The 288,358-nt window shown below is 39.8% G+C and overlaps 12 protein-coding genes and 1 long non-coding RNA gene across 36 annotated transcripts; 2 read left to right on the top strand and 11 right to left on the bottom strand.

The window, feature by feature from the left end:
* Positions 1-25,448: 25,448 nt before the first annotated feature.
* On the top strand, positions 25,449-29,475 carry slc2a10 (solute carrier family 2 member 10). 3 transcript variants are annotated; one of them, XM_042090595.1, is made up of 6 exons: positions 25,452-25,752; positions 26,451-26,796; positions 27,086-28,315; positions 28,495-28,617; positions 28,772-28,907; positions 29,124-29,475. In XM_042090595.1, the coding sequence occupies exons 2-6, from the start codon at positions 26,793-26,795 to the stop codon at positions 29,215-29,217; spliced, it is 1,587 nt and encodes a 528-aa protein (XP_041946529.1). In that variant the 5' UTR covers positions 25,452-25,752; positions 26,451-26,792; the 3' UTR covers positions 29,218-29,475. The 3 variants fall into 3 exon arrangements, with proteins under 3 accessions (XP_041946531.1, XP_041946529.1, XP_041946530.1); XM_042090597.1 differs by lacking the exon at positions 29,124-29,475 and having other exon boundaries at positions 25,449-25,752; positions 28,772-28,911; XM_042090596.1 differs by lacking the exon at positions 25,452-25,752 and having other exon boundaries at positions 25,763-26,796.
* Positions 29,476-31,470: 1,995 nt separating this feature from the next.
* LOC121706387 (casein kinase II subunit alpha) lies at positions 31,471-45,909 on the bottom strand. Its single transcript, XM_042088071.1, has 13 exons — positions 45,769-45,909; positions 43,922-44,147; positions 41,727-41,838; positions 39,994-40,095; positions 39,716-39,766; positions 39,550-39,609; positions 39,194-39,277; positions 38,694-38,804; positions 38,405-38,506; positions 38,154-38,254; positions 37,914-38,062; positions 37,501-37,590; positions 31,471-33,125 (listed from the first exon to the last, which is right to left on the bottom strand). Exons 2-13 carry the CDS (start codon positions 44,020-44,022, stop codon positions 33,010-33,012), a joined length of 1,179 nt encoding a protein of 392 aa, XP_041944005.1. The 5' UTR covers positions 44,023-44,147; positions 45,769-45,909; the 3' UTR covers positions 31,471-33,009.
* Positions 45,910-49,113: 3,204 nt separating this feature from the next.
* On the bottom strand, positions 49,114-50,101 carry LOC121706391 (transcription factor 15-like). The gene is made up of 2 exons (XM_042088077.1): positions 49,489-50,101; positions 49,114-49,251 (listed from the first exon to the last, which is right to left on the bottom strand). The coding sequence occupies exons 1-2, from the start codon at positions 49,957-49,959 to the stop codon at positions 49,192-49,194; spliced, it is 531 nt and encodes a 176-aa protein (XP_041944011.1). The 5' UTR covers positions 49,960-50,101; the 3' UTR covers positions 49,114-49,191.
* A 6,398-nt stretch (positions 50,102-56,499) lies between these two features.
* LOC121706388 (ubiquitin-conjugating enzyme E2 variant 1-like) lies at positions 56,500-59,505 on the bottom strand. Of its 5 annotated transcripts, XM_042088072.1 has the most exons (5): positions 58,607-58,723; positions 58,297-58,368; positions 58,028-58,176; positions 57,748-57,873; positions 56,500-57,151 (listed from the first exon to the last, which is right to left on the bottom strand). In XM_042088072.1, exons 1-5 carry the CDS (start codon positions 58,647-58,649, stop codon positions 57,005-57,007), a joined length of 537 nt encoding a protein of 178 aa, XP_041944006.1. In that variant the 5' UTR covers positions 58,650-58,723; the 3' UTR covers positions 56,500-57,004. The 5 variants fall into 5 exon arrangements, with proteins under 5 accessions (XP_041944006.1, XP_041944008.1, XP_041944007.1 ...); XM_042088074.1 differs by lacking the exons at positions 58,297-58,368; positions 58,607-58,723 and adding an exon at positions 59,435-59,505; XM_042088073.1 differs by lacking the exons at positions 58,297-58,368; positions 58,607-58,723 and adding an exon at positions 59,270-59,405.
* A 1,177-nt stretch (positions 59,506-60,682) lies between these two features.
* On the bottom strand, positions 60,683-81,900 carry LOC121706385 (proto-oncogene tyrosine-protein kinase Src-like). 5 transcript variants are annotated; one of them, XM_042088066.1, is made up of 13 exons: positions 81,446-81,900; positions 77,787-78,053; positions 76,502-76,601; positions 75,520-75,537; positions 74,515-74,613; positions 74,270-74,373; positions 68,021-68,170; positions 67,204-67,359; positions 66,325-66,504; positions 65,907-65,983; positions 65,638-65,791; positions 65,369-65,500; positions 60,683-65,221 (listed from the first exon to the last, which is right to left on the bottom strand). In XM_042088066.1, exons 2-13 carry the CDS (start codon positions 78,043-78,045, stop codon positions 65,013-65,015), a joined length of 1,638 nt encoding a protein of 545 aa, XP_041944000.1. In that variant the 5' UTR covers positions 78,046-78,053; positions 81,446-81,900; the 3' UTR covers positions 60,683-65,012. The 5 variants fall into 5 exon arrangements, with proteins under 5 accessions (XP_041944000.1, XP_041944001.1, XP_041944002.1 ...); XM_042088067.1 differs by lacking the exon at positions 81,446-81,900 and adding an exon at positions 80,932-81,416; XM_042088068.1 differs by lacking the exon at positions 75,520-75,537.
* Positions 81,901-83,145: 1,245 nt separating this feature from the next.
* On the bottom strand, positions 83,146-93,846 carry LOC121706392 (protein phosphatase 1 regulatory subunit 12B-like). Of its 5 annotated transcripts, none has more exons than XM_042088078.1 (7): positions 93,422-93,830; positions 86,700-86,716; positions 86,352-86,469; positions 85,503-85,607; positions 85,242-85,292; positions 84,942-84,992; positions 83,146-83,887 (listed from the first exon to the last, which is right to left on the bottom strand). In XM_042088078.1, exons 1-7 carry the CDS (start codon positions 93,512-93,514, stop codon positions 83,801-83,803), a joined length of 522 nt encoding a protein of 173 aa, XP_041944012.1. In that variant the 5' UTR covers positions 93,515-93,830; the 3' UTR covers positions 83,146-83,800. The 5 variants fall into 5 exon arrangements, with proteins under 5 accessions (XP_041944012.1, XP_041944013.1, XP_041944016.1 ...); XM_042088079.1 differs by lacking the exon at positions 93,422-93,830 and adding an exon at positions 88,148-88,456 and having other exon boundaries at positions 86,352-86,512; XM_042088082.1 differs by lacking the exon at positions 93,422-93,830 and adding an exon at positions 88,148-88,456.
* Positions 88,614-90,210, top strand: LOC121706393. The gene is made up of 3 exons (XR_006031039.1): positions 88,614-88,835; positions 89,125-89,254; positions 90,005-90,210. It is a non-coding gene; the product is annotated as an uncharacterized LOC121706393 (long non-coding RNA).
* A 1,730-nt stretch (positions 93,847-95,576) lies between the features above and the next one.
* On the bottom strand, positions 95,577-98,753 carry zgc:66479 (uncharacterized protein LOC327541 homolog). Its single transcript, XM_042088692.1, has 4 exons — positions 98,349-98,753; positions 97,328-97,818; positions 96,918-97,065; positions 95,577-96,749 (listed from the first exon to the last, which is right to left on the bottom strand). Exons 1-4 carry the CDS (start codon positions 98,610-98,612, stop codon positions 95,970-95,972), a joined length of 1,683 nt encoding a protein of 560 aa, XP_041944626.1. The 5' UTR covers positions 98,613-98,753; the 3' UTR covers positions 95,577-95,969.
* A 2,134-nt stretch (positions 98,754-100,887) lies between these two features.
* On the bottom strand, positions 100,888-142,534 carry LOC121706719 (immunoglobulin-like and fibronectin type III domain-containing protein 1). Of its 2 annotated transcripts, none has more exons than XM_042088687.1 (26): positions 142,248-142,534; positions 123,349-123,396; positions 121,990-122,016; positions 120,234-120,356; positions 119,561-119,700; positions 115,754-115,853; positions 115,598-115,624; positions 115,406-115,454; positions 115,121-115,310; positions 114,796-114,909; positions 113,498-113,660; positions 113,118-113,390; positions 112,251-112,679; positions 109,039-109,163; positions 108,697-108,838; positions 108,013-108,125; positions 107,587-107,767; positions 106,921-107,217; positions 106,212-106,391; positions 105,949-106,077; positions 105,233-105,541; positions 104,792-104,877; positions 104,118-104,310; positions 102,065-102,361; positions 101,312-101,638; positions 100,888-101,121 (listed from the first exon to the last, which is right to left on the bottom strand). In XM_042088687.1, the coding sequence occupies exons 2-26, from the start codon at positions 123,383-123,385 to the stop codon at positions 101,117-101,119; spliced, it is 4,056 nt and encodes a 1,351-aa protein (XP_041944621.1). In that variant the 5' UTR covers positions 123,386-123,396; positions 142,248-142,534; the 3' UTR covers positions 100,888-101,116. The 2 variants fall into 2 exon arrangements, with proteins under 2 accessions (XP_041944621.1, XP_041944620.1); XM_042088686.1 differs by lacking the exon at positions 142,248-142,534 and adding an exon at positions 127,689-127,739 and having other exon boundaries at positions 123,349-123,423.
* Positions 142,535-146,084: 3,550 nt separating this feature from the next.
* On the bottom strand, positions 146,085-164,037 carry LOC121707008 (immunoglobulin-like and fibronectin type III domain-containing protein 1). Its single transcript, XM_042089204.1, has 21 exons — positions 164,022-164,037; positions 163,597-163,719; positions 161,990-162,129; positions 161,384-161,483; positions 160,954-161,002; positions 160,650-160,830; positions 160,329-160,442; positions 159,899-160,061; positions 159,523-159,795; positions 158,832-159,140; positions 158,036-158,157; positions 157,777-157,918; positions 157,337-157,630; positions 156,915-157,214; positions 156,443-156,622; positions 155,350-155,478; positions 152,296-152,375; positions 151,772-151,964; positions 151,380-151,673; positions 150,754-151,074; positions 146,085-146,691 (listed from the first exon to the last, which is right to left on the bottom strand). The coding sequence occupies exons 1-21, from the start codon at positions 164,035-164,037 to the stop codon at positions 146,687-146,689; spliced, it is 3,528 nt and encodes a 1,175-aa protein (XP_041945138.1). The 3' UTR covers positions 146,085-146,686.
* A 21,017-nt stretch (positions 164,038-185,054) lies between these two features.
* LOC121706720 (immunoglobulin-like and fibronectin type III domain-containing protein 1) lies at positions 185,055-220,998 on the bottom strand. Of its 4 annotated transcripts, XM_042088688.1 has the most exons (28): positions 220,861-220,998; positions 217,815-217,897; positions 215,040-215,072; positions 213,125-213,247; positions 212,726-212,865; positions 212,542-212,641; positions 212,350-212,394; positions 212,195-212,228; positions 211,356-211,545; positions 211,130-211,243; positions 209,649-209,817; positions 208,626-208,898; positions 208,226-208,510; positions 207,849-207,923; positions 206,191-206,265; positions 204,291-204,365; positions 200,184-200,273; positions 197,735-197,859; positions 197,426-197,567; positions 196,912-197,205; positions 196,500-196,799; positions 196,008-196,187; positions 190,060-190,188; positions 189,815-189,894; positions 186,539-186,731; positions 186,153-186,446; positions 185,419-185,739; positions 185,055-185,159 (listed from the first exon to the last, which is right to left on the bottom strand). In XM_042088688.1, exons 2-28 carry the CDS (start codon positions 217,861-217,863, stop codon positions 185,155-185,157), a joined length of 3,933 nt encoding a protein of 1,310 aa, XP_041944622.1. In that variant the 5' UTR covers positions 217,864-217,897; positions 220,861-220,998; the 3' UTR covers positions 185,055-185,154. The 4 variants fall into 4 exon arrangements, with proteins under 4 accessions (XP_041944622.1, XP_041944624.1, XP_041944623.1 ...); XM_042088690.1 differs by lacking the exon at positions 200,184-200,273; XM_042088689.1 differs by lacking the exon at positions 215,040-215,072.
* A 9,563-nt stretch (positions 220,999-230,561) lies between these two features.
* Positions 230,562-244,648, bottom strand: LOC121706718 (immunoglobulin-like and fibronectin type III domain-containing protein 1). Its single transcript, XM_042088685.1, has 24 exons — positions 244,491-244,648; positions 241,055-241,129; positions 240,095-240,217; positions 239,849-239,988; positions 239,452-239,551; positions 238,743-238,784; positions 238,077-238,116; positions 237,807-237,990; positions 237,508-237,621; positions 237,225-237,387; positions 236,790-237,062; positions 235,903-236,403; positions 235,429-235,553; positions 235,110-235,251; positions 234,656-234,949; positions 234,260-234,556; positions 233,479-233,658; positions 233,171-233,299; positions 232,757-233,065; positions 232,564-232,649; positions 232,195-232,387; positions 231,487-231,783; positions 230,973-231,299; positions 230,562-230,829 (listed from the first exon to the last, which is right to left on the bottom strand). Exons 2-24 carry the CDS (start codon positions 241,101-241,103, stop codon positions 230,825-230,827), a joined length of 4,113 nt encoding a protein of 1,370 aa, XP_041944619.1. The 5' UTR covers positions 241,104-241,129; positions 244,491-244,648; the 3' UTR covers positions 230,562-230,824.
* A 1,937-nt stretch (positions 244,649-246,585) lies between these two features.
* Positions 246,586-285,447, bottom strand: LOC121706715 (immunoglobulin-like and fibronectin type III domain-containing protein 1). Of its 6 annotated transcripts, none has more exons than XM_042088680.1 (27): positions 285,245-285,447; positions 279,046-279,135; positions 277,217-277,255; positions 275,918-276,037; positions 274,574-274,713; positions 274,273-274,372; positions 274,103-274,144; positions 273,822-273,867; positions 271,827-272,007; positions 271,552-271,665; positions 271,247-271,415; positions 270,772-271,044; positions 270,016-270,660; positions 268,046-268,150; positions 264,017-264,229; positions 260,003-260,127; positions 259,010-259,154; positions 258,450-258,746; positions 258,040-258,336; positions 254,450-254,629; positions 254,189-254,317; positions 253,485-253,793; positions 253,286-253,371; positions 252,998-253,190; positions 249,460-249,756; positions 247,721-248,047; positions 246,586-247,492 (listed from the first exon to the last, which is right to left on the bottom strand). In XM_042088680.1, exons 2-27 carry the CDS (start codon positions 279,095-279,097, stop codon positions 247,488-247,490), a joined length of 4,629 nt encoding a protein of 1,542 aa, XP_041944614.1. In that variant the 5' UTR covers positions 279,098-279,135; positions 285,245-285,447; the 3' UTR covers positions 246,586-247,487. The 6 variants fall into 6 exon arrangements, with proteins under 6 accessions (XP_041944614.1, XP_041944613.1, XP_041944615.1 ...); XM_042088679.1 differs by having other exon boundaries at positions 277,217-277,258; positions 285,245-285,446; XM_042088681.1 differs by lacking the exon at positions 277,217-277,255.
* Positions 285,448-288,358: the final 2,911 nt, after the last annotated feature.

Below are 288,358 nucleotides of genomic sequence, written 5' to 3'. Positions count from 1 at the left end.
TCTGTGGCTAGATTTTAATTAGGAAAAAATGGACTTGAAGCAGGCTTCTCCCTAGTATTTGTATTTTATTGTTGTTTACAGAAATGTTGTGGTAAGTAAACTTGTGTCCTGGCAGTTTGTAGTCTAACCCAAAACCAAAAATTTGCAATATGTCTGGGAAAGTGATCAGCATCAGATGAACTGAACTGGCACGCGCAGACACAAGTCTCTGGCTTTGGCCTGGCAGTCAGCCTGCATGTAATAATGTTGTGGGACAGTGTTGTTGTTCTCAACGAGACAGTCTGTAGTAAATTCTTTTAGAATATTATTTTAAATATCCCCAATTTAGTTCAATTTGGAGGCAAAAATAATCTTGAGGAGCAGAAATTTCTGGAATACACATAAATACCGGTTGGATGACTGGTGGAGACAGCCACATGGTGGTAAACTCTACGTGAAAGACATTGCATAGGCCAGTTGTGTGACACACTACATGAAATACACTAATATCACATTAAATTCCGCAACTAATTTTGATGTTGATAAGCCTAGGCAATTGTTGTTTCTTAAGAAAAGAAATAAGCCTTTAAGATCAAAACTCTATTATATTCAAATGGTGCTGCTGTGTCACCTGCAGACAGTGACAATTCCTGTTCACAACACAGTAATGTGATCACAGAGCTTAACAGAAGACAAGAGGTACCACAGAATGGACAAAAGGCCACTCTCTTACAAGTAAACAATGCAATGCACATCCTGACAACACAACAAAAACAAGTGCTCTGGTGCAGCACACAGTGGAAATATGAGACATGCACAATGTTACCAGGGCAGTATTTATAAATAATGACCATTACCCGTATGCAGACGCCATGTCTTAGAAATATTTCATTATGAGGAGGCATCTTTCTTTGCTGTTGTTTTTTATCGCCACAGTTTTAGTTAAAATGGGACGTTACAGTAGATTTAGCATTTACTGAAATTTATGCAGCAGTTATTCCTTATTTGTCATCGTGGTCTGAAAATAACACAAATTACAAGCTTACTGGTTATGCCAGTGCTATTCATGGCATTAGCAGAATTAAGATTTCTGGGGACTTTTATGGGGGATAAAACTTTGTGTGGAGACAAAATTAATAAAGTCAATATTATTATTCATGTATTTTATGTTCCCTATAAAGAAACTAACACTAAGCATAAAGTTATGCCAAAAGGTTTAATAGAGACATGCGTAATAACATACTATGTTTATGAGAAAATGGATGATTTCTCGGATTTAGATCCAGACCAATATGGTAAGTGATTCCACATTGCCGTCTCGAATAACAGATTTTGTTCAAGCCATAACACCATGTAACATCGTAAATAAACGTCTTGCAAAACCAAACCTCATCCAAGTAAGTCTGGAAGAATTCAAAAGCATTGCATGCCATTATTTTCTGAAAAGCATATTCACAGCATGCAGACTTGATCATTTTCTAGAACATAACATTTTCTAATATGTATTAGAAGTATTACTAGAGATTCACATTATTTTCTCTACCAAGGATAAGTCAACATTAAGTCTCTATCTTCATTAACAGTTTTTATCCTGATGTTTTATTCCCCATCAAATCACATACATGCAAAAGCAGCAAAAAGTAAAGTCGAACTGGTATGGTGAGATGCAAATTTTGTATTGTATAAATTAAGTTTGAATGAACACTAGTATTCCTCGCCTTTCTCTGTAGTATGATAGTCTTCCTGTGGCATATGCCCCACACCCCACCCTCTCATTGTTAACATTTGTTACATACCTAGCCTAATAAGTTTCACATGAAACCTGAAGTCCAAATGATGGACATAGGCCTATGCATTATAAAGTTTGAAGCAATACAATGCTTCTCAGAGCCAGCATAGACATGCAATTACACAATAGCAAATAAAGCATTACAAGACTGAAATTATAAATCTGTAAAACAAACAAACCGTTGAATTATCAAATATCATTATGTATAATGCCTGTTTCAGTTCCTTCTTTCAGAAACTACCCTGTACTCCATGTCTCATCCACATGCCAATAGCTCACAATGCTGAACTTCCTCCTTTTCTGCAACACCCCCCACTTCACCACCACCACCACCACCATCCCGACCCATGGCCTGAAACTTTTACAGCATAATCTGCTGGGTCTGAGCAAACGCAGGAAGTGTGGTTATCAGCCACCATCCTGTAAGCCTAATTCCCATGTGAGGAGACGGATAGTTGTTTTTCTATCCTCACCCTCCTTTAATCTCACTCTCATCAAATCTAGACATATTTATTTTTATGTTCCCCAGCAAATCTCCAGTGTCTGAAAACGTCACATAGAAATGTGATAATCGCACTACATTGCATTGCTTTGGTGTGTGACTAGGTCAGTAAAATGCCACTGCATGCCAAAAGGCCAAGTTGCTGACAAGACTGTTAGATTTGAGGACAGCAGAGAAGAAATTAGATGTTTTGAAACCAGCTAGTTTGAGAATCATATAAGATGAACTTACTCAGTTCTATATGCATACTAAGATGTACAGTGACATGTATTATGCTGTAATCATAGAAGAAAAAAACATTACACAAAGACAATCACTGTAAAAATCAAAAACTATTTTTAGCCTGTGTTAATACACAAACAAATCCTTATACTTTCAAGACATGTAAGGTATAATTCAAGTGTTTGCAACTATAAGACTTGCTGTGGAAGAGACTGTAAGAACTGTAAGAAAGACTAGGGGTCTATTTTTGTCCAGTTGCAGCTATCTGCGGCTTTGAAGTTTACCATGTCTTTCCTGGAAAATGCTTTGATGTCATTGGCCACAACCATCCTATCACGGCCCCTGTTAAGGTGCTGGCTGGTCAGCAACTCAGCTGTTGAGAGTTTGGGCCTCAGCTGAAGCAGCTGAAGAACTCTCTCTATGCCAGTCAGTCCATGGATTGTCATACTGGCTGTTTCATCACAGGATGCTTGATAACCCAGAGCTATAGATGAAGCTCTGTGCAACCTACAAGGCAATGTGGAGGTCATAATATGTTATTGTGTAATTGAATGATTGCTACACATGAATAATGTTTTTAGGAAATATGTTCTGTGTTAACTGGGCAGGCCTGTTAATGAATTTGTAGTGTGTGTAATTATCGTTGTTATACAAACACACAGCGTTTTCTGCCAACACCCAATCGATCAATTAGTCATTCTTCACAACCACAGAGCAGCTGACCATTATAAATTAGACTTGAGTATGTCCCTAATTCATACTCGTCAACACTTGTCTGGTTCATCTGACTTAAGGAACAAATCTCTTCCTCTGACATATCTAAGGCTTCTCATCCATGAAACATCTTAGAAAATCAGCAGATGCTTAGCACAGGGACATATTTCCAGTGTTTTATATTTCACTGACGGCTAAGAGAAATAGCGTTGCTGAGCACAGATAGACGTTTCAGACAATGATGGATAATAATGTTCAAAAGCAATTAGACACGCATCTGCTGTTCTGGTCCACCCAAATTTTTGCCAAGATGCAGTCGCAGTAGGAGTCAGGCTGGCATATAAAGACCAAAGGAGGTTAAGCAAAGATAGTTTTATGATGATGCCAAAGCACAGCCGAGATATTTCCATACACACATTCCCAACACGCCACATCTCTCTCTCTCTCTCTCTCTCTCTCTCTCTCAAACACAATCACATGCACATACAGACATACAATTTTAGCCACCAACACGTACACATACACGTACAAGTACACACATACATACACAGGCACACGTGCACACACACACACATTCACAAGCACACACACATACTTTTATACACACACACACACACACACACAGAGCAGTCCCCATGGCTGATGTTGCTGATGAGCAATAAGTAAATTTTGGCTGGCTGACTCGTCATCGGCTCTCACATGTATGCATCATGCAGCTGCTTCCGCTGCCACCTTATGTAATGTGTGTGACCGCACTGAGCCTCTCTGCTCCGCAGCACAAATGCTTTGTGCCTCAGCTTGCCCATCCAGCACACACTCCACGCACAGAAACGCAAGAGGGGAGGAGAAGGCCCCACAGCAGAGATAACATTGGCACAGGAAGCAAATGTCATCTAAGTGACTGGCTCTGCCTAGGGTGGTGAAGCTGAACACAAGCACGCTTTTCAGGGCAAAGATCAGCACACAGGGACCAAGTCTGCATGTGATTGGAAAGATACAGTACCCTGCCAAAGGAGGGGGCCCTTTGTTTTCACCTATCTGGGATACCTGAAATTATGCACCATTGTTTAATGTTTCAGTTGGTCATCATGGCAATATGCTTTTGAGGTTGACTGTATCTCATGAGAGAAATAAAAAAATGTCATGGACCAGTTATGATATAAGATGATTTCATTTAGTTCCATGGTCAATTCCACAGCCACACAGTCAGAAACATCAACCATGAAAATGTCCAAGCAAAGACCTGTTGTTTCTCAGTTCAATCCAAATATTTTGTCCCGCCTAAGTGCATACGCAGCATACCTGACCACACTAAATCAATGAGGTCAGAAGAAATATGCTGGCAAAATCTGACTCATTTCTGGTGAGGAGCCATACCTGAGGTCTTGGGCCCACAGACCACTAACACCTCGGACATCAGCGTCCCCACCCATATCAGTGTCAAAACCTCAACAGCTGCACCACAGTAATTAAGCATGCGTGTAGCATAACCACCAATTAGATATCACATGATTATGGCTCCGTTGCTTTTTTAGGGTTCAGTGTTGCTTTGCTTTCCCAGGCTGCATGGGGGGTGGGGGTATGTGATGTTTGGCAGTAGGACAGAGGTGTGGGAAGAGGAGGGTGTTTTTTTTATTTTGTTTCACTCAGTGATGTTCACATGGTACATGATGGCTTCAGCTCTGGCTTTGTCCCAATCCTGGCTATATTTGGGTATAAACGGCTCCCAGCTGGATATATTTAGTCTGTGGAACGACTTATCCTGGATGAGGGGCAGTCTCGTTGAATTCTCATAAATGGCTTTTATCTGGGGAATTTAGGGATGATGCATGAACATGTCTGATGGCCGTTTTTACCCCGCTGCAGCAAGCAGCAGATGTTTGCATGGAGAGGGCAGGCCTGTGTCCGAGGACTCATTTCTCACAGGCTAGGATTAGTCTCAATTGGGATAATTTCTGGGGGGAAATCTTTGCATCTGTAATGGCTTATATACAACTCCGCCACAGACAGTAAAACTGCAATAAAACGCCAAATTTGTCCTATAATAAAGCATTTGTGTATTCTGCTCTCTATTCAGTTGTGACAAATGTGAAGAATGTGTACAGAATTAATGTAAATTGATGGGAGTGGATTTTTTTGTTTAAAATATTAAGCTACTCTGTTGATAACATTAACCTTTTTGCATCAATTCTTGTTGTTGTATTTGTATGTTGTTGTATTTTGCATGTTTCAGCATGTTTGCTGAACAATACTGCCTCCTTTTGGTGAGAAGGCACTGAATAATAATTGGGTAAACAATGACACCTGGTGGTACAAAGTGTTATGGCCACTTTATTCATACAATCTATGGTTGTACAGTAAGTGAAGCAATACGGCCATTCTCTGACCATTCTGCTCTGAATTATCTTTCACATATAATTTCTGCAATTTCAATGGCAGTTGGGTCAAGTTATTTTCATTGTGTTTAATCATTGTGTCAGTGGCTGCATATTGCATGTGACTTCCAACATGTATGCAACAAAGAGCAAATATAAAGTAAATGCCACATACAAATCCAAAGAACCCCAGAGGGCTTTATACCCTAAACAAACATACACACCTCAAATTTTTCGGAAACTGAGAGTTCATTCCCCGTGTCATTTCTTTCTCAGAGAGCAGGATTAGCCTGTAATTAGATTACAGATAATTGCTGAAAGGATTTACACGCCTCAGCGGATCATTTTCACCTTGGCATTAGAATTATTTTGTGAGATCAGTTCAAATCCAAAAGCTATTATGTTCATTTAGGCAAGGCGAGGCAAGACAACTTTATTCATATAGCAGATTTCATACGGGGTCACTCAATGTGCTTTACATAAACAGAAGCTAAAAGTAATAGTACATAAAAGTATAAAAGAGCAATAGTTTAAAGGGACACCAGGCAACGTTTTCGTGTTAATTACTCATCTTCGTAAGTCGGTATATGGTTAAATGACTCATTACAGGGCGAATGAAGACTCTCTCGCCCGCCCCTACTGCCTGTAGGAAGAATATCCCGCTTGCAAGTTCAGTGTATATCGTACCCGGCGACCGAAGCAGTTTCAGTTTCCATCCTGCATCCACAGCACAGAGGGAGACTAACGAAACGCTAGCGATTGTTGCAAACATGTGTATAATGGCAGAGCCGGCGAAGAAGCAGCGAAAACCCTTGACGGAAGATGCAAAGAAAAGGAAAAGAGCTTCAGACCGAGCGAGGGGGAGTTTCGTAGAGAAAAAGAATCAGGCTTGCCTGGTGTCCCTTTAAAGATTCTCATGTTTTGGCATTAACAGAAGGAATGATGATCACACTGAATAACAGCATAAAAGCATGCGGGCAAAAGTTTAAGGAACAAAAAATCTTTAAAAAAAAATAAAGTGCATAACATTAAATAAAATAAAATAATTAAAAGTGATAAAAGATACAAAGTAGTATAAGTTGATGCTCTCTGGAAACATGCTCTCTGGAAACAACATCTTCACAAGCTCTGCTGGTGCACCTATAGGACTTGAAAGATCAAATTTGTTGGACAATCTATTAGCATAAAGCATAAATATTAGCTTATATTATCTATTATAGCCTATATATATATAATTAACTATTAGCATAAATATATGATATCTGTTGTTCAAAATATTTTAATAATTGAATATAATTACCTGTAAATACAAGTTATTGTGTTTTCGTATGCTTAGAATGAGCACTTTATATATACAGAGGGTCTGTAATAAGAGACGGTTGGCTTGGAGGCTTATCTTTGGTAAAACTGTGCGTTCATGCACATGGGACATTGGTGTATCTGATATACTGTAGGCGGGCCAGAGGCGAGCTAAACGGATGACAACAGCGCTGCAACCATGGAGGTAGGCCTATATAATTTGAGAGTGAATACAAATGAATGGCGGAGGCTAAGGCTAGTAAATAAGGCCAGTTCATAGTCAACGCCATATTAAACACTGGGGCTCGGATCCAACGCCAGTCGGCTCTGACCATGCGCCAAGTTCCAAAGCTGGAAATGACTCATGGACAAACGTCGATTTTTATTAGACATACTGTAAAAAGAGAGTCGTCCTCCAGTTCAGAGGGTAGCGATAATGCACATACAAGGACGGATCATGGCTTGTGCCAAGTGTGCACGTGCACAGGGGCCCTCAGCCAATGGGGGCCCTCGGATTTAAAAAACAATTGCCATGAATTTAGGCTAGATTATACCCGGTGCTTCTGTCTGTTAATTTGCGGCACAACTGAATGGTGTTATGGAACCGCGGACTAAATGTTTTCCTGATCAATAAATACTTCTTAATTCATAAAATATAGAGGCATAACATTAGGTGGAAGTGGTAGGCTATGAGTGCTCATTCAATGTGTATGCGTGTTTGCGAAAGTGAAACTGACCCACTCATGGGTAGGTGAATGAAGTGGATTCCTGCAATGTTCATGAAAACAGCATAGCGATTGGATAGCCTAATTAATCGCGACTTGTTGTAGGCCTAACAGTAGCTTATATCGTAGCAAATAGCCTATGGCGATGCCGATGACAGATAGGCCTACACTTATTTCACTCGTCTCGCTGGAGTGAGCGCATAATGTGGGCTGTTGCGCAAAGAAATTAATTAGGGACATGATCTGCATCTTCATTTACCAAACGCTATAGTTTTGCTAACATCTCCACTGTTAACGTAAAATATGTCCCCATGCAAGGTAGTGTCAAGCAGCAGTGAAGTGAAAACCTTATCATGCAGGTAGCCAATGTTCACGTCACCTGAGTCAGACAGAAAACGGGCCCTGCTTGCTCTGTTTGTATGCCCCTTCCAAACTGCGTTAAAAGGGTATATTTAACAGCCAGAATTTCAGAATTTGCACCACCTCTCACAAAATACTATCAACGTCCCTGCTACCGGTCCGTCAGATATGACAACTGTGTCCGGTCCGTTTAGTGAAAAATGTTGCTGTAGACTGTTTGGACAGCAAAGGGAGATTGCAGCCTAATAATAAAAACAGCTGCTGGAATTCATTTCTGTGTGGGCCTGAGTTATTATATATGACATAATGTACTACATTTTCATTGTGTGAAATTGTGCACCAGCCTGCACAGTGACAGCAAAGAGAAAGAAGTGCTGGCTGCACACGCGTGTCGCGGTCAGGGGGAAGGGGGGCCTTTTTTGATATTGTGCACAGGGGCCCATATTTGTTTAAGCCGTCCCTGTGCACATACCTTGCTTGCCACATAACAAGAAGAAGAAAAAGTTGTTCGGGAACGCGTGTGAAGTCCGAGTGGAGTCGCCCGTTTGGTTGTAGCTGCCGGATAGGTACCCGTCCACCAACATGTACAGTAGGCTACGCGCATGAGAGGTTGTGCCCAACACGGACTTTCGTGCACGGAGCTGGTTCCAAATGCTCCATGCGGCGCCATACTTGAAAATGGCGTATGCTAACATGCCGAAGCTAATCTGCACGCTCTTGACCCCCTGGCTGCAACATCCGGAATCAGTCAGTAAACATTGGTCGTAATGTTATCCAATTGCGTTGAAGTCTGGAATCAGTCAGTAAACATTGGTAGTAGTGTTCCAATTGTGTGCAGTGATATTTTCAAATGCATGCTTGGTGCCGCCCCTCGAATTGGGCCATTTTTATTACTCATAGCTAGACCCTTAATCTTTCACAAGCATCTTACACCCAGAGGCGATTGCTCTAAGACTACAGGGGAAGCTCAGCCTCCTCTAAAATATCACGGAAAATCGCATCAAATAACACTATTAGCTTCTAGCCTACTATTACAACTAGAACATGCTGAAAAAATGTTCAACTTCATGGCTAGTTTGTTCAGCAATAAGGTTTTGCCCGTCATTTATCGTGATTTCGCACCCGTAATACATTGCTGTAACAACACGATCCATAAAAAAAACATGCAAAAAACCCATAGACGCTCGGCTTCACTGGACTTTCAATGGCACTACAGAGTGGGCTGATCTCAGTGCAGAAAAGCTACACGTTTATTGGACAAGCGCCACAAAATCGTCATTTCCAGGGAAGCCCGGCGTCTCTGGGAGTGAATGGGACAGTGGGATGGCCCGGACGCCGAGCTTCTGTATGATGATTGGAGGAATCGTCATAGAGGCTGGACTCTTTTTGATTGACAGCATATGTCGCGATCTGACAGGAAGATCTGACATCCCTGCCTGGTTCAAGTTCAAGGCAGGGATGCGTTAACGTTAGTGTTGGCAGGTGAAGTCGAGAGACAGTTTTGGGATCAAGACACAAAGGCCAGACATCTCTATTCCATTATTGGTAGTGTTTCTGACACAGTTACGGCCTGCAAGTGGTAAGCGTAAGGAGGATGTTATCATTGCAAGACTGAGAATAGGCCATACATGTCTGAATAGCACACTGTGTATTTTAGGAAAGCATCAGGACGGACTGTGTTCTTGCCAGCAGAGGGAGACTGTTGAACACGTATTGCTATTTTGCAGGAAGTATGAATCACATAGGCAAGACTTGTTCAGGTGCCTAAAGCGGTGTGGGCTGAACGAAGTGTCCCTAAAAAGTGTGCTTGATGTGGGCACAAGTGTAAAGGGAAAGCGCTATTTCTTTAAGTTTTTATCTGATACTGGGCTGTATGGGAGAATTTAATTTTGTAGAGCATTAGTCCAGCAGGAGGCAGCAATGCAACATTGTGGATGCCAGCTGCCGTAAAACCTAATAGAAGAAGAAGAAGTCGTCGAGAGACAAGGCAAGTTACAACTCAAATTCTCATAATTTGGGAGCAATACAGTCGGTTTCTATTTGTCTTTGTAAATAGCATACTGTAAATAAAACCGTAATGTGGAGTTACAGAGTTTGTGACTTGCTTTTGTTCCAGTTGTGTATTTAGGCTACATTAGGTAGCGCGCTATATAACAACTCTATAGCCTATAGCCTATAGCCCTCAAAGAACAATATAGCTAACCTGACCCTAGCCAGATGAATTTCGTTCCGCTTAGCTCCGCCTAGCTTCACTCACATCCATCTGGGACCTCTTCCATTGAGAGTGATTTCTGCAACCGATATTATGGTACAGCCAATCAGGACGCAGGGCGGGAGTTTCATAGATGTGACATGGCGTAGAAGCGACTGTGAGACTGTTATCAGCATCACGGGTTGGCTTCGATGTGAGTGGTTGAAGTAGCACGTCAATAGATGACGGACAAGTGGCTTATTCAATCATATGCAAGCATTTTTTGATTAGGCCCAGCCTTCTGAAGCAACACTTCAATGGATCGGTTCCAGATGGATGAGTGGAGCTAGGCGGAGCGAAATTCATCTGGCTAGGGTCAGGTTGCAATATAGCACCTTAATAATATTAATTTAATAATTTACTATTTTTATCAGAGCTTCCCCTGTTCCAAAGAGCAGCAATCGCCACTGACTGACGAAGTTTGATGCAGTTTTGCTTAAAGATATGGTACGTCAGTAGCTTGCTCAAGATCATGACGTTTATTGCCGGAAGGTAATGCCTTATACGGACTTTCCTTCGAGAGGAGCTGGTAGAGGGACACTTGGTAAGTGTTCTTTTAGTCAAGTCAAGTTAAGTTTATTTATATAGCGCATTTCATACACAGGTCATTCAATGTGCTTTACATAAACAAAACCAAACAATAATAACAAATAAAAGCATAGAAGGGCAATATAGTCAAAGAATAGTTCAAAAGGTAAAGATCATATTAAAAAGAAAACATAAAACACAAGGTAAAATCATTTAAAAATAAAGAATAATTAGTAAGCAAAAACAAAGGCAAAAGTAGTAAAACAGTAATAAAAGACAAGGTAGAATAATTATCAGCTCGCTCGGTCTGAAGCTCTTTTCCTTTTCTTTGCGTCTTCCGTCAAGGGTTTTCGCTGCTTCTTCGCTGGCTCTGCCATTATACACACGTTTGCAACAATCTCTAGCGTTTCGTTAGCCTGCCTCTGTGCTGTAAACTGATCCTGCTTCGGTCGGCGGGTAGGATACACCGAACTTGCAAGTGGGATATTCTTCCTACAGGTAGTAGGGGCGGGCGAGAGAGCAATCATTCGCCCCGTAATGAGTCACTTAACCATATACCGACTTACGAAGATGATTAATTAACACGAAAACGTTGCCTGGTGTCCCTTTAAAGGAAAACCAAATATGATCATCATTTGGCTGCATTTCCAGTATTGGCGTTACGTAGTTGTTTGTCCACCAGATGGCGCATCGTTGCAAGTTAATCTAAAGTGGGTTGGAAAGACAATAGACGCTTCCTACAAGGACAACACGGTAGTTTACCGCAGAGAACGTCTAATAAGGGTAGGATGATTTCCACATGAAATGTAATTCCCATTTCTTCTTGAAGCCGAAATAAATCTGAGAATGTTTATCGGACATGCTTGGTTTTTACTGCAGGTAGGCTACGTTAATCTTATAGTTATAATTAACTATATAAAGTTATAATAGCCTAGGACATAGGTAAAATAATGTTACCGTTAGCATTGGTTGAGTGATGGAGGCCAATTTGATTATTGATGTATTTGTAGAAAACCATAAATGCTGTTATAGGCTACAAAGCAAATTGATAACAGCACTAATGGTATCTTTCGACTGTCATCCCATTCTCTTCTGACCATACCTAAGCTACTAGCAGGAGCTATAGGGCCTACTTATCAGCGAGTTAGCCACAACACGTTAGCTAATGTGATGGTTTTCTAATGGAAAATACTGTATATACTGTATACCTGAAAGATAACCTGTCTATGATGCATCCTAAACATCGGGCTGGGACATTTCTGTTCAAAGTCTCAAAAAGCATCGGAGTTAACGTTCATTCCCAAACACCCACTAGGCTACTTCAATCCTCTATTTTCAAAGGTGAAGTAAGGAAGAGCATGGCTCAAAGTAAAGTAACTAGGACTGAAACTACATAAATTCGTCAAAGTTGATCATTTGTGTCAACTCGCCGCAATGTAGATTTATTAACGCACCCGTGATGATCTCCATTTAAACCAAATGTTTTAGAGTGCACGTTAAGAGATGTATCCAGGGCACGGCTGTACCTACACATATTTGTTGCACGTGTTGAGAGGGGAGTCGACGTGCTTTGATTCCAGCTTGGTAGTTGTAGTCTATGCGATTAAAAAGCACATGTGTGTGAAGTATCAATGAAACAATGATAACACTTTCATTATGGCTGCTTTAGCCACAGAACTTCAGTTACTGTACAGTGGGTCCCATTTAGAAGTGTCCACTTCATTCGCGCTTTCCGTGATTCACGCAGCTGCCTGAAATGTATTAGGCCTACTACTGATATTAGTACAGTACGCTGTGTTTGGAAAATAGACTCCCGCTAGATTTTCATGTAAAAATTGTTTTTTTTGCATATTTTGCTAATATAGTCTAAGGAACAAGATTTATTTTGGTTTCAAATTTTCACGATCAGTCTTTAGTGTTTTTATCTGTATGTTTTAAAATAAGCGATTCTAGTCCGAAAAGTGATTCACATTTTCTTCTACTTTTTTGACAATTAATTCCACTTTTTGCACACAAAACCCCCAGATAATGTAGAAAGGTTGTTGGTTCTAAAATAATATCCATAGTTTTCAAACTTTGAGTGTCTGAAAAGTGTAAAAACACCTCCTCCTTTGTTGCCTATGTCAAAAACAATTTCTTAATCTTTGCTTTTCTTGATGCTTTCCTTGACCTGCCATGTCATTCTATTGTCTACCTTAAGATACATTTGTCTTGGAAATAATCTATAATAGTACAGGCAACACAGTACACCACTACATGTAGGTGTCATAGGCATGGGTAGTTACAGCGGGGAAAATAAGTATTGAACACGTCAACATTTTTTTCAGTAGGTATACTTCCAGTGAGCTATTCACATGAGTGAATAGTGGAATGGCATAAGAAAAAAGTATTGAACACGCTAAGAAAAAGCAGTACACAAAGGCAAGGAATGGCAAGGAACAAGCTGGAATCTATAAGTAGTTAGAGAGTAATTATCCCTCCTATCTGTGCAAATTAATATAAACTATAGTAAATATTGATGGGCTATAAAAAGGTTTTTCGTTACCAAGGTGTCACAAAAGAAACATTTCATGATGGGTAAAAGCAAAGAGCTCTCCCAAGACCTTTGCAACCTTATTGTTGAAAAACATATCAATGGAACTGGTTACAGATGCATTTCAAAACTTCAGAATCATCCAGTAAGCTGTATTGGAGCCATTATCTGCAAGTGGAAGGAACATCACTGCATCATCAACCGGCCATGCACAGGATCTCCTCGCATGATTTCTGACCAGGAAGTCTGAAGGATAGTCAGAAGAGTAGCCCAAGAGCCAGGGACCACTCGGAGAAAGCTCCAGAAAGACTTGGAGGCAGCAGGTACAATTGTTACAGAGAAAATCATAGGTGATGCACTCCACCGCCATGGCCTCTATGCACGCTCACCCTGCATGACTATTACTGAAAAAAAAAACATGTCAAAGCTCATTGAAAGTTTGCTAAACAACATTTGGACAAGCCTATGAAATACTGATAGAATGTATTCTGGTCAGGCGAGAGCAAAACTTTTTGGATGTCATACTACACACCATATTTGGAGGAGAAATGGCACTGTGCATCACCCTAAAAATACCATACCAACAGTGAGGTTTGGAGGTGGAGGCATCATGGTGTGGGGCTGTTTTTCAACTCATGGTACTGGCAGACTTCATACAGTTGAAGGAATGATGAATGGAGTCATTTTGTTCTGGGAGAATCTTTACATCCACCAGGAGGAAGATGAGGATGAGACATGGCTAGACCTTCCAGCAGGACAATGATCCAAAGCCTTCAGCAAAGGAAACTCTCAATTGGTTTCAGAATGGAAATGAAGGCCCTGACCTTGAATCCAATTGAACAGTTTTGGAAGTTAACTAAAGATCAGGATTCACAAGAGGGACCCCTGGAATCTTCTATATGAAAAAAAACTCTGTTTAAAAGAATGGGCCAAAATAACACCTGAATACTGCGACTGATTAGTTTCGTCATACAGGAAATGCCTTGAAGCAGTCATTACAAATAAAGGCTTTTCCACAAAGTATTTGAGAAATTTCAGTAGACGTGTTCAATACTTTTTTCCTGTGTCATTCCACTTTATTACACATAACTGTACTTATGGACATTAATTAATGGATTTTGTCATATGGGTGGCTTATCAGAGTTAATACTAATGTCTGGGGAAAATTTCATGCAAATAGCCTCAGTATACTTACTGAAAAAAATGTTGACATGTTCAATACTTATTTTCCCCGCTGTAAATAGCAGTAGGCAAAATTAACAAACAAAATAATATAAGGTACAAACAAACTGACAAACCATGGATAGAAGTTACAAACAAACAAAGACAAACCACGGATGGCCCGCTCACAGCCTGAACTAATACAAAAAACAAATAACTCAAGGGAAAACATTGGTCAGACACTAAACCATCTGCATTTGCTCTCCAAATGAGCCGGGGAGCCTGGGAGTTGGTCAAGGCTAAAGTTAACACCATCTTGGTCACTGTGATGCTAAGCACTAGTCCTGGTGTGGACTATGGCTACCCTCAATGAGTCTCTAACTACAGGGTTACTGAGGCCTGGCTCCCTCCCGATACCCCCATGAGGCTGTGGAGCAGCCAGTGCTGGTGGGCTGGATGGATCTTGACTGGTGGGAACAGGTTTAAGCTCGGAGCGATGCATGGTCTTAAGGGGGCCCTCCTCCCCATATGGCCTGATCTTATAGTGTGTGCCAATTCCATCCAGACACTCCACGTATCCTGGATTTTGTGGCGACCGTGAAAATTAAATTGCAAAAGAGTGTACATGTACTAGAGGTCTGCACTCTCGCTGTAGACCTGCAGGTCCCGACGCAAAAGAGTGCGTTCGCGGGTGCGGGACAAACCGATGATTCACTGCACTCCCGCAAATTAAATATGTGTGTAAAATTAAATATGGAAATGATTAAAGTACTGTTCATAACTATAGTTCAGCTGGATGTTCTGTTAGGCAGCATTAAAAAACGGGGTTTAAGCATAACTGACGGATAGCAGGCCTATAGCCTATATTGTCGTTTACGTGGGTTCAATTTGTTCCTGCTGCTTTTTGTCAAAACTAAAAAAAAAAAAAAAAGCATGACCGAGGAAGAGGGCACCAGACTAGGCCTACTTCAGTTGTTAGCCTACATTCAGAACCAAGAAACTGACATCTGGAGTCTTTCTCAGGTGTGTGTGCTCCTTTCGTGAGAGAAAGAAAAACTGAATAGGCTATCCCTCCTGCATGCGGGCTTTAGCGGGCGGGAGCTGGACATCATGTTACAGATGCGGGCGGGAGCGGGACTAAAAATGACACATTAATGCGGGAGCGGGACAGAATATTGCGGGAGCGGAAAAATCTGAAAAATCAGTCCCGCGCAGACCTTTAACATGTACATTACATTTAGCAGACACTTCTTGACAAAAGTCACTTACATACTGTATGTCGGCTATATTACAAGGGATCACATTGTCCCCGGAGCAACTTGGGGTTAAGTGACTTGCTCAAGGGCATAATAGTGGAAGCCGGGAATTGAACCAACAACTTTCAGGCTACTGCACGCTAGCCCAGCTCCTTAACCACTACACTACCACCGTCCACTAGAAAAAGACTAGAATGACGTGGTAATATGGGTACGGTGTCAGGACCACCATGCCTTTGATATGCCGCAGCCTCTTCTAAGTGTCTCCTAGCACTAGCATAGACAGAAGGTCTAGCCAAGTCAGGTACTCTTGATGTTGCACCACCCAATCAGTCAGTGGACTGTCCCTGTGGTCACCTCCAGTTTTTCCAAGTAGATGGTCGACTGGTAACTTTGGCTTCTGACCAAACATCAGCTCGTATGGGGAGTGCTGTGTGGACTGGTACATGGTGGTATTATAGGCGAACAGGAGCTGAGGGAGCTACTGGGGCCATTTACGCTTCTTTTCAGGGGTAAAGTCCTGAGCAAGTCATGAAGTGTCCTGTTGAAATGTTCACATTGACTATTCCCCTCTGGATGATAAGTGGTGGTTCTACTCTTTGTTATGCTGTAGATGTCACACAGGTGCTTCAACAGCTCCCCCTCAAAGCTGCGCCCCTGATCAGAGTGGATTCTCCATGGCACGCCATACACATAGAACCATCTCTCAGTTAAAATCTTAGCTACGGTGGAAGCTCTCTGATCAGGGGGGGCAAAGATCTGGGTCAACTTTGAGGAAACATTTATGACTACCAGAACATTCTCTTGTCCTGTGCTAGCCACTATGCAATCCAAGAGAGTAATATCAATGGAGATTATCTACAAAGGCTGTGTAGCTAACAGATTTCCCAAGAAGTTTCCGGCTTGGGTTGTCTTGCTTTAGCAACCACACAGTGCTCACACTCAGAACACCACTTTTGCACCTCATGCCACATCTGGGGCCAGTAGCACCTCTGGCATATCAAATCTGTGGTCCTGTCCACCCCCAGATGGCCATGGTTGTTGTGTAGACTAGTGAGCACTTCGACTCGCAACACCTTGGGCAGTAAATGTTGCAGCACTGGATCCCTGGAAGGAGGAGCCTGGATCGTTCGGTACAAGGTCCCATCCACTTCCTGTATCTGAGACCACTGGTTTATCAGCTGCTGGACTTCCATTGGTTCACTCCACTTGTCTTAACTGGTAGGTGGTCGTCCCTGTCGCCAAAACCACAGTATCTGAAAATAAAGGGATCAGTCCCTTGCAGGACTTTCAGGTCTCTTTTGGTTCGACCAGGGATGGTGTCCACCATACACGATTCTGTCATCCAAGAGTTTAGGTGCACTCGAGGCTTACATGTTGGCTATGACAATCGTCAGGGGGACATCCAGGCCATGTGACACAGATCGCACTGTGTTAGTGGGGCTTGTGGGAAGCCTAGAAAGGGCATCGGCATTGCAATTAGCTGTCCCAGGACGATATTTGATGTTGTAATCAGAGGGCATGCTGAGAAACCCAGCACTGTTCCAGAGTGCCCAGTTTCGCTGACTGCAGGTATTGGAGGGGATTGTTGTCAGTGTACACAGTGAACTTGTTGCCCAGGAGATACTCACGCATTTTTTTTCCGTGATTGCCCACTTGACTGCAAGGAGTTTGAGTTTCATGGCACTATAATTTGACATGTTCCTCTCACTTGGCCGCAAGCCCCGGCTAGCAAAGGCTATTGGTCGCCGTAACCCATCCTCCTGTCACAGAACTGCCCCCAATCCTGCATGGCTTGCATCCGTCTCTAAGATAAAGGGACGACTGAAATCTGCATAACCGAAGTCTGGCGCTTGAACAAGCCGTTCTTTTAAGGCTCTGAGTCAGGGCTGGACTTGGACCAAAAAATGGCCCGGGCATTTTTGGCCATGGCGGCCCACCATGATTATTTATACGATATGCTGAGGCACACGACATACCAAAGGATATATGCGCACATTTATCATCCATTTCGGGAAAGCAATGTTTCACTAATATTACATGATAATAATAACTGTAAGCTGTAACACCTGCAAACTATAACTTTATGGCAAGCTAAAATAACACTAAGTTGGACACCGAGTCTACTCATAGCATTATTTGAAAACAAAGGCTATTAAAAAACACACACACACACACACACACACACTAGGGTGACCACCTCCAAACCAGCAAGGACGAGGTTGTGCACAAAACTCTATAGGCTACTAGTATTATGCATGTTTGAAGTCTGACTGAATAAAATGAGTCCTGTAATTATTTCCTATGTTGAGCATTTACACAGTTTTAGCCTACAATCTCCCCAGATACTATTAAGTGAAGATACACACATACCAAAACATTTTCATTGTTACGGGCTATCATAAATTCTGTGTCATTCTAGTGTCTTTCTGAGGGCGTGCGTGTATAGCCTAGGCCTACGTGTGTGTACCTGCCTGTACGCGCACAGAAATGTGATAGGTTTGCTTGTTGTACTGCTTCAAGATTGACAACAATTTAGACCAATCATGACTGACTTCAGATCTCAAAAAGTTGATTGCGTTCTAAGGCCGAACACTCGTTGATTTGTTGTGGATAACTTATTTTATTTGTTCTCCTCTCCGCGTCGACGACAATCGAATAGCGCAATGTAAATGCAGATGGCTTCTTTGCTACTGATGCATGTTGTAGAGAAACGCTGAAATGCATGTCAATCGAAAGCGGAGGAGCAGGTGGTCACCCAGCCCTCCACACACACACACGCACACATCAGCCCTCCCTGCATGAAACGTCCCTCTTCATTCTGCTAACATTTACAGTAGCTGACCTCTTCCTCAATTTGTCCCTGCTGGGTAACGTCTCTCTCCTCCTCCTCCTCCGTAACGTCTCTGTCCACCTCCTCCGAATCCACCTGTACTTCTCCTTCCTCTGTGTAACTACACTGTACATCAAACGTAACGTCTCTCTCCTCCTCCGAATCCACCTGTACTTCGCCTTCCACTTTGTTACTACACTGCACATCAAAGCGGTGTTCCACTCCTTCAGCCTGTGCACGCGATGTCGACGGCCCTGCACCCGCTGTAACAGTCGACATTGGGGTGAACATTTCTGTGATTGACACATTTTGCTGCGTCCACTTGTAGGCTTTTTAGCCTTTTGTCTTGCAGCTTCTATGCGCCCCCCTTGCGCTTTTGTGGTTTATTAGGCCTACTATCCATTTTCACAGGCGGAAACTCACTTCTCTCCGCGGTCAGACAGCTCAAATGGCAACATTTGATAACCCTGGGAGGGGAGGGGGAGGGGGAGGGCTGAGAGATGTCATTGGACTAGCCCAATGTCAGTCAAGAAAATCAACCAATGGGCCGCGTTTCGTGTCTCAAATACCGTCGTGGTGGATATTTTTTAAAATTATTATTAAATTATGACAGCCCCGGCCCAAAAATGTACGTCGGCCCGGTACGCCAGGTGGCCAGTCCATGCCTGCTCGGAGTCAAGAAATAGTTCTGAAGATAACCTGAACCTGACTACATTCAATGTTATATCCAATATTGGATAGTTATTGGATTGGACAGATGTCTCTTTTTTTGTAAATTAAATGTATGCAAATTAGTGCATAATTAATGAGATATTGTTAAATTACATCCATAAACATATATTTTCAGAAAATGTGTAATGTAAAGAAATAGTGTCTCTACATAAATAATCAACTAGTAAAGTTTCATAAGAATATCAAGGAGTTACATTTTTTACCCTATTCACCCGTTCTATGGAGGCCAGTTTTCGGCCGCAAATCCTAATTAGCAGGTTTAAAACTAAAAAATCAGCTAAGTAAATATGATATTCAGAATCAGCACCCAAAAATTTGTCAAAATACCCTCTTTAGCAGTGTTTTCTCACATTTGACCCCCAAGTGATAGTAGTCCCAGTCTTAATTATGCATTATATAAATGATGATGTCATCTAAGTGTGAAAATGGATCGTGAAAATTTGAAGACAAAAAAAAAAATCTTGTTCCTTAGACTCTATACTAGCAAAATATGCAAAGAATCCAGCGAGATTACACAAGACACCGTACTATATGCAAAACTATTAACTTTTCGCCAAGAGGTGGCATCTTAAGTCCGCTTGATACTGCCATTGGTTCCCAAAGGAGATTTTATTTGGGTCGCCAGCATAGCCTAGTGACAATTTATGTTGTGTAATAGACCTAGCATAGGGCCTGCCTTATATAGCTTATAGTTTGTTAACGGTCACGGTTTTGTCATAACTCCCTCTATGCATTTTTGCATTTAGAATAGCTCTGAAACTGGGGGGCGAACACGTCGCAGAGGGGGCGCCAGTGTGTGGATATCTCAATCGCAAAATTAAACAATATTTCTATCGGGCGCCTACCATGGACAAGGCCTAATCTGCCGGCGATTTCTTTTTCGATTTCTTAAAAGATTGAGGATTGTCTGGCGAAAGCCAGACTAATCATGGACCTCACAGTTGCAAAATGCAAGGGAACATGAATCAGCCTATATTTGCACAAACAATAACGGACAGCAGCTCTTCAAATTGGCCCGTTAAAATGTGTATGAACAGTCTAGCGACGCATTTCATGAAGGCCCTTTTGGACATTTATTTATTATTTAGTTACTTGCACCACTGGGTAAAACTGCATTTTGTTTTCGACTACTGGTATTTAATATGTGCATTGACAATAAAGTTGAATATCATATGAACTAGATGACTAAACTGTAGAAGAAGAAACATTCACAAAAATCCATGACATGACTTCTCTTCTTGAAAGCTGTTGAAAACTGCATGGAACTGACAGGGATTGTTTTGTTACAGACATAATGCTGCCTTCTGCTTTTCTCAAATACAATGTAGCCTACAGGTGTACCTTTCATCAGTCCAGTTGCAATGGATGGACTGTGATGAACTGCCCTACTTGTGATTGTTATAAAACCTTTAAAATCTCTAAACAATGCTACATTTTTTTTGGCAAGTGCTACAAATCTATTCACCTTTGCAGCGCCAGTAGGCTACTTTCTGTGCGGCCCGCAAACACACATGCTAATCAAGCATACACAAAAGTTTTAAGAGTGGGGGATGGAGTAAAAGATGGAGACAAATTGATTAATGTGATTCCGCTGTGTTTTCGCGGAATGGATGTACAGGCTATTTGACGCTATTTTTTATACCTCTTCTACAGTTCCAAACAAACATTTAAAAAAAAAAAAAAAATAAAAATAAAAAAAAAAACATATTCCAGTATTTCTTTCGAAATTGAAATGAAGTTGTATGCAACAGCAAACCCTAGCTTACTAACAGGTTGGAATTTTGAAATGTCACGTGATGTTTCGCGTGAGGTAGCCTCCTGTTGACGGAAGAGGCTCTGATTGAGCAGCAGAGAAGAGCAGGAAAGAAAACACGTAGCAGGATGGCAGAGGATCTCTACGAAGAGGAATATTTTGGATTAAAAAAAAAAAAAACGGCGACGAAATTGTGAATTTCCAGAGCGTGTTACTCCACACTCGGCAATCGAATCCTACGGACTTTTCCCTTAAAGATGGCAGCTGCAGCAGCAACATTTCCGGAAAGGTACTGGCTTGATGAAATTCATTCTGGACTCTCTATCCGACCACATAAAGACCTCGGGATACTCCGGTTTGGCTTTAGGGACCCTCTACTCACTACCATGTAAGTGTAATGTTGTTTGGAACTGTAGAAAGAGGTATAAAAATAGCATTTTGTAGCGGCAAAATGACATGCCCGGGTCACTTCCAGGCTAACGAGTTGACTAAAAACGGTAAAATCAAACTTTCTCAAAACCAATCCGAATGACATGATTTTGATGTCAACTCAACGTATGTACTCCCAATCATCCGTAAATTGATCTAAAGTGCATTTTACTCCGGATAATTCCTTTAAGGGGGGAGAAATGGGACGGACCCTTTGAGTTGCAGGTTTGACAGGTTGAGTTGCAGCAAGAAAGCCATTGCAAAGACGTCAGAATAAGAAAAAGAGGCTTGCCTAGGCCATGAAACACCGCCAATGGACTGCTGAAGACTGGAAGAAGGTAGCCTGGAAGCCAGCCAAGCCAGCGAACACAAAATTTGAGGTCGGGAAGTTCGGTCTGGACATGTTCCATTGTGGAGCAACTATGCCCAAACCAGGGCAGTTCGGAGTCACGGGTTGGAGAATGATTGAGAATGGCTACGTCAGGCTAGGAAGAAGGTGTTATAGCAGAGAATGTCCCCTGCCTTGTGGGCCTTATGTGTTTTCTGTGTGTTCTAGGACCCCCGTAATGAGACGAGCTCACAGTGTATCCCCACTGAAACTTTGAGAAGCTCTTCAGTACCGTCCTGTACTTCAGCATGCACCAGTGCAGATATCAGTGATGAGGTGATGAAATTGAGAGAGACATCAATGACCATGACTTTTCTTCAAACTGAGAATAGAGTTGGTTATGTGAATCACACTACTGATCATCAGTAATCACCTCACATTTTACTTGCAGGACCTGACTGATTTCACTTCCAAATTCATTTCTGCTAAGGCTCTGGAAAGCATGCATCATTATTCAGAACCTCACAGGCCCTTTCTCACTGTTAGCTTACCAAGACTTCATTTGGACCTCAGGACTGAGACTCTGAAGGTTGTGCAGGACGCTGCAACAGGTCAAGAACTGGCTTTGAAGGTGGCCATAGAGAGCATGAGGCGAGAGCTGAAGCAAATGTTGAGTTGCAGACGGGGAAAGAGAAAGGAAGTTAGCAGTCCTGCTGGAGGGTAGACCGATGAGGGTCACAAAAATGGATAAATGGAAGGAGGAAAAGAAACATCTGCCATCAAAACACACTCAGGAAGAAGGAGAGTGTGCTGTTTCACTGCTCAATGAGGCAATTGATGAATTACCCAGTGTGATACATACCCTTGATTACCCACTTTGGAGCTGTCCAAAGCCGTCTGTCTGTATTCAGAGTAACATTGTTCAGATATCTGTGAGAGAGGCTCCCCTGGAGAAGACCATTTTCTCATGTCAGAGTTCCCCTTCTACGTCAAAGGAGCATGCGGTAGTCCAATCTCCTGTTGCAGATGCTATGAAGTGTCTAGAGGAGGAAAATAACACCCCAGCTCCTGTCCTGTCATTTACAAGATGCTATTTTTCTATCAACAATAAAATGTGCTGTGACATTGGCTCTGCCATCTAAGTTCCTTCCTCTGCCATCAATACTCCCTCCTCTGCCATCCAAGCTCCCCCCTCTGAACCCATACCCTGGAAATCCAGAGTTCTAGCGGGAGCACGATTGAATTTTCTCAGCGAGTCACTCTGGCAATGAGTAATGATGCTCATAGCTTATGTCCCTTGTATCGTGGAGTACCAATCACATTGGTGTATCTGATATAGGTGGGCCAGAGGAGAGCTAAACAGATGACGACAACGTCGAAGTCTGGAGTCAGTCAATAAACATTGGTCGTAGTCATGGGCGGACTGGCCATCTGGCATACCAGGCATTTTCCCGGTGGGCCGACGCACCTTTTGGGCCGATAGAATATGCTATATATATATATATATATATAATTTAATCATTTTGGCCAACGTTCAGCCCAAAGGAAGGACAATCAGCGGCCCATTGGTTACATTTCCATATTGACACTCGACTGATCCAATAACAGCTCACGTCAGGCCCCACCCCTCGTATTTTGGCTCAGAGCCAGGATTCTGTGAACGCATCAAAAGGTAATTGAAGTTGCCTACACGAAATTGCAGCGGGTGCCTTTAGTGACAATAGTGCAAAAGTAACACCAATGTAGAACCTTCAAAAATACAATATTGCAAATAGGCTAGCATATAGGCTAGCATAGCTCAGATCTGTGCGCGTTCTCGGTGTTGGGATGACTTTGGCCAATCGTGTAACGTGGAGACGCACTAAACCGCCTCTATTTAAAAACAATTACTTCCGCATTCATGAGCTTAATCTACACTGCGGTCATTTTTTGTGTCTAACCTTTAACATCAAATAAATCAATTGTCATCAGTTGTTGTATGGTATGGACGTCCATAGTGGGATATTTGCACGCACAGCACTATTAAAGCGCATTCGAGATCCAAAATGTTAGTAGAGGCGGAGCTCCACCTGTAAGATATATGACAGAATCCTACACGTGAGAACTTCGTTTTTAAGACAATTGATTGGTCAGTGTGCGGTAGATTACACGATTTGAGCTATAACTTAGCACATAACCTCCTCCCGACCAGGTTTGGTTGACAGCATAAGATACCATGGTGATATAGCGACACTAAAACAGATCCACTTTCGTGTCACAGCATAGCCTGGCTTTGAGCGCAACATACCTCGCTAACCCACTAATCAAGACTCGTAGTACACCCCACTGGTAGGCTGTGTGACATGCCATACTTTATTTTGCTTAAAAAAACCAACATTTCTAACGGGGTGACGATACTTTTGGGTTACACTTTACTTGACAGTGTCGACATAAGAGTGACATGACACTGTCATGAACGTGTCATAAACGTTTATGACATAACGCTTCTGTTATTAAGTGACATTTGTTTTTTGTCATAACAAGTTAAGGTTAGGATTAGAGTTAGGGTTAGCTTTCATGTGTCATGACAGTGTCATGTGTTCATGACAGTGTCATGTCACTCTTATGTCGATACTGTCAAGTAAAGTGTTACCAATGTAAGTAGCACTTCACTACATATTCACATATTCACGTCATTACTTCTGAGATATCTGAGGCATCTTTAAAATCATGCCCCCAGAGTGTAGCACTGTTGTAGCTGCCTGCAAATCATACCCCCACAGTGTATCACTGTAGCTGTAAAATCATGCCCCCAGAGTGTAGCATTGTAGCTACAGCAACTTGAATTAGGTGCAGGCAGGCCATTTTAGCAATTGGACTCTTCTAGTAGCCTATGGCATCATAGAGTAATGTGCAGAGTGCAGTTTGGCATTGTTCCCTGAAATATTCAACGTCATCCCTGACAAAGAAGTTTTCTGGACGTCTGCATATGTTAGCATTATTCATCCTTTCAGGATAAAGCTACCATAGGCATTGCACCTCCATGCTATAGATGCTGGCTTTTGAACTGTGCACTATAATAGCAAGTTGGATGGTCCCGCTCCTCTAGCGTGAGTGAGTGAGCGAGTGAGTGAGTGAATGAATGAATGAATGAATCTTGCCCCAAGGGGAATTTGTCTATGTCCATGATTTCCAAAAAGAATTACACATTTTGATTGGTTTACCCATTTCTGGCTCATGTCTATGGTTTCTTTTGCATGATATAATTTTAAGCAGCATGTGTGGCAGCATGTAGCATCTAACTGTGCTCATAGACAGTGGTTAGGCTACTTACTGGACATTTTCCTTACTGGACATTTTATGAGTGTTGAATCGCTCTAAAAAAAAATTAAAGCAGAAATAGGCCTAATTTAAAGGTCCAGCTCCACATTTCTTTACATCATCCAGTCGTTTCATATATTTTCAGGCAGTTTGTCGACTAATGCATTAATTTCCAAAACAAAAAAGTATTTAAAGCCTTTCTAGTCCATTTTTAAAATTCACATGAATAATGTGTGCACACAAGATAGTTTCCACAAGATAAGAACTTGTGCACACAAGGTATACAATACACTCAGGTCGGAAAATAATTTCTTTCAGAGGTTTCTGCGCAGGTCTAATTAAGGACATGTAAAACGGTTGCATTTTGGACGTAGGCTAGGCCTATAACTTTCAGACGAGCGTTCTTTCCTCGCAAAGGCATGCAGTAGCCTGGCTGTGTGACCAAAACACAGTGAAGAGGGCTGTGCTTCGAAACAAACGTTCGACATTTCATTGGATGGAACAAGGAGAGCAAGAGAGTGCAAGTATCCCCCAGTCCTGTCAAGTTGGTGAGAAACTTGATGCAATTTGAGAAGACTCTGCCACGTAGGTCCCACTTCCTGGTGCCCAGATGCCGTCTATAGCCTACAACAATGACCGCTACATCGCAGGGGAAACATACTTGTTTACACCGATTAAACTAGGTAAGGCACTATGCTGTTCGGATTGTCGCTTCTTGATATTTGGATATATTTCCACCTTCGAAGACCTGGAAAACGCCAATTGTGAAGTCTGCATATTCTATCCTATTCAGAGAACGGAATGTTATGCGACTGACTTACAAGCCAGAATTCGTGAAAAAGTTTGGGTTCTTATTTATCTCGGTAAATAAAATGCCTGCTACGATACCACGATATAGCCCACTCGCTCCCTTTGTGAAGTAGAATCTAACGGGCACCTCGTAGCTTATTTGGTGCCAAATTAAGCGCATACAATTATAACACTGAGATAGTAGGCTAAATGGATGAGAAGCCGAGTGCCTAGGCTACTAACATTTTTGAGAGACTGCATAGCCTATCTACATGGAAAAACGGCTATGCATGGTTTCATCGTTATAGGCTACGGACTTAGGCTATCGGTGAAACAAGGGATAAAAAGTCAGATAGGCTAGTTCTAATTGTTTGTAAATACATGATGCACGGTAAAGCATGGGCTGAAATTTGCTCATAGCAAAAACAAATCTAAGCTCTCTATTCCGCGCGTTTAAGCTCTCTATTGCGCGCGTTGGTCATCAAGTGATCTCAAGTGGACTTCACTTGTCTAATGAAATCATGGGCATCAACAAGCTCGTGTAGTCATGGATACAGACCTAGATTCAATTGCTTTCTTTTCCCTGCTGCAGGACGCAGAAGACATGGAGGTTGACATCAAAGAGCAGCAGAGAGATGCCCGCCTGAAATGTTTCCATTTAGACCTTTCATACTTTAATTAGCCAATTACAATATGTCGCTACTGTGTAACCCGACTTCCTCTGGAACAGCACAGTCCACAAAGGAAAGACTGAAACGTTTTACCCTGCCAATTAAAGTATCATTATCAATGACACCTGGACACTGAAATGGAATTATTGACTCAAATGTTGGCCTAAGTTGTCCTATTGCCAGCACCTGATTGACAGTGGGATCTTCGATGAAGATAGGATGATCTGATCCAAATGCACAGCTGAGTAACCACGTTTTCAAAAATGGGTGAGATATGTTATCTGTGACCTGTGTGTGTGTGTAGGCCGGTGTGGTCGGTGGCAAGGCAATAGATCTTTTTCACAGCAGCCATTTTGACATGAAATAGTAGGGCAAGCATAGGTGTTACTAATTATGTTAAAGAAGTCTCTTCAATTTAAGTGCAGCAGAATCAGAACCTTAATTAATGTCATTAGTAACACCTGGGTTTGCCATATATTTCATGACAAAAATGGCTCCATAGGCTAGCTTTAGGTGGTGCAGGACCATGCTCATGATGTTTTTCCCTCCCTCTCAGGTTGCCCTACTCCAATGCTGGCGGCATCTGTGTCCACATTGGGAGGGCTGGTGTTTGGCTATGAGCTGGGCATTATCTCTGGAGCACTCCTCCAGCTCAAAACACAGTTCCATCTGGGCTGTGTGCAACAAGAAACCATAGTCAGTGCTCTGTTGATGGGAGCATTCTGCGCCTCATTGATCGGTGGCTGGCTGATTGATCGGCGAGGGCGACGGAACTCTATTCTGCTGAGCTGTGTTTTGGTGATAGCCGGGACCAGCTTGATGTCCACTGGTGGATTTTTTGCCATCCTGGTAACAGGCCGGGCGATAACAGGTTTTGCCATTTGTATCTCCTCCATGTCCTGCTGCATCTTCGTGTCTGAGATGGTGCCCCCAAAGCGCCGGGGCCTGATGGTGACTCTCTATGAGGTGGGTATCACTGTGGGCATCCTGAAAGCGTTTTCCTTCAACTACATCCTGACCGATGTTCCTGAGGGGTGGAGGTATATGTTTGGTTTCGCCATGGTGCCCACGATGCTCCAGCTGATCTCAATCTGGTTCCTGCGCTCCAAAGTGGCCTCAGCAGGCCGCCTGTCACGGGAAAGCCACAGAGGGCTAGTGGAGGAAGCAGGCACTGAGGTTCCAGGGGAGGTTCACCAGGAAGAGAGGCAGGCGTACAGCACGTGGTGTTTGTTCCAGAGCAAGGACAACATGCGGACACGCACATGCATCGGGCTGGGGCTGGTCCTTTTCCAGCAGTTTACAGGGCAGCCCAACGTGCTTCTATACGCCTCCACCATCTTCCACACGCTGGGCTTTCAGAGCACGGACTCGGCGGTGCTGGCCTCGCTTGGGCTCGGCATCGTCAAAGTCCTCACCACCCTGGCATCCACGGTTTGTGCTGACCGCGTGGGTCGCCGGCCGTTGCTGATTGGTGGGAGTGCAATGATGGCAGTGGGCCTGTTGGTCATCGGGTTTTTGAGTGGCAGTTCAGTGCTGGATGCCAGAAGGCCCTGCAGTTCACCTGCCAATGCCACACTCAATACTTATGGCAATGCTAGCCTGATCAGATCTCTACCTGCATCAGGGACTCCTCAGCTATCAGCAGACCCCAGGCCCCTCACCCAACTCCATGCTATCCCAGTTCCTACAGAGGCTCCAGGGGGAACTGACCAAGAAGCAGTGAACTGGGTCATTTTAATCAGCATGATGGCTGTAGTGAGTGCCTTTTCAGTTGGCTTCGGACCAAGTAAGTCCACTGGGTATATATTAATAGAATTGTAATATGCATGTTGATACCTCGGAATATTCTAAATTTGTTCATGCTGCAAATGGGATATTTGTACAATTTGTATCAATTAGTGATACGGATGATGGTTAAAATCAGGCTTTGGGTGTCCATAAAATAGTGTTGCGTGTTGTGTTTAGTGACTTGGCTTGTACTGAGCGAGATATTTCCAGCTGGAGTGCGAGGAAGGGCCTTTGCCTTCATCAACTGTTTCAACTGGGCAGCCCATCTCATAGTGACCTTTTCCTTCCTCAATGTCTTAGGTAAGTTTGCTTTGGGATCCTGTGCCCATTTTCACACTTTAAACTGAAATGCACTATATTGTGAGACTACATTAAGATAACCTTGTGCCTGGAACAGAACTGTGAAGTGGTTTTTAGTGGATGCTGATTTGTGGTTTCTACATCCTTTTTCCAGATGTAATGGGTATGTCTGGGATATTCCTAATGTATGGAGCAATTGCAGTGGCATCCACTGTTTTCATCTTTTTCATGCTTCCAGAGACAAAAGGAAAGTCACTTCAACAGATTGACCGGGAGCTCTCAGAGAAAAGGTAAAGCATTTGGATTCTTTTTATATCTAATCAGACTGTGTATATTTCAAATCAAAGTACCAGTTCTTATCAGTTTGTAGCACCAAAGTTAATGCAACTTGTATGAGCTGCTATTGATGTAATGCAATTTCTTTCTCTAATTATTTTACAAATCACCCATCTGATGATGCCACAGTGCAAGATGGTCGCCCAATTATCCATTGCTCTTTTTTCCAGATTCCATGACCGATCTGACTGCTTCCGGAGGATAACCAGGGTATCCTCGCCAGGGTATCAGAGGGTGTGTAGCATCTCAAACTCTAGTGTGTAGCAGTCCACAGCAAACCCTAGTGGCCCACAGAGACCTGTGAAGCAAGGTTGCCATAGTGATGTTAGGATGCAGCCACTGTTGAAAGCCTCTTTGCATAATGTGATCATGAATTGTACTAAATCAGGAAATGCTCCTTCTCACATGAATACTTCATACTTGAATCAATTGAACCCAAATGGAGCTTGTGTATTACTGTATACATATTTTGTATTATTAGGGCCCGAGCACCAAAGGGCGCAAGGCCCTATTGTTTTTGTAAGGATTATTATTATTATTATTATATTAACTTTGTCTCAGAGCGTTTTCCTTTTTTGAGGTGGTTAAGATGGGTGAAAAGTCTTGAAATTTGGCACACACATCAGGTGTCACGCAAAGCAGTTAGGTACAAGAGCTTGGCCCCGGGACTCAGTAGCGCCCCCTTAGGTGATTGAGGCAGTGGTTGGCACATACTTTCAGCTAGACGCATCAAATTTGGTAGGTGTGTGTATCTCCTCAAGATGAACAACTTTCGTATGTACAATGCATTAGCCACACCCAACAGGAAGTGAGGTATTTGGGATTTTGTGCGGACTAAAATGTGATGAATTGTGATGCCAAAAGAGGATCTTCCCATCGGTGAAAACGCATGAAATTTGGCACACATGTCATGAGGTACCATGAATACACAGGGGAAAAGCCTTGGCACTGGGCTTGGCCCAGGAACTCCATAGCGCCCCCTTATGTCACTGTGACTTGTGGTTGGCATATAGTTTTAGATACACACACCAAATTTGGTGGGTGTGTGTAACTCCCAAAAACAATCCACTTTTGTATTAACAAGCCATTAGCCACGCCCACAGGAAGTGAGGTAATTGGGATTTTGTGCATTGTGGACATGATCAATTTTAACGTACTCCTCCTAGACGGTTGATCCGATTCATGTGAAAGTTGGTATACATGATGCCAATATGCTTCTGATTCTAAATTGTGAAGCTTTTTTTGATATGTTGTAATTTGACGAAATGGCAAAACTCTGAATTTTTATACCCTTCCACATAAACAATAAATGTGTCTTAATTCACCATGCATGGCTTGAAATTTTTAAATTTCACAGGTCTTTGAATACCATGGGAGTGATGATATTGACATGCCCATAATGCATATTTGGCATAGCGCCACCACCTGGCAACAGAAAGAATGGCAATTACACTGATGTCACATGATCAATTTTTACATACTCCTCCTAGACGGTTTGTCAGATTCATTTGAAATTTGGCAAATATGATGCCAAGATGTTGCTGATGTTAAATTGCGAAGGGATTTTTGATATGTTGTAATATGTCATGATTTTAATATCTCACCACATAAACAGGAAATGTGTCAAAGTCACAGTGCATTGAATGGTCTGAAACTTCTCAGGTTACTAGATATATGATTATGATGATATTCAGACACCCAATGGGCCTGCCTGGCATAGCGCAACCACCTGGCCAAGTAGGAAATGTGCCAGAAATGGACAATGCTTTAAGTGACTGATCTGAAACTTTATAAAATATTGGATATCATTATTGTGATGATATTCACACATATAATTCATATGCCTAGCATAGCGCCACCATCTGGCCAAACAGGCAATGTGACAGAAATGCTCTATGCTTTGAATGACAACCTGAGAAGTTTCAGATCTAATAGATATTATAATGACAGGCAAGCCCATAGGGTCTCTGGATGTCATAGCGCCACCACCTGACCAAGCAGGAAAATGTGCCAGAAATTGGTAATGCCTATATTGGTTGATCTGAAACTTTGCAAAATATTGGATATCATTATTGTGATGATATTCACATGTCTAGTTCAAATGCCTAATATAGCGCCACCATCTGGCCAAAAAGTGTATCAGAAATGTTCTTTGCTTAAAATGAATGGTCTGAAATTTCTCAGGTTAATATATATTGCACCCCCACCTGGCCAAGCAAGTACATGTGGCAGAAAATAAAATACAAAAACGAATAGCACACGCATCAAATATGTACATTTCACAAACGCACCACGTCGGTGCTTTGTTGGATTCCGACATGTCACGGGTTGCGGTCCGCAGGTGCTCGGGCCCGCCATTGCCGCTTGCGGCTATATTTTTTATTATTATTATTATTATATATACACACACTTTCAACAATTATGTATTTAATAATTAATAACTTTGTGAAAATGATGAGTGGCATATCTTTAATAACTGCTGTGAAACTACCTACAACAGAAAAATACAACCAAATGTTTTAATAAACAAAACACTTGTTTATTTACACAATTATTCTCAAAGACTACTCCTCTACATTGGAACATAAAAATATATACAGTGAATGACTCATACAACTTCATTATTTGAGTAGATGTATGCATGTATTCTGTTGGACTAAAGTTTCAAATGAAAAAGAATGCATATTTATATGTACATTGAGTCTTAAGTTACAGTAACCTCTTGGTCACTATAAATGCAAGGACAAATATTTCATCCCTTCAAGTTCAGTACATCCTTAAGTATTCAAGTGTGAGCCAACAGGTGCACAGAACAAAGTCCTGACTAAATATTAAAATGAAAAACACTTTCCAGGTATTTGACAGCAGATGCAACAGATACAGCATTTCACGCTATATCCACCATAACAAGTATTACGTTTGTTCTTGTTACCTTATTACCATAATGAAAGAATTGCTTTTTTTCTCCCTCTTAAAAATAACCTAATATTCAACCCGTGAAGATTTCAAAACATTCACCTTCAGCTAGAAGAAACAAAAAGAGGATATTTTGTACTTTTTTCTTTTTCCTAGCATTTGCGTAAACTTTGGTTTTCATAAACTACTTGAATGAATTCAAGGAAGTGGAAAAGCAGCAGGTTGAAAACATCTCTTTGTAACGGAACACTTAGCAGAAGGCTACGCCAGCAACCTAACTGACTGACCAACAAGACTGCGCGGTCGTTGTAACTCCAGGCAAAAGTGCACTCAAGTCCCAAACCCCGACTCGTGAAATTAGGAGTACAGGTCTCAAGTTGTCATAAGAAAAACAAATGAGCATGATGTTTGGTATACAGGCTTGACATACGGCACAGGCAGAAGTGTTTTTTAAGGTCAAGTATATGTGAGTAGGGCTGCAGTCCAGCCCTCCGATTCAGCACAAAAGCACCATTACCAAAGCCCAACACTGTGGCATCCACTGAACCAGGGAGCCATCACGCTAATACTGAGCTAGAAAGAGCTGCTGTCACGGCCAAAAGTCCCTGGTAGTCAGCAACAACTAGACCTCCTCCTTGTGTCTTTGCAAACATGCTACTTTTGGTCCGAACGACTTCTCCTTTCGCATTGTCTAAACACTAAACTAAACTGTGATTTTGACACCTGTGAGTGTTGATGTTTTTTCCATTAGGAAAAAAGGAAAATCTTCTGACCAGCTCATCTGTGGGGGTGTATAATGTCTCATAGAACAGGAGCATAAACATACAACACACACACACATGCATCCATCAGACGCATTGTTTTTTGTCAAGCAACTAAGTTGTGAATTTCAAACACACAGACACACACACACACACACACACACACACACACACACACACACACACACACACACACACTCATGTCTTCTGATTCCAGACACCACCTCACACCCTCCTCCCAATACGACCCAGGAAAAGAAAATTGTCACCACTGCAAAGGTTGGCATTGCCCCACTCTGTGCCAAGGCTCAGAGGGTTGGTTTGTAAGGGGATGGGTGTGTGGGCGGGCAGGGTAGGGCACGGCACAGCGCGGCAGCGCTCACTGGGGGGCACCGGCCGCCGCTGGCACCGGGGCGTTCAGGCTGTTGGCAGCGGCCAGGACGGGGGAGCCGGCCAGTGGACCCAAGGCGGTGGAGGCAGGCAGTGCAGCGATGCCTGAGAGCAGGGAGACAAGTCACAGTTAGCCGTGAAAAATACATTAGAACACGCATTCCACCTCAGTGAACACATGAAAGTCTGCTAGAACTTTCCACGCACTGGAGGAATTCCATAGCTGTTTCAGCACCCACTTGGACATGATGCCATGTGCATGCTAGATCTTATCCTGCCTTTTTCCGGTCCGTTTCCCCTTAGATGTTTGTAACTGGTGGTAAACAACAAGTTCAGTTGGGGTGAAAAGAAAGAAAGCTGAAAGTGTGTGACAAGCCAAATTCTCTCTGGCCTGGTTGGAACAGCACATACAGGTGCTGGTAATATAATTAGAATATCATGAAAGTTTATTTATTTCAGTAATTCCATTCAAAAAGTGAAACTTGTATAATGTATACATTCATTCCACACAGACTGATATATTTCAAGTTATTTCTTTTAATTTTGATAACGGACAACTAATGAAAACCCCAAATTCTCTCAGTGAAATATTGAAAAGGTTCAATATTGAAGACACCTGGTGCCACACTCTAATCAGCTAATTAACTCAAAACACCTGCAAAGGCCTTTAAAGCGATGGTTCGGAGTAATTTCACCCTAGGGTCCTTTGCACCATGACCCCGAGCCAAACACCCAGTAGTAGTACAACTATGTTCTTTACTCATAAAACGAGGCATTGAAAAGTTTTCATTGAAATGTATTCCGTTACGTTACTCAATTAAATCCTGCTTACTAAACCGGCTTATTCTGGTGTGATCTGTTCCAAATGGCTGAAGTGTTAGGGCCACATAGGAGAATGTAAAGTCAACTAAGCTACCTGATACAACTATGAAATAGCAAGGTGACCACTAAAACTACAGCAGCGACTAGGCTAATTAAAACAAACAAAAATTCGTAGCCAGAAATTATAGCCTGATTAAGGTGTGCCTGTGAGATTTTAGGTGGCATCAACCCAGTACAAGTGAGGGGCACATATGACAGGTGGAACGCAAATGACCTGCAAATGTAAACACTATAGGCTACTGTATATCAGTGTTCTCAAAATTAACGTGATCGCGTAATGACAATCAAAAACCGCACGTTAAAATATGCTACTCGCAAGAATAATTCTTCAGAGGCTGCACCATAATTCATTTTAAAACGTAAAAGTAGATCTAATTACAAAAAAAAAAATAAACCATACAGCTATTTTAAGTTAGAATAAAAAAACGTAGAATTCAGTGCCTATTTTAGAGATGGGTTTTATTGTAGGTCCAAATCAACACGTGAACTAGGCTTTGTTTATTGATTAGCAAACTGTGTAACCGATTGGCCGAAGTAGCCTGAGCTATTAATACTTGGAAAAATATACTTTGAACAGACATCAGGAACCACGATCAGTGAGGAACAGGAGTTACCTCCACTTACTTTACTCCTAATTTGCTGTGCAAACAGTCATTTCAGGTTCTCCGATGACGCGTCCATAATGCGTGCTGGCTGCGTTTTAATGGGTGCAATGTGAGGCTAGTGCAAGACGGCGGGGCTTGGATTTAAACATGGAAACAATTTCATCATATGATTGCTTTCAGGAGCTTCTGGGAAATGGAGTTGCCTTCATTTATTTAGAGAGTGAATAATCTTATGAAACCGAAGTATCGTCATGTAATCCATTGATTTCAACAATGTAACTGTATTCTAAATACCAACTATTTAAATTGTAACTAACGTAATACGGTTACTCATAATTTGTATTTTGAATACGTAACGCCGGTGCATGCATTCCTTTACTCCCCAACACTGTATAATATAATATATAGTAGGCTATAATATATCTGTATTATTTTATATCCCGATATAAAAACATTTTACTGAATGTCTGATATTTATGACAGCACACTTTATGCAGATTAGCCTATAGCCTAGGTCTACTATTTTTATTACAACTCTACCTCTTTAATTCAGCTGTCTGGTTGAAGCCTGGAAATATTGTAAACAAAGTATCATAGTTGGCTAGCTTATCATAGTCTACTGATTGTACTGTTCAGTTTCCCCATGTGTGTTTAAGTTTCAAGGTAGCCTAATACTTGTTCTCCTTGGGACAGGCCCTTTTGGGACGTTGGTATTGAGATGATCAGATCATGATTGGGATAAATGCAGAGACCAAATTTCCCTCACGGGATCAAAAGAGTATATATACTTAATACAGTCAACTTGATTGCAAGAGTTTTAAACAAATATGTGCAGCATGCTAATGATGCTAAGCGGATTTAACAGTAATTTAGCTAGCCGTCTTCTATGCGTCCTTGCTTTTACGATGGTGACTGTTTTATTTGGATTGTGTTGGCCGAGTCGCGCGTGTTCACTGAGGCATTTATATATAAAAATAAAAAAAAAAAAAGGTTTGGTTTTTCTCCCCAGTGGCAGTAAGGGATAGGTAGAAAATCAGTCCCTCCAGGATTTCACGAGGTTTTTTGAGACTGTTTCGACCTAAAATGCCTGGATGGAGGTTGCGGTGTTTTTAGCTGTTTCTTGTGGAGAAATTGCGGGAGGAAGTGAAAATTGCAAAAATAGTTGAGATTTTTTTTTTTTTTTTAATTTAGGGCAATTAAGGTTATTGAGACCAAAATCACACTGATAATCTTGATGCTTATTAAAAAAGGATAATCAAAGGTAACCAGTAAGGATTACAGAAAATCAAAGTAGGCCTACTTTATTTGTGAAAATGCTTTGACTGAGGTAATTCACAAAGCAGTATAACCTTTCGTAGAACTGTCCAAAAAAGACAGTCACCTAAAGAGATGGCATCATGTCATATGTTTCAATACATTCATATATTTTGTAATTCATATTAAGTTCATATCTTTTTAATAATTCATAGTAATTATGCAGGCCACAGACTAATAGCCAAGTATCTAGTAATTTCATATTGATGTAAACTATTTGACTACACTTCTGTTTAATGTCATTACATTGGTGGTGTACGTCTAATTGACTGCCTGCCCCTTTAAGGACGTGAGAGTAGCCTAATTACATTTCTGAGTAGATTGGATAGCTTGCATCTCACTGTGTTCGGCTACGAGTGTAAATCACTTTTTGCATAGTGCATTACGATATGTGGATGCAATTGGGAATGTCTTCTGTCATTAGTTAAAATAAATGTTAAAAAAACAACTCTAATGAAATCATTCTTGGATCATAGAAGAGGTAAATGTCTTGCAATTTTATTAATTTCTATGATTTTGGTAGCACTACTCAAACTAAGCCCACAAGCTAGCAAACATGAAATAAGCTAAAAGGACATATCCAGGTAAACGTTTGCCAATGGGTTGCATAGCCTACTCAAATGTCAGTAAACCAAGTAGGCCTTAATTAACTTACTTTCATAGCTTAGGTAGGTTAGCAACACCAGGTTGAGAGATGCAAGTAAGCAGATCATTAACGTTAGCCTTCTATTTATTGTCATCAAAACTGCAGAGGAACGAACACGTTAGGGCAGTCTTTGGCGTCATATGCAGAAGGTGCAGAAGTAAGTGTGCCATCTGGCTCAATATTCTGCGCGAGGGACTGTTGTGGTAGGTGAAATTTCACGGTGAAACTACGATGATTGGTCAAATTTGCAAAAAGTTGCGGTGTTTGGACAAAATTGCGAGTGCCTTGGTAAGTGACGAAAACAATCGTCTTCGTGAACAGCTGTGCATAGGCTACTTTGTAAAAGAGAGAATACGCTCATCCCTATACATAACGCAAGGGGTAATTATACCCCTATGTAATTATAGTTAGCCTTTTATTTGTGGATTTATTTAATGTAGCCTAGACTATTTAGTGCTTTTTCTTCCCCAAGCTCATAAAATAAATTTGGGTCGCACATAAATTGACAGGGTCGGTCGGAAACTGGAACCCAAGAATTTTTTTTATGCCTGAGCAGGAGAGGGAGGGAGCATGAGAGAGAGAGTGGGGCAAGGAGAGGGGTTTTTTACTTCTATACTGTTTGGTAAAGTTGAACACATAGTCTACAATGAAAGCAACGAGAGGTAAGAAATGATTTATTTAATTATATTTGGACAACGTAGGCTACCGGTAAGTAAAGCGGGAGATGTGTGTTGCTTATGCAGCCGTGTAAGCTGCAAAGCACTGCATGAAACACTAGAAAGGGTGTGTCGCGGTTCTGGCTTTTCACACCGCGACACCGTATCGTGGATATAAGTGTCGCGATTTCGGTTTCGAATCGCATATCGTTACAGCCCTAATATTCTAATTTTATGACCAGCACCTGTAGTCCCCAATCAGCAAGTATATACAGCTGCATAATACTCCATAGGTAACATTTGGTCCAAACAACAGTTTCCCACTTAATCCACAGAGGGCAGTGTTTCTCTACAGGAGTGATGAAGGGGATACTCACCAGTGATCATACTGGCAGTGCTCACAGCTGTGTTGGCAGCAGGGACATTAGTGGATCCGGCCATACGAGACTGGTCCTTCACAATGGGGTCTGTAATGACACAGCAGGGTTTTTTTTTTTTTTTTATCATCATGCTTTCTTTATCTGTAAAAAGCTCAAATGGAAACAGATTGGTTGGAAGTTACAGGAAAGCTAAACATGGAGCCTTGAGTAAAAAATGCAGTGAATATATGGGTCCATTACTTCTTGTTTTTTTTCTGAAGAAAGTGAGAAAAGAACACAAAGAATTAAATAAATCATACAATATTATGAATCACACGCTACAACAGCATAGTTACACAGAACATTCTTGAGAAAGATTGGAGAACACCCGCTACCCTGCCCTAAGGGAGTGAGACTGGTGGTCAACTCACAGAAGTACGGGTGCTCCATGGCTTCACGTGCAGTCAGCCGTGCCTGGTGATCATAGCGCAGCAGCTTGTCCAGGAAGTCCAGCGCTTCAGGACTGACCAGGTGCTGGTTCTCGCTGTGCACAAAGCGCTCCCACCGCTTACGGGAATGCCTATGGGAGCAGAGTAACAGGTCCTGTAAGTGGACAGCTGTGGAAAAACCCAAATCAAAAAACGACGGTTCTGGAAGTGCTCACCACTCACCTTCCCAAAATGTCATTGAAACGTGGCTCCAGTTCAATGTTGTACTTGTCAATGTAATCATAGAGGTCCTCAGTGCCCAGAACCTTGGCTATTCTAACCAACTGTTATACAGGAAAGAAGGAATAAAACTCAATGTTTGATCAGAGGACCATAATACTAAATAATGCAAAAGAAGTTGGTCATCTGTAGCAAATATAGGCCACTTAACCACGAAAAGAGGTCAAATGTTGGGTAACAGTGATCTTCCAAACCTGATCATAGTTGTCATGGCCATGGAAGAAGGGTTCCTTCCTGAAGATCATACTGGCCAGCATGCACCCCAGACTCCACATGTCCAGGCTGTAATCGTACATCTGCAGAGAGAGCAGTTCTGAAACACTGACACAATAGTAACTGACTGGCAGCAGATGTTGCCAGATCACACTTGCCTTATAGCATCTGCACCTTAACCCAACGGTCTTACCCACAGGGTGCATAAGACTGATAAACCAGATCTATTCTGTTCAAAAATTACACACAGACACACAAAATAAAACACACCTGGTAATCCACTAGAAGCTCTGGCCCTTTAAAATAGCGTGAGGCGACTCGGACGTTGTACTCTTGTCCAGGGTGGTAGAATTCAGCCAGGCCCCAATCAATCAAACGTAACTGTAGCAAAAGAGGCCATTTGAATATTTGCTGTATAAATTAACTGGGTAGAAAGAAAACTTTGCTGAAATAAGAAAATGACATACACAGTTTCCCATTTTGAAAAGGGAGGTAAGGGTTTGTGAGACTAGCTGAATGACAGTCTATGAGATAAGTGCTAGCAGCCCACATACATGCAAATTATCTTCAAACACTTATGTAGGCTGTTCCTGTTTACTATTGGATGGTTAAAGTTTTCCATGCTGCCCACATTTTCTTTTTAAGATATAAATATGTATATAAATGTAATTACCTTATGGTACAAAAACGGTCAATACTTGGTCAGTTAAAACAAATATTTGGGGATCACACTTTTCACCTGAAGGATAAGTCCGTTCCTCGGTCCTTACCTTCCTGTGCTCGTGGTCAATCATCACATTGTGCGGCTTCACATCCCGGTGCATGATGCCCATGTTGTGGCAATAATCCAGAGCCTGTGGGTCCAGGAGGGGGACATTTTAAAGAAGAACCAAAATGGCATCTCCCTTTGTGCCAGACAAAGCCAGCATAGCATTAACATACTCATGTTCACTCAAACTGATAGGGTCGCAAAACTGAAAGTAAATTTAAAAACACTGGATGTGCTGATAAAATATGTAGTTAATGATAGTGACATTATTAGGCAAAAAGCCAGTTCTAAGTTTCGATGTCGGTGTAACACAATATGTTCTATATGTCATTAGGTAGCAGATACAAGCAGACTCACCTTGAGGATTTCATACATGTAGAAGCGAATGTCGTAATCAGTCAGCGTCTGGTAGAGTTGCTATGGGAAAAATAAAAGAGTAGCATTTCACTACAACTGTTTCAAACTAGAGATTAATCACTGCAGCGTCCAACGTAAAAGCCTTGACTAGTATGGCATCACTTACTTTGAAGTCGGTGTTGTTAACATGCTCGAACACCAAAGCTGGGGTCCGAGACTGCAAGTAAAATTTCACTTTTAGCATTTGCTCATTATCGCACACTTGAAGAAAAATTATACAATAAGTTATACAAAAAAGTATACAAAAACAATAAGTAATAAGTGGAATAATATACTGCCAAATATGACTCGAAACACTAGTGCAAATCAAACCTCAATTTGATTTGTGTCCCCAAAGAGATACAGGAATACAAAAAATCGATCGGTCTCTTCATCTACACTCACCACAGGGTCTTTTACAATGTCTATAAGAGAGATGATATTTGGGCCTCCGCGCAAGTTCTCCAGGATCTTAATCTCTCGCTTGATCTTCTTCTTCTTCACTGGCTACAAGAAAAAAACAAAACATTGAAAAGGTGGGCGATTGAAAAGGAGGACGAATGAAACATTCCAGTTTTCTTCGAGTGCAACAACGATAGACATACAGTAGGCCTGCATCATGTGGACAAAACATAACCATATTAACCTCCGTTGCTCAGCCAAATACTTTCTTGTTAGGTCCTTTTATCACGGAGTTACAGGCGATAAATGCGATGGTCAAAAGTAAACGTCATTAGCGGTTTATTTATTTATTGCAGGCCTATTATTAAAGAGTGTTTTTCATCTAAAGGTTCAACTTCATGCTTATTTACTAGACTAGGCATACTAAGTGTTCTCCCCAATCCCAGACTTTCACATTGCATGTTTGTTTGCAATGGATGCAAAACAGCCTAGGCTATTGCTGAATGTCCATGGAGGGACGAATGAAGCGGTCTTCCCGACCAGGCAACCAGATGTATTCTAACGGCTCCTACACACAGTTGCGTTCCGTCAACGCATGCCAGTGGGTGTTCCCGACGGTAGCTATGCAAATGACTTGAAGTAAAACCGTAATGTGATTGGTTGGTGTCGTCCGTAGATTGGCTTGATTGGCCTGCGCCGTCTGTCGGTGCAGCAACAGCTGAACTTCTCAACGCGAGCGAGGGGAGAAACGCAACGCGACGGACCCACAATTCAGTTCAGCAACGGATGACGTGAGCCCATGTAAAGTGAATGGGATGCGTCTCCAGCAATGCAACGCACGCAGCTGTGTGTAGGAGCCGTAAGTAAATGCACACATATCTGTGTTTATAGCCTACTATATTTATTGCAGGTGAGACATGGAAAAGCAGTTTTAGAAAAAATAGTTTTGCCATGTTAACCTATGGAGAGTGACAGCCTGTGGGTCATGAAGGGCAGTTATTTGGATGTGCGGTGGCCTTACCCACGTAAAACAGAGTGAAATAACATTTTGTACTATAGAAACATTATATCATTGGAAACATGTATTATTCTAGCTATATAAATGGCATAGTGCATGGTATTTCCATAACCGCGAGATACAGCGCTTCACGATAACTGCAATGAGTAGTTAACAGACAAGTGGTAATCTATCTGAATCTATCTGCAATCTAGCAATCTATCTGAAATAACACCTATTTGAAGTAGGGATATTATTCATGTCACATATTGTGTGTTAGTGTAGGCTACATAGCTTAAACTGTAGGCTATGTTTAAACTGTATTTCGAGTTTAATCTCGGCATGTCGAGATTAAAGTAGATATGATATTTCAACTTTATTCTCGAAATGTCGAGTTTAATGTCAACATGTTGACTTTAAAGTCGACATATCAAGTTTAATCTCGCCATGGCAAAAATATTGTTTTTCTTCATGTGTGGCCCTAATACTCTGTCGTAGGAATGCAAGTAGTAAGGTAGTAAGAGGCACATCTTTTTTTTTTAGGCAGGTAGGTACCATATGAAAACAAGCTGCCAAGTGGTGTTGGAATTAGGAGTGGTGTTTAAATTAGGAACAACTCAATGTAATGAACTTTAAAACCACAGTATAACCACCATATCCTCCTGAAACATCAGTTATTGACAAAAAAGTATGCTATTGAGCATAAAGTAACAGACGCATGGAGTCAGAGCCGTCTTACCTTAAGGATTTTGACAACAACCTTCTCATTGTTGGTGATGTTGATGGCCTCAAACACTTCGCTATATTTTCCCCTCCCCAGTTTCCGCACCAGCTGAAAGTCATCTTGGTTTCTGTGGATACAACACCACTTTCAAATCACAGCACACAATCACCTGTGGGACAGATGATAAGGTCATCACTGGGGTCTTATTCTCTTTCTGTGACAATTTGCAGATTTATCTGTTGGATTTTCTCCCCCATGCCCCCCCCACACCACACCAGGTTAGTCCAGCGTAATATGATAAACATTTGCCTTAAGCAGGACTGTTCTTTCGGAGGGAAGAATACATTACACACCACTAACGAATCAGCATGGGTTGTATTCTCTGTTATAGTACATGGATACCAGAGAATAAAGAATAAAAGTGACCAGTTATAGCCAAAGCAAGGCACTCAACTGAAAAGTGCTTGTTCATGTGGATTTTGAATTTGCATTACAAAACGGGTACACAATTACAGTATGTAACATTTGGCATCCTGTTCCAAGAACGGTCATTCATCAAAAGGTATCCAAACAAGCTAATGAATTCAGACACAAAGCCTTTCAGAGTTCAACAGACAACGTCTTGTGAAGGTCGTCACAAATGGAACTAAGATACCTGCCAAATGCAAAAGAATTTGTGAATTCCTACTTCAGCTGGCTACAAATGCCACCTGGTGTCAGTAGTCACAGAAATAACAAAAACAAGTATTTTTATGAGGTGAAAAGTTGCTGAATTATTGAATGTTTTAGTTATTGAGTTATTGAATTTCATAATGCGCCAAATTTGCCAAACACTGCTGTCAAACAGGGTAATAGTCTCAATATAACTGCTCATCTCAACTTATCATAAAACAAAAAAGTGCTTTCTTCCGCAGTTAATGGTCTAACAATATTGACAATGTCTTGATGTGTTCTTGGCCATAGCCCTTCTACCATGACACAAAGTAGCAATAGCACCCGTTTGGAATGTTAAACAGCAAAGAATGTTGAGCACTCTAAGCTCTTTCCTGGTTTTATACAAAACTTTCATCTGCTTTTTCCACCCAACAGAGACGGACAGAGTACACAGCTTCATTACTTGAGTAAAAGTACAGATACCCTTTGCTAAATTTTACTCAAGTACAAGTAAAAGTACAACAGTCAGATGTCTACTTAAGTAAAAGTACTGAAGTACTTGTTTTTAAAAGAACTTGAGTATCAAGAGTACAAGAGTAGCCTACATTTTCTAAATATTGCATTACTACTGCCACAGTGCTTACATTCATGTACAGAAACGTCCTAGATGGAGTTATGAAAAATGTTAATGTTAATACCTTGGAGAATATAAAAGGAATTGAAAGTAAAATCAAGTCATTCATCGTTTTACCATGTTGCCAGGGATGGGCAGTATTTATAGTATATTATAAAATACGTATATCAAATACAAAATACTATTTTGTAATTGAAACACTTGAAGCAAAAACTATCATTAACTTGTTCAGAAAATTGAAATAGTCTGGCGAGGTGAGGCCACAGGTTGGCACATTCCCGGGATGGACCTGCTGCGCCTCATCCATTGTTTCGTCCATGGTTTCGTCTCTTATCTAAATCTGACCATGGAGTTGACTTTAGCGGAAAGCTGAAGGTGATTGCTGATAGGCTGTCCCAATCAGTGGTGCCTGCACAATGCAATCACGTTTGAGAGGGAAACAACAAATTGAGGGTTTCCGAGATTTTTCTTTTTTTAGAAGAAGTAACGGGTACTCACGGTTATGGATAGAAATGTAGTGGAGTAAAGAGTACAATATTTGCCTCTCAAATGTACTTGAGTAAAGTCATGAGTACTCCCCAAAAATGATACTCAAGTAAGGTACAGATCCCTCAAAATTGTACTCAAGTACTGTACTCAAGTAAATGTACTCCGTTACTGTCCGGCTCTGCCACCCAATATACTTTGGCCCACTAATAACGGCAATGTGCAACTGGTCTAAATGACATCCAAGGCAAATTCCCACATCACTATCACTAGTGCATAAGTTTTACTGTTTGAATGGTCATGCTTTTCTTGGCCTCACATATTTTGAGATTCCCCTATTCTGACTGACTCTAAACATATACTCAAACTACATACTAGAACCCTTCAAAATGCAATTTCAAAAAGTTTATTTTAAAATGGAAAGCATTTTGCGTACCCCCACTCCACCACGTGGGACTCGTAGTCCCAGTACTCGCGGGGGCGGTGTGTGTTGACCTCTGTGTAGACCCGTGCCCGACTCGGAACCGGACCAGACATGTCCGACAGCTTGGCAAGGTAAGGAGTGGGACTTTACTGCAGCTGGGTAGGACTGGAGTGCAGGGGTAGGGTTGTGGAGGGCAGGGGGCCACCGGCGAGGGAGTTGTGGCACCTCTGTACCGTTACTGAATCACAAAGAGACAGGAAGAGAACATTGACGTTTCATGTGCATTTAATCCAGCAAATGTTTTACATATCCATTCACCCAACAGGCCCATAAGCATAAAATGGACACATATATGCTTGAAACACAAATGTAATTGATTTAGTCATCCTGCTTGCCAGGGCATCTTAAACACAAATGCTCCTGCTTAGAAATACAATTCATCATTCACAACAGCCATTCATATGGTTTCTAATCGCTATACCATTTTGCCTGGGTCATTCTGACATGGTACAAGCCGATTCTGTGGGATCCACACATCAACTGTTGAGGTTAATCTCAGGGAAAACACATCCACCTCCAACCTCGTAGCCTTCTACATTACAAGTTCCGACACAGCAAAGCTTTGATACCAGTGGCTGTACCAAAACCATGGATGGAGAATGCACATAAGGACACATTCATCTATGATCCCAAAAGTCTTGAGATCTCCGATATGAATGCAGTAATCAACACCCAGCAGCACAATTATATCACTGTGCAGCGTTGACATCTCGGACACAGGTTTGCATTGAAAAAAAAAAATCCCATCCCACTCTCACTAACATGCGTTGAAAGGGGTATAATTCCAGCAAATCAACACAATTCTAGCTCGAACTAATGACACTGTGGATCTGTCCGTCCTGTAACACCTGCAATTCCTCAACCTTATGACGACAAAATCGGCAATGGGCATGGACAAAGTTCACCATGGCTTGCAATAGCTAGCGTTTGCATCATCAATTGTATCCTCCTAATTTGAGCATGGTGATTCACAAAACGCATCGACAGGTTCAGTAGTAATGAGACCAGCAATAATTGGTCCAGAATAAAGGAACGGTCATGTAAAACCACTGATTCCAACCGGCCTCGAAAGAAAGGCGATGAAGGCTTGATGCTAGGGTCACAGGAGCACGCGTGATGCTCTCGGTCTTGGCGAACGAGCGAGGAAATACTCTATAGCTGACGTTAGTAATGCATCAAAGCTGAAACCCCATAATATTTGGTTAGTTTAATCGGCTATTATATTGCTAGTAACGTGGGCCAGTCCCACCAGAAAGCACTAGTAAGCAGTTGGCCAGTTTCAAATGAAGGATTTGAGCTTACGGTATGTTAGCTATCTGGCCACCAAACCAGCAGTAGCCACACAAAGCTAACGTTAGCGTTACAAAAACCAAGCCAAGTCATCATTCCCACTGCTCATACGTTAGCCATTATTACATCCCGACTTCAAGCTATTTACGTCTAGTACATAAGACAAATGTGAAACAGGGATATGACACATTTGTCAAGTCACGTTACTCTGACTAGGAACACAGCACAGATTTCTGTGAAGATCTGGCAGGTAACGTTAAAGCTCCCGCTATGATGACTGGAGTGTGTTTCCCACCTCGCCCATTGCCTGAGGGCACCCAACATGCTAGCTAGCTAACTAGCGTTAAACCAATATGCGAATGGCTGCAACATGCTATCGCTAGCAAGCTGCCTGAAGCCGGTTCCACTCTCGGTAGCAGTTGGCTGGCTCGTTACTGATGCTGTATTAAAAGTCGCGAGCTGCTCAAGGTAAATATTTAAAAGCGACACAGCGCTTTAGTTGCATATACCTTTGATGAAACCTGCGAGGCAAACCACTCTTAATTAAAAGAGTCGTTGAAATCTTCCTCCTTTTCGGTAGTGTAGTAAGATTATTCTGCTGTCTCAGACACAATATGGCCGACGTATCGAAACACTCCCCCGAATCTAATGTCCAATGAAATGACACCTTACGGGACTTCCCGCCTTGGGGATTTGTTATTTGTGATATGATTGGTTTAACGCAATCATCTAAATTCCGCCATCAAGATCCGCGAAAATGCGTTCTCAGTCCCATTCGCTACTGTCACAATTAATGTAACCTATGTTACATTAATGTAACCTATGTTACATTAAGAAACCAGAAACACACACACACAAATGTGTTATTATTTTACAAGATAACCATAGTCAGTCACCACGGGAAAGCTTCGGTTTGAATTTGACATGGATTTGCAAATAGTGAATTCTGAACAACCTACAAGTAGCCTATAGACCTACGTTATGTAGGCCTAGGATACAGATGAATAGTGTTTACCTAGGAAGATGGTATCCAAGAACGTGCAAATACACTAGGATATTAAACATGGCTTAATAAGCTGTACTATAAACAGATACAGGACATTGAGATAGGCCTAAATTAGCAAAATGAATCAAACTAAATAAAACAACTAGGCTTATGTCTTTCATATTTCAAGTTGTGTGTCTGCTCTGCACTGATAGCTGACTGGCTTTCTGGGCCTTTGATTAAGGATAGGCTATCTCCCACTGCTGTTACAGAAGAAATATAGAATTTCTTCAGGCAGTGCCAATGTCTGTAGTGGCAGTAAAGTGGCAGACAAGGAGCAAAACCTGAGCTGTAGACATTCAACAGTGTTTAATGTTTCAAATTGTCTCACAATTTATTAGATTTGAGGATTTCACATGTGTTCCAATATAATTACCAACTAAAATATATCCAGCATATACCTACTTGAAACAGTTTACCTCTTCTATTCATATATCTGCATAAATCATTCTTTTATTTTTTCTCGCTTTCTTTTTTTCATTAACAGTTTTTCATTAGGTCAGTTGTATAACTCAGTATAACTTTGCAGCTATAAGAAATAACTCACTCTGAAGGATCTTCTCACTAATTTGTGTTACTTGGCAATTTCCCCTCAACTTCATGACCCCTATGCTCAAACTGAGAACAGTGACAATGCTCCTGTTTCCGTTTTTTAGGAAGGTAGCTGCTGCTGATCCTCCCATGAGACATGAACTTGCCCCGGGGTATTGTTTTATTATTTGAACAGAATGGGAGGGATCACCGGATCTGGGAATTTTCACCTCTGCCCCCCCATCTTAGCCCAATGGATCCCTGACAACCTCTCATTTTCACGGACGAAAAAAGAGGGAAGTCCAGAAATGCCCTGCAATCAGATAAACCTCACTGACACTAGCTCATGCTGTCATTAAAAATTATGTTGCACCTACAACCACAGGGAAACAATGCCTAACAGTAACAATAGGCTATAGCCACTGGATGTTGTTCATTTTATGTGCTTTACATGCTCATTTCTATGTTGAGTAAATGTTAGTGTTAGTACCTCTGAAGAATGAATGGCAGAAGTTTGTCTATAAGCATAGCCATTATTCATGGGATGGGTGGATACATCCCAATATTCAGAACAGTGGTGTTTGTTCCATCCAATATTTTCCAAGATTTGTCAAGCCATTGTGTGGTCCAGAAGCAGATTTATTATGCATAGCCTATATGCATCTGATTTGGTGATTGGAATAATTGTTACACTCAGAAGCTACATGGTGCACTATGGTCATTATGGTGCATTGCTTGCAGCAAGATAAGCTTACAATCACGTATTATGATAATTACCATGTTCGATGGAGGAAGAGTGTGCCTCATGTTGCTGACCCTTTAGGAAGAATAAAGTCAGGGAATAATGTGACAAGAACACTTTAGAATAAACTTGATAGACTTGTTCCATACTGTCACATCTATGTTTAAGAAATATGAAAGGAGTGAGAGTGGGGTTGTAAACATACACCATACAAACCAGCCGTGTGTATATCCTTTAACCCCAGTAATTTCAGTTAACTTATCTGCTCTGTTGTGTTTTGGTCCCCTTTGGAAAACAGAATTCCCACTCCAGATTTAAATGGGGCAGGCATGCACTAGTGAACAGGGCTCAACATGATGTCAGAACTGGCCAGGACCCAGACACCTCAGGAGTTGTCCCTCAGGGCTCGTCCACACAAATGCTTTCCTTCCTGCAGCTCTACAACATCCTCCGGTGGCGGGGACCCCTGGGAGCAATTTGCTGTGGGCGAAGGGCCAAGGCGATAGGTTGAGACCCTAACCATCCATGGCAGCTGCGGGGTCAAATGGTCCATGGAAAGGTGACATGACTTTTAGGACACTTTGACACCTCAAGTAATTGAGCTGGAGACAAACTGCGTTCATACGTTTTCTGTTTATACACACTGCTAAAATGCACACAAACAAATGCATTTGCAAAGGTCTGGACACGGTGGATAACTTTTGACTGAGTCTTGATTCATGATCTGCTATTCGATTGGACGATTTCATCAGTTTACCTCATACACAGGAGACAATATGTCCATGGGGGTTCTCAAATCAAACCAGGCACACATGCACTCACACATACTCCATGGTCTCTTGATTCTCACTCCTCTCCCTCCACATGTTTTCTCTCAGAGTGATCAGTGACTCACACCTTTGACACAACAGCAGCTGTGGGTTCAGGCTGAAAAGTACAGGTATTATTGGCTGTGACTAATCAAAAGCAGACCGGCATAAATCTGTCTTGTGACTTCATTGTAACTCATTAAAACGGTTGCTCATGTTTTCTTGCCTGTGACACATGAAAAGCAGAAAATGGTTCATACAACTTTCATGTCTTCTTAAACCGTCTTAAATGCTCAGAAAATAGAATTCAATCCGCCATTTCCCTAAACATCACATGATGAACACATGGAAACAACAATATGGCCAACCTTTTTTTTTTAACCACAGAAGCACAAGGTGTTTACACTTTGTAAATGAGTCTTTGAGCTTCAGTTCGATTTCTTTAAAATTCATTCATTTTAAAAAGATGATCTCATGTTAATGTTTTTGACCATAGCAACATTGGAAAGCAACATTAAATGACAATGATCCTCATGTAAAAATATATATATATTTAATAAAAACATAATTATTAATCCTTGAAATCACAACAAATAGGATTGCATTCAAATAGTCACAGATAGTCCATTCATTTAGAGGTCCAGACAGCTCATGGGCTGACTAAATCCAGTGAGATGCAGCTTTATTCAGTTCTGTGGAAGAGCTGGTGGACTGTATCCGATGAGATCCTCCATGATGTCCACCTGAAGAGCTGATGCCACGCTTAAGACATAAAGTAGGTTGTAGACTTGAACTTCTCTTTAGTCTACCGTTGACTGATACGCGTCTTGCAGTGTAGCTTCTGACAGTTTTTTCCGTCCTTCCCCTAGAAGAGGAAATAATTGGTTGAAACACAGCACCAATACATTTTTTTCTGGGCTTGTCCATGTCATTTGTGTTAACATATAGCAAATATGAGCGCTAAGACACATTTGAATTAGGCCTGGCCTTGAGTCAATGCCCTTTCCAAACTTGCCGCACACCTTGGGTACGCTTGGGTGTGCGCACTGTAAGTAGCCTACATTGTATTTGTGCTGTAAAGAAAAGTTGGTGGGCTTCTTACCCCTTTGCGTTGGTTTCTCAGGCAAAAGGTGCAGATGGTCCGAGGCTGCTTTCCCTCAATCACGGGCGCACTGAGACATGGCTGGCCCTCCAGATGCCCACTTTCAGTAACCAGACAATTGGCGAGGTGAGAGATGTAGCTTGACGCTAAGCGAAGTGTCTCGATTTTGGAGAGCTTTCGGTCCACAGGTTCCGTTGGAATTAGGGTTCGGAGGGCGGTGAAGGCTGTGTTGACGCTTTGTGTCCGTTCGCGTTCCCGTGCGTTGGCCGAGTTGCGTTGCCTGACCACTACTATCCCCCCAGTGCCTGGCATCAGCGCAGCTCCCCGCTTCTTCTCAGCAACAGCGTAGCATCCATACATTTGGTCTGAACTGCTGTCGCTTCCACTGTGGTTCTCATCATCATCTGACATTAAACTTAAGTCCGCATAAGAGTAGTGGGACGCGATTGTCCTCAGCATCGTGAAAGCCATTATGACTGCGATTCTTGCAAAAAAAAAGCAAAACGCAAAGAATGTCTTAGCTATAACGTGTCTGTTCAACTATATTCGACATAAAAAATGTCCCAAAGTTTCAAATGATTTACCATAAAATGTTACTCAAGTTATTCCACGTGTCTTGGCACAAAGTATGACAACAGAGTCTGAGGAGGTGGCTTTTTTATTTGACCCTTCTGAGGGGAGGAGCTGCTAGGTCTCTCTACATGAGGTCTCTTCCCTCAGATAGCCTGCAGCTTATCATTAGATATGGTCACTCACAGCGTGTGTGGTTTCTATCTATCTATCTATCTATCTTCTGTATCTATCTATCTATCTCTCTCTCTCTCTATCTATCTATCTATCTATTTATCTTTTTGTCTGTCTGTCTGTTTGGTGTGTCCAGAGTTACCATTCACTTTAATTTCTGTTCATCATGAGGTTTTCATCAGATCCCATTTAAGATAAAGACTACTGGAGTTTGTTGTACTGTAAGGGTCACAAAAAGAGGCATTCACTTTTCACACTTTCACTTTGGCCAAGAGATCCATTATACGCCTATTACTCAGTTAATGACTATTGAAGCCATTATATCCTGGTCCCCTGTGGGCTACTATATAAAAACAAATGTTTATTCTCTCATGAAAATGACCTAAATATTTGTGGTTGATTTTTCTCAGTAGCAGGGCTGACCCAGTGGTGTTCTAAAAGTAAGTTAGTGGGGTAATGGGTTTATCTTTAAACAAACAGTTTGCAGATGCTGAGTGTGATTGAGTGACACTTTCCGTGGGGAAACCAAATGGTCTGCATGTTTGCGGAGGCTTCCCAGAGCTGGTGCCATCAAAGCAGACACTTTCACAAACACCCCCCTGATACATCTAAACTCTCTGTAAGGGCTCAGCTGCACCAACAATGCTGACCTGACCTGCAGCCTCCAATAAAACTCCAACAAAAACAAACCAAGCATGCACAAGCATGCGCGCGCGCACACACACACACACACACACACACACACACACACACACACACACACACACACACACACACACACACACACACACACACACACACTTTTTATATTGGTTTCACTAGGTCCTGAGCTCATTTGGAGGTTTCAGTCCAGCAGCTACAAAAAATATAATACAACCCCAAAACAGGAAAAGTTGGGACATTGTGTAAAATGCAAATAAAAAAAGAATGTGATATACAAGTCCCTTAAATATTTAGCCGCAAAAAGACATAGGCAACATATCAAATGTTGAAATTGGACTATTGGAAAATATATGTTAATTTTGAATTTGATGCCAGCAACATGTTTCAAAAAAAGTTGGGTGCATATTTAGCACTGTGCTGCTTCACCTCTTCATTTAACACAAATCTGTAAATTTAGGAACTGAGGAGACCATTTGCTAGAGTTTTGAGAATGAAATGTTACTCCCTTACTCCTCGATACAGGATTTCAGTTGCTCAACAGTATGGGGTATTCTTAGTCATGTTTTTCATTCCATTATGCACCTAATTCTAACCAAATCTGGACTGCAGACAGGCCATTTTAGCACCTGGACTCTTCCTATGGAGGAATACTATTTAAATATGTGCAGAATTCATTTTGGCATTGGTTCCTAAAATATTCAAGGTCTGCCCTGGAATAGACATTGGCTGGATGGTAGTATATGTTGCTCAAAATATGTACATTATTCAGAATTGATTGTACTTTGCCAAATGAGCAATATGCCCATGTTGTAGGCACTAATGCACCTCCAACACCATCATGTTGGGTTTGGAACTGAGCACTGAAACAAGTTGTAAAGGTTGGATACTTCAGGTCCTCTCCTCTTTAGCCCAGATGAGTCCATGATTCCAAAAAGCATGGCAAATTTTGATTGGTCTAACCACAGGACCTTTTTCCATGTTACCTCAGTCCATTTTAAACAAGCTCAGGCCCAGATATTTCTGTATCAAGTCTCAATACAATTTTGGCTGTTACAATTTTGGCTGCAGTTTTGAATTGAGTATCAAACTGTGCACATAGACAATGGTTATCAGAGGTTTTCCTGAGTCCATACAATGACAGGTCTGGAAACAGGTCTGGTTTTGATGCAGTGCCATCTGAGGTCCAAAATACCATGGTCAATTTGTTTTTCAGCTCTTTTCCTTGTTTACAAAGATTTCTCTGGATTCTCTGAATGTTTCAATAATATTATGTCCTGTAGATGAGAAGCTCCCCAAATACTTCACAATTTCATGTTAAGAAGCATTACACTGTTTCATCATTTGTGCACACAGGTTTACACAGAGTGATGAATACCCCTACATCTTTACTTCTAAGAGACCCTGCCTCTCTGGGATGCTCTTTTTCATACCCAATCATGTTACCCTAATTAGTTATCGAACATTTCTCCTTTTGTTTTCTTTATCATTGCACAACTTTTTTATGCCTGTCCCAACCTTTTTTAAAACATGTTGCTGGTATCAAATTCAAAATTAACATATACTTTCCATGAAATAGTCAAATTTGTCATTTTCAACATTTGACATGTTGTCTGTGTCCTTTTTGCAACTAAATATGAGTTTAAGAGATTTGCAGATTATTACATTCTGTTTATATTTTACATTTTACACAATGTCCCAACTTTTTCTGTTTTGGGGTATAATATTTTTTGTTAAAATATAAAATAATATTTTTTGTTGCTTGGTTTATTTCTGAGGCGTCTGTAATAACGTTGCATCAGGGAGAGTGAGAGCACAATAACACATTAGGCCTGACTTACAGGGTTACAACATCTCAATCTTAAATGAGAAAATACCGTCACTGCATACAGGATTTTATGAAGTCACTCATTTTCATTCAGAAAACTTCACAAATGAAGAGTATGAGCAACTCATTTCCAGTGAGCAACAAGCCATGCCAACAACAAGCCCTGATTGTGGGGGTGTATTTGTCTAAGATAGGTGTATTGTACTGCAGTAGTGAGGTCCTGAAGGTCTGGATCAGGAGTAAGGGGCTCTCCTGGGGGTTAAGGGAGGAAGACGTGCTAATCTGGGCCACAGGAACCAATCACCTGGCTGGGTGAGAGCACCGATAGAGGGGTGTAGAAGAAGAATGGTTGCGTGTCAGAAGTCTTCCTGTTGTTGGGGGAAAGGTTCTGAAATGTCTCCGGAAGTACAGTGTAATTACGCCCTCCTCCAGGCATGTGGGAAAATTTGGCGCAGTGTCTGTTGTCAAAATAGCTCCATTATCTACCTTGCAACACTTCACCCAAATTCTAGATCAGACCAAATAATACACCACCACTGCACAGGGTATTCTGGTGAACATTCCAACCCTGTGCAATAAAAATCTTTGAGTGTTGGTGGCAGCAATATTAATAATTATCTTTATCTATCTCTGTGAAAAGGTTGCTGATATTTTTGGCCATTTTTGTTATAGACAAATATGTAATTAAAAATGCGGCAGAATTCATTGTTTGTGGGACTGTTTACAAACGACATGCTTGTAGTCCTTATGCCTGATTTCTGGGATATTCATTGATGTATCATTTTCTGTCTCCCAAATTAAATCCCATTGTGCCTCAAGTATTGTACTACGGAGCCCCCAAAGGGCCATGGTAGGAATTATGTTTTAGAGAAGGAAATGTTAGAGCTCCTTTTGCATCTTGCGTCCTCTTGCAATACTTTTGTATTCTCTCACACTAAATTTTGTGCTCTTACTTTTGACTTGAAACACTACATCGGGAAGGCAACATTCCCAACTCAATAAGATTCCCACCGTGTCCCTTTTGTCCCTCCAGGTATGTTCTACAGTTTTTCTCAGTTACTTTGGTGAATTAGAATTAAAATTCTCTAAACTAGTCACAGTCCCTTGTGCATATCATAAAAGGAATTTCTCAGTACATCGAACAGCAAATTCTGTCACATATGCAATTTTGTGCACAATTGTCGCCTGTTTTTTACATCATCAATTGCTATCATATGTCATATCAGTCATGACAGTCAGAATGTATACAGGTTCTCTAGTCCTACCTCCAAAAAAATTAGGCATTAGTTCATTGCTTGAGTCATTACATGCAAAAGTTGTAATCTGTCAAGTATATTTTCGACTGTTTCACTTTTTCGGAAAGGATTGCTGTTCTGCAAAAAAGGTATTTTTTACTGCTCGACAATGAATGACATGCCAGATCTGGCAACAAACTACAGTACAAACATTACATAAGAAAATGGTTGCTGAGTAACAACAATATTGATAGCATGGCTAAGCATTTTGATGATCCTGTTCGTATAAGGAAGGTGCAAGAACTTGTCCTTATGATGGCTTTTGAGATTGGCTCAAATCCTTGCTTTTGAGACATAAACTAAGCATTAAGTCTTAGGTAATTTAGTGTAGTTTGTTCAAACTGTTTCAGGAAATACACTCACTGTTGTGCCAATGTTGATTTGAGAAATGCATCAAAGCGATCAAAAAACATTTGATATATTTGGCAATCTTACTATTCAATCTGTCAATGTGCTTTACTCAGTGATGAAGTAGGGAGCAATGTTGCCACACAGATAAATGGAGGCCAAAGGTACTAAGTGCAACCTCTTTCAAAAATGTTCAGCTACAATGATCGTCATCATGATTCAACTCATTATGATTGAAAAGGACACAGTTTATTTCTGAGAGTATGGTGTGTATAACATTTCAGTCAGCAGACAGGCATCTACCTGTTATCCACAAGTTATTGGGTTATATAAGTATAAGTATAAGTATAAGTATATACTCTTTTGATCCCGTGAGGGAAATTTGGTCTCTGTATTTATCCCAATCCGTGAATTAGTGAAACACACACAGCACACAGTGTACACACAGTGAGGTGAAGCACACACTAATCCCGGCGCAGTGAGCTGCCTGCATCAACAGCTGCGCTTGGGGAGCAGTGAGGGGTTAGGCGCCTTGCTCAGGGGCACTTCAGCCTTGCCTACTGGTCGGGGTTTGAACCGGCAACCCTCCGGTTACAGGTCCGAAGTGCTAACTAGTAGGCCACGGCTGCCCACACATGAACGTTATGACGTTCATAAGCTGATATACTCAATTACTGCATGATCTACGCATCCAAATCCAATACTACAGGGACTCCCCCTATTGTGTGAACGGTGTTCATATTGCTACACTAGATTTACATTTATTCATTTAGCAGACTCTTTTATATTATTGGCTGCATTAATTGTCACACAAATTACACTCCATGTGTTTACAAACAAATGTGCTAAATGTGTTTGACCTCCTTGAGGAGGTCAAATGTCAACTTCACCAATAGGTCCTTCCAGACATTCTTGCACAGGCAAAGGGTTGGAGGTCCATTTGAGCCCATGACTGTATATGCAATTACTGGCCTGTATCAGCAGAAGCTGCCATTCTATTTTTCTCCACAGGGGGGACAGCCAGTCTGTACTTCCAATCCATGCCTAAAGGTTTAATCATCCATATTGCTGCATCAAAGTTTCTCATAATTTTGTTCACATATAATCAAGGAGACAGTGCAATCACTGGACTGGATTTATTTAAAATGTGCATGCCAGCCACTGCATGGACAGTCAAGACAGTGACAGAGGTCTCACATGGGAAAACTGGTCCGTGTACCATCTCATCCCTGTAGCCGAATTCAAATTCAAGTCTCCCAGCATTGAAACATGCTATCTCCAGGTCATATTGAAAAGCAGATACACATACATGCACTGTAATAAATGAAGCATTTCAATTGTGTCTCCTGTAGAATAGTTCTATATTATACAAAGGAGAATGCTCTTTTATTTGAATTTTAACTAATGGCCACCTTACACCAAACAACTTTGACAAGATTTGGGAAAGATTATTGAAAGATTGGAGTCTTTTCAGTAAAGCTTGAATGGGGGGCATTAGTTAAAAGACTACAATCCTTCAAGAGTCTTTCCCAAATCTTGTCAAAATTGTTTGGTGTAAGGTGGCCATGACCTAAACCTTGGATGTTTCCTATGCGATAAAGATCTCATAAATCATACACATAAATAATTCATCACTGTATTTACGTATATGATTTTCCTCTACAACACTATGGTCTGTCTTGTTCAGGTATAAACAACTTATAAAAACGTCCAAAATGTCCATCTAAAAATCACCAAAAGCAAAATGTATGAATGTAATGTCTTTTCTGTAGGACATAGGATTATTATGTCAGACGGTATTAGTAGTGACCAACAGTGACCTCGGTACACTAAACTGTGTGTAACTTCAGCTGTGGAACAGCTGACCTCTGATCCTGATCTCAGGTTCTATATGAGGAGCCAGATTAGGCTAAGAATAGTCTGAAAAGCACAGGTCTCTAAGTAAAATGTCCGCATTCAGAAGTGACCGAGGCACATGAACTGCAGGGCTCTGTCCAAATTCTGATGACTTTTCAAGAGACCTAAATGGGTCAGCTGGATCTTTGACAGTGAATAAAAATGTCATTAACTTTCTGCTGAGGCTGCCTGCTCATCTGAAACCACCTTCACCACTACAAAGAACACAGCACACACAAGCACACTTAATAAGACCATTTATGTTATTTTCACAATCTGCATGTATAACAAATAAAGATTAAAAAAAAGAAAAAAGAAAATAGTAAGATGTACAGTATTTGCTTTTCTTTTTTTTCCGTATTATAATGTCTGGTCTGCATGGGGGGTGTTGCCCGCCTGTGCATCCATCTCTTCTGTCCAGTGAAGTCTCCTGCTGGGGGTAGCGCTCAGTGGCTGCTGCAGCAAAAAGGAAGTGGGCATAGCATGGAAGCAGGGCAAGGGTATTGAGGATGGATCTGTTTTCATTTTTCAAGAGTCTTGCAAAAAATTGGAAGAGTCTGTGCATACATATGCCGGTGGGACGTCATGTGTCTGTGTGCATGAGTGGTGTCATGCAATATGTTTTTGTGTGCGAGTGTGTGTGCGTATGTGTGTATGTGTTGTAGAAGTGAGCTGAACAGTATGGAAGGAAGGTGCCTGTAGATTAGGGGGTCTGGACGAAGAGCAGGGGGCAGGGGACGAGGGGTCAGTTGCTGTAGAGTTGTCCCTCGGGGGGCTGCGGCAGCTTCATGTTTTCCTTGCACATCATCAGTCTCCGCAGCTCCTGCAGAACCACGCGGATGCTGTACGAGTTCTGCCACTTGGACAGCGAGGACACCGCACGTATGTCAACCTACCCGAGTCAGGACAAAAAAAGAATCTAAAAGCTGAATTTCAACACAAACCAAGGATGCTCTTAAGAAAGACAGCAATCCCAATTTGTTCTTATCAAAAGAAGCACCCTAAAGAGTAGCCATATACAGTATATCTATCTAAAATCTCTCTCTATACACACACTTCAGTAAATGTTCTGGTGCACTATGTAAATTAAGTTATTCAGGAGGAGCTGTCTGCGTTGACAAGAAGGACCTCTTTGACTGACATGCAAAACAACCAACCATAGACAAAAGGACCTCTATACTCTCTGTGAAAGCCACAGTCTATCGCTGGCCATTTTTCAGAGTTGCTCAAGGAGGGAAGAGTGACTAATTCCTACAGTGCAGCCAATATAGCAAACAACATAAACAAGTATGCACACTGTAGGAAGACCATTGAGGGCTGAGATGATCCAATGCACAATTCAGATTAGTTAGTATGCCGAGTGGGTTCTTAAAAGGGTGAATTAAGAGGGTCTAGTAAGAGATTACTAATGACAAAAAGGTTATGTGATGGGTAGGCCTAGTTAACAAACCCACAATCACTGGAATTTACAACATAAGGAGAACTCACCACTCCATTGGAGTTGTGCACGCCATTCAGATTTATCTTGGTTAGGAATCGGACAAACGGGGGTATCTCCGGGTATCTCGGTCCACATTCCACTTTCAGACTGTAAATCCTGTTCTCATAAATTGTCTAAGAAAGGCAGAGAAAGAACAGTTTAATGAACACCAACGCTAAAGTAAATGCAGACCACACTGCCATGGGTCAAGTTATGGCTCACCACTCTGATCCAGAGATGTGACTAACATGAGCGACTGAGAGTGAGTTTAGTGAGGGCCTGCCTTACCCTGGGGGGGCCTATAATGGTTCCATTCCAGCGTGTGAGCGTCATGTCCTCGTCGTCCTCCAGACCCCAACTGACAGTCCCATCACCAATACCCTTCTGGCCCTCCTCCAGCTCCTCAAGAAGCCGAAAGTTTCGTGGAACTTTGATGCCTGGGGAGAACATAGACACTTAAATTGTTCAACTGTGAACTGGACATCTCTGCAGAGGGGGGGGGGGGGGAACCTCCTGGAGAGAATCCAGGCATATCCAAAATGGAACACAGGGCATACCGATAAGAATACTGCAGTCAGGGTGTACTGTTTGGCCTCTTTTCTCTCTTTTCAGATGAAAGAGGATTTGGCCTAGCGATACAGCAAGAGATTATAAATTCATTTAACATATGAAACATTTTTTGTTCGTTTACAGGTTATATTACAGAGACTGAAAACTGCTGAGTCTTCCTTCAGTTCCTTGTTTCTGCCACCTGACTCGAGGTGTTTTGCCTGTCCATGTGACTCCTCAGTTCACAGACTACAGCCATGCATTACAATGAACAGCAGGTCTCTATTCAGCAATTAAACGAAACAAAGCAATACAAACGTGCAAGATTCTCATTTGCATGTCCTGGTCCATGAACTAACATTTAACTCAAATCGTTCACATTATCCCCTCCAGAGGAATGCACAACACTAAAAAGCTGATCCCAGACTAATCAGTGCCGAAAAGCGAACTGACAAGACGTATTCAATTCAATTTGATTTAAAATAATTTCATATAAATTACCGATTCAAATTAACTACAAAACCTTGGATTCCCATGAAGTACACAGAACTACATTCGACACCGCACAGTGCGACTCATTCGAACACCAGACCGATTATTATAACTTAATGGAACGCATTGATTATTTTGTAACAGTCATTTTCATTGAGTGCAAGACACGCATTTGAGAATTAATGCATTTCTAAGCAACTCGCTCTGCAGGTTGTGTCGGTCTGTCATGACGCTGCAGTTGAATAAGCTAACTATTTAGCTGCTAGCTAGCTTTCCAGTACATATGAGGATGACCACAATCTGAACAACATTGTATTTTAACCATAAATAACACAATATCACGTCAACGTTATATCAAACAAACCACCTGCAAATAGCAACACATGTTAACGCCCAGCTGCGAGCGTTTCACTTGCACACCGCCAACAGCTTGTTGGTGCCGCAAGACACCCGGCAGCAGCAAGGCAAGTTCGGAGGCAAGCAACCCACCCACATTGTGAAACGACTGGGATATATTCCGGGCTTTTCTGGACAAATACATGTGCTTCTTATATCAATGCACCAACAACTAGACGAAATGATGTCCAATCAGTTCGAATGCAATATGATTCTACGGACACAACAATATTTAAAGAAAAATTTATATTCGTTAACCTGATCCGGCGGCACCCGCCATCTTGTCGCTGTAGAGCGGGGGCGCGCACGTACATCCAGTGATTGCAAGGCTCAATTGAACAAGTAGTAGGCGTAGCCTACTGAAATGCAGCTTCTGCAAACGAACTTTTCGTAAGCAGTCATGGGTAACTGTAGCCTCGATGACACCAGACCCTTCTGAATTTAGTGGAAAAGGTTCATTGACTTCCAGCAGAGGCGCGCAACTAGGCCTAGTAGTGAAATTAAACTTTAATTGGTGCGTTCTTACCAAATCATTTCAGTGTAGCAATATTGTAAATGGTTTTATGCAGTTGTTCACTCATTTTCAAAGAAGTAGCCTAGGCCTACACGTCCTTGCCGGATTAGCGATTGTAAAATGTCATGGAAATACATATAAAAAAAGAGTTAAAGGACAGGAATGAGCTGCAGTAGCCTAGGCCTGCCCTATACCCTACAAAGGTAGGCTAGTTGAAAGTGAGAGGACAAAGTCTGATTCTGATTAGGGTGTAGAGCTTTAACTGTGGTAGGTAGCCCCTAGGCCTAAGGTTTGGCTCATCTGACAGGACATAGCCTATCATGTTTTTGCCCAAGCCTCTGCTCCTACACCATTCCTGTGAGGTGAGCTCTTTGAGGAGGGTATGATGGCCTAAACAACTAACACATTCAGTATGACAATGCTTTTACGACACAGTATCTTGTATCCTATTTGGTGTCAAGTTTAGCCTAGGCTACATATTATGGTCAGGATCAGGACCTACATGAATCATATTAAAAACAATGTGCAAATGAAATAGCAAAAAAGTGCCCTGTTACTGCCCTCATGTGGTGGCAGATGGTTAAGTATAGCCTATCATTTGCGTGTGTCTGATCTGTCAGGGGCAAACAAATACAACAAAGCCAGCACTAAACTGACAAAGTGAACAGCTGATCAACAATATGCACATCCACTGGCCCAGAGTCCTCTGCATCAATGTCCCTTCAATGTTACAACACAGAAGAATAAGGTAACTCAAGCTGCATCTGTTATTAGAGCTGGTCCTGCAAGTGTCCATTGATTTATACGTTATGTTTTATATATATGTTTTCTTGGTAAAAAAAATACAAATAATAATAATAAATGCAAAAATGCCTTTCCAAAATATATATATTTTAAAGTCTGCCAATACTGTCTGCCAAAGCTGTCAGTGGGCCTACCAAACTGGCAAACAGAGCAGGATGCTGATGCCACCAAAACACGAGCACAAAATGTTGTATTAAAGAGAACACTCTTGAAATATAATTTATTGCACATTTACAGATAACAGAGCTCCACAATGATTCAAACCAACCTGGGTGCACAAAAAGATTGTTACAAAATCGTCATTCTTCTCTGATTTGTTTGTCCCCTCAGAAGGGCTACAGAAAACAGAAACAGCAGACCAGAAACTGCATAGGTTTAGAAAAAAAATATTGAAGTTGGATTGTTGAACTGTACAAAACAACAAATAAACAAAAATCTAAAACATAATACAGGTCCTGTAACTAAGCTGTTACTGCAGCACTACATGGACAAAAAAAAAAAAACAGACTTGGTCAGTTAATTTTCTGAACTGACAAGACCAATTTAATAAACATGTTTTCTCAGCTGAAACAAAAACAAATTGTCTTGGTTTCAACTATGTGGGAAGTCCTTCCCTCCTGGTCAGTTTTAAGCATCAACAATTACAATTTCATCAGGTTCTTAGGAGAAGAAAGACTAATTCCACACCGCTATAATTGTTGGTAAGAAAATCTACAAGGGTTTTTTTTTTTTTTTTTCAGAAAAAAAGTTATAGAGGATCAAAAGTGACTACATTTATGTACAGAGGAAAAAGAATGCCAAAATGTGTTTGAAGACCAACATCTCATTTCAGCAGGCTTCCATATCTCCTGCAAGCTTTTTGGAACAGCTATGGAAGAATCTTATTTTTGCACTTACAGGCATGTTATTTTATTGCTATCGTTGCCATTGCAACACTGCAAGAGAATTAACCAATTGTTGAAGTGTATAGCCAACAGGAAATGGACAGATTCTCAATTTCTGTTGTTCAACAACAAATGTGGTATTGTATCATCAATGCATTTTCTATAGTAATGTATGTGAAAACACAGAAATGTAGGCTACTAAAATTCAATTAAACCTCAAACTACATAAAAAAAAGTAGCCACACGCTCCAAACATCAGGCTAAAACGGAGGATGTCTCATTTAGCATCTTATGTTAGCCACTAATTCATCTTTTTTTTTCGATTTTGAATGTCCTTCACAACCAATTTGTGATTTAAGAAGCTGTCTCCAGAGAATAAATGATAGCAGCTTATATGTAACACAAGTTAGACACAGACATATAAAAATAATACAGTACATACACACTCCTGTCTAATATATACACATTGAGGCAGACATACACAGTTCATACATATAATTTGAAGGCATTTTAATCTTCCTGATTGTATAAAAGCATTACTTTATCCATGCAGAAAATCCCTTTAATCACCAAACCAATCAGTAATTTTCCTGCTGTCAATTTTCATGCAACACACAATACAATGTATTAAATCCAGATATTCTTTTGAGTCAAGTCATCTGAAAAAGGCACAAACGAGATATCTGTGTGCGACTGGAATCAGCTTTTCTATGGAGACAGCTACTGCAGAATTGTTAAAAGGAGGGGGGAAATAATTTTGGTAGATCCTTTGCCACAAGATGCACCATGTTGAAAAAATATTGTTGACCATTCAAGGGTCAGTTATGATATGATACGCATTTGGCACTATTTCTTATCTGGCTATTTTTAGTGTGAAATTTAATTATTTTTTATATTAGCATGTCTGCATCAATGATATGATCTAAATCATTCTACTCTGTTTCTCAAGAATGTACAAGGCCAGATCTCTTTACACTGTTGAGCTGGTGAGCATGGCAACCATCTACAAGATGGATTGAGAAGTGAACGTTCACAGATAAATGGGCCCAAGGGTATTTCTATCCTTCAACCCTGTACCTTTAATGGAATAGCAGGCACAAGTTATTTCATAAAGAAGGCAATAGATTTGGTACCATGAACAGATGTTAAAGATCACTCGTTTGGCTTTCAGAACTCACAGTAGACTAGTGCCATATTTTGTCAAAAGGACACAAAGCCAGCAGAAGCAGTCGCATGTCCTAATTTTGCTTCCTGTCCAAAGATACCAAAGCAGGGAAGTACAAACTGGTCTTCACTAGATACAGCGTAACAAATGTATATTTCACATGATAAAAAAAACAACAAAAACAAAATCATAAGGTGTGAAAAAACAAAACATGCAGAACAGTAAAAATTAAATCAGAAAGGTTCATCCAACATCTCACGCACTCTCTCTCTCTCTCACACACGGTTTAAACCTACATTTTTGTCAGGGAAAGCAAAAGGATATTGTCTCAAGAACATCAGCTCATGCTGTCCATTATGTCAGGTTGGAAGTGGACAGAACCTGACAACATCAGGCACAATACAGTAAAAATCACAACACACGCTAGAACATCCCAGAATGCACTTCTTACATCATGAAATACTGGACTGCACCAGTACTGTTTCCTGTACAGAACCCAGCAGCAGATAGAGTGCAGAGTCAAACAAGGGCCAGTTTGGGTTCATGGTGAGACAGGTCTATGGACACTGGTCAGGTTCAGATATGGTTGTAATGTTTTCTATGATACGGGCAGACAAATTCTGAAGGTACATGTAAGCACAAGATTATATATGCAGACAGGAGTATAAAATACAAATGGCTTTCACTGACACACTAGAATGAAGTAGTTATTGACAGTAGTTTTATTTCAATTTACGTCTGAATTTTGGAGGTGGAGATCCATTACTTGACCATAAAGGACTCTGCTCTACCAGGCTGCTATCTTGTGTCCCATGCAGAGCTGCCATTACAAATGTAATGCACAAAGTGTCAATTTGTCCAATCAGATTTTAACACCAGCTGATACAGGCTGTAGAAAGGCAGATGCAAAACATACAATAGACAAATGAAAAAAGAAGAGGCACCACACTGAACAAGGAGTAATGTAGAGAACACCCCACAGGCTTTAGAAAAGAAACAAATCATTATTAACATCTTGTTTATTTGACTCGTCATGCCTGTTTTTTGTTCTTATGTACTTGTTGCCAAGGGCACTAATTAATGATACTGTCGTCTAAAAAATATGAGTCTTCAAATAACACTACTCTCAGAGAAGACTGGCTTGTGTTTTGTTTTATGTAAGACTCTGGACAGGTGAGTGGGCAGTGAAGGCGAAGAGCAAGGCAGTGAACAACCTTTGGCAGTGTGGCCATTTTTCTCCCAGTGACCGTGAGGTAACTGCTGAGTGTCCCACTGCTAGGAGAGGGGAGTTGAAAACAAACATAGGGAAATTCCAAAACAAACAAAATGAAATAAAACAAGACAAAACAAAACATAAATGCTTGTTTGGGGCACATGATCCGTTTGACACATACTTTTACATATTCTGTCCATCCCATTTACAATATCAACAATATTTTTACTTTCCCCATAGACCACTTCAAATGAATCCATCAACTTTTCCTTCTGAACACTAAATTGCATGTCTCTCTCTGTTCCTATTTAGGGTTCAGGCATCAGAAACACAATACAACGACAATGCATGGCAGCACTAAACACCCCTAAGTCGGTGCTTCAAGTTTCGGAAAAGTACAAAATACATCCTACAAAAATTTTGAAAAGAGGACAGGCCACACCCTGTAGATGGGATGTGAGAAGTGGGAGATCAGTACCCAGAGAACAGGCAGACGTACTGGCCCTGGACCTGTTCCTGGATTATGAGCCGAATCTGGCCTACAGCCAGCTACTATTTGGGTATGGCACAGAACCTGTAGTGACACTTCTCATCAGAGGACCATCTGCCCTGCATGTTTGCCATGAAAGCAAGTAGCTCACAGCACAGCGGGCGGGCATTGGCGAAGGAGAGAGAGAGAAATGAAAAGAGAGACAAGAAGTAGCAGCGGCTACATCGAAGTCAATAAGAAAGAAGCCCCACACTTTAGGTCCATTCCATTTCCAATGTCAGGAGAAAAAAAAAGATAAATAAACAAATAACATCACTCTCAGTTTGAGTCAGATTGCTGGCTGCTTATGCAAAGGGCCCTGTAGATACTGGCAAGGGGAGAGGGGCCAGATCAGTAATCATCAGTCTTTTGGCACATCCAGGTGCTCTGTCTGAGGTGGATTACAGTTCTACCACCACAACTGTGGATGATAGAGGGGGATATGTAAGCCAATTCCCTCTCCTCCTAAACCAACTCTGATTCCCAATCCATCAAGACTACAGGCGTGATTTTTTTTCTTCAGGTTTATCTGCCAAATCCACTCATTTTCTCTCTCTCTCTCTCTCTCACACACAAACACACACACACACACACACACACACACACACGCGCTTTCCCTAACTGGAAGTGCCTCCCGCCTGCGTCCTGTGTGTGCACGCACATGTACAAACACACACACACACACACACACACACACACACACACACACTCAAGCCTGCGGGAAACCCTAAAGGTTGTCCCCTGGTTGATACTGAGGTTCAGTGGAGGTGAAGTAGTCCTCCAAGAAGCCTTGCAAGTACTCGAAAGTGGGCCTCTCCTCTGGCTCCCGTCGCCAGCAGTTAAGCATCAGCTCGTGCAGGGAGCTCGGGCAGTCGAGGGGACAGGGCATCCTGTAGCCCCGCTCCACTTGGTCCAGAACCTCCCGGTTCACCATGCCTGAAGAGAGAGCACAGACCGGACAGTTCCTGTTCAGTAACCACACTGCTTCACACCACGTAAAACATTCTAGATCTTTGTATGTTTAGATACAAAGACGGATATTACATGATGCAGCAGATTTAGGTTAGACATAGACAGTGGTACCTGGATATGGAACTCTGCCTTTGGTGGCTAGTTCAGTGAGAAGTATGCCAAACGACCACACATCTGACTTGATGGTAAAGCGTCCATAAAGTGCTGCCTCTGGTGCTGTCCACTTAATGGGAAACTTGGCACCTAATATTCAAAACAATTCTTAAAAATCACAGTCCAGGCCTTGTGTATAGTTACAAGTATGTTGTGTTAGCTTAGCATTAACCTAAGAATGGCAGGTTTGTTTATATTCGCACAATTAACACACTGGGATTCCTCACCTTGTCTGGCTGTGTACTCATTGTCTTCAATCAGACGGGCAAGGCCAAAGTCCGCTACCTTACACACCAGGCTGTCACCAACCAGGATATTGGCAGCTCTGAGGTCTCTGTGCACATAGTTCATTCTCTCCACATAGGCCATTCCAGCAGCAATCTACCCAAAGTAGACAAAGGTGTGGGGTGAACAAAAATGAGTCTGCCAGGTGACAGGTCAGCCTTTCTAGCTTCTAATGACAATAAGCAACATTACTGCGCAAAATCGCACATACCTGTGCAGCCATGTCCACCAGTTGTGGCAAACGCAAGAGCTTCCCTGCATCACCTTTGAGGAAGTCTAAGAGGCTCCCTGAGGAGGGGAAGAGGACAGAGAATTAGACCACAATAGACAAGGACAGCAGATAGAAAAAGAAAAGCCAAATAAAGAGGGAAACTAGTTTATGAATAAAATGAAATATTGCTTCACTAAAACATGTTTAGTGAATGATATTTGATAGAATGATTCAGTTAATTCTATTTAGCCTATTAATGATTGTTTTTTTTAAAAATTATTATTATTATTATTATTTACACTTTACTTTAAACTTTTTAACATTAATGTACTGTAGTGTTTAATGATGTCTTTGTAAGTAACTGGACAAAAGCATCTGCTAAGAACCATAAAAATTAACATATTTGTATTTCCCAGACCTTGGCTCATGTACTCGGTGACAATGTAGATGGGCTCTTCAGACACCACAGCATAGAGCATCACCAGCTTCTCGTGGCGCAGCTTCTTCATGACTTGCGCCTCCTCTAGGAACGCCTCAGGCGACATGGTCCCCGGCTTCAGCGTCTTTATGGCTACCCGCGTCGTGCCATTCCATGTGCCTGGGGTCAAAGGTTAAATCCAGGGGTCACAGTTAGAGGCATTAAATCCATTAACTGACATTTGAATCCTCATGTAAAGGCTGCAACCGCAATACTCAGTAAAGGCTGCAACCGTTAATCATGAATATATGTAAGGGCATTTGTTTACACATAAAACCATGAAAACCTCAGTAAACAGAAAGACATATTTAATAGGGTAAAGGGTGGGTGTGATAGTCTGCAAAACACCATGTCCAAAACACCATGAACTCATAGAAGTCAAACAGTTTTAGGCCATTCAGTTTTACCATTTTCCCAGGATGCTAATCACATTTTAATGAAATGGTTTTGCAAATGTAATTAGTCTGCCACTGTGATGTTCCTTAAAACAAGTTATTCTAATCATTCTAAAGATAACATCCCAATGAACCTACCTCAGCACAAATAAATACAGCCATGTGGGTTAAAAAAGCATTATTTGATAGATTTATTAGGACCAATTTGCACAAGTACTAATTATATCACTGATTCATGTCAACAAGAATGTTGTTATTGATTGCTGTTGGTTAAAATAGTCTGATGAGGTCAGCATTCATCTGCATCTCACACATAAAATGCCCAAAATACTATACTATGCACTACTGAATCTGTACACCACATTATTAACTTGCAATGAAAGTAAAAATGTGCAGCATGTACTTCACATAGATATGCACTTACCCATCCATACTTCCCCAAAGCAGCCCTGTCCGAGTTTGACGTCGAGGCGAAGAGACTGCCGTGGGATCTCCCAGGCGTCCCGTGCCAGGCTCTGTGTCTGGGGCTTCAGCGTCGGACACACATCGGTGAGGATGTGGCATAGACCATCGGCGTGCTCTGTGGGGGAAGCATTTGGGTTTGTGAGAGGAGCTGGCACCACCACTCAGAGCCGTGGTTTATGCTTGGATTATTTGAAATACATCATGGATTGTGAGATACATTTGTGTGTGAGATTTTCACCAAATAAATACACAGTTGCTTTATGCCTATACCATGTTCAAAATGGACTAAGAGCCTTAGTCTGCATTGCACAATTAACATTAATCACCTTCATTTAGCAAAGACAGCAATCAAACCTAAAGATGCTGCTAAATTCATATTTTACAGCCCAGTGTATGGCTACAAGAGTGGGCCTTCTTGAGTTGCCTCACTGGCTTGGAGGTTTTTACGTTTTTAAGATCTGTATACTTAACTAAGAGCATGCACATAATGTTTGAAGACCCCATTGTTTGTTGTTGGGGACTCCTTAAATTATAAATACAAATAAAAACACTACATGAAATGAAGATGGCCTGCAGTTATTTAAAACTAGGTGACTAAAATATGAAGACTGTGGTATGCTGAGGTGGTGCAAATGAAGCATCCTTTAAAATTATATGAATATGACATAGTTCCCTTGGGAGATTATGTACAAACTTCTGTATTCTTGCTCTGAATATAATGTGAGACCAACAGAAGCATTGCACTTTGAGATTAAGTGAAGTGGGCAGAGACTCACTGCGATAGTGCATCACCAGCTGTTGCAGGCTGGTGAACTGAGTGCGCGAGGTGATGTAGAAGCCGCCACTGTCCAGCTTCCTGATCTTGTAGTGTTTTACATTCAGGCCTTTGGTGTTGTCGTAGTCCATCACAGACAGGCAGTAGGCCCCTGGAAAAAAGGAGGGAGGGAAGGGGCAAATTTACTCCACTGGCAGTATTGGAGGTGTACACACACACACACACACACACACACACACACACACACACACACACACACACACACACACACACACACACACACACACACTCAGCCGCTCATCTACAGGCTGCATTGGCAGCTCCATACAAACCCAACAACAAATGCAGCAATTGGAAGCACCAGTTGGAAGAGAAACAGGACCTATTAAAGTGATTTATCAAAACACATGGCTACAAAACAATCAATACATTATTCTTTCACTGATTCAATGGAGGCCTTAAGTGCATTAAGTGCACACATAGTTTAAGGAATGTTTAGTATTTGACTTAAGGATTACGTAGGCCAACATTCCAGCTGTCGGGAAGCAAATGACAGATGGAACAAATGACAGACAAAGTTTCTCTTGCTCTATCCATGGGCCATGGCATTTGCCAGCTGCTGTGTGCCTGTTTATAATAGCAGGGACATCCCTGTGCCCGAGAGAGAGAGAGGAGAGAGAGAGAGAGAGAGAGAGAGAGAGAGAGAGAGAGAGAGAGAGAGAGAGAGAGAGAGAGAGAGAGAGAGAGAGAGAGAGAGAGAGAGAGAGAGAGAGACAGTCCTGAGTGCACCTGGAAAAATGCCAAAGCCCAAGCATCTCATAGAGAGATGACCACTGTTGCGAGGTCCTTTGACAGTGGAATCAATTGACCTCTTGTGAATGGGCCTCCTGTAAATCTAACCACAGGAGTGAACGCCCCCTGCAGCTTTCCACCATTGAGGCATTTTTTTCCCTCATCTTGCGAGGCCAAAAAGCACACACACTTGATAATGTGTTTGGACAGTTCAGCCGCTTCGTGTGCTTGCAGGCTTTACAAAACAGACAGTTTTGACAAGTTGGTGAGGATTTTGTAGCGCTATGTAGACATCACTAAGAGAGTCTTTTGGAGGAAATCTTCCTAAGAGGCACACATTTCAATCAGCTTAATAACAGCAGGAATCCCAAGCAGTAGTCCAAAACCCCGGCCACAAAACTTCATCACAGCTCAACTCTCAATCAGAAGCTAGTCACTGTCTTTACAGTACAACCTCAAAAATAAACTCCCTCCAGCGAGAATCAGTCTTCTCTTTGCGTCATTACAGCTGGCAACGTCTGAGAAAGCCCTCCCCCTACATACCGATACTGACGAGAAGAGGAAGAATGAAAGAAAAAGGAAGAAAAAGAAGTCGAGAGAGAAAAAGGAGGGGGAGAGAGAGAGAGAAGTGAGATAAAGCGCAAGAGAGACAGAGAGAGTGAGAGAGGGATTTATAGCCGAGGGGTAATCCAGCACCCTTGTGCTGTGACCTACTTCTGGTGGATGATTCAGCCACACTCATATTCACTGGGGGTCTCACGACCGTTCAGACTAACTCTCCCAGATAAACCTGCACTCCCCTTTTCCCTGCCCTCTGCTGAACTTCACACCTTCTGTGAGCATACATGGGGTGCCAAAACTGGAGACCCCCCCCCCCCCCTAAGCTTCTGTCTGCCTGTAATCTCTCGCTGGATGCGATTTAATTACTTCCTGTGGAATGATTGAAAAATGCCTCCCATGTCATAACTGACCAAAGCATGCAGCTGCAACAGTAGACGGTATGTTGCTACAAGTCAAAGGCAGATTTAAAGGCAAAGGAAGGTTTAAATACAAGATATTAAATGGATATGTAAGGGGTTCCGACCGAGACTTTTGGGAACATTAAATCTAAGGACTTATAGTCTGGTCATGGGGTCAGACCTGGTTTTGTTGGTTAATGTTTTTTTTTTTTTTTGCTCAATCTTGTAGACTAGGGGTAGCTGCTCTTTCAGATTTAGGAGGGTGCCTGTGGTATCCCTTCAGCAATTTCATATATTAACCCTTAAAGCCCTATGTGCCAAAATCATGAAAAAAAAAAAAGGTAATACCTCTAATTTCAAGGTGAGTACTCATATCAAATGCAAATCAATTCCAATAAAATGTACTAAATTACTAAGTTTCCTGTGTGATAGCTATTCAGAAACCGCTCAGCCTGGCATCTTATTTCGCTACTGAGATGTGCATTTTCAACTACAGATTGACATGGCATATAGAAAACTGCACCAAATGCCAGTATTTTATGTGTACCACTTTTTTAAATATTCCTCTCAACAAAACCATATTTTTTGCCAATACTTTACTCTCTGCTTGTAGATTTCTAATTTAACCAGAGGCGGACAGAGTACACAGCTTCATTACTTGAGTAAAAGTACAGATACCCTTTGCTAAATTTTACTCAAGTACAAGTAAAAGTACAACAGTCAGATGTCTACTTAAGTAAAAGTACTGAAGTACTTGTTTTTAAAAGTACTTGAGTATCAAGAGTACAAGAGTAGCCTACATTTTCTAAATATTGCATTACTACTGCCAGAGTGCTTACATTTATGTACAGAAACGTCCTACATGGAGTTATGAAAAATGTTCATGTTAATACCTTGGAGAATGTAAAAGGAATTAAGTAAAATCAAGTCATTTTGATCTTTTTACCATGTTGCCAGGGATGGGCAGTATTTCTAATACATGTATTTAAAATACGTATTTCAAATACAAAATACTACTTTGTAATTGAAACACTTGAAGCGAAAACTATCATTAACTTGTTCAGAAAATTGAAATAGTCTGGCGAGGTGGGGCCACAGGTTGGCACATTCCCGGGATGGACCTGCTGCGTCTTCATCCATTGTTTCATCCATGGTTTCGTCTCTTATCTAAATCTGACCATGGAGTTGACTTTGGGGGAAAGCTGAAGGTGATTGCTGATAGGCTGTCCCAATCAGTGGCGCCTGCACAGTCCAATCACGTTTGAGAGGGAAACAACAAATTGAGGGTTTCCGAGATTTTTCTTTTTTCCTTTTTTTTAGAAGTAACGGGTACTCACAGTTATGGATAGAAATGTAGTGGAGTAAAGAGTACAATATTTGCCTCTCAAATGTACTTGAGTAAAGTCATGAGTACTCCCCAAAAATGATACTCGAGGAAAGTACAGATCCCTCAAAACTGTACTCAAGTAAATGTACTCCGTTACTGTCCGGCTCTGAATTTAACATTGGAATTAGTGTCCTACCCACCAGTGATGTCCTACTGATTGAAACAAACCCAGATACATTTTTTACAGCAACTGGAAAAAGCATATTTTTGTTCTGAAGTGATTTTAAATGTGAAGCACTTACAATCTCAAAACCACTCTTATTTAAAAGCTATAAGCTCTTAAAGTTGACCTGAATAGTGATTTTTCTGTAAAAACACCAATTGTATGGCTGTCTTGGAAGGACAGCATAACATGCAAACCCATTTTACTTTTTGTTGCAATAGTATGCTACATTGTAGGTAGCCAATTTAAAAGTATCAGATCCAACTTTTCTCTTTTTCCTTCATGTCCGAAAGCTGAAAAAAAAGTAACTAATGCAAGAGCCTAAACGGTCAAGTAGGTCAGGTGCTACAGGACTGGAAATGTCATAATGCTATAGATAAAACGTTAATGGAGAGCATTATGACATATTAACCCATATGACCATGACCTTGAGTACCTAATAGCTGATGTTCCTTCTTACTCCAGCATAATCCTTAAAGTAACGCAGTGTAGGAGTAGGAATCTTGAATAGGAAGCTTGAATGTTAGCATTCAAGCTAACATTTAGCGCTAAGGGGGTACCCGATATGTCTAAAACCAACAAAAAGGGTCATGCTCAGGCATTCTGGGTGCGGCAATGTCCAAGACGCTTTTCTCCTCACTCTAACTCAGAATGGCAAAATGAGGTTGAAGCTGTTATTTCGGCTGTTATTATAAGTAAAATAATTACATCGAGTTGCTTTTAGTGTGATATTTTATTGTTCGGACATATTCTAAGGGGGTGATAAAGCGGAAAAGTTTGATCACTTGCACATTTCTTGTATAAAATTAAAAACTTTAACAAATCACATTAGACCTTGCATCCAGCTACACAAAATAAGATAGTTAGATGAAGGATGATTGTATGTGCTTTATATAAGGTGATCTTAATCATGATGACAGCATGGTAGACCAACTTAAAAGACTACTAAAAAAGAAATACAAGACATATTATTGAAAACTTATCCCCAAGAGAGAAGAAATACTATTTTCTGATTGGCTGGCAGAGGGCTATTAATTCTGTACATTGGGGCCCCTATGAAGTCGATCTGGTAAAAACAAAATGCAATCACCCTCCCTATATATGTAAACGATAACTGAACTAGCAACAAACATGCTTTTGATAGCAATAATTTTACGGTTAAAATTAATAATAATTTAATTTCTAGACTAGTTTCCGTTATCCATGTGGCCCTTCTTCGTATAAAACAAAGACACCCTCCCCTCCCCCAATGACATGCTAATGTAGTGGTTCAAGGGCCATCAGGTACACAGGACAAAGGATGTTACCTTGATATAATGTATCCATGTGTCATGAAATGTAAATATATTAATGTTTGGTATCATTGTGATAGTCTCAGTACAAGGATTGTAATGATTTGATTGTGAGAATGTTTGGATCATTCTATAAGTGATATTTCTGATATATAAGATATCTCTCCTCATGCTATTCAGATAGGTGTGAAGTGGGTGTGAGTAGGTGTGTCTGATGCCAAGTGGAGAACCAACCAAGTGGGCTTGTTTTGGCGCCAAATTCTTCCTTTGTTTAAAGCATTCAAAAGTAACTAAACTGCAATGTTTGTCAGACCTTCCAGGCCTAGGCTACATCATAGACCATTTTTTGTACCCTCTCTGCTTGTAACAGAATAAATTTGATTCCTGAGTTTTTCCTGAAGTTTGCCAGTCTAAGATTAATATTAAGTAATCATTCACCACAATTACTTTCACTTTGCAACAGTGGAATCAACTGTAAGAACGCAAAAGTGGTTTTAATACTGTCCTATAGTGAGAATGAACATCAGCTATTAGGTACTCAAGGTCATGGTCATATAGGGTCATATATGTCCTAATGTTCTTCCTTAGTATTTTATCTGTATTGGTAGCACTTATCACCGGGTACCCCCCCCCCCCCCCCCACACACACTCTTATTGAGTAACCCCAAGCCAACAGGAAACAGCAAAGAAAAAAACTTTGACAAGGTTTACCAAGATTCTGGTCTTTGGCTGCCGGACTATTACTAACACCATTTCAAGCATATTTGCATTTCACTCCAAACTTATAACATTTGCTATCTTTCCACAACACACCTGCCTACCTTAGTCCAGCACATTAAGCAATTCCTGTAGTCAAAATTTGTGAATACATCATCACTAATCGAGGCCTCCTGGTGGTAAACTGAGAGAGCAGCAAAAGGGACCAATTGATCAAGAGGAGACACAGACCAACACCATTCTTAAAAAAAAAAAAAATCCAAACAAACTGATTTTCAGGACTTGGCCAGGCTACAATGGCCTCTTTTTTCCACCCTGCAGTAGAGAGTTCCGGTGATGGACTGGACTGTGATGGCCTCCAATTAAATATCTTATTATGTGTCTTGAATACTATGTTTTTACGGATCCAATTGAGTGTTTCTCACATCGGCATTTTAAAAACCTAATTTACTGCTCTGTTACCTTCCAACTTAGCTGATGACAGTTAAAATCGAATGATTTTTAGATCCAGAATGAGAACTCTACTTTAATTAGTGCTAGGTGATACCCAATTGAATATTTTTGCAAGTCACTGTGTATTTACTTCGACACAGACATTCTGTCATGTTGTATAGTGTTTTATGGGTCTCCAAATGGTGCTTCCTTTCACTCAGTCTGAGTTGTTTTGTTTCCAACCCCCTAAATGCATCATTACATGTCAGGCACATTCAACACTATAACCCCAAAATGCTAATCTATTAGCCTTTCTTCTTATGAAATACCCAGTGAAAAATATTTTCAGATGACCTTCTGATGATTCCGACTGGGATGATCCCAGTAGGCCTTCAGATCCCTCACAATTTCTTCAAAACAGCCCCCAATGTTTCCCCGAAATGACTTCAGTGGCTACCTTTATTCCCACACTCGTTTTGAGCAAAGCCCATCATCCCAGACAGCCTACCCTTGGTGGTTTCGCTCTCCCTGACCAGGAATGTCCCTTGTCGGTTCTGCACGCTGAGCAGCAGCCGTTCTGAGTCCCGGCGCGTGATCTTCCCGAAGAACCACCTGCCCAGGGAGAGAGGGAAAGAGAACACTGACTGAGTACTGTGGAAACCCCACGCCCCACTGGCTTATGTCACTGTGATCACGCATGCTTGCTGGGAGCCTGTGGCTGAGGCAGACACATGACAGGACGGTGAGACTTACTCTTCTGCTTGGATGGAGTCAGAGGGCGCCACATAGTTACTGGGGATGTAACCGCTCTTTCCTGTAGTCAGTGACCGAGCCAGCCACCAGTCCCCTTCCCTGTAAACACACACACACACACACACACACACATATATATATATAAATGCCTTTATTTGGATCCAAAAGGCTAGCAAGGAAAACAAGATCCAAATACTTTGGGAAGAGTCCTTGACAGGTCTACATAGCTCACATACTTTTTCAAGTCCTTCCATTTATAACACTCAACACTTAAGGATAAAACACATACAAACACATACACACACATACACACACACACACACACACACAGTCAATAGACCATGTCTATGATACCATCTGATAAAAAATCTCTCCAAAACCAAAATGCCAGCACCCTGAAGACAACAATCTCCAGTAGCCCTGGCTAATACCAAACAACTTGCAGATGACTGGTTCAAATTTTAGTTTAATAAAATATTTTGTACAGACTGCACTAGAGGGTAAACTAAAGACTAAACGCATAGTCACTACAGCAATGTCGTCCAACAGATTTTACTGTCTGTCTCACCTTATGCATGAGAGAATGGACTAGGGAAGCTTCAGAAACCACACTACCCCAGTGCAGAGAACAGTTGAAACCCACAGCGGCTAACAAGTAGACTACTGACTAGTAATTATTGCTACATAAACACAATATAATCCCCCCCACCCCCAAGACGATGACTAGCTGCATTACTAATGCTCCACAAGAGTGCAACAAGGAGTTGAAAGTGCAACATATGATCCAGTGAGTGGAAAAGCTGAAAAAAGTCTGTTTTGTTTTACTATTTAGGCATGAGAAATAGAAGAACTGAGAAGCTGAGCAATCTCAGCATGTATAGACCAGGGTGGTGCATAACAGCGGTGCCACTCGCGGTCTCCCCTGACATCCCTTACTTCACTGTGACAGACAGGGCAGGCCTGAGAGGGAGAGAAGTGTGAGAGGAAAGGAGAAGTGTTACTGACCTGAAGTTGTACTTTCTCCTAATTTAAAGCAAGAAGCATGAAAAGAAAGAAACGACAGAGAGAACACAGATGGGGTCAGGTACTCATCGAGCAGAAGTAAGCGGCCACAGTTTTTTTTTTCAGCACAGCAGGAGCATCTTTGGAGAAGGAAGGGGGGCAGAGGAAGGCATGCACAGATTGTCTGGAAATCCTTTAGAGCACCAGGCGCTAAGCAGAAACCTCTGTGAACCATTCAAATCGCAGTTCATCTATACATTTAATGCTGACCATCTGTACTTCAAAGATCTAAGGTCTGAAGGTGCTCCAATGAACACACCATTCATAGAGTCGAAAGGAAAAGCCAAGCTTATTCTCCAACAACAAGATAAAAGCCTTGAAGCACAGAACAAGAACACATTGCATTTATAGCGCTTTTTAAGTGGCTGTTCACTGAGAGGCTGAATCTAAATGACTGAAGCTTGATGTTATGTTATTTATAACAGAGGATTGTGACAATCAATCAGCTGGGACTTATTTATCAGCCATATCTTTTCATCTACCAATCCATCCATATGTCTATATTGCACCTAAGGTGCGTTCAAATTTGGCTAACAGTGACAAACGTTTGTGGTAAACATGTTTTCTTTGAACAGTTAAATTTGAATGATTTGGTGTTAACATTCCATTGTAATGGTAATTGCATTGTTACCTTCATCAAGCTCATGTCCAGTTCCACTGTATGTTCACGGAGAACTACCTCCGCAGAATGTTTGCAATTGCGCAAACGTTCGCCGAAAACTCCAGGCAAACAGAAAACTGTTTACAAACATTCGCAAACGTTCACCTATGTTTGCGAATTTGAACGCACCTCTGCTTTTAAATGATATGTAGTAGACAGTACTAGGATGTGTGTTGGATCAGAGTAGTATTCCCTGCTAAATATTCATCCTTACATGTGCAGCACATGATACAAATTAAAGTGAAATAGCATCGTATTCCTTACGTGTTATTGACAATTTGAAGTCTCTCGCCCTTCTGAAAACTTAGGTCAGAGGCGGTGCGCGATTCATAGTCATACAGCGCCACAAACGTCGTGACACCACCTGCAAGACACAACAAACAGACAGAGAGAGAGAGAGAGAGAGAGGGAGAGAGAGAGAGAGAGGCAGACAGAGAGAGACAGTCCTGAGTGCACCTGGAAAAATGCCAAAGCCCAAGCATTCAAATTCAATGGAGATGAGCCATGCAGTCCCTGGTAGTCTGGCCCTGCCGGTGAAGGCAGCTGGGAAAGATCAGACAGCTGGGGAGCGATAAGACAGCTGAGGTTGCTCGAGCCTCTGTGCCCCTTGCACATCAGCTGCTAAGCCAGCTGAATTGACTTCCATACTGAAGGGCCTGTGGCTATGGCTGTTATAGCAATAATAGCTGCCCTGTCCAGGGAAGAGGCATGGACTGAATCAGTGATGCAAGCATAACCCTGTGTGGGGGCACTGGCCACATGACGTAACTGTTTTTTCCTCTTTAATTTGTCCGACCTTGATTGCATTATCCCAGAACAATGAAATGACTCATCTCGGTAAGTAAAATGGTCATATAATAATAATCTTGAAAACCCATGGCCACACACACACACACAAAATGACCTACGTCATCATTATTTATTGCTAAAACTGGTCACTGATGCAGAGTATACCAAGGCATGTTCCATGTCCCAAATGGAAATAGCATGATAAAGGCTTTTAAAAGGTCAACAGACGATGTGCCATTCGTGGTAGATTCCTCTCCCTTGTGAAATTAATTATAGAAATGGAAAGAACCTACTGGACCAATTAAGCTTAAAGGCATACATGGGGCAACTTTTGAAACATAAAGCCATAAAATCAGTTCCATGTGTTCTGATTGGATGGTCATGAAAATGTGCCTGATCATGAAAATTTGCCTGCTGATGATTAAAGTTCTCATAGACAAAAAGGTTTCCCAGTATCACTGGGAATGTGCTGTAACAACAATACTCGGGGACATTGCTCAAAATGTTGCCTTGTGTATTATCAGCTAAACAGATCTGAACTAGGCTGTGACAGAACTGGCTCTTAATGAAACACCAGATGTTTCTGAAACTGCATAGCATTAAAGATCAAGTTCACCAAAGATAATCATGTTTGGCTGAAGTAATTATGCATGACTAAAATGCTTGAACTAGCCTGAGATGGTTAGTCTAGTCTCAACCAACCCCATAGCACCCAACTAAACTGAGCAAACAGAATGAATGCAACAATGTCCTACTGTACCTGCCAAGGGTCCCCTGTGGGGGGATGTAATGGTGTTGGAGTGGTCCACCCCTCCAAACAGGGCCAGCTCCGCACAGTTGGCCTGGGGTTGGGTGCCCCGTCTGTTGGTTCCCACGGCTGGACTGCGGTTCGGCGTCTGGGTCTGTGGGCCAGGCATCAGGTGGTGCCCGTGCCCGCTCCCGCTGCCCATGCCAATGGTGCCATCCAGGCTCAGCGACCTCTGACCCGGGTCTTTGGGCTTGCTCTTTGTTCCGCCCATCAGAGAGCCTGAAGAGCAGAGGGTGGGAAACAAGTATGTGTTTAGTAGTGATGTAAAATGGTTCAACTAAGACAATAATAATAATTCATCTAAAATGTCCCAACACATGCAGTATACTTTTTCCACACAAATTCTGCAATGAAAACATTTCTAGTTTCACACAGTAATCAAATTATACATGTACAAAGATGGAACTATTGAAAAAGGGTTGCTTGTGTTTGCAATGCCTAATCTGGATCTCAGGTATACTTTGTTTACAACAAAGCGTAGATTGGGTGCTGCCGTGGTTCAAGCAGCTGCATCGTCCTTACCACATTCGGGTCAAAGTGCCCGCAGGGACCCGGGTTCGAATCTGACCCAAGGCCATTTCCTAATCCCACCCCATCTCTCTCTCCCACTCATTTCTAACTATCCCTCCATCTATTTATCGTCTAAGACCAACAAAGTTTTCAGATAGTCCAAAACAAAACAGCTGCTTGGATCCCTCAAGACTGACATCATGCCTTAAGGTCCCTGGCTCATCTCCAGTTCCATTTAGAAATGTTAAAAAATGCAAAAGGACAAGCATTGTTGAATTAAGCAGGATACTGTACTTTCTCATCCATGTCCACCTTTCAGAACCTCGGCAAACAGGTTCTACCTGATGTAAATTATTGTGTACATAGAGGAAACATGCTGTCGTTTCATCCTGCACACACATAGAGATCTAATTCCATGGGATGGATAATGCATACTATGCAGTGCAGTTATATGAGCATGTGCAGCTGTTGACCTATCCTTTAACACATATTGAGCTTCTGCAATATGATCAGACAAATCACACAAATTCCCTTTCAAACTAATGTTTATAGAAATACCCACAGCCTTCAGAGTCTGGTGCAGGCTCTCTTCACATCTGCAAAACTCTTAGACAGTCAGCTTACAGATTTGGTCCCATATGTGTGTACTCATGGAGAGAGTGTTCCAGTGAACTGGCTTCTTAGTGGTGCCTGTGGTTTAGGAGTTTTGCAGGGTCTCCTTCTCAAACTCATGGTGGATCCAGAGCCTGCAGGGCCTCCTCCTCGTGGTTCCATCCAACAAAGAACCATAACTTGATAGGAGGGGCTCTCTCATTGACCAGGGCTCTCTCTGCACTGTAAGACTTAAGCCAAGAGCTTGCAGAGCTCATCTAAATTTACATTTTACGTTGTATCAGGGGTAAGTCACACAGTGGTGTTTGAATAAATTGACAGCTAAAGTAATATAGTGAATTCATTACATTATAAAGTAATGCACTGATTGAAAGAAATACTGCTGCTATGCCCATTGGTCTACCTTGGTATGAACTGTTCTTAAATATCAAGAAGGCTTAGCACAGGAACATGCTCTTTGCACATAGCCCCACCCATGTACGACAAAAACTTTTTTATGACAAAGTATCGATTCATATTGCAGGAATGGCAACAAACATACAGCAACAGCAACTGTGACGACTCTGTTGTTAGGTGTCAGCACTGGACAGCTGATAATCAAATACAAACACCCTGTGTAGTCATACAGCAACACAGCCTAATATGGTGTTTAGGTGCTAAAGGACTGGGATTTACAGTCACATGTCTTACTTAGAAGGCAACAATGGGGGGGGGGGCATTGAACAGGGAGGGAGAAAAAAAACATTAAGAGATTGACAGTTAAAATCCTCTGAGGCTCCAGTCAGTGTTCTAGCCATCTTCAGTCATTTGAAGGGTAAGCAACTGGACAGCAAGAGCTTGAAGAGACAGCAGTCCTCTGTGGACAGCATTACCTCAGTTTTCTATCAAAATCAAATAGCTTTGTGTGAATGACTAGACTGTGACTCCACACAGACAACTTTCTGCAGGTGGCTCCAATTACAGTGAAAACACGGCCAAAAGAATGATGTTGGCAAACTATAGAGGATGGATGCACAGAAGGGATACCTCTGCAAGAGAGAGAACTGGAGTGTAGACACTTATACAAGTTGTGGCATCTCCTGTATATGTATGCATGCACGCACTCAATATTAAGGCTTAGGGACAGGAGAAACGCCATCACCTTGAACATTTTAGTAAGCCAAAATGTCAGTCTTTTCTAAGGGCTTAACTGTCAAGTAAAGAGGACCACTTGTCTAACAAACAGCCAATACAAACTAATACAAATTAAATTAGGCAGTCAGACAGAATCCTAACAGCTGGAATGAAATTGTCATAGGTCTTAAAGATTATTACCAAACACAAAACCGACTACCGATTATTCTGCATTCTATGTCATAGAAACATATCACGATGAGCTCCAAAATTGACAACAGGGTGCTAGTGAACACATGTGGACGAAGCAAGGCATTCTTCATCTGACGTCCTCGACGAACAAACTATTCTGACTAAAAAGGAAAACAAGTAGGCCTCAACTAATCTTCACAAGCATATTGGCTTGTCAAGGATGTGAAGGAACAGAATAGTCAAGAGTGATAAACTTCGACGGTTTCCCTGTCATCCAAATCTGCCTGATCACTGTTGGTTTAATTAGGCTACAAAAGAAGGAAAAATGTAAAAACAGTCATTGTATATTTTAAACCATTGAGAACATTGGCATAAAACCTAACATAGATGACCTAAACTCATTAAGTGTTTTTACAAAACGAATGAATGGAAGATAATTGGTGGGATTCAACAGATAGAGCTAAAACAGAAGGCCTATATGTCTGGGCTAAGATTAGGCTACAACAGGAAAGGTGTTACCTTTCCCACGGCAGGTAAGCTATGGACTGTCTCGTTCCGTTATTGTCTCGTGGTGGTAACCCTGTTCGAGACGGAAAGGGGTCACGCCATATTTAGCTCGCGTCATTTTTAGCCCATCCATACAGTAACATTATAGACTAGGCTAACTTACCAGGCTACAGCATATGGGAAACAATCGGTTCATCCACGACACTGATTATTGGTTAGCTTACAGCTATGGGCCGCCTGACCGCTCAATAGCTTTTGCATACGATCTAGCTTGGGGATTGATTCTTTTTGTTTTAGCCCAATGCTGTCTGACTCTGAACACATTCACCACGTTGGGAAAAAGCGTCGTTTAACGGCCTATCCTTAAAGGCGACTGCGGTAAATTGCAACGGCCTATGTTTTCATCGATCCGGTTCCGCAGAATAGGACAGAAATCAAGTAGCTTTGGTTTAACGTAACAACATAGGTTACATTACGTTCATGCGGTTAGCTCTGTTTCCACACAACATGTAGCCTATCTTAAGCCTGTAAGTGCAACAATGTTTATCAACATCACATGCAAATACAATGTTTCAACGTAAGATGGAAGTAACAGTCCAAACCAACAAAGGTAATTTAGCTTAAGCCTTCAAATAGGCTACATCGACGAGTCTCTTGATAAAAATCACAGCACTCACCTTAGGGATAGTCAATGACTTGGCTTAACCTTATTTCATATATGGAGCCAGGAACAAAATTAAACCTTCTCACGCGTAGTCATGAAGAAAGATGATGAGCCTAACAATGCGTCGTAGATCAACGCAAATGAGTCAACTATCGATAAATCCCATTCACCGAATTCAAGAGGCGTTGGGAGGTCATGACTGAGAATACCGTGGAGCGCGGAGGGCACCACTCAGACTGCGGTGATCCGGTTCAAAAACACAGACGGAATAGTGGAGGAGGGCATCCATCCGGTTTACTCATTTACTATAATGTATGAGAAATAGCAAATGTGCTGTTTGAACTGGTCTGCATATTATCTTAAAATTATAAATCGTATTACAGGCCTATGTGAACAGGCCATTAAACATGGCTAGCAAAAGGAAAATCAACACACCGTCAATAGGCTAGGCTACCACCGAAATAAAAACGGCCAGTGGTGATAGGGGAGGAGGCGATTCTTTGCGTAACTAGGTGGAGTCGGGAATATGCTTTGGAGTACGTTGTTAGTGATATTGGATTCATTGATTACGAGTAGCAATGAGACACCCTGGTGGCCTTTTCAAGTAATACTTTCAAAACATTTTTATGACTTCTATTCAGACATTAAGATTCTAAAATATAGGATAGGCTTGGCCTAGCCTAGGCCAGGAAGTTGCCTGTTCCCTGCAGGTGCATATAAAAACAGAATATCGTGGAACAGTTAGTAATGTAGGCTATTTCAAAAAGTAAAAAATATATATTTTCTAATCTTGATGGAGTTTACAGCTCATTTAAATAAAAAAATAAAAAACAGGCCTATCTCAAAATATTAGAATAAAGAATTTATAATTCAGAAATGGTAACCTGTGAAGGGCTCTAACCAGCAAGTCAAAATACCGGTAATGGTTTCCTGAGAATTTGATCTCAGAGTCTGGGCAGGGCAATGGACTTTTTCACTATTCTGATTGTTTTAGAAGCACCTGTAGGCTAGAGCAAAGAGCCCAGATTAATTGTATTAATTTATTGATTAATTTATGCTCATCTGCATTTCACAAGTCTAGATGTCTGCAGTATCCTAAAAACAATAGGATTTTATTTTTGGATTGTCAGTGCCAGAGAATATTGACAGAAAATGCACATTAGAACACAATCAGGTTGACATGACTATCACAAATGGTCTTGTCACAATTAGTCTCTAGTCACTTTATGAGAGATATGTGGCAATTTACAATAAAGAGAGAAGTGTTTTGATATCCAAGTTGAGGTTGAATAACATTATGGATTAATGTAAAAGATTGAAAAAACTATGAAAAACCCTCGGTTTAAATAATGTAGTATGCTGTTTTGGACATAAGCGTCTGCTAATTAATTTAAATATAAGCATGAGCATAAACAAACGCAACTTCCTGTGCAATCGCTGACTGTGCCTTTAATATCCATCTCAGTGAGACAGCTAAAGTTGTTGCCGCTAGTTCCACTAATAACCATTAGCTGGCACTGCTGTGTGTACCAAAGATTTTAGAGCGCTATGCTCTGCTCTAGAATCTTTGGTGTGTACCATGTCATTGGGTTTTACCCTCTGTTTATCCTCAGCATAATGTTCTGCTAATTATAATTCTAGATTCATTACCGCTATAATGCAACTACTTCAACATGTACAAATTTTGTCAACATTTTACTTGGTACTCATATGTATTGTGGCATACAATTTAATGAGTTTTCACTTGTGTAATAAATAAGATTTCTTTGATTGAAGAGAAACAAAAGGAAATCCTTAGCCTTACATATTAAGACAGCATACTCAAACCAGGAGGAATGTGATCAGCATCAAGACAACACACAAATCTTCTTGTTCCTCAGGTACAGCTGTTGATTCAATAACTCTTAAATAATCTTCAAATGAACATAATGTGAGAATGTGAGTATGATGGCTAAAAATGCAATACAGTACCGCAGACTATGGACACTGTAACCTACCAGACAAGTGTGATGTGACAGTAAAACAGTGTCTCAAATCAGACTACCAATGTAGACACAACTCTGTTAATCCAAGTTATAGCAGGTGTATATCTGAAGTTAATTTGAGTACATCAAATTCAAATGACTGCTAATTACATTCCACATACTGTGAAACAAAACTAACGTTCTAACAGTAGATGGCAGTAGAGTGAGACAACCGTAACCCCAAGATAGACACATGTTCAAACAGGGTCTGGACAGTGGTGTTTGTGTGTGTGTGTGTGTGTGTGTGAGTGTCAGTGTACACACACATTATTTAGACAGTAGGAACTCCTCAGGCGGAGAACTGGTTTGAGTCTTGAGGTTTTATAGTTTCATCCTCTTTGTTTTTATTTGGATAACTTGCTAATGACGCGGATCAGTGCTCCATTCTCATCCTTCAGCCGCTGGTTCTCATTCTTCAGCTCTGTCCTCACCTGTAGAGAGAGAGAAAAGAGAGGAGCATGGCTGAGGTCACAGGGAACAGAGGAACAACACTTTAATGGAATTGAGGAATTGAAACTCAGAAGAGGGAACTGAAATATGATTCAGACAATGATATCATCTAAAGCTATATTCAATTGTTTTTGCTTGAAGATGTCTGGTCATTAGTGTAATGCACCCAGAATACATTTACGGAAAATAACTATAGGAATCGTATAGTATTTCGGGACAAAATGTTATAGTAATTTGGAATACTGTAGAGGGTAAGGATATTATAGAGGTATTACGGAATATCCTTGAAGTATTATACACTACATAACTACTATAGTAGTCTTATAGTGTTACTATTGGTCTTTTTCATAAGGGACAATGCTGAAATCTCTGAAAAACCTGTCTGCTGTAGGCCTACTGTAGATGGCTAGTATGGTGGCTTTACAAGTGCAGCTACACTTGCCAGTGTAGTGTCATTCAATGCACTGCAGTGTCTGCTGTTTAGGCCTTTGTGTGCCAGCAGTTTCCACTGGACTTTTCTTTTTTCGTGGCTCAGTCTACGCAATGGAGTCTGTTTTTTCATGGATAGACAGACAGTTGTGCCTTTGTGCTTTCAGATTCTGGCACTTCATGTCACCAATGGAGTGAAGTGGGGATAGAGCTTTGTGTCCTTAGGACATTTGTTGCATCTTCACCAGGATTTACTGTGACACAGTGCAAGTGTCATTGTCTACCACACTTTCAGTCAGTCCTCTTCTTAAAAGATACAGTTGGTAGCTTAAGCTGATACTGATACTGGTGAATCATCTTCATGATTAATCATTCATCTTCCATTTACTCCCAACATTTCATGAAAATGTAACCCACTGTATTGCATTTACCTCATGATGCAATGATGAATATAACCTTTAAAATTATTTAATCACTATACTTAGCTGCTCTGTAGTAGACAATGAGCTCTGATACCTTTTGAGCAACATAAGTGTCATGCGGGTAGCTTATCAACCGTGAGACTTGCACTTTGAACTGCTACATCTGCATAACAGGAAACCATACCTTCAGCTCATCCTCCATCTCTGATATCTTTTTCTCCAGAATGTGCTTCTCCTAAAGAGATGGATGGATCAGTATCAATTATCTTCAGTGCAGAACTGAAGATAATTATCAGGTATATAGCATGCATGCACAGCTCTACTGATGTGATGTGAGGGGGAGTGGTGAGTCAGACCAGTGGAAGGAGTTGAAGGGAGCACTGGGCTTCAGTGTATCTAATGGATGAGGGGGTGAGTCACTGGTGCACATGAATGGCCCTATAAGCTAAGGCAAAGATTTAAGACCTATAGGAAAAATGCATACCCCTTTGTCCTTGTCCATCACGTTGGACCGCTCAGACACTTTACCCTGTTTCTGAGAAACAACATCAGCAGTGATTGTACAGTCAGAACATGTCTGTAAATTCATTTGTTTTGTATACATGATTAATTGATTCAATGAAACTCAATTAAAGAATACAGTCTCACAATGCATTATGGAAGGAAAAAACAACCTTAAAATATGCATTGCTTACAATATAAATCCTTAAAATGGACACTGTAATTTCAGGGAAAATGGAGCTACCTGGTTGACTCTCTCTAGTCGTGCTTGGATCCTAGCCAGCTCCTTTTTGCTGTCTTCCAGCCTGGACTTCAGTTTCTCATTGGTCTGTAAAGCCTGCTCATACATCTGCAAAAGAAAAACAAATGTTTCACATTTCAATAGACAGCAGCATGTTTTATTGTGGATTTTATATGAAGATTTAAGACATTGCAACTGGAGATGATGGTGAAAAAATGTTGAGATGACAGGAAATTGGGATAATCTGGAGCAGATATCAAGTGTCGTAGTGCAGAGAATTTGCAGAGGTGTTGTTTAAATATTGTTTCTACTTAATGCGGATGTAGGCTACAGGTGAAATGCAAAATTTGATGTTGTTCCTGGTCAAATATTACACTAATTACTTGGCCAGTTTGATGAAACTTGGAAGTGAATTGATGTATTTTTTTCTGCATGTTTTAATGCCATTTTGTTTACCCTTGAGTGTGTTGGCAGTTTTTAAGCAAAGACCAGATAGTTCAAATGGAAGTGGAGCGGAGTGAAGAGGAATGCCAACGGGTGCCGACAGTCTACTGTACGAATACTGCGATTCCTTCCATGTATTCAACAAAACAGAAACCATAAAGCATTAACTATGGAAAATCAAGGGGTGAGTCACTGGGAAAGGTCCCAGGTTTCCAAAGCAATGTCCCATTATCCTGAATTTATGAAGCCAGATGACAATCGTTTTCTCCAGGGGAACAGTCAGCACGGCTAAATGTGGATTAGCGGATGGTTTAGTGATACAGTTGTCATTTTGGCCCTCACAGAATGAGTGAAATAACTGTTGGACAAACTGACTGAAGAACATGCTACATGTTGTGGTAATGTTACCTTCTTGTAGTCTTTGGGGCTGCCGTCATCTGCAGCCTGGCCTGCTCCCCTTGAGGAGTTGTCCCTTCGAGAAGAGAGAGGAGTGGGCCGTCCAGCTCCACCTGCTGAAGAGTCCAACCTGTTGCACAATCCAACGGCCCTCAGATTAGTCTTGTGGCTATCTGAAAGCAGTGCAACTGCATTGTGTCATTGGTGGGGAGTTTAGTTCAGACTTAGCAGCCTGTTTGAACTCATCAAATCAAGTGATCGCTCTAGAATGTCTTACTAACAGGTTTCTTGAATTTTTGGAACACATGGTGAAAAATTATTTAACATGTTGCAGGTAAAGAAGAATAAAATTGAACTTACTTTGATTCTCTTTCATGCTAAAAAAGAAGGAAATGAGTGATTAATAAGCAGTAAATGTTAGCCTGTAATAGTCTTCCAATAGAAATGTATACCGTCTATTCCATAACACTGAACTATGGAAATTAACAAAGGATAGCAGGTTGGTTGACTGTATTAATAAGCATACAAAGACTTTAGTGGTGACATCATGTGCAATTTAAGATTATGAAGTTTTGCTTATGTACATGGCACTTCTACTACTACGCTTCTTCTAACTTCAGCATGAGTGACTACTTACACACGGTTACACACGAGAGTTGAGTGAGGAGTTATTCTGGCTTGAAATGCTGTAGTAATGTTCTTGTGTGCATTCCTATACTGTAGGTTTTGTTTGTTGTGAGGACATGGAATCAGTCCATTGGGATGCACCCTGGCTTTGCTTAACTTCAGACACTTTTTCAGTCTTATACCTCATAGTTTTCTTAGCCTCCCCCCTTCTCTCTTTCTTTCTCTTTCCTTGTCCCACTCTCTCTCTCTCTCTCTCTCTCTCTCTCTCTCTCTCTCTCTCTCTCTTTTTTTCTTTGTGTAAGTAATAGAGCCCCAGGAGATAACCAAACACATCCAAAAAAGGTAACAACTTCTGTAGCTGGTGGATGGTCAGAGTGCTGTTGCCTGCTCAGATTAAAGGTGTTTACAGGGCTCTGCTCCATAGACTCTCAGGGGGGAGAGCAAAAGGACTTTAGAGAGAGAAAGGTCCCTTCCCTTCCAATGAGCCAACTATTTGTTACAGCGTTACTTAAACCACAGAATATTCAATAACTATTTAAGGTGAACGTGTAGTCAGATATGCATCCACACAATGTTAGAATGTCTAAAAACAGCACAGTCATGGCTTGATGACGTTTATACAAGCTTCTACTATATTTGTACATGTTGATATTGAAATGATAAAAATAAAATGCCCTATGAGTGGTATACTCTCTTCCCGGACAGTCAAGCCAGGCCTTAAAACAGTGGTTCCACAAAGCTGCTGATTGTGAATTTATATTAACCATGTCAGGCAGTTTCACAAAACCAAAAGTTATTGTACAGCTTCTGCTCCACACATCCATGCACAAACAAGGCGTATAACCATGTTCCAGTTCAGCTGCAACCCTGATTTGATCCACCTGATTACACTAATCATCTGGGGAAGTGAAATGAATGCTAAAGCCAGGTGTAATTGATGGGAGTAGGAAAGTCTTTGTCTTTGTTAAGTCGTCATGCTGCTCCATTTAATTATTGTCTGTGTAACTTCAATAAATATAACATGAAGTTTTCATATCTGAGATTGATGCTTGTTTGAAATTGCAGGCATGGCGTACTAAATTTCTCAATAACCAGGTAAGTACCGGTAGTACACTTCACTGTAATATATTTAGTAATATTTCAGCAAAACAATGTAAGGTACTGTACAAAAGGAGGCTTACTTTCATGAATGCTGTTTCTTGCATGGGAAAGCGTAGAGTCAAGAAATATCCAGGCTAAGGCACCAAGAGTTACCTCATGAAGGCTAATTAATTAGGCAATCAATAAACAGCTGGTGAATGTTCAAAAAGTCTGTACCGGATTGAAGGAAATGCTTCCTTGAGGGTACCAACTATGACTACTGAACTTGAATTATAGTTACTGCACTGTTTGGCACAGAATTAGATTGGGTCTTTTCCTTTCCAATAGTATATCCACTTTTGTTACAGACCAATTTCCTTCTGTATTTCTTGCTAGTTTATACCCGTTCTGTAGCATTAGGGAAAATGGTGTTTGTCAGTGAAGAGGGTCAAAAGAATGGTTCCCTCCACTGTGGTGATCAATCCTAATGTGGGGTTAAGTTGATGGACCATAGGCCACTGCTCTCTCTCTGGGTAATGGGCTGGCCCCAGTCACCGTGCCTCCGTGGCTGTATGTTTAGTCAGTAACTCTGTGACGTCATACATTGAGTAAAGGTAAAGGTCCAAAGTCAAAGATTTAACATAGAACTTTGCTCATAACGGATTCACACTCAGTCATAGTGTACTTAGTTGGTTGGCACGCTTATAGCTACAGAGGGGACTAACTGTGTGTTTTTCCCAGTGAAAATGTCATCAATTCCACATCATTCACGTCATGTGGGAATTGGAGGTAGGAAACTAGGGCTAGATTTTGCTAACCGAGTTTCCCAATTAGGGGCATTGTCACTTTTGTTGTCACGTTGTAGTTCGTTTGTAGTCCATGTGGCCTTTCATGTCCAACAGTTTTAATGTGAACTTGGGAATTTGTCGTTTTTGTCACTTGAAAGCTGTATATCTTTCTTCCACAAGCGTCTTGCACTATATTTTTAAGCAAATACAGTTGTTTATTTAAGATTAGTGAGCGTATGTTTTAACCTTTGTTGTGGCATCCATGTTTTTCACATATTCCGACGGCAAAGCACATGAACACTTGCGGTGGGAAAAAAAACGTAATCACGAGGGCGGTCCTTGTCATTCCCAGATGCCATGAATGCACTGTAATGATGGGGTACAGTGGAATACATCCATATGCTGTAATATTTACACATGGTAGGTTTGCTTTCAGTTTGTCAGATACTGTACATAGGTTTGCTTTCAGTTTGTCAGATACTTTGTACGTTACACTTTAATGAACAAATATGGGCATACAGCCAAAAACTGGCAGGTAGACTCCTAGGACCATGTAAACCAAAAACATATGAGTTTGTCACACCACAGAGAAAGGTGTCATTAACCACCCAGACAAATCTGAATGAATAAAAACATTGCCAAGCATATTGAATTACATTTCAAAATCAGACTTTGGTGGTTTAAGGATCTTAAAATGCTGGCCTGTAGGGAAGATACATCTAGAGGATGTGCATGGCAAGCAGCCTGCAAAGTTGAACAGTGAACATGAAAGTTCTCTGTTGTAGCCTGACTCAGTCCTAGAGGTGAAAAACTCCAACCACATATTTGATCCAACTGTTCACTAAACCAGCTGATCCTAATTGGCACAACTCTTCAGCCAGTAAAACGGCTAATTATCGAGATCACCTGTGTTAAGTGCACAGGCAGAAGAATCCATGGCACTACTTTTTGGAGTTTGTCCACCTGCTAACTCAACTCAACTCAAGTAATGCTAAATGGGGAACTCATCTCATCATCAATCAATAGCCTTTTTCCGAGCCACCCAAACAAACAAAGCACAAAAAAGATCATGGTCAAACTCCACACATCAGTTCCACACACAATCTTTTCATGCTTTTTTTTTAACCTATACAGTGTGTTTTCAAACAAATTTCTGATTTTGGTTTACAGGATTTTTAAAGTGCTGCATGGGCAAAAATAAACTGTTGCACATGCTTTCAACGTCTCTATCCATGTAGAGTCACTGTTGGAAGGTTTTACGATGGCACTTGGACTGTTCACATTACCTTGCTAATGGAGTGGAAGTGGGCAGGGAGAAGGTGTAGGAGGTGGTTGTAAAATGGTGTGTGCATGATAGAGCCAGCTAAAATCCTTCACAAATGCAAGCTAAGAATAAAAAGTTTTGTTCAATATGCCATGTTTCCATTTAAATAAATATTGTTGGGGCCCCTGATGTCCCAAAGCCACCTAGACACCAGAAGCGCCACACAAGCTTGTGTAGTTGTCAAGCAAAAAGGGAAAGAAAGGGATTTAAAGACCCCTGAACAACCCTTAGCCAGTCTGGAAGAATGGTTTGTCCATGACAAGAAAATTGAAGCGTGAGGTCAAGACACAACAATAAAACTCAAAATTCTTTTCTAACAGCAAGGCTCTGGCTCACTGGTTATCCTCAGATATTGGTTTGGACACTGGACCGCGTCCTTCCTGACAAATCGGGCTAGAGTTAACACTGGCTACCTCATGGCCTAATGCCTGTAGGCTAGCATGTGGATCTCAAGGATGCAGGACAAATTGGTGGGTCGGGAAGTGTTCTGAAAACCTTGGCCCTGGCTATGTGGGCAGAAAATCTTGAGAAATATATCACAGGACGCATGTGCTGCATACATGTTCTAGGTCGTGAGTTTACACAGGGCTTGTGACAGTCTCATTAGAACATCTGGTACTGGCAGTAATAATTTTAGGGGAAAGGGGACACAATGACAGTTAAAAAGATGGAAAATGGAGAGCAGATTTTGTTTTATGCAAGACCACCTGCTGGCTTTTCTCTCTGGATTGGGGCCAGCAGACCCGATTTTCTAATTATGCTTTCTACAACCAAGTATGGCAGTCATATGGCTTGGCACACATCCTCAGGGAGAGAATAACAGCTTATCTTTGGCTGGAAAAAAGAATATGTGTATGTGGAGTGACCACCACTCACTCACACAGACACACACACACACACACACACACTCCAAAGCAAGACTGTAACAAAAATTCCCCCGAGTGTGAGGTTCACTGGATGCCGACCCATCATCATGTTGACAGCCTTAACACTAAGCCTCCTGTAATTACAGTGCATGAAAATGCACTGTTCTGTTATCCGAAGTCTTTTTCTTCTTCTTCTTCTTCTTCCCACCAAATTTCTGCGTCTAATTCAGCTTTAACCGTTTAACGTAGAAACTTCGTTCAAACTTTGTAACGTAGGTCTTGAAAAGGACACGTGGGGAATGTATTTTTCACTTTTGTAAACTTTATACTTTTTGAGATATTAATAAAAAACAAGCTTATTTTTCCCCATAGACTTTGCATTAGCACTATGACATCACAATGGACTAATTAACTTGATTTGCACCTGTATCAACTTCCAGCTGCTCACTATTATGACCCATCAAAGGGCCAGTTAAACTGATTGCACCTGTATCAACTGCTTTCTGCTTAACTAGGCTAACTCTCTCTGTGTCTCTCCATTCTACAAGGACATAAGGCACATTCCATCCAACTTTCTATCCATTCATCCTCTTCAAACCATTCACTCATCCACCCATTAAACTATCCATTAACATCCATTAAACAATCTGCCTATCAACATCCATTACACTATCTACATTCAACTTTTAAACTATATACTCTGTCTCAGGCTTTAAGCATACAATCTGGCTCTCTTAAGACTACTATTTCCTCTGCCCACAACTGTTTCAAAATAAATGTCCTCACTACAATAATTCACTATTAAATAATTTAACTATTTAAACTACTCAACTATTTAACTGTTCAGCCATTTCAACTGTCAGTTATCAACTATGACTCCTGCCAACTGTTTCCAAATAAAAGTTTGTTTGGCATTTTATGTTAATATACAGTATGTTTATATTTTCATGCACTGGTAATTTCCTCGAAATGACATTTTCTAGTTTTAGTAAGCTGTCATGGCAAGTTTGCCTAGCAATACCACTCTGTGGTTTTCTCTGCAGAATAAATCTGTTCGTTCGGCTGTCTTTATGTTTGGTCATCTTCAGCCTGGGCCTTTCCTCGCAAAAAACCTCTGTCCCCCTCTGAACAGCATATGGGAAGTGTTCAGGGCTGTCATGTTGGCCTGGCTTGTGCTTCCCAGTGGAAAAAATGAGTGTGTCCCAGCGGAGCGGGGCAGGAATACAGCACTGTAAACACTCGGACAGCGTTCCCATGCAGCCTCTCCTGGCCTGCTCGTCCTCTCCTCACAGTCTCCTGTTCCCCTGTCACAGCTCGCATAAACACTGGGAATGTCTCTTTGGAGGCACACTGCTTCAGAATATATGAAAATAATATGTATATGGCATAACCATGTAAGTAAGACTAGCTTGAGATGGGGTTTTAAATGTCCTGTTGATCATCTGAATCAGCTGGTCAGTGGAAAGCTGTTTGTTTTTATTTGGAAGTACTTTGAGGAGAGGTTTTTGTGTGTCTTGTGTTGAGAGACTTAAAGCAAAGACTGATAAGTGTTTTGATGATGTGAGCTGCTGTGAAGTTCCTTTTGAACATTGCCCTGAGGGGATGCTTCCTCTTATTTCAGTGAAATACAATGTACTTGTGGGTTATCGATTGTGCTAATCTCATTTCCCTCCTCTCTTATCTTTCACTCTCTCTCTCTCACACACACACACACACACACACACACACTGAGCATGTGGGGGGGGGGGGGGTTGTTGAAACAGGGTATGATTTACACTGTAATTAGTTTTACTGATAAATGTCAGGTCACACAACTCAAATCAAACGATCAAACCATTGTCTTTTTTTTCAGTTTTACAAGCTCATGTCTGATCACTGTCATATCTACATCCCTTATGGGAATTCATTGTATGCAAAATAAAGAACTGTGAAAGATAACAATGTCATGATCAGAAAATAACTTTTCTCAGTCATTTTGATGACCGATCACATGAGGCAAAGGCAAAACCTGAAGTTTAGTTGAACTATGTCAATTTCATACGAGCTAGATTTATGGTGTGCAGCACATCTTACTGGCATGAGTGTAAGATCAACATCTAGAATGTTAACAGACATTGTGGACACTTAAAGTCGCATCCTCTATTTTTATTAATTTTAATATCTTCCATCGTAGTTCCATCGTAGTGAAGTCTACGCTTCATTGAGGCCTATGAATGAACCTTGAATGAATGAATAAACTCTTTGATTTCACTTTTGACTTGCTTTGAGTAAATATAAATAAAATCCTTTGCATTGATGCATGGCTAAACATATTGCCTGTAAGTCTACTGTATAAAGTCAGTGCTATGCATGCATCATTGATGTTGAATTATTGAATTGTAAAAGCACATCTCTTACCCTGCTTGCTCTGCTGCTTGAGGAGGGAGGCAGGTCGGATGGGGTCCTCCGTGCGCGAGCCTGCTCCCTGCTGCTGGAGGACAGAGTGGACATGGCTGTGTGGGTCAGGCAAGGGAGGCGTGCGTCTCTTGCATGGCCTAGGAAACGCTTGGTGGGAGATCAGCCAAAGGGCGTGAGTCAGAGGCAATGTCCTGAGCGCAGCTCTGCTGGGACGATGCAGCAGCAGCAGCAGCAGCAGCAGTGGTGGGAGTCAGGAGTAGAGATGAGCCAGAGGTCCTGCTGCTTGGCTCCAGAGGGGACTACTGGTTCCACATCTCAGAGCCCTGCCCTGCCTCCCACCTTTCAGCCTCATATCTTCCTGCCCCCTTTTCTCTTCCTCCTTCCCCTTCGTAGTCTACTGTATGTCCGCCCCTCTCTCTCTCTGGCTCTCTCTCACCCTCTCTGCTGTACAAGTGTATAACCATACTACCATCCCCCCAATCCCCACTCAGTGAGTAAGTTACACACACACTCCCACTCATCCACTCACTCACTCAGTCTCATCCACACATGATTACATAAAACATCCTCCTTGTTAATTTTCACTTGCTCTATCTCCTGACCATGAAGCAGGACTGGGGTTATGAAACTACAAATGTCGCGTTACAGGCGGATGTAATTGTCTGTGTTTTTTCCAAGTTAATTTATCTGTACTGTTCCTGTGACTCCCCAAACAACTGTTGATATCAATTCAGTTGAAGGCCAGTTGCTTTCCCAAATAATAAAATCCATAGAGTTCACTCTATATTGTACATCAATGTACATTTTGAAATGGTAGCAGGGTATTCTAAGTATATTCATCCCATGAACAACCCCACTCTTTAGGCATGTTCAGTCTATTCACTGAGGGATTGCAACATATCTTTCAACACACATTACAATGTCCATTGGTCTATAACTTAATGTATGTGAGAGTTTAGTTAAAGCCAGGGTCTACCTGATGTAAACATATCTGGCGGAGAGGGTTTACTTGATGACAGTGAATGACTGTGACAGCAAAGACCACACTATCTCTCTTGAGACCTGACCACAGCCATTATGCTGTGAGCACAATAAATAAATCTTTTCACTCTAGGCCCACACAGCATATGGTATGTGACAGTGCTGTCACCCTGTGGAGATACAGAGTATTACCAGAGTGTGTACCTCTCAGATACTTCCCTATGGGAAGAGTACAGCATGCACTACAAACACAAGTAACATAACACACAGGACATCCAGGAACTATACATCCTCCTCAGACTTCATTAAGTAAAGGTCTTCTCAAAAGGTCACGCAATGAACTAGCAGCAGTTTGATTAATACAGTAATATGGTAACTCTGCAGAGTGCCTCCTCGCCATGAAACAAATGGAGTGAAATAAAAAGACAAATTGTATTTGCCCTTTTAAAGTAAAAGAAAAGCAATTATTTTCACAGTTGAATGCTCATGAATAGGTAGTTACTGTTGCTTGGTATCTCTGTTTGTACACAAAAAAATAATCTTTAAAGATTCTTTAAAGAAAGATTACTTCGATCTCATGCACAGTGAACAACAATTCAGAATCAATGAGACAATTTCCCTGGTGGCTCCTCATTTATATCCAGACAGTAATCTCCCTGCTGAGCTACCAGTGTGGTTCGTATGGCAGTGACATGTGAACAGCTGTGAGTGGCAGCAGACTGAGAGACAGTGCAGCCATAAATAACACTGTTGGAAGACTGGCTTGAGTTTCACTCAGAGGGGACAACTGCAACTGCACATGAAGCACGGGGGACACATAGAGAGGACGCTTTACCAGCCGTAGCCACCTCGCTGCCCGTGCCTGCTTCTGTTAGTATGCTGGAGTAGGACTCATGGAGTTTGTCCAAAAAGGAGGAAGTAACATGTGAATTTAAGTGCCTTATTTCACAGTCATCTTGATAACCAAAAAAACCCCAAACTCTATAAATACATTTCTTAGAGGTCTGAATTAGGTACATTGGCTGCCATACAGCGGTATTCATAGGTGCTGCCAGAAATAGCTGTACCATATTAGTAACAGGGTGTGTGTGTGTGTGTGTGGGGGGGGGGGGGGGGGGTGCAAGACAAGGAGGGTAGCTAGGGGGCTGTGAGATGGGCAAACAGGCTAGGAAACTCAAATGGTACAAAACACACAAATAAGTTTTATTTCTGAAAGTCGATGAGATTAAATTATATTAAATTATTCCAGTCTTAGTATCTAAGGTTTTTCGGCCAACATTTCCAGTGTCTACATTATTTTATTTCAAGGTTCAGGCTACTCATATAAATAGGTTGTTTTGTTTTATTATTTTTTCAGTCTTTTTTGAGGCAACAATTTCGTTTCATATTATTTCAGTCACATTTACCCAAATGAACATGGCAATCAAGGCAGTGCCATCATCTTGACTATAAGAAAAGTTTCTCTTGAAAACAAACATCAAAAGTATCAAAAGAAATGGCTGATTCAGCCATGTTTGTTTAACGCTTCGTTGTCTTGCTCTTTTGAAAAAGCACTTTATTTTGTATGCTATTCAAACTCTGCAAAATCATCATCATCATATTCTGCGTCCTTCTCCATTTCTTCTTCAGTGGTTTCCTCCATGAAATCTTCTCCGAATTCTTCCACATTTTCTGATGGCTCATCTTCAAGTTCCTCTTCAAGATCATCTTCAACTAATTCCTCTTCAGCGTCAGCCTCCTCATCAACAGATTTCTCCTCAATAGATTCTTCGTCAACTTCTGACGGTTCATCTAAATATGACTGACTGTCTGTGTCCTCTTCTGACAGCTCCTCTGTAGTTTCATCCTCCTTTTCCTCTTCCTCCTCCTCTTCTTCTTTTTCTTCCTGTTCTTCTTCTGTTTCCTCTTCTTCCTCTTCTTCTAATTCTTCGATTTCTTCCTCAGCATATTCTTTGTCAGCTTCTTCTGCAGTGTCTTCCTCTGCTATTTCATCTGCAGGTTCCTCCATCATATCCTCTTCTTCCTCCTCCTCCTCCTCCTGTGGTTCTTCAGAAGCATCTTCTGTCTCTTGCAGAGCCTCTCCAGTTGCTTCCTCTTCAAAATCCAGGGATTCTTCTGTCTCCGAGGTTTCATCAGAAGCCTCATCTGGTGCTTCCTCATCAAGTACAGCAGTCTCATCAGTGGACTCTCCTGCTGCCATCTCCTCTTCTGCAGCGGTTTCTTCATCAGATGTTTCCCCTTCTGTTTTTTGGCCTACTTCCTCGGGTTCCTGTGTCTCCTCTGGAGCTGTGTCTGTTTCCTCTTCAGCTGCTGGTTCCTCAGAGGCTGCCTCACTACCAGGGAGTAACTAAAGCAGAACATAGCACATTTTGTAATTACATTTAGCACACAAAACAGGACTATATACAATATATTAACTGATATTAGTAAAAGCTACTAATAGTTAATTTAAATTCCATTCACAAAAACTGTTGTGTGTATGTGTATGTGTATGTGTGTGTGTGTCCTTGATCACCTGGCTATGCACAACAAGCAACGGGGCCTCCAGGTCGGCATGGAGGCTGTGGGCTTGGTTGAGTTGCTCTGAAAAGCTCTGCTGCACAGCTTTCAGTTGCTTATTTAGGGACTTCTGCCTCTTCATCCGTGCCATCACCAACAGGCTCCTAGTGGGCAGGGGTCACACACATGCAGGTCATTGGCAAGATTTGTAATCATCTTCTGACCAAATAGTCCAATACAATTTTAGTGACAAAGCATTAAATTATGTTTATCCATCTTAATATACGAATCCATAGTCATTATGCCATGCTTCACTGGAATAAAATGTGGGCTAAAGAACATGTGGAGTGTCTGTGCAGTATGGTGTTGTCTGTGAAAGGTTTTCCTAAAACCAGTTGACTTGCTGTGCTTTCCTTCTCTACATACTTCATTTCCAGCACCTCCTGACTGTTGGACTCGAGCGATTCCTGTTGACTTGAGAGAGATTCCCTCAGGCTGTGGATCTCATCTGCCTGCTCCTGCAGCTGGACGCTCAGGTCGTCCATCACAATGCCTTGCTGGTCGAGCTGGGACGCTGCACTAGTCACACTGCTGGCGAGGCCGGAGATACTGAGGGCAAGCTGAGAGTTGGAGTTCAGGATGTCACTGACACTCTGCTTCACGGCCTCCAGCTCCTTGCTCTGGTTCGTGATCAGCGCGTTCAATGAGGCTACGGACACGCCGACCTGTTGCAGCTCGGCTATCTTGGAGTTCAGCTCTGTGGTCATCTCTGCCTGTAAGGCCCACACCTGAGTGTGGAGGTCCGAAACCTTCAGCTGCTCGGCAGCTGTCAGCGCCATTTCTGCCTGCTTTTGGGCATTGGATTGCGCCTGCTCCAGAGCTAGCAGCCTCTCTTCAAAATGGCCAATGCCATCCAACTGCAAGAGGATGACATAGTTTACATTTACAACAAACACCTAAAATATGATATTTCTTTAAAATACAATGCAGGACATATGAGGGAATCGCAAATAAGTGTAATTCTTCAACTGTGCTGTAGGTTACATCATGCAGAACATGAGGTAGTGAGATAGTAGCCTACTGATTTCTGAAATAATACCAGCACATTGTATACTCCTGTTGGAGTGACATTTCAAGTTCTTTTAATGTGATTTAATGTAAAGCTAAGAAGTAAGAGGATCCTTGGTTAGGACAAGACAACTATTAATAGCAAGAAATCCCACACCATTCTACACATCACACGTGTAGTCAACCACAAGAAAGTATAAGGCATGGGCCAACAGTACCACCTTCAATGGTTTAAAATGTAACATAGCAACCATGTCTTGAACAATTTTCCGAAATTCAAAAGAATACATATTACTACATTACAGAATATGTATTTTTGTACACCTGAAACTTCGTACCTGTAAGTAATCACATAGAATAGGCTGTAGAATAAACTTACTTGTGGGTTCTGTGTCCCTTCGTGCTGTTGGAACTTCACAAGTTTCATCTGCATGGACGTAAAGGTTTCTGACAACTCGTTAATGGATTGCTGTTGTTGAATACAAAGCCAGCTGAGAAGTGGTCCACCAACGACCACAACAAATAATAAAAAGCACATGAGAACATAATGGTTGCGCGGTTTGCTCTTGACCACCGGTGGATCCAAAATAAGAGGCAGTTGGTCTTCTTGCTTTACGCTGTTCTTGGTTTTGCGCTTGCCCATGTTGTTGTCCGGCAGGGAACGCTCGAGTCACAGATATCTGGGTGCAGTGTGTAATGTTCGGAGACCCCTCTCCCGTTATTAGCCTTTTGTGAAGCCCTGGTCATTCATTGGTTTTCAACAATCGTCTGTAACCCGGCGCTTTAGGAGGCGTGGCTCGGGAGCACATGTTGGACCTAACTGTACATGAACGTATTTGAAGTGAACAACTGTTTTTTTGATGTTGCAGTTGCGCTTTTCAGTGCGTGATCCTTAAGATTGCAATGCCAGCACGTAGCCTATTGATTGCGTAAACAGGTAATTAAACCTAGGCTACTTTAAATTTCACGTGTAAGCAAATAACAATGATGTGAGTCAAAATGCATTATTTCATTTTGATTTAGTCAGAAAAGCACGGTGGAACAAACTTTGAATAATAAAGGAATTCTGATGTTTTCTTCATTTTTGGGACTCATGATAGCCTACAAATTGTCGCCAGTGAATATGTTAAATGTTGACTTGGTAGATGATTATTCCCTGTAGATAATGTAAATATCACAGGCCTATACTGTAGGCCTACAAGACATTTATCTGTTGACCTAAACATGAACATAACATATAGTCTGTCACACCGTCTCCATCTACTGGTTTAAACGATCGTTGCAAGGACTGCTATCAGCACACAATTATTTTAGGCCTTAACAATTTTCATTACACAATACTAATGTTTGGATTGAAATGGGCCCCAAGAACACAACATACAGTTCACCTTTTGCATGTTCAGTGTTTAAATACAGAGGGATTAGTATAACCAGGTGTGCAACATCATTTATAGCCTGTGATATTTATTTGAGAGCATTTTAAAACAGATATAGTCTGAGTTGGTCAGAGTAAATTTTAATTAGACATTACATTAGTGGCTTCCAGACTAATGAGCTTTCTTATTGTCTGAGTACTCTTTAAGCTATCTATTCTAAAGAAGTTGAATATCAAGGAATACATTCACATTTATGATGAACTGGTAAATGCACAATGGTTCATATAGGTTTCAGTTAAACAACCTACCCCATCACATCAAATAAATGCAGCAATGGGACAAATAATGGCGGCATTTCTGGTGTACAATGCAGAAGAATGCAGTTTCATATCCATGATACAGCATTTCTAAAAACTACAGTGCAATGTAGTTGCAAAGCAATTTTTTAATGTCCAAAATATTACATTCCTGCATTTAAACGGGAAAAAGTTTCTGAAAGACTGTAGTTTTCACACTAAAAAAAACCTACTGTTTTGACACTTATAAGCTGTAGTAGACAAATAACCTCAGGGGCCACTCCACGGCCTATTTCAGTTTCAACCTCCGCCATCCCACCCACGTAGGACCAGCGCACCTGTGGGTAATGCATCAGCGGTCAACATGAGTGGACAAACGCTGAGAGATAATGAGTGATCTGTGGGCAGTTGTTGAGAAATGTGGGTAGATAGCATTCATACGCACATACAGAGATACACAGATAAACCTATATAACACATAAATCCAACTTTGCTAAATATGTATAAATGTAGGCTGGACATGACTTACGCACACACACACATACAGTACACATAACTGCTCACACACATTCTCATTATGTGGTCATAAATATATCAAGAAACATCCACTGGCAAAGATACTTCATCATATTCCACCTTGTGTTGATTTGTCAGTCAACTTATAAAAGCTCGTCGGTTGGGATTGCCTCACATGCTGAAAGATGCACCAAAAGGGGCTAAGGTGAGTGTGTGCATTATAAAACACTAAAGCACAGACAGAACAGAGGCCCCCTCTGCGATATTTTGCGTTTCCTCGGCCGGCACTAAATAAAAATAACCTTGTAAAGGCTCCATTTCACAAAAAAGACAGAATTAAGAGCTATAATATTTGGATCCAGTTCATCCATAAACTTACCTCACATTAAAACAAAACACATAGCTGATGCTGAATGATGAATGTTTTTGGATGCAGGTTTAGACTAAAGTCAGGGGGGTATGAGAGTAATAATTCAATGTTCTACTGCAGACTGTAGTTGCCCATTTGGAAAAGAAAGACTTGCTTTTGAATGCATTGGGGAGGTTTTTTTCTATAAACAGCCTGTGGATGCCTGGCAAGTTCTTTAAAAGAAAAGGAATGAGGGCTGTTCTAACATTTTGCATTTGTTAAGCTACTTGCAGCAGTGCGGATACACAATAAAAGGAGAAAGAATGCAGTGAACATATATAATTCCTTCAGAAAATGTATTTATTTCTGACACAAAACCCTTCATACAATCAAACATACAAAACCAGATGCTAATATCATATGCAAGTTTTATTCTCCTGTGAATATTTTCATGTTGTGCTTTGCAAGCATCAATAAAGCCATGGAGAAAAACAAATCTTGATCTATACATACTGGAACCTCCACAACATGAGCCAGACAGGGTATAAGTTATTATGCAGCGATCTTGAAATAGCTGCTACTTCTGCAGATCATCAGAGCAAAGCATCTTCTACTCTGTAAAACAAGTCATAAAAAGAATAACATTTAACAACAATTGCCAAAACAATGAAATGGCTGCTTTTGGCCAGCTATGAAATAAGAAAACGTGACATTTTGGCAAGCAATGAAATATGAAAATACTTTCAAGCATCAAGTCAAACAGCAATCATGTGTATCCATCTAGTTCAGTCATGAGTGTAGTTACCTCGGACAGTGAGCTGAGTGGAGCACTCTGCCACTCCCAGAGGGTTGTCTGCAATGACCTTGTACTCTCCGGTGTCCTTGGGACCAACCCTTAGGATGAGCATGGAGCAGACGCCACAGGTGTTGGAGATGTAGTAGTTGATATTGGTGTTGAGGCTGACGTTGTTGTGGAACCATGTGACGTGGGGTGTGGGGTTCCCTTTCACGGCACAGCTCATGTAGCACTCGTAGCCCTGGGGTGCAGCGTGCAGCTTCAGAGGAACCAGGAACTTGGGAGGACACTGTAAGTCCAGGGGCTTGGACTCCGGCATGTTGAGGGTAAATTTCTCTGGCAGGGCAAATATGTTGAAATCAGCACTGAGGAAGTTTAAAACAGCATCTTAAAGGAACATGCCAACATTTTGGGAAATAAGCTGATTCGCCGCCTCCCCCAGAGTTACATGATACATATCTTTCTTGTCTCTGCGTGCAGCAACTCAGTAATGTTGGCGTGTTCCTTTAAGTTCCTTTAAGTTCCTTTAAGTATCTGTCATACATAGATCTGTCATAATAGGATAAACGTCTTGAGATGAACTGATTAAGACGTCTTGAGATGAAATGAAATTAAAGTTTTCAAGGAGGTCCTTAAAAGAACACAAAAACGTTTTGGGAAATGAGCTTTTTTCTTGTCTACTTCAGAGTTGAATAAGATTATAAATATCCTAAATATAAAGTAAACTCAAGCTACAACAAAAGCCATCCTCTGTCCACAAACCTTTCTTTACCACCGTGCCCCATGTCGGTGCCATCGCTGGCTCTGACATGCCCATGTCGTTTTTTGCAAACACCCGGAAGTTGTACTCTCGGCCCGGCAAGATGCTGGCTGCAGTGAACTGGTGGTTGAAGAGGCGGTCACCCACAGTGCGCCAGGTGCGCTTGATGGAGTCACGCTTCATCACCAGATAGTGGAGATGATCGTCACGCTTCTCATCTGGAGACGGGACCCAAGAGATTGTCACCGTCCCTTGGACGTTCTGCTCCAGTTCCACAGGGCCTGGAGGCTTGGGGTCATCTGCATACACAACATGAAGTAAATGGAAATCAATACGAAAAAGAATAGGATTATAAGCATATACAGTGCTGCTTGAAAGTTTGTGAACCCTCCACACATGCTCAGTTGTTTTACAAACAAATAAAATAACCTTATTAAATGAACATCCAAACTCCAATTTATAAAGCTGACCTTACAAATAATAGATAAAAACAAAAGAAAGTTATATATTTTCATTATATATTCAACAAAAGTGGTTTAGCTCACAAAAACAAAATATGACATGCAAAAGTATGTGAACCCATGTAGTTAATTTCTTGTAGCACCTCCTTTTGCAGCCATTACTTCAACCAAACGTCTTCTGTACCCATTAACCAGTGTCTCACATCTGGTGCTGGGGATTTTTGCCTACTCCTCCTTGCAGAAGTCTGCCAGTCGAGAGGTCGGAGGAACCCCTGGCCCGCTTCAGATCTAGCCAAAACATTTCTATTGGATTGAGGTCTGGACTTGACTAGGTCAATCCAGAGTACAAATTCTTTTTATCTTAAGCTATTCCTTCGTAGTTTTGCTTGAATGTTTAGGCTCATTGTCCTGTTGTAAAATCAAGTTCCTCTCTAACTTTAACTCTCTGACTGATTACATGAGGCTCAGATCAAGTGTTGATAGGCCTGGGAATTCATGATTCCCTGGATGATATGGAGTCATCCAGGGCAGTGGCAGAAAAACAGCCCCACCCCTTCACATTTCCACCACCATGCTCCACTGTTGGGAGGGGGTTCTTTTCTTGGTTTGCACAGTTGGCTTTCCTCCAAACCTGACGATTTGGATTGTGACCAGATAACTCTATTTTGGACTGACCTGTCCAGAGAATGGACTTCCAGAAGGCCTCTGAAAGTTGAATTGGGTAGTTTTGTTCTTTCTTGAGAGCAGAGGCTTCCTTCTAGCAATCCTCCGATGAATATCATGTCATGTTCAATTTTGTCTGATTGTAGACGCATCTACATCTCTCTCGGATGCTGCCAGTGAGGTCTGTAACTCTTTAGAGGTGATGTGAGGATTGTCTTTTACCTGATTTATTATCTTTCTGGTGCTTCTTGGTCATAGTTTTGATGGGCATCCACTTCCAGGCAATGTTGCATTGACGTTGAATGCCCTCCAATTGCAAATAATTTGTCTTACAGTGGATGGAGAGAGCTGAAATCTTTTAGAAAGGGTCTTGTAGCTTTCCCCAGACTGATGGGCTGTCACTACTTTCTTCTTTTTGTCCTTGGATATCTCCTTTCCTCTTGGCATTGTTGATCTCTGTGGGTATGCCTTGGCACTACAGTGGTTTTGTTGGTTCTCTCTCTTTTTTAAATCATGGCTGCTCAAACCATTTCCAAAGGAAGTCTGTTTGATTGGTCTGCTAAAGTGATGAATTCAGCCCCCAAATATGTTTAATCAATTACCTTCTTGACTTTACCAATGCAGCTGCGTTCACACAATTCCCTCTAAATAATGCCATGCATTTGGTACATATACAGACCTGACAGTTCATATTTAAAAACGGGTGATGGTAAAATAAGAAAATCATGATATAACAACAGAAAACTCCAAACTGTTCATAGGGTTCACATATTTTCACAAAATCTTTTTTCCGGTCACAGTGTTGTAAGGGTCCTTCCCCTTTCTGTGAAATGGCTGACAGAGGATGAACTGGGGTGCAGTACCTAAGCGTTTACATTTCAAGCATTTGCAAAAAAATTCATTGTAATTTCACCTCAAGAGAGACAACTACCTGTCACTCTGATCTCAATGTTGAAAGTTTCCTGGCCAACGAGGTTCTTGACGATGATGGTGTAGATGCCTGTGTCTGTGCGCTCTGAGGTAGGGATTAGCAACTGGGAGCCCTTGTGTGAGTTGGTGATGGTGACATGGTTGGCCACTGGAGCTCCGTCCTTCAACCAGGTGATATCTGGCATGGGAGAGGCCTATGGCCATCACAGAACAGAGCAACTGCATTACTACTACCACAAATGAGGACCATTAATGTCTGGAATTATTACTTATCCCACGGAGCATACACACTAGTTAACACAGCATTAAATCCACTGGATTACTGCCAAGGAACAATGGCCTAATAATTACAGAAGCACTGGATTTCCATTAAATATAGAGATTACATTTCTATTGATACAATAGTCACAACTCAAGTCACAAGGCAGTAAGTGACATGGCAATATTCTGTATATGACAGACATTGAGCTATTACTAGCAGTTCAATCACTGAGTTGGGATTAGGCACTGTGACTGATAAGAGAAGCAGATGTTTTGGCAAACATTTACATATACAGGACAAAACATTTAGAAATATTAGTTGCATTTGTTTTGAAATATAATATTCACCTCAAAGCACACACATTATTATGTTTCAAGGGTAATTATGCATTATTTAAAATAAAAAAGTACTACCTCAAAGTTGATATGAACCCGCACTGTGTTTCCTGCCCTTATAACTATGAAGGTTTTCATGTTTTTATCTGTGAACTTCGGTTTCACTGAGGGGACAGAGATGAAAGATGATTGTGCAGGTGAAAGCAGCTGATACATTCAAAGCAGCTAATCCAATCACAGATGCTTCTTAGCAATGATTGCACAAAACACACTTTTCTGATGAAAAGCATCCTTTTGGGAATGGAACACACATTTACTAAAATAGCAAAAATTTACTAAAAATATGTACTTGACTGGAATAAATGTTTTGTCATGAGATGGCTTATTATCACTTAGCAACTACCAACCTAGTCCTAATCCTTTGTGAAACAAAATGTTTCTCTAAGAAATAAGAGGTTCAACTTTCCGAATGACCTATAATTCAAATCACATGCTGTGCAAGATCTGAGCAGTACTGACCAGGAGGAGGCATGGCGATGATGTAATTGTCAAAGCCCTGTGGGTCTCCCTCTCCCCCATCATTTGTGCCAATCACTCTGACCCAGTACATAGCCATAGACTTTAGGCCAATCACAGTGAAGGATGTCAGTATGGAGGCAGTGGCATTGCATCTACTCCATTCAATGTTGTTGATTGGTCGGACCTCCACAAAGTAGCCCTTGGCTTCATCCTCCACTCCTACCACTGTCTTTGGCTTGGTCCATGAGAGACTCAGGCTGTTGTAGTTAGAGCCAGTCAATTTCAGGTCAATGACTTTCCCTGGGGGTTCTAGATGGACATAAACATTGTGGGATTTTTTTATTTTTAGAACAAGCAACAAATACATACAACAAATAATGTGACAGAAAGAATACAATGGTACAGTTTTGTGATTATCTGATTTTAATTTAAATGTATATGTATGAAAACACCCTCCTTTTTTTCGTTAACCAATGATGCTTTATTATACTACATATGCTATTGATGCAGTTTGCATTACTGGCACTACACTTGCAGTTTCACCATAAAGATCATATTAAACCAGCACTAAAGAAGATTTGCTCTCGGGGTCCCACTACAGTTGAAAAGCGCAATAATAAATTAACTACATGTGCGTCTGCAACATACTCTTTAAGCCTGTTTGGAACAGAAACAACTATAGGGCGTTAGAATACTGGAGCTGGACCCAGACTTACTCTTGGGGTCTCTGGCAAACACCAACTCAGAGGGACCACTGGGGTCTCCTGCCCCTGAAATGTTGATGGCAGCCACTCGAAACTCGTACTCTGCCCCCTCAATCACATCCTTCACTGCACACTTTTTCTCTGTGGACAAAAGAGGCATTGCAATATTACTATGACTAGCAGTATCATAAGCATGTTTCTCCCAGAGATACACCAAAACAATGCAAAAGCTGTTGTACACAGGACAGGAACTAGAGATATATATAAACTTTCACCTTTAATTGGCTCATTAGGGCGATTCACCATACTCCACAAGTTGCTTCCTCTCTTGCGTTTCTCCAGGTTGTAGCCAATAATGTTAGATCCACCAGTATTGGCTGGAGGAAGCCAGGTCAAGTTAATACACTCCTTAAAAGCACTGACTATCTTTGGAGGAGCCGGGAGACCAGGGAAGGCTGAATAAAAATAAGAACAAAATTTGATTTGTTTAAGTATAAGTATATATAAGTATATATACTCTTTTGATCCCGTGAGGGAAATTTGGTCTCTGCATTTATCCCAATCCGTGAATTAGTGAAACACACTCAGCACACAGTGAACAGAAGCACAAACTAATCCCGGCGCAGTGAGCTGCCTGCAACAACAGCGGCGCTCGGGGAGCAATGAGGGGTTAGGTGCCTTGCTCAAGGGCACTTCAGCTGTGCCTACTGGTCGGGGTTCGAACCGGCAACCCTTCGGTAACAAGTCTGAAGCGCTAACCAGTAGGCCACGGCTGCCCAAAAGTTCAATGCAAGAAGTTATGCGGACACACGGGGGCTAGGGGGATCTGTGCATTAGTTATGTTATGTGTTGTTGGAAACATGATTTAATCTTAGGCATCCAGAACCTTTTAGGATAGTCAGGGTATGTCTTTAATGCTCCACATAAAAAACACTTTTAACACAATATGAAAATACCAGATGAGTATTGATATGTGAGACCTACATAATAAGCCAGCAGCAATGTCATCTGTCTCCATCACGTCACTGATGCCTTCAGTATTCTTTGCCTTGATGCGGTAGGTATACTTCCTCCCCGGGTCTACATCAGTGTCCCTGTAAGACGGTTTACCAGGGATATCCCCTAGTTTGGTCCAGGTGTTGCGTCCCAGTTGCTGGCGCTCCAAAACATAGTTGGTGACAGGGCATCCACCATCGTCCTTTGGGGTGCGCCATTTGAATTCAATAGTATTCAGTGAACTCTCAACAACTTCTATTGGTGGCTGTGGTGGGGTGGGTTTGTCTGGGAGAGAGAAGATTTTATCCATTTTATCATCTATTACACATCTATTAAAGCGATCCGTTTCCAGAGGGGTACACTGTTTTTTACAAATGTAAAAAAAATGAAGTTGCTATGAGAACAGAGTGCAAGAGTTCAGCCATAGGAACAGGAATCAAGGGATTTAAGAACCCCATTTAATAACCTTTTGCTGCTTTGTTTTGTCCTTATTTCAATTATGGAAAAAGCTTTGGCTGATCCAATTGTTTATCTTTCTAAACATTGATAAAGTGAGCTTAGTAGGCTATCGTCGTCGTCTGGCGAGAGTGGTTTGATCAGCACATTACAATATCTGTTGACCAACATCTTCCACAGAGGTAATAACGGACTTACCCAGCACTATGAGCTGTGTAGTGGCATCAATAGTGCCATGCTCATTTTTGATTTTGACTCTGACTTCTCCAGTGTCCTTCCGCTGACATTTACTCAAGCCCAGGGAAGTATACGTGTCAGAGGAGTCAGTCTTAACGTTCAGGCCTGGCAGCATCTCCTCGTCTTGCTTGAACCACTGCACCTGTAACCCAGAGAAATAGATTTAGTTTGAGCAATTATTAAGAATTATTATATTAGATAAAAATGGAAAGTCTGAAACATGGGCGACACTGAGCAGATTATTTTGTTTCAACTGTTGATTCTCCTAATTGAAAAGATAAATACTCATATCTCTTTTAAATACCTCTCTTTTATCTTTTATTGGCATTCCACTTCCATTTTACTAGTCCAATATTTAATCAGCATTGTAGTGTACCAATTACATACCTTCATTGGCTCCTTCCCATTGAACTGCAGCTTGAACAATGCATTTTCACCTGCTTTGATGATGACAGGCTGTTGGAATGCTTTCAAAGAATCCAAGTCAATCTTTGGTGGGTCTGTAGATTAGATTAGATTTAACTTTATTGTCATTGTGCAGAGTACAGAATAAATATGGCTCATTATTTATGTTCATATAAGTATGAACAACATGTACAGAATAACAATTCTGTACAGTATAAGAATAATATAGATATATGCAGTGTATTAACAGAATATATTATAAGAAAAACAGAATAAATATGGATATTCAGTAGGAACCGTAAAGATACATATGTACAGTATGTACAGCTATGTGTAGTGTGGTAACAGTACCACTGCAGTGCAAAAACAGTAACATTATAAGAGTAGCACGAATAGCACTTTGAGATCTGTGATGAAAAGTGCATTATAAATAAAATATATTATTATTATTATTATTATTATTATTTATTATTAAGAATAAGTGTATGTGCAGGATGAATAATATGAAGAGCAGTAAAATATGGCTATTTATATATGTACATACTGTAATTTCAGCATGTACATTTATAAATAAAGGAGGGTAAGGAAGAAAAGAATGCTGGTGACATTCTAATTTGAAACACTGTATTTCCCAGCTGTCACAAGGATACAATGTTTCAATTTGACCTTCAATGCTGAGCGTTGCCTCCGATTTGCGCCCATCTGCCTCAAAACGGTATATCCCTGCAGAATCGTCATCGCAGCTGTGGATGATCAGTTTGTGGGTGGCCCCGTCTTTTATAATAGTAGTACCCTCTGTTGAGTCCAACTTAAGTGGGACATACAAGTGAAAATGCAAATAAATAATGTGGCTGCAAAAATAGGTTTATGCCATATTATGAAAACACAATATATAATACATAGGATTTCCACTTCATTTCATCACTTTGACATCACAAGGCCTACAATGAATCAAAACATTATATTACCATTACTGAACAAGTGAACAGATATATTATCAAAGTTCACCTTCCTTCCATCCTTGTACCAAATGCCCTCACAGCTCTCGCTGCTGAGAACACAGGAAAGCTCAGCTGATTCTCCCTTGTTAGCGGTGGTGTTTGTTAATCCACTGGCAAAATGGACTCCAGAATCTGAAGTAAGTGAGAATACAATTATGAATATCTATGGACAACAGTCAATTAAATACTGGCCAACTAAGATTTAAGTGACCTCTGTATGTGTATATTGTAATACAAATTGAACCTGATTCTTTAGCATCTCTAAACAATACAACAGGCTATGAAGGACCTATGGTGGAAATGAGCTAGATGTGTTTACAGGTCAGCTTGGATTCCTCTACACTGAGATGTTATCATCAACATGAGCTGGTTTTGATTTCCTTGAGATTACACCCCCAAAGTCTTTGAGGATAATTTTAATAAGCGTTCACATTTTTCACATTTCTATTTTGATGTAAACTAATTTCTGACTAAATTCGGTAACTTTGTGCTGTCATTTCACGGTGGAAGAATTGTATGTGCTCACACATGTGTGTTACCTGTTTATTAGCAATGTGTCTAGAAATAAAATTGAACAACACCAAACACAAAAGAAAAAAAGAGTATTTACATAATCCACTGGCAAACAACATCCAAAGCAAGCCATGATGTAAATATCACAAAAGCAAAAGATGCACATGATAAACTATGAGCACCTAAAGTAAACCTGTCACCTTAGAACTGTATTACTGTAAATTAAAGGTAATGTCAACGATTCTGGATGTCCTGTCCATTGATATTTGAACCAAACACTAACAAAACACCAAATAGCGAACTCACCAATATCCTCCTAAAACACTCCTTCCATTTCCCTACAATCCCTCTTTTTTTGTTATGTTTGTGTTTGTGGAACAGGCTTGCTACACTTAGTTAGTTTCCAGTTCACGGAGCCAGGGCTGTGAACGAAGACTGTTTTTTTTTTATAGTGGTCTCACAAAATGGATAGGTAGTGGATTATGATGAGATATTCGCTGAATGTGACAAAAAGTGTTACAGGAAATAGCTTAGAATCGCTGACAGAGCCTTTAAACTTTGAGGACATTTCCGTCTGAAATCAGTATTCTTTTGCTCTTCTGTTATGAAATTGTCTTATACCATAATACGGCTTCTGTTTTACTATATGTGTTTGTGTGTAGCTTCTTCTCTCTAGTGATATTGATAAGTGTTAAATTAATGAGTGAATCACATGGTGCTTGTTAAAAGTTTCTTTCTTTTTTTTTTTTAAATCAAGTCCATTTAAAGGGTGTTTAATTTTTAGACCACTCTTGGCCTTGACATTCCAAGATTTTCCCTCACACACAAAGAGGAGGCCATTAGTTGTTTTATATGAGATGCAATACAATGTCTAGGGCTGTCCCCAACTGAAAATATCCGTTGTTGATGTTTGACTCGATGAGCAAACTTAATCAAACATATTACATCTACCAAACAAAATCTTAGACAGCATAAATATAAAAGCTAATCAAGCAAGATTATAAATATTTATAACCTTACATATTTTTACCATTCCAATACTATTATTATATATAATAACATAGCTTTATTGATCATTTTGCTGATAACCTCATAAAACAATGGATAAGTTACACATTCTTTGTTCCGAGAATCATATGAATGAATTGAGCTCACACAGCAGACTTTTTTTCTCTTGTGTTGCAATCACATTCTTTTACTTAGACAGAGAATTGAATAAGCTATAGTAGCTACTTTGGTAACTTCATCATGATTGAACAAACAGAAAAATGGCTGTGGATGATCTGTTGAAATTGACTGAATGCTATGACTGTTTAATCAGCCAGTGACTTGAATGGGACAGCCCTGACAATGTGGTTTTGCATCATTTGGACAATCTTAAGGGGAACATGCGATAGACAGCCTTTCAGATCACTTACCAAAGCAGGTTAAATGAGAGCCAGGAAGTGCCACAGACTCCCTGCATAGTTTGAAGTGATGCACAAATAAAAAATGAAACAATATCATTTTTTTAATTATAAAGCTATTCAAATGTAGCCTAGATCCTACACTCAGGTGTTATTTGCTGGTATGACAGAATTACACTCATATCACTTATGTTGGACATAAGTGTCAATATCTATATGACTACAATAATATGTTGGTACTGAAGTGTCATGTACTGTATAACGTCCATTTAGACAACAATTCACACCAGTACAGATTCTTGATACTGATTCACATATGATATGATAAGCTGCTGTGTAAAGATAGGGTAACAAAAATAATGTCAGTATTTACAAGGTGATTACATTAAGCAATACACAAATACTTTGTTAATATTTTAACCCCATATCATCCCTTATGTTGAAATAACATTTCTTAAATAACAATGCTTTTTCTTTCATTAAAATGTTTCCATTCACAACATACTGTATGTTTTCACATATTAAGGCTGTATATACTTCTTGTTATAGTTTAAGGAAAAACTCATGTTACATGCTGGTAAAAAACCTTTGTCTTTTTGTCTGGTGCATCTTTCTAATGTTCATTATAACATATCATAACATGATGGCTTGAGGTATATTCCAGAAGGTGGGTTTGGTGACTTATGTCAGTGTGTTAACTCATGGTAACAGATTTTGAAAATGTATTCTGGATGTAGAAATAGAAAAAGAAAAGCAAAACAATAGCTAGACAACATGCTTGATACAATGTTCACCCGTCAGATCAGTCAAATACTGATTTTACCCACTGATATTCTGTGCAAAATAAGTTTGGTTAAAGAATTGTTGCTAAATTCAGTGCAAAACCTTTTGTGGCTCGACATGTACACAACATAGAGTTCCTCATACAGGTATGTGCATGACTGTAGCTACATACATAGTATGGAATAAAATGGAACTAAAACCCTAATTCAAATATTGAATATGCCCAAAGATTGTCACACTCAAGTAAGTTTGCCACTTATATTTGCATTGATAAAAATGGACTTGTTCCAAACCTCACTTTTAGATTTTAATTCAGCTTGGCTAGAGCTCCTACGCACATGCTGACAGACAAGGACCATATAGAGAGGCAAATATGAGCATCGTGCACACAGGAAAACAGATATTGGGGATGTTAGTTCACTTCCTCGCTGCTGATGTTAATTTGGCACTGAGAATGACAGAATAGGCCTAGAGCTTTGCATGCTAATTATTACAGCAGGCTCTTGAGCATGCTCACCTATTTTGGTTTCAGGCACCAGAGGGCCTGTCCTGTTGCGCTTATTTTTGCCATCCCCGTCCCGAGAGCCATCACCGCCTGATCCATCTTTTCCAGAGCCATCACCGCCTGATCCATCTTTTCCAGAACCATCACCACCTGACCCATCTCCAGATCCATCCCCCAAACCTGAACCGTCGCCGAGTCCAGATCCATCTCCTCCAGATCCATCTCCTCCTGATCCATCTCCTCCTGATCCATCTCCTCCTGAGCCATGTCCTGCTCCAGCAGCTCCTGCTGCTGCTGCTGCAGCTGTGTCTCTCTCTGCCTGAGCCCTTCTCTTGGCCTCCAGATCATCCTTCTCCTTCTGGAGTCTGGCCCTCTCTGCTGCGAGTCTCGCTGCCTCATCATCATCACCACTTCCTTTGCCTCTGCGTCGGTTTGGATCCTCTGATTTACAGATTGAACAAAACGGATATCTCTGTCGATCATTCAGTTAAAGCAACACACTGTATTAAAGGAATGGCTTGAAATGGCTTCCGCACCTGGATAACCAGGTATTGCATTATATAGCTTCATAGTATTGTTACATAGTGTTTCTCTTACTCATGTTATATATTTACTAACATGGGCTGAAATAGCCTCACATATTTCTAACCTCTTGTTTTCAGCTTTTACAAGCACATACAGTACATTTTAATCTATCTTTTGATAGAGCTCTAGATTGCAGTACATTGGATAACCTATTATTTTCACCATATTCTTTGACAAATCTTACAGTATTTCTCCTTAAATGTTTAGGCTACAGTATTGTTGACATGATGAAGATTCTGAGAGATGTGTAAAAAACCACCGTCCATTTTTGGAAAGTCATATACAAAAGCTTACCTATAACAACCAGTTCGGCTTTGCACGGGACTATACCCGCTATGGCAGTAATGATGCCCTGATCAGCCAGGTCGAGGTCTTTTATCTCAAGTTTGTGAGATAGCTTGTCTTCTGAAACAGTGATGTCATACTTTGCTTCGTTTTCCATTGCAACATCATTTCCATACCACATGATCTTATCAACTGGAGTAGACAGGACACACTCAAATGAAGCTGCCTCGCCTTCCTTGGCTTCGCAGTTTTTAAGTGCGGAGGTAAATTCAACATCAGGAACTGAAATAAGAAAACAGTGGAAATATACATGCATAAGAAACTGCTGGACTGACCTCTGAAAATTATTATTGTAAACTGAGTATGGAGTATTGTGAGCATGACAATACCTTTGAAATTAGTTGAGAGCACATTGGCATCTTCTACATCCACTTGATAAAGGCCAGCATCATCTGGTCCAAGATCATTGATGCTGAATATATACTTACTCCCTTTTTGCTCAAGATTATGTTTCTTATCATTGTTAGTTCCATAATCAACCATAACACCATCCTTTATTATAGAGAAAGAAAGAGGACAAGGTTACATTACTCAAAATATATCAAATTCATTAACCCTTATAAGGTGTTCATATTTTTGTTACACAGCCAATGTTCCCGGGTCTGGTGGACCCACCACATTATTAAGCTTTTAAATCAATACAGCCATAAGAATTTATGTAAACATACTTAACAGATGTTTATTTTAGCTCAATAACCAATGATACAGACATAATTTATGGTTCATATTCGCCAATTAGACACCTACACTCAGACATGTACACATACAGACACACACAGAGATGCACAGAAACACAGACACACACACAGACACAGACACACGCTCACACACACACAGCAGGTCCAGTTAAGGTACATTGCACCTACAATTATTACACTCGGGTCCAGTAGACCTGAACACCTCATAAGTAATAGTTATGTGTAGGGGGGGTGTACCGTGTGCAGTCATTGAAAATATATATATTTTTATGTTCTTCACAGAAAATGAGCAAAGGCCAATGAGTTTGAGTTAGAAAAAATAATAAATAGCAAAGGGGGTGCCTCTGGCATCGGCCTAGCCATGCAAATAAATCACTGTTTTACACCATTTACGATGCTCAAAGTAGCACTTCATTGGTAGACTTCCGAGGGCCCTGACATTTAAAATGAGACATTTAGAACTTTGAAAAAGCACTGGTAGTTTATTTCAAAGACGATTTATACAGACAGTACCTTCAGGAAGTTTACCGTTCGCCACCATCTTGAATTTAGTCACGATAAGTCGAGCGACGAGTACGAATGAACAGGTATGATAAGGGATCAGATTCCAAAAATAATTCCGTGGAAATGCATGGATTCCAGTTGCTGATACTGGCTGCTACTGGAAGCAACTGGAATCCATGCATTTCCACGGAATTATTTTATGGCATATAAATGCTCTACTAATAATACAGGACTATTTTTTTACCATCAACTTATAACCTGACATCATTAACACCACTACAATCACTTTCTAGACACAGGTATTACAAGGTCTTTGTTTGAGAGAACGTTGTGTCGTACCATGGTGGTTTACGGCACTCTAACTTTTGTAGAAACACACCCCAGATCAATTCTGATCATTAGTGTAAAACCCCAGAGTATCTCACCTTAAAGAGGAGCACTTGACTGTTAGGGTCCAACAGCTGCATGTCAACCTCAAACTCAGCCTTTCCATCAGTTCTCACTTCAATCTGTTTCACACTTTCCACTTTCTCAACATACTATGTAACAAGAGACAACAGCAAACAGCAAATCAGTGTGACTTTAAAGTGTACCTACAAGGCTTAATAAATCAGAGCTTAAGGTAGTAGTACTTGAAAGGACACCTGTATAGATTATGTTAAAATGAGAAACAATATCCAAAAGCCTAAGACTTTCAGAGTTCAGAGTTTCAAACCACAAGTCAAAACCAAAGCACAGTTAGGTGTCTACCTTTGCCTGTTCCTTCTCTCTCTCTTTCTTCATTAAATTCAATTTCTTTAGCATCCAACGGAAGTCTGTCACTCCATACTCAAAACAAACGCGTTCATAATCTTTCTTGGGAGCGGACAACAGAACTTCCCAGAAAGCTGGATCAATTTCTCCTTCCGTTTGGACCTTTTTAGGCTTTCTTTTCACAATTCTGATTAAGTGGAAGAAATAGCAATATTTCACATTTTATTTTCCTTGCAATAACTCATTTTCAATAGAAAATATTTATATATGTAACATACTTACACTGTTTTTTTGAGAAGTTTCCTGAAATCCTCTGGATCATTTTTGACAACTGGGATTGGAAATTAAAAACAAAAATGAACAGAAATGTCAGAATCCTATATTGCATGAGACATTTTTCAATGGGGCATCATAACATGAAAATGAAAGTTAACTCAACAAGTAGTCTGTAATTTAGCATTTGTGCACACATACCAACTGGCTGCTTCTTCTTAAATCCAACTGAAACAGGACAAAAAATCAACACCAATTAATTATCAGTGTAACATAAAGTATGTCAGTCAGTTAGAGAAAATTAATTTGGGAAAAGTGATTAATGTAGATTAATGTTTAATTTGTATACTTGCTCACCTTCAATAACATTCAAAGTGGCCGTACACACAGCTCTTCCATAAGGATTTGTAGCAAAAAATCTATAGGTGTCTGCTTGGTTTGTATCAACACTGATGATCTGTCATGGTAAAAAAAAAAACAAATACAAAAAAAACAACGTTATATTAGATCCCTGAACAAAAAGGCCTCTCCAACTCTTATTGGAAAATATAGCTGATTTAGGTGATAGGAGATGTATTGCATACTGTATTTAAGGGGAATTTCTACATGATGATGATATCACTGCAAATGCATAAAGCATAGGTAGTAAAATCTATATGATTGTTGAACAATGTTAGCATGACCTTAAGATAACCGCATATCCGCATCACATAATTTCCCTATTCATTAAATCCATCATCTGATTTAAATTTTTAAACTTTTTAAAAAAAAAATGTTAATTTTTTTTTTTATTTGCAAACATTGACATTACAGAAAATGCAACACTACGACATGCACAAGAATACTACATACGGCAAACAGATGTACATTACATAAACACATACTGTAACTTAACAAGACATCACATTGACTTGGCTTCCACAAACATAACACAACATAACATCATTAACAGAAAGGCTAAGGATGATTTGCGTCCAGGATGATAACAGATATGATTATCAGGGATGAAATTGATGACCGGAATGAAAAGAAGGGGGGATGGGGGGGTGTGGATGGGAGCTCTGAGAGAGGGAATGAGGTGGTGTTGGGATGGGGGTGGGGATGGGGGGTGAGGGGTAGTGAGTATGTGAGGATGTATGTGTGTGTGTGTGTGTGTGTGTGTGTGTGTGTGTGTGTGTGTGTGTGTGTGTGTGTGTGTGTGTGTGCATATGTATAAGGCTGGCTTGCTGTTGGGCCAGGAGGAGAGAAGCTGGAACATAGAGAGGGAGGGTTTCAGAGGAGAGGAGTTGTAATTATTCTATTAAAGATAAGTATAATAATAGGAATAACTGATTGCCTGGTTGATTGCCTGACTGATTGCCACCCATTAATGGCCACAGTTCCACCCAGCCCCCGCTGTTATATTGCGACGAGTTGACAGAGGGGAGGACCTGCGTGCCACCCACCCCCCCAGCATATGCACACATCCCCCACTACCATGACCAACCACACCTCGCCCCCAGACCTTCACCCAACACGCCACTCTTGACCTAAATATGTACAGTATGTGAATGGCTAGGTTGAGGGATCTATCTAGAGTGTAGCATTAAAAGAAGTGGGCATGCATGGTGAATATCTGTCAGGATTTCCCCATGCACACCACACTTACCCTGTGTAAGATGTGTGTGCATTAAAATAAGTGAGGCATGCAGATAGACACCTGATGAGGCATCTACCTGCACTCCACTCTTACCCTAGCCTGTTTTGTAGTTTTTGTTTATGTTTGGTGTATGTCACCTAACATGTAGTGCAATTAAAAGAGAGTAAAGCGTGCTGTGTGCTTCCAGGACAAGGCCTGTGCATGAGCGTATGAGGAGGGTGCACACCGGGGGCCCAGGGCCAATAGATAACCCACAGGACCCAACCAATGCCAAAACCACACAGCGACCCGCCAGGACCGAGTCTCCCAAGCCATCCAATGGGGCCCCGTCAGAATAACAATGGGAGAGGCAGAGAGAAAGAGTGAAATTAGTAAAGTTTATCAGAGAATGTAAATAAAAGGGGGAGGGAAAGAAGGGGATGCTATTTATATTACTACTACTAATAATAATAATAATAACAATAATAGTTCCAGCTACCCTCCCCTGCCCAGTGTTCGATGATATGTGTATCTGTTGATGAAGTTTGTTATGATGATGTGGAGATGGAACTCAGGCAAAGAGGGTCAGGACTGTAAGTAGGTGATAAAGGGGTACCAAGGAGAGGTTGTATCCTGAGTATTGATTAAGTTTGTAGTTGATAGGTTTTCTAATGATATATAGTCTGTTAACAAGTTTTTCCAATGAGTGATGTGAGCTTTGTTCTTAGATTTCCATGAGGATTGTTTTCTTGGCGATAGTCAGCACTACCAGCAGTGTTTTATTGCAGGAGTTGCTTAAATTGACTGTGGATGTATCACCAAGTATGCATAAGGAAGGGGATGCTGGGATGTGACAGCCAAAAATGGAAGAGAGAGATTTTGTGACACTCACCCAGAAGTGGTTGATTGGAGCGCAATGCCAAACCGCATGAATGTATGTATCTGGGTTATTTTGTGTGCAGTGAGTGCAAAGATCCGAGCCAAACCCCATTTTAGCCAATTTATGTGCAGTGAAGTGGAATCTGTGAAGAACCTTGTATTGTATTAGTTGTAGATTACTATTCTTTGTCATGAGGTAGATGTTTTTGCACATTTTGGTCCAGAAGTTGGCACCGGGAGTAATTGATAAGTCTTATTCCCATTTGTGATATGGCAGGCCAATTGTTTTTTCTGAACGAGATATAATTTTGTAAATTTGGGAGAGTGTTTTTTTGGGAGAGGGAATATTAAGCAGCTCTGAGATTGGTGGGGGAATGTCAAGGTTAGCTGTCTGGATGTTAATTTTTCCTAGGATAGATGATTTAATTTGCAGGTATTGTAGGAAGTGTTTACTCTCGATGCCGTGCTTCTGGACCAAACAGGAAAATGAGGCCAGATTATTGTCTTGAAGAATGTGTTGAAGGTGAGTGATGCCCTTTCCCATCCATGTGTGAAAGTTAAGTGTTTTTTTATTGACGGTGAAATCTGAGTTATTCCAAATCGGGGTGCGAATTGATGGTGCTATAGGTGAATCAGTGATGTGGTAGAATCTCCACCAGGCTGTCAGAGTAGCTGAAATTGTTGGGGCTTTGAAGGATGGATGTTTTTTGACCGACTGACTGCAGAAAGGGAGATCTGAGATTTTAATTTCTTTATAGATTGTTTGTTCTAGGTCTAACCAGGTGTTGTCTGAGGGGGTGGGGTGTAGCCATTTGTGGATGAAGTGGAGCTGGTTGGCCAGGGCATAGTGCTGGAAGTGTGGGGCCTCTAGTCCTCCCATTGCTTTTGGTTTTTGGAGAGTGGTGAGTTTGATCCTTGGGGTCTTATCTTTCCAGTAGAATTTAGTGATTAATGAATCGAGAGACTTAAACCAGAGTGGGGTGGGCTGGGTTGGAATCATAGAGAATAGTATTGTCATTTTGATTACTTAGATTCTGCCCATGATGGATAATGGGAGGTTCTTCCAGCGTTGAAGGTCATCATCTATTGAAGTGAGTAGAGGGGAATAATTTAGGCTAAATAAGTTTGACAGCCTGGGGGAGACTTTTATCCCTAAGTAAGTGATATAGTTAGAGCAGAGTGGGATAGATAGGAAGAGTTGGCTGTCACATCCCAGCTGTTGGGATGTAATGGGAGAACTGCAGATTTATTCCAATTGATTGAGTATTCAGAAATGTTAGAGAATGTGTCAATGAGTTTGATGGTTTCTTCTACTGATGTTGTGGGGTCTTGAAGAAAGAGAAGAATGTCGTCAGCATAAAGGCTGATTTTGTGATGCATATATGGAGTCTGGACACCTTTGATGAGGGGGTTCTGACAGATGGCAGCTGCTAGGGGTTCAATGAAGATTGTAAATAGTGAGGGGGAGAGTGGGCACCCCTGTCTAGTTCCCCGGTGATTTAAATCTTAACAAGAGTAGGCCTACTGTATGTACAGCTGGTGATCTAAACATGACTACCATGGAGGAAGGTCTGTCTATATGCAGAACTTATGAATGGGTAGTGCTAATTAGTTTCCCCACAGCTCTTAGATCAGAGCTTCGATGCTTCATTTGTAAGCTGTTTTACCTCAAAAATGTACTCTCCCATCTTGTCATCATATCGGGCCTTGAATTTTTCCGTATCAGCAGTATCTCCTTTACTCCGAGACCAAGTCACATTTGGAGCTGGTTCTCCTGACACAATTGCTTTAAACAGGGCTAGTTTTCCTGAAAGACAATATTTGTACACAGCAATATGCATGTTTTATCATAACTTTTTACACAAACTGATGAAATAAACTAATAATAATAATATTATATATATATATATATATATATATATATATATATATATATATATATATATATATATATATATATATATTCAACATTGTAATGCTTTCTTGTGCACATGACTTAGTGTGATTCAATAGCACAGCTAGATTATTAGATATTAAATATACTATACAATTCCACTTGACTTACCGTAATCTCCCAACTATTATCCGTGGTTTATACCGGTACATTGATTTTGCAATGTCTCCAGATATGAGGTTAATATACAGGGGCAGTTAATATGGTATTTATATGGTTTTGTTTTTTTAACTTGCATAAAACACTGTCCTGCGGTTTATACACAATGCGGTTAATATACAGGAAATCACTGTATTCTGTTTTGTTGAAATGTTTGGCAAACAACATTAAATATGATGACATTTTTTTCTAGACATCGACTGTAAAAATGGAAGAGTATCTCTAACCCTCTGGAATGGTCACTGCAAACGGCTTGCGGGTGAAGTCTGGAGTGGTGCAACCTGATGGAATCTCCTCCACAAACTGTGTGATCATAACACCGGGGACCCTGGAGCGCCTTTTGATTTGCACTGGACAAATTAAGAGAAAAGAGTAAGAATAAGTCAACTATATATTAAACACAACAGTTGTTGCTGATATTATTGACTCTTAAGTATAAAGATAACAGGTTTTCTTAGATTGGGGGATACCACTTATTACCTTCTTTGCCTGTTGTGACCTATTGGCTTTAAAACCAATATGAGGCAAAAACATTCAAAAGATTTTTGATGTTCCTTTTAAAAAAATATTATTATTTCCATGCTTTTTGCATTTTGCCATGTTATCAGGGAGAAAGTCATAATTTCCTTACTGTTAATGAAAATGGTGCCTATACAATAGATTTAAGTGAACCACAAGAGGGCACCATATCACTAAGTCAGCAAGAAAAGAATGAAATGTTGATGAAATAGAATGCACACACACATCTCCAGTTATTGATCTGAAATAATTGTTGCCACTTTCCTGTAATTGCTGTTTGTCCCAGCAATGACAACATAGATAGTGCACAAAAGGGAAACGTATTATCAGGTAAAACATGTTATCATTGATCATCATTCACTCAGTGTGGTTACATGTGTAGAACAATCTCATTAAAGCACCAATCGGATCAGAGTATGGAACATTCCAGTTTACATGCTCATGAGTCTAATAATAGTGAAATAGATTACTCAATAATACAATCTAATAACACAATTTACATGACTTCTTTAAATCAGACTAAAGAGTATAATTAGACTGAAATCGGATCATTTGTTTGCATGTAACCACAATGACTGTGCAAGACTGGCGCACGTAGCATTCCACCAGGACAGGAGGTCAGTGGTTGAACTCACAGAGAAGACATCCTAGACTGTATATCACCTCAGGATACAGAGAACGGGAAAGAGGTGGACAAACCAGTTCAAGGAAGCAACTACACATACCACATTGCAAGCATTTGTAATATGAATGCAACTATTTTTTTTTTACACTTCTTGCAATGGTTTGAGTTACATAGTTTGCTGTATATGACATTAGGAAGTGTAGCTTGTGTATGATGGCATCAGATCTGAGGGTGCGAAGTCCAGTTACATTATGTGTGCGCTGGCCCTGATAGCCACATTTTTAAATATCTGACTGCTTCAGCAGCTGAAAGACCATAAATGTGCATATTTAAGTAAGGATTTAACCTTTACTGCGCAATATTATGGTTTTGTAGAACACCAGATTTAAATATTATTCACTAGGTGGTGCTCTACAAACAAGTCATAATGCTTCAGGTTTGACCCATAGACTGTAAAAATAGGTTTGACCAGAACTAGGCCCATGCCACAAAAATGCTGTAGTGCAGTGCAGAGGCAGTCATAATAATTGGTTTACTCCTTTCCCCCATAGTACACAGGTATGTAGAACTGAGGAAGTGAAATCAGCTGTTCAGCATAACAGCTACACTAGTTGTTATACTCAATCTACTTTATAAACAAGAGTGTCTACCTCTGAAACCACAAGGACAGCTATTATTACCGATTCACTGAAACCAGAGGTGTTACACAGAAAAACTAAAAAATCTTCTTTTGAGTTATTTATGTTGTTGAGTTGAAATGTGGTGGTGAAAACATGCACTGTTATAAGATAGACACACATTTTGTGAGATCACATAAATGGTTACGTTCCACAACCTACCTGCACCGGGAGGCAGGTCTTCCTCATCTGATAATGCACATGGAGGCACATAAAGGGAGGCGAGACAGCAACGTTATGACATCAAGCTGAGACATAGCTCTGACTGCACAAGGGAATTATATCGGGAAAAAGAACATGGACAGAAGGGCTGACAATGCACTAGCCTAGAGGGAGCTAAACAGACATCAGCAAAGGGTTTCTACTAAAACAATAGCCTAGATCAAAGCAAACACCACAGTAGCAACACAGTGAAGGACCCATCATCTCCCTGTGATTTCAGAAGATAGTGGACACTCATAGAAATTAAATCCACCTTCTGTTTCTTCCAGGAAATGTCCTCTTTAAGAACATACTTGAGGAAATGGTCCAGCCATGATTATAATCTTCAAACTGATGTGGTGGCACAAATGGTATGGTATCAGTAAAGTAAAGTTGTTCACTTTAGGTGTTCGCTGCAATGAATTGTTCAGTTTATTGCCACTGACTCTTGTCCATTTTACTGTAGTTTGTACTGTTGATAGACTTGGATTGTAAAACAATATTGATTGCCTTCCATTTTGTCCACTGGTGAGCATAAATATATAGATTGGTTGTAGATTAGAAACAAACAGCTATGCAGCATCGTCCTGGTCCAAGGATAATTGTCGCTGCACAGCTTGTTCCATCTGCCATCTTCCAGTCTTTTGAATCCTCATTTACTGTAAATCTTCACTCCAGGACCACACATTTCTGCTCTTTAAATTGTAATATATTTCAATGAAAATAATCTCTGCAACAACTGACAAAAGTAAGAATTTTGATTTGGTCCATAAAAAGTGTAGCATTTAAAAATGCAAGTTATTCTGGATAAACTGTAAATGATTGATTTAAATCGCACCAGGTGCTGTACAAAAGGACCCTTTTAGATTGTAGGGCAACAGGTCATTGGTTCAATTCAACATTTTAAAAGATCCACAGTTTTTAATCTACTATTTACAACCTGAATCCTAACAGCTGAACAGGACTTTGAGGAACTGTAATCTAAAAAAAATGATTACAAAAATGTGTTAAATGTGTTGACTCAACACTGTACAAAGAGGAATGGAAAATGGTACTCCCATGCTCCTAAGTTACATCATAAACTCTCTCAGTGCAAAGACTATTTTTTATAGCAAAAAATAAAATACAGGCAATTATTCTCAAGCATATTTCAATCAGACACAAGACACTATTCACACTAGAAACAAACAAAAAATGCCAAATTTGTTTTGTGAACAGCTCAATACTGGTATTATTCCTCACATAACATAGACTATTCTTTGAAGCATGTGTCAATTTTCTATTGTATTACTGATCATGTAAATCCAATATTGTACTTACTTGGCCCTGCTGGAGTTGGGTCTGGTTTGTCTACCATCTTGTTTACCTCTAAAAATTAATGCAAATATGTTACACCTGAAACACAAAAAATATAAATAATTAATAAACAAGTCTAGCCTAAATAACCTTAGCCAAGTTTAGTACAAACTAAAAAGTAGACTTGAGATAGGGGCCTACACTTCCAAAGGTTAAACCAAATGTAGCCTAACAGTGTGACATTAGGTTACAGATTACATTTATAAGTTACCCTTCTAAAAAGAAATAATGTAGGCTAAATATGTCAATTACTTCATCAGTAACCAATTGCATTTAACTACTTTTTGATTGACAAAAAATGACCCTTACAAAAATTAAATGTTTGTCCGTTCTAGCCTACTACACTTGGGTGGGCTGGAAGACATTTTGGGTGGGCAACATAGCAAAGCGCTCAAATTGGATGAAAATTGACATACACACAAACAGATGGGTATTCAGGCCTATGTGTTTCAGAGCTTGACAACAATGATGTTGAATTTACAGAAAGTTTCAAAGCTTAAAGCTTGTAGTAGCGGTTTGGTCTTATCAGCAATCTAAAGTTAGGCATGCATCTCTACACATCTTTGGATATCATCTGGTAAGTATTTTTATTGGATTCTAGGCCTACTTGTTATTTTACATTGCATTCAACCAAGCCTACACAGAAATTATGCATCAATCTATATTCCAAATAAAACTCTTTTACAACTGCTTTCACACAAGTGGACACATGTGAAGAGTGAGTGAGGCAATGGCGAATAAGTGTGGGATTTTGATAGGTTGTGTTTAAAAAAAAGAAATCAAGTAACCTCCTGTTAGATTTTTTTGTGTTAGGTAGAGAGTTGTGCGTGGTGTTTTGTGAAATTTATAACTGAGTGAAAGGCTGAGAATTAGTGTATGGTTTTGCAGATTTCGTATGGGGTTTGAGTGATAGCTTTCACAAATTGTTTGACATGCAGGTTTTTGTTTTGTGTGTGTGTGTGTGTGTTTTTGGTGTTTTTTTTCTGTTTTTTTGGTAGTGTGTTGGTGTGTGTGTGTGTTTGTGTGTGTGTGTGTGTACGTCTCTGTCTCTTAAGGCATCAGGAGGGATGTTTACCTAACGTACGTACTGCACAGTTATGTACCCCCTAGCTACCATTACACTCAACACCAACTCATCTACATCCAAACTGGGTTTGAGGCTGTTTGGGTGGGCAAGATACAATGTCTGGCCCACCCCTAGATCCTGCCCTGATTTGCAGCAAACTTGTGGGTGATGTAACATACTAACAAGTATGTACACTAAGGGACACAGTAGTGTCACCAGGTCATGAACTCCTGCGATGTTTGAATATGTTGTGTGATCCAAGATGGTGGAATATAAATAAGCCAGCGTTGTGTCAGTCCGAGTGAAACCATTTAATAGTAATAAACATATAGCCAGAGGGCAAACTTAACATGTGTCAGAGTAGAGGTTCATATACCCTCAAATCTATGAAAAATGGAGACGTACGGCATTCCAACACCCGAATTCACCGAATTTACTGTGAGGCATGGCAGCGTTTCAAGCAACACTCGGAGCTAATGTTCTCAGGCCCTCTACCGGAGAAGCGTAAACAGGATAAATGCAGCTACCTTCTTTTATGGGTTAGGGAGAAAGGACGAGACGTTAACAACACATGGACGCTCTCAGAGGATGACGCTAAGGAGCTAAAGACTTACTACGATAAGTACTCAACTTACCTCACTTCCAAGTCCAACCTGATTTATGCTAAATATCGTTTCCACGAGAAAATGCAAGGAGCTAGCGAGATGTTCGAACACTTTGTGATGGAACTGAAACTGTTAGCCAAAGACTGTGGATATCCTAACAGCGACGAGATAGTAAGAGACCGCATTGTCTTTGCCACTAATTCAACAATTCAGGTGGTGTATGAGAAACTGCTTAGCCACCGTAACAACGCTGTGCACACCATAAACAGGAGATCGGAGAGCAGTCGGCCGACCAGCGTTAAAGCTAAAACTAAAGCTAAAGAGTTTGCTATAGCGACCAAAGAGTGCTACCGTTGCGGAGGTCTACACAGCACCAAGGAAGGCGCTGCCAGCCAAAGGTAAACAATGCATGAAATGTAAAAAGCTCAACCGCTTCACCAAAGTATGCACATCAAAGCACCCAGCAGAACCATCAAAGCCCTAGCGGAGAGCAATGCACACAGTGAGCGAAGATACAGAGGAGGAACAGGTAGAATTGTACATTGATGGCCTTTCAACTGAAAACACTGGACAAAGTAATGAACAAGCTTATGCAGAGATAGAAATGAAATGAATACTGGCGCACAGGCCAACGCCATTCCAGGGTATGTGTTCCGCAGTCTGTGTAAATACTCAGAGATAAAACCAGCAACCCAGAGGCTTACCACCTTTGGAGGGGAGTTTCTGAAGGTGAAGGGTACTGTACTTGTCGACTGAAGTGCAGACATAAAGAGACCTCCATGATGCTGGACTTCCACATTATCAACATTAAAGCACTGCCCATCCTGGGAATGAGAGCCAGTCTGGACCTGAACTTGATCAAGCTAATACTGGCAGTGACTGAGGAAGCTAAGACAGGTACGGACACTTAGAGTTTACTGGAGCAGTATGCAGATGTTTTCCAAGGCATAGAGTTCCCGGGTGAGTGTACCCTCCACGTCAATCCAAACACAATGCCTGTGGTATACCCGCAGAGTTCCCATCGTGCTGCGAGATAGGCTGAAGCAAGAGCTGGAGAAAATGGAGGAGAATAGCATAATTTGAAAGGTGTCTGAACCCACAGAATGGGTGAATGCATTAGTTGTTGTAGAAAAGCCCCACACAGGTAAATTGAGAGTCTGTCTGGACCCCAGATACCTCAATAAGGTAATCCAAAGGCCTCACTATCCTCTACCTACACTGGAAGATGTCACCACAAAACTCGCCGGAGCTCGCTACCTCAGTGTCCTGGATGCCAGGTCTGGCTATTGGACTATTAACTTAAGCACAGTCATCTCTTTTAACAACGTTTAACACACTGTTTGGCAGATAGCCTTTGGCATCAACTCCGCTCAAAATGAGTTCCAGAGGCAGGTTGATGAGACGTATGAAGGCCTCAACGGGGTAGCTGCCATCATCAATGACATCCTGGTCTTCGGAAAGTCCAAACAAGAGCACAACAACAACCTCAGAGCAATGCTGAAACGCATGAGAGAGCGAGGGGTAAGACTGAATCTTGAGAAATGCCAGATATATGAGGTCAGCTACTTTGGCACAGGTTCTCATGTGATGGTGTCAAACCAGACCCACAGACAATCAAGGCAGTCCAAGAGATGCAGCCACCTAAGTACAGATGTGAGTTAGAAACCATACTGGGGATGATCAACAACTTAGCCATGAACGCACCACTGCACTAGCTGCTGCTACTACTACGCTTACAGAGGATGATACTACAGCTCCAGAAGTACAACATCCACATCATCCATTGCTACTGTAAGGAAATACCGGTGGCCGACACGCTGTCTCGCAAGTCCATCGAGGACAAGGACCGCAGCCTGATGGACTGTGTCATGTTCAAGGGTGAGAAAATCATAATCCCTCAGAGTCTCAGAGCCAACATGATACAGCGCATAGACACTGGACACATGGGCATGGAGAAAAGTAAACACAGAGCACGGGATCTCTTCTGGCCTTGGGAAACAGATTGAAGCAGCAGTAGATCAGCACAGCATATGTCAGGAAAGATGCAGTGCCAACCCAAAGGAGCCCCTGCTGTCATACGTCATACCGGAGAGACCATGGCGGGTAGTAGACAAGATTTTTTAGTCATAGTAGACTACTACAGCAGATTCTTCAAAATGGAGAAGCACCCAGGCTGCATGTCATCAGCAGTAATCACCAAACTCAAGTCTGATTTTGCCCGTCACGGCATCGCATCATCAGTGACAACGGACCATGCTACAGCTCAGCAGAGTTCCGCAGTTTCGCAGAGGCATGGGACTTCAACCAAACCCCCACAAGCCTGCGCTACCCACAGAGCAAAGACCTCGCCGAAAAAACTGTCCAGACTGCAAAGCACATCCTGGACAAGGCAAAAGCCGACAACAAAGACCCCTACCGTGGTCTGCTGGAGTACAGGAACACTCCAGTGGACAACCTGCAGTCACCTGCACAACTCCTGATGAGCCGACAACTACGCTCAGTCCTCCCCATGACTGCAAAACAACTGCAGCCACGGGTAGCATCCCAGACCACCGTTCACGAGAGTAGGAAAGCTTGCCAACACCGCCAGCAGACATCCTACAACAGGTTTACAAGGCTCTTGCCTCCCCTACCTGTTGGCAAACCTGTCCGTTTCTGGCAGGAGGATCGATCCTGGAGACCAGCAACAAGACCTGTAACACAGACTGCAGACACAAAAAGGAGTTACAACATCCAAACGTGAAAGCATGGAAAATCCCAGCACCAGGGACGTCCAGCAGACACGCACACACACACCAAGAACACACAGCCCCTACACCCCAAACCGGTGGACCACACATGACAGAACAGTTACAGCCCTGCTACACAGCTAGATTCGGCCGCACCACCAGGCCCAGACAAGTCCTTGACTTGTAAACATTGTAAAAAAAAAAAAAAAAAACACTCACTTGTAATTCACCTGTTGTCTCTAATCACTTGCCTGTTGCCATAACTTAAAAAAAGAAATAGAAAAGAGGGAGAGAGAAAATGAGTTTACATACCTGTTGTTACTTACCTGTTGTCCTTGAAACCCAAAGAAATGAGTTTATATACCTGTTACTTACTTGCTACCTCAAAAACACTCTTACTACAAGGCCAGCTCGAGCCAAACACTCTCATCCATGGCTAAATGATACCCTCTGATCCCAGACTGGGTAGTCTGATCTACTTCAGACTTTGGTTGCTACTATTCACAACTACCGCCATCATTATCATCTAGTTTCCAAGGTGTGCGCACAGGTAGATAGATAGATGGATATATAGATAGATACTTTAGTCATCCCGAGGGAAATTTTAATAATTTAAACAGTTTAGTTAGCTGGCTAGCTAGCTAGCAGCTGGCTGAGTTTGTGTAATTTCCTGAAGTGGAAAGAGATATATTAAGGTCTTTGTTCAGACCTTAATAGATATCCTTTGTTTGAAAATAAATCGTTTCTGTTCTTTCCTCTTAATTCCATGTGTTGCAACTCTCGCTGGTAACTTTGTTAACTTATCCAGCAAACTATTAAAAATTCACGACTGTAACAAAACACTGCAACTCTCGCTTGCCCTCGAACTAGTCCATCTTCCTGTTTCCGCTTTGTCGCGCTCGTCTGAAAAAAAATGAGTGGTGCGCTACCTCGCGCTACCTGGCTAAAATCCTGGCGCGCCAGCAAGATCTACGTCATTTTGACGTCACGGTGTCGCGCTACCGGTCGGGTGCGTCGAGTATGTAGAAGCCCTTAGTCAGCATCACTGCTGCTAAGATGGCTTTCTACAATGACAAAATCAACAGCGCTACAGACACTCGGAAACTTTTCTCAACCTTCAAAACGCTACTCAACCCTCAGCTGCCTCCTCCTCCATCCAGCCTTACTGCGGATACCTTTTTTATCCTCATTTTTTACAAACAAAGTGGCGGCAATCAGCAGTCAATTCTCTACATGCCCACAAGACGCGACAGACTCAGATACTGCACTCCCACAACCTCTGGGGGCTGCTGGAACATCCTTTTCAGCATTCGCGCCTCTCTCTCTCGCCGTCCTATCACATGCTCATTGGACCCTATACCTACGAGCCAGCTATCACACATGTGATCAATTCTTTGCTAACCTCTGGCACATTTCCAACAGCATTCAAAACGGCCCGGGTAACTCTGTTACTTAAGAAAACTTCTCTCAACCCTGCTCAAGTCGAGAACTACCGCCGTGTCTCACTCCTGCCTTTCCTATCCAAAGGTATTGAACGAGCAGTCTCCAAACAGGTCTCTGATTTCCTTTCACAGAACAACCTTCTGGAACCAAATCAGTCTGGGTTCAAAAGCGGCCACTCTACTGAAACGGCTCTGCTGTCTGTAACAGAAACCTTAAAGGAAGCCAGGGCGACCGCTCAGTCATCAGTACGCATTCTGCTTGACTTATCGGCTGCCTTTGACACGGTTAATCACCACATCCTTCTCTCTATACTCTCTAACATGGGAATCTCCAGCTCTGCTCTCTCCTGATTTGAATCCTACCTCACGGGATGCTCGTTTAACGTATCATGGCTTGGACAGCTATCTGCACCTCACTATCCCAGCACAGGGGTGACACACAGCTCTATCTGTCCTTTCCACCTGATGACCCCTTGGTCTCGGCACAGATCTCGGATTGCCTCTCAGACATATCTACATGGATGAAGGCACATCACCTCCAGCTAAACCTCTCAAAAACTGAACTGCTGGTCCTCCCAGCAAAACCTACCATACACCATGACATCAACATCAAATTTGACTCTGTCTGTTTCACCCACCAGGGCTGCAAGAAATTTAGGAGTTGTTCTCAACAACCAACTAACCTTCTCTGATCATGTTGCCTTGGTCGCCCGGTTGTGCCGTTTCACACTTTACAACATATGGAAAATCAGGTCTTACTTGACTCAAGATGCTACCCAACTCCTGGTAAAGGCAATAGTCATCTCACGACTTGACTACTGCAACGCCCTCCTGACAAGTCTCCCAGCCTGCTCAGTGAAACCCCTTCAGATGATGCATAACGCGGTGGCGCGCCTAGTCTACAACCAACCCAAAAGGGCACGTTACCTCGCTGCTCATCCAGATACACTGGCTACCTACAGTATGGCTGCCCGCATCAAATTCAAGTCTCTAATGCTTGCCAAATTTGCAGCAACTGTTCGCCAGAAACTGGAAATTTCTGTAGCCTAAGGGTAGCCTACATATCAAACCTCTCGTTGTATTAGGGGTTTGCACGGCGTGTCATCAGATCTGGACGTCGCCATATTAGAGATACTCACCTCATTAGAAAGCATTAGGCACTGAAGTAAATCCCTCACATCATCAAGGAAAATGGTTAATTATTGCCGTGTTTTAGGTTATATCAATAGGTCAGACCGAGAAAAACATCTGGAGTAGGTATCGACTTCCAAAAGTCATTAAAAAACCAGGGAGAAAGGAGAATAATGCCAGAAGTTATTAGAGGAATGGGGGCGCTTGTGGTTGGACTTGGTACTGCGTCTCCCTCACCCAACTCATATGGATCTGCGCTGCCTATAAACTGTAATTTCTCAAAATATCGCACCTTTTCTTGTGGTCCAAGTCCTGCCCTATATGCCTTTGCATCTTGGACGCGTTTTGATGAGCTTTACTGTTGTTAACACTTAAGGTATCCAAAGTGCATAATACTCCATTGTAGGCTACTTCATTTATCGGAACTCCCCCTATTACCGTCGGTCCCGTATTTCCGCCGTCTTGCGTGTATGTGTCACTTAATATCCATTTCTAAACAAACCAAGACGGCGGATTCCTAAAGAAACTCAAGCACCCACACCATAGGTGTATCTAAATTAGCTATGTACCAAAAATGACATTTTACTGTGACTCGAAGAGCTGTAAACAGTGTTGTAAGGCTGCGTGTACACATCTGCTTGGAGCTCCAGTGGAATTTTAATTTCATGACGAGAATTCTTGGTCTAACCGTTCATGTGCCATTGAAACGGCGTAAATAGGCGACCCATAAGGCCAGCACTATAACTCGTGGTAAACAAAATCAGAGACTTTCTAATGTGGAGACACAGCACTCAAAAGATCCTCCATAGAAATGCATGGGGTTAGTTTGTAACGTTGTCTACACATATCCCACCCCTTCCTCGGCAAAACGTCGACATGTGAATACATTGAGCCAATCATGTGGTGTGATGTGAATACATTGAGCCAATCATATGGTGTGTTGTGAAGACAATGTTGTGAACATGGAGGTATTATGTATAACTGGAGAGAGTGATTAAGTCCCGGCCTCCATACAAATGAATGGCGGAGGCTAGGCTAGTAAATCCGGCCAATTCATAGTCAACGCCATATTGAACACTGGGGCAAAGATGGTTGATTACGAAGATACTTCCTGAGAGGCCATTTCCTGTCCCTGGAAATGTATGCAGGATCAGTTTACAGCACAGAGGCAGGCTAACGAAACGCTAGAGATTGTTGCAAACGTGTGTATAATGGCAGAGCCGGCGAAGAAGCAGCGAAAACCCTTGACGGAAGATGCAAAGAAAAGGAAAAGAGCTTCAGACCGAGCGAGGGGGAGTTTCGTAGAGAAAAAGCATCAGGCTTGCCTGGTGTCCCTTTAATTTCATTGGATGACAGCGGCTCTAACTAAAAGCGGTCTGCATGGAGCTGGTTCCAATGCTCCATGCAGCGCCATACTTGAAAATGGCGTATGCTAACATGCCGAAGCTAATCTGCACGCTGTTGACCCCCTGGTTGTGAACTCCCGCTGGAGCAAGGTTGGTGTCGTGAAGCCTTGCGCACGCACATTTCTGCCGAATAGGATGCCCGATGAGTGCCCAAAAAGCGTTGCAATATGGCCGCCGAGTGGAGGGACTTGCCTAAAAGGACTTTGACAAAATCGGATATTTCAGGCAGTAAATGCTCCCGTTAACTCATTGCTCATTCATTGTTAACTCATTCCTTCCCATGCGTTGAGTGCCAAAAACGTAATATTACGTTTTTAGCTTTTTTTTTTAATTACGAAACTAGACACTCTAACACACCTTATATGTGATTTTGGGAACTCTGTGATGAATGGAAATGAAATATATGACGATCGAAAACTCATGAAAACGCACAATCTGGACATATTATCTGGACATTTTATCATAACTCTGTTGCCGCTTTGGGTCGAATCAGTGACGCATGCACGTCATGTCAAAACCAGGCCATTTTCGTGGGTCTATCGCTAGGTGGCAGTCTCGCCAGGTCTCGCTGATCACTTCCCGGTCGGAAAGTTTACACAAGTAAGGAACAGCAGGCAACACTTAATATTTCATGAAAGACGTTAGGCCTATATCTCCATTTCTAGAAAAAAAAAAACAGCGATTTTGATGAAAACTAGCCACTGTTATATGGGATTTCTCAGGAACAGAGGCGTGTAGAAATACACGGTTTGCACCCACCGAAAGCTTAAAGTTTCACCTTTTAATCGAGCCATTGTATGTGTTCATAGCTATAACACAGAATATGCTGTGGCTGTACAAAAATCACCAACAATGGTCTAGATTGCTGGCACTCTAGGACAAAGCTCCCGAAAACAGCTTGGCATTCAATGAGTTAAGAACCAAACCAGATTTTGTTCAAACCTACACACCTATGGCTACTGAAAAATGTAAGTTCATTTAGCAAATGTTATTTTGAAGTGTTAAATAAACATCGTTGTTTTAGAATTTCCGAACAAAAGTGGTGATAATGGGGGGTGTTACGATAATTCTTTACGCCGAGTGCCTCCACATGCAGCTGGGTTACCGCCCAGAACGTGACGTCCGCATGCGTGTACCAAGTCCAACACAAGATTGGAAGCAGGCTAGATCAATCCTTTCAAGTCAAGTCAAGTCAAGGTGAAGGCCTATCATATCTTGGCAGATACTTTCTGTTGAAAATGAACCAGGCTATTTAATTTTGTACACATTTTCAGGGCACATTTTATCTGCTTACAATAACGAACAGCATAGAGAACAAAATAACTGGACACATTTTCAAGTAGCCTAATGTTTTGGAGTAGCCTAAGTTAATGTAATGTAATGTAGTGTTTCTATGACATATTTTTGTATATCTCTTAGCTTCCAGTCGTGGAACAAAACATACATCTTCTGTTTGCTGTATCTCTGGGACCCCCCCAGACAATGAGGTAAGATAACGTGATTACGTATGCTAATCACCCTTCATGTGCTATTTTTAGCTAACCTGAGGTGTACTAGCTTTAATTTAACGTTAAATTAATAGCATAATGCTAGACGAGGGACTTCGGTTTGCAATCCTATAACTTATTAATATTGTTGAGATATCTTTGTCATCTGTCTACATTGCAGTCATTATTCCTGCGGTTGACTAACAGGTATATGATACGTTTGGGTAAAATGCAGCTATAAGGTTACTGTTGCAAAAATTCTCCAATGATTCGCCTTCCATCTGTTGGAGTCAGGCTAGGTAATAACTGTACAGCCGTTAGCATAGGAATCCCTGTTGACCTTGCCCGAGGCAAAGAGTATAGAAGTAAACTATTCAGAGCATCACTTTTCTTCATTGTAGGCTGCTATGTCAAAAGCAACTTTAACTTTTGTTTACCTTTCTAATGTCTTATGTTCACTTTCACGACATCCATCGTTATTGCACACAACAGTGCATCATTATTTCACTGTTCACTCCCTGCACTTTTTAAGGGAAGGGGGCTGTCCTGTGAGGAAATTTGTTCTCTGCATTTTACCCATCCGGGTGTTAGTAGTCAGTGTGCACACAACATCTGAGTGTAGTAGTACTAGGGTGACCATTTCCATAACACCAAAAAGCAGGACATTATGCGCCATATCAATAAACTAGATGTACCGCAGAGCGGTACAAAATATGACCGCCGCCCAGTCCAGCACATGTTTTCCACAAAAATAAGTCATGCTGAAAGGCATATATGATTCTAACTGTCTCACTGAATTGCATTATGCACACTCAATTTTCACTGGTATCTGCTAGACAACAAGTACCAAAACATGATTAGTTCATAGATTTCACATGTAATATACATTTTATACAACCCCACCCCCATCTTGCCTGTTCATAATTCTGAGAAATTCTTGAATTGTGTGCATGTGTGTGTGTACATGTTTATGGGTGGGTGTGTGTGCGTGCATGTGCATGTGCTTGTGTGTTTGCCTGTTTATGTGCCTGTGTGTGTGCATGTGCATGCATGCGTATATATGTCTACTGTGTGAGTATGTGTCATACGTAGGGTTACTGTGAATGTATGTGTGTGCGTGTGTATCTGTTTATGCACATGTGTGCATATGGAATGGGTTTACATGACCCCTGGAGGCAAACATACGCAAAAAATTGGTCATCCTAGGCCCTACGGTTCTCAACATATTCACAGAAAACTGTGTCTGCCCTACCCTCCTTTCGGGGGGTCCAGTCCAGCGGGGGGGCTACAGATCAAAACGAAAAGCGATGGTTCCATACTATCCATGTGGGGTTACATGCCCACCAAGTTTCGTGTACCCCGGTCTTTCAGTGTCCCGGGAATCCTTGTTGGTGTACGGTCACTAAATGTACACATAAATTATTTTATTGTAAGGCCCCCCATGAACGAAAGTCCACGAAACTTGGCATGGATAATGATCCTACACTTTCAATTTCATGCAGTTTTGACCATGTCAGCCAGAGATATTGTGATGAAAACACCTAATGTTTTGCTTTTTAATTTTTAACTAGGTGGCGCTATACATGATATAAGTGGTCAGACATGTGGACTCGAGTCACATGACTTGGACTCGAGTCAGACTCGAGTCATGATTTTAATGACTTCAGACTTGACTTGATAAAATTCGGCATGACTTGCGACTCGACTTGGACTTGAATACTATTCACTCGAGACTTGACTCGGACTTTGCCTCTTTGACTTGTGACGACTTGACATGTCTCGAGTCAAAAACTAAATTTCCTGATCGTGGACCAGTCACCCCAGAAATGCTTTCCCTCCGCGACTAAAAAAAAAAAAAATAGCGGAGACAAGCGGCTAGTCCAGAGCACAGTTCAGTGCTGCCGCTACGCACTGTGTGTAGGGCACCAAGAGACAGAGAAACGACCAACATTTAGCTAATAACTAGTAGCTTTACTGCAAACTGATTTGCACTCTTGTTAGAGAACGTTTACAATGTCAAAATGCACCAACAGCATGTTACATAAAGATGATACTTTTCGAGTCCTCTCCATTAAGATCCAACTTGAACTTATGCTAGCCTACTCCATTTAATTGAGAACCCCATCTAAGCACGCACGAGAGGGAGAGAAAACGAGGTTCCAGCTGGCTTGTCATTGTTGATGATGATTGATATTTTCTTTTAAATATAAGAAACGTATAAAAGGAAATCATGAAGGCAACAAATACGAGATTAGGGGAAATTGCGGATTTATCCGGTTCTCACTACTGTTATAAACTATGAGATCCAGGTCACTATGACATAGGCTGCACTCACTGTGATTTGGAAAGTGGACAAGAATATGAAGAGTTGTCTTTGCCTTTGTTTAATGGAAATGGTGAGTCTTGAAGTAGGCCTATTCAATAATTTGTTTACATGAAGCACATTGATATGCCGATTGAAACGCATTCCACTCAGCTAGCTAGGTGGCTACTGGCTACCAGGCTCATAATTCACATTTAATTGCAAACAAAAAATGTCAAGCAAGCATCATGTCATACATGCATCTATTTCCAAAGGAATGAAAGCTGTTTGTGCCAACTTAATATAATGCTTATCATTGTTAATATTGTGCTATTCATGTGGCACAAACAATGTTTGAGTTTGTGGACTAGCCATAGGAATGGAGCTGGTAAAAAAGATCATTATGAGAATGTGTGGACAGTGGCACACAATGGGCTTAAAGTGACAGTGCACCATTTACAAATGAGATAAACAGCATCACATGTGTAGTATTTCTTAAGAAACGAATACTTTAAAACAAAATTACTGTGTCATTATTATCTTTTAAATAATATAAAAGTGTTGACCTTGGCTTCCCTTATGAGTCGCCACTGGCAGACAGCCTAATAAATTGTTTGCAGGCAAATCTGTGGCCTAGCGCAGTGAAATGCCATCAGTCAAATTATTACTCATCCTTACAGTGGGCTCCGAAATTTGGAAAAACAATATTTTTATTTGTCATGTAGCTATCCGTTTTGTACAGATTACTCAGGTATGCACATGTGTATATTGTATGCGCATGCATATATCGTAAAAGATTTCAAGACAGAAACATTGAACATATTTTAATCTGTATTTATAAAAAAAAAATCTGTGGATTAGATGGAAGTGTTAAAATTATGATCGATAGTCTAATAATGCCATTATTAAGTGAAGAGTACCTGATGACTTGTTCAGGACTTGAAAAAGATTGGGACTTGGACTTGGACTCGACTTGGCTTTGATGAGACTTGGACTTGGACTCGACTTGCCCTTCTCTGTATTTACTTGGGACTTGACTTGGACTTGAGTGCTAAGACTTGGGACTTACTTGTGACTTGCCAAACAGTGACTTGGTCCCACCTCTGTAAGTGGTAATGGGATAGGTTGACATGCCCCCTTAAGACCAACATAGAAAAAAAAGGTGGACCTCCTAGGCCCTACGGTTCTCGAGATATTCACAGAAAACTGTCTCCGGGCACCTACAGGCCAGTTTGTGTATACTGTAGTAACATAAATTAATTTATTGTGTGGCCCCCCATGAACGGAATTCCACGAAACTTGGCGTGCATTCAGAGGGTGTCATAATGATTTTGACTATGTTAGGTCACAGATACCTGCAATTACAACACCTCATTTTTACTTTTTTGTGTTTAACTAGGTGCCGCTATACATGAAATGAGTGGTTATGGGTTGACATGGCCCTTTGAGATCAACATACAAAAAAAAATGGTCCTCCTAAACCCTACGGTTCTCGAGATATTCACAGAAAACTGTGTCTGCCCTACCCTCCTTTCGGGGGGTTCAGTCCAGCGGGGGGGGGGGGGCTACAGATCAAAATGAAAAAAGGAGGTTCCATGCTATCCATGTGGGGTTACATGCCCACCAAGTTTCGTGTACCCCGGTCTTACAGTGTCCCGGGAATCCTTGACGGAAATTTGGACATGCGAAAAACAAAAAATCTGACTAAACCTATATGACCGCCACTTCGCTGCGCGGCTGTCATAATTACTATGGTGTGTACATAGGACTCTGGTATACTCTCATTTACAATACAATTTTGTGTGGTTTAACTACTACGGACGGGCCATCTCTAGGCTTTTACCCCGGAATCTCACTATTAGGGTTGGGCACCGAAACACGGTTCTAATATGGCACCGGTGCCGACGCAAACGATAGTAACTGCATCGAATAACAACGTGGATTTCGGTGCCTCATTTCGGTGCTTAAATAGCGTTTTTTAATTTCTTTTTTATACGAGGCATCACTGCATGTCATGCGCCATCTCTGTCTTGCTCTGATAGCAACACATTCAGATACAGTTAGCTAACACAAACACTGGATGTATAAACCAGAGGGGTGCACCACATAGGCGAGTAGACAGTGTTTGACAGCTTGCGTGAGCCCAAGTACCTTACTTTAAAGCGACATCGCGAGCTCCTGTCAAAATCTAGCAGTGGGCCTAACTACACACAAGCAAAAGGCTATGAAACAACATCCTATACGTTACACAATATCCTTGCTAATGCGCTAACTGGCATTTATTTGAAATGTTATCAGCAAAGTTGTAAGGTGAAAACTTTATTTCACGGTGTGTTCTAAACAACATAATGGCATGATATTAATATTTCATGTGCATGAGGCCCATATAGCATCACAATGAATATGAAGATCATGTTAAAAGTTAGCTGGCAAAAACATAAATATGTAGGTTACATACCTGATGTCACTGAGCTGTCAGAGGCTACGAAAACATCTCCATACGTTATCGCTAATTAAACTCAGCTGACTGGTGTTAGCGCATAGCCATAGTTGCTGTTAAAATGCCTACTAGGCTAGCGCTGGGAATCTAAACACTTCAACACCGACATGTAGCCTAACATGTTCAAAACTATTACGTGTTATGGATTAAGACATGACATTTCTTGAAGCATTTGGGAACACACTGAATTAACTGGAAAGTAGAGTCCCTGTTAGATTAGCTTGCTTGCAAATGCAGTTGTCCATGATCTGGCAGTTCTATGGCAAGCGGTTTTAACATACCTTATGGCAAACCGCCTACACTGGGTAAACTTGAAAGCAGAGCTTACCATTGTGTGTGCATGCATGGCAAGCTGTTTTAACATTTAAATGTATTATTCGTAGGAGCAATGTGATATTGATAGTAAATTGAATTTAACAGTTCAATTTCATGTTCAAATTTGTCTTATCAATAAAAAAAAGCAATTCATGCCATTTTAATTTAAAACATTTTAAAAAGTACCGGTTCAGGCACCGTTTTGGCACCGGCACCGTTTTAAAAGTATCGATTTAGCACCGGTATCGGATAAAACCCAAACGATACCCAACCCTACTCACTATTATACTTTAGAAGCCACTGTTCTCACCCAATTTGGCCCACCATCAAAAACTTTCTTCTCACAAGATGCCATTGATCGGAATACTAGTAGTAGCAAGTAATGCATTGACTGCACAAAGTATTGTAATGCACTGCACAAACAGTCCTTTCGATAGATAGATAGATAGATACTTTATTGATCCCCATGGGGAAATTCAATTCGAAAATTCAATTCTGTACACTAACAAAGTTTAAAACACTTCAGTTTGTCTGTAGGGACTCTCTCCACAGTATCACAGAAGTGTAAAGATATGTTGAGCCTTGTTGAGGCTTAAAATAGTGGTTTACTTTGACATAGCTAATTTGCTCCCAAGGCTAAGGCTATCACTGTATTGCTATATTGTTGCAAATGCATATTCCGGTCCTGCTACCTCGATTAAGATTAACATCCCCAATGACAGTTTACACTGGTTATCATCCAAAAATATAGCCTAGAAATCTAAGAAATCTTAATGTGGGTCTGGCTCATCAGGCTACCAAAAATAGACCCTAGGTTGTTGCTAGACTGCATTTTCCCTTTAAAAATGCCTAGTTTCCACCAAGACTCTGCTTGCTGTTTTAAATCATTATGAAATATGCAGACAGCTGTCTCTTCCCACTAATACTTATGCTTGTACACACCCATTTAAGGGATTGGATTCCAGTGTCTAGGCCTAGGCTACAATGTCTAGAGGGTATCAGAACATTGTAACATCACTCAGCAGCTTTAAATTAATCACATTTACAGCGTTTCACAAATTGCCCTCGGTGTAGGCTCTGCAAGACAACACCAGTCAGCTTGACTGTGGTTTGAGCAAGATGGCCATCATCTGCTGTGATCATAGCCCACAGTACGTGACATGGCTAGGGGTGATGTTGTTATTTATACTGGAGTCTCCGTGGCCTAGACATGACTGTCACAGATCACTGACAGCAAGGGAGATGTAAAGGTTGAAGAAGTAGTTATCTTCCATGCAGGACATGTTTCTGTGTGTCTTAGCGGCTGCTATATCAGATCTCAAGGATTTGTCACCATTTCTAGACCAGTCTGTTGACAGGCTGCAAAATGGCTTTCACTTCTACATTGGAGAGTCTCTTTGGTGTCTTTGGCTTGTACTTGTCACGCAGTCTATTCTAAATATGTTGTACAGATCTTGTGTTTACACCACCTAAAAATGCTGAAGCACATTGATTATTACTATTATCATTATTATTACATATCATTATTTAAGAAATATTAGCATATTAACTTCCAAATTCATTTAGGTTTAATTTCTGTATGTGCTAGTAGAGAACCCTTGTGGGATTGTTAGCCACACATTCACATTCACAAAACATGGATAATATTCAGTTATTATTTGGTGAGACGCAAGTGCATCATCCATCTATTTGGGCCTTGCGAGTGCAAACAAGGAATGTGAAACTCAATCTTGTTGTCATATTTTCCCAACTACTCTCTGGAGTCAACTGGGTGTGCCAGTAACACACAGTCTGGCTCCCATTCCGGTCGTAAGACTGAGGCAGTACATCTTCCAAAAGAATCTTATGTTGACATGCTTTAAGTAAATCACATGCTGCTGTTTCTATCCCTTTCCTTGAAAGGTCTTGGAGAAGAAATCTTTTAAAAAGAAAAGCAAAAGGTTTTTTTAGGAATTTTGATATTTTGTCTAATATTATTTGTCTTATGTATTTGATAATGAGTTTAAATGGTCTTACGAAAACAAATAAGTTCTAAAGAGAATAATAATGTTAAAATAATGATCTTGGATGTCAGACCAAAGGAATCAGACAATGATAATAATAGCACAGTGCATTTCTTCTGTGCTCTAAACACTATGCTCATTCCACCAAAAGACAAAACTTTTTTCCCTAGGGCTTTGCACAGTATGTGCTTGACCTTCAAAACCTCATTCTTTAACCAATAAAAGATATATTAAGAGGTTAATCTGATCCCCATAGCATCTGGGGTAATGCAAAACCGATAGTAAACACATTTACAGTGTTTGAGGCTTCACAAGATCCTTAGCAATGCTTTTCCAAGCTGTGGGAGGCCATCTCCCTCATGCAGTGTTTGATAGGTCACATACCTCATGAAACTATAGACCTCCTATCGACCACATATCATCCTGTCAATCAGGGTTCACTTTTGGATGTTACCTCAATAAAATACTGATGGAATTGGTTCATTCAGCAAATGCTCTTATTTATAGACTTGTGAGCATAGTGACTACAGATTCTAATGAGCAGAGATGAAGAAGTGCTAAGTGTCATAAATTAACCTAGCTGCTATTGTTGGAATGACAGCCGGCTGAAAGAATGCTATGCACAGCTATGACAGCCTGTGGAAGGCTAATGTTTAACGTGTGACTTCCACTGATCTGTCTCTCACTCATTTGGCAGAGGTGTTGTTGGGACAAGTATGGTCATGATTGTCTCTTTGTGTAATTCCATATATAAAAAAAGCACTGTAACTGTGAAATTCATGTGTGGAATAGTGTGGGAGGGTATTTATGGACTTAGCGACTAGCCATAGCAATATGGCAATAAAGTTTTAATTCAGAAATGATTTGAATTATATTTTTTTTGACAGATCTTCACGTCTACAATCAGTGTTTGGATATGCAAGACCATCAACTTCAAAATTAGTGAGTAGTGTCTAAGCAACTGTTGATAGAAATATGTACAGGAATGAAACCATATTGTATTGAATCAGCACTGAATCAGCACTGATTTTCACATACAATACAGTATACAACACATACAATATCCATTTGCAGTTTCTGACAACTGCAAAATGTGACCGCTCTCTATCAACAGCAGAAGTAAGGACTATCTTCTGAGGTGGGCTGCAAAATGTATTGTTTGGGGGTGTGGCATATATCTAGTTTACCATAGAAATGTTAATGAACAAACACTGGAACCCTGGAAGACTTACTAACAGTGTAAGCTAATAGTTTTAGCATGATGCTCCTGTGATATCTTGTGATTCCTCTATTTAATAATTTTGTTTTTAAAGAACACACTACCACAAAGATTCCCAAAAGTGCAATTACAGAAGCAGAGTGTGCATAAGATATAGCATGTGCATATTGAATGTCCTCCTTACAAATCACATCCTTACAAATAATGTTATGATACATTTAGTTGAGATGTGTACTCATGAAAAATGATAATGCTAACATGTATACAGAATAAAAAACTGACATTATATATATTATGTAGAAAGTAGTGAAGTAAATTAACCAAAATGGAATCATGTATGTAATATTTTCTGATATAGATGGGTGACAGTTCATACATCTGATACACCGGAGGAGTGGTTTTGAAAGTGTCAGTCATTGTAATGTGGTCAATACAACATATATATATATATATATAGTATATTTTCTAATTTACCTTACCAAAGGCCAGTGAAAATACCGGCAGTAGTACATTTTAGTAGGTCTGATGGCAGTTTGTTATATACCCCTTAATTAAAAAATACATCACGTTAGATATGACTCACACTCCACATCCAGATGTGCAGTAGGCAGTGCCTTTCTGTTCATGCAGAGATACAAAGCCAGTACAAGGCACTCACCTGTGGGTCGCTGGGATCTTGCTTCTTCAGTTCTTTCTTCTTCGATGTTGGGGTTGCTATCTTAAGGATTGTGATATAGCCTGCCCCCTTTTGTTAGGCAATAAAACATTTTTGCAACGAAAGGAAACCCTACCTTCGTGCAGTTGGGATCCATCAGCTGTCACATCGTGACTTTTATTTAAGTGTGGCACACATTGGCAGAGGGGCGGAGGGCACTCTGCCCACAGTCTCGGGCTTTCAGATGACTGAACTGAGAAAAATCAATGCGTTGTATCGTTGCGATCTGTTGAAAATCAATGCGTCATGTTGTTGCGATGTGTTAAAAATCAATGTCACATGTTGTCGCCCAGTTGTTTGATGCCTACATCTTACGTGGTTCCTTTTTTTTTGGTATCAGCATTTTTGTATTTTTTGTTTCACTTCAGCATTAAACTTGTGAGCATCAAAGATAATTATCATGAGAGGATAAATACATTATTTTTGATTATGGTTGTCATGAGAAGCTATGTATTTTTCATGTCTTCTTACAGTAAATATGGGGAGCAGAGGTTGCTACTGTGTTGGCTATGAGTAAGGCTGTTCCACTTAAGTTGAGGAACTGGTAACATGATCACTCTAACATAATGTTTATTGGACAGTTAATCTGAAGAAGGTCTTCAATGTGGCATTTATTGCAACTGCAGGGCGACATAGGCATTGGTTAACTATGATGCCTTTCACTGGCAGGTTCTTCTTAGCCAGATAATACCCAGCTATGTTTTTTCTTGTTCCTCTGTTTTGCCTGATGGAAATCAATGGTTTGTGTCTATTTCTTTCTTGGTCTTTTTAAAAAGATGCTTATGTCCTGGTATGCTGATGTGTACCCCTCAAATCCACACTGGATTAATTATGACCGCCGCGCAGTGAAGGTTTAGTCAGATTTTTATTTATTTATTTTTTTGCATGCCCAAATTTCCGTCAATGATTCCCGGGACACTGAAAGACCGGGGTACACGAAACTTGGTGGGCATGTAACCCCACATGGATAGCATGGAACCATCGTTTTTCGTTTTGATCTGTAGCCCCCCCGCTGGACTGGACCCCCCGAAAGGAGGGTAGGGCAGACACAGTTTTCTGTGAATATCTCGAAAACCGTAGGGTTTAGGAGGACCATTTTTTTTTTTGTATGTTGATCTCAAGGGGCCATGTCAACCCATTCCATAACCACTCATTTCATGTATAGCGCCACCTAGTTAAACACAAAAAAGTAAAAATGAGGTGTTGTAATTGAAGGTATCTGTGACCTAACATAGTCAAAACTGCACGAAATTGGAAGTGTAGGATCATTATGACACCCTCTGTATGCACGCCAAGTTTTGTGGAATTCCGTTCTTGGGGGGCCACACAATAAATTAATTTATGTTACTATACACCAACTGGCCTGTAGGTGGCCGGAGACAGTTTTCTGTGAATATCTCGAGAACCGTAGGGCCTAGGAGGTCCACCTTTTTTATGTATGTTGGTCTTAAGGGGGCATGTCAACCCATCCCATTACCACTTATTTCATGTATAGCGCCACCTAGTTAAAAATTAAAAAGCAAAAAATAGGAGGATCATTATGACACCCTCCGAATGCATGCCAAGTTTTGTGTACTTTCGTTCATGGGGGGCCTTACAATAAAATAATTTATGTGTACATTTAGTGACGTACACCAACAAGGATTCCCGGGACACTGACAGACCGGGGTACACGAAACTTGGTGGGCATGTACCCCCACATGGATAGCATGGAACCGTCGTTTTTCGTTTTGATCTGTAGCCCCCCCACTGGACTGGACCCCCCGAAAGGAGGGTAGGGCAGACACAGTTCTCTGTGAATATCTTGAGAACTGTAGGGCCTAGGATGACCATTTTTTTCTGTATGTTTGCCCCCAGGGGCCCCCATTTCATGTGCACACATGTGCACAAACAGATACACACACACACACACACATACATTCACAGTAATCATACGTATGACACATACTCACACAGTAGACATATGTACGCTTGCATGCACAGGCACATACGCAGGCAGACACAAGCACGCACGCACACACACACACACACACACACACACACACACTCACACACACACACACCCCCACACACATAACATAAACATAACACAAACAATCAAGAATTTCTCAGAATTATGAACAGGCAAGATGGAGGTGGGGTTGTATAAAAGGAATTTTACATGTGAAATCTATGAACTAATCATGTTTTGGTACTTGTTGTCTAGCAGATACCAGTGAGAATTGAGTGTGGATAATGCAATTTAGTGAGACAGTTAGAATCATATAGGCCTTTCAGCATGATTTCTTTTTGTGGAAAAAATGTGCTGAACTGGGCGGCGGTCATATTTTGTACCGCTCTGCGGTACATCTCGTTTTAACATGAGGCAGGATGTACCTACGTGAGCTCAACATACCAAACGGGCAGTATGTGGTTGAGAGGCCAGTGCCAGCTCACCCATTTTTGGGGACTGTCAATTTGGCTCTTGAGATCCATTGCTAAGGAGAGTGGCATGAGAACTGGGCAAACAAGAATATAACCTCTGACCTAAAGGCAGGGCTCTAGATGGGGACTTTACATCCCTGTTGGACAGTAAATCTGCATTTGTCACTCGTGAATGTCAGGGACCTCCATAAAATGGCAACTAAACTGAACACTGAAATACAAGTGAGAGAGTGAATGTGTGTTGTTAAACTGCTTTGAATATTGAAAGTGTATTAGTCTATATTTTATAATATGTACACTATTGTAGACCACTTTTGTCTTGGCTAAATGCTATTGTCAGGTACCTTTACGCTTAGATAATTTATTTCATGACTGGAATGAATTTATTACATGACTTTATGATGTTGACAGCTAATGTGCACTGCTTAATGGTCTGCTGTCTAAATAGGAATGTAGGTGTAGATATGTTTTTGCGAAACACCCTACAATGGTTTTGCTGCTTGTTACTACATACTGTAGTGCAATATACACTTTCCAATCACTAGCATCCCCTTGTGGTCAGATGTTATACTAAAAATATAGGAAGAGTTCAGATGCAAAACCCTCTAAATCTGTCTGACCACTTTTCTTTTAAATGAGCATTTAAAAATGAGGCTCCTACAGGTTTTTGCCTATAAATCGATATTTCAGACCAGGAAGAGAGTGGTATTTAGTGGGTTTTTAAGTTATTTGATTAATGTATACTATGTATGGAGAGCATTCACTCACCATCTTTATCTACTTTTTGACGTAGGTGGCATTTAGAGGCTTTTGCATCTGAACCCTTCGTCATATATACTTGTGGACATTAAATTTAATACAATTCAGATACTGTTTTTTCTTCTCAGTGTCAGTCCTTTCTATGTAGCATTTGTATGGAGATCCAGTTTATGTAATCTTTCCTGTAAATATCTGTGTCTAGACATTCAAGAACATTCTAATGGGCTTTTTGTCCTTTCCTGAGCACCTTACTGTGTATAATTTCTTAGATAGAAAGATACAAAACATTCAGTGAGCATTTGATAAATATGTATTTATTGAAGAGCAAGAAATTCAGTAACATTTTCCAGGCACCATCTCTAAAAGTACAGTTCTATGGATGTCTGCTGCAGTTGTGTTTCAGGATTGCCTATATGCTATATTTGTTTTATGTATTAATTCTGGTACCCTCAGCCATGATTTATTATTGGCTTACAGTGATATTTTGGGCAATGCAATGAAAATGTACACTTGACATTTGTCTGCAAACTGTTGAGCTGAGGCAGACTTGATGTGTGTGACGTTACTGGAGCCATTGAATAGACTGCCCATGCTGAACAGAAGAGCAATATAAAAAAGTGACGTCTGAATTCATATTAGCAGGCCAATATGAAACATATTCTATGCCAGGAGAGTGTGGAGAATTTGGAATAAACCCAAGAGTCTTGTATAAAATGTAGGCTGCATAAAAGTATGATATATGACATATTCTACAGTTTATAATGAGTGTCCAGTAGTATGTGTACTGTGGTATAGCCTTGTGATACCTTGTGACAGTTTTGCAGGTTTTACTCCTAGCATACCATTATGTCCCACACCAATTTCTTGACAAACATGACTCACTTCTGTTCCTCAAAATAACATATTCATACGTTTTACTTCATGAAAAAAACACTTTGAGAAAAAAAGGCCTATTCCATTATTTATAAGTAATAAGTGGAAAGCAAAGTTGGATATTTTACTCCCTGTTTTTTATGATCCAAAAACGTCTGATCTGTGACTCATACACCATGATACAATCCAAACTGTGACTTTTGTGATTTGTTGCATGCCTATTGCAAACACACAATGTTTTATTTGTCATGCATATTTACTCTAGTGTGGATTTCTATAATGAAGGTCTGGACACATTCCTGCTACTGCTGCACTAGTGGTGTGGTTCAATCTAAAAATGAAAGAAAAAAGACAACAATTTCACTTAAAAGTTCATGTGAATAACATCTTGAGATATAGTTATTGTACTTGATATGTTTAGTTTTCTCATTGAATGTTTTTTTTTACCTTCCTTGTGTCTACTTCATACACTATATTACTGCTATTATGTGTTATCATGACTTTTTGCATAATTCCTCACTATCTACCTATCCCTGCCCTTTTTATAACTCCTTGTACAGTGGGCATTACTTCAAATTGGCCAGCTTCCCTCACGGTCCGCGCACGGGATCACGCGGCATCACGCGACTTTAATTTGTATTTTTTCATTGACGTTGCAACGCCGCTGCAACAACCCAAACAACCGGCAGATGTCTCTTGTGAGCAGGGTGTCTCGTAAAAAGAAATGGAGCCTGGAAAACCCTACACAGACTTCACTACAGACTTAAGCAGACTGGTTTAGAAATAATTTAATAGCCAGAAAAATGCCTGCCTTGCCCTAATAAAGAAATATTTGGTTAACTGCGAGTGAATCCCGTTTGCAGCTGTAGAAGAAACGCAGGACGAATGAAACATGCCGGTTTTCTCCGAGTGCAACGATGATAGACATCATTTGGACAAAATATAGAGCATATTAACCTCCGTTGCTCAGCCAAATGCCTTCCTGTTACGTCCTGTTATCACGGAGTTACAGGCGATAAACGATTTTTGATGGTCACAAGTTTACTTCATTAGCGGTTTATTTTTTTGATTATTGAGTGTTTTTCATTTAAAGCCCAGCAGCAATCTATCTAAAATAACACATACTTGAAGTACCATTCATGATATGTTGTCAAATATTGAAGTCGTGGGAAGTTTACATAATTTAAGCTGTAGGATGTTTCGTTATAGGTACTCAATTATGCTATTTCAGCTGACCACCTCACACATTTCTCTAGATTTTGCAACGACCTTACATAAAACAATGCCATAAAATATGCCAGTTTTTAGGACACAGAATAATGTTTGTAATGATACGTGATAATGATACGTGATGATGAACAGTAACATAAGTGTAATAAGCTATTCATTGTCGAAGGTGCATGGTGAAGTGAAATTCTTACTTTGGAAAACAAACATTTGCCGATATCATTGGATGGGGGATACTTGTTTATTTTTACGTAGCCTACAATGGCCAGTTCAGACAAAGCCGAAATTACTCCTTTTGAAACAATGAGTGAGCAGGCCGCGCATTTGTATGGTTATATTGCTTGACTTAAATCCCAGAGAGGCTACCACACCCCACAGTGATGGGCCTAGCGGTCTTACGCGTTCAGTGTGGGGTATAAACAAGCTGAGAATTTAGCAGTGTCACGTCTGCCTGTCACAGACGTGGGGAGCTCTTTGAAGCTTGGGATAATGTGGTACAGTTACTACAGTAACAGTATTTTATTTTACTTCTTATGGAATATATTTTTTCACTTTTATAAAGGCTTTGTTTGAATGCTGTTGGAACAAATAGTAGTTGATCATAAAGGCAACTTTCTGCTGCAATATTCTGTGTGTTCTGGACTGCAGGTAACTTGTTAAGCCAGTGGTTCTCAAACTTTAACGTGTTATCCTGAGGCCTTTGCAAGTCAGCATCTCCGACGGTAGTCTACCCTATTAAAAATATTAAAAAAGTTTTCGATGTCCCAAACGGAGAGCCATACTTTGTTTTTAACGATCTCTATGCAACTCACCAAAATGTAGGCATGGGAACATGATGAAGTATCCAACTGTCATGTGTTAAATAATTGTGATTACGAGCCAGTGGTTTTCAAACATTATGCGTGACTCGGACATCTAACGAAATGCAACAGGCTCACATCGTCCTTGCATTCGCAAAATGAGGACATACATGAGACTGCTCAGATAATAACAGGTGTACCTCCAGTTTTGCACGGTTTTAGTCAAGTTATAGGCCGGTTTTAGTCAAGTTATAGGCCTATTTACCTTTTAAAGGTTCTACATTTTGCAATGAGCAGTGCTTTCCCTTTTGAATTGGAAATGCTCTGTGTCATGGTGTGTGTGTGTTTCTATGAATTGTTAATCCGGCCCTGCCCCCAACAACTCACCTTTCCACCTCTCCACCTCTGGCCTATTGTCCAAGAGGAGGAGGGGCCTGAGGCCTGGACAAAGTCATCAACAGAGTTATAGCACTGAAGGGACAGGCAACTGGCATGTGATCTCCCCACAAGCCAATGGATGTACAAGTTTTCTCCTGTGCCTACGATATTTAATCCAGTGTTTTGTCAAGTTGCAAATTGCTATTCGTTTTAACTAATTTTTATGATAGTATGAAGTACTTTTTGTATAGGCTACTATCTTAATTGCTTTATACTCAATACTTGACCAATGGCTATTGCATCTGTCTATTGCAAGTGAGAATGTGGCAGGTGATCTACTGTATAGGCTTCATAAAATAAAATAAACAGATTGCTAATGGCCTACAAGCTGATCTGGGGTGTGTTTCCCGTACAACTACGGAGGTTAGCTTTTTACTAACGTGGTACGATGCATCGTTCAACTAACCAACATGTAAGTTATGACTGTTTCCCAAAACTGTCGTACTTACATAGTACTTTGTAAGTTTGGACCATGATAGTTTCCAAACTTCAGTAGTCTGGACTAAGGTGGTTAATGACGTTTAGTAGCACGTGAACGGGCACACCTGCACATAACAGAGACTTAATGATGGACTACCTCAGTTTAATCCGTGAAATCTGTTTTTCTCAGGGTCATCAAGTTAATTCATTGGTTCATATAGACTGACCTTGTAAATTAACCACTGCTTTGAATTAACGTTTAACACGTGTCATTTAAATGTGCTGGTGAAACAGTTGTGTACTCTATTGTTATTTATCCCCTATTCACCCATACACACCGTCAATTCTGTGGCGCAGTGCGTTAAGGCCGGCTGATGACAGCCGCCGTTGCGCAGCAGTTATCAGTCCCCTGTCCAAGAGTTCGAATCTGGGTTAAGCGTAGGTAGCTTTTGGGAAACGCACCCCTGATGTCTGATGTGTGATCAGTGGAATATGGGGAGGGAAGTGGCAGTGTTTTTTTGCGCGTCTGCAGAAGTCAGCCAAATATGAATGTAATTCTGCGGCATTAAGCAGATGTATTTGTTTATTGTACAGAAAAATAAAAATGACATGTCAAGCAGTCAATTGACTACATTGCAGTCAAGAAGTAAGGCAAATTAATTTACGAAACCAAAACGTGGGTCATAGTTGTCTAAGCCTCTATTGCGTAGCCTGTTAAAAACGTCGCTAGATAGTATTAAATCGCCAACAACATTGTTTTCTGCAGAAGCCTACCCATAGCTACAGATTAATTCTGAACAGTTATTTCTCTACTGGCTCAATTATCAAAAAGGTGCTTTCTCTTAGTCCTCTGCAAATGAAGCAGGTAGTTCCGTATAGAGACGTTAGAATAAATTAGCGTTTGCGATTGACAACGTTGTGATAAGTAGGCTATAACACTAACTTTGTAAAGTTAACTTGAATGCATCAATTTTGAACAAAGTTGTGTAGGCTACACCGCGCCAGTTGTAGTCTGCATGAACAGTTCTTGCACAAGACACTGTTTTGATTTGCGTAGTTGCGTTACCCCCAACACTGACAATAACGTAGACAGCAAATTAAGATAGATATTTGTTCGTTTTGTGGAGAGGCACCGGTAGGCTATCAAAAGAAGATTTCGATTTTCGTTACCACTGTGTAGCCAAGACTTAAGCCATACCCAAGTAGCCTAAATCGAGGTAATGTTTAATTATGCATGATTTATTTTGTTATTGAATTCGTAGGCTGGGATTCCTCTCGGCAACAATTATGTTTAAAGGTAGCTTCCTGCTTTTTCAGAAGAGGCGGCAGGCAGGCTACTGACAGAGCGATGTACAGTGGCAGAGCGACGCACAGTGGCTGAAAGTGGTACTAAAGTTTCACGCAGCTTCACGCCGCGTAATGCGCGACTAAAGTGGCCATTTGAAAGTAATGCCCACTGTAGTCAGTTTTATGTATAGTAATGTTGTTATTGTACGGTAAAGGCCTACCTGTAACGTTGACGATAGTGGAACACTCCGCAGTGCCATATGAGTTGATTGCCACCACCTTATACTCTCCGCTGTCACTGGAGCTGACTCTGAGGATGTACATGGAGCAGATACCATGGGCGTTGGTGATGTAGTAGTTTTTGTTGCGGTTGATACAGATGCCATTCAAGTACCAGAAGATGTATGGCTTTGGGCAGCCACGGACAGCGCATGTCATGAAGCACTGGTAGCCTTTTGGTGGAGTATGGACTTTCAGAGGAACCATGATGGATGGAGGCCTCTCTAAGGACACTGACACTGGGAAATTTGTTGTTGCTGCAACTGAATAATGGAAAGCGATGAGGGAAAGCTTAGTTATTGCCTAATTTTTTACATTTATTTATTTATACTGAAATTGTGTTTTTAACGTCTCTATAGCAAAATATGTGTGAAATGTTTCACGTCATCAATTTTTCATTGCATATGGTGATCATTCTCTGACTCACGATATGTCTGAAAACAAATGATATTTCCCTTTCCGATATAATAATAATAATAATAATAATAATAGCAAGAAGACGTAGTCAGGTTTATAGCATTGCTTAAAAACATATAACACAAACAAAAAAGATGTGATATGTAGTCACCTTTGTTGCTATTGACACCCCAGGTGGGTGATGGGGATGGATCTGACAGACCCATGTCATTCTTGGCATAAACGCGGAAATGGTACTCTCTCCCAGAATGTACGTTTGCAGTGAAAGTGTTGCAGAAGAGGCGATCAGCAATGGTGTGCCAAATACGGGTGTTGGACTCGTGTTCAGCCACCATGTAGTGCAGGCGGTCATCCAACTCCTGGTCAGGAGAGGGTTCCCAGGTGATGATTACTTTCCCATGGACAAGTTGTTCTAATGCCACTGGACCTGGTTGTTTAGGTTCATCTAGGTTGCAGGGGAAGTAGGCATTATCGTTATTGTTAAATTGTTAAGAGTGTTGGCTGGTTCTATTCTTAGTATGTATCTGTTTTTTACATTCTTACCTGTAACTCGAACCTCAATATCAAATGTGGTAGAGCCACTGGAGTTCTTGGCCACAATAGTGTAGAATCCAGAATCTGAGCGTTTCGATGAAGGAATCACCAGTGTTGATGACCCCTCAACATTTATGATGTTAATCCATGGAGATATGGGTTCATCGTTTTTTAACCAGGTGATATCAGGCTGCGGCTCAGCCTGTAACAGAAGGAAAGAGGCACTGTGTGCATACTACTGGTACAAAGAATATTTAAAAATTGGAAGGTATTTTTGTTGGACAAATTATCAGGAAGTTGTACACAGCCTTCATGTACTGTATTTTGGTACGTGGCACACTGAACTGCACTGCACACATTGTGTTTGATATCCACGAGCTGTGGCTTGTGACGGTAACTATATCCACTATCCAAAAGACATTCCAAAACCACGTGTTACATGTATTTCATTTTGTAATGGGTAAGGTAGGTAAACTGTCTGACCAGTAGGCTATATCTTATGCTGAATGTAGTCCTGTAGCTGACATCCTCACCTCATAATTGATCTTGATTCTCAGGGAATTTCCTGCTCTTATGACCATAAAATCCTCTGTATGTTTGAACTGTGGTTTCACTGAAAAAAATCATGAGAAAGGAAGAATCATGTGACTTTACAGGAATTATTATTTTTTACAGTAATTTCCTGTGAATTAGCCGCATTGTGTATAAACCGCATGGCGTTTGGTGTTTTATGGCAATTAAAAACAAAACAAAACCATGTATTAACCCTGAGGTGGGCAAACTACGGCCCACGAGCCGGATCTGGCCCACCACGCACTTTGATCCGGCCCGCCGAGCATTTAATTTGGTTATCATAGGCTGCTCACATTTTTTTTCCTGCTATAGATGACATTGTGGTTAGCTTTACTGCAAACTGCTTTTCACTCTTCTTAGAGAACGTTTACAATGTCAATGTCAAAACAGCATGTTACATAGAGATCATTCTCTTTGTACTGTAATCTCCTTTGCAGCAGATCTAACTTGAACATTATGCTACTCCATTTACCGTATTTTCCGGACTATAAGTTGCTCCGGAGTATAAGTCGCATCAGTCAAAAAATGCGTCATGAAGAAGAAATTAAAATGTCAGTTCCTGGTTGCACAGTTTGTTGTGATGATGTCTCCTTTCTGCCAGATGTGGAATATTAGATGTTTGTTTGCTCACCCTTGTTTGAACTGCCGTTGTCCTTTGCTGTGTATTTTTTTTTAGCTAGATGCTAGCGATTAGCGAAATGCTAGCGGTTGGCTGTGTTGAACATGGGAAGTGCCTGGGAAGCTGAAAAGGCTAAATTAACATTACAAGCCAGCAAGTCACAAGCCTAGAGTGCCGTCTCGCGGCTGTAGACGGTAATGTTACCTTGGTTCATGCAGAGATTCATGTCAGTCAGCAGGAATTAACATTTAACAACACATTAAATTATTTTCATAAGCCGCAGGACCAGCCAAACTATGAAAAAAAGTGTGACTTAAAGTCCGGAAAATACGGTAATTGGGAGCACGTCTGAGCGCGCACAAGCAGGTTGCAGCTGGCTTGTCATTGTTGATATTGATATTGAATTGATATCTCCTTTTTATAAGAAACTTTTAAAAGGAAATCATGAAGGCAACAGTAGTTCCCACTACTGACCATTTATAAACTGTGAGAGGGCACAGCTGTAGACACAGCACTATAGCCATAGGCCATAGGCTATATTTTAGTGGAGTTGGCAAAAGATCATTATGAGAACTAAACATGTGGGCACAATGCTTAAAGGGACACCAGGCAACGTTTTCGTGTTAATTAATCATCTTCGTAAGTCGGTATATGGTTAAATGACTTGCCTGCCTGCAGGATCAGTTTACAGCACAGAGGCAGGCTAACGAAACCCTAGAGATTGTTGCAAACGTGTGAAGAATGGCAGAGCCGGCGAAGAAGCAGCGAAAACCCTTGACGGAAGACGCAAAGAAAAGGAAAAGAACTTCAGACCGAGCGAGGGGGAGTTTCGTAGAGAAAAAGTATCAGGCTTGCCTGGTGTCCCTTTAAAGTAACTATTTATACAGCCACTTTTACCACTGTCTTTCTGCCTCACTGTTTGCGTGCTATATTAGCACATTAGCACATACAGTATGCATAACCCCTCCTTCCATGCCACAGCCGAACTGTGGCCACACCTTTTCTTAAAATAGTTAAATATATAGATATATAGACTTTACTTTACTTTTTTTCTGCACTGTTGGACTTACTCATTTGCACTATCACCATGACCACTATCACCATTGCACTATCACCATGACACTCATTCACACAGAGCACCTTACCTTACCTTACTATGGACAGAGAATTCAGAAGTCATTGCAAGCGCCTCTGATTGATTAATCACCACTATGTGGATACTGTTTTTAGAATTGATTTAGATTAAGTGTTAGTTAGTATAATTTGTATTTTAGTATATTTAGCATATTCTTTATCTTCTACTGTCCTTATTGCTTAGTTGTGTTTTTATATTATATACTTTAATTACTCTTTCTGCTGTTAAAGAATGTGTTGTCTGTATGCTGCTGAGACCTTGAATTTCCCCTGGGGATCAATAAAGTATCTATCTATCTATCTATCTATCTATCTATCTATCTATCTATCTATCTATAAATGCTTTAAACAACATCAAATTAGCCGTATTTCTTAAAAAATGTAATTTAATTAAATAATAATTTCTTAAGAAATGAATAATAACTCAATAATTCAAATAAGATCATGAATCAGAAACATTGTAATCAGAAAGAAGAATGAAGAAAATGTATAGGCCACCCTGGTGTTGTAACCTCAGAGCTAAAGAATTTGGTAACACTTTACTTGACGGGTGAGTTCATAACACATTCATAGCAGCTCTCATAAACTGCACATAAAGCATTCATTCATAAAACAATTGCAAAGCAGCATTTGCTGTTTTTGTTCCAAACCTCTTACCTGATCACGTCACATCTGAGTCAATGGGCTACTCCAGTGCCAAAAAGACAGAACATGGTCAAGCAAATAATTTTTGTTTCATAAATTTTTTTTTGTTTTATGATACCTTTGCAGATGATTTCTCATCTTTTGCTACTGGGAATGTCCAACCGTTCCAGGTAACACAAATACGGGTCAGCTGAATGTAGGCTAGTTTACCTCCCAGTGTTAAATTCAGTGATTATGAATACTTCACAACTTGTATAGTAAAGTGACATTCAATGTAGACTTCATAAGATATTCATGAAATATTTACAAAGGCTGGAGAGAAAAACGGCAATGCTGCTTTGCGATTGTTGGACTTTTATTTTGACAAGTTGCCGTCATTCTGTCTTCCACATTCATAAAAGGTTTGGTATGAATGTTGAGTCATGTCTCATGAAACATTCATGAATGCTTTATGTGCAGTTTATGACAGCTTCTATGAATGTGTTATGAACTCACCCGTCAGGTAAAGTGTTTAAACCTTAAGCAGTAAATTACGGTAGTAAAAACGGTAGGAACTTTTGGTCAATCAGTCACCACGCACAACTGCAAAGTATCAAATAAGTGGAGCATTACTTACTCTTGGGGTTTCTTGCACACACCATTTCGCAGGGTGGACTTGGTTCTCCAACCCCTGACTCATTGATGGCTGACACTCTGAACTCATATTCTGATCCCGCAGATATATCTTTAGCAGCATATTTCAGGGCTGTAAAATAATAACTTTGACTGGTTATTTATGATAAGATGCAGGGTGATATTTCATGAAATTGTGTATTTTAATGTTTGCTAAATGAATAAATGTAACATCAAGATTAGTTTGCTAATCGCCATCTAACTGATTGTAGCTGTCTTAGAGTGATATAAGAGTTTGAGTAACACAATGGAGAAATATAAGAATGAGCTTTGATGACAGTATTTGCAACATTGCTTGAAAAGTGATGAGCAGCTTTCAGACTGGGGATCGTTTTTTCATGTATAATCAGAAATCTTTTCGAGAAAGCAATGACAAATCACAAATAATCACCAATGAAACAAAGATTAATTTAGATCTGTCAGTGCGCTGAAATTTCAGATTACAAATGATAAATAAAGATCTAATGGTCTGGTATAAGATTTCATCAGATTCTGACTCTAACCACTCAATTGAAATCACCATTTTAAAATATGTAGCCAACCTGATGTTGTTTGATGATGTAGCCTATTAATTACTGGGTATTGTCACACTGATTTTGTTTTATAGTCTAGGTTCTCATATATCATCAAGGTGATGAATAGATAAATTGCTGTATTATGTGAACCTGATGGGCTTCTACAGAAGAAACAAAATGGAGCTGTGTTTGTCTTGAGTAATGTTATAGGCCTATTATAGTTACATTTCAAATAGGAGAAACTAATGTGCCCATACAGTAGGCATGTGTTATTAGACTGACTCTTCGCTGATAAGATTTTTAGCTTTCTAGATTTAGCTAAACTTGAATGTCTCTTGCTCAGCATAGGCAGGCTTTTTCCTCCATAGATCATTTTGAGGCATCTACCTCACAATTTTGACCAGTAATTAAATTGGCATTAGTTTGTGCAGAACGGTATTACATGGCACATTGTGTGTCATACAAATTAGAGTACAGTACATCTACAGTATGAAGTCTGCCAAGGCTCTTGTTCATGGATACCTTCAATTGGCTCATTTGCTGGGTTCAGAGCAATCCACTGATTTGTGTCTTTCTTGCGTTTTTCCACTTGATATCCAATGATTTTCGTTCCTCCATCATTGGCTGGAGGGTCCCATGTTAAATTGATGCAGTTTTTGAAAGCACTTTCCACCTTTGGTGCAGATGGTGGACCTGGAAACACTATGAAAAAGTAAAGAGGATGGTGATTAAGACCATAATCCTTAACCAGACATTGCACATGGTGTGTTTCGAGCATTATAAATGTGTGCTGTGGTAAAGTTACTATGAAGGAAACTAAACTGTTAAATGAAGCATTACTAAACTCAAACAAGCAAGCAAGAGTAACAACCAGATTTTGGATTTGTGCATAGTTTACAATGATCACCATTTGTTGTAAAAATTGGAACTAATAATTCACATTGAATTAATAAACTTTAAAAAACTTAATTCTGAATGATTGGACCATACATACCCAGGGTTCCAGCTATGATGTTCTCTGACACTAGCGGTTCCCCGATTCCCTCGGGATTCTCAGCATATATGCGATAAACATATTTCCTTCCATGTGTGACGCCACGGTCTCTGAATGTCAGTCGGTCTGCTGAGACATCTGCCACTTTCTTCCACATGGGCTGACCCACTTGCTGTCGCTCTATGATGTAGTTTGTCACTGCTGAGCCGCCGTCGTCTTTTGGAGGTTTCCACTGCAGCTCAATAATGGAAGATTTGCTGTCAATATTTTCTGCTGGACCTTCTGGTGGCCCTGGCTTGTCTTTTGGATAAAGAAAACAAATACAATTCCGATGTGATACTTATATGATGGAAAACACCATGGGAAAAAAAGTAAATGGAATATGTGAAATTTCTGTGAAATCCACTTATTACACTTTTCACCTAAAACAATGAGTTGGGAATTGGCCTCAACGACACCAAAAGGGGTTTTGAGTTGAATCTTGATTTTTGCTGTGTCACTGCGAATACAGTCTTTCATTACAAGACGACTGTGATTGGGCTCTTTCTGGATCTTGACCCCCCCTCCGTCATTTAGTGCAGCACCACCTTTGAACCATCTGACTTCAAGGTTGTCTTGTGGGGTAAACTGCATTTTGAATGATGCAGTCTGGCCCGCCTTTACAATGACTGGCTTTGAGAACTTCTGTAGGCTGTCAGCATCAAATTCAGGCAAATCTGTGAGATAAAAATGATAAGTAAAGTTTTTAAATTAGCCTATCCAAAGACCAGAAATCATGGTTTATTACAGTACAATGTTTCACAAAACAAATTACAAAATAGCTGATAAAATATGGCTGTGTTGATAAAATATTCACCCTTACCTCCAACAAACAAAGATGCCTCAGTTTTAATTTCTTCAACTTCAAAAGCATATTGCCCAGCGTGACCATCTTCGGCACTTTTAATTATTAGTTTATGACTGGCAGCGGCATTATTAATGGTCATTCCATCTGTACTGATCAACTAAACACAATATGCAAGATCTCTTTAAGGTATAAAACATTTGTGACAGATATTGTTGAGCGCGCATCTCTGGTTTAATGTGATCTTATGCAATTGTTGAGTGTGAATTTAGCTCACCTTCTCCCCACCTTTGCTCCAGGCTCCGTCAACTTCACTGCTAAGAGTACAAGCCATTTCCGCTGGTTTCCCACGAATTGCGTATGTGTCCGACAACATCTGAGTGAAGCATAATTTGCCATCTGGATAACACATTAGTAAGTAGGTTACATTGTTTTTTCTTCAGCAGTGGATACATTTCACTCTCACCTCAATAATTGTAAATGTAAGCGATAATGTTTAGTCCTATTCATATAAATACAATACATCTCCAAGTCACGCCAATGGTCATCAACTGTGGATACGTTACCATAATATGGAATAAGATGTAACTGAAATATGGACCCTTTCAACAATAAAAACAAAAACAATGCTTGAACGTTCTATTTGGGCCCCAATCTACTTCCTCTGCATTAAGATAACATATGGAATGTTAAAAAGGAAGTCTTGTGGGGCCAACCATGATGCTGATAATGGAACTCTCTTGAAAGGGTCCATAACCATAACCCTGCACTAATTTAATTATTAAATATGTTTAAAGACCCTCACTTGGGGAAGTTTGGCAGTCACGCTTTAATAAAAACATATGCAAAGTAAGAATAAGTTGTTACTGTCATGTAGAGAGTTAACAATTAAAAACACACAGACCACTTATATGGAATCAGATAGCATAGTACTAACAGGAAAACAGGAATTCCTATGATAATGGGGATATTAGTTCACTTCCCCTGTGTCGATGTTAATTTGGTAATGAAATGACAGAATGCAGCTTTAGGCTACATGCTAATTGTTGACGTAACCGTCTGAACAAGCTCACCGCCTGTCCCGTCACTCTTATTTTTGCCATCTCCTGAACCATCACCGTCCACACCAGAGCCAGACCCATCTCCAGACCCATCTCCAGACCCATCTCCAGATCCATCTCCTGATCCATCTCCTGATCCATCTGCTCCGGACCCGGACCCAGCTCCTGCTGCTGCTGCTGCAGCTGCGTCTCTCTCTGCCTGAGCCCTTCTCTTGGCCTCCAGATCATCCTTCTCCTTCTGGAGTCTGGCCCTCTCTGCTGCGAGTCTCGCTGCCTCATCATCATCACCACTTCCTTTGCCTCTGCGTCGGTTTGGATCCTCTGATTTAAAGAATAAAAAAAGACTTTCGGAAAAAGTTTGGAAATAACACTGACACATAAATATACAAATGCAGGATATCTCTGTACTGATTTATTAATTAAGATATAGAAGTGGGCAGAAAGCCTTCTAACACTTTTTAAACACTTCTTTACATACACCTTTTCTCAACCCACTCATTTGATGGCTTTATTCATCATAGAGAAACTTATCATCGGAAGGATACAATTGTGAAACTGTTAAACTTGTAAAAGTTAACATTAACCAATTTTTATTGTACTACAGTGGGTAGTCTGTTTGAATATGGGCTAAAACTTTGCAATGAATGAAGAATTTTCCCACACTATTTTCAATTCAATCGACAATTAAAAAAAATCATCTCACCTATAACAATCAGTGAAGCTCTGCATGGGACAATACCGGCTATGGCAGTAATGGTTCCTTGATCTGCCAGGTCAAGGTCTTTTATCACAAGTTTGTGAGTTAGATTGTCTTCTGAAACAGTGATGTCATATTTTGCTTCGTCTTCCATTGCAATATCATTTCTATACCACATGATCTTATCAACTGGAGTAAAAAGGACACACTCAAATGTAGCTGTTTCGCCTTCCTTGGCTTTGCAGTCTTGAATTGCGGAGGCAAATTCAACTTCAGGAACTGAAATAAGAAACTGTGTAAGACACCACTGGACTGACTTGGACTTAGTTATCTAGACAGCCTGAATTATGTTTGTAAATTGAGTGTAGTTTTGTGAATATACCTTTGAAATTAGTTGAGAGCACATTGGCATCTTCTACATCAACTTGATAAAGCCCAGCATCATCTGGTCCAAGATCTTTGATGCTGAATAGATACTTATTGCCTTTTTGCTCAAGATTATGTTTCTTATCATTGCCAGTTCCATAATCAAGCATGATACCATCCTGCATTTTAGAGATCGACAAAAAATAACAATTTTTTATATTTTTATATTATTATATACACTCTTAACTGCAACTACAACAAATTAATTTCGCCACCATTTAATGCAAAAACCACAACACAACAACAACAACAACAACCAAAACAACAGCAAACACAGTGGACAACGATTGACCACCTGTCTAATATGTCTAGACTGTTCATATTTTTCCATCCCTCTGTAACAATATCTGATCAATGCCTTTGTGTGAAACCTCAAAGTATCTCACCTTAAAGAGGAACACTTGACTATTAGGGTCCAACAGCTGCATGTCAACCTCAAATTCAGCCCTTCCATCAGTTCTCACTTCAATCTGTTTCACATTTTCCACTTTCTCAACATACTAAGTAGCAAGAGACAAGCACAGCAACATGATTACATAGTCATATTCAATTTCCAATGCACCTACAGGACTTCAGTAAAACTGATTGTAATACTTCAAAATGACCTTTTACTGTAGATACCTTCTCTACAGTAGATTATGTCAAGATAGGAAGTAGTAGCCATAAGGTTTGCAGAACTTCAGAATCAAAAGGTGTTACGGGTTTACCTTTGCCTGTTCCTTCTCTCTCTCGGCTTTCATGGTCTTCAATTTCTTCAGCAGCCAACGGAAGTCTGTCACTCCATACTCATGACAAATGCGTTCATGGTCTTTCTTGGGAGCAGATAATATAATTTCCCAGAAAGCTGGGTCAATTTTTCCTTCTGTTTGTACTACTTTCTTGGGCTTTCTTTTCACAATTCTGATGGAATTAAAGAAATAGTAATGCTTTGTGTTAGTGAATCATCCTTGCAGTACCACAGTTTAATAAAAAACAAAATATATTTATATGGATGCATGACGGTATAGTTACTTTGTTTTTTTAAGAAGTTTTCTAAAATCTTCTGGTCCATTTTTTGAATCTGAAAGTTAACAGAAGGCAGTATCTTAATACTTATTTTGTCATAGATACTGATATTGATATTAATTTAGCAAAATTCAATAAGTAGCCATTGAGTTGCATCAGTGCAAACATACCAGCTTGTCCCGTCTGAATTCCAACTAAAAGAGTGAAAACAAATCCAATCAATCTGTCAATTAATTATAAAGAAGACTTTTTTTGTGAAATGCATTATTGAAATGCATCATGTTTATGTCATACGTGTAACTCTTAGGTGAAAAAACTCAGTGCTAATCAATTTATTACAAAATTTATATAAATTACTAGGAGATTATAATACTGTATCCATCAAATAAGGTAAATGAATGGTAAAAAGTGACCGTATGTATGTGCACATGCTCACCATCAGTAACATTCAAAGTTGTAGTACACACAGCTCTTCCATAGGGATTTGCAGCAAAGAACCTATAGGTGTCTGCATGATCAGCAGCAACGCTCAATATCTGTCAGTCAAATAATCCAAACAAGAGAAACCTTGAACAAGTCCAAACCTGTCCTGTTGCTTACTGGCAAGAAGAGTCTTGATGCATCCATGTGATAACATTCATTTCTTGATTGGGTAAGCTAGGTGATTTCATTGATTTTCCATTGCCATAATACGGCGTACATAGTTGCATAATTAAGGGTAATATCTACATAATGACATTATGGCCAATGCCTAAGCAGGGATAATAAAAACTCCACTTTTGGTTGTTGCACAATAAAAGCATGATCGAAAAGTGAGAACAGATTTTTCCAATTTTCTTAGTCGTAATAACCATCATAATGAAATCTTGACAAGTTGGTGGTCTACACCATAGACTGTATAGGCTATGATCTACACATTAACACCATAGAAGAATGTCTGTCTAAATACGGAACTTCTTGGAATGAATTGTACTAATTCATTAAGTATCCATCCAACCCGTCAGAGTCAGAGCTTCAATACTTTATTTGTAAGCTGTTTTACCTCAAAAATGTACTCTCCCATCTTGTCATCATATCGGGCCTTGAATTTTTCCGGATCAGCAGTATCTCCTTTATTCCGAGACCATGTCACATTTGGAGCTGGTTCTCCTGTCACAACTGCTCTAAAGAGGGCAGATTTGCCTAGAAGACAATAATTGTTTTAAAAAACTCAATGATGGAACACAAGTAAGTTACGTAACTACGTTTCTCGGTAAATGAAATATGAAACTAACCTTATTGCATATGGCTGTGCAGTAGGGATGGGACTAGGGCTGGGCGATATGGCTGAAAACTATCACGATATAAGTATTTCTTATCAGTCGATATCGATAATTATGGATTTTGTTTTTTAAAAAAAATCTATTTCAGATAAGGACCAGAAGAAAAAAAAGTTCAAATTAAACAGTTTTATTTTAAACTTAACCTTCCTCTGATTTGAATTACCTCAGTTATCAATCAAAGCAAACAGGGAAAAGAAATAGCAACACAATCATGAAAAACACTCAAATAAATAAATGTGCAGTCTGAATGAAAAGCAGCACTGGTTGAAGCCTGGAAATATTGTAAACAAATTAGCTTAATTTGCTAGTTTATCATAGTCTGGTTAAACTGTTCAGTTTCCCCACGTGTGTTTAAGTTTCAAAATTCAAATGAATACTTTTTCTCCTTGGGACAGGCCTGTTTGAGTCTTGGAAAATACTTTTCCATTTGCATCGGGATTGAGATGATTAGAACTTCAATTTGAATGCAACAGTTTTGAACAAATTCGTGCAGAGTGCTAATGATGCTAACCGGGGAGAGAGAGAGAGAGCACGGGGCAAGGTATCATTGAGAGTCTGTGTTGAGGTAGGCCTACTCTGGTAGAGTTGCACATACTAGCTACAATGCAAGATATATTTAGCCTATTTATTTATGGACAACGTAAAGCGGGAGGTATGTTGATTTTAATTATTGAATGTTCTATCGAATGTATTTTTTTATTGATATCGATTACATGTCTAGTGCGATACATATCGCTATCGTTTTATCGCCCAGCCCTAGATGGGACAAAATATTGAAATACAGTATCGACAGCTGCTTGTGATACATTATTGATACGCTAGCACCAGATATTGATATTTTTTTTACAAATAAAACATGCCGATCTAAATGGATAACCAATTTCAACAAAACAGTCTGACATACTAGTCACTTCCTCATGACTTCTTGTGGTGGTGCATATCAAATGAAGGGGGATAAACTTGAAGTGAAGAAGAAATTGACAGGGAGATGGCTCTACAGTGCATAATATTTGTGCACCTTGTTTTACATTATATGTACTGTATATTTTTTCCTGTAGGGATATTTTTGGCTACATGGATATGCATTTTTCTTGTTCACTTACACAGATTGTGATGAATTGTTATATTTTGATATTATGGCTATTGTGGACCAAGTGTTGTGACAGTATCGATTCATGACATTTCTGTGATTCCCACTTACTTAGTATTTGTTACAATAGTTAAAATAAAAAAATAAAAACATTTGGCAAGCAAATTATAGGTGATTGTATTTTGTATAGACATCAAATGAAAAACTAAATGCGTGAAGAGGAGTTGTAGTGTTTACCCTGTGGAACGGTTACTCCAAATGGCTTGCGTGTGAAATCTGGAGTTGTGAAACCTTTTGGAACCTCCTCCACAAACTGTGTGATCATAACACCAGGGACCCTGGATCGCCTTTTGATTTCCACTGGCCAAGTAAAGAAAGAAAATGATTATTATCATTGTTGATGTTGTTGTTATTATTATTATTATTATTATTATTATTGCATAGTCATACTGTACATGGTTTTAATTGGTTTTATAAGTTTAGTAGAAAAGTGTCATGTACAGTAAGTTTCCCTTTAACTTACTTTGTCTTATCAGATCAGATATGACACAAAAAACTCCCGAAATCGGCATTTTTAACATTGAAATAGTGAAGTTAGCTGTGGACACATGTACTGTTAAGACGGACACATCATATGGGTGTTTGTACATTCCACAACCTACCTGCACCAGGAGGCATCTCGTCCTCATCTGATAATGCACATGGAGGCACATAAAGGGAGGCGAGACAGCAAAGTTATGACATCAAGCTGAGACATAGCTCCGACTGCACAAGGGAATTATGAGTATCGGGAACAAGAACATGGACAGAAGGGCTGACAATGTACTAGCCAAGAGGGAGCTAAACAGACATCAGCAAAGGCTTTCTACTAAAACTATACAGTATATGCACAAAGCAAAGCAAACAAGACAGCTGTAACATAGGGAATAGACTCTTAAATATGAAAATGGCCTTCTGATTCTTTAGTCTTCAAGAATTTGTTCTTGGAAATCTTTTGGCCAAGATCACAGTCTTCAAACTCATTAGGTTGCACGCACTGGAGAAATTCTGGTGGATACTGGTGGATTTCTTTGTCTTCTTTGTAGGCGTTGACTGTGATGAGTTGTTCAGTTTATGGCCACTGACTTTTGTTCACTGTAGTTCATACTGTAGTTACACTTGTATATTGTTTTAGTAGAAATTATCCATTGGAGGATTTTAACATGTTATCATCCATTTTGTTGACTCGTGGTAATAAACATTGATTGACTATAGCACTGTTCAGCATAGTCCTGATTTAAGGACAGTTGTGATGGTTATGGTAAATGTTGTTTAGTAATATATTAAAATAAATTAAATTTTGCTTAGGCCCTATTAGTTTTAAAATTAACTTAATTTGGAGTCTGAAGGTAAGCTTCCCACAACTTTGTTGATTCGCCTTCACCAGACATTGAGCAACTTCCTTCTTTGAGTCTTGTTTTTGAATCTCCAAGGAAATCTTCACAGGAGGACTAATCATTTCTGCTCTTTTACTAGAAGTTGTGAAAGCCAATGTCAAAAACGCCCATTATTTGTGTTGTCCATATATCCATCAGTCAGCATGCAAAACACAAAGTGCTGGGCCAGCCCTGTTGTAATACCACGTTTTATTACATGGCTCTTCACAAGGCAAGTAGAACGCTCCATTGACTTGAATGGGCTTTCCCAAAGTTCTACGCAATATTTTCATGTAATTACCACTGCGAACATATAATTACCGCTGTCAATGGCAACGGAGTTTGTGCTTCTACTTCAGGTATTTCATAATCACTACGCAAGAACTGGAACTTCATTCAAAAGTGAAAGCAGACGGTTGATCAGCTGTGTTCTAAAGAATGTTTGATTCAAGTTCAATGTGTTGTTGCGAACTATGTTTCTCAGCAAATGCCACGATGAACGGTAACAAATAGGCTAGGCTATGTAGGCTAAAGTCATATCGTGGGAAGTTTATTATTTCGTTTTTGCAAGTAGCCGTGTAATAAGCGGGATAATGTATAGAACGCCGGTCATTATTGGGAAAATAAGTCCCTTCAGGGCGGAACAAGACCCCTCCGCTATGCGTCGGGGTCCGGTTCGCCCTGTCGGGACTTATTTTCCCAATAATGACCGGCGTTCTATACATTATCCCTTACGTACAGTGTGTAGCCACTTTTTAAAAATACAATGAAGGTAAATAAAAGATGTAGTTTGGCTGTGTTCATGACAACTCAAAGCTGGCAAAATTCCTTAAAGTAAAATAATTAACATATGTTTTGTTATTATTTCTGTCAGTGGATCATTTTTGTGTATGCTTAGTTGTCAGGTTACTGTAAATGTAAAGTTTATGCACAAAAATATTCTTTCTGTACACAAGAAAAACAAATAGTTGACTTGCAGCTTTCATCCAAAGTATTTCCATAAAGGTCTTTTCGTCTGCCATGCATCTTCTTGTTCTTTTCATTTATTGATGGTTGTCATTCACATTCCCAGTTCAAAATAAAAGTTGCCACTTTGAGTGCAACACATTAAAAATGTGCTTTTCAAGTTGACAGTCCATATCGATGACCTTGGTGGTTTACCCTGGACATGTGTTGTTCATAGGAGGTGATCTGTGTTCAGAGTTTAAAATATGCTGCTAAACAATAGAATTTATGTTTACTTCTTATGCTGACTTGAATTTACATTTAATTCTTGCGCTGTGATTTTTTTTATATATAATTTGTATAAGCTTCTGTCATAGGAAGAGAAAGGTGATTAATCATGATTAATCACAGAAAAACTGTATAGTAAAAGAACATTATGTTAGGAATCTGATGAAATTTTTCATAGATTAGCAGCACTATTTTCTTCACAAAGACGCTATTCGCACCGAATCAATTCAGAAATGTCAAGTACAAACATTTTAATGCCTACAACACATCGTGACTATTCTTTTAAGCAAATCATTTTTCATTAATATTAATTAAGGCTACTATTGCATCCTTGATGATGATGTATGCTTGACATACTTTATTGTACTTACTCGGCCCTGCTGGAGTTGGGTCTGGTTGGCCTGACATCTTCTGTATTTACCTCCCGAATATGAATGCAAATATGTCCCCTGAAACATTAAAGCTGTATTAAATACGTATATTGTCACACAAAAGTCACACGCTAGTAATTGGCAAGTATATCACATTCCTCTTCTTTGGAGAACAACATAAGGTTATGTGTGTAGGCCAAGGAAAAATAATTCTTTAAGTCAAAATTCTTTCAGATTTCTCTTAACACATGTATGTTTGGTGTTTTAAGAATTATGGTAACACTTTACTTGACGGGTGAGTTCATAACACATTCATAGCAGCTGTCATAAACTGCACATAAAGCATTCATGACTGTTTCATGAGACATGACTCAACATTCATACCAAACCTTTCATGAATGTGGAAGACAGAACGATGACAACTTGTCAAAATAAAAGTCCAAAGTCGCAAAGCAGCATTGGTCCAAACCTCTTACCTGATCACGTCACATCTCAATTGTACGGAGCCCCTAAGGGGACATGAGCAAAAAAAATCTAAAGTTTAGTTTCATGTGCGCACATGAAAGTTTCATGTGTAAAGGTTTTGCATGAGCACATGAAACTAAACTTTAGATTTTTTTTGCTCATGTCCCCTTAGGGGCTCCGTACAATTGGCTACTCCAGTGCCAAAAAGACAGAACATGGTCAAGCAAATAATTTTTGCTTCATAAAAATGTATTTGTTTTATGATGTAACCTTTGCAGATGATTTCTCCTCTTTTGCTACTGGGAATGTCCAACCGTTCCAGGTTACACAAATACGGGTCAGCTGAATGTAGGCTAGTTTACCTCCCAGTGTTAAACTCAGTGATGACGAATACTTCACAACTTGTATAGTAAAGTGACATTCGATGTAGACTTCATAAGATATTCATGAAATATTTACAAAGTCTGGAGAGATTAAATTAATGGTATCCAGGTTACACAAATACGATGTTGGACTTTTATTTTGACAAGTTGTCGTTGTTCTGTCTTCCACATTCATTAAAGGTTTGGTATGAATGTTAAGTCATGTCTCATGAAACAGTCACGAATGCTTTATGTGCAGTTTATGACAGCTGCTATGAATGTGTTATGAACTCACCCGTCAAGTAAAGTGTTACCAGAATTATAAACACCAGATATTTCATTCAAAAAATCGAGATCTGATTGAACACTGACACATTTTTTCTTTTTTCACTGAAGCATCACTGAGGCTTGCTATGATGCAGGAATGTGACTTCTGATGTACAAGGAAACCTGAAAACTTTAGATGGCAGTGAATCTCCCAACTGAAATTATTTCTGAATAGATGTTATAGCGCCCATGGGTGTAAGACTTAAGGAATGAGACTGTCATAGTGATAGCGCAGCACATTTCCCTTGTGGTTGAAATTCTAAAACATGAAACCTTCTACATTAGTGTTTTGAACGTGCTTGACCTTCAAAACCTCACGCTTTAAGCAATAAAAGATATATTAAGAGGTCCCTCTGATCCCCATAGCATCTGGGGTAATGCAAAACCGATAGTAAACATATTTATGGTGTTTGAGGCTTCACAGGCTCTTTAGCAATGCTTTTCCAAGCTGTAGGGGGATGGGCATCTCCCTCGTGAAGTGTTTGATAGGTCACTTATCTCATTAAACTATAGACATCCAATTGACCACATATCTTCCTGTCAATCAGTGCTACCTCACTAAAATACTGATGGAAATGATGCAACACATTATCTTATTTACAGACTTGTAAGGAGGGTGACTACACATTCTAATGAGAAGAGATAAAGAAGTGCTAAGCGTACCTTAACCTACAGTAGCTGCTATTGTTACCAGAGGATGACGTACACAGGTAGGACACTGATGCTTCCCAGCATTTGTCTCAGTTGGCTGACTGTGATATTGTTGGGACTAGTACGGCTAAAATAGCCTTTTTTTGTGTAATTACACAGAAAAACATGAACATTGAAATGTATATCTGGAACAGCATGGAAGGGTAACCATGGACACACTGTGTTAAGCAATGTGATGATAAAGTTTAATTTGGAAATTATTTGCTAATTGAACTTTCTTTTTTAAATAGACATTCACTTCAACAATGGAGTGGATATGCAAGAATATTGACTTCAGAATGAGTGAGTACTGTTTAAGAAACTCCTAAATATAAAACAGGAATGCAACCATTTTAGAATCTACACTGATTTTCACCTTGCACACATTCAATATCTATCTGCCGTATCTGAGAACTGCAAAACATGTGACCTCAACCTGGCAACAATGGAGGTAAGGACTGTATCTGTTAGTAAAGGCCCAGTTTGAAATACTTTGTTTAGGACATGGCATCAATGTAGTTGTAAAATAATCTGAGAGTATCCAAGCACCTGGAGCCCTACTGAAAAACTGTTTAACACAAGTTTATTACAGTTCTGCAGTTTAGTATAATGCCCCAGGGATGCCCTCAAAAGCCTTATTGTAACATCTGTTAATTTAAACCGCTTTAGACTGCTAAAGAATACACTACAGATATTCCTAAAATTGCCTTTACAGAAGCCCGTTGTATAATATATTATACATAATAAGTACATAATAATACTACTACTAATAATAATAATAATATGAAATGACCACATTCATAAATAGCAACTACACATTATAAACATGGTTGAGATTAAACTGATACATATATCTTCTTAATATGCACATATTGCAAGCAATGTACATATAGCGCAAGCAAGTTTGTATGTTTTGAAGAAGACTGTAAACGAGTCTAATACAGCAGAGAATGCTGTATTGGTATTATTCATTTTCAATTTACCCTCCAATAGTTTGTAAAACATACTGCCAGGAACACATTTTAGTAAAGCTGATATAGTTTAGCTTATCATATGCTCCTCAAGAAAATCCATCACCATTTATATGACTGACATCCCACATCCAGATGTGCAGTAGCAGATGCCTTTCATACAGAAATACTGAGGAAGTACAAGCCACTTACCTATGGGTCACTGGGGTCTTGCTTCTTCCGTTCTTTCTTCTTAAATGCTTCAAGGCTATCTCCAGGATTGCGATACACGCTGTCACCTTTTGTTAGGCAATAAAACATTTTTGCAGTGAAAGGAAACCCTACCTTCGTGCAGTTGGGATCCATCAGCTGCCACATCGTTACTTTTATTTAAGTGTGGTACTGAAGGGCGGGGGGTTGGGGGACTTTGACCTAAAGGTTTTACACTTTTAGATGACTGATCTGAAGAAAATCAGTATGTTTTGTTGTTGCAATCTGTAGGACAATCATCAATCATGTTGTTGACCTAATTAATTAAATGAATAAATGTAAATGTGACCTATGTTTTGTTGTCTTTTAGGTGTACAGTATGTGCTTCTGATATGTTGTTTGTGGTTGGTTGTTTCTTCAAGCATTTGTATTTTTGCGTTTGTTTTCACTAACACCAAAATGTATCATAGCATCTGAGAGAAAACAGTTTTTGTTTACGATTGCCATGGAAGACTTTCTTGTTTTCTTCCAGTAAATGTGGGGAGCAGAGGTTACTACTGTGTTGGCTTTCAGAAAGACCACATGCGTTGAGGAACTCTAGGAATATGATCACTCCAACGTAAAGTTTATTAGACAGTTAACCCGAAGAAGGCCTCTAATGTGGCATTTATTATAAGTCTGCACCATTGCCATTGGTTTACTATGATGCCTTTGGTAGATCTTGCTATGTTGCTGGATGAGCGGTTAGTGTTTCTGTATGTTGACCGTGGTGAGAATCAGTTGTTTCTGTATGTTCCTGTCCTGTCCTGTCCTTATTGAAAATACACTCTGGTATGACGTGCACCTCCTCAAATCCAGCCTGAATTCTTTTTAACATGAGGCAGAAGGTACCCATGTGATTTTCATGCAGTATTTGGGGTACATGTAGGGACTGTCAGTGTGGCTTTTGAGATCCACTGCTAGATAGAGTGACCTGAGAACTGGACAAACAAAAATATAACCTCTGACCTAAACCCAAGGTTCTAGAGGGGAACTTACATCCTCTTTGGACAGTAAATCTACATTTGTCACTTGTGACTGGCAGGAATCTCCATAAAATAGAAAGCTAATTAAACTGAACACTGGAGGACAAGTGCAAGTGCGACGTGAAGCATGAAAGTAACAGTCACACTGCTTTCAATATGTATTATTCAATGTATTATATTAGTCTATGCTATGTAAATTGTTTACTAATTTAGCTTTTTGTTTTGACTAAATGTAGTTCTTCAATCAGAAACTGGGCTACGACCCCTGGTCACCTTACACACCCAAACATCTGTTGACATCAGGCTTTTTCACATAATTCAGGGGCTATTTCACATTTCCCTAAGTATAATCTTTGATTACCTCGGCCAGAAACATTGGCTAGCTTTTTCAGGAGCCTCAGACAACTCCTTTAAATTACCCAACCTTGTTCCCTATCACATGTTACAAGTTTTGGATACTTTAGCTTTCTCAAGAGTCTGAGGGAATCTGTAATGCATTAAAGCAAACAATGTTCTCAAACTTAGAATATGCCCCCTACATCTGCTAGCGATCTCCAATCTTGCAGTTTACCCCACCGGCCAATACTGTTTGTACATGCCTGGTGTCTAGTAGTCTGTCCCTTTCACACAAAATAAATTCTAATATCCCAATTATTAACTGGACAGTTATTATCCTCAACTTTTTTAGTCTCCAACCTGATTATGTCTCCAATACAATCTTCCAGGCACCATCTCTTGTTAGTCAAACCTATTATGGATATGCAATGTGGTGTTTAATATTGCCTATTGCTATATTTGCTAAATTATGGTCTCCTCAGCTACGATTTATTGATGGGCTTAGGGGTGATATTTTGGGCTCAGCAATGAAAAAGTACACTTGACATTTGTCGGCAAACTGTCGAGCTGAGCAGACAGACTTTCATTGACTCAGAGTGTGTGACGTTACTGGAGCAGTGGAATAGAGGGCCCATGCTGAGCAGAGGGCTATTAGCAGAGCAATATAAAAAATATAACGTGCCACTTCTTACATGCCAGGAGAGTGCCTGTTCCTTGGGACACCACTGAAAGCACACACCATTTGATGGGGGAATGCAGAGCTAGTATTAGACAAGTGGATATTTTTCTTTGAATAGACTCTTTAATATCTCCAAAATGGTGAGTTCTGTAGCTGTTTTTTTTATTTTAGTTTAGAAATATTTGTAATTGTAGATAGGCTAAGGACTGTGTTATTGAAAACCTGCATGGTTCGAAATGAACCCTAAAGAAAATAAGGATCTCATTCAAATTTTGATTGTAGTATGTGTTGTATGTAATATGATGGAACACAGAAATTAAAGTTCTCCGTCACTACGACGGATTTCCGTCAATTTTTTTTTCGTAGAGCCATATCATTGTACATCCCAAAATATGCGTCTTTTCCGGTGAATGTGATAGTAGAAAATAAATTAACTTTGGCTTTTATTTTGAAACTGGTTTTCAAGGTTCATGTCATTCACTCTCTTGGAGAGTGAAAGTACCCTATTTTTTTCAAATGTACATGCCGCTGTCACTTCTGATACCTCTGAAATGTCAGCTGGAATAGTGATATGGGCCCGGCGAGGAGAGATGCCTAGGGATGTCACAGAAGTTTCACAGAAGTTGAAACTTGAAAAATATGTAGGCTATTTCTTCTAATTTTGTTGAAGTTGGCAATATTAGACAGAAATATAGACATAAAAAGTTCATTTGATGAAGAATATGTGCAGATTGAACCATTTAGATTGGCAAAAGGTGAAGCAATAGGCAGACATTATCGGTATAGCAAAGGCATCTTTATCAGTATAACAAAGGCTAGTGTGAATAACTAAAGTTTAATTAATTTTCCTAAACTGGGTTGGCATGTTTTGTCAAGTTCAGAGACAAAAGCAGTGATGATTGACATGATGATGCTGTCATTATGAAACGTTCAGTGGCCTGATCTGAAGTAGCCTAGTCTATCCCTACAAAAGGGGTCGCCAACCCGTTGATTGCGATTGACCTGTAGATCTTTGGGACTTTCCCAGTAGATCCTGAGAACAACAGGAAAAATAAAAACAGTCATCAAATTCCTGCATGTTCGCCAACGTCACAGGGCCTACATTTCAGCGCGGGATTGCGGGTATAGCACATGATTTATTCAAACCCCGCAATTCTAGTCATCATAATGCAAGAAATTCCCGCACACATTTTACAGCGCTGTCTGATAACATCAATCTAATAATGGAGTGGCGTGATTGCGGGACTGGATGGACCAATTTCTGACTTGAACCAAACGTAACCCCATCCAGAAACATGCGGACAGAATCACTTTGCTGGTGCGCTTTCCAGGAAAGGAAAACAAAAGACCAGGCTGGTTTAGCGACCAGGAACTGTCAGGAATTTTGCAAACACAGAAGGATTACATAGAGTGGTAATGATAAGCGAGGGAACATGGATGTGTTCTCCAGTTTAGGAAAGTATTCGATTGTGGATGTGCACAGACGGCTAAAGACACAGAGCGCATAGTAGGCCTAGGTTAATTTCACTTTTGGTGGACATTCATTACGTGAAAGATGCTTCATACCAAGACGGCGATCAAACATTATCAAATTTGTCATGACGTGTTGTCACCAACACTTAATCCAATTAGAAAATCAAAACCAAAATAATGTAAGTAAAGACTATGTTAAGTGTTATTCTCTCATTGACGCCTGTAGAAGGAGAATGTGATTTCGGTTTGTAAAATGTATGCCATCCTTGTGTAACCCAGACTAAAAGCTAAAGAGGCACGGATTCACAAGGGGTGGAGGATGTGATATTTTTGACCTGATACATTTGCCTAAATAAAAGGCCTTAAAGGTTGTATCAGCGATTTCGATTTCCAAAAAAGGCCCAAACATATATGATCACATTAATCTAATCTTTCCTAACGATCCGCTAGCTGTCTAGGCCATCAAAAAAATGCGTCTCTGTAGGCAGCCTAGGCTCCGAGATCTGTACACAAAGATAATTGCCACCAACAAGGGTTGGCGACCAACTCAAAGGCAAAATAAAGTGTTTTAACCAATAACCGACAAGATGCGTGTTTAGGATAGTTTTCATTTATAATTTAATTTTTAATTTAATTAATTGGACAGGAGGGAGGAGGGAGTAGCGAGCTAGCTCTCTGTTTTGTTTGAATATCAACAGAAGTGACGTATCCCTGCTATCGCTGATACAACCTTTAAATTGAAAAGTATTTTGGCTTTGGTCTTCTTTTGACGCTTCAAGGTAGATCTTGCCTTTGTTCAGGGCCGAGGTCAGGGATCTTGGGCTCAAAAAGGTTGGTGACCACTGGCCTACACGGTACAGTTAAAGGACCAGTATGTAGAAAATATATGGAAAATAAATTGTAACCATTCCAAAAATTATCACCATATGTCATCAGAGAGTAAGGAGACACGATGAATTGAAGTAACGGCTTATTTGACAACATTACTTTAACCCATATACACCCGTAAAACCCGTAAAAAAATTAGTTATGTGGCGGAATCTCTTGGAATTTTCGTTTATGTTTTGAACAATTCTAGAATAGTGTATTAATAATGGGCTGGCGTGTTCTTCTATCTGGGTTGCCAGATTAGCAAAGGCCAACTGTCAACAGCTGTCAGTTGTTATGAACGAGTAGCTTATGAGAGGAAGGCAAATTTCCAAAATATTGTTTGATAAAACAAGAAACCAATTATGTGGACATCGGAGGAGCCTTCCTGAGATGGCGACATATTCGTCAAACAAAGTTTGACTCAGAGCTGGCCATATTTTTCTTCGACAGCTAGGCTAAACTTCATCTGCTTCGCTACTTCAGCTAAATATGTTACGTTGGTTAGAGAGGTATTTTTCTAGTAGAAAACTATTATTTATTTGAATTAAAGGTCTCATCTCATTGTTTTTTCATTAATTTTGCAGTGGTCTGTAGTATTGATGGAATGCCCTGAGCCGGTTTTGGTGAAAAAAATGCTGTCCTGCATCTGTTTCATGCTGTTCTAGTTTGGTAGGGAAGGTGGGCGGGGAGGAACGACTGGATTTCGCCTCTAGTCATGAATATTAATGACATGCTCATGAATTCACCTCTGATTGGCTAACAGTACTGTGACGCTTCCTTCAGTGCGTCCTCATCCGATTCTGCCTGTGCTATGCTCCATATTCAACTTTACAGTGCTAAAACCTGGCTAAAACTCGAGTCAAAACTGTTGCACAAAATGTCTTCGGAGATACAACTTCATGTGTTTGATCCTTTTATCCGAGTAGGAAGAAGAACCGCTTCCTGATCGTTTGTCGGTGAACGTTGGTTTAATAGAATGATAACAATTGCCTGTCAGCTTGAAATTTCTCCTAAAAGAGGTAAACGTTTGTGACAATCGTCATCTTGCTTTCAAGTAATAAACAGTTGGAAACGTTTTAAAATAAAGACCTATTTCTTTACATAGTCAAAAGTCTTTGCAATCTTCCTAGTAGATATTTTACTTCACAACACAGGTAAGCACCCTAAATGCAGTTCAGCCTCTGACCTAGCCTGCTAATGCTATCGGAATAGATAGTTATGGTTTGAATTCCATGATACTATCATTGAAAGACCACTTGGTCATAGCCCAATATATATATAGATCTAAATGCAAACACACCTACCTAGCTATATTTTGCTGGAATTGTACCAGAATGCCTACAGAAGCAGAGAATGTGTGCTGCAAGACTTCTCCGGTAATGAGAACTATGGCTTTGATAGCCTGACATTGGCAGAGGTTAGCCTACTCAAGTTGTTTTCTGTCACGTATGACAGAAAAAGTAGCCTACTATAGGAATCTTATAGTATTTTGGGACTAAATATTACAGTAATCTTATAGGAATACTATAGTATTTGGACATACTATAGGTACTATAAGACTACTATAGAAAAACTATAGTGGTTACAGGATATTATAGAGTTATTAGTAGTACTTCTACAGTATGTCCCAATTATTCCTATAATAATTATTCCTATAAGATTACTATAATATTTTGTCCCAAATACTATAAGATTCCTATACTACTTTTTCGTAAGGGGATTGCTCATGTGGTTAGAAAAATGGGCAACACCAGTACCCCTGTTGTCTGTATGACCCTGTACCCAGGATTAGAACCAGTCTGCCTTAGCATAATGTACTCCCTTCAAAATGCACTAAACATTCGACTATGATGACTATGGCCCTCTGTGAGACAGAAGATATGAAAGGTAAGATAAACCTTTAGCTTAAAAGGGACAAAAACTGATGACTCCTAAAACAAATATACAAAACAGGTCCATTTTCAATAAATAACTTTATTATATTTACATACAGCAGTGGTACTCAAAGTGTGGTCCGCAAGCTATCTCAAGTGTTCCACAAGTAGATGTGGTAAAATATAATAGATGAGTTGTTTGCAATATTGAACCAACTTGTATGTAAATCCAAACAGTTCTGCAACACTGATGTAACCTATGCCAGTTTAAATCATAAGAATCCTCTGACACCATAAGCAAGGTGCAAAGACAATAAGCAAGGTGGTTCAGTGAGAAGGCCTATTGTGTAATATACTGTTGAAGTAGGTCTACTGTTTTTTTTTTTTTTGCTAGGTGGTCCGTGAAACACTGACAAATAGTAATATTGCAGTCTATTAAAATAATGCAAACACAAAACAAGAACATCCAAACTATGCACAGAATTAACAATGTCCTCTTTTTGCCAGACGATGCAGACATCTGGCCTACAGATCCTTTGTAAGATGGTGCTGGGATTATTTAGGGAAAAAGGTCTGAGTTGTTGTTTCGGCTTGTATTGTCCTGGGGATCCGAAGGGACAACACACAAAACACATTCGTTGGCTGTGATGATTCTATTACATTGCTCTTTGATTGCGCTGGGCCATAGGTGGAGCCATCAGGTGTTATTGTGGAGATGTCGCTTTCATCCTCCTCCTCCTATTGATCAACCCGAGGTCTTCTAGCTGGCCTTGGATGAACAGGCTTGATGGCAGTACACTGCAAAAAATGAATTTTCCATGTTTATCACTGAATTTTGTTATTAATCTTATATTAAGATTAAACAATCTATTTGGTATTGTTTCTAGTATTAAAAGACTTACCTAGCGCCCTCTCAAAAGAACATTTTGACTTAATTTAAGAAGACTTTGACTTATTTTAAGGACTCTTATCAAGACAAATTTGCTCAACGCACTGGCAGACAAATTTGCTTGTTTTTAGGACAGATTTGCTTAACGCACTGGCAGACAAATTTGCTTGTTTTCAGGATGAGATGTCTTAAAATAAGTCAAACTTTTTTTAAATTAAGTCAAATGTTTTCACAAGAAAGTGCTAGGTAAGTCTCTTTATACTGAAAACAATACCAACTAGATTTTTTTTATCTTGATATAAGATTAATAACACTTGGTTAGATTTTGTTAGATAAGCAGTTTTTGCAGTGTAGAGGTAGCAGGCCCCCATGCCCATGGTGTACTTTTCTTGAAGTATTCTGTTTGGGTACCTAAAGTAAATAAATGTGTATTACTGTCAAGTTACAAGATACTAATAGTACACAGGACATTCACTATCTCACACAAAACTGTACTGGCACAATGGAAACAAAAATATTTTAGTGACTGTGGTAAGGTGTATGATGTACTAAGTAGCACACCCACAAGAAGACATTCGGTAATGTCAATTCTATCTGTTATGCAATTCATGGGTTTCATCAGGTCCATTTACACAGGTAAATGGACCGCACCATGCAGTCTGCATTCATAATCGAGGTGCTTGATTTTATACACCTGTGGAAAGTGACCTGAAGAAACCCATGAATTGACTTTCCCAAACATTGACGAGCACATAAGAATCTGTATTAGCCTACTAGAAAAAGACTTCTAGAAACTAACTAGCACAACAATAAAAGTTAGATCACAAACCTTTGCTTCTAACGTGATGACCTAATGTAGGCTAGAAAGCTGTGTAGCCTGACATGAGGATGTGCTCTAGAAGACATACAAAACACTACAGTAAGTAAACAGCAAGTAATCAAACAAAACATCATTGTAGGCCTACAAAGGTCAATGTAATAATGGCAAGAAGACATAAATTAGACTGAAGTGTATATACCTGAGCTCTAGTGATAGCAACTTAGCCTAATAGTGCACGGGTATTGTGTTTTTGATTTTCCCTGTTTAGACTAGAACAATACCCGTACTTAGTTGAGCATAAGATATTGTTGCTAATATTATTATGTGTGGTTTAACACTTAGGTTAGAAGATTATAGGTTCAACAAGCTAAATCTCTGGGTAGTGTGGTCAGTTTCTTATGAGTGTAGCTACACCAGGCACGTAACTGAAGCATTCCGTTCGCGTTATGTACTGCAACAATTAGCTTCCAATAGGCCTAATCAATGGAAGTAGCTACACCTGGCGTGTTAGTGGCCTGTAGGCTACGTTCGGGAAAATAGACCATTCCTCTAATGGATTTTACCAAAGCCCTTCCTATTACACTGCAAAAAATGAAATCTAACCAAGTGTTGATAATCTTATATTAAGATCAAAAAATCTATTTGGTTTTGTTTTTAGTATGAAAAGACTTACCTAGCGCTCTCTCGAAAGATCATTTTGACTTAATTTAAGAAGACTTTGTCTTATTTTAAGGAGTCTTATCAAGACAAATTTGCTCAACGCACTGGCAGACAAATTTGCTTGTTTTTAGGACAAATTTGCTTAACGCACTGGCAGACAAATTTGCTTGTTTTCAGGATGAGATGTTTTAATTTAAGAAAAGTTTGACTTATTTTAAGTCAAATGAGTTCATAAGAAAGTGCTAGGTAAGTGTATTTATACTAAAAACAATACCAACTAGTTTTTTTTATCTTGATATAAGATTAATAACACTTGGTTAGATTTTGTTAGATAAGCAGTTTTTGCAGTGTAGACATTCTCTGATTTTACACGTAGCGAACAGAACACTTCAGTTACGTGCCTGGTGTAGCTTCCTGTAATATAGGCTAGCCTAAGCCTAGCTTGTACCCTTTTCATGCATGCTAACGTGAAGAATATGAACATGCTATTTTGTAACAGACGTTAGGTGGAAAAGTTTGTTTGTACTTACAGCCTGTGAGCTGGTGGTCGATCATCATGACGGTACAGAACCAGGTTTTCAGAACATCGATGCAAAACCACTTTCTAACTGTAGGCAGTGAGTGTGGTCGAAATGATTGGAACACAGAACTAAAGTTGCACTACTTCGGTGGTGGTGTTCCAACGATAAATCCGAACCATTTCTTCCTCAACTCATGTTTCTAAGGCAAGACATGCAACATTGATGTGTTATTCCCACAAATAACACAGGCACGATTTTTTTCCGCCATGTTAGCAACTTGCTGTTAGCTCCTACTACAGTGGGCAGTGCTTCGAATTGGCCAGCTTCACTCGCGGTCCGCGCGTGGGATCACGCGGTATCACGCAACTTTAATTTGTATTTTTCCAGTGAGACGCTGCAACAACCCAAACAACCGGTAGATGGCTCAAGTGAGCAGGGTGTGTCGTAAAAAGAAATGGAGCCTGGAAAACCCTACACAGACTTCACTACAGACTTTAGCAGACTGGTTTAGAAATAATGTAATAGCCAGAAATATGCCTACCCTAATAAAGAAATATTTGGTTAACTGCGAGTGAATCCCGTTTGCAGCCGTAGAGACGCAGGACAAATTAAACATTCTGGTTTTCTCCGAGTGCAACGATGATAGACAGACATCATTTGGACAAAATATAGAGTATTAACCTCCGTTGCTCAGCCATATGCCTTCCTGTTACGTCCTGTTATCACGGAGTTAGGCCTACAGGCGATAAACGATTTTTGATGGTCACAAGTTTACTTCATTAGGGACTGTTCGTTATTTATTTAAGGGGCTACCGGAGGAGTTTGGGGAGCATTAGTCCAAAAAGACGTGACCCTCCCTCGCCAGCAATACATTTTTCTATGACCCTCCAAAGTGATTATGAAAAAATCACTGTCAACTTTTTCCGGGTTTATCGCCTACTGTATTTTAACGTTTTCACATATTTGGCCATAAGCCGTTTATCATAGGCTATCACGAAACCAAACTACAAAGGCGAACACTTTAACAGGGGGAATTAATTGGGCATGAATCATGCTGAACGCTATTTCGCTACCTTAGAATAATAAGGTTCTATCTGCGTTTTGAGTAGGTACAACCGGGACGATTGAAACGAGGACGAATGAAACATTCCGGTTTTCTCCGAGTGCAACGATGATAGACAGTCATCATTTGGACAAAACATGGAGCATATTAACCTCCGTTGCTCAGCCAAATGCCTTCCTGTTACGTCCTGGTATCACGGAGTTACGAGCGATAAACGATTTTTGATGGTCACAAGTTTACTTCATTAGCGGTTTATTTTTTTGGATTATTAAAGAGTGTTTTTCATTTAAAGGTTTGACTTCGTGCTTATTCAGAAGAGCATTTAGTGCTCTCCCCAATCCCAGACGTTCACATTGCATGTTTGTTTGTAATGGATGCAACCGCGAGATAGGCTATGCGTTTGACAATAAGTTGTTAACAGAACCAAGACATATAGCCCAGCAGCAATCTAGGGACTGATCGTTATTTATTGAAGGGGCCACCGGAAGAATTTTGAGTGCTTCAATTGGAAGTTGCATGACCCTCTCTTGCCTGCTAGAAATTGTTCAATGACCCTCCGACAGAATTGTTAAAAAAAAGACATGACCCTCCCCTGCCAATTGTCTTCCGCCCGCGCCACAACCACTTTGTGATAACATTCTTAAATCAATCTTTCCCGTGAGCTTGCATGCTACCAGTCCTTCCTTTTCAAATGTGTTGCGCCTGTTTGCACAATTTCACAAATAATCATATGTGATTAATAGTATGACAAATAATCCCTGTGCACGGGGACCGAAACAATGCATGCCAACTTTTTCCATGTTTATCACGTATTTTAACTTTCCCCGCTGTCTTGCCGTTTTAATGTTTTCCCGTAGAATATCCTATATTTTAATACTCTCATAACAGCCCTGCCATCGGACCTGTCTCTGTGTTGCCCTGTTGCTACCCCTTGCCCTTCCAACGAAACAGATATCTTCAAATCATCGTTTTCCTTGCTTGAAGGCGAACTTAGAGTGATGTTAACCTATTTAAGTTTAACGGCGCGATTGCCGTGAGTGCACGATTCATTGGCGCTTGCATGTTCGGCCTTATGTCTACGTGCGCACCTGAGGCTACTCAGCTGCAAGAGAAATAATTTCCCCTCTTTGTATGTTCACTGCAAGTTGGCCTACCATAACTTACCAACTCTGCACTGTAGACTGGCTATTTATATTTTTCTGTGAAATAAGCAAATGTATTTGTGCAACTTTATGAAGCAGAATTACGCATAGGGTACTTGGAACATAATACATTTGACAAAGGACAGATGAATGTTGCTAGTGACAAAATATTAACTTTCAGTGTTTTAAGATGTCTTTGTCATGGGGAAGTGTTTTTCCCCATGCATTTATTCTAGGTTACTGTCAGTGACTGCCGTGAGAGAAGCGGGTTCTGTGTTTCGTTCATGTCAGTGACTGACGCGAGAGAAACGGGGTCTGTGTTGTGTTGTGTTGCGTTGCGTTAATTTATTTTCATTGGGCATACCGTGCCGTGCCGTCCACAGCTCTTCAGTTCTGACAAAGCCAAAATTACTCCTTTTGAAACAATGAGTGCAGGAAGGGGGGTGTCCCAAGCAGCTTTCAGCCATAAGGCTACTTTGAGAACATTTCAATTCACCTGACACTAATATTCAAAATGTTGAAAACTATTTCGGCATAGCCTATAAAGCAGTTTAATTAAATGGAATGTTAGTTGTAAACAAACGAGCTACTTGGTGAGGCTTGGCCTCACAGATGCGCTCGTGCCTTAGATGGCAGGAAAAATCTTCACGATAGGCCTATTAACTAACCACCCGATTCACGTTGGCTGGGGGGAAGGGGGGCCATCAGACAATTGTGCCCAGTTAATCCGGCCCTTCCCCCAAAAAATCACACCTTCCCACCTCTGACAGCTTAAAAGAAGTCAAGAGGACTCCTTACTCACAGACCTAGTCACAAACCTGCGGTTTTGAAATCCTATGCAGCTACAGGAGCTTCCAATCGCGAGGAAACAATTTTGCATTGTAGGCATAACTAACATGCAATAACGCCGCCAACAACAACCAAAACTAGGCTAATCATTGTCAACATGTAAATTAAATGTAACATTATTGTCAATCAAATTAAAATGTTCTCTTTTGCAAACGTAGGCATAGTAACAGAATAATTTAATAATGTTACAAGATACTACATCAATCCGTATGTTTCATTGGGCTACTAGGCTATTTGTTTTGCCTTGATTCATTTAGGCTAGGCCTTTTTATTCAGGGGCCATATTCACAAAGAATTTTAAGGCTAAAAGTAGCTCCTAACTGGCGAATTTAGGAGCAACTCCTAAAAATAATGGGCGTGTCACTCCTAACTTTAGGACTCCTAATTTTTTCACAAAAAGTAATTCACGAAGCATTTTAGACCTAAAAGTAGCACCTAAGTCTGGGACAGCTTAAGTCGAGAGGACTCCTAACTCACTAAGACCTATTCATAAACAGCTTTTTTGTGGCATTTTACGTTGCGATGTTTTGAAATAGCCTATGCGCAACAGGAGCTTCCAATTGCGAGGGAACACTTTTGCATTCATAAAAGGGATGCAATAACGCCACCAACAACAACACAAACTACTCATTGTTAACATGGAAATGAAATGTAACGTTTCATTGTGAATCAAATTAAAATGTTCTCCTCTTTGCAAACGTAGCCTAGGGATATGGTGACAGATTAATTTAATAAATGTTGCAAAGGTAGGCTACTGCATCAATCCATAGGCCTATGTTTCATTAGGCTACTAAGCTATTTGTTTTGCCTTACCCTTTATTCATTTAGGCTAGGCCTTTTTATTCAGTTATTAATCATCTTCCGTCCTTCACATTACTTGTGTAGCGCACGCATTCTCCGACCTGTCACCTGTCAGTCATCATCGGAAGAGAGGTGTTTGGAATTCCCGCGTTACAATCGTCAGCCAATCAAGGTGGTCACTTCAGTCAAGCTCGTGCATGAGTAATGACGTCATCCATAGCCACGAAGACTCACTCCTAGTTTAGGAGTTGTCTGAAAGGCTTTGTGAATAACTTTTAAGAGAAAACTCCAATCTAAAATCTTTAAGTGCGATTTAGGAGTAGCCTACTCCTAGTAGTAAGATAAAAGCCTTTGTGAATAGCCTACGGCCCCAGTTATTCATCATCTTCCGTCCTTGTGTAGCGCACGCATTCTGAGACCTGTCACTCATCATCGTAAGGGAGGTGTTTGGAATCATGCCCGCGTTACAATCATCAGCCAATCAAGGTGGTCACGCTTGCCCATTTACCCAAATTAATGGTCGAATATTACTGATGATCATTGTTATTTAAGAACATGCAGTGTGCGTAGGGTACCAAAAACATCTTGCTCGTAAAAAAGCATCATAACGCACATTCTGGCGGGTCTGTTATTTACTGTAGGCTGCGCAAACCACATGCCTTTATTTTGGGCAAGCCTGCATTCATTCATTCATTCATTCAACCTTTATTTATTCTTGGAGGGTCATTGAGGGAAGCCCTCATTTTCAATGAAGCCGAAATTACAGAAGCGAAGCAAAGCGCTCCACAAACAAGACAACATTCGAGGCCTTCTGTTGAAGAATTTTATATAAAGCCTGCGCTGACAGTAATCCTCCTGCCCCTGATAGGCCTACCACAGCTGTGGATAGTGTGGAATGTTCAAGTAATAACACAATCCAATGTGTGTCTCAATTGTCCCCCGCTGACCACCTCACACATTTCTCTAGATTTTGCAACAAACTTACATGACACAATGCCATAAAATATGCCAGTTTTAGGACACAGAATAATGTTTGTAATGATACCAGGTAGGCCAGGTATTGTCGAAGGTGCATGGTGAAGTGAAATTCTTACTTTGGAAAACAAACATTTGCCGATATCATCGCCAATCATCAGAATATTGCAATAGATTCTGTGTTCTGGACTGCAGGTAACTTGTTAAGCCAGTGGTTATCAAACTTTTATTTCATTCCCCACTTTGATCAAGGGGCATGACTGATGATAGTGGAGATAACGTGTTATCCCGAGGCTTTTGCAAGTCAGCATCTTCGACGGTAGTCTATTAAAAATTAAAAAAAGTTTTCGATGTCCCAAACGGAGAGCCATACTTTATTGTTTTTAACGATCTCTATGCTACTCACAAAAATGTAGGCATGGGGACATGATGAAGTAGGTTATCCAACTGTCGTGTGTTAAATTATTGTGATTACGAGCCAGTGGTTTTCAAACATTATGTGTGACTCGGACATCTAACTAAATGCAACAGGCTCATATCGTCCTCGCATTCGCAAAATGAGGACCAGTGTTTTGTCAAATTGCAAATAGCTATTCGTTTTAACTATTTTTTTTTTATGATAGTAGCCTATACAAAAAGCACTTTATACTATCTTAATATTGGAATATGGGGAGGGAAGTGGCGCGTCTGCAGTCAGCCAAATATGAATGTAATTCTGCGGCATAAAGCAGATGTAATTGTTTATCGTACAGAAAAATAAAAATGACATGTCAAGCAGTCAATTGACTACATTGCAGTCAAGAAGTAGGGCAAATTAATTTACGAAACCAAAACGTGGGTCATAGTTGTCTAAGCCTCTATTGCGTGCGTAGCTTGTTAAAAACGTCGCCAGATAGTATTAAATCGGCAACAACATTGTTTTCTGCAGAAGCCTACCCAAGGCTACAGATTAATTCTGAACAGTTATTTCTCTACTGGCTCAATTATCACACCACTGTTTTGATTTGCGTAGTTGCGTTAACCCCAACACTGACAATAATGTAGACAGCAAATTTCGATTTCGATTTTCGTGTAGTCAAGCCTTAAGCCATACCCAAGTAGCCTAAATCGAGGTAATGTTTAATTATGCATGATTTATTTTGTTATTGAATTCGTAGGCTGGGATTACTCTCGGCAACAATTATGTAAGGGACGGCAGGCAGAGCGATGTACAGTGGCAGAGCGACGCACAGTGGCTGAAAGTGGTACTAAAGCTTCTCGCAGCTTCACGCCGCGTAATGCGCGAATGAAGTGGTCATTTGAAAGCGATGCCCACTGTAGCTGCAGAGAGACAATCCCCTAGCCGCAAAATCTTCCAGTCTTCCTGTAGGCGGTCACAAGCCAAGGTGGGCGAGGCCATGAATAATCAGTTTCCCTTCGCCGTCATTGGGAAGGGCTCTTTCTGATTCGCTTGTTTTTCCGTGTATTTTCTTTCATTGGTTAATGCGGGCAATGGGGGTAGAAGATCATTTTCACGTGCAGCATGCATATGCAACTTGGAGTGAGCTATAGTATTTCGGAAGTAACAAGTATTAAACGGTTTCTCAGTGAATGAGACCTTTAATTATTAATTTAAATATATACTTTTCTGTGCAAATTAGAGAACAGAAATATTTTTATTAAATTCAAGACTAACACAGAGCATTCCACAGAACATTGCAAACACACAATTTATTTATTGTCATTTCCCTTTGTGAGGATTTCAGCAATTAAGGCCTGGGCACATTCTTGACTTTGGCAGCACTGGTGGTGTGGTTCAATCTAAAATCAAAGAAAAAGCCATTAGATTTTATTCAGAAATTCTCATCAAATTCTCATATTCTTTGTTTTACATTCTTCCTGTGTCCTGGACTTCATATACTATTGTACTGCTATGATTTTATCATATGTTTATATTATCATTTCTGATTTTTCCATCTCTGTGGTATTATAAAAATGTTAAATATCAGATTACCCTACACTGCCATTTTCATAACCCCTTCAAATAAATTTTATGTTGGATGATGTTGTTAGACCCTACCTTTGACGCTGACTTTAGTGGAACACTCCGCAGTGCCGAAATTGTTGATTGCCACCACCTTATACACTCCACCGTCAGTGGCGCTCACTCTGAGGATGTACATGGAACAGATGCCATGGGCATTGGTGATGTAGTAGTTTTTGTTGTCATTGATGCAGATGTCATTCAGGTACCAGAAGACATATGGTGTGGGAAAGCCACGGACAGCACATGTCATGAAGCACTGGTAGCCTTTTGGTGGAGTATGGACTTTAAGAGGAACCATGATGGATGGAGGCCTCTCTAAGGACACTGACACTGGGGCATTTGTTGTTGCTGCAACTGAATGGAAAGCAGAAGTGGAAAAAAAGCTAGTTAGACTATTCTCTAAATGTTTTCTGTAAGTTAAGATCACCATGTCAAAAGCTGTCGAAGTTTACTTGGATAGACCCTTTTAGACTATCTACAGATGCTCAGATTATCAGCAAACTACCTATTGATGCACTGTTATCTAATCCCCTTTATGGTTTTATGGGATGGTTGTGGTTAAGGTAATGTTCCGTAATTGTTCCACAATAATTTACATACTGAATTTGAATCAGATCTACAACGTCTCTGTAGGTGGACTATCCAAGTGTCACTGCTGTCTAAAATGTTGTAAAAGTCATCAGTTCAGTATATGGACAGTATTTTAATGTAAGGAAATCTGGTTAAAAGAAGTTTTCCCCTCCCCCAGATGTGTGGTATGTAGTCACCTTTATTACTGTTGACACCCCATGTGGGTGAATTAGATGGATCTGACGGACCCATGTCATTCTTGGCATAGACGCGGAAATGGTACTCTCTCCCAGAATGAACGTTTGCAGTGAAAGTGTTGCAGAAGAGGCGATCAGCAATGGTGCGCCAAATACGGGTGTTGGACTCGTGTTCAGCCACCATGTAGTGCAGGCGGTCATCCACCTCCTGGTCAGGAGAGGGTTCCCAGGTGATAATTACTTTCCCATGGACAAGTTGTTCTAATGCCACTGGACCTGGTTGTTTAGGTTCATCTAGGTTGCAGGGGAAGTAGATTTTTTTACAATTAGGGTGATTCTTTGCTAGTTCTGTCCTGTGCCTGTAAATTATTTTTCAACATGCTTACCTGTAACTCTGACCTCAATATCAAAGTTGGCAGAGCCACTGGAGTTCTTTGCAATAATGGTGTAGATTCCAGAATCTGAGCGTTGTGATGAAGGAATCACCAGTGTTGATGACCCCTCAACATTCAAGATGTTAATCCATGGAGATATGGGTTCTTCGTCTTTTAACCAGGTGATATCAGGCTGAGGCTCAGCCTGTAAATGGAAGGAAAGGGGCACTGTGTGTATACTACTGGCTCAGAAAATAGTGAAAATAAGAATAAATTATTTGCTTGACAAATTCACTGGACCACAATGATTTTGCTTCCTGAACACCTTGGTGGTAGCCTGACGAGCCAGACCCACATTAAAATGTAGGGTCTGGGCACTCACCGTTCGCAGTGCTCAGTCCGAGGGGCGGGATAATCAGTTGTCTTTCAAATTCCCTCTGCACGCAATAGGACAGCGGCAGCGCTATGAGTCCCATGCGTTTCCCACCAGAGGAGCTAGTTGGCTAGTTCAAACGTTTGCCAACTTAATAAAAGCTTAACTCGTGTCACACTGTTCACCAGCAGCAACATCCATCGTATTTGTTTTCAAGTAGCAGGGAATTCAAGCCAAACCGTTGCAACTCTGCCATCAATCATTATGTTAAGCCCACCTAACGACTCTATACACGATTTCATTGGCCTGATTAAGTTTCGATTTGTGGAGCTCACAAGCCAACGGAGAGTTGCTAGACTAGCCCTGGCAGCAAATGTAATTTGCTGCCGCTATGGGCGCGTCTAGATTTCTAGGCTACCTTGGTGGTGTATGGATTGCTGATCACCAAATTGCTGTATCAAGTACCAACTTGTAAATATAGCCTATTTCTACATTTTACCATTATATTGTAAGTATACTAGTATATTCACAGGCAGCCGTGGCCCACTGGTTAGCACTCCGGGCCTGTAAACAGAGGCACCTAACCACTCACTGCTCCCCGAGCGCCGCTGTGTGTGTGCTTCACCTCACTGTGTGTTCACTGTGTGCTGAGTGTCTTTCTCTAATTCACGGATTAGGATAAATGCAGAGACCAAATTTCCCTCACGGGATCAAAAGAGTATACTTATACTTATATTACAATGCAATCTGTTTGGCTTCACATTTGGGTGTGTTGTATGAATTTCAGACACCTTTTTTGAAGTAGAAGTAGAAGAAAAGAAGAAGAAGAAGAAATGATCTGTTTTGTGAGATTTTCCTTCATGATTTAAGTGTCCATGCAAATTTTGTTAAATGTGAGTTCTCTTTATTTTTATACGTGACTTATTGCCCACACACTAGGCAGTTTTGCTCAGTCCCTTAGTCCCGGGCTCAGTGGGTGCACGGTGTAGATTTTGAGCTGCTGATCAGAAAAGCATCACCACAGGTGTCATCAATGTTACTAAGCTGTTACCTTACTAAGTAAGTTTTTCAAGAAGCTGAAAGAAGTTTTTCAAGAAGTGGTCCAGTGTCTTAATGCACTGACATGCTATGACCTCTGGCTGCTAACAAGTTGAGAGCAATGGATGGTTATGTTTCTTTTCAGCTATTTCTTGTGATTATTATGCCCGTTCTAAGGGTGAAAGATATGTTTCAGGGTGGTGGTAGCATAATGGTTTTAAGTAGCTGGGCTAGCACGTAGTAGCCAGGAAAGTTGTGGGTTCAATTCCCGGCTTCCACTGTTGTGCACTTGAGCAAGGCACTTAACCCTGAGTTGCTCCAGGGACAATGTAACAATGCCCTTGTAATATATTTGATATATATGTATGTCACTTTGGAAAAAGCGTCTGCTATATGTAAATTTAATTTTGTAAGAGTAAATGGTAACACTTTACTTGAAGGTGAGTTCATAACACATTCATAGCAGCTGTCATAAACTGCACATAAAGCATTCATGATTGTTTCATGAGACATGACTCAACATTCATACCAAACCTTTCATGAATGTGGAAGACAGAACGGCGACAACTTGTCAAAATAAAAGTCCAACAATCGCAAAGCAGCATTGCCATTTTTGTTCCAAATCTCTTACCTGATCACGTCACATCTGAGTCAATGGGCTACTTCAGTGCCAAAAAGACAGAACATAGTCAAGCAAATAATTTTTGTTTCATAAAAATGTATTTGTTTTACGATGTAACCTTTGCAGATGATTTCTCATCTTTTGTTACTGGGAATGTCCAACCTTTTCAGGTTACACAAATATGGGTCAGCTGAATGTAGGCTAGTTTACCTCCCAGTGTTAAACTCAGTGATTACGAATACTTCACAACTCGTATAGTAAAGTGACAATCGATGTAGACTTCATGAAATATTTACGAAGGCTGGAGACAAAAACGGCAATGCTGCTTTGCGATTGTTGGACTTTTATTTTGACAAGTTGTCGTTGTTATGTCTTCCACATTCATAAAAGGTTTGGTATGAATGTTGAGTCATGTCTCATGAAACAGTTATGAATGCTTTATGTGCAGTTTATGACAGTTGCTATGAATGTGTTATGAACTCACCCGTCAAGTCAGGCATGAACTGGCCATCGGGCATACCGGGCAATGCCCGGTGGGCCGACGCACATTTTTGGGCCGGGCTGTTATTATTTAATAATAATTAAACAAATATCCACCGCGACGGTATTTGAGACACGAAACGCGGCCCATTGGTTAATTTTCTTGACGGACATTGGGCTAGTCCAATGACATCTCTCAGCCCTCCCCTCCCAGGGTTATCAAATTTTGCCATTTGAGCTGTCTGACCGCGGAGAGAAGTGAGTTTCCGTCTGTGAAATTGTGAAAATGGATAGTAGGCCTAAACCACAAAAGCGCAAGGGGGGCGCACAGAAGCTGCGAGACAAAAGGCTAAAAAGACTACAAGTGGACGCAGCAAAATGTGTCAAAATCACAGAAATGTCCTTGCTGGTTTGGAGGTGGTTACCCTAGTGTGTGTGTGTGTGTTAGTATGTTTTAATAGCCTTTGTTTTCAAATAATGCTATGAGTAAACTCTGTGTCCAACTTACAGTGTTATTTTAGCTTGCCATAAAGTTATAGTTTGCAGGTGTTACAGCTTACAGTTATTATTATCATGTAATATTAGTGAAACATTGCTTTCCCGAAATGGATGATAAATGTGCGCATATATCCTCTGGTATGTCGTGTGCCTCAGCATATCGTATAAATAATCATGGTGGGCCGCCATGGCCAAAAATGCCCGGGCCATTTTTTAGTCCCAGTCCAGCCCTGCGTCAAGTAAAGTGTTACCGAGTTTTTAAATCCAACATCATTACCTCATAAGTCATCTTGATTCTCAGGGAATTTCCTGCTCTAATAACCATGAAATCTTCTGGGCTATGAAATTGTGGTCTCACTGAAATAAATAATAAAAAATGTTAAATGTATGTACAGCGACATAGCTTTTAGATCCATTTTTTACATATTCAGAAAATAAACAACTGTAAACAAGACATACTTTTGCTCAATCAGTTGCCATGCACAAATGCAAAGCATCAAATTACTGTAGTGTATTACATACTCTTGGGGTTTCTTGCGGCCACCACTTGAGAGGGAGGACTTGGATCTCCAGCCCCTGACACATTGATGGCTGCAACTCTGAATTCATATTCTGATCCCTCCGATACATCTTTGACAGCATATTTCAGGCCTGTAAGAGAATATTACGATAAGTGGAAGGGTGATCTTTTATTGATTTACAGTGCTGTGAAAAGGTTTTCTGCTTTCTTATTTTTTGAGCTTGCCACATTTCAATGTTTTGGACCAGCCAAGTAATTTTATTATAGATAAAGACTATGGGGGGAATTCTCCCATTCCCGCTTCTGTCACACCCACAGTGCGCAAGTTCAAAATCAAGGCGGCCTTATGAAAGAGGCATGGTTTATTTCAAATAGAACCAGACTGATCCACCACCTCGTTAATTTAAGTTGAAATGAAAACTTGGAACGTGGACTTTATCATTGACCTTCTGAATGGCATTTAAATCCAGAAAGAACACAACGTAAGCATGAAACGTAAACGAAACGTAAGCATGGTGACTGAATAGTGAAGGCCTACAGTAAAAATGGTGTGTCATTACATAGACCAACAAAGAATTGACTTAACAAAATGTAACTTTTGCTTTAAGGTTTGTTTATAAAGAGTCAAGACGTGCTTGCAGTGTATAGATTCATAATTTAACTTTAATTAAACTCACTATTGAGAAAGGAAGTTTCAATGGCATCGGCTTCTCATAATATCAATTTATCTATGCTAAGAAAGCTGTAGACACCTGCAGTTTTGAATATAGTAGAGAGACTGGCATAACAATACCAGCATCCATTACAAATGAATCAAGAGACATGATAATATAAACTATGCTGCTCGACAATAGTGCAAATGTAGACGTCTGTGTATGGATGACTTCGGTCAAGTTGGAAAGAAATGGACAGATTCGAATGAAGTAGTCTATAGGATTATGACTTCATGTCAAGTTAAAACTGAAGATGCACAGTTGGTAAGCTCCAATATCCAAAGTGGGTGATTATAACGGGGTTTCCACTATCTGGGGTTGATATATCAGTCAGGACAATAGAATAGAAACAGGTGTTTCATTCGTCCCTCCACATGTGCCAGTATAGCAAAAATGTATAGTGTTCAAAATTGTCCAAAATTACATACAGTGGGCATCTCTTTCAAATGACCACTTCAGTCGTGCATTAGGAGGCGTGAAGCTTTAGTACCACTTTCAGCCACTGTGCGTCGCTCTGCCACTGTACATCGCTTTGCCTGCTGCCCCTTCTGAAAAAGCAGGAGACTTGCCGAATACATCTGCTTTATGCCGCAGAATTACATTCATATTTGGCTGACTTCTGCAGACGCGCAAAAAAACACTGCCAGGCCATTCTTCAAAATATTTTCGTTTGCCGTAAAACGCCCGACCCTGTCAATTTAGAACCGACCCAAATATTTATTTTTTTCCTCTTTTAGGCGACTTGCCGGTTGTAAACTTGCGTTAAGACCGAGCTCTTCAACTTTGGCCCGTTAAAATGTGTAGCCTACGAACAGTCTAGCGACGCATTTCATCAAGGCCCATTTGGACATGTCAGTTATTTGCACCACTGGTTAGATGTAAAACAGCATTTCGTTTCAGACTACTGTTACTTAATTTGTGCATTAACAATAACGTTTCAGACTACTGTTACTTAATTTGTGCATTGACAATAAAGTATTAGCCTACATGAACTAAAGATGACTAAAATCTTATGTAGAAGAAGAAACATTCACAAAAAATCCATCCATCCAAAAATGACCTTTGTTTTTGATAGCTGTTGAAAACGGCATGGAACTGACAGAGATGTTTTTGTTTATAAATACATAATAAATAAATAAATAAATAAATAAATAAATAAATAAATAAATAACATTATGCTGATACCTTTTGCTTTTCCCAAATACAATGTAGCCTACAGTGTAAGTGACCTTTCATCAATCCAGTTGCAATGGATGAACTGTGATGAACTGCCCTACTTGTGATTGTTTAGAGATTTTAAAGGTTTAATAACAATGCTACATCTTCTTTGGCTATTCTACAATCTATTCACCTTTTCAGCACCAGTAGGCTACTTTCTGTGCAGCCGCACACACACACTCAGGCATGCCAAACAAGCATACACAAAAGTTTCAAGAGTGGGGATGGAGTAAAATATGGAGACAAATTGAAGTGTGATTTATTTTCGCGGAACGGATGTACAGGACTGAGCGGCGGTCATATTTTGTACCACTATGCGGTACATCTAGTATTTTTAATAGGGTAGACTACAATCGAAGATGCTGACTTGCAAAGGCCTCGGGATAACACGTTATATCCACTATCATCAGTCAATGCCTCCTTGATCAAAGTTGGGAATGAAAGAAAAAGTTTAGGCTACTCCTAAATAGCAATAAAAGATTTTAGCTATAGGAGTTTCTCTTATTAAGATATTCACAAAGCCTTTCAGACCTACTCTTAGTAAGGGAAAATGACGCCTCTGAGCGCTCTAGAATCTTTGACTAACAGTCTAAGAGTGAGTGAGTCTTCGTTGCTATGGATGACGTTATTACTCATGCACGAGCTTGACTGAAGTGACCATCTTGATTGGCTGATGATTGTAACGCGGGAATGATTCCAAACACCTCCCTTACGATGAGTGGCAGCCACAGGTGACAGGTCTGAGAATGCGTGCGCTACACAACGACGGAAGATGATGAATAACTAAATAAAAAGGCCTATAGCCTAAATGAATCAAGAGTAAGGCAAAACAAATAGCCTAGTAGCCTAATGAAACATATGGATTGATGTAGTATCTTTGTAACATTATTAAATTAATCTGTTACTATGCCTATGCCTACTTTTGCAAAAGAGAACATTTTAATTTGATTCACAATAATGTTACATTTAATTTACATGTTGACAATGAGTAGCCTAGTTTTGGTTGTTGTTGGTGGCGTTATTGCATGTTAGTTATGTCTACAATGCAAAATTGCTTCCTCACGATTTGGAAGCTCCTGTAGCCGCGTAGGATATCAAAACAGGCAAAATGCCACAAAACCGGTTTGTGAATAGGTCTGTGAGTTAGGAGTCCTCTGGACTTCTTTTAAGCTGTCACAGCTGGTGGGAAGGTGTGATTTGTTGGGGGCAGGGCCGGATTAACTGGGCACAAATGTCTGATGGCCCCCCCTGCCCCCCAGTCAACGTGAATCGGCTATATCGTGAAGATTTTTCTTGCCAACTAAAGCACGAGCGCATCTACGAGGCCAACCCTCACCAAGTAGCCCGTTTGTTTACAACTAACATTACATTTAATTAAACTGCTTATAGGCTTTGCCGAAATAGTTTTCAACATTTTGAATAGTGTCGGGTGAATTAGGAAATGTTCTCAAAGTAGCCTTATGGCTGAAAGCTGCTTGAGATCCCCCCGTCAAGCAATATAACCATACATAACGAGCGCACTCATTGTTTTAAAAGGAGTAATTTCGGCTTTGTCAGAACTGAGCTGTGGACGACACGGCACGGCATGCCCAATTGAAAATAAATTAACGCAACACAACACAGACCCCGCTTCTCTCGCGTCAGTCACTGACATGAACGAAACACAGAACCCGCTTCTCTCACGGCAGTCACTGACAGTAGCCTAGAATAAATGCATGCAGAAGAAAAATTCCCCATGACATCGTAAAACACTGAAAGTTAATATTTTGTCACTATAACATACATCTGTCCTTTGTCAAATGTGTTATGTTCCAAGTAGCCTGGTGCGTAAGTCTGCTTCATAAAGTTGAACAAATACATTTGCTTATTTCACAGAAAAATATAAATAGCCAGTTAGGGTCTACAGTGCAGAGTTGGTAAGTTATGGTATGCCAACTTGGAGTGAACATACAAACAGGGGAAATTCTTTCTCTAGTAGCTGAGTAGCCTCAGGTGTGCACGTAGACATAAGGCCGAACATGAAAGCGCCAATGAATCGTGCTCTCACGACAATCACGCCGTTAAACTTAAATAGGTTAACATCACTCTAAGTTCGCCTTCAAACAAGGAAAACGATGATTTGAAGACATCTGTTTCGTTGGAAGGGCAAGGGGTAGCAACAGGGCAACACAGACAGGCCCGATGGCAGGGCTGTTATGAGAGTATTAAAATATGGGATATTCTACGGGAAAACATTAAAACGGCAAGACAGCGGGGGGAAGTTAAAATACGTGAGAAACACGGAAAAAGTTGGCATGCATTGTTTCGGTCCCCATGCACAGGGATTATTTGTCATATTATTAATCACATATGATTATTTGTGAAATTGTGCAAACAGGTGCAACACATTTGAAAAGGAAGGACTGGTAGCATGCAAGCTCACGGGAAAGATTCATTTAAGAACGTTATTATCACAGTGTGTGGCTGTGGCGCAAAGCAGCGCGGGCGGAAGACAGCGACAATTGGCAGGGGAGGGTCATGTCTTTTTTAACAATTCTGTCGGAGGGTCATTGAACAATTTCTAGCAGGCAAGGGAGGGTCATGCAACTTTTGACTGAAGCACTCAAAATTCCTCTGTTGGCCCTTTCAATAAATAACGAACAGTCCCTAGATTGCTGCTGGGCTATATGTCTTGGTTTCATGTCTGTTAACAACTCATTGCCGTCAAACGCGTAGCCTATCTCGCGGTTGCATCCATTACAAACATGCAATGTGACATGCATGTTTTACATGCAATTTTACATGCAGTTTTACATGCAATGCACACATTACAAACATGCAATGTGAACGTCTGGGATTGGGAAGAGCACTAAATGCTCTACTGAATAAGCACAAAGTCAAACCTTTAAATGAAAAACACTCTTTAATAATCAAAAAAATAAACCACTAATGAAGTAAACTTGTGACCATCAAAAATCGTTTATCGCCTGTAACTCCGTGATAACAGGATGTAACAGGAAGGCATTTGGCTGAGCAACGGAGGTTAATATGCTCTATATTTTGTCCAAATTATGTCTGTCTATCATCGTTGCACTCGGAGAAAACCAGAATGTTTAATTTGTCCTGCGTTTTTTCTACGGCTGCAAACGGGATTCACTCGCAGTTAACCAAATATTTCTTTATTAGGGCAGGGCAGGCATATTTCTGGCTATTCAATTATTTCTAAACCAGTCTGCTTAAGTCTGTAGTGAAGTCTGTGTAGGGTTTTCCAGGCTCCATTTCTTTTTACGAGACACCCTGCTCACTTGAGCCATCTACCGGTTGTTTGGGTTGTTGCAGCGTCTCACTGGAAAAATACAAATTAAAGTCGCGTGATACCGCGTGATCCCACGCGCGGACCGCGAGTGAAGCTGGCCAAGTCGAAGCACTGCCCACTGTAGTCCAAAATTGTTCATGGCCACTTTATTAGGTATACAGTAGCTGTTCAACTGCTCATTAGTCTATCACATTGCAACAAAACAATGCATTTGGGCATGTAAACATGGTCCAGAGGATCTGCTGAAATTCAAACCGAACTAAAACTGTCAGCTAATAACCTGAGGCTACATTTTGCATGGGCAAATGTTTGCAGCACCTTGATGAATCTATGCCACAAAGAATTAAGGTAGTTCTGAAGGCAAAAGGAGGTCAAACCCGGTACTTGCAAGGTGTAGGGCTACCTAATAAAGTGGCCGGTGAGTGTCTAACTCTGTGTTAAAAGGACATAATAGGAAGATGTTTACAGGCAGTACTCAAGCATTCTTAGAGAAAAGGGAGGGGAGTGTATCTTTCATCTTGACTCTTATCACATAATTTATTATCTATAAATGAGAGCCTTTGTGTAGGCTACCAGAAAAATTAACATGACCCACGTTAATCAGAACTCATCTGATGGATGCTGTGCTATATTGGATTTTCACAACCTTAAATATTGAAATCAGAAGTCAATGAATGTGTAAATAACTGAATTCTGAACTATCTGGGTTCTTGTTCATGGATACCTTCAATAGGCTCATTCACTGGGTTCAGAGCAATCCACTGTTGTGTGTCTTTCTTGCGTTTTTCCAATTGGTATCCAAGGATTTGTGTGCCGTTGTCCTGGAGTGGAGGTTCCCACTTCAAATTGATGCAGTTTTTGAAAGCACTTTCCACCTTTGGTGCGCATGGTGGACCCGGGAACACTGTAAAAAAATGAAGAGAGTAGTGATTGAGAGTGTAATACCAGACCAGATATTTCACATGCTTTCATCAGTTCTTTGGTACTCATCCAAAGCATAACAATTCTAATAATATAGCATATAATTAACCATCTGACCTTTAGCATTGTTAAGCAAGTGTGCCATCCATAGATTATAGAATCTCCTAGATTATAGTTGTAACATCACTTTACAGTACATGTAAACCAATACATACCTGTAATGTGCCTTGAATTAATAGACTCTAAAACTTCTGAATGAGTTTTCAGTTTATTAATTTGATTAGCTCATGCATACCCAGGGTTCCTGCCATGGTGCTCTCTGTCACCAGCGGTTCCCCGATTCCCTCGGGATTCTCGGCATAAATGCGGTAAATGTAGTTCTTTCCATGTATGACGTTACGGTCTCTGAACGTCAATCGGTCTGCTGTAACATCTCCGAGTTTTTTCCACATGGGCTGACCCACTTGCTGTCGCTCTATGATGTAGTTTGTCACTGCTGAGCCACCGTCGTCTTTTGGGGGTTTCCACTGCAACTCAATAACAGTGGATGTGCTTTCAACAACCTCCACTGGACCTTCTGGTGGCCCTGGCTTGTCTTTTGGATGTAAATGACAAATACAATTCTGATGTGATACTTATATGATGGAAAACACCATAGAAAAAAGTTGCTTTATTTTTTCCTGAAATCCACTTATTATGCTTCTCACCTAGCACAATGAGTCTTGAAGTGGCCTCAATTTCACCAAATGGGTTTTTGAGTTTAATCTTGATTTCTCCAGCGTCACTGCGAATACAGTCTTTCATTAGAAGACGGCTGTGATTGAGCTCTCTCTGGATCTTGACTCCCCCTCCATCATTCAGTTCAACACCATCTTTGAACCATTTGATTTCAAGGTTCTCTTGAGGTTCGAATGGCATCTTGAATGAGCCATTCTGGCCCACCTTCACAATCACTGGCTTTGAGAACTTATGTAGGTCATCGGGGTCAAATTCAGGCACATCTGTGAATCCAAAATGAAAGGTATGAAATTAATAGAGGGTATCATGGAGTATCATGGAGGGTGAAGGTAGCTGCTATGAAGCTTAAATCAGTATCATCTGTAGATGAAGTCAGGTGGTCAAGTTGGCATTGTTATATCACTGCCACAGATTAGGCTATTGTTTGATTTTTTCCTCTGCAGTGATAAAAGATAGTTATGTTCTGGAAATATGTATCCTTACCTCCAACTGTCAAAGATGCTTCTGTTTTAATGCCTGCAGTTTCAAATGCGTATTGTCCTGAATGATCATCCTTAGCACTTTGGATCATCAGTTTATGAATGGCACCATCCTTTTTAAGTTCCTTTCCAGCTTCACTGGACAGCTAAAAAGAATATGAACACTGCCTTTAATATTACAGGCATGAAATATGCTTTTTGCAGTAATGTGCACTTTTTTTGGTTATTGCTTAGAGTAAAGTAAGGGTATGTGTATTTGGCAGTTGCATTTAACACAGAAAATACATTTAGTCTTCACTTAGTTAGAGCTCACCTTCTCCCCATCTTTATACCAGGTTCCTTCAGGTTTGTCACTGCTAAGAGTCAAAGCCATTTCCACTGGTTTGCCACGGATTGCATATGCATCTGACAACCCCTGAGTGAGGCTTACTTTTTCATCTAGGTAGTTCAAAAGTAAATAGGTTACATTTTTTTGTTCTGCAGTGGATATATGTCAGCCTCACATAAATTAATTAACCATTATGTTGTATTAATTGTACCTGGAAAATACTGTAATGTTTAAAAGCATAACAAATGTAATTAGCTGTAAAGTTGGCATGAGTGAAATGATTTTTGGAAACCCTTATGATTACTATGTGCAATGTACAGAGTTTGCTTGGTACATATCTTTTCACTGACAAAATGTGGCTTCTTGTCAGTGATTATATTACAGCCTACAACAATGCAGATAGTTATAGAACTTATGAAGTTATATCCTTGGCGATACATACATAGATTGCAAGAAAAAATAGTGGCAGCAGTAATATGTAGCAAATAACATATTTAGCAAATATTTTTTGTTAGTCTACCAAAAAAGACATACAATTAGAGTTAATTGGTAGCACACAAGCACATTGAGGAAGCTCATTCAAAAAGCACCATAGATAAATGTCAAATGTGATTTGTATGTTACCTAACATACACCACACACCAGTGACATTAGTGAAGAAAGATTGGACTTAAAGGACAAGTTCGGTATTTTACACTTAAAGCCCTGTTTTCAGATAGTTTATGATTAAATAGAACGTTTAATTTGGACACATGCTGCTGTCCTGAGAATTTTCGGTTTCTGTGGTAACGCCCCCCCCTCCTCCAGAACGCTGCATAGGTGCACTGGAACAATCCTTCCTAAAACGCATTAAACTTTCGTTTACAAAGATGTGAAACTCACCGAGTGGTCAGGGGTGTTCACTGATATGCTCACACAAAAATCGCTGCAAAAGATTCTTTCCAACAGGTTTTATTGTAGTTTTTGTCCAACTCCATTGACTTGTATTGGATGTGCTGTGAGGTACGGGTATTACTCCGCTGCCGGAAACGGATATGGGGTTGTTTGTATTCTTTCTGTAGTCTTATGCAGTCGCGGTATCGTAGGCTACTACCTATGGCTACTACGCTATCCAAGTTCTGGAGGAGGGGGGGCGCTACCACAGAAACCGAAAATTCTCAGGACAGCAGCATGTGTCCAAATTTCAATCTTAAACGTTCTATTTAATCATAAACTATCTGAAAACAGGGCTTTAAGTGTAAAATACTCAATCCACTCTTGTCCTTTAAAGAGTGGATTAAAAGTTGCCCTTTTAGTCACTAGTTTGGACACAACAAAAAACATGACGATTAACATGATGAAAAGGAAACAACAAGTGTTCAACATGTACAACCCCAAATCATAAAAAGTTGGGACATTGTGTAAAATGCAAATAAAAACAGTATGTGATAATATACAAATCTCGTAAACCCATATTTAGCAGCAAAAAGGACATACTGTAGACAACATATCAAATGTTGAAAATATGTTGACTATTTCATGGAGAATATTTGTTCATTTTGAATTTGATGCCAGTAACATGTTTCAAAAAAAGTTTCAGTTTTGTTCTACAATGTAAAACAAATCACAATGAAAGACCTATAAATGAGTAGGTGAGTCCAAACTTTTGACTGGTTGTGTATGTCTGGAGTTATTATTATTATTATTATTATTATTATTATTATTATTATTATTATTATTATTATTATTATTGTTGTTGTTGTTGTTGTTGTTGTTATTATCATCATTATTATTACGATTTTATTTGGCTGAGTTGATTAATATGTAAAATAATGTATTTGTTACAGGGATGTCCATGACAGTGTAGCCCTAGGTGAGACACAATATATGTAGTATAATTTACAAATGCTACTGTACAATGGTCAATGGTCACCAAACTAAACACTCTACAGTTAACTGAGAATTAACCAAGGGATATCATTTAGTTAGGGGTGCAACAATGTTTTGATAATGTCATTGATATTGTAAAAACAAAAATGTCCATTATACTAATTATACTGATCCTAGAACTCCTACTCCTTCTTTTTTGACATAGAGTAATTCACAAAGCATTTTAGTACTAAAAGTCTACTGAATAAGGTGACCACTAACCATGAGAATAGCCTAAAACAAACAGACTGACTGATGGAGTGGTTGAAGTGTGGCAACACTGTCTGAACACTGTAATTTAATTAATTGTAGGATTTGTCGTTAGTTGCTTTTAAACTTCTATTATTCAGTGACATACAGCAGATATTAGTAAAATGTTACCTAATGAGTAGTTTTTGATCATTACATACTTATTGTATTACTTATATAAGTTAATAATAATTGTTAAGAACACCACCAGATGGTTGTATAATTCACTAGTAGTTGTAGTTGCACCCGTGCACAGGTTGCCTTTGTGGTCTCTTACCAGAAGGAGCACCTTTGATTTGGGACCCAGATCCATCAGTGCCTGAGCCCAGCTGAGCCCCATCAGCGTCTGATCCATCTCCCTTACCCCCTTTAATGTCATCAAATTGACAATGCCATTGTGGCTTGTTATTTTCAAATTTAATGCTTTTTAGAGATTTGCTCTGATATGTCTAATTGTGGCTGTTGAGCTAGATGTTCTTTAGCATTGGGTTCAACAGCAAAGTTTTCATCAAAATATTGCCTAAAATTATGCACTTCTTGTGAACTACTTAATGGGTTGAAAGCTATTACTTAAATTCAGTGCTGGCACCCTATTTCAAGACAAGAGACATGTCAGACAGGCAATAGAATGTGTACAATTTTTTATGAGGATTAGGGTTGGGTACCGAACACTGTACCTTTACCGGTACCGAATTTGGTCAGTATTACCGAGTATTGGTTCACGTCAAAATCGAACGGTGCTAAATTTCGGTAATTTCATGTGCATCAGGAGCGGAGTGCACCATCTGAGCTTATGTCTGAGTGTAATGTTGTGTCTGTCTCAAAAGCGAAAGTTATTATGGCTAACTTAAGGCCTTCGTAACATGTTTGTTATTAGTAACGTTATTAGGAAACCTGACCCAAGTCATTATCATGCCATACCCATCCTCATTAGGGTTGGGTACCGATCACATTTGAACCAATATCGGTACCGGTGCCTGAGATTTGGTGTCAGTATTCAACGGTACTTTTTTCGGTACCTTACCCTTACTAATACCTTGTTTGTAACAACTTCAACATTAATTGAAGTTGCAAAAAACTCTATTTATACATTGAGAACGTTTTTAACACAATACAAACCCCTCTCCATTCCTAAAGTATAAACATATGAACAGTGGATAGTAAACATTTTTTGAACAGACTCAATCAAACTCAAACATAGAACAAATAATTAGTCCATTAGGGTTATGTGATGATAAGGCTATTTTAGGCGATGTTCATGAAAAAGGCAATCCATCCACTTTTGTAGGCTATGTGTTTTATGCAATTTAACAGTAAGTTATTATTCCCTCCTTCCCAGTTCTATTGTTTAAGTTACTTAGTTTCAGTCAGTCTCTAACAGGCGTGTGTAGTAGGCTAGTGAGTTTGGTCATTCGGTTATTCTTTGACAAATAAAACATTCCATGCCAACATAAATTTGAACGTAGCTTGTTTTAATGCGAAGCATTGTCCCATCTAGAAACGCTACACATAGCTTATCAGGTTGTATGTATGTGTAGGCTAACCAGCAAACTGTAGCCTACAAAATGAATGAATTCCGTCTTCAACTTGTATTTAATAATCAAATTGTACATGTACAATTCAACAAGTTGCCAAGTGGGATGTTTGTAGGCAATATGTGCGGTAGACGGTAGATTCACATTTTATAGATATTAAATAAAATAAAGCAAATGTATTTATTCTGCTGTTTTATTACATTATTCCTTTTTATTAAATGAAGAAGAAAATGTTGACTAATGCAACACACATGTACGTCTTCCTTGGCATTAAGTGCACGTCTTAATCCTGGCACCCGGGGAGCAGTTGGGGGTTAGGTGCCTTGTTTAAGGGGAACCTCATCTGTGGATGTGGATGTGGGAGAGCACTGTTCAGTCACTCACCCCACCCACATTTTTCCTACCAGTCAAGGATCAAACCGGCCACTCTTCAGTCACAAGTCCGATTCCCTAACAAGTAGGCCACGGATGCCCATACTGATGCTGTTAAGAAATACTTGATGTTGTTTAACTGATGCACTGCCACTTTATGCACTCAAGCACAATTGACTTTGTATGTATCACATGTATCATTCCTATTTTGCATCCAACGCACAGCGGGCTTTTCCCTCCACAGACGCACGTTGGTAAATTCGGGAATGAACTTGCGCTCCCGGGGGGCGGTTCAGCGAAAAGAAGAGCCGTGTTCCGGCGCAAACGTTCCCTGGTGCTATTTTGCAGTGTCAGAAAATAATTCCGCTACAGACCAGGAAAAACCTAGTCTATAGTCAGTGGCGTGTTATTCAGACGCTATTTTAAGGGCGTATGCTTGGCCATGATGTAGCGTGTGCACAACACGGTTAAATGTGCTATAAGCGATGCAGGGTAACGTCACTTCTGTTGACATTCAAACAAAATGGAGAACTAGCTCGCTACTCCCTCCCCCTCCCTTCCGTGCAATTGAAACTCTCCCAAACGTGCATCTCGTCAGTGATTTGCTGAAACAGTTTGTTATGTTTTTATGGGCAAGGTTTGCCCAAGTTGTTTTATGCCGTTTTTGGAACCTAGGCTGTCCACGGAGACCGCGGTTATTTACAGTTTATTTGGGGCACAGAAAGCTAGCGGGTGGTGAGGTGATGTTAGCTGTATGTGACAAAAAATATTTTAGCTTAGAAACCATGTTAAAATCGCTTATAGCACCTTTAAGTTGCGCTTGCTCATAATTTTCCTATTGCAGAGTGAGATGGAGTAGACTGCGTCTTGGGGCAGAGTAGTAGACGTGGGAGGGAGAGTGTCTGCCGGCCCAGACAGACCTACCTGTCAGGCTGTGACAGATGTCTGCCATCTCCTGGCAATGATATTTAATCGAAAACACGCAGTGTAATTGAACAAACGTTCGGCATATTGAAGATACGCTTCAGATGTTTGGATAGGTCAGGAGGCACTTTACAGTACAGTCCGCAAAAAGTCGCAGCATTCTTTGTGGCATGTTGTGTTTTACTCAACATTTCCATGAATCATGGATGTGTTGATGACATAAATGAGAAATTTATTAGAGACGTGATGTTGAACTGCATGTGCCGATGCCATTTAACCCAAATTTCCCAGCAGCAGCACGGGAGAGGAGAGCTTATCTGACAGAAGAGCTGCATCGTCTATAGTGAGGTAAGCAAAGTAATCTATGTAATAGTTAGACTACATTGCAAAAATATCACCATGCATTCATAACCTTGTGATTCAATGAGAATGAGCCCAAAACTTTTTGTTTCTTTATTTACATTTTGTCAAAGAGGAAAATTCCTCAATGAAACAATTGTTGCAATTTCCTCCCACGCCCGAAGCTAATTTGGGTGGATTTCTCCCATCCCCATACAATGCCACTTCTCTGTCTTTTACAACCCTGAAGAGAATGTCGGTCTCTTCGGCTGTGAACCGCTCCTAGCGTGTGCCAGGCAAACCAGCCTGATAACCAAATAAAATGCTCGGCGGGCCGGATGAAAATGCTCGGCAGGCCGCAGTTTGCCCACCCCTGACCTAGGAACACCTTGTTGCGCCATGCGTTCGACGTTTGATAACGAAAACCCTCCCAATGTGGACTGGACACATCCTACTAAATTTGAATAAGCTTTTGACGAGTGACTATGTGCTTTTGACTGTCATGATAGGGCCCTAAATCTACTATTATATCTATTATCACCATATCTACTGACCAGATAATTTGTCACGATTCATTATTTCACCGGAGCGCTGACAGCCAAATTGCAGCCTACGGGGAACTGCCCTTAATGCTAGGGGCGCGATTCTCCCTATTACGTTTACCATCAAAATGACTTCAAAGCTGTTATATTTAGGTAAAAACATGCATGGTGCTGCTTTAAGGTAGAGCTTAAGATATAACTAAGGTTTCGGGAAACCGGGCCCTGATGTGTTTTCTGAACAAATGTTTTCAAATGCAAATACATGAAGAGAAACTAAAAGCAAGCACAAAGTGACAAAAGACAAAACAATTCAAGGCAACAACAAGCAACAACAAACTGCAAAAGGCATAGCTCAACAATACAAAAAAAACCAACACATTATTTTAGTGTCCATTCCTCAGGTAATAAGTGTGTGTGTGTGTGAGAAATAATGTACATGTATGTATCACTTTTTTTGTGAAATGAACACTAGAAAAACTGTGCAAACGTATTAAGTAGCATAGTGCTACCATGGCTAATACTGTTGCTATGGTTACTCTTATTCTTCATAGTCATGAAGAGATGTAGTCATGAAACACTGTCCACAGCAAGAAAAGCCATTATTTTTCAAATGGCTTTCATGATTGAGTAATGGCACTCATGAAGCCATAAACACAGTCTCAATCATCTTACCCATAGCTGGAGCCCCAAGTTGTGATTCAGACCCTAAACCGACTGCTGAGCCGTCTTTGACGCTCTTTGAATGTCCTATTAGTAATTGTCATACATAGACACGTTGACAGCTGCTTACATGATTGCTTCAATAAGTTTGCAATTAAAGATCACACAAATCATAGTGTTTCACTGAATTAGGACTAATACGGCTAACAACAATTATAGCAATTCTAGTCTCCTGATTGGCCCTGAGGTACCCTGGAAATCCAGAGTTCTCGCGAGAGCACAAATTGAATTTGCTCAGCGAGTCACTCTGGCAATCAGTAATGATGCTCATGCCGATGCAGCCATGCTGCACCAATCACATACAATCACATGTATCTGATATAGGCGGGCCTGAGGCGAGTTAAACAGAGGACATTTTTGCTGTTTTGCCGATCGGATATGGCAAGAGTCTAATCTACCAGTTAGCTCCGCTGGTCAGTAAAACTATTCTCCAAAACAAACTTGTTTCTGTTGCTATGGATACGTCACTCCATGTATTGTTCTGATTGATATATTGTTCTGTAGTGTTATCCAATTGCGTGCAGTGATATTTTCAAATGACTGCCCTCGAGTTGAGCCATTTTCATTACTCACAGCCAGACCCTAAATCTTTCTAGATTTGGGTCTGGATTTCCAGGCTAGCCCTGATCTGTATTTCTGCACAAATGTTTTAAAACAAAAACAAATTAAGAGAGGATAAAAGCAAGCACAATGTGACAAAATACTAAACAAATACAACAAGCAACAGCAACATGCAAATGTTATAGCTTAATAATAATACAACAAAAACACTGTAGGGAGGCAACACATTATTATTATTATTTAGTGCCCATTCCTTAGATGTGTACAGCATTTGTACTTCCAGTTCGTGCACTGTAACCCAACCCATAACAATCCCACCATGTCTGGCCTTGTGGATATGTTAACATAGCAGTCATTATAGTTATACGTCACTGTATAACTGTGACTTTTGGTAATATAGTGTGTATATATATATATATATATATATATATATATATATATATATATATATATATATATATATATATATATATATATATATATATATATATATATTGTGTGTGTGTGTGTGTGTTGTGTATGTGTTGTGTATGTGTTAGAGTGAATGTACACTATATTGCCAAAAGTATTGGCTCACCTCAATCGCATATGAACTTAAGTGACATCCCATTTTTAATCCATAGGGTTTAATATGACGTCGGACCACCCTTTGCAGTTATAACAACTTCAACTCTTCTGGTAAGGCTTTCCACAAGGTTTAGGAGTGTGTTTATGGGAATTTTTGACCATTTTTCCAGAAGTGCATTTGGTGCACAGTCATGTTGGAACAGGAAGGGGCCATCCCCGAGCTGGGCTTGGCCCCTTAGTTCCAGTGAAAGGAACTTCTATGCTCCCAACTTTGTGGGAACAGTTTGGGGATGTTTTAGCTGCAAAGGGTGGACCGACGTCATATTAAACCCTATGGATTAAGAATGGGATATCACTTAAGTTCATATGCGAGTCAAGGCAAGTGAGCCAATACTTTTGGCAATATAGTGTATGTGTATCTTTATATTGTTCTTGTTGAAATGAGCACTAAAATTAATATCTAATCAACATTGCTATCAAATTGCTATCAATTTAGCAGCTATCGAAAAGTTCAAGGAAGAGTGTGTGCAAGCTTATTTAGTAGGTAGCATTGTGCTAACACCGTTGATACGATTGCTATTGTTACTCTTATTCTTCATAGTCATGAAGAGATGTAGAGTCATGAAACACTGTCCAAAGCAAGAAAAGCCATTATTTTTCAAATGGCTTTCATGATTGAGTAATGGCATCCATGCAGCCATAAAAACAGTCTCAATCATCTTACCCATAGCTGGAGCCCCAAGTTGTGATTCAGACCCTAAACCGACTGCTGAGCCGTCTTTGACGGTCTTTGAGTGTCCTATTAGTAATTGTCATACAGACATGTTGACAGCTGCTTACATGATTGCTTCAACAGGTTTGGAATTAATGATGTATCAGGTTATACAAGGATATGCATTGCACACAAATTAATTATATACAGTAAACAGTCAAACTGCAAGTACGTAGTTCCACTGTATGACTAATATGACTAACAACAATTATAGCAATTCTAGTCTCATGATTTGCCCTGATGTATGAAGAGAAGATAAAAGCAAGCACAAAATGCTAAACAAATGCAACAAGCAATAGCAACATGCAAAAGGCATAGCTTAATAATAAACAAAAAACACTGTAGGGAGACAACACATCATGTTAGTGCTCATTCATCAGATAAGAGGTGTTGTGTTTTTGTCTGAATTATGGAAATTTTTATTATATTTCAGAGAATGTCTTCACTAGTACTTGACATACTCTTCTGATTCTGCTATCTTCATTCCCTGTGCTCTTTTGTTTTTCTCCCCTTATAAGCTCTCATGTTTACTATGGGTGTGCATGGATAGTTGAATAATTGCTTAACCGTTATACCGAGATATTTGAATATTAATATCCCCATTCGGTTATTCTAAAATGCACAGAATCGCGGAAGTTGTGGCACCACGGTAGCATAATATATCATAGCATATAAGTAACGCTATCATGGTAGAAATTTTGCTACCGTGTCACTGTTAATTAAGCTGGAATCTTGCAGTCACAATAAACAATGGATGAGACGGTCTCCCATTTTCTTTGTTCTGTAATGTGTTTGAAAGTGCAGCCACAATGCAGACAAATAAACAGGAAATAAAAGGGAGACCACAGAATTCACAGTCTAATGAAGGACTGTTTTTTCATTGTATTAGTAGATATTCGTTGCTAAACAATACTGTACCAGAAAGATCAGAGACTATCCACCTTATGCTCTCAATAACGCACCCACAAAATAGCCTTGTTGGCAACATGAATAACCGAATAACACTGTCGGTTATTCACATATTTTAAATTATTCTACACAGCCCTAATGCTTACTCTGATTAAGAGGGTGTGTACAGCATGTATACTAATTACATATATCATTATAGTTATATGTCATTGTACTTGATTTACTATACATTAATATGTGTGAATGCATGTGTCTGTGCATTACCATGTGTGTGTGAGTGTATATCTTGATTTTTATTATTTATTTTTGTCTGAAATGAGCACTAAAATGAATGTGCAATCAACATTGCCCTTTCTTTATGCAGCTATCAAAAAGTTAAAATAAAATTGTGTGCAAGCTTATTTAGTAGGTAGCATGAGCACTAAAATGAATATCTAATCAACATTGCTATAAAATTGCTATCAGTTTAGCAGCTATCGAAAAGTTAAAGGAAGAGTGTGAGCAAGCTTGTTTAGTAGGTAGCATTGTGCTAACCGCACCGCTGATACAATTGCTATTGTTACTCTTATTCTTCATAGTCATGAAGAGATGTAGAGTCATTAAACACTGTCCAAAGCAAGAAAAGCCATTATTTTTCAAATGGCTTTCATGATTGAGTAATGGCATCCATGCAGCCATAAAAACAGTCTCAATCATCTTACCCATAGCTGGTGCCCCAAGTTGTGATTCAGACCCTAAACCGACTGCTGAGCCGTCTTTGACGGTCTTTGAGTGTCCTATTAGTAATTGTCATACATAGACATGTTGACAGCTGCTTACATGATTGCTTCAACAGGTTTGGAATTAATGATGAATCAGATAAACGTTACAAAAGGATATGCATTGAACACAAATTATAGTATAATTTAATAATAATAGTATATATATATATATATATATATATATATATATATATATATATATATATATATAATACAGTGAATAATCAAACTGCAAATAGGTAGTTCCACTGTATTATGACTTAAATGACTAACAACAGTTATGGAAATTCTAGTCTCATGATTGAAAAAGGTCTCACCTGCTGCACCGTCATCAGCCGCTTTTTTTGTCAAGTCACCACCGCCTCCAGAACCGGAGCCTGAGTCAGCATCCGACTTTGGCTCTGGTGCTGCTGATCCTGATCCCGAACCGTCAGCTACTGTGGCCTCCTTTGCAGCTTTCACTGCCTCTATTCTCTCTGCCCTGTCTTTCTGGAGTTTGTCTTGCTGCTCCTTAGCAATCTTTTCCAGGTCAAGACCTGAGCCACCTGCCTTAGTGGTCTTCCGTGCCTTTTTTTTACCATGCAGAGCTGGGTCTTTGTCGGCTGTGAAAGGGAACACACGAGGCACGATGATAAAACTTTCTGAACATTCTGTTCCAAATAATGTGGTTAGAAACAAACCACAGCAAACAACAAACAACCAGAAACTGATACTTACCCTCTACCACCAGAAATGCATTACAGGACTTGATTCCAGCAACAGCTGCGTATATTCCTTTGTCCACCATCATGCAGTCTTTGACCACTAATCTGTGGACAAGCTTGTCCTCAGACACTTCGATGTCAAACTTTTCTCCTGCTTCCAGAGCAGCATTCTTTCCAAACCAGTTGATCTTTGAGAACGGATTTGATAAGACACACTCAAAGACAGCATCCTCTCTCTCCATTGCTTTAACCTCCTGTATTTTGACCAAAAAGTCCACCGAGGGAACTAATATAGAGAAAAAATGTAGATAGATGACATGAAAGGACAGTGTAGTCAGCCAGTACACTGCAAAAAATTAATTCTAACCTATTATGAATTTTATATTAAGATTAAATCTATTTGGTATTGTTTTAGTATGAAAAGACTTACCTAGCACCCTCTCAAAAGAACATTTTGACTTAATTTAAGAAGACTTTGACTTATTTTAAGGAGTCTTATCAAGACAAATTTACTCAACGCACTGGCAGACAAATTTGCTTGTTTTTAAGACAAATTTGCTTAACGCACTGGCAGACAAATTTGCTTGTAGTCAGGATGAGATGTCTTAAAATAAGTCAAACTTGTTTTAAATTTAGTCAAATGTTTTCACAAGAAAGCACTAGGTAAGTGTCTGAAAAGTGACTGAAAACAATACCAACTAGTTTTTTTATCTTGATATAAGATTAATAACACTTGGTTAGATTTTGTTAGATAAGCAGTTTTTGCAGTGTAAACAGAGCATCCATTGAGTGGAGTACTTTGTAGAATCTGAAGAGTGAGATAAATGTGATGAATGATTTGTATGATAGGTGAGGGAGCTGTGGCTTTTTGGGGTGATGAGTGAAATAATTGTGTTTGGAAGATGAATAAACCTATTAAAACATGTGAGCATGTTGAATATTTTATTCTGTGTATCTCCATGTGTTAAGAAGGTTAGGAAATCTTGCTGGGGGGAAAGACTGAAATTGGCAATTGGTCCGAGAGTCATAGACTTACTTTTGAAGTCTGTGGAAAAAACTGTGACTCCTTCAACATCCATCTGATAAAGACCAGCATCATCAGGCAGAAGGTCTCGTATGGTGAACGTATATTTTTTCCCAACTTGCTTCAATTCATGCTTGACTTCATCCTCTACTTCCAAACTGAATGGAACCATCTCACCATCCTGTTAAAAATAGAAATGACGCATTTAAACAACAACACTAATACTGACCATTTTTAGACTCAAGTGGACAAGGTTTGTGGATGGGAAAACATTTGGAAAACATTTGCTCCATATAGCAAATACCTGTAGCTGTAGCAAAATCGATGATGCAAATATAGGCTGCATGCAAGGTTCGTCTCACTAAGTATATTATGTATTATACTGTATGTGCGTGAAGTTTTCCTGTATTATTTTTTTCGTGTAGTGTAAAACGGGTGTGCAAACCCATTAGCATTTACTGTCTTAGATATTAAATGAATACCTAGAAATGAGTCTGTAGTATTACAGTATGTGGCCCTCTCGCGATATAACTTGAAATGCGCTATGCAAGTTATAGGGCCCTATCGTGCACCTGGCGCAAGGTTGCGCAAAGCGTGACTCAAGGCTTATTCTGATCTTACACTCAATAAAGTGGGAAATTGTTTGCCAGGCGATCCACTTTTATTAAACCTTGCACCCAGGGGTGTGGCAATTAACGACATAAGGTGTGGTCTTTCGCATGATCCATAAATCGCTATCTTACACCCTCTAAAAATCATTACACCACTGACCAAGAAAAACCTGGTCTATTGCGGAAGGCGCATATAAAGCACAGCTGATAATAATAATATAATAATAATAATAATAATGTTTGAAGTTGCGCTGCTTGCTGCACCCAAAACACACCCATGACTGATTAAGAAACAAGACAAACAACCCTTTTGCGCCTGGCGCCCAGCATTTTATCACAAAATCACGCCATTGAATTAGTGAATATGGACTGGCCACACCTTTAATGTCTATAAACTTTGCTGCTCTGACCATCAGTTTCTGATCGCCAAGATAGGGCCCATAGTATTAAATAATCCTATTAAATAACTCTTGTGTAGTAGTTTCATATATATATATACTTTACTGAATATATATATATATATATATTAATCTGGGCAGTAGTGAAATAAATATTGTTATTTGACTACTTGTCAAATAACACGCTAGAATAATACCTTTTAAAGTAAACAGGCATCCTCATTTTAACCCTTGTGGCAACAGTGCCATTGGATCATTTGAATGGCTGTAACGGATGTAGAGAGATGTTTGAGGGCATCCATGTGAGTTTTACCTATTTGGAGTGTACCCCACATACAGTACTAACAAAGCATTAGTCGGCTCTCTATTTTCATGTAAGACTTATGAAATTTCCATCAATAAGCACTTCTCACCCCTGTTCCCAGTTGGATGTTGAGAATTTGTGAATGCATTATTCAAGTAAACACCTGCTGCTTTGTCTTACCTTGTAGATAAATATCCTGCTACTAGCTTCCAGTAGTTCCATTTCAAGCTCAAATGATGCACATCCAGAGGCATTTACTTTAATTGGTTTCAGGTTTTCTATGGTTTTAACAAACTGTGGAAAATGACAGAGATGTGTAATTTTTTAAACACACATTCACACTATAACTTAACTTAATTTTCTGTATCATAAGCTATGATCATTACAGAACATGTCAGAGCCTCACCTGTGCCTGCTCTTCTTCTCTTTCCTTTTTCATTTCATTCAGTTTTTTCAACATCCAGCGGAAATTTGTAACTCCATACTCTTGACAGATGCGCTCATAGTCTTTCTTGTCGGCACTTAGCAAGATTTCCCAGAACTTTGGGTCAAGTTCTCCATCTTTCCTCTCCTGCTGGTCTTTAGGCTTCACTTTACTGAATAGTGGAAAGACAATGGAGTTTAATTTGCAAATGCATTTTAGTTATTGTTGTTCATCACAGAACAACTTTTAAATCAGGGGTCTCCAACCTTTTTGGGAATGAGCTGAAGCAATTGTTTTTTTTAGTCCTTGAACAATCATGCACAAACCCTATGGCACGAACACGAATTGGCCACAGAACTTTCCCAAAGATATGGTTGGCTACACCAGACGAGCAAGCTTTTACTGTCTATGCGTGTATGTGCTCTCCTACCGTTCTTGTTTAAAGAATGAATAGGAAAGGGATTTGGAAGGCTGAAATTTAACCCGGCTACAATTTGTAAGGTATCACCAATATCAAGGTAATGTACTGTATGGCTACATACATTCTTAAAATGGTTCTGGTATACAATTAAATATCTATTAAAAACTTCACAATGGAGGATGATCTGCAGGCGACTTGTTGGCTATTTTTAGAAGGTGTGCAGGCGCCTCATAGGCTGTAGCCCACGGGCACCGTGTTGGAGATCCCTGTTTTAAAGTATCGTACAGTAGCATCAGAGATAATACAACAGTACAAAACTACCCAATAAAGACAAATTCCAGTAAACTCCTTGGTTATTAATACTATACGGCATACTTTACCATACCATACTATACCTTACCTTTTTCTTAGCACCGGCTTCATACCACTTACAACTAAATGAACAAATGAGATGCAGGTTAGCATGCAGACACAATGCCATGTTGGTAAATAATGTATGCCGAGGGATCATTTTTAATGTATATTATTAATAAATACCAATGTGTTGACACTCACCTTCAGGTTCAACCTGTTGTTGAGCCTTTTTTTTCTTGAAGCCAACTGAAAATGAGTGACACAAAAAAGATTCTGAATTTGGCTGCCTCAGATGTTTTGGTTTAAAGCTTTCCTTTTTTGTATCCAGTTTATACAGATTGCACATGCAATCACAACATTTCTCAGATAATTATATCATGGCTTTTGTCTTACCTTCTATAACATTGAGCATAACTGTAACAATAGCTTTCCCAAATTCATTTTTGGCATAGCATTTATATGTGTCAGCTTGATCTGATGAAACATTTGGCATCTGCAAATATAATAGAATAATTTAGCATGAAAAACATTAAACCTTTAGTTTGTTGCCTGTGTTGAGTTTTTACATAATACTTGCCTCAAGGGTGTGCTCATGAGAATTTGGATCAAATTTGGATTGATATTTCTCCTTATCAGTAACCTCTCCATTATTACGAGCCCACGTTACTGTTGGTTCTGGATCTCCGGTGACAATAGCTTTGAAAATGGCTAATTTACCTAAAGAACAAAGACGTAACACTGAATTTGTAATAAATATTAGAACAGATGCCGACCTACTCTAGACATTCAGCATTTTTCATGATCTTCACTAATGACTGTGGATGCACAAAACATTTAGTGTATTCAGAAGCATTTTGTTTAGCATGAGCTGTAGTACTAAGACTACTTTGCAGCTTGAAGGAAAACATTGAAACATTTGCCAAGAAAATTAATTAAGAATTCCATTGCTATGGCTCTCATTGTTTTATCACCTTACCTTCTTGAATGGTTAAGGCAATTGGTTTACGTGTGAAGTCAGGGTGGCTCTTGCCTTCAGGAAGTTCCTCCACATACTGTGTGATCATAACCCCTGGCACTTTGGACTTCTTTTTGATGCCCACTAATGACATAGAAATTACATGTGTCACTTGTAACCTATTATTATTATTTCACATGTTTTCCTAATGTTAACATACTTCTGTTCATTATAGACTACCTACAAGTTATAAAACATATAGGCAAATGTGCTACTACAAGGCAAGAAGGCGGCAAATGTACCTCTACAAATGAACCCTTTTTAGTTATTTTCCCCTCCAAAATACAAATAGTTGTCCATCATGAAATCTACAGTATATCAAATTATGGTAACACTTTACTTGACGGGTGAGTTCATAACACATTCATAGCAGCTGTCATAAACATTCATAATGATGAGACATGACTTAACATTCATACCAATGAATGTGGAAGACAGAACGACAACAACTTGTCAAAATAAAAGTCTAACAATCGCAAAACAGCATTGCCGTTTTTGTCCCAAACCTCTTACCTGATCATGTCACATCTGAGTCAATGGGCTACTCCAGTGCCAAAAAGACATAACATGGTCAAGCAAATCATTTTTGTTTCATGAAAATCTATTTGTTTTATGATGTAACCTTTGCAGATGATTTCTCATCTTTTGCTACTGGGAATGTCCAACCGTTCCAGGTTACACAACTATGGGTCAGCTAAATGTAGGCTAGTCTACCTTCCAGTGTTAAACTCAGTGATTACGAATACTTCACAACTTGTATAGTAAAGTGACATTTGATATAGACTTCATAAGATATTCATGAAATATTTACAAAGGCTGGAGAGAAAAACGGCAATGGTGCTTTGCGATTGTTGGACTTTTATTTTGACAAGTTGTCGTCGTTCTGTCTTCCACATTCATGAAATGTTTGGTATGAATGTTGAGTCATGTCTCATGAAACAGTCATGAATGCTTTATGTGCAGTTTATGACAGCTGCTATGAATGTGTTATGAACTCACGCGTCAAGTAAAGTGTTACCCAAATTATTAAGGGGATGATTTTGTTACATGTCCAAGCATACTTACTGTACAAAGTGGCTCACAACCATGTAATTGTATTGAGTGTGCTTCTCAAGCTCAGGCTTATAAGATCAAACTATGAGTCGTAAATACAGGTTTAAAAATATACATGCACATAAATCAGATTTACAGTGCAACCCCATGCCCCACAAGTTACTAAACTTAGCTACTGTAGGTTGATCCATTAAAATCTGCCTATCAAAGAATGTATATCTGCCATTTAAGCACAACTCAGAAACAAACAGAAATGTCATCATTGGATAATGACATTTTAGCTAAAATCCAGGTTTAGACAATGTCACAACATAACATAACATGACAACATGTTGCAGCATGTGTGCTGCCCTGATGGTGCAATCACTGCAAATGGAACATTGGTAGAGTATTTGAGAAGTGAAACAAATATTGTTTAATTGATTTAAATTATCCTCAGTCCCTCTCTGTGGAGAGTTCTTGGGAGCAGGTCAGTTGATACAGGATTGTGGATTTATAAAATGAATTGAAACAAATGTAAATTTAAATGACTGAAGTAATGAACCAGGTTTTATGCTTGTGTTCCTTGCAGTCTTATGTTATAAAGTTCAAATTTGTTGCTCATTTGGGAACAAATTTGAGTTCAGTGTTGTTTTTGCAGTTTTTTTTTCTGTATATGCACAGACAATACATGTACAACATACAAGCAGTGATCACTTCATGTAAACACGTCATCAATCATGTACAGGAACATGATCATATTCACAAATAGATTAGACAGAACAAATTGTGCATGCTTGGTTGCTGGTACAGATACTCATGGCTCATTGGACTCCTTTCCTACCTTTCTTTTTATATTTTTTCTCTGGTGCAGGACCTGCTTTTTAGTAAAATTGTGTGAGCATATGAAAATGAATGACGCAGAATAAACATAGAGGACACAGAAGCCACAGAAGGAGGTTGTCATCAAGCAAACATGTGGCAGTCAGAGCAGTGATGGCATATTAGCTTGTGAACCATTGACATACTGTAATGACATTATCATTGATACAGTATGTGTGATCTAGTTGTGCAGTTTTTAGGTTTGCATGTTTTAAAATCTTATGTTTCAAAGAGAGGATGCCTTTTCCATTTTTATATGTTTTAAAGAGGGAACAACAAAATGCCTCCTCTAATTTTACATTAGACATCTCACCAGTGTACAGCTTTGGTAACAGTGTCACAAGCCCTGACCTTTTCACATGCTTGCATGGTGTGTAACGCAACATTTACAGTAGCAACTCACTTTAAATACACTGTCAAGCATAACACATTTTTGTTGTGGATTCCTCTTCAGCTATACGGTACTTTCTGCAACACCTTTTGTTGCTGCGCTTACAGACCTGATTCTGAAATTCTGAAAAATTCTTGGGGGGCAGACGTGAACATGTTTGTCCTCCAGGTGTCCACATTGCACACATGTACTTCATTGAACAGAGCAGATTGGTAACTGCCTGATTGGTAACCTTTGGAAATGGTGTCTTCTTTTGGCTTATATTTTTCTTCAAGCAATTGCAATATTCTGCATTGAATTATCAGACATTAGACATCATCATTGTCCGTCTTGAGTTCACTGGAGACTTTCTCCCTGATGCGGTCTATCTTCAGCTTGATGACAAGACTGTACACTTCTTTCTCATTGCTCAACAGTAACATTTCCCAAATCCAAGAATGAATAAACCAGGAGTCACCTCTATTTGGTTAGTACATACATTTTTTTTTTGCAGCATCATTGGGAGCCAAACAGAAAGGCTGCTTTGGCACCCATCTTGTTTTTACCTTTTCTTATCATTGGATGCTATGCAGGCAACCAGATTGGCATCCATTATTGCTTTTTTATCATTCATTGTCTTCATCAATGTCGCCATGGAGTTTATGGTAGTCCATAGAACAACATGGTAAAAGGTGAAATTTGATGCACTGATTGGGGTTGGGGAGGCTTGGGGTGTTACATTCTTCACCAAAATCGAAGTGTACCTCAAAAAGATGGTTGTACAATTTGTTGTTTTTTTAAGACGATTTGTCCATGATCATGATTCGGCTTGTCCATGGTCATGATTCAAATTGGCATCAAAGCCGCTAGACAGTAAGTGAAATCATCTCGGTACCTGTTTGATGTATTGACACCAAACTTCCAGGGGTTGTGTGAACATTCTTGCAGTTATGCAAAAATACTTCAACAAGCAAAAATGCTTTACCACACAAACCTTTGGATGTGTTGGGTGTTATGTCAAGTGATATAATCATAGATCCAAAGGATGGGACATGACAAACTATTATGATGACCAAATGATGTGTGGCTGCCATATCAGATTAAACAAAACAAAAATTCAGTGTCCATAAATCTTCACCAAATTTGGCAGATCATCTTCAGATCTTCAAACAAAGCTTCAAGAAAGTACTTAGAGAGAGAGAGAGATCATAGAGATCATTTTTCAAAACCAATCTTCCATTCAACCACTCAAACCATTCAACTATTCTTCCATTACATCGAAATCAGTGGCAAACCTACAAAACAGGAAGTGAGCTGAGTTCATAATCTTTGTTCAACTAACACAACTTTTTTTGATGGTCTAGACCAGTGTTTCCCAAACTTTTTTTTTTCTTACTGCATATTGCCCCAAGCCCTATCCACCACCGAAAAAAATCACTGCTATAATTTTCTTTTCTTTTTTCTGGTCAGTGTGACAAAAGGGTGTGGGTATGTTTCAAAGTCACACATTCTTTTTGAGTATTTGTACAGGCCCCTTTCTATGCCTTTCAGCGATAAGATTGATTGTTAGTTGCACGTGAGTGTGATATTTTCCATGACGAATGGATGAAAGTACAGAATGTTGTGCAGATTTAGCAGTCTGTTAAGTTTAGAAGTAATATCTTGAAATCAGGGATGCACAATATATAATCAGTACAACATTGGTATTGGCGGCTTAAGAGTTATATTTTTGGCATCAGAAGAATAAATATTTCTCCCGATATTCCTGGCAAATAAATCAGCTAGACTGTAATCGGTACATTAGAGTTTCAGGGAAAGCATCATACAAATCTGTGCAAATTGGATAGGGCCTACATTTTTATTTGAAAATGTGATATGTGAAATTGCATGTTTTACATCTACATCATGTTGCAATGTGTTATTTTATGTGAGTGTCTATATTTGTTAATAGATTTAGGGTATAATGGAAGGAAATGTTGTATGTCTGTATTTAAAACTGCTAGGCCAACACAATAAGAGCAATAGATTAAATCTAGTACAGGAGAGGAAATAAAAAAGATTTGTATGTATTGGTATCGGTATTGGCAGTCTGAAAATCTTGGCAAATCAAATATAGGCAGAAATTAAATGTGATTTACAGTTGATATCAAAAAAGTTCAGCCAATTGGTAATTATTATTAACAATAAAAACTCAATATGGATGTCTGCGCTGCCCTTACATAGGCATATAGTTTGGGAAACACTGTGACATCGTGACAACATGTATTCATGGTAACTATACATCTTGGCCCCCTCATCACTGCTTGGGGTTGTATTTTGAAATGTGTTTTTGATCTGGTTTTGTATTGCTTTGACATGTCGACTTACCCTGACCATCAGCAGTCTGGTCGGTCACTTTTGCTTTTCTTTTCCACATCTTGAGGTAACTTAGGCTTCAAATTCAGTATATTCTGCAGAATAAAAAAAAAATATTCCCATGATTAATTAATTTAAAACACCTGCATTGTTTTACTGTCCTTCAAGGTATGGAGGTATGTAGCAAGGCATTACAAAAAGTAAAATAAATGTTCTTATTGTGTTCTGTGTTTCAGCAGGACAATTATTTGTTTGTTTTTTGATATGAAAAGATCAAATAAATCCTGCAAGGATTATGTGTGACCAGTTGGGATACACAAATGTACTGATTGTATACAGTGACCTTAAATACCTGCAGGTGTCTTCATCTGCTCTACCAATCAATCTGTCCTACAGTAGCTCATGCAAGTATACTGTGGATGTCATCCATCTTTTGGCTGCAACAGTTGAATCATAAGCGATCCATCTACTACAGGAATGCCATGTTGACATGGTTTGAGTAATCCCTGTACTTGTTGAGGAGTACACTAAATCTTTGGTGAGAAAAGAGGAAGCACACAAGCCAGCGCTTGCACTTTTGGCTTGTGGCTGTGAATCATAATATAGATAACAGGAGGGCTGTCACTGACATCTATGAATTTGCAACCGACATACTCCTATGACTTTCTTTTGCAATGTCTAATAGGGCTGACATAATAAATCAGTATGTAGTATAAACACTTTCTTTTGTTAACAATCATGCTTTTTTGCCATTTTGCCAACACATGTATTTCCAGTGTAAAAATGTGTAGATAAAATGTTTTTATACACATGTATAATACACAAGGTAGATGTACTTTGTTATATTACTGAATATTTCTACTTTTTAAGTATATTCTTATTTCAACAAAATGAATAAGTAAAAAACAAATATATGTAAGATGTCAGTACTGTAAAAAATGTCAATTTAAAGGACTAAACAACATGTATACAGCTGCACTTCTGTTATGTGCCCTGTCAGCCACAAACCTATAAAGATATATAAAGATTCTGATTTAATATCACATGCATTTAAGGTAATCCAAAACGTATGCCATATGTGTCATGCTCTTAATTCCTGTGCAGGGTGTTTGAAAGCTCCAGCAAGTTACTTTGACACCTGATATGTCACATGCTACATAAACTCTGATCAACCTATCACAAATGTCATGGTGTGGTGGTAAGTCACTGGTGACATGATGATCGAGCTGTCCTGAAATGGCTGGAAATGGCTGGCTTTTTTGGAGATAATTTTTTTCAAGCACTACTGAACCCGTCTTTGACACAATATGCAACTCTATGTTTGTACCCAAACAAAGTTAGTTATTAATTGGAAATATGCAATTAGATAAATTAACTTAATCAGAACTAACAACTAGAACACCATGATTAAGAGGATGCTGGGTGATTATGTTTTGAATCACTTATTTTCATTATCTGTTTAAATGTGGTGAGTATTAGAGACATTAATCCAGACAACCGCAAGGGTTGTTGGGTAGATATCCGTTGTCTCGTAAAGCTAGTGTTAATCTTTAGTTGATCAGACTTGGTGGAGTGTAAATTTGGAACACCTCCTCCATCTCGACCACCAGGGAGCCTGAACTCCTTACTTGGCTTTGCTTAATGGTTGAAAGTGAGCCAGTGGGCAAATGACAGGACACTTAGTGCAGGGAGATGTCGAACTCTGGGGGGGTAATGTTTTATGGGAACGTGGTTCCCTCTACACGCTCATGTTTAATGCATCCACCTGCCACCCTGTCCAGGCAAAGAACGCTGCGTTTGAGGCACGGGACGTTCAGAATGTGCACTGTGACCATCACTGAAATTATGTGAAACTGTCAAGGACGCTGTATGACCGGAGTGACAGACAGTCTGAATGCTCAGCCAGCCTTGTAGTAGATAATAGTTTCCCTCTTTTACAGGTAGGGATGTGAAAAAGAAATATTTATGATTTAAGATTATGAACATTAGGTTGGCTGATTTCAAACTGTGATCTAATGATGAGTTATAGGATGCCTGAGTGTCTGAGAAATAAAAGGCTAGACTGGGTGTATGAAAGGAGAGCTACAGGAAAGCTCTGTGGAACCTCATTAGACATGCTACATTACTGTCCTCAAGTTTTCTGTTAGCAAATTGTGGTTTGTTAAACCTCAGCTCAGAGAAGATAATTGTCTTGTCTACCACAACAGTCTGGTACTGTAGATTTAAGCCATCACCATTTCCTTGAGTGTGTTGTGTTACAAATTACCCTATTTGTGTAAAACAATTACACATTGCTGAGGAGACCATATAAATGTAATGCTCAATGTTCATGCACTTTTGTATTGAGGAATCTTGCAGTAGTAAGAAATGTTGTAAATTATGTCATACATTTTATTTTAGCATTTAGTTTTCATATATTGTTGTAGTAAATAGTTAAGGTATGTAATATAAATAATAATACAAGTAAAGAAAACATAATGAACAATGCAATATTCACCAGTCTGCTCCATTAAATGATCAATCCTACAGACACAAAATATTGATGTGTGTACAGCAGTCAACCATGTGGCCCGTCAAGCCTTTGGATTGTATACCTAAAATAAGTTTGCGGGTGGTGTGATGCCAGTACTTGGGACCAGAAGAATCTCTCTGCCATTAAAGGGACCCTATTAAAGTCATCAGCGTTTGCTTTTAAAGAAAATAATGTTCAACATTTCAATCGAGCGTTTTATCTGAATGACTGACTTGATTAAACCAGTGAGATACTTTTGAGATGATGCATTTTTAAATCTAGAAATATATTGATTTAAGCTAAGCATGCAAAAATATTCATATAAAAAATAACTGCCATAATAATAATTGCCATATGCGTGTATAACCCTGGAGGATATCCCTTACATATGGAAAAAATAGCACTTTGCATAAACTTTATAAACTTACATTTTGTTTGCCTTCAGGTATGAATAAAATTAAAACAGAACAGCCACCTTTTAAAGATTAATCTTTTATAAACATCTTTGTTGACCTCCGTACCACAACAGACGGATGATAAACTTACCTTCTGCGGTCAGATCAGCTCGAGCTCCTGTCGCACTGCTGCCCAGTCTGATATTTGAATGTTGCCTTCCTGTTGTACAAGCTAATAAATCCTTCTAGGAATGCTCATGATTCAACAGCCAGATTCCTCTTTCTCAGACGGAGTGACTGCCAAAGGGGTGGCCTGCCCCCGCATCTTTTGCTGAGGAGTTAGAGGGTGGGGAGGGAAGTAGAGGCGCGGGTTTTGAGGATTAGAGATGGCAGATTGTAGATACATCATATTATTGGAGTGGTAAGGCGTGAAGGATGTTTTTGATGGACATATTTTTTTCTTTTTTTTTTCCTGGACAATAAACTAACTCTTGATGATTGCTGACTGAACATCCGAATTTAAAAGGAGGGTCCAAATTTGCGGGGAAAAGTGCCGACATGGTCTCAGATGTATGTGTTTGCATGCAACCATGGAGCGGATATGAGGTTGGTACTTGACAGAAGGCCTGTTTGCTCTGTTTAGAGTATGATGTAATGACTCTGCAACACAATATTTCTTATGGTAATCCGTGGTATGGCAGGACCTGTGGCCACAGCAGATGATAGGTTCAGTTCAGAAACACTTTCATGTGGTAAATTGATGAATTTGATTAATATGATAAATTGATATACATTCAAATACTATTCTTATTCAGCAAACGTATCAGAGAAGCAGATAATTAAGAGAAGAGTGTATAATCTGATTGCCTCATGTTTTGAAGTCCTGTTATTGGTACTGGTGAAACTTATTTGCATGTGATAAGCAATGACCAACAGTTATTTTGTTGCCACATGCCCTTGCTAAAATTGTTACCTTGTTGTCATTCTTGGCAAGCATACAAAACAAACACAAGGCTCGTAAATTTAAAAGGGTGTGATTCCATGTGTTATCACTCAAATATTGCAGGTGCAGTAAATCATCTTAAGCTAACCTGTTTGTTGTACTGTCACTGTAATTTAAGTGAATATTCCCATTTAGGCTAATAGAGAAAGTAGGGGGGAAATGCAGCCTTCACTCCCCTGATATTCACTGGTTTATATTAATAAAACAATGTATCAGTAATTAAAATAAAGCAATAGCAGTGTTCATATCCAATTTTATGATTGCACATCAAAGATAAGATACGTTGCTGCTAATTGTCCTTTTGAACTCCACAACTGAGATCGTTATTGATAGACTGACAGTTGTTGGTGCTGGTGTTTGTTTATTTTACGAGTAACCAGAGATAGTGTTTGCAGGCTGATGCCATTAATAATTCAATGTGTAGTCTCTTTGACTGGACAGGTGCACATGTCTGGTACCAGTTTTATACTTAAGAAATATAACACGAGTGAGAGGAACCTGCGGAACTCTGCCTCCATACTATGGCATGATATCCTTTGTTAATCTCACAAACAGCAGTGTTATATCACCTTCATGCAACAGCTCTGCTAACAGCTTTCTTTATTTTGACTTTATCCTCCCCAAAAATAGTTCCAGCCTGTGCTTTTCATTTTAAGCATTGCCAAGCAGTAGATATTGTTTTCATCACTCTGCCACAGTGAGTCAAAGAGACTGTTTTTTTTTTTTGCATATTAATTTGAACTCAACAGTCCGGTACTCTCCTGCTTAAAGGGACACCAAGCAAGCCTGATACTTTTTCTCTACGAAACTCCCCCTCGCTCGGTCTGAAGCTCTTTTCTTTTTCTTTGCATCTTCCGTCAAGGGTTTTCGCTGCTTTTTTGCCGGCTCTGTCATTATACGCACGTTTGCAACAATCGCTAGTGTTTCGTTAGCCTGCCTCTGTGCTGTGGATGCAGGATGTAAACTGATCCTGCTTCGGTCGGCGGGTACGATACACTGAATTTGCAAGCGGGATATTCTTCCTACAGACAGTAGGGGCGGGCGAGAGAGTCTTCATTCGCCCTGTAATGAGTCATTTAACCATATACCGACTTGCGAAGATGAGTCATTAACATGAAATTGTTGCCTGGTGTCCCTTTAATCCATTTGCTCCCTTACAAAATGTTAAAGGGAAACTTGGCAGGATTTCCCCCTTTGCTGGAGAAATTGCACATTATGCTATTTCAAACTGTGTGAAAAGGTAACGATAAAGCACATGGATTTGTTTACAAGCTAGCGAACTGTTAGCATACGTTTGGCAGAACTATGTTACAAGGTAAGAAACACGATTTAACCCTTTCGTGCCCGTGCCGAACATTCCATTTTTGGTGCTGGATGACCTCCTTACACAAAAAACCTTATTTCTTGAGTATAATACATACCATCAATGGGATATACATACCATTGTAATCAGAAGGGTCAGTTCTATCAAATGATGTAAAATACATATGGTAATGTTGATATAGTAATGAACAGTCTTTGAAAATCCTCTCCAAATGTATACCGAAATTTGTTAAAATTGAATTTCATTCGCATAAAAATGAATTTTCATCATATTTCTATACGAGATAGAGAAAAATATAGAGTGTATGACATGTTCAGCAAGTTGTGGGCTATTTAACAAAAAAGACTGAATTGGAATACCATTAACCTTTCAAAAGTTATGATAAATTAAGTGATAAGTGTATAAAAATGCAGGAAACGGGATTTAGAATGTTGACAGAATTCGCATTCTCTTTCTCACCAAAAACATAAAAGTATGCATAAAAACTAATAATGAAGTCAGACACAATGGTTTAGATGTATTTGGTCCATAAGAATAAACCATTTATTTGTATATAAGCAAATGCTACAGTCAACAATAATGATATATAAAAGAAAAACATGTACCTTACCAGTAATACAGGAAGTAAGTATACTGTATATTTATTGAAGATCAATTCTGAAGAGACATAGAATACATTTGATTCAACAGATACAACTTCTTTATATAAATTAGTGTAATATGAAAATGATATACATCTATAAAATGTATTATTTATGAAAAGCTAGGAATACAATCAACTTCAACATCACTCAAAAATCAATGTGTCTAAACATTTGAAAGTGGATTACATAGAACAAGCCTGTTGAGAATAAACACATACACACATATAAACACAAACTCACACACACACACACACACACACACACACAGAGGAGGATAGGGAAAGGTGGGGTGGGGAACCTGAAGGTTAAACACAGAGGACCTATGACTCATAACGAAACGCATCCCCTTCTGTAGAATGCCAAATCTGACAGCAATTTTGTTTACCAAAAAAGCAGTCACCTACCGCTAAACTCCAGGCCATACAAGCTACTTTAGTGTTATTATGTATTGTTTTTATAACAAAGCCAACCATTTTTCTTTGGCTCCTGCTGTACAGGAATATGTACTTGATGAAAAGATGACAGAGTAGTAGTTGGAGCAGCTGAAGGCGAGGCTGAAATTTTGACAGAAATGCCTGCCAGCTGTTGTGATAGATTTTCGCCAAAATCTTTCTGGCTGTAGCTACCAAACCTAGGTTCAACACCAGATTCTGCATTGCCAAACTTGAAATAATAAGAAACTACTGAAACAGCAATGTCAATGGAGAAAAAGTGTACACAATATGTATTTCTCATTTGGTCAACGCTCCCTGATCCCTTCAGAGACTTGGTTCCCCAGTAGCAATGGATATTAGGGAGGGAAGTGAAGTCCCATGTCAATGATCAATCCCAGAAAACTGTGAAACTCTTCTGGGGTCTCTTCGTCCCATGCCCCTGCACTGTGTGTTTGCATACAACGGCCTACTAAGCACAACCTCTCACCCGTTCCGGTTGGTAAAACCACATATGCCTGGGACAACAACATAAAAATCAACATAACAAGTCTATTTCACAGTGTTTTAGTGGCAGTCTACACCACCCTACGCACGCCACCTAAATCTATACCTTCTTCCTCCATCCTCACATGGTCTTCAACATTGTGAGCGCAAGCTCATCAGCAGTCAGCCACCTCTTCAGGCCTGCAAGGAGGTCTGTGTAGGTCTTGTCATCCTCCATCTGAAACAACAGTAAAATCATACAAATGTAATACATTTATTAATAAAAAAAATAAAATCACAAAACTACAGATGTGTGCATGTGTGCACATACATACACAAGAAGAGGTAGCCTAAACTATTGAAGCATTTTGAGTAACTCAAAAATATTTAGAAGTATGAAAAGTCATTTTATTACACATGGGTTTAGCTACCCTAAATCTGATTGCCTGGCTGGCATTAAGATAAAGACAGATTACATTTCACCTAGTAACTAACTGCTTAAATGCAATAATGACATTTCTGACATAATATGTGATTTCACATCATGTTTTCTATAAAACTACATATTGAGAAGAGTAGAATATCAAGTCATGCCATCTTAGAAAATGTTGAGACAAGCACGTCTGATGTTTGACATTTAGAAGCAAGGTAAAACAGTTCACTACAAACTGCCTAGCGAGGTAACAACCCGATGAGAGGCAATACGTTAATTAGCACTACATTTCTGACAGAATCCGTGATTTCACATCTTGTTTTCTACAACTACATATTGAGAGGAGTAAAAATATCGCTCAACTTATTTCATGTAAGAGAACGCAACTTAGAAACGCGGCGCCCATTGATTTATTCAGCTTTGGTATGCTATACTGACTTGCCAATATAATGCTTACCTAACAAGCAAATTGGTACTAGAAAACAAACTTACTTACAGGTTATATACTAACAGGTTTTTAAATGAAATTGTCAAATGAAAATAACTGATATAAAAAGCAAACGAGAATACTGCAAGCAGTTCAGAGTAATGCAGCTAGCTAAAGTTACATGACGATGCACTTAGCCCCCGCTATGCCATAATGTTGACGCTGATGAGAAAGCATATTACTATCAAATAACATGATTTTATGACTACAAATTAAGATTAACCATAACTAGAAACGATGTAAAATATATATTACCTCAGTTTATCCAGCTGTGTGGTTTCCAGTCGAGGTAAACTCCAACGAAGTGCAGGTGGCATCTAGCGGTCCATGTTAAAATGTACGACTGAAGTGAAAAGTTTTTTTCACGACTCATCTTCAAGTATCCAAAACATTTCGCGCCATAAACCCCTTAACCAATCATATCAAATTGAAGCTTATGTTGTCAGCATTACGGGGAAGATTTCAGAAATAAAATCAGTCATTGGACAGCTGAGATATTAGATGATTGGTCATCGTTAAAATTTTAACGAAATTAGAATGGTCGGGCTTGTAAGGGTTAAAACAAGTTTCTTGTTTCTCACTTCTCTTTCCGGGACGGTAGTCTCAATGTTGCAAGGTTGGTTTTCCGCCTGGGGACGCTAGGCGCAGCGGGGAAAGTCACCATTTTCACCGGAACAGGTCATTTAACCATCCAAATGATTTCTAAACGGGTTTATTAAGTTGAAATAGTTGCCAAGTTCCCCTTTAACAGATGTTAACAACCACACAGCGAACACTGACTTAATGCATGCTACCATTCTAACTTAATGTCTTTTGCCAATAGTTGGCCATGTTGTGCTCCGAAAGCTTTTTTGACATTTTTGCAGGGTGTTCTGACTTGGACCACAGAACTGCATCGTGCATATAGCATAGGCAAATAAAACATGGTCAATATACAGTAGACTGGGAGTGTTGCATACTGTGTCTTTAAGTATGAATTGAATGTTGACATCTACAATTCAATGTTTAGCCCAGAGTGTAACAAACATGGAGTGATTAGTAGCGCTGCAGAGTCAGAGTGGTAGTGTTGTGCCAGGATATCCCTACTCATGGAATGCCTCATGGAATGCCTGTCAAATGAATGAGACTAATGAATTGTTCGGCCGGGTGTACTGTAACTTGTAGTGACTGGAAGTGGGGAAGTTGGAATCGCCTAAAAAGCAGAACATGGGAAAACACAGGAGTAAAACAGATTTTGCTGAGTTCCGCAACTTTGTGACAAATTTGATTTATTGAAATGAAGATAAGACTGTGGTGCTAACAAAAGCAGCCTTGAATCCTGTTACCAAACACTTTATACACTTTACCATCCCACAGAAGCTAATGCTAATTTAATTACAAGGCAAAACATCTTGCTAATTTAATGCCACAGAACAGTCATTTAATGCCATAAAACAGGTGAGCACACAGACAAGGACGTTCTCATACATTATATAATAAAGTTGCGGCATTTCCATGGAATTTTCCTAAAATCATAGACGACAAAGGCTAATTTAGACTCAACCTCTGTCTCGTTCACCTAGATGTTATGGTATACCAGGTATATACAGATGTAGATGTATGTTGGTATTACCACATGTTTTTTATTGATGAATTTAATTTTGAACAATTCTAAGTCTAAAATTTTGACTCAGTACAATTTAGAAAAATTACTACATACTGTAGTGCGTTGAGGTTTTGACTGGTGTGATGATCCTGTTGCTCAAATTAGGTGCAGCCAGTTTGGGTTTTACATTACTGACAGTGGTGTAGTATTCACACTACTGCAAAGCATTTTTAGGCGTGGATGTCCAAAATGGATGGATGAATGTTCAGCATACCTAACGGTTGAACTGGCAAGTGTGAATTCAGACATTTTAACGCTTAAATGCATGCAGTGAAAAATAGGATTCATCGATCTGGGGACAATGTAAATAACTGACACGACATAGTCATTATGTATTCTATACATCGTTAAGACTTCCCAAAACTGTGTGAGCATGGTTCTACAAGTAGGCCAAATACTTCAGGAAAGTTTTAGTGCTTGACTCCATGCTTTGACTCAACTCTGGCATGGGAGGACTTGACCTGAGAAGCTTGATATACCTTAAGAGGGATCAGAGGTCAAACGCCTTTCATATTCCCACAGTAAACAATGCAGGCTTCCTGTCACTGAGTCTCTCACACGCTATTTCACATCTGTTGCTGTTAGCTGTGTGTGACCACTTTTTCATGGCCAATAAAGTCCAGAACGCCACCCCATAAATATTCATTGGAAATTTTGTGTGCACAACATGTGTCAGACTTTTATCAGACCGTCATAGACACAGTACATGGCCATGCGACAGTTTGTGTTCATTTTTATATATAATGTTTTAATTTTCTGATGATCTGGATTGGGCCATTTCTAGGCATTGCACCTACTATAGAGGGCACTGTTCCCACATATTTTGGCTTACCATCAAATGATTGACCTCTTTTGAAAACTGAGACCCTGTAGTTTCAAACACAGAAGAATTGTGTGAAGTACTGTCACAGAGTTACAGAGGCTAGAATATTGTTTTTTTCTTTCTGCCGGATAACAAGCATCTCTGAACTGACCATATCAAGGTCACTTGATATGACTTAGAAACACAACTGAGCCCTAGCACCAGGATTTGTGAAGCTGTGTGCAAAAGTATATCAATATAGAATGAAATATGAGTACTTTAGACCATTATTTGCCAAGGTATGCTCATGTGTTTTGTAAAATGCCCTATGGAAACTCCCCATAGCACTTCTGGTTACCCAAAATGCATACTGACAATAAAAGGCTTACTGTGTGGCAACCTCTTGGTGTAGAAGCACAGTCTTGGTCTCAAATGAAAGATAACGCTCTGTAGTTTCTTGTAGACTATTTGGAATGTATGTCAGGGGTTTATAGATATAGAATGACTACACAAAATATGGAATAATTACACAAAAGTCTCCATTTTTGCTTTTTCTTTGTTGGTTCAATGGATGTGTATAAAATGGGACTATGCATCTGCACAATTAATATTGGATAAAACAACATGAATATTCAATTTCCTATGGATTCCTGTGAATATTTCAAGACCCAATATGCTGCATCAACTTATTGCTAAGGGATATATACTGCAGCTATAAAGTAGGGAAGCACCAAAGGCAGTGAAGGGGGAGGAGGGCATTTTTTATTACATTTAATTGAGACATAGTAAGATTAATCTGACAATGTAAAGCACTATACACATATTGTACATGCAAAGGGTTGTCATATATGGATTCCCAAGAGTCCAAGCTTTCAAATGGTAAATAATATTACTATGCTACATAGCAATATGGTGCATACATTTGATATAGAATGTTGGGGAGGTGTAGGGTACTGGAGGGTAGGAGGAGGGTAGGTGTACTGTGGAAGGCATACTGTTCCATAACAGGTTTTAAGAACAGCATTCCAAATCATGTGTATGTGTAAAGTATGGGGCAGGATATAGACACCTGGGGCCTATTGCACAAAAGCAGAATTAAGACATCCGGGAAGTTACTGAGCTGCGCTCAATGAATCCAAAACAAGAGCGTACAGGCTTAATTGGTTGCACAACGAGCAAGCCAGGATGAGCAGACACGGATTCATCAAGCCAGGTGAAACCTATCCTGGATAAGTGCGCACTCACGGCTCCCTCAACAGACCCCGCCACCGATCACAGATTCACTGATTCACCATGGCAACTAGAGCGGCTTCATTGCTTTTTCTACGGTGTGAAGTAGGTAGCGATAGCCTTTTCACAACAGCAACAAACAGCAACACCTCTGTTTAGGACATTATTGCAACTAGTTCCACGACCACCACGCGCGAAATGGTTAGGCACTCCCGTGACGTCACATTGTCGCATGACAGGTCGGAAATGGCGAGTATGTAAAAGTTAATTAATGATTACAAACATTTAAATAATGACCGTGGGTATAGGTATATGTGATGTGTAGTGGACAGTGGAATAACTATTGGTTTCCGTTTGTGGTGACTGCTGACTGAGATAAGGGATGAGATTAAATAGATCCTGGAACTTAGCCTGGTCTGGAGCAGGCTAGCTCCACAGAATAAATTGCCATGGTAATTTATACCATAACATATCCTGCTGCCCCCATCCCACTTTTGTGCAACTGGATCACGGCTAAATTGAGCCAGGATAACCAAGATATCCCGGCTTAATCCCTTATCCTAGTTTTGTGCAATAGGCCCCAGTTAGATTGGTCTCAGGGTATTTTGTTTTTGACCAGGAAAACATTTAAACATCTGCTTGAATGAAAGAATGTACTGTAAATCATGCTGTGTAATCTTTGTTTTGGACTGTAGTGCAATCAACATGGAGCCGGTGAGTGTCACAGTGTTTTACACTCGGCTGTTTAACTATCCACCTGATGTTCACCCCTCAGCATAGTCATCCTGTGTGCTAGTTTTACCATCTGTCACAAGGCCTCACACATTTCTTTTTTACTGCCAGTATGTACAAGAGTTCCTTCGGTGTTAATTTTAGGTAATAATGAAAGGTGATAAACCAAGGTCAAGGTAGCAGTGATGGAAGAAATGACTGCCAACTAAAGCCAGACCCATTAACCTATGCCACATATCTGACGTGTAACCAGCCATTGATTAAAAAAGAACAGAAAGACAATGTAAAAGACTTGACCATGTCAACATTTTTGTTTCTATCCATTTATATTCCAATAAATATTTTACAAGATATACTAACTTGCTGTAATGGCATTTATGAGCTGGTCCGTGAAGAAGCAGAACTAACCATCCTTTAACCCTCAACATAAATCACCCCAATCCCTTTCACAACAATCACCCCAACCCTTTTCAAAACAGTATTGTGTTTTGGAAAGGTAAATATAGATGTTTGTGTTTGGGGGGAGCGGGAGGAGTTCAGCAATTTGTTTTTAAGATCATGTATATGGCATATTATTACATAAGTTTTGTAAATAAAAAAAATGTCAGTACAACTGTTTTCATAGTCTTTTTTTATTGGGCATATAACACATATTTAACATATGTCGGCACATTTTAGATGTTGTAATAATGTATTTTCATTTCAGTGGGTTTAAGGGGTGCATTTCATACATTTTCCTTCAGGTGTTTATGTAGGACTACGTAAAATGTATAGGGTTTTTTACAAAACTAATCACATGACACAAAAAATATAACCAAAGCAATATTAAAGAGCACATCATTTCTCAGCTTTGCTTCACTTAATGTTTTCAGCTCCAGTCTTTCAAGCACCGGATCACTTACTCTGAAACATAAAAAACATAAATGAACAAAATATACTTTGAAATCTCAAATACACCGAATTGAATCAACCTTAGTTGCGTCATCCACCTACTAAGCATAAGATCAAATAAAACATTGCACAGTTTCAGCATCAAAAACTCATACCTCGAACTGTGAGCTTGGTAGTGCACTCTGCCCTGCCGTGTTGGTTCTCCGCAATCACTTTGTACTCACTGTTGTCCTTGGGGCCCACTCTCAAGATGAGCATTGAACAGACCCCACACGTGTTGGAGATTAAGTAATTGGTGTCCGTGTTGACACTAATGTTGTTGCGATACCATGTGACATGAGGTGCAGGGTTTCCACTGACAGCACAGCTCATATAGCACTCATAGCTCTCCGGGCTGCTTCGTGTCTTCAGTGGGACCAGAAAGGATGGCGCCGCGTCAAAGGTGCAGGGCTTGGATTCGGGCATGTTCAGAGTAAACTTCTCTGTTTAATAGAAAACAAAATGTCCCACTCAGATACCAGCTGACTCCAGATTAACTACATGCATGCAAGTCATTCTGCCGCTGAGTTTCATTTTGTTCATAAAAAGTAATCTTATGGCAATTGCTGATATTTTAGATCAAATGTACACAAGTGTTGACTTGAGCTACTACTTTAAAAGTGATTATACCTTTCTTTTTGACCACCTCCCATTTACGAGACTCTGAAGGGTCAGAAACTCCCATATCATTTTTGGCGTACACCCGGAAGCGGTACTCTCGTCCAGGCAAGATATTCACAGCAGTGAAGTTATTATTGAAGAGGCGATCAGCCACAGTTTGCCAAGAGCGCTTGACTGAGTCTCTCTTTGTCACCATATAATGTAGCCTGTCATCACGCTTCTCATCTGGGGATGCCATCCAGGACACAGTAACAGTACCTGGGACATTCTGCTCTAGCTCCACAGGGCCGGGGGGCTTGGGGTCATCTGAACATTAAGTGATGAGTGTGAATACTAAAATATTTCATCTTGTATGACTCAAATTACAATAAAAATGTTTTAAATGGTGTTAACATCAGCTGAAACATAAAGAGGACAAACGAGTTAAGTCCTTATAGAGCTACAGAATAGAATTACAGTTTAATAGAAGACAATATGATATAAAGAGATAGATATGAGAAGGATATGGTCAGATATGTTTTAAAAAAATCTTAGTGATGATCAAAAAATGATTTTAGTGAAAGTTGATGTGTAATAATAAAACATATGTTTGAACTAATACTGTATATGAATTTCCATTTATTAGTTCAAGCATATGTTATATTATGATGCATCAACATTTTAAAATTGTATTTTTCATATGGCATTTTTGGGATTATTCAGTAATTGTAGTATTACCTGTTACTCTAATCTCAGTGCTGAAGGTTTCTTGTCCAACAATGTTTTTTATTATGATGGTATACATTCCTGTGTCTAAGCGTTCCGATGAAGGAATCAGAAGCTGTGATGTGCCTTCAGCATTGCTTACAGTAACTTTTTTGGATATGGGCATGCCATCCTTTAACCAAGTTATTTTTGGCATGGGTGATGCCTGCAACATTATGGAAAATTGTGAAAAACTTTGAGATATTATACAAATTAACTTTCAGAAATCTTTTTTTTTTGATGAAAGGTCTTAATATTGCTTACATACAGTATGTCACGTAATTAACAATAAGAATGTTTTTATTAATGTAAGAAATCAATGAATTCCTAAATAGAGAGTACCTTAAAGTTGATGTTGACACGAGTTGAATTTCCAGCTCTCACAACCATGAAACTTGTCATTTTACGATCTGTAAAAGTTGGCCTCACTAGAAAAACCCCAAAACAAAACAGGAGCATAGTCATATTAAGACCATTATTGACACTCACTTAGCTTCGGTAATGATAAGTAAGTATATCATGTCAGTATTTCTACCTGGAGGTGGCATTGCAATAATGTAGTTGTCTAAATCTTGAGGCTCTCCATCTCCTCCCTCATTTGTTGCAATCACTCTGACCCAGTACATGGCCATGGACTTTAAACCAATGATGGTATAGGAGGTTGTGGTGATTGCATTTGAGTTACAACGATCCCACTCTGTATTTTCAGCAGGCCTGATCTCCACATAGTAACCTTTGGCCTCATCCTGTACCCCTTCTTCGTCTTTGGGCTTAGTCCATCCCAAGGACAAAGAAGTGTAAGTTGAATCTGTCACCTTGAAATCAATAACTTTTCCAGGGGGTTCTGTAATATAAAAATTGAATTAACAATGTAATATAAATAAAGCTGTACACGTGTATAGAGAAGAATGATAACATTTACAGTTTAAATGTGTAAATAGAGCCTTACTCTTTGGATCTCTGGCAAACACGAAATCAGAAGGGGTGCTTGGTTCTCCAGCGCCAGAGAAATTAATGGCTGACACTCTGAATTCATATTCTATTCCCTCGACGACATCTTTCACTCCATATTCTTTTGCTGGAAGTATTTAAGAGAGACTTTTATATATGTATATAATGATTAACAAAATATTAGCAGCATAACATCAGCAGTAAAGGCCGTGCATACATATCAGATATCATTAGTACATAACATCTCCCATAGCTTATTAAGTTGAAAGAAATCATGTGATTTTATGTTGGATGTATTCCTGACACCTTTGATGGGTTCATCTAGTGGGTTTACTGGGCCCCATAAATTGCTGCCTCTCTTGCGTTTTTCTAAATTGTAACCCACAATATTGGTTCCACCAGTGTTGCTTGGTGGAGACCAGGAAAGATTGATGCAGTCCTTGAATGCACTAACCACCTTGGGCGTGGAGGGAGGGCCAGGGTAAGCTGTGGCATAGAATAGAAACAAATAGAACATTTTTATAACTTATTGAAATTATAGCATTATGTCACCCTGCAGCAAATCTAAAGGAAAAATAACATGTACGTCTACATACAGTATGTATTTTCTCTCATTTATTTGGTATATTGCAACCACATCTAGTACATTTTCCACTTGATTTTCTCAACAGAAAAAAATCTGGATGATTGTATATCAATTTGCCAAACTTGTTAATTTTAAGTGAAATGTCACACTGAAACAGAGTAACACATTAGTGACAGGTATCCAGAGCATAGTGGCATTGTAACATATGACAGAGATGAAGTTATATCATCAAAGTGTTGCAACAGTGGTAGAAGCAGGACAATGGACTTCACACCGTTCAGGTAGCAGAAGTTTTATGCACTTCGAGACATGGCCTTCTATTGCTATTCTATTGCTATTCTATTGCTATTCTATTGCTATTCTATTGTCGTTCATTATCCCTGACATAATAGTTATATCAAAAGTGCAGAGCAGAAGTGAGAAGAAAAGATGTAATGGTATGAAGGAAGTAGATTTGAAACATAACAGTGTTAATCATAATGCAATCTGTCTCTCACTCACCTTTGGTGCCAGCTTGGATGTCATCCGTTTCCATTACCTCACTTGTGCCATCTGCAGTTATGGCCCTGATGCGGTAGCAGTATTTCCTCCCGTGGTCCACATCAGTGTCCTTGTAGTGAGGAACACCAGGAATCATACCAATCTTCTTCCAAGTGTTGCGCCCTAACTGTTGACGCTCCAGGTTGTAGTTTATCACAGGGGAGCCTCCGTCATCCTTTGGTGCGCGCCACTTTATCTCCACACAATGAGCTGAGGCTTCAACTATCTCAACAGGACTCTGAGGCGGTGTAGGCTTATCTGAAATATTAGATCACAGTTTGCAACATTCAAAGAAAGAACACTAAAAAGAGAAGCTCATTGTATAGCCATGATATTGGTCAACATGGTTTTACTGACCAGTGACAATAAGCTTGGATAGGGCTTCAATTGTTCCAAACTCATTTTTTAACTTGATTTTAATCTCTCCTGTTTGTTTCCGCTGGCACTTGTTGAGAAGCAGACAACTCTGAGAGGATGATTTTTCTAGTTTTATGTTTTTGTCGTTCAAGAGTTCCTCGCCTTCACTGTACCATTGGATCTTCATTGGCTCTCGGCCCACAAAGTCCAGCTTGAAGGTGGCATTCTGACCTGCTTTTATGATCACTGGCTCTGAGAACTTAGCCAGTTCATCTGGATCAATCCTAGGAGGATCTGCAAAGTATCACAGATCACTGCAAGTTTAATTATCAAAGACCACTACAGTGCCACAAAACAGAGCCTAGTGAGGCAAAAAAACTTTACAAAGTATATGCTGGAACATTTAAGATGACCCTTCCAAAATGTCTATTTAGCAAATGTATTAGTTTCTTACCTTCAACAATCACCATAGCCTCAGTTTTACGTCCGTCTGCCTCAAAACGGTATTTTCCTGCATCTTCCTCTTTGCACTTACTAATGACCAGTTTGTGATAAGTTCCATCTTTAATTATAGCCAATCCTTCCTCTGACATTAACTAAACAAAGATTTGGGACTGTGAGTGTATTTTAGAAGTAAATCACACAATACAATGTTGAGTAAATATGAATTCATCCATTTCATCAAGATGTGAAGTGATCATATTATCATATTAGCTCATGACTATTTAATTTGTCAAATGTTCTAACATGTTCAATGTCTTTGCATGACTTACCTCTTTCCCGTCTTTGTACCATACTCCATCACAGTTTTCACTGCTCAGCTTACAGACTAACTCTGCTGACTGACCCATAATAGCACTGACGTCTGATAGTCCAGAGGTGAAGTGGACACCAGGATCTGGAATATATGTTCGGTATAATGATTTCTGTTTCTGACAGCTTGTAGACACCAAGGAGAAAACAGTAGGCTACATTTACAACTACATCCAGGTAAAACCAAGAATCATGAAGTCAGATTGGCATGACTTTTCAAGTGTTTCCTCATCTGCTGCTGATTTAGTCTTATAACAACTTTAATTAGCGTTAATGAAACTTCAGACGCCAGCAGTTTATTATACCCCTAAAACTCTTTGTTCCTCTAAATAGCTTTTCCTAAAAATTGTAATGCTCCTGAAGATTGGTTCCAAACTAATCAATGATTTAACCAGTGTGACGAACAGAGTTGATGGATATTCACATGAGCTTACCGATGACTGTATCAGGGACCAGTGGGCCTGTCCTGACCCTCTTCTTTTTCTCACCGTCACCCTCAGTTGAAGGTTCCTCTTCAATTATGATAGGCTCTTCTACGACTTCAATTTCTTCTTCAACTAATTCTCCTTCAGCTTTAACTTCAGTGCTCTCTACCACCACAGGCTTTGGTTTAGGGGCTGCAGGTTTTTTCACAATCTTTTTAGGTTTGTCTGGAGCTGGGACCTTGGCTGGTTTTGGTTCTTCTGGAGCAGGAGGAGTTTCTTCAACTACTTCAGGAGTTGGTTCCTCAGTTGGTTTTGGAGTCGGTTCTTGTTTAGGTGCAGCCACCTCTTTCTCTGCTTGTGCCTGTTTCACCTTCTCTACTATCTCTGCTCTCTCAGTCTGGATCTTGGCATTTTGTTCTGCTGCGATTTTTGCCAGGTCAACTCCACTACCACCAGCAGTGGTGGTTTTACGAGCTTTCTTCTTGCCATGCGTACTTGGTTCTTTGTCAGCTATGCCAATAAAAGGAATATATCATTACATGTAAATACAGGAGCACAGTGATAATATTAAGGACCACAATTCTGGTCTGTCTTTGTTACTGTGCCTTTAAGCAGTTCTTGACAGTTGGGCCAACTGTAGTCTTGAATTAAATCTTCATTTCCTCATAATCATCACTTCACATACTGTAATAGCACTAGCAAATCACATATCCTTTGATGTCAGTATGCCATTTACACTGTTAAGTACTGATTTGTTGAAAGTGTCCTAATAGGCTAGTAAATTGAGAGATGTACATCTCTTTGTCACAATAGATAGTGCAAGACTGCTAGCTCTCAGATTCAAAGTATCAGTTATCCCAACTTTAAAACTATTTGTAGTCTTAGGTTACGGTTACCTTCTACTACAAGCCATGCATTGCAGGACTTGATTCCAGCAACAGCTGCATAGATGCCCTTGTCTAGTTGCAGACAGTCTTTTACCACCAGTCTGTGGATGAGTTTGTCCTCAGATACTTGGATGTCATACTTCTCGCTCTGTGTCAGGGGCACAGTCTTCCCAAACCAGGAGATCTTTTCCAGTGGTTGAGATAAAACACATTCAAAGACAGCATCCTCTCTCTCTGTGGCCTTCACTTCTTGAATCTTCACTAAGAACTCCACTGCTGGAACTACAGACGGGAGAAAAAGCATTGTTTTGCACATTGTACCATTATCATGGTAATTTCAATAGATTTGATGTTCACTTCATGTACATCCCATTTCAGTGACATGGATCATGTACATGACATGTGTAGCATATAATAGAAACACACCTTAAACAGCTGTCTTACCTTTAAAATCTGTTGAGAAGATGTTGACACCTTCCACATCCACCTGGTATAACCCAGCATCCTCTGGCAAAAGGTCTTTAACTGAAAACACAAATTTCTTTCCTATCTGTTTTAAAGAATGTTTCTCCTCGTCGTCTATGCTAAAAGGAACCATTTCCCCATCCTGTTAGAAAATGAATAAATAAAAAGAGTTAGCTATTAAAACTCTGATAAGTAAACACAATTGTGTTTTGGTGTATACATTGCATTTATAACCTAACTCTAGAAATCACATCAGTCATACTTTGTAAAGAAAGATTCTTGAAGTAGGGTCCTTGAGGTCCATTTCAAATTCAAATTCCGCGCTTCCCTCTGATTTGACTTGAATTGGTTTCAGGTTGGCCACATAACTTACAACCTGTAAGGAGAATTTCAAAAATCCCAATAAAAATGAAGACTATATACAATTTGAGACATAATCGGATTCTGCGTATAGCCTGTATAGTCGCAAAGCAAACTAAGCAAAGCAAACTTTATTGGGACAGGTCTGAACTGCATTAGTGTATCTCAGCAAAGATAACACATCTGTAACTGTTATATCACCTGTGCTTGTTCCTCTTCCCTTTCCTTCTTCTTCTCGTTGAGTTTCTTCAGCATCCAACGGAAATCTGTGATTCCATACTCAGCACAGATGCGCTCATAGTCATTTTTGCTAGCGCTAAGTAAAAGCTCCCAAAACTTCTCGTCTGGCTCCCCTTCCTTCTTCTCTTCTTTAGGTCGCTCAGCCCTTTAAGAAGAGTAAAATACATTTCTTATACTTCATATTCTGATATGTGGTTTAAAAGTGTGTTTTTTTCTGAAAATCTCACTTACCTTGTCTTTAGAAGGTGTGGTGCTGGCATTTCTCGTTGTGCTAGAAAAGTTGATTTACAATCAGTACATGTATTGGTTGGCCTTATACATTCTTTTTATTTCCAAGAGTGTGTGACATACAGCGTTGAACATAACAGATTAAGGGCCTGTGTCCACCAAATTTTGTGGCAACATCGCCCATTCTCTTTGCTTGCAAGAGAGAAGTGACATTGACAAGCCCAGTGCTGTTGTAAAAGTTGAAGAGATGAAAAAATGGTCGGGGGGGGGGGTTGAAGAGAGAAAAAATGGTCAGGGGGGGGTCACACTGCTTGCGCAATTGGCAGCGCTGCACTATGAAACTCATTATTTTCAATGGCTTGCGCGCACAAGAACTGGTCTGCCGCTGCGCCGAGCAAAGTTTGACCGTGGCGCGCTGTAAATCATAGATATTTTGCGCTGAGCCCGGCGGCAAGCACAACAAAAATCTTTGGGTCATTACCTCAACCAAGAGCAACCTAGCAGCGAACACAGTGCATATCGCGTGCAATGTGATCCCCACTTTAGCACCAAGGGCGCTGAGCGATGTGAACGCTGAACTTCATAGGATTTTTAAAGAAAATAACCGCCGTCGGCACAAAAAACATGATTGGTAGACACAGGGCCTAATTCTATCAGTGCATCGTTTACCTGTTCTGGCTTGTTGCAGTGCTTTGCTTTTCTTGAATCCAACTGGAGTTTGCAAAATAATAACATCCAAAAATATAAATAAACAGCAATAAAAAAATGTAACGTGCAATTATAAGGTGATATAAGCAAATTCGGTAACACTTTACGGTAAGGGTACGTCAATTAGCATGAATTAATTCATGATTTATGCATTACTCAATTCCTTTATATCTTATGAATCATCAGGAATTGACATGAGTTCATAGTCTCTCATTCATTACCTCATTTTGATTTATGATTTCTTAAGCATGATCATCATGATTACATGAATTTAAGGTTAACTTCTCATGAGTTCATGTCTCTGGCCCCTCAACTAAAGTGGTGAATAATGACATTTGTCCAGAGAACCACAAAGTTGTGTTCAAATTTGAGAATATTGAGCAGTGGTGACCACATTTTTGGCAGAAAAAGAAATAATCATGATCATGCTTAATAAATCATAGTTCATAATGATGTTTCCATCATACCTTATACAGAACTTTAGGTGTTGTGCTGTTCATGTAAGAGGTTACAAATAACAGACTATGAACTGATGTTTCATGAGATATTAAGGAATGAAGTAATACATAAATCATGAATAATACATGCATGAATTCATGATAATTCATGTCCCCTTAACGTAAAATTTTACCGCAAATTATAATCTACATATTCACAAAAATATACTCACCTTCGATGATATTGAGTGCTGCAGTTACAACAGCTTTTCCAAATTCATTGACTGCATAGCACTTATACGTATCAGCTTGATCTGGATCTACATTTGGCATCTGTTTGAATGCAATTGAGCTATGTCAGAAAAAAAAAAATCCTCTGAAGGACTCCAATGGGAAAAGGATATCAAGACCCCATTACGCGCCATTAGTATTTATCCTTCCATCATCTGTGAAAAGCACTTTAAAAAGAGAAGAACATTTGCATGCGCATACTACACCTTACCATGATTTTGAAAGATTGTTGTGTTTGGAATTCATTTTATCATTTGAGTGTGTTAATTTGGTCATGTCAGAGTTTTGAAACATAATTTATTGTCCTTGCATATATAAAAAAGAGAGTAGTGCTAGCACCTGGAGTTGGTGCTCATTGGAATTTGGGTCAAAAATGACTTGATACTTTTCAGGGTCATCAGTGTTGCCATTATTTCTTCTCCAGGTCACAGTTGGTGTTGGATCGCCTGTAATTATGGCCCTGAAAATAGCTAGTTTACCTGCAAAAACAATATGAAATCACAGTGGTGTAAGGTCTGTGTTTTGACTGTCATCACAATAAAAAAAGATCTGAAAGTCATTACATATATAACAATCATTTCCTACCCTCTTGGATTGTAAGAGCAATTGGCTTGCGGGTGAAGTCAGGTGTGGTCTTTCCTTCTGGAAGCTCCTCAACATATTGTGTGATCATTACTCCTGGGACTCTGGACCTTCTCTTGATTTTCACTACAGAGGAAAAAGAGTTGTGAACTTGAGGAAAGTTCTTTTAAAAAAAAAAATAATAATAATAATATTTGTACATATTTACACATCGGACTGATGTGAGTGAACTAGCTTGTGATCATTACAACTATTAGGCCATTCTCTGTACTGAGGGGAAATCATTCTCTGAAATATTATGAAAGAAATATCATTTTGGTAATAACAGTTCATTTATCTTGTTTAATTCCTTGGCAGAAGGTTAACATTTATTATTCCACTGCTTGGTTGAATTTCTCATTGTCCTGCGATCTTTAGAACATGTATTAACCGTATGTTATTTGCACACCTATGAAGTAGCTCCAATTTGCTGGCCGTATTAACAGAACATAACAACATTGTAGCATATGATGGAGGTGACTTTTAGCTAGTTGCATGGCAGTAGGCTAAGTAAAATAGCGATGTTTCAAAGCTAGGTTCATCAGAATCCTGGGATATGCCCGTTTGACAACAGGAGAGATGGAACTAACGACTGACCTTTGGCCATAGCAACCATTCATTTAGAACTAGTGACGGCAGTTTGTCCTTGAGAAATGATTTGGAAAGAAGTAGTTCTACAAACAAGACAGTTTTAGCAATTAAAACATTTAAATTATAACAGAAAATGAACACAACGCAAGTGGCAACAGTGTAATAAGCAGGATAATGGACTCCATGCCATTCGGTGTCGCGTCGGGGCCATTTGCCTCAATCGTGCATTTCTTTCTGTGAACCGTCCATGTCGTCTATTATCCCATGTTTGATAGCATACGTAGTGCCATTTTGTTTCACATTTTCTACAGCATTATTATGGCCTTTGCTCACCTTGCCCAGGAGCAGTGGGTTCTTCATCTTTTGTTTTCCTGAATTTCATTCTTGTGTTCCTTTATGTACTAGGATCTTGGAAAAAAGAAATCATTTGCAAAATTAGTACTCACTTCTTAAAATAAATAGAAAGGATGATAAATTCAGCTTTTTGAATATTTGATCATTATGAGGATATACAACATACAGAAATGTAGACTTTGTCCATCTATCTCTGTTTTTATTTGGCAAAAAGCGTCCTATACAGCAGTGAAAAACCCACCAGACACTGGCATAGTACCAATGAAAACTTTCAGTGTATCAATTTTCATAGAATAGTTTATTTCTGAGTACAGTAGATTTACTGTACTGTATGTTGAATAAAGGTCACTGGGAGTCAGGATCAACTTATTTTTAAAACAGGGAAAGGAAGGGAGCAAGGTGCCTAGACAGTAAACTGATCTTTATGGTATTGCATGTGTAAAGTGGCAAACGTGGAATTTCACCACTTTTACATTTTGTTTTTTTGTGTCATAATGCTTTTGGAATAGACACACTATCTTACAATATATGCAGATTTCCTTCTGTATCTCTTTCTAAACAAACAAAATGTATGAACACATTTTATTAGAGTGTAGAGTCTTACAGTCTTACAGCTGACTATAGTGTGTAGATCTAGGACATCACATGCTGTAAGAAGCTGTATCAGCTTTTAGCAACAGTCCAAAACTCCATATGTCCCAGACAGGATTTATCATTCCAGATGGCTACAGTCAGCATTGGTGTCAGTTTCCAAGCTCTCCAACCACTGGATTTAGGCAATCCGTCTACAGTAAGAATCCGATGCTGACATATTTTAAGCAAACTCTACTCATGTTGAAGTCTCTATTAAATCGAATGATTGAAAGCTGGGGAGTAAAATCTTAGTTTTCTGCTCTTAAATGAGTACACATATTTACGGTAAATTTAGCAAGACTGGATTTGCGTTGTGTTTAGTTTTTGAATATCATGCTGTTTAAGTGAGCATGTTTCTGATTGTATTCAAATAGTTAACAATGTAGGTTGTATATTGCTTTTCTCTAGCTGTTACATTGTCTACCATGTACACTCTGATCGCGTTAACAGCCTGTGAAATACCCATGGTATGGTGATGCCAGAACTTATCCCTGCAACCTGACTGAAATCGGATATAGGATGATAACAACCTGCTATATATTTTTTTTTTTCCTGCCAAACTTGAAATGTGTACACAGCTCCCTTTCACTTGTGTGTGCCTTGGAGGATTTGATGTGATCTGTTCTGCAAGCGGAAACTCAAAACGGATTGTAAATTAAGGAATTTATATGATCCGAGAACACTTTGCATGCACTGAAGTAGACTGAGGCCACTTGCTGCCTCCTCTGCCAGCAATAGGTCACATACCTCATAAAGCCATCAGTCACAGAGCAACTCGTGACACAGGCTACCCTCTGCTTGAGACTGTCGTTATGTGTGATTGTACTAACAGGGAAGCTACACCAGGCACGTAACCGAAGCGGCGAAGCGTTGCGTCTGCTGCAACAATTAGCTTTCACTATAATCAATGGAAATATATATTACATAAGATAGCGGCACGTATGTTCAAATAAAATAGACAAGTCTTCTAAAATGGATTTTACGTGTCGCGAAGGGAGCGCTTCAGTTACGTGACTGGTGGAGCTTCCCTGTTATGCTACCAAACATCCTTTTTTGCAAACAAATGGAGCCAAAATGGCAAACGTTTGAAAGGAGTGTATCAATTCAGTATATGATGATGCTGATGTATAATTTATTTTCCTTTAAAATGTGAGTGGAACGAAGTGAATGATAAAAAGGAGACTTGTTGACGTTATATTTCCCCCTTTGTTTTTTAGTTATATAATACAAAGTAATATTTCATTTTAAAATATAAAAATTATGTTTCAATAATATTTTGTACCTCATGCTTCCATTGTAAAAAATGACACTGTCACTTGTTTACATAGCGACATACAATATTAATTCATTGTGTAAGATATTCTTTAAATATAGCCTAGGGAATCAGGTTTGGATCGGGGAATTTGCATCAGGAAATATGCGTAAGTTAACAGCATGCATACCTTCCTCTCTGTGTCCATATTTGTATCAGGTGAAAAATAGCCCAGCATGGCAACAGCAACTTGTGATTGATTTATAAATACAGTTGCCCATGTGGCTCAGGAAGACTTGGTTCTCCGATCCTTAGCTCCGTCTAGCGGTATGACTCCAGGCTCGCCTTACATTTTTATGTTGATTTTTATGACTCGTAGGCTACGTCTTTGCAGTAACTTCACATTCAACCACTATCTTAAGTTTCCATGCCCTGTGCTAAAGAGGGGGGTCAAAATTGCTAAAGCAGCACAAAGTATTATTAGAGTGCATTGACCGACATCAATGTGTTGGCAAAAAAAGATTTCAGGTGTTTCCTTCCATATAACTAACTACCAAAGGGCATTTTAAAAGTCTGAAAGCTAGTCTCCCTGCACTATTATTAATTATGTAATTGGTAATATTAATTAATTACTTGTAACAAATAATTACTGTACTGTGTAGCTATGGTGAACTTGAAAAACATTTGTACATTTTTTTTTTGCATTCACAGGTTTTTTGCAGCTTATTTTTTACACAGCTTTAAAAACATAGTGAAACTCAGTTACTTCTACATAAACAATCTAACTACCAAAGGGCATTTAAAAAAAATAAAAACTAGTCTCCATGCACTGTTGAATTGAATTATGTATGCATAAATTACCTATTTATTGTATAATTAATTGCTGTGCTGTGGAGCAAGTTTGCATATTTGGTGGAATTAGCTGTTTTTTAACAGCTAAACAGAAAAATAGTGAGCCATGAGGAGAAGCGCTATTGACATTCAGGTCACTACAGGAGTAAATGAATAGGGCATGCCAGTTATGTTTTTAATACATGCTGTATACGGAACAGAAGATAGATGGAGATATTTCATTCACAGTTTCACGTATCACATGTCAGGTATCCTTTTTTCGCCATTACTTGTTCAAGATTTTCAAGCTTCAATTGGCAATGTCACCATACAGATGAGCATAAAATAGAATACATTAATTAAGTTAGTTCTCTTATAGACCTTTTTCTATTAATATTTATTCATATTACATACTACAACATACACAGAGTTATTGTGAAGGCTTATAGAACATGGAACCAGTATGATGCAGTGAACATGATGTGCAGAGGCAAACACACAGAATCTGTAAGTGTACAATTAGTGGCCCAAGTTTAATTATTTGCTAAATGTGAGTGTCGTCTAAAGTTCCAATAGCATACATGTTGTAATAGCACACGTTGTGTAATAATGCTGAAAGAAAGGATACATGTTGTCATAGCAAAGTTGTGGAATAAGATTAAAAGAAGGGATAATTGGACAGAAGACAGAGGAACTTACTTTGAATGTTGATTATGCTCTGTGGTCACAGCTTCTTATGCTTTCCACACTCTTCCTGATATTTTAGTGTTGTCTCCTCTTTGCAACACTAGTAAAGCTCTTTGAAGATTCTCTGAGCAGGCCTTTTTTTGTGGGCCACCCCCGCAATGGTGAGGGTTTCACTTACTGTCTGTTTGTGGCCCAAGAGGTGAGAACTATAGGATCTTAAACTCCTCCCTCACTAACTTTCTCTGCCAGATAATGCCACAGATTCTGCTTGTTAGAATTGTGTGTAAAATTCCAGACACACACTGAATGGTCAGTGGTGGGTAAAGAACTCAGCCTTCGCACCAAATGGACATAAGAACATCCATGACTGAGGTAAGGCCACTAATTTACTGATGAGGCCGGATATTTTGTAAGAAGTGTTTGGAGGACAGGCCTAACTGCATGTTACTGATAACACTGTAATGCATTTTTTTTTAAATGCACCTTCTTGGAAAGAGGTAGATGCAGTACGATGGCTCTTCACCTAATTGATTTACTGTTGACGTTTTCTTCAGTCAATTGGAATGGCAAATTTATGAAATAATCAAAATGGACACATTTTGTCATAGGTACAGTATGATGTGTCCTTTTTGGTTATTTTGGAAATTGAGTTGTAGTGTTTACATTTTAATTTTGAGCTGTATGAACTTAATTTTTAAAATTTGTAATTTTTTTTTATTTAAATATAATGGCATATCAGGTGTTGTCTCCCTCCATTGGAATATTTGCTAACACTGACATTGGAATCATTAGTTAATTTTCCATCAGGTAAATTAATTAATAATTTACCCATACCCATAATTACCCATAACTTACCCAATAATTTACCTGATACATTTGAAGCACCATTAGACGTTGTATAATGTTCTGTCTTTGTACATATTGTCAATTATTCTAAAGTGTCATAAAACAGAGCTACAGAAATAGTCACTGTTCGATGTATTGAATATCAGTTCCTTAATTGAGTATCAGACTCAAAATGTAAATTGTAACAAACACACAGGCATGTTTAGAGAATATCCCTTTTTTGTTGTCAAGACTTTTTTTTCTATTCTAGGTCATGTATGGCTATATTACATCTATAGGGCTATGTGTTTTCAAAAAACATTTGTGGGAAACTTAAGCCTTGGAATGATCAACTGGTGTCGTTTGCACCCTTGTTTATAACCCAGAGTATTCTCATGTACCATCAGAGAAGGACTGCAAGCAGTGTGAGTGTTAAAGGAATGCAGAGCCAACTGGGGAAGACTTATACTCTGCAAGGAGATTATTATACAACACAGTGGAATTGGACCAAATAAGGGAAGGTTTAGTATACATGGGTTTGGAATGGATTCAGGGCACACTATGTACTTGTAAATCAGTCAGGCGGCCATGTCAAATGTTTGACCTAGTCACTAGTCACACACATCATATGATCTGGTGCTACGGCAGGGGGTCAGAGACCACACAGTATATTTGTCAAGATTCCAAAAAAAGCCGGATGTGCCTTGGGCAAGGGCTTTTTTCGCATTAGATAGGTAAAAAAGAAAATGATTGATCATCCAGATTCATTCTAGTGACTGATTATTCTGCCTCTGCAAATTACTTTGTGTTGGTGCTGTGTTTTCTCCAGTTAAACTGGTATAAGGGAGGGAAAGCCCCAGATTGCCATGAAATCTTGAGTGTGATGTATGGTTATGATATTGAAGGATGGTCTTGTCCTCATTACGGAAGCTCTTAGGAAACCAGGCATTTACCATCCATGCAGTAATTAGAGTTTGCCTAACTTCTACACTGTTTCTCATTATTGTGTACATGAAGAAATAAATCACACACTGATTCCCTGAGCTGGTTGACTTGTAGAGTCCTCATATGCTATGGTCACATGGAGGGAATGATTTATTCTGTATTCTCAGTCACAGGTGAACCCAGCTACGAGTCCAGTTCTGTCTATGTTCTTCAGTGCAATGTCAAGATAGTGTTGACTTTTCTTTGTGCAGTTTATATGCAGCTATTGCAGCAATGTTTCCTTGGCCCACTTATTCTACTATCAGTGTGGTTAGTGTTGGAATACACTACAAGGATCTTAAAATGTAGTCTTTTATTTCAAGTGTTTAACTTTGAAGTATTACATTGTTTCTGAGGCATGCATTAAACCCTGCTGCGTGAGTGGGCAGAGCATGTGTGATCCTTGTTATCTAGTCAGGATGTACTTGACATCCACACATGCCACTCTGCAGCAACTCCTGCACTATAACAATGTCATCTACCACAGGTGCCTGGTAACTGCCCGAGGGAGAGCAAATAGATCATGTGTTGGGACATTTACTTATTCTGTTTAGTTGATGCATTATTATCTAAAATGGAAATACACATTGGTGACATTTTGATTAAATTCAATATTGATACATACATTGTTTATTGATCAAGTACATGTTTTCATGCACTTAAACACAGATGTTGTGTTTCTTCTACATTTCCACAATAGTCATTTCAACATGGTGTAGAGTATAGTGTCTTAGTTACTATAATTAAGAAGCAGAATTATTCAGCTGGCAATGCAAGACATATATTTCGTCACATGCATATTTATGGTCACTTATCTACTGCTGGTTCAGATATTGCATAGTAGTGTCTAGAATTATTTGTCCAGAGTTGTCTATGAGCACATTCTGTCTAGGGCAAAGCATGATGCATGGTACAGTTCATTCCAACTCCTATTCCTGTTCATCCCCCAAAATCAAATTAATTGAGTGATGCATACCATTCTCTAGTGTATGCAACACCTAGAATGTCGAGTAACATCACATTACATGTGATAAACACATTATATCTTCACAAAAAGATACACAAAAATACTTCTACATAAAAATAACAATTCACCAAATCACAAAATAAGTTTCACTGAGTCCAAGAAATATCTCAAAAGCACAAAAATCACAAAAATTGTTGTGAATGAAGCATCCAGGCCATTGATGCAGTCTTGCTTTAATCTGGAAAGCAAACAAAGACAAATTTGTCAGAAGAAGCCATGCCTTTTGCCAGTTCCTTAACCTGAGGTTAGTTAACAGTAATTTTGTTTGTGTCTTATGAATTTATCACTTGCTTGTTTACTAACTTACTCGGATATGTACATATTTATTCAGCTTCTGGCATCATTGTTTCGGTTGTCAGATCGAAGTTCTCATAAATGTGTCAACAATCACAAATTATATTCTTACCTCGGACAGTAAGTTTAGTAGTGCACTCTGCCCTCCCCAGGGGGTTCTCTGCAACAACCTTGTACTCTCCTGTGTCCTTGGGACCAACTCTTAAGATGAGCATGGAGCAGACACCACAAGTGTTAGATATGTAGTAGTTGGTGTTTGTATTGAGGCTGATGTTGTTGCGGTACCAGGTGACATGGGGCCTTGGATCCCCCCTTATAGCACAGCTCATGTAGCATTCGTAGCCCTGGGGAGCAGTGTGCATCTTCAGAGGAACCAGGAACTTGGGAGGCCTCTCCAGGTTGCATGTCTTAGACTCAGGCATGTCCAGTGTAAACTTTTCTGAAGTTACATGAAAAACAAAAAAGACAGTACATTTTATTCAAACATTTACACATGTCATGCAGCCTATAGATGATAGATGATAAAATATTTTTCAAAGGTACAGTATTTTTAAGTGACTCAGGAAATGACTTAAACTGATGATGAAGGTACAGGAATTCATGTTGCTGTCATTAGGCTAAACTTAATTGACCCGAGAAGCTAATTGAACTACTCATGAAGATAATTCTTCTTAAGTATATTTTAGGGGTAGCCTGGGTGCCAGCTGAACTTAGCCCCGCCCACAAAATTTGAGGTCAGGAAGTTCGGTCTGGCATTGCTCCGTTGTGGAGCAACTATGCTCGAAACAGAGCTGTTTGGACCAATCTAATTGTTAGGGTGGGCTTTTTCAATGATGGACAGATGAGCAACAGTGCCTCGTCTTATCACGTTACTTGAGCACGCTTAGGTTGATTTTGTTTGCAACAAAAACACTGTGGATAGAAGCTACACAGATGGCTTCTAAGATCCCATATTATTTCCATGCGGTTTGGCCTTTCATTTACACGAAAATGGAGTTTTTATCACTAAAAACTATTATTTCTGAAAACTTCAGCCAATGTGGATATGTGGGAAAACTCCAGTTTCACTTTCATCAAGGGAAAACAGCGTGTTTGCATTGTGATATGTTGTTCCCTCCTTTATTTAAATCTGTGGTTGGCTACCTGTTTGCTTGAGGGGTTTGCGACACCCTTCCCCTGCTGTATATTGCATGTTTGTATCATCTGTGTGAACTGAATTATTTTTTATAAAACGAAGGAGGGGAAATATCTGTTTTTCGTAATAGCCTACCCTGCTACATATTTGGTTGTCTTAGATTTCCCTATTAGGTGTTGTACAAGATATTGACAGCACAATAACTTTAGAAAACAAGGTTAAGGCATTTGTGGAGAAGAAAGATGGTTCGGGTGTTCTTCCTCAGCTCACATAAGCTTTTTTCGTTGCTCTGATTAGTTAGGTCTATCCAATTGAGTGCAGAGGCATTTCCCTCCCCTGTATTGGTTGAAACACGCCCCATAATTACGTCCCAATGGAGCAATATTAGACTCAAATTCTGACTAGAATTTTGAGTATGACATTGTCAGGCTATTTTGGGGGCGTTTCCCCCCCTGAATTAAAATAAGACAGGAAGCAAGAGAAAGCTGGGGAGGGACTGGAAAATGACTGCAGGCTGGACTCAAATACATGACCCCCTGCTCCCTTGTGGGGATGCCAGCACCTCACCCTTTGTATTGACTTCATTAGTTTGTGCGGAATTCAACTTATTGCACAATTCAGAAAAAAAGGTCCTAAGTACCACCCCCCAGTAACTCCAGTGGACAGACAGACACAGATAAACAGTTTGCCATAATTATAAACAGTAGGACACAAACCTTTCTTGGCACTGATAAGCCACTTTTGTGACTCTGATGGTGCAGAGAGTCCCATGTCATTTTTTGCGTAGACTCTGAAACTGTACTCACGCCCAGGCATGATATTACAAGCAGTGAACTTATTGTTGAAGATATGATCTCCCACAGTGTGCCATGTTCTCTTGCTGGAGTCCCGCTTGGTCACCATGTAGTGGAGCCGGTCATCACGCTTCTCATCTGGCGACGCGGTCCAGGATATAGTCACTGTCCCTGGCACGTTTTCATCAATTTCCACCGGACCAGGAGGTTTGGGCTCATCTGTAATGAGGCCAAACAGATTGACTCTTTCGATAGAAAAAATAAAATACAAATAATAATAATTGTATCATAAAAACATGTTATATCAGTAGAACTAGTGCAGTGCCCGTTCAAACAAAACCAGTAGCCCAATTACATGTCCATAGATAGGCCTGCTTTAAAAAATAGGATGATAGGAAAAAACATAATTCCAGCTAATCATTCAGTAATGAATACTAAATATTATTATATTAATTATTAATATATTCATTATAATAAATGTTCAATGTGCAGAATTTAAGCATGGTTGCATGTGACATTTTTTACAGATCAAAATCACATAAGCCTAACAGCTGTTTTGAGTTAAGGCTATATGTTTAGCCTATTGAATAACTTGATGATAGAGAAGACAAACCAGTTTGTGGAATGATGCATCATCATCTGAAATTTGCAACGATGTGACTCTCTCTGTCTCTGGTAGCCTATAAGTGACATCACGCTCTGTCTGCCACTCGTTGTCTGTAGCTGGTCATGCTTTGTGTGCCATTCTAAAACTTAAATTCGGGACCATTTTCGCGTTTCAATTTGGGACCTTGCAGTCAGAATTGTCGTTTGTTTATTCAAAGTCTAAAGGCAATCCAAAGTAGCCTGGGCTATTCAAAGTGTCAGTTTAGTGCACATCATTTTTTACGTCGTTTTGAGCCACTGCATAGACTACCCGCTGTGTAGGTTGCCGTTGTTGCAAAATCTGCGGAATCATTTATATGCAAATAAACCACATACAAAGGCATTCTATATTGTTGAGGTCAGACATGATAATCAGGGATAGTGTTGTTGAAATGAATTAAGTTTATATTGAAGAAACTACACTGGGTTTATAAGCAGGGATTAGAAACCATTCAAAGAATGAAAAGCTAAAAAAAAACCGGATACGAACACAATTTTTGGATAAACGTAACCAGAAACAAGAACAAAACTAATTTCACTTGTTCCGGAGTTTTAGATAAACGGTTAATAACAGTATTTATCATTCCTATTAACCTTTACCTGAATACTATTCAAAAGTCCATAGGCTTGGAAAATCACCTGCCCACACAGTGTTCCCCAGACCCCTTATACAACCCCAAAACAGAAAAAGTTGGGACGTTGTGTAAAATGTGAATAAAAACAGAATGTAATAATCTGCAATCTGCGGACCAAAAGAAAAAGCAACTAAACATTTTCCAGAATAGGAAATATTTCTTAATTTAGTGTTATCAAATAAAGAGGCATCACATTAGGGGGTAGTGGTGTGAGCGCTCATTCAATGTTTGTGCGCATCTGCGCAAGTGGAACTGTTGAACCACTGGAGATAACGTGGCAGCAACAAACAACGTAGCCTATTTAAAACAACCATGAAAACAGTAGTGATGGGGACGAGACCGCCTATGCCAAGTCCGAGACAAGACCGAGTCTTTGAAGGGTCGAGACCGAGTCCGTTGGTTTTCAAATACAGTCGAGTCCGAGTCGAGACCGAGTCCTTTAGGAGTCGAGACCAAGACCATAAAAACATGTCAGTTTTCATATGATTTAATATCACCCCAATTAATAAGTATACAGTTAGGCCCAGGCTTGGAATTTCACCATTTTAGGGGCAAGGCCACTTGGCCTTCAGTTGGGCATATTTAGTGGGGGGCACAAAGGCCACATGTCAGGGCACCAAGGCCAAAGTTAACTATACAGTAGTAGGCTATAAAAATAATCAAAGTTGTATTTAGCCTATTCACAGCAGTAGACCTGAATCACTGTATGAAACATTACAAAAACATGAAACATGACATATTACATAGAACTGTAAACCATCTGATCATCTAATATGTAGATGTCTAGGCTATATTTAATATTTATATATTTGGCCTGTTATGGAATCATGTATTGAACAATTTAAGCACAGCTCAGCTTTAAGAAACTGATGCAACCTAGATTTTTTGATCATTACGACTCCTTTCACAAACTCTTACTCAGCTGTACATCCTCTGATTTTAATATTTACCTATATCTAGGCAATATTTGTAACATTTATTTTGTATTTGGCCTGTTATGAAATCATGAAGAACGATTTAAACACATTTTGAAACCTAAAGACCAAAGTTGGAGACATGAATGTAGACCTTGCTGCAGATTACATTTTTAATTTAACCGGAATACTCTGGAACGGCTTACTGTACAGGGGACTGCTTTACACCTTTGTGTTCGGTAAGGTCTGCTGTTTATTCTGATATATGGTTTGTCATGTGCTGAACGAAGGGTTTGTGAAGTATTCCACCGAGATGAATGTGTAGGGAGATGGGTGTAGCACCTTATGTAGACGTTATGATTAAATGTAATTATATTATTTACTTTTCTCGCGAACCGTTCACCACAGCAATTAGCGGCTAACATTGTTTAAAAGCTGAGAAAAAGTTCTTTCATGTGATGTGATACATGTACCTGTGTGATGAGTAGGCTTAGCGATTGCGAGTATTTCAACTGAGAAGAATGGGTGAATTTGGACGCACTTTCTGTCTTGCCATGCGCTGTCATTTTCTCCACTGTGTAAGACTGAATTAGTTTGCGCTGTGATGCTAAGATTATTTTAACAGGCTATAGGCTAAATAAAAATCGCTATTAAACGGACGCAAAGCAGAATATTGAAAGAAGGGGGCACCAAGGCCAACAAGGGGCAAAGACGTGGCCGCCGTGAAATTTCATTTTGATTTTTTTTTTATATGAACATAAAAAAATGTGTTGGTCTCGAGGACTCGGTCTGAAATTACAAGTCCTTCTCCTCCCACTGTGGTCCGAGACCGAGTCAAGACCGAGTCTTTGAAGGAACAAGTCCGAGTCGAGTCCGAGAAAGCAGAAATCGTTCTCGAGACCAGACTCGAGTCCGAGACCGGACTCGAGTACTACATCACTAAAAAACAGCATAGAGATCTTTAAATTGACACTAGTTAAGCATGTTTAAGTTAGGCTAATGAACATGTTGCATTCTATACTGCCTGATTTTGTCATGCTTTAAGCTACATAGCCTTTGTCCAGTTTTGCTCAACTTGACTAATTAAGAAGCCATAATAGGATATTTGACCGGCATATCATCAATTTTTTGAAACATTGTGTGAAATAACATAGGCTACCAGAGACACTAAGAAAATATCTAGGCCTAGTGTCATGCAGTTGGTAGCACCACACATAGGTTAGGCTATTACAGGGCTTAATCATCATTACTATGAAACCATCACACCTGTGACTCTGATCTCAATGCTGAAGGTCTCCTGGCCAACAATGTTTTTAACCACAATGGTGTATATTCCTGTGTCAGAGCGCTCAGAAGAAGGGATCAATATTTGGGATGCGCCAGGAGCATTGCTAATGGTGATGCGCTTGGATACAGGGACACCGTCTTTTAACCAGGTCACATCTGGCCATGGCGAAGCCTAAATGTTAAAAACCAAACATGCATACGTTGTTAAAAAGAAAACTGCATACATTGTAAACATTGTTTCAATTGAACATGGTGTGGAAATCTCACCTCAAAGTTGATATTGAAACGGGCAGAGTTCCCTGCTTGGACCACCATGATGCTTTTAATTTTCTGATCTGTGAATCTGGGTCGGACTAAGAATGGAAACACAGTTTACCCAATGTTACTGGGATAATCATTGTGGTGTGGAAAAACAAGGTTTTCCCTAAACGTAATTGTAAAAAAATGTTGATGCGCATGATTTTACCTGGTGGAGGCATTGCAAGAATGTAATTATCTAGTTCTTGGGGCTCTCCCGGTCCACCATCATTTTCAGCTATGACTCTCACCCAATACATGCCCATAGACTTCATGCCCTTCACTGTGTATGAGCACATTATGATATGGTTGACATTGCAGCGGTCCCACTCAGTGTTCTCTGCTGGCCGAATCTCCACAAAGTATCCTTTAGCCTCATCTTGCACCCCTTTCTCTTCCTTTGGTTTAGTCCAAGACAGGGACAAGGTAGTGTAGGTCGAATCTGTTACCTTTAGGTCAATAACCTTTCCAGGTGGCTCTGTTGAAAACATGATAATAATTTTGTACATTTTGGTTATGGCACGACATTTTAAAAATGTTCTGGTATCTAATTTCATTTATCAGTTTGAATTATTTATCATTGTCATACAATGACAAAAACCTGGAAGTACATGGTGGATAATTTAAGTTCGCTCGTGAAGTTGCATGCCAGTGCTAAATGCATTGATATTGCATTGGCATGGCATATCAACGATGTAAGACATATTTGAGAATCATATTTAACTGATGTCAGATGCCAGGTTTTTATGAACCCAGAACACAAACAGTTAAATGGGCCTGTTACTCATTATTAAGAATGAGAAAAAAAATTGGCCAATAATGCCATTTGAAATATGGTGTGGTTTATGAAAATGAATATAACTTTCAACTTACTTTTGGGATCTCTAGCAAACACAAATTCAGATGGGGTACTGAATTCTCCAGCTCCGGAGATATTTATAGCACAGATGCGGAATTCATACTCCATGCCTTCAATGACATCTTTCACTCCATATTTCTTGCCTGTGGACACATATCATGCACAAAAATAAATACTAATATACCAAAACAACCTCAGTCAGCTTCTCCACAGCAGTTTATCACATACATAAATATAAGAGACAAGTGTCATTAAGATCTCTACTTTAAACTAACCTTTGATCAGTTCATCTGATTTGTTAACCTGACCCCAAAGATTGCTTCCTTTCTTTCTCTTCTCCAAAATGTAGCCTAGGATGTTGGTTCCACCAGTGTTGGAGGGAGGGGTCCAGGTCAGATTAATGCAGTCCTTAAACACACTTTCCACTTTAGGAACAGATGGGGCTCCAGGGTATGCTGCAAAGAAATTTATTTAAAGGCTATGTGTAATTCTTAAGCGGTGGCCATGTGAAAATGAATAAGGTGAAGTTCTATCAAGGGTCATTTTTTACATTTTGCAGTTCATTTCACTGTGACAAAAAGGATTGTCTGTCGCGTGCCCGCCCCCTAGCTCTCCAGATAGAGATTCTATTACTCTGCGACGCACAGCGGAGGGGTCTTGTTCCGCCCTGAAGGGACTTATTTTCCCAATAATGACCGGCGTTCTATACATTATCCCACTTATTACAGGGCTAATTGCCAAAACTAAATAATAAACTCCCCACGATATGACTTTAGCCTACATAGCCTAGCCTATTTGTTACCGTTCATCGTGGCATTTGCTGAGAAACAAATAGTTCGCAAACACACATTTGTGACTTTTAGCTATAGGTACAAAATCTATTGCCATAAGTGCTTAGGAGTTTCACACCAAATATACATTCATAAATCCAGCACATACAAAAGCAAAGAATTACAAGCAAAGAGTTTTCAAAGTTTTTCTGTTTTGTGTTTACCCTCACCATGCTTCGCAGTCACACCATGCGTGCGTGTGAAAAAAGTCCTGCGCGCCGCAGCGTTCCAAATGTTGTCTAATCAAATACACCGTTATGGCGGTATGTTAAAAATTCATATCATAACGAAATTATACACCGGTATACGGTGTGAACCGGTATACCGCCCAGCACTAATTCAAGCCTCTGTAACTCGTTGCCAGTACATCACACAATCATACTGACTGTTTCTGAGAATTCTACTGGGTCTCAGCGTTCAAAAATGGTCAAGCATTTGATGATGGGCCAAAGTACTGTATGTGGTAGCAGTGCCCTCCTAGGTAGATGATGTGCAATGTCCGGCAAAAAAACTCAAAAAGTTAGAAGCACACCTAAGCTAAACCAGAGACTTTCTAATGAGGAGACACAGCATTCAAATAATCTCCCATAGAAATGTATGGGATTAGTTTGTAACGCAAACATGGCAGTCGTCTACACATATTCCACCTCTTCCGCTGCCAAAAGTTGACATTTGAATACATTGCGCCAATCATATGGTATGTTGTGGATACATCGTGCTAATCATGCGTTGTGATCTCGCAGCTAGAGCGATGCTGGTGTCATGAAGCCTTGCGCATGCACAGTTCAAAATAATATAAATAGATGCCCGATAAGTGCCCAAAATAGATGCCCGATAAGTGCCCAAAATGCATTGCAATATGGCTGCCGAGTGGAGGGACTTGCCTAAAAGGACTTTGGCTTAAATTAGTTAAAAACTAGCTTGCTCTATACCAGACCTAATGCAAAACTTAAAGGAACCATATGTAAGATTGTGGCCAAAACTGGTACTGCAATCACTTTCAAATTACTGTAGAGCGGTGTATCCCCTCCCCCTCCCACTGCCCCCTGACTCGAGGTTGCCAACCCGGATGCCGAAACACTACTGACTTCATGATTAGTAAATAGGTAGAGGGTGGCACATCAGGCCAAAAACACAACATGACCTCAGTTGAGGGCTGCAACTTCACTTTTTAAATGACAATATCGTGGCCGGACTACTGTTGTCAGTGATATAAATATTTGAAGTGAACTTGATTTCTTAATGTCTAGTGACATATCAGGGCCATTTTATGATTAATTAAAATACACTTCTTACATACGGTTCCTTTAAAGCGGGGGTCTCCAACTCCTGGTCCATGGACCGGTGCCGGGCCGTGGGCTGGGCCTAACCGGTCCGCGGAAGAAAAAAACGTGCTATACGAGGCAACTGCATAGGCTTTCTCTGTCTATAATCTATGGTCTATGATCTTCAAACTATGACCCTCCTTGGCGAGTGGATTGCTGCTCCACTGAGCCACGAATTTAGGTGATATAGGATGGCCCGCCAGGCTAGTGGATTCCTGCAATGTTCATGAAAACAGCATAGGGATTGGATAGCCTAATAAATCGCGACTTGTTGTAGGCCTAACAGTAGCTTATAGCGTAGCAAATAGCCTATGGCGATGTCGATGACAGATTTAAAATACATTTATTTCACTCGTAAGCGCATAATGTGGGCTGTGGGCGGCTAACATGAAATATGTCTCCATGCAGGGTAGTGTCAAGCAGCAGTGAAGTGATAACCTTATCATGCAGGTAGCCAATGTTCATGTCACTGTAAGTCAGACAGAAAACGGGCCCTGCTTGCTCTGTTAAAGTTTTTATGCCCCTTCCAAGCTACGTTAAAAGGGTGTATTTAACAGCCAGAATTTTGAAAATTTCCAGGGGGAGACACCCCGAACCCCCCCTAATATGATCAGCACCACCTTTCACAAAATACTATCAATGTCCCTGCTACCGGTCCATCAAAAATATGACAACTGTTGTCCAGTCCGTGTAAAGAAAAAGGTTGGGAACCCCTGCTTTAAAGCATATTCACATACACTATAGTATTGGGTCACCTGCCTTGACTCCCATATAAAAATGACACCCCATTCTTATTCCAAGTAAGACAGAGTTTGGTGTGGATGGACTTGACTGGCCTTCACACAGTCCTGACCTCAACACTGTAGAACACCTTTGGGATGAATTAGAGCGGTGATTGAGAGCCAGGCCTTCTCGTCCAACATCAGTGTGTGACCTCACAAATGCACTTCTGGAAGAATAGTCAAAAATTCCCATAAACACACTCCTAAACCTTGTGGAAAGCCTTCCCAGAAGAGTTGAAGATGCTATAGCTGCAAAGGGTGGACCGACGTCATATTAAACCCTATGGATGAAGAATGCGATGTCACTTAAGTTCATATGTGAGTCAAGGCAGGTGACCCAATACTTTTGGCAATATACTGTATATAGCAGTCACATACCCTGGAAATAAATTTTATTAGTTTTACAGTTGAATGGTAAACTGAAATTTATGTAGACTGCTTATTTCCCTCGACTGCTTTTGAAGGGCTATTCTTCTCTTCTTCGTGCATTAATGTGAAGCCTCTGCACTGTCACAACGTCATCGACTGGCCTGAGCACCACAACGCTTTGTCAGTTTGGATGGGAGTTTTTTCATTTACCGGTGTCATTAAAGGTGTGAAAGCGGTAAGAAAAAATATACCCGTCGGTTTCGTGCGGACGTGGCCTAAATGTAATGCTTAAATTTACAAGTTCAGAAAAGATGTAAGGTCACTAAAATGTAGAATACACCCCAAACTGAATTGGTGAACACTGTATTTCTTTTTAAGGTCAAATGTGTGGACATATAGAACAACCCTTCCTTTGATTAAGTCAAAATAGAGTGGTCGATCATAAACTAAGACTAGTCTTTCTAAAGATTTGTGACTAAACATTTATAAGTGTATACTGTAACATTTCCCGTTTTATGGAAATCTCTATGTTGACCATTGCCTGAAAATTTGAAATTACCTTTTGTCCCAGCCTGGACATCTTCTGTTTCCATCCGATCACTGATACCTTCTGCTGTCACAGCCTGTATGCGATAACAGTACCTTCTGCCATGGTCTACATCACTGTCCTTGTAGTAAGCCTCTCCTGGGATCTGTCCAAGCTTTTTCCAAGTGTTGCGTCCTATCTGATTGCGCTGTAGAATGTAATTAGTTATGGGGGATCCACCATCATCCTTTGGAGGTCTCCACTTAATTTCAATACAATTGGAGGAGGCCTCAATGATTTCTAGAGGGCCAAGGGGGGGAGTGGGCTTGTCTGGGGGGAAACAAGAGAAACTGAATGTCAGTTATCTTCTAGCTCCCAAGTTTTATTTTGTATGTAGTTCTAGTCAGTAATATTATCACATGCTGTTCTCCGGTAGAACTCACCAAGAACAATGAGCTGTGTGTAAGCTTCAACAGTTCCAAACTCATTCTTTATTTTGATTTTGATCTCTCCTGTGTCCTTGCGTGTCATCTTGGAATTGAACATTACACAGCTGTATCCCTCATCAGTCATAATCTTGAGGTTGGTATCAGGGACTAGTTCTTCACCGTCATGGTACCACTGGACTTTTGCAGGTTCTTGTCCGATATATGCAACTTTGAACTGAGCTCGATGACCAGTTTTTATAACTAGTGGAACTGAAAATGTTTCCAACTCCTTTGCATCAAATCTTGGAGGATCTATTCAGGAATTGCAAAAGTAATTTAGTAATGAGAATTTTGTTATGTTATTCAGCATTTGGAGACAGAAAGTGAGTCAGAAAACAAACAGAGCATACAAGTATTCTGTTAAAGTGACGGTAGGTCAAAATGTCTTCAACATTTCACAGGGAAATGTGAAGTGGTGCAAGACATTTGCAATACTCTTAAAGAGAACATTGGGTGTTACTCTTAAGAACCTAGCTAATGTCTAAAATAAATAACAAAATAGTGTTTTAACTAACCTTCAACAGCAATTATGGCTTCTGTTTTGCGTCCATCTGCCTCAAATTTATATTTCCCAGCAAATTCGGCAGTGACTTTGTCGATCCTCATCTTATGGAAAGCACCATCCTTGGAGATTGTTATCCCCTCACAAGGTTCTACGATCTACATAATGATACAAGTGGGATTTAATGAAATGCTCCAAGCTTTTCACGTGACTTAAATGATGTGTACTGTTAAATATCAGGCACTGTGGGAAATATATTTTGTCACATACATAGAGATACTGTTGTAAATGTAATGAAAGGGCATTTACAGTAGCTGCTTAACTTTCATGTGCATAAGTGTCTATTTATGGATAAAGAAAAAGATTTAGAAGAATTTAATACATTGGGGGGGGGGGGGGGGGGGGGGGGGGTAAAAGTGCAGTGTATGTGTTAAGGATGCGGATGGCTTGAAGAAAAGAAACTCCTCCTCCGTCTTTCTGTTTTATCCCTGTGGGAACGTATGCCTGACCTCAGTGTTTTAAACAGTTCATTGTCAGGATGTGAATACATGTCAAAAAACATAATGTTAACAGGGGATATTCCTTTATATTCAAGGCGTGAAGAACAGGACACCGTTTTTTTTTTTCTGTTTGGTGCAATGCTCTACATTCTTACCCTACTCCCTCTTGGTGTAACTCATCTTCTGTATAAGTATAAGTATATATACTCTTTTGATCCCGTGAGGGAAATTTGGTCTCTGCATTTAACCCAGTCCGTGAATTAGTGAAACACAGCACACAGTGAGGTGAAGCACACACTAATCCCGGCGCAGTGAGCTGCCTGCAACCACAGCGGCGCTCAGGGAGCAGTGAGGGGTTAGGTGCCTTGCTCAAGGGCACTTCAGCCGTGGGCCCACTGGTCGGGGCTCGAACCGGCAACCCTCCAGTTACAAGTCCAGAGTGCTAACCAGTGGGGCCACGGCTGCCCCAATGTCATGTATGTATGTCATGCATCTCCCATTCTTACCTCTTCACCATCGTGGTACCATGTTCCCTTCGCTTCTTCACTGCTCAGCTTGCAAACCAACTCTGCTGGCTCCCCAACAATGACTTTGCAATCCTCAAGTCCAGCAGAAAAGTGAACCCCGGGGTCTGCAATATTTTTATTCAAATAGCATAGTAAGTGAAAGAAAATGTGGCCATTGAGTTTGCACTCTCTTCTATCTGCATTTTTCACTACAGATGAATGACATATATGTGTGTAACATATATGTTCACTCTGTTCTATAATACTTACCCCAGACATGTCTATCTAATATCTAAACAAACTTTAAAAGAAAACATGAATGCCTTTTCATGTATTTTACTTCATGTATGCACAGTAAAATACATGTTCAGATGTTAAGTGTGGTGATTTTCATACTTAATCAAAACAATTTCATCTCAAACAAACATCTTCAGACATTGGCAAGTACCAAAATATTTTTTCTGATGTCTTCCATCTGTCTTTCTTAATGAAAATGGCAGATCATCGGAAGAACTATTCTTCTGTTTCTCTCTTCTGTCTTCATAGAATGCATTTTTCTTTTTGTCTCTTTGCTTCTCACTTTTTGACAATTATTGTCTTGTTAACTGCTTCTGACTCTTGTTTGCATAATTTCAGACATTATAATGGTTTGTTATTGTTCTTCTTTCAATGCATGGCTGGTTAACCATGCACATCTTGCCATGCAGGGTAGATCCCACACGTTGATATAAATTTAGAAATTCTTTTCGAAGTTGACTGATATTGTAATGACAGGTCCGGGAATTGGAAAGCCCAGGCGATTGTCATGCGGTAATGCTCCCGCCCCTCCACCACTCCTGCATGTATCTGTAATTTTCTTTTTTCTTCTTTGTTTCCTAGTCTTCATTCTTCTTTTTTTAGTCTTCATATGGGAACGTGGACAATTATAGACAAGAGGTCTTTGTGTCTTCAGTATATTTCTAATGTCTTCCAGGTGTAGGTTTGAATCAAATGGATTTCCTTTTTTGTTAGAATAAAACACACACACACACACACTGGCAAGCACAGTGGTAGACAGAACATACACAACATAAACTCATTAGCAACACTGCGTGGAAAGACAAAATACTGAGCACACAGTAATTCTTGCTACATGAAGGTTCCTGGCATTGATTACCATGAATATGAGACTTATCATTTTAAAATAACTGAGCACTTCTTTACATCACAGAATGTATAGGTCTATGCCTAAGTACTTTAATGAAAACTAGAATGCCGTTGGTATCTGGCCATGTATGCAGTTACAAGTACTTACAATTTAGAGCTATGAGGTATACTATGACCTATTAGGCATATTCAATCTACGTAATAACCAGTTAATAACGTTCACAGCGGCCATTTTGTTGATATAGAAAATGCATAGGTGGGTCTATTTGCAGCGGTCAATTGTAGGCTATTTATTTAGCTTATTTGTACAAATTTTAACGTGATGGTAGGCCTATTTTGTGCAATAGGCTACAGGCCATTCTAACAACAGCAATACAGGCCATTCTAACAGCAGAGGCACCCACTATCCTACCTGCCTGCCAACTTTTTTCCAGCTGTCTTCCTGTTTTAATATTTTCCCGTAAAATATCCCATATTTTTTTACTTTCATAACATTAGCCCCATCAGACTTGTCAACAGGCAAATGCAAGATACAATTGCAGTCCAATGAGATGCAGCTTTATTCTCTGCGATCATGGCAATGTTAGACGATGTCGTTGCTGGAACAAATATAAGTTCGCCGACCTTGACTCAAGCGACTTGAACGCCTTGTCTTCAGCTGCGACGTGTGCCGATGTATGTACAGTTATAAATATCAGGGTAAGTTACAACTGACAATAATGACGGATCTTTACTTAATGCTATTAAGTGTATTAGATATGGGTCCACAACAATTAAGTTTATCTACTCTTGATATTGACGAAATAAAGCCATTAGGCCGCTCTGCTCAGCTCAAATCTACACACTACAGGCGATTCTCGCATAGAATAGCCTATTACTGTAGAACTGGAATGTCATATCAACAATATGGCCGCGGCGGTGTTTGCGAATAAGCCCTATACTATAAACTTCTGTGAAATTGCTTCTGCAGAATGGAACCAGCACTCCCTAGTTCCGCCCCCTTGGTTAAAAATTGATAGATACAAATAAATAGTTATACATTTTAAGATGTATAAAAAAAATCTTATTTCCATTGCATTTACCATTCCGACCTATCTATTGTATTCCATTGTACAATAGAGTTCTATTGCATTCTATTGACCTGTCGCTAAACGCCACCCTTAGAACGCGGATGAGCCAATGACAGTCCAGCCTCAACTGACTCGGACATCAGCTCGAACAACTCCATAGGAAACAACAGGGAGGAGGCAAATTACAAATTAATGGTTATTTATGGATTTTATTTCCTCAAAAACCTGACGGATAACCATGGTTAAACGTTGTACATGGAGGGTTGTGTAATACTGATAGCCAGTCTACGTAGGCTACTAAGCCAACAACGTGAGCACAATAACCAGGTTCCCTGTAAAATCCCAAGATGAAAATGCTCATTAACCAACTACTATATTCTCACTACATCAAATGTTGTACATATCTCAGTATCAGTCTTCCACTAGCTAGCATTAACGTCAGTGGTTTTTACACGGTGATCTATAGGCTACCCGCCTCCACTTTAAGCTGTCCCCGTATGTAGCCTATTTTAAAGTTTTCAATACACCCCTCCATAACATAATTAAGTCCCTTTTGATTGATTCTGGAAGAAATTAAATCCTTTATCGACCAAAACATCCTCAAAGCCTGCTTTAATATACTGTCAGCTGCCATTGGTTTGTTTGTCCGAGTTTCACATGGTAACAATGGGGGGCGGGGCTTAGCGACAGGTCAATTGTATATGCTCCATATACAAAATTGTTTCTGAAATCAGCTTTTTTCGACGTCAGTCCACACTGTTATTTACAAGTGATTGAATTGGATTTGAGTGTTACCACACATTACCAACCAATTTGCATTGGTTGCTGTGGTAATGACATAGACATCAATAGCTAGCTAATTGATGCAAAAGAGTGCAGCGCGGGACAAAGTTTGAAAGCTCTTTACAGATGCAGGTTTGATGAGAGAGGTGTGTTTGTGGGTGCAGGAGAAACGGATGATTCACTGCACTCCCGCAAATTAAATATGTGCATAAAATAAAATATGGAAATGATTAAACTATTGTAGGCTACACAAATAGCCTATAGTTGAGCTGGATGTTCTGTTAGGTAGCATTAAAAAAACAGGGATTAAGCAGCCTAACGGATATTAATTTTTATGTGTGTTATATTCTTTCCTGATGCTCCGATCCGTTGTCAAAATTGAAAGCGTGATATAGGAAGAGGGCACCACTAGGCTACTTCAGTTGTTATTGACTTTATAAAGAAAGGTAGCCTACATTCAGAACCAAGAAACTTAAAATCAGTTGTGTGTGTCAAGTGCTCCTTTCATGAAACATAAAGCAAAATTTAATATCCCTCCTGCATATCTTGTGCGGGCTTTAGTGGGTGGGAGCGAGACATGTTACAGATGCAGGCGGGAGCGAGACTAAAAATTAGACATTATGCAGAAGCAGGACAGAATATTGCGGGAGTGGGCAGACGTGGTACTGAAAAATCTGTCCCACACAGACCTCTACCTCAATTTATCTTCCTGGTTGACAAGGCACAAGGGGGTGGAAATAGGGCAGTGTTGGAAAATAATCTCTTGTGTCCTACTCACTACCCTAGGATATTTGAAGGTGTTCGTGTCTCCTTAAATTGTCATTATTTGCACTGCATTCTTTGTAATGAAACAAGCCAGGTAATAGTAAAGAATCGTTTAAATCTACTTCCATTTGGAAAGGTCACACCTTTTCTAATCTTATAGAATTCCAAACCAGTCGCAAAGTCATTTAGTTCCAAATGACTTTGATTTTGCTCCATGCAACCGTCGGTCGAACCCTTGGCCGTCCCTTACCAATGACGGTCTCCTCTAGCAGCGGGCCTTGCTTGACACGGCCAGAGCGCCTGCCGGCTTCATCACCGGCTGCATCGCTGCCTGCTACTGACCCTGCACCTGCAACAGCCGATTCGCCATCAGGGTTGCCATGATTCCCAGGGTTGCCAGGGTTCCCATGATTCCCAGGGTTCCCATGATGCCCAGGGTTCCCATGATGCCCAGGGTTCCCACCTTCAGCATTTAGGTGAGCACCACATCCGTTGTTACCACAAACGTGGTATCGCGAGGAGTTGTTTCAGAAAGCGACATAGAACATGAATGACATTTAGGGGTGGACACAAGAACAAAGACAACAGTAACAGCAGTAGCAAAAATAGCTGCAACAATGGATTCCGTAACAACAAATTGCAGTAATTGTGACAGTAACAGAGCAACAATGACAGATAACTTGGCTTCTCAAAGCAATTGTCAAGATAATGGCTGCATTTGGATTTATTATTATTATTATTATTATTTGCTTGGGCAGGTTACTAATGGAGTGAAATGACCAGGAAAATTTCAGTGATAAAGGCTTATAAAAGGTACTTCAATAGAGTGTGGTAGACACTACCGTCATTTTGTATGTGTTCGATTAGCATTTTTGCATGTTCTGGTTTGTAAGAAAAAATCCCTATGCGCAAATGAATGGCCCCCCAATAGTTAACTAACTGCTCGCGAATCCCCTTTTAAGAAAATTAGTCTGCATGTTGTCTCTGAGGACTTTAGATCTGCTATATCGCTAAAATATGACTGTTGCTTTGCCTCTGCTACAGTACCAGCGAAAAACATTAAACTACAGACTGTCTCCACAGACAGTCTCCTGGCTGTGCGTCACAAGGCAAGCAGTAGCTAACCACAGTTAGCTTTAGTGAGCAAGGATAATAACTTTTCATAATAATCACGCTGTTAAATAAAGTTAACATATCGATTACAGAAGGGTTTGGCAGGCACAATCGGTTGAATGTGTAATCTACTATGACTGTAATGTAAAGTTATGTGAGAAGTCGAGGGGAGTGAGTGAAGAGTCATCTGTAACCATGGATACCTCTCAACCGTCCTGCTGGTTACACCAGGCAAGCAGCGCGCTGTAGTCCATTTTTGCTGTAGCATTTTTAGCAAAATCTTAATACCTAATACCTAATAATAAATACATTTTAACTCGTCAAACTGAACGCCAAGGTTTTCGACGGCCTTTGCTTCGCTCAGACCTTATTTGAACTGTATTACCAAAAACTCCATTCATTTTCCCATGGAGATTTTGTCTTACGAACCAAGAAGCATTAATGCTAACGCTAAAAACTAGCTTCCGGATGACTACGACAGTCTATGCTTCTTTTTGAAACTCCTTTAGCATAGGGTACATTGAAGTAACCTTTACAAAAGGAGATGAGATAATGATGTCCCACAATTCCTTGCACCTGATAACACAAAACGATCAATCTTACACTTGTCAATAACACTAGCCTTCCCATATTAGGTAACCTAGTGTCTGTAAAGTTGTATTCTCTTAACATCGCGGTTGTCTTTATGAATTCGTCTTTATGAATTCTTGATGTTTTCCATTGAGGTCGAGGAAAAGTGGACAGGATAGAAAATCAAAATCCAGCCATTTAGAAATTGATTGACAGTCACTTTAAAAAACCTTATGTGAACAAGTATGAACACACAGATGCACACACAGGAGAAATTGCGGACAAAAAGCAATTTGATAAGCAAGCTGATGTATGACATATTCAATTGTAGAATTAGTGAGTGGTTATAAATATAATTCTACATACTGTATGGCAGGCAAACGCAAAGTAGTTTACAACTACTTTGATAATATTATTTCTTTCTAAAGGAAATGCAGTCAGCAGTATCTACATACTAGTCTAAATTATTCTGTATTATATTAGGTACCCAAAGTCTATAATATTAACTCGGGCAAAGTGATATCTGTATTTATAGTTAGTGTGGTTGAATTGAGTTGAGAATTATGTGACTGGCATGAGAAACACTACCAGCTTGAATATACTTGTGGTGAAAACTTGGGTTCTCCAATGTTTTCTCAGTTAGCCTTTTAAAATTATATCAGATTAGTAAACAGAATGTGCCTTTGGAACATTGGATCAATGGTTGCTGATAATGGGCAATGTAGATATTGCGTTAAAGATTAGCCATTTCTTTCTACAAGAGTTGAGAACCCTTTTGCAATTATGTAGGAACATAATGTAATCTGAAAACTGTTGCCCTGATTAAAAAACAATGCAACTGATCTCAGCTGGTGTTCTGACCCCAAATTTTTGACCGATAGTGTATGTCTTATTATTTGTACATTAACTGTGTTGTAAACTAAAAAAAAAACACCAGTATCTAACAGGATTCCCACGTCATGAAAATTCTGGAATATCATGGAATTGTGTCTATTCCAGACATAGGCCCGGTTTCCCGAAAGCATCATAAGCCTAAGAAGGTTGTAAAGTTCCTCTTACGAATGTTTTAAGATTTGTGGACTGTTTCCGAAACCATCATTGCTTAAGAATGTTGTGAAAACACTCGTGGGTCTACAAGCGATCCAGAGGCTAAGAGCGTCTTAACAGGTACGTCTCACTAAGGTCACCCACAGGACATACAGGGAAATTACAACTAAGACTGTAATTATCCAATTTACGTTGGATTACTTACGTGCATTTACTTGTAATGAATCAGATTTTTGTGTGCAAATTAGCATTCATTTCATGTTCATAATAATGTGATTAAAATGGACAAAAATGCAATTAAGTTATGAAATGAGACATTGCCAGAAAAGTTTGCAATTCTCTAATTGTAATCTCTAATTCTCTTTGTCTAATTGTAGGCTCTCTTAATAAGGCCTATAAAGTACAAGCAGAGTAAGTAACATGTAGCTTAGCCTGTGCTGTGTCAAAATCCAAGCCTTTATGGTATTTAAGACTACACATTTCCTCGCTATACTCGACCTCTTTCTCATCTTCAAACGTCTTCTTCAGTGACAGTGGTGCACTCACAAGTAGCAAAGAACAAATAGCCTAAGCCTACAGTATGTCCATACATCATGCAACAAATATGAAACCGGTGAAACAATCTAATCTTAAATAATTAATGTTATTTATGTCTCTGTGTGGTATATAGCCAGCTGGGGATATTTACATGTAGATGCCAAAGTTTTTCTATTTTCGTATTGAAGTGAATTAGCCTAATGTAGCCTAGGCTAGATGCAAAGTTTAAGTAGCTGTGACGTGCAGTCACCTGACGTCACCAAATTAGAGGATATTTCAGAACTATTAACTCAGACAGCTCCCCTTAAGATCATCTTAAAAGCAGTGCACACATGTTCATGCTACGAGCATGTTCGGAAAAAAACAAGCGAACAATCTTGAGATGAATTGTAGAAAACCCTCGTAAGCGTCGTCGTCGATCGTTATTGGGAAACCGGGCCATGGAAAGTCAGGGAATTTTATCATTTTGGGGGCAAAGTCATGGAATATCAGGGAATTTTAATAGCAGTTTAAAATTTACTTGTCAAAATACATTAATACAAATATTTCCACTCAGAATTGGTGTATATCTGGTTATTAGCTTTAACAGATGTGGTATTTGTGGTTCGCATAACTTTGTTTATTCAATGTCCATTTATTTATCTCCCACCCTAAAAAAGTAAAAGACTCTTGAACGCTACAGAACTGTTCTGAAATCTTTGGTCGGTATATTGCACCCTTCACTATATAGTAGGTCAATGAAATTCAGTTTCAGAAAAATCGGTTCACGGAATTTCACTTAGAGTGGGAACCCTGTCTGATGAACTTCTAAATTTTATTTATTAGTTTGCCTCTGTTAATTAATAACTATATATCGTTATATCTATATTAATTAAGTGTGATACTACATTCACACTTAACAAAATGTACACAACACAATTCTAGGTTATCACACATAGTCGCATAAAAAATGTTACCACCTGGCTTTGAATTTCTACATGCATCCTCGGCCTGCACATGCAGACTGTCTTACCCACAACCGTGTCTGGGACCAGTGGGCCTTGCTTGGTGCGAGAGCGACCCTTGGCTTTGCCTCCTGCACCATTTTGACTATTTGCCATGTCGCTTTGTGACTGTCCTATTGTTGATTATGAATGTAAAACAGATATTATGTGTTAAACAAAGCTGTGCATGTATTGTTTCTAGTAGTGTTTGAATAATGTGAAGTGTGACTGTTTTGGTTAAACCATAACCAAGTTATTGAGGTGTCATTTTATTGATGTGTTTTGTGTCCTATTTAATTCACCATGATGAGTTGCATTTATGTTTTATAATCATCAAGTAAGCATCCTGGAATGGACTCCGCATTACAATAGCAATAATAACCACAAATAGAAAAACAAAACTGTGGTGCAATACAGGATAACACTTACTTATGCAGGTAACATTGCACATAGACTGACAGACATGATGGGCAGCAAAACAGTTTCTCCCGTAAAATCAATGCACATTAAAAAGTGTAAAATCATATAACATATGCAGTCTTAATATAAAAAAGTATGTTAAATTACATGTAAAATCATCATTTTAAAAAGTTTTGTTTCATATATTTTCTAAGAAATTCACATATTGCCATAGCACAGCAAACACCACCTTGGTTTGCTGTAGTAATTATTGTGCTAAATATGTTTTTTTTAGGATAATCAATATCAGTTGTTGTAAACACAATGCTAATGTGCATTTTGTGCAATTAAAAGCCTCTAATAATTTAGTATGTTTTAGCAGATACTAGGTAAATGGGCCCAAGTCAACTATATTTGCGTACTTGGAACGCAGTGGCTGTTGGTCCAGATGTTATTAAGATAATCTGGGTAAACTGCTGGCAAATCCATCTCAGATCCATCTCAGATTTTGCTCAAAGTTTGTCTACCAAATATTTAGGTCCCAAAACTAAGACCTGTGAAATGTCGACATGGCACCTATCATTATTTTGTCTACAAATACAATACTTTATTACTGGTAATGTTAAGCCAATATTTGAGGTGTCTGCAACAAATGCACAGAAGATGTTAAGGATAAAACAAGGTGTGATTGCATTTTTTGGTAATGTTATAGGTCTAAATGGTATGTGGGGTAGCTAGGAACACAAAAACCAAGGTGGGAATAGCTTGGTTTATAGTAATTGCCAATATAGTAAGAGCTCGGTTTATAATAAGTGACAATCATGTACCATGTTTCATTAATATATAAATACACTTGCTTGGCTACATTGTATACCTATAGGCTTTCATTCTTGGCCCTGAGGCAAAACAATCATACAATTGCACTTTGTACAATAAATTCTCATACACTGAGCTACTTTCACAAAGATTTTCAAGTGCCTACTAACTTCCCCACATACCACTTTAATCCTATGAAAATGACCGAAAATCCTTGAAATCTTCAAGCCCCATGATATGTGGAGAGCTCAAATATTGGTACAACATTAATAAAATATAGTAGGCCTATGTATGTAAAAAAATAAAATGATGATTGATACCGAAATCTAGGGTCTTGTAGAAAATCAATGAGAATGCCGTACAAACTTTTAATGGTTTAGTCATGCTGAGAGCATGTTTGTCTTCTACCTTACTTAAGTTTGGGCTGCCTATGAATAATACTTTTCATTATATTAATGCCCAAACATTGCTTACCAGACAATGTGATTTTCAGGCTGTAAAACTGAAGTAATTTCAAGGGCTGAAAATAATATGAAGACATATGATTTGAACAGAAATATTTCATAGGCCTTGGTTTAGGGACTCATTCCTGATATAGACAAGGTTTGAAATAAATCTGAGATGGTGCAGCAACAACCTTATCTTATTTGACAAGGAATGACCTTATACTGTTCTTCCAGTATCTGGTCCAACAGCCACTCATTGTCAGTCAGAGATTTAAGGAAGAGATATAAAAAAGATTCTGTAAGACATTCAAAAGAAGCTTTTACTGAGCACACCCTACCTATGATGGTATCTGGAACAAGTGGTCCATCTCGGACGCGTTTCCTTTTTTCTGCTCCCTCTGCCCCTTCTTCTGCCCCTTCTGCCGCCGCTGCTGCTGCTGCTGCCGCCGCCGCTGCCGCTGCTGCTGCTGCTGCTGCGTCAGAATCAGCCTTCGCCTTTGCAGCAGCCTCTGCGGCCGCCCTTGCAGCAGCTTCTGCCGCCTCTATCTCTTCTTTGGTGGCCCCTGGCCTGTTGGCCGCAGCCAGGGCTGCCTCTGCAGCCGCCTTGGCGGCAGCGTCGGCATCATTTAATGCTGCTGCTCTCTTGGCTGCCTCCTCGGCCTCCCTCGCAGCCTTCTCAGCTGCTTCTCTGGCTGCTTTCTCAGCCGCTTCTCTGGCTGCTTTCTCAGCCGCCTCCTTTGCCGCCTTTTCAGCCGCTGCTGCCCTGTCCTCTGCTCTCTGCTTTGATGCAGCATCTGCACCCTCCAGGGCTGCAGCGTCAGCTGCTTCCCTGTCTGCTTTGGCTTTCTTTGCTGCCTCCATGGCTGCCTCCATATCTTTTTTCATTTTCTCCGCCTGCTCGGCTGCAATCTTGGCCAGGTCTTGGCCTCCACCAGCCACACCTGCTTTTCTCTCCTTTTTCTTACCCTTCGATGATTTGTCAGCTAAATTGACAATTTTGAAAGATTAATGAGAAATTAGTACAAAATGTAATTGGATAAGGAAAATGCATTGCTTGTTTTGATGTGAAATAAATATATTTACAGGGTTCTTACCCTCAACTATCAGCCAAGCACTGCAAGATTTGAGGCCTGCTATAGCCGCATAGATTCCACCATCAACGGGCATACAATCTTTGATGAGAAGCTTATGGATAAGCTTGTCTTCAGACACAATTATCTCATACTTCTCGCTGTTCTCTATAGGATTGTTCTTCAGAGTCCATGTAATCTCAGGCATTGGCAGGCTGAGGACACATTCAAATTGAGCATCTTGCCTCTCCTCTGCCTTAACTTCCTGGATTTTGACAACAAACTCGACAGGAGGAACTGATGTTGGGAAAGGAGTATAGATTTTCAGTAATCAGGTGTGATGTGGTAAAACATCATTAAGTTTCATTGCAATCAGATGATTATTTCTTCAAAAATTATTTATTATTTTGTACAGTACAGCATTTGTTATTGACACATGCTATTTTGTCATTCTGATATCATGCAGTAACCAACCAAATTGTTGTTGTACAATACTTACGCTTGAAATCAGTAGAGAAGATGTTAACACCCTCAACGTCCAGTTGGTAAAGTCCAGCATCCTCTGGTTTCAGGTTTTTGACAGTGAAAACAAATTTCTTTCCAACTTGTTTCAGACAATGCTTCATATCCACTTCCATGTCTTTACTGAAAGCAACCATAACTCCATCCTAGTAGTCATGAAACAAATGCAAAACTCAGTGACATCAAAAACCCATTAAGGTCGTCTTCTTAAAGGAAATTAAACAGTTTTACTGAAACGGTAGTATGTAACACAATATTTCTGACAAGAAAGCCCCCGCTAACCTTGTAGATGAAAACCTGACTGTTGGGGTCCTTCAGGTCCATATCAAGTTCAAATTCAGCAGTATCCTCTGATTTGACTTTAATCTGCTTGAGATTACTTAGATGTTGAATGAACTGCAAAGTCAAACACAGAAATTCGATTTGATCAGAACCTTAAACTCATTGGTTGTTGTTGTCCACAAGAACAATTTTGCATTTGGAATATAATCATTTCTTGACGAGTGACAAGGATACATGAACTTTTTTGCTATTTTTTGTTTCGTCTCAAAGTATACCTGAGCTTGCTCCTCTTCTCGTACTCTCTTCATCTCCTGCAGCTTCTTCAGCATTCCACGGAAGTCCGTAATGCCATGCTCAAAACATATACGTTCATAGTCCTTCTTATCAGCGCTCAACAATATGTCCCAGACATCCTCATCAATCTCTCCTTCCTTCTTTTCAGTCGTCTGCTTTTTACTAGACAAGGCAAGGCAAGTTTATTTATATAGCACATTTCATGCCCAGAGCCAATTCAATGTGAGGAAGAACAGCATTTGATCAGTTAGCAGAAATCATTAGGTAACAGCTTGGTTTTAATCTGGATTTGAAACTTGCTATAGTTGGAGCATCTGTGATGTCATTATTAAAATTTAGCCATTACTTTGATGTCCCTGATTTTTTAGCCAGTGTTCTGGCGACTGTTTCCATGAGTATATTTGGGGGCCAAGCAGCGAAGCTGCGAAGGCACCCATTGTGTTTCTATGATTTCTTATTATTACAGTGCATGAAAATGCACTGTACTGTTCTTCCTAGGCAACTTCTTCTTCTTATTATTATTCCGCTTACCACTTTTTCCGTACATAATTTCTCTTGAACAGTTTAACTTAGAAACTTCTTTCAAACTTTGTAACGTAGGTCTTCAAACAGATCGGGTTGCTATGTCTTTTCAACTTTGAAACTTTTATACTTTTTAAACTATTAAAGAAAAACTTTTTAAAAATCCCCATAGACTTAACATTGCCGATTATGACATCATAATACGGCCATTAAGCAATTAGAATCCTATGGCAGGTGTTCAGGCCACCTGCAGCCTCAGGCTTTAAGCATACAATCTGGGTCAATTAAGACTACACATCCTATTCAACTGTTTCCTCTGCCCAAAACTGTTTCAAAATAAAAGTCCTCACTACAATAATCCACTGTTAAACAATGTAACCCATTAAACTACTGAACTTTTTACATTCAACTTTTAAACGGTCTACTTTTAACTTGTCATCAACTATGTCAACACTTGTCATCAACTATGACTCCTACCCACTGTAGCTAGTTAGCATGGTTAACATGTTAGCATTGTTAGCAAAACTGCTAAAAATGATTAGCTAGGTTAGCTAAGTCACATGGTTAGCATAGTTAGCATGTTAGCATGCTAGTTAGCATAGTTAACATAACTATTAAAAATGATTAGCTAGGTTAGCTAAGTCACATGGTTAGCATAGTTAGCATGTTAACATTGTTAACATGCTAGTTATCATAGTTAGCATAACTACTAAAAATGATAAGCTAGGTTAGCTAAGTCACATGGTTAACATAGTTAGCATTGCTAGCATAGTTAGCATGTTTAACAAAACTGCTAGAAAACGTTAGTTAAGTTAGCTAAGTAGCATGGTTAACATAGTTAGCATTGCTAGCATAGTTAGCATACCTATTAACGACCCCATCAGAAGGACTCTTAAAAAATGTGGTGACCTTTGACCTCTAAGGGGCGCTGCAATTGCCAAAAATGCGTTTTGGCCTGTAGTTGTTGATGTGTTTTATCGATCTTTTATTTTTTGATGTGAAACTGATGACAACATGTTCCATCCAGTTCATTCTAAAGCGTGTGTGCAACGGCAGGGCGGGACGGGCAGGGGTGATTAGGTGGGGGAGGGGCTGGCTGGCGGCGGCAGCAGCAATACTCAGCCCTGTTTCAGCCCTACAAAGTCAGTTATGTTTTGATGTTACACTAGTTGAAAATGTTGATCGCGGATGTCTGCTGAGTTCTATCTTGTTGCCGTGGCTACTCTGGCCTATTCTGCTTGGCCCCCTCATTGCTGCTTGCAGCTATATTTGTGCATTTAAATTTCACATTTCATTATGTACAGAATATCATTAAGTACAGAAAACTGACAAAGTATACATAGAAAGGGGAAAATTGGAAAAGTTGTATGAACAGATTAGCTTCTGCATTCTCCTCTCCAACAATGTACCACTCCGTGTCCTTATAATGTCAAATAAATCAGTCAGTGACTCACCCTTTCCTCAACATCTTTCTGAACTCTGTGGGATTTTGTTTAGGTCCTTAAAGATTAAAGAGATTAGATTTTTTTAGATTAGATTCAACTTTATTGTCATTGTGCAGAGTAAAAGTACAGAGACAACTAAATGCAGTTTGCATCTAACCAGAAGTGTAAAATGTGAAATGTACAGAAAAGTACAATGTGATATACACATAAAGTACATTAAGAGAGGAAAGATCATGACAGTTATGAAGCTAAACAATAGGTATTTTGTTTACTTTGTATATGTTGCATACCTTCTTTAGACTTTGCCATCTCCTTCTTCTTTTTGAAACCAACTTTTTATACAATGATGTCCATGAAACAAACAAAAATACACAGTTATTATGGTGGTGTTGATTAAATCAGAATCCCATTAAATTCAGTTGAATTATATTATTGAAGCATTTGTAATGTGTTATTATACCTTCAATAATATTCAGCATGACAGTGCACACAGCCTTTCCAAATTCATTTCTGGCATAGCACTTGTAGGTGTCAGCTTCATCCGAACTTACATTAGGTATCTGAAGGATGACTGACAATGTTAATCAGTAGTGCACAATTAATTGATAAGCAACAAATGTGATTGTTTGTGTGTGTGTGTGTGTGTGTGTGTGTGTGTGTGTGTGTGTGTGTGTGTGTGTGTGTGTGCGTGCCATGTGAGACTGCCATGTGTCTGCAGGCATCCTGTTCTACATATTCATGATAAAGCCAGTGATGTTTACCTCTAAGGTGTGTTCATTTGTATTTTCGTCATATTTGCTTTGGAACTTTTCCGGGTCGCTCATTTCCCCATTGGCTCTTCTCCATGTGACCTCAGGCTTTGGCTCTCCATGCACAATGGCTTTAAATATGGCAAGCTTCCCTGCGTTTTGAAACATCATGATTAGCACAGCTATTCATATTACACAAGTGATTCCACAGTAAAAAATAATTATAATAATGGTGTAAACAATTCCCAAGCTTTCATTATGGACGATTTAGCTTCCAGTTAAAGAGGAGTTAAATGCTGTCAACTTTATGATAGCAATGAGGTGTTAATGTAGTGAGAGTTATTGGTAGGGTGGGCTCTAGAATGATGCTCTCGAACATAGCTCATTTCAGAGATTAAGGCAAACATCCTTCTGAAAGTTTGTTAAATCTATAACAAGAAAGATACAGGTGCTATTGCAGTGCTGGTGTATGCTATGCCTACAGTATATTTTGTTGCTTATATTCTCTGAGCTTCTGAATTTACATATGTTATTATAAAAATGGTTTAGATACTCATAGGGATTTATTATACCCTGAAGGAACGCTTTCTTGACCCACATTGTTTTCTTTAATATCCAAATAAGAACAATGCTATATTTTAGCACAACATTTTGATATGCTATCTGTGTAACCTGTATCATCACCACTTGTATTGCACACCTCATTTGGGCTGAGGCTAGGAGAGTGATATGCAATAGGAGCTATTTGGTTTCTTTCTAGCCACATTGCGTCCTTGATGCTTGTCCCGTGCCGTGGACAAGCATCCAGAGAAGAAGCAGCAAATCCAGTAAATCATTTCCAGTATTATAGACACCTAAATTTAGTCACTCTCGCCCACGACTCTTCCCCTGTGCTTTTAATATTTCCCACAACATAAACCTGAGTCACTGACTGACATGTGACCAAGGTCACAGAGTTTCATTCTGGCCATCCCACCTGTTACCATGGTGGTCTGATGAATATGGGTGCAGTCTGGCATGGAGCTCAGATTTTTATACTGCTAGCTTTTTTTAGAAATGCCTTGTTGCCCAAAGTCAGGCTTGTAGTCAATGTACAGTAAAATCTTTAAAACATGTAAAACATGCAGTGTCCACCACACATTAGAGTGCATTAACTTTGCATTGCTTCCAGTGCACTAACTTTGTATTGCTTCCAGTGCACTAACTTTGCATTGCAATTTGAGCATCACTTTGGGAAGTTATAGAAATGGTGCTTAGGGCAGAAACTCCTGTTGTGCTTGTGAAGTTTTCCAATACGTTTTTGCAAGAGCAAATATTTGTCATTAATAACCAATAATTAATTTAGCATAGCCTTACCCTCTTGAATTGTCAATGCAATTGGTTTGCGAGTGAAGTCTGGAGTGGTTTTTCCTTCCGGGAGCGTTTCAATATATTGTGTGATCATGACCCCAGGCACCTTAGACCTAAATTTGATGCCTAAACAGAAAGGCAATGCAATTAGTCAGACATATGCATTGCAAAAACAGATTTTAGAACAGTGTAATCAAGCAGTAACCCTGTTAAAGTAATGTGGAGCGACATGTTGTTTTAATTAATTAGGCTTTTAAAAGATTGTAATGAAACATTAGATCAACTACTCTCAAGCATCTGGACAATGGATATGTGCTCATGCTACTCCTCTTTTATGGACATAAATTATAAGACATTTTTATTTATATATTAAAATGCATAGCGCACAGAAAATTAGGCAGAGGAATACTGGTGAACAAAGTGAAATGTCCTTGTCACCTATTAAAAAAATGTTTATTGTAATTTATTACAAAACATAGCTACACTAAAGAAGAATAGTGTAGCTATGTTTTGTAAAAGGTTTTGATAAAGTTCAACCTTTGTGCCCCTTGTGAGATTGTAGGGGTGTTGAGAAAATAAGGACAGTTTTGTTAGTGAGAGTCCCAGTAAGAATGTTCACTTTGTTATTACATGGCTGCTTTCTATAGAAATTATCTTAAACTTTGAATTAAGTTTGAATTAGTTTTGCTACCTGTGTCTTTAGCAAATCCAGTCAAATTGAAGGATTTCCCAGGTTTGTATTTCTCTTGTATTACCTTGATAATTCCCACAAAAGAAATGCAAGAAATTATATGTAATTTAAAAACAAAAATCAGTCAGTAATTCCCCAAAAATAATAACCCCAGTAATTCAAAGAGCAAGTTCAGTCACTTTTGGCCGCAATATAAGCAACAAACCCTCTCAAGATCCTAGTGGGACTGTTTAGATAGCCTTTACTTTGATTTGGGCATTGTAAAGGTCTGATACACAGTCTAGTCTGTAAAATATCAGACCTCTTCACCCCTCAGTTTGCCAATCACAATCAAGTTTTCCTCCAAGCCATGTAATAACTGCAGTGACCTTATAATTATCTGTGTACATTGGTGTGTTATAATAGCTGTGTTAGCAGCTAGACATGAGTCTGTTTAAACCCTTAATGGGGATTTGATGAGTCATGGGACATCCACACAGAAGTTAGCAAGCATATAGTCACATATGTCATAGTCATATGCATATTCAGTGAATATGTGCAGTCAAAGAAAACAGTCTGAACATTTGTATTGAAAAATTGTTCAAATGTTTAGACTGTGATCCTTTGAGGCATACCTTTCTTCTTGGTGGACTCTCCTTCAGCACCTGCACCTTCTACTGTAGGTGTTTTAACATAAATGGACAATACAATGGTGGAAGGAAACAGGACAAGAGATTGTCAAACGTGTGACTTGGGAACATTGACAGAGATTGTCGACAAACAGACAAAGACAAATGGAGAGGATCAACAAAATATGTAAGAAATGGGCTTTCCTTTGTAGAAGATTCTAAATGGTGGCAGAGACAAATAATCCCTCAGGACATCCTTATAAAAGCAGGATATAAAGTTGCTGGAAATTAGCATGAAGTACATATAACATCTTTTTGAGATATATAAGTACACAATGGCATGAATTGTAGATGAGTGTCCACCTCTGATTTCTTCTCATCCTCTTCTCTGTGTGTAGTTGATGGTTAGTTTGTAACTGTTAGAACTGTGAGTATTGGAGACCTTGCATGGATCTGATGAATCATCAGCTTCTACTGTAGTTCTTTTTTTCCCCCGATCATCAATACATTCCATCCTCAGATGTGTATGTTCACAGCATTTTCAGAACTGTGCAGCATTTTGTTCCTTTGGGACTTCCACGGACAATGGAACAATCCATATTTTCATTGTTCACATTTTGATTGTATTTGACATGGAGGAATTTTCAGTGATGTGAGATACTTCCCATTCCCTACAGAAATCCCACCATTTTCATGCTCATCCTTGGTTGATCTTTGTTTTCTTATTGCTCATCTCTCAAAAAGCATGTTTCCCAACTGCATTCAAAGCAAAACAAGCTAGATGAAAAGCATGGGTGCAAACCTTGTTTCTTCAAAAGAGAACATGCTTATTTGATATGCTAATAAGATTCATGTTCTTTCTCCACATATTTTCTCTGTTCCAATATCAATGGAAATATCATACCATAATATGAGCTGTTTTTGTGATACTTAAGCGATGCAAAGATAAATGCAAATAACTGGTGTTAAATCTGTGGTTCCCAAAGTGTGGAGCGGATTAGGAGGAATGCAGAGCAGTAAACGGGCGTGAGGTGAGTGGAAAAAAAATATAAAAACAATAATTGCAGATAAGATTAAGTATGGCAAATGCTCTTATAGCATTTTTGCCTATTTAATTATGGCTTAGGTTTATAGCCTATTTGCTGATGAATTTGCCTACTTTGTACCTGTATAATTGGTCAGGCCTACCACCGAATTAATAGGCATGTACCTAACATGAACATGGGATGGATTTATCACCCAGTCAATTAAATAAATAAAATGTCACATGCAAAAAAAATTAAAGGTGAACTTGAACTTACAAATGTTTAACTGTAAAAATGGGGGGAAAATAATAATAATAATAATAATAATAATAAATAATAAAGCCTGGAAACCGTCAGTTGTCACAAATGCGTACAGTCTACTTTGACTGTGAATTGAACATAGCTCACTCCACTGAATTCTTCAAATGTTGATGCTGGTTTGTGTTGTATCAAGAGGATCACTTCTCAGTCTCAGTGTTGTATGTGATGGTGTATTATTTAACTCCATCACAACACTTTCACATGGATTATGATGTGGCACGATCCAATGGTTTGCTTTGCTGGTCAGAATGTGTCCTACTGTCATTCGGGAGTCCTTGATGAGTACCGTAGACCGTCCATAATCTTTTCAAAGTAGCAAATGCAATAGAAATTCTCTTGGGAATAACAGGAGAGATGTTTGATAGAGATGATTGGTTCATCTAACATCAGGAAAATAGCTAATTATTTATTTCCTCCATACATTGCTGTTTACCTGGTGATATAGATTTGTTTTATTTTATTGTTCGATCTCCTTTTTTTTTTTCTTACCTTTCTGCCCCTCGGCAGAGTTATCCGTCACTTTCGACTTTGGCAACTTCATCTTGGCTTTAGCTTAGAGCTTTACAGCAACAGAGGGGTCTGTATAGAGAGAATATAAACAGCAAAGCATAACTGTGAATGAGAAGGCATTGCCAGACAATCACTACCTGTCCTATTCAAAAATATTACTAGTGTGTCTAAAAACATTATGTCTTGCAGCAAGAAAAATAGAAATCACTCAGAGCCTAGGTACACTAGAGATCTCAATATAATGACTTGCTACTTCCCCCTTTTCAAGATTTATTTTCAACCTCTTCGAGCCCTCTATTGAGAGCATTTATGACAGTGGAGAGTATACAGGAAATGAATGGGAGAGCTATGGATTGTTTGATTTAGAAATGACCTCAGGTCAGACTCGAGCCTGTGTCCTTGTGGGCACTGAAGTTCAAGGAAAAGTGAAGATCCGCACACCAGAGAGCTCCCATTAAAGTTTTATTTGAAGTGATGTTTCAAGCCCTTACGGCCCTTCCTCAGACTTACGCTTCGTCTGGGGAAGGGCCGTAAGGGCTTGACACGTCACTTGTGGGCACTGAGCCCATATGTAGTAGGGTAGGGGATGCTGCTTGTACCACAGCTCCTCCAACTGGCAACTTTCAATTGCATGTAAATGTAGAACTCCCCAGTGAGGATGTAATCATTTGTACAGCTGAGTGAATGAGATTTACCAAGTTTAAACTGTTATCATTGTTGAAGTTGCAGTTGAAGACAAAACGATGTGGTTGTCAATGAGGTGATGAGGTGAAGATGAGGTGTCGAAGTGAAACAAGCACAAGAATCGGTATCATCTTTGATATTTAGATTTTCTGAATTATTTGTAGAATAATTCGCCTGACTATAAACAGACAAAAAATAAAAGTAATTTAATTGAAATTCTATATCCAAGTACAATAAATGGGAGCTCAGGCCTTGATAGAATAGTAATAAATGTCAATAGAAGACAAAATGCTTCAAATGTACTTTGCACAGTGCCTACTTTGTACAGTGCTCTGAATGCCAATGGCATTTTTTTCCTCCACTGTCTTCATGCTAAAATAAAACAACAGTGCCTTCCCAGCATACACAGGGAAATACATTTTGACGCTATTTTGTACACACATACCCAATCTCTTAGTAATCCATGTATCCATCCATCCATCAATCAAAAATCAGTTCTGCTAGTCATCCTTCCAATGTTGGCACATACACTTGACTACTGAGAGATTGTGCACAGACCTTTACACTGGGGGTTAATTTTAAACAGATTGTAAATGAAGGAACTCATATGACCATAATGGTTCAGTGGAAGCACGTCTGTGGGCTATGTAATCCACTCTCTGTGGCTGGTATCACATGCCTCATAAATGACTAGTTAGTAAATTTTACGGTAAAGTCTGACCTCATAATGTTTTTATTCAGTTAGCAGACTGTTCATTGGGTACAGGTAAAAGAGGTGGGGTTATTTTGTACCTTATCTGCAACCTGGAGTTTGTAGTAGCTATGATGTGCCATATGATGTAACTCCGAGGTGAGTGCTTCGTTACCTGTGAGTAAGTTGTGGCTGACTGTTTTTTTTTTTTTCATTAATTTTAATGAAATTTTGAATACATACATGATATACATACCATTCCTCGCTGCTGTTACTATAGTGGTATATTTTGTGTTGAATAATGGATCGTATCATAAGAAACAACAGTTTGGTTTGTTTCTGTTTTATTTTGCCTCCTATAGAGGTACAGAATTTGATATTTAAACAAGAAATTGTGGGGGTTTCAGTGGATATGACTTCAATGTGTTGGAACATAAGGAAAAACAATTATCTGATCTTCATGTTCTTTGTTACTGAATTGATAACAATTCACAGCCCACTCTGACACTAGTAGTGGTAGTTATGATCATTCTGATTGCCATTATTTTGGTCTATCCATGTATTTCATTGATTATGTGGCACGTGATGTCGGAACGTCTTAACTGGTTGGAGGTCATGTTGTGCGTCCATTGTATTTACCTCTGTGTAGATCAGGGAGCACTTTATTTTATGTGAAAAAATATTTAGAGAATATCTTGCATATGATGTTATCACTTAAGTACAGAAGGCATTTCTCTGATATGTGTACAATACTTAACTCCAGAACTACAAATATGTATGGCAGAGTGTATGAGCTTGTATGTGTAAATTCAGATATAAATGTAGCTTGTGATTTTGTTTGGATATTGCATAGGGGGATTCATCAGCAGTGTATATTTAATGTGTATTTTCATGGATAGTTATTGTTTTGATTGTATATGAGGAGCAAAAACAAACAAACAAACAAACATGTATTTGCCAATAAAAAAGAAAGTGTATCAGGAGATCAGTAAGAAATCAGAAAGTGTAGTGTAGTGAGGTACATGTTATCAGGTTCAAGGACCTCTAATTGTCCTCTCTTTGTAAATAGTCTCCTGCAGCTATTTGTGATGGGCCTCATTTTAACTATTGTCCACATTAAATCTGCATGCTTGCCCTGAATGGCTCCCCCCTTGTCTTACTAAGGTCTTGGCTGATGCTTGAAAACAGGCTGTGCTTCCGCAACAGTAAGGAGCCAAACAGATTGACATTGGAGATGTCCGGGGGGGGGGGGGGGGGGGGGGGGGGTACGATAGGGGGTTTTAGCAGTCAGGCAGGGGGACAAATGTTCATGGTCACATGAAACCCTTCACTCATAACCCTAAAAGTTTAGAAAGGGGAAAAAAAAAAGTTATATGTGTTTCTACAGTGTGATTGACATTGCCCCCTGATGCTATTATCAACACATTAGCTGTCAATGGTTTTGGACAGTGACACACAGCTCTGCGCCGCTCACCTTCTGCCTTCACATGTTTCTCTCATAAGAACGGCGGCTGCTTAAAAGGAAGCAATTTTTTGCGCAGTGAGAAACTGGAGACAAGCTCCATAACCTAATTACAAATCAGCAGTATGCAGAGCAGCAGCCGCAGCGGGTGACAGAAGTAGAGTGTGAGTTTGACACTACATGCTAAGCAAGAGCACAGTCTAGCAGCTTGACATGTTGGACAAAAAGTACCACCCCTGTGGCCTCATATATCAGTTGTGATGAGTTTGGCTGTCATTGTATGATGGTGTTGTTTGTGGACATTGATATATTATTATAAATAGAATATCAGTGTTTTCCAAAATAGAATTTGGCCTTCTGCCCATCTCTTAGCATTAAAAGGGATGGGTGTCACAATACTTAATACTCGTGCTATAGCATTAAGTTAGGTAATGAAGCTGGGCTCTAGGTTGTGGGGTTGCCGTATTATTATTATTCATTTCACTTCATTGAACTGAGCCATGTCACATTGATTCTGATAAAAGAAGCGAGATACAAACAGTATTATTATTAAAATATGTAACAGAAAATATGTACAACCAACCATCATTAACACACTGTGCTAGTAAGACTTTATTTTAGGGAATACACAGTGTTGGCTATTAACACATAGTTAACTGTGTGTGTGTGTGTGTGTGTGTGTGTGTGTGTGTGTGTGTGTGTGTGTGTGTGTGTGTGTGTGTTTGTGTGCCCAAAAAGGTCTATTTCCTTACTTACCAACTTGCTGGCCTTACCTAAGGTGACTGATAGAGTACATATCAGAATAAAAAGTGTATAGCCATCGAATATAATGTTACTGTTTTTTTTATAGTGGTGGAATAGTAAAAATGGTAAAATAGGTATTCTCACCTGCTAACTGTACCTACGTATATGTCCATCTCACAGCACAGAGACATCTGTCAGGGTCTGATAGAGGCTTAAAGGAGAACTCTTTTCATACATATCTCTGTTTCTCAAGGTCACAAGTACTGTCTGTTCTGGTGGCACCTTTAAAGTCACCCCCCCAGAGTGTAGCACTGTAGCTGCTTGGCTGCTCTAGCTCTAGCTTTTTTTTTTTCGTACTCTGTGACCTCGAGAAAGAGAGATCTATGTGACAAATCACTGGAGTTTCGTTGTGAAAACACAAGGTTGTTACTTTAGAGAGGTGTGATAGGGTGATTATATGAAAAGTAATCTTTTAATTTAGATACTTTAGATACTTTAATTTAATCACTTTTACTGATTAAAATGCACTCATTGCTCTTGAGCAAAATTCCACTTCAAAACAGGAGCCCTTCGTGAATCAGCACTAGCAGCTTGGATGGATAAAATTAAAATGACTTGGACCTGCTGTGCGCATTGCGGATGTACCAAGAGTAATTTACCTATTCGATGAGACCTCGTTGAGCACAGAACATAATATGAGTTATTATAGAACACAATAGTTGATGTCATTACCATATTTTGCTCTTTTGATATGGTAACGTTGTGAAACTCTGTCACTGAATAGGGTTTTCTCAAGTGAAAAAATACCTTGTGGGTATTTCAGTAAAACACCTTATGAATGTGATGCGTATTCCCCTTTGCACAATATATTTACAATTTATGGGCAGAGGCAGAGTCTCTCCAAAACATTTCCCATATTCTCTTTTGCATATAACAGTCGAATTAGAACCTTTAAACATATTTCTTGTAAATCTTTTCTCACTATAAAGTTTAATATGAGGTTGTAAATGAAACAAGTTATGGTGTTCGTATTTTAATGCAATAAAGTGGCTAATTATTTCTAAGTTTTCTTTATTGCCAATCCTGAAATGCTGGCAGTTACCTCTGGTTTTCAGTTAGCAAAGCACACTAACATATAGCCATTTGTTGTAGGTGAAGAAATGGCTGCCGTATTAATCAGATAGCCTGTCAGTGCTTAATTTATGCAACATTGACGCCGTTCCGTGGGTCATCCAGTCGAGTGCAATCCATTTTACCAAAAGCCACAGTCAAGTACCACTTTGTCAGGACACACTTAGAACGTGCTGCTTGAAGGATTACAGTCCACCAAAATTCTTTCACAGCTGACACGGCATCCATGGCCAACTTCTCATATATCAACTCAGGCAACGCTTAACACGTTCAGTACACTCACCAGGATGCAAAGTGTCTTATCCAGAATGAGACTTAGAGGTATAACTCAGGCAAAACAGTCATTGACGACAAATACCCCTGGGTGTTAAATGACTGCTAAGCTTTCAACTTTAGCTGGCAAATGATGTAATGGGCCTCATACCAGGATAAACAGATAGATTATAGAACACTGAAACAGTTTACCAGGTCATGTTTTATGTTGGTAATAAAACATTTCCATCATTTTATACATTAACAGTGTAGCAGCTATACTTTGACAAAGTTCTGTTTAGGAGTAAAATTGTTCAGTAAGTTCTTTGATAACTTTTGAATCTGAAAGAAATAAGTACTAAAACATGCTAAAATCCCCAAATAATTGTGCTGTACTTAATTGTGCTGTCCATAGTTTATAGTTATTTTCAAATTCAGTTGTACTGCAAGGAAAATGCCATATTCTTAAGCAGCAATTTATTTCTAAAAACCTAGATACAGTTAGAGCTCTGTTTCCTCTTTATGGTTGTATCCCCACCCATACAGGAATCTCAGGGCACATTTTGATCTCACACCCTCATCTATAGTTAGCCATCACCCTGCAACCTCACTGCAATGACTTCACACCACCTGACCACAAGCACCATCCAGCTCCGCAGATTCCAATCCCTGAAACTAATACTGTAGACCTGCATGTCCAAGTAAATGATTTTATGTGTGGGCGCCAAACTGCACAACTGTAATAGAATCCTGTCATAGCGTATGTACCATGCATGGCCAGAACAACTTTAGGGTACTTAATGATGGAAGGCTAAAATTAGATTAGAACACATAAAAATCATCATGTGCACTACACAAACTACATCATAATGTTTTATAACTCAGTGTTTTCATTGTGCTCTGAAAGGGCAACTTAAACTGAACACACTTGTTATGATGCCAAAATTAATGACACTACAGAAATTCTTGGTGAAGAGATAAAAAGATATTAATGACTTTATACATCCTCATGCATTTACAGTAGCAGTCTTTAGCACACTACAGACAACACTGCATTACTTTCTAGTACAGTCCAGCTCTTTCACAATGAATACACATGGTTCTTACGGTTCCTTCAACTACTGGATAGAATGCTGGCATTTTAAAGATGTAGATACTCCATTTTCTCTACTTTTGTGTACTGTTCACCCAGAGAGGAGGTAAGAACTACCTACCTGTTCACAGTCCTCAGCGCTCACAATATCAACTCCTCACAAGCAGCTCTCTTGCCACCCTGATATTTGAGTGCTGCCTCTAAGTTCTGCAAGGTAATAAATCCTTTGGAGCAAGAGCAACATATGCTTCTGTGGCAAGTTCCCTCAGCACCCTCTACTCTGCTGATGCCAAAAGGAGTTCTCTTCTGTTATGGATGGAGGAGCCTCAGGAAGAGGCAGTTGAATATGTATGGAGGGGACTTTGAGTGTTGAGTGGTGGTGTCTAGCATGAGTAGGTCAGAGGGGTTCTTCTGCACCTCTTTTGCATTGCCACCTTATTATACGAGATGACACTTGACCCTGTCTGGCCCACCTTAACACAACAAAAGGAAATGGCATAGATTCCCTGAATGTTTTCTGTGCTCACATTGAAAAACGGAATACGGTCTTTAACCTGTGTCTAAATGTACTTTAGTTTGAATGTTTTATGACATACATTTATTTTGAAAAACATCATTCGAATTTTATCAACTGACCACCACACAAGCAAGATACCTACCAGCCAGTTGAAAGAATAATTGCCCATGATTGTGGCATAATTAACCCTTATCTCAAGAGATGGAGTGTTGTGGTATCGCACATGAACATGCTGTTTCAGTCTGAGGCAAATGGCTGTGCTGGTATTCTGTATAAGGGACATTTTTGAAGTGTTCTATTGATTTTGTCCTGTAGTTTTGACAAAAAGTCACTAATTCTAAAAAAAGACCGGACAAAAACATTTTTCATTTTGTAAAATAACTAAATCCATTCCATTCATTCAACACAAGGGAGCAGAATGGCAACAATTCCAAAAAGGTTACATTTGTGTTTCCAAGTGAGGAAAGGAAGCAAATGGGGTCCGAGCAACGTGAGATGCAAAGTTATGTGTACAAATCACTGTACAGCGCCTCTCAACTATCTTAATGTGACTGCAGAGTTGAGGCATCCATAGCTTGACAAGGGTTGATGCTGAAAACAAATCTTGAAAAATTACTCATATTTCAATGAAATTAAGTGAATGAAAGAAAAACACAATCAGGTGTCTTTAAACTCAACTTTAGCATAGAACGGTTTGCTATGGCTGATTGAGTTTTAAGTTTTCAGTTTGTATTGCATAGTAGCTTGATTGACTGCTTCTGTCGTCATGGCTTTTAGGTAGCTGTAGTGACATAAGCTGTGTCTCTAAGACTGAGCTGGGAGATATTTTGGGGGTATGACAAAAATGTGTGCTCACCATGTGACCACCTGGTGTCATGGTAAAGATGGTGTGAAAAAATAACTAATCCTTCCAGGGTCACGTATGACAACATGTCACTAGGCCAGGAGTATTCTTACACTGACATGGAGCAGTCATGCTCATGCCTTTGCATACTGCTGCTTTCTCAAGTTCAGTGCATAATATTGCTAAATAAGTTACGTCATGCAAGAAGGACAGAATAGGATGGAAAGAATTCTGTTGCTACAAAAATAAAATTATCAGGACCAAAACGCAACAGGCTTTATAGAACAGTGAACAGTGATCTCTATAATGGTCGTAGACAAACACTGTTTGAATGCAGTGAAATGACACAGAGAAACCCAGAAAAGGAGAGTTTGTGTGTGTGTGTGTGTGTGTGTGTGTGTGTGTGTGTGTGTGTGTGTGTGTGTGTGAGATGACATGAGGTCATCTCAGGAGACAAGTAGAGCAATGAGGGGAATAAGACAAAGGACAGGGATGGGGGAGGCCAATACAATGAGCCTGCAGTATAGTGATAGAGAGCATGCGGGTAAATAAAGTAGTAAAGGAGATATGTAGACAGATTTATCGTCTTGTCAGGAGACTATGCAAGATTGATTAGTGCACACAAGGATACAAAAGGTTACATTGAAGGGTTTTAGAGCAGTGATCAGGGCACCACAAGGTAAATTCAGTCTGTAAATAAATGTTTAACATACTGACCATATTTGTTACATGTTTTCTCTATTTTTGTAACGCAGTTTAAAAAAATAGAAAGTTATCGTGAGTGACCTGGTGAAGTGGATGTATTATATATGGATATATTGTGAAATGGAGGAAAGGGTAAAGGTAAAAAGTGCCTGATGTATTAAGTATTCAGAATCAAAAGTACGAAAAATCATTCCTGACATTAGTAACCCTGTGTCTTTATGTAATGTATGTACTATAGTTAAGGTGCTGCTGTGCTGTGTCTTTACTGTATGTGATGTATGTACTAAGGTGCTGTTTTTTTTGTTATTATTGTTTTTCCTTTTAAAGAGCCCAAAGCAAAACAGACTACAACAACCACTATTTACATGTCATGCTCCCAAAATCGTTAATTTGTTACAAAATTCCTTTAAAGTAAATACTGGAAAAAGACCTCTGCTGACATTAAAGCAAAGCATGATCTTGTAATGGCCTCAGCTTTGGTGGGGACACATTCCCAACTCCTGTTGTCACGATACCAACATTATTGTTTCAATCCCAACAGTAAGTGAAGAATCTCGATTTCGATACTTTTGCACATTTTTTAAATTTCATTTGGTTTGTGTGATTTGTGAAATCATTCACATCAGTGGCAATCATAGAATTTGATTGACCCTCCACACACACACACAACACACACAAACAAACACACACACACACACACACACACACACATGTGTGTAGAAAGTGATGGTTGTCATAGGTTTCTATTTCATATTTTGAAATTTAGATAGATATATAGATAGATAGATACTTTATTGATCTCCAAGGGGAAATTCAAGATTTTTTTTTTTAGATAATATATTCATATATTTAGATAATATTCATATAAACTTTATATTGTTAATTATTTATAGTATTTTATGATCTGCATAATTACTAACAGCTGAACATATTTAGTCATTTGAATACATCACATTGATATTTAAATTATTAGGCTACACTTGTCTTTAATATCATCACATTTGATTTGTGGTGTGTAGGCTAAATCTAATTGAGTGCCTGTCACTTTAAGTAGAACGTGAACGCAATTAGCTTTCAGTCTCAAGGTTTTAGGCTAGTGAAAAATAGTTTGTGCAAGTGCAAGGATATGTGGATTCAATTCATCATGTTTGCTATGTCATTAGATAAAA

The sequence above is a fragment of the Alosa sapidissima genome, chromosome 4 (genome assembly GCF_018492685.1).
Source record: "Alosa sapidissima isolate fAloSap1 chromosome 4, fAloSap1.pri, whole genome shotgun sequence".
NCBI lineage: Eukaryota > Metazoa > Chordata > Actinopteri > Clupeiformes > Clupeidae > Alosa > Alosa sapidissima.
Note: the sequence above shows the minus strand (reverse complement) of the source record. Positions and strands in the feature narration are given on the sequence as shown.

What these genes read in the sequence shown, in the direction of transcription:
- slc2a10 (XM_042090595.1), top strand. An exon ending in TTCAGTTGGCTTCGGACCAA is followed by an intron (nt 28,316 to 28,494) that starts GTAAGTCCACTG and finishes TGTTGTGTTTAG; the next exon opens with TGACTTGGCTTGTACTGAGC. An exon ending in CGGGAGCTCTCAGAGAAAAG is followed by an intron (nt 28,908 to 29,123) that starts GTAAAGCATTTG and finishes TCTTTTTTCCAG; the next exon opens with ATTCCATGACCGATCTGACT.
- LOC121706387 (XM_042088071.1), bottom strand. Translation starts at nt 44,022, where the DNA reads ATGTCTGGTCCGGTTCCGAGTCGGGCACGGGTCTACACAGAGGTCAAC. An exon ending in GCCATGACAACTATGATCAG is followed by an intron (nt 38,255 to 38,404) that starts GTTTGGAAGATC and finishes CCTGTATAACAG; the next exon opens with TTGGTTAGAATAGCCAAGGT. An exon ending in CACTGCCAGTATGATCACTG is followed by an intron (nt 33,126 to 37,500) that starts GTGAGTATCCCC and finishes CCCTGCTCTCAG; the next exon opens with GCATCGCTGCACTGCCTGCC.
- LOC121706391 (XM_042088077.1), bottom strand. Translation starts at nt 49,959, where the DNA reads ATGGCTTTCACGATGCTGAGGACAATCGCGTCCCACTACTCTTATGCG. An exon ending in TGAGAAACCAACGCAAAGGG is followed by an intron (nt 49,252 to 49,488) that starts GTAAGAAGCCCA and finishes TTCCTCTTCTAG; the next exon opens with GGGAAGGACGGAAAAAACTG.
- LOC121706388 (XM_042088072.1), bottom strand. Translation starts at nt 58,649, where the DNA reads ATGTTAGTTCATGGACCAGGACATGCAAATGAGAATCTTGCAC. An exon ending in TGCAAATGAGAATCTTGCAC is followed by an intron (nt 58,369 to 58,606) that starts GTTTGTATTGCT and finishes CTGTATCGCTAG; the next exon opens with GCCAAATCCTCTTTCATCTG. An exon ending in TGACTGCAGTATTCTTATCG is followed by an intron (nt 58,177 to 58,296) that starts GTATGCCCTGTG and finishes TGTTCTCCCCAG; the next exon opens with GCATCAAAGTTCCACGAAAC.
- LOC121706385 (XM_042088066.1), bottom strand. Translation starts at nt 78,045, where the DNA reads ATGGGCGGAACAAAGAGCAAGCCCAAAGACCCGGGTCAGAGGTCGCTG. An exon ending in TGGTGGACATGGCTGCACAG is followed by an intron (nt 65,792 to 65,906) that starts GTATGTGCGATT and finishes TACTTTGGGTAG; the next exon opens with ATTGCTGCTGGAATGGCCTA. An exon ending in TGAGTACACAGCCAGACAAG is followed by an intron (nt 65,501 to 65,637) that starts GTGAGGAATCCC and finishes TTTGAATATTAG; the next exon opens with GTGCCAAGTTTCCCATTAAG.
- LOC121706392 (XM_042088078.1), bottom strand. Translation starts at nt 93,514, where the DNA reads ATGTCCACTCTGTCCTCCAGCAGCAGGGAGCAGGCTCGCGCACGGAGG. An exon ending in GCCCCAAAGACTACAAGAAG is followed by an intron (nt 85,608 to 86,351) that starts GTAACATTACCA and finishes TTTCTTTTGCAG; the next exon opens with ATGTATGAGCAGGCTTTACA. An exon ending in TGATGGACAAGGACAAAGGG is followed by an intron (nt 84,993 to 85,241) that starts GTATGCATTTTT and finishes CCATCTCTTTAG; the next exon opens with GAGAAGCACATTCTGGAGAA.
- zgc:66479 (XM_042088692.1), bottom strand. Translation starts at nt 98,612, where the DNA reads ATGGGCAAGCGCAAAACCAAGAACAGCGTAAAGCAAGAAGACCAACTG. An exon ending in CAGGAGGTGCTGGAAATGAA is followed by an intron (nt 97,066 to 97,327) that starts GTATGTAGAGAA and finishes CCTGCCCACTAG; the next exon opens with GAGCCTGTTGGTGATGGCAC. An exon ending in TGCTTGTTGTGCATAGCCAG is followed by an intron (nt 96,750 to 96,917) that starts GTGATCAAGGAC and finishes GTTCTGCTTTAG; the next exon opens with TTACTCCCTGGTAGTGAGGC.
- LOC121706719 (XM_042088687.1), bottom strand. Translation starts at nt 123,385, where the DNA reads ATGGTAGACAAACCAGACCCAACTCCAGCAGGGCCAA. An exon ending in CCCAACTCCAGCAGGGCCAA is followed by an intron (nt 122,017 to 123,348) that starts GTAAGTACAATA and finishes GTGCATTATCAG; the next exon opens with ATGAGGAAGACCTGCCTCCC. An exon ending in GTCAAGTGCTCCTCTTTAAG is followed by an intron (nt 113,661 to 114,795) that starts GTGAGATACTCT and finishes TCTATAATAAAG; the next exon opens with GATGGTGTTATGGTTGATTA.
- LOC121707008 (XM_042089204.1), bottom strand. An exon ending in TGGGAGAGTACATTTTTGAG is followed by an intron (nt 161,484 to 161,989) that starts GTAAAACAGCTT and finishes TTTGACTGACAG; the next exon opens with ATATTGAGCGTTGCTGCTGA. An exon ending in TTCCCAACTCATTGTTTTAG is followed by an intron (nt 157,215 to 157,336) that starts GTGAAAAGTGTA and finishes TTTATCCAAAAG; the next exon opens with ACAAGCCAGGGCCACCAGAA.
- LOC121706720 (XM_042088688.1), bottom strand. Translation starts at nt 217,863, where the DNA reads ATGTGGAAAAGAAAAGCAAAAGTGACCGACCAGACTGCTGATGGTCAG. An exon ending in AATCAAAGGTGCTCCTTCTG is followed by an intron (nt 197,860 to 200,183) that starts GTAAGAGACCAC and finishes TGAACTACCTAG; the next exon opens with ATGAAAAAGTAAGCCTCACT. An exon ending in GGCCGCAAGAAACCCCAAGA is followed by an intron (nt 189,895 to 190,059) that starts GTATGTAATACA and finishes TATTTATTTCAG; the next exon opens with TGAGACCACAATTTCATAGC.
- LOC121706718 (XM_042088685.1), bottom strand. Translation starts at nt 241,103, where the DNA reads ATGAAATTCAGGAAAACAAAAGATGAAGAACCCACTGCTCCTGGGCAA. An exon ending in CTTCTCAACAGATTTTAAAG is followed by an intron (nt 237,063 to 237,224) that starts GTAAGACAGCTG and finishes TCCCGTCTGTAG; the next exon opens with TTCCAGCAGTGGAGTTCTTA. An exon ending in ACTAGATGAACCCATCAAAG is followed by an intron (nt 233,300 to 233,478) that starts GTGTCAGGAATA and finishes AAATACTTCCAG; the next exon opens with CAAAAGAATATGGAGTGAAA.
- LOC121706715 (XM_042088679.1), bottom strand. Translation starts at nt 279,097, where the DNA reads ATGAAGTTGCCAAAGTCGAAAGTGACGGATAACTCTGCCGAGGGGCAG. An exon ending in CAAATGAACACACCTTAGAG is followed by an intron (nt 274,373 to 274,573) that starts GTAAACATCACT and finishes GTCATCCTTCAG; the next exon opens with ATACCTAATGTAAGTTCGGA. An exon ending in AGAAAGATGTTGAGGAAAGG is followed by an intron (nt 272,008 to 273,821) that starts GTGAGTCACTGA and finishes TGCCTTGTCTAG; the next exon opens with TAAAAAGCAGACGACTGAAA.